The following is a 288,358-nucleotide window of genomic DNA, read 5'->3' on the forward strand; positions in this document are numbered from 1 at the left end:
CTGACCCGCCTCTGGCTCCTCCCGGAACGGGGGCTACACATGCTGGCACGAGACTTGTGCTCGGGTTCGTCTCTGCAACACCGGCAAACCTGAGAGATCGAGCTCTGGCTCGCGGCATGCCCCGCGCACGTCACCTCACTAGATCCTCGGTGCCTTCATCTTCTTGCGGAAAGAACAGTGGCAGACCGATGAGCGCGGTTATGTGTTATGCTCTCCTCCTCGGACTAACTCGCAGGGACCTCCAGAGCATGACTACCAATGACCCCATTGGCCACTCTTTTTTCATGCAATTCGCTTGCACGTTAAAGGGGGCTCTTGAGCATTGCACCTCAGGGGCTCCTACCGGCTCTCGCGCCCTCGCCCCCTAGACTTGACCACGACATCGTGACCTAGCGTACCAGCGGCGGTCGAGCCCTGCTCGAGGGCCGGGACCCAAGGACGTAGAGCATCTAGATGAGCGAGAAAAAGGGGGCCGACATGAGCCCTACCTAGAAGCGCCACCGCTAAGGCATGATCAGATGCTGCGCAAGGGAATCACCGCGAGCCCGCCAAGATAAGTTACCCCGTACATGTCAGCGTGAAATCCATGACCCGCTATTTTGACTCTCCCGACCTCGCTTGGGCAATGTCATTTTTTCGGTCTTCAGGAAGCTGCTTGCATGCTAAAGGGGACCTCAACCTTGGCTTTCTTGCTGGTACTAGGAGTGCTAGAACCTTCCACAGTCATCACTATCTTATCATCTCTTGGCTTCTTGTTGTGCTTCTTGCCCTTTCTTTGACTGGTTTATTCATCCTCTTCCTCTGAATCAACATTGATGCAATCCTCCTCTCCGGGCAACTTCCTTCCTTCCTCCATCCGAGCGCACTTATCCACTAGTGTGTACAGCTCCTTCACAGTCTTGGGCAATCGGACATTCATCTTAGAATGAATGCGACAGTTGCGCACATTGGATTGGAAGGCTGCTATAACAGCTACATGATGGATATTCGAAATATTCCTATGGACTTCACTGAATCTTTGTAAATACTTACGGAGAGTTTCTCATTCCTTCTGCTGGAGAAGCTGTAGGTTGCAGGGCCTGCCGGGCTCCTGGTGGCCACCGATGAAGGCACCAATGAACTCGTGGCACAGGTCTGCCCAGGATGAGATGGAGTTCTCCGGCAGGTACATGATCCAAGATCTCACGTTCGACTTGAGAGCCAACGGGAAGTAGATGGCAAACACCTTCTCGTCTCTTCCCCCGGTAGCCTGAACAGCGATGGTGTAGATGCTTAGGAACTCTAGCGGGTTCAGTCTCTTGTCGTACTTCTCGGGTATCTCCGACTTGAACGTGTGGACGGACGGCCAACAGACTCGCCATAATTCGTGTGTAAAGGTAGGGCAGCCGACCTCGACAGATAGGCACCCGCCAACACCGAACGTAGGTTCGTCGTCATTGAGGCCGCCACACTCGTCGGTCTGGCGGGGGTCGCCGAGAGGCCGTCGCACGACGACGCGCGCGTCTCCCCGCCGCCTATCCTCCAAGGTTCACTGTCGGCCCAGACGTGCTCGAGGGTCGGAAGAGGCCATCGAGACGTCGTCGAGATCTTGATCTTGCTGCGCCCGCGCTTGCTGCCGTGGTGGGGACTGCACGGTAGGGACAGCTGAAAGGATCGATAGGGTTGACTAGAGGGGGGGGTGAATAGGCAACTAACAATTTTTAGCTTTTCTTTACCAAATTAAACTTTGCATCAAAGTAGGTTGTCTAGATGTGCAACTAGGTGAGCAACCTATATGGTGCAACAACAACAAACATATAAGCAAGCAAGAGAAGTAACACTAAAAGGCTTGCACAAGTAAAGGTAAGAGATAACCAAGAGTGGACCCAGTGAAGACGAGGATGTGTTACCGAAGTTCCTTCCTTTTGAGGGGAAGTACGTCTCCATTAGAGCGGTGTGGAGGCACAATGCTCCCCAAGAAGCCACTAGGGCCACCGTATTCTCCTCACGCCCTCACACAATGCGAGATGCCATGATTCCACTATTGGTGCCCTTGGAGGCGGCGACCGGACCTTTACAAACAAGGTTGGGGCAATCTCCACAACTTAATCGGAGGCTCCCAACAACACCATGAAGCTTCACCACAATGGACTATGGCTCCATGGTGACCTCAACCGTCTAGGGTGCTCAAACACCCAAGAGTAACAAGATCCGCTAGGGATTGGTGGTGGAATCAAATTTCTCTTGGTGGAAGTGTAGATCTGGGCCTTCTTAACCACTCCCGAGCAAATCAACAAGTATGATTGGCTAGGGAGAGAGATCGGGCGAAAATGGATCTTGGAGCATTAATGGAGCTTATGGGGGAAGAGGTAGGTCAACGAGGAAGAAGGGGACCCCCTTATATACTAAAGGGCCCCATCCAACCGTTACCCCCAAAACAGCCTCGCAGAGGGCGGTACTACCGCAGGGGGCAGTGGTACTACCGCTAGACCCAGCGGTACTACCGCTCCCCCTTGCGGTACTACCGCCCAGCCAGGGAGGGCTTGAAGATAGAGAAGGGACTGTGCCCAGCGCGGTACTGCCGCGGTGGTAGGGCGGTACTACCACTCTCGAGCGGTACTACCGCACCTACTACCGCTGCAAGTGCCGCTCAACCTGACACGAGATGCGCCCCCTTGAGTCGAGGTGGTAGTCGCCCGGTACCGCAACGGTACTACCGCTGAGGACCCTCAAGTGGTACTACCGCTGGGCACCGCGGTACTACCACTGGGGCGAAAGGCTGCCCATCCAGCAGGGAAACAAACCTCCAATGACGCGGGAAGGCCCAGAGGGTGTGAAACGGAAGTGTACGTGATGATTCCACCCTAGCCTTACCAAAGCGGACCCCTCTTGATAGGACGGTGACTCCTACGAAACTAGTCAACCAAACAAGAAATGAAAGAGCTACACCATCTTGAAAAACACTCTGAGAGGAAAGAAATCATCTCGTGCCAAGGATGAATATCTGAAATGCTCAAAGCACATGGTTAGTCCGCAAACATGTTGTCATCAATCACCAAAACTACATCGAGAGAGATATGCCTTAACAATCTCCCCCTTTTTGGTGGATTGATGACAACCAGGGATTTGCACAGGGATAAGACATGAAAGTAGAGATACTTAGAACTACAAAATATAGACGGGCTCCCCCTGAATGTGTGCACCTAGTTAGTAGTGCCTTTGGAATGCAAGACACACACATTAGGATCAACACTCCCCCTATATTTTATAGTCCAACAATTCTAAGCATATGATACATGAGAGCAGGGTATAAAACATGATAAGCATGCAACTCATAAGATACCACAGTACTAGATAGACATAGACAATAAAGGTAAAGATAAGGTAGCATATGTCTCACACCATATGTCTAGAACTTAGGTCTCACTGGCACCAAACCAAACCAAGCAAACCGACAAGAAAACACAAGACACCACAGACCACAAAGACACACTCGCAACACAACAACAACACAAATCCCTAAACTCTCTCCCCCTTTGGCAGCGAGACACCAAAAGGGTAAAGAGCGTTGCTACGGCTCCAGGTGATAGCAAGCTGAGGATCTCGAACATCACATCTCAGCGAGATCGTCTGCACCGCCGTTGTCGGTCGGAAACTGCTCGGCGTCTGAATCGGTCCATGGGCAATGCTGCTGAACCCACTCCTCCTCGTCACTGATCCTCTCCTCAGATCCGCTATTAACAGAGGCACCCAACTGGCGCATGAGCTCCTTGTGACGTCTACGGGCCTTCTTCTCAGAGACATGAGACATGTACTGGCCATGAGACTCCATGCAGAAAAGTTTCTTCATCTTGCGCTTAATCCTCTTAGCCCATGATGGCTCCACACCGGAGGGCTCATAGTCCTCATCCTTGTCGGCCTCAGCCTCATCCTCGGACTCCATGTCAGCCTCAGAAGGTGGAGCATCAGATCGAGGGGCCTGGGTGCCCCAGTTGTCCTTCTTCCTCAGACGCTTGATATCATGATAAATCAACTCTCCAGTTTCCAACGCAGCCCTGGGATAGTGATGTGCCCATGCCTTCTCAATGAGAAGCATGATGAAAGGACCATAAATCGGGCACTTGCGCTCAGAAATGGCAGGCAGAAGTTCAGACCACATAACATGAGAAATGTCTAGGGACTCTCCAGTGGTTTCTTCCTTCTCGTTCTAGCAGAAGAGAAGCATGTCCATAAGATAGGAGTGGACCATATCCAGATTCCCAATGCACGGGAAAAGAGTCTCGCGGAAGACACAGTGAAGGATGTCCAGATTGGTAGACAGCTCATAGGTTACCTTCTTTGTCTTGGGGTTAACCTTTTGAGAATAGTAGGGCCAGGGTGCTTGCTTGTGAGTGGAGGTGACATTGCGGTGAGGACGGAAGCCGACTTGATTCTCAAGCCCGTGATCTTCCACCCCAAGTAACTCCATGAAGGCCTTCCACGTGAAAGAGAGCAACTTGCCATTTGTCATCCAAGTCAAAGTCCTTTTTGCATCAGTTCCAAGATGGAGAGTGGCATAGAATTGGCATATGATGTCGGCATCAAAATCCTTGTTGAACTGCATGATTCTGAGAATGTTCAACTGAGTGCACATTTGATGGGCTTCACCAAAATACTCAGGGTCCTTTTCCATAGGATCGGTGTCGATGGAACGGACATCAACAAAGTGATTCTTCTTAGCCTTGATCACATCAAAAAAGATGGCTAACCGAAAGCAGTTCTAGAACGGGCGGTTGACCAAAGTGGGAGCTTGGTCTTCCTCATAGGGGTTGCGGCGATGCTTTGCCCAAAATTCCTTGGCAGTCATCTCAGTCACAGTCTTTCCCTTTGGCTTGTTTGCAGTTCTCTTCGTGTGCTGAGGTGGCGGTGGAGCACTTGAGGTTGCTCCTGCTGGAGGCGGTTGAGCACTAGATGAACCACCGGCTGACTCAGAAGTGCGATAGTGCTTTGACGTGGCATGACCGCGGTTGACACGGCGGGCCTGCTGCTCAGGATGATCACCAACTGGAACTAAACACACGAGCAGAAGAAACAACACGAAAGTAAAGAGCATAATCCACCAAACAAAACAACAAGGATCAAAACTTGGTAGGAAAAGATGGAACTTGGCATCCAGCGGTAGTACCGCGACCCAACAGTGGTAATACCGCTCGAGGAGGGCGGTAGTACCGCTCGAGGAGGGCGGTAGTTCCCTCACCAGGTGGGGAATGGCGGTTCCCTACTGCCGTGGACAGCTCTGGCACTACCGGAGATGCCAAATTCAAAAACAAACCTACCAAACTTCAATCCACAGGGCCTAGAAGCCATCACCATCCTACTCAAGCCTCGCCTTAGCCAAAAGACAAGAAGAACAATGCCTATTGCCCCTAAAAACTAGATGCAAGATCTAGACAAAGAGAGAACGGGAATGGGGGCAATACCGGCATCCATGGCTAGAGGACGTGGTGGGGATCGACTCCACTGGAGAAAATGGAGAGTGACGGCACAGAAACGGCGGCCCGCTGGGCCCCTCCTGCGGCAAGAGGTTGCTGGAGCAATGAGGAAGATGAGCGAGTGGGGGCGAATGGGTATGGGGGAGAAACAACTCCCACTGCCCCGACATAACCCCCCATCGCCCGCCCCGCAACAATAGTACCACTGGGGTGGGCGGTAGTACCGCTTGACGCTTGTCAGCGGTAGTACCGCGCATGCAGCGGTAGTACCGCTCCGCCGCAAAAAGGACCGACCAAAAGAGGCTTAGCTCAAGAGAAGAAACCGAGACAGAACGAGAACACACACACAAAACCGACAAAAAGAACGAAGACACACACCTCTCCAAGAGAGGGCGGTGGCCGAAGCCACCTATGTTTGAGTTTAGAGGTATGGCACCTCGAAGATTTTAACCTTGGGCCCATGACCATCACTCATATTTGAAGCACAAGTACCATAAAAAATGGCTAATGTGAAAGAGTTTGGTTAGTTTATGCATTATGGGGGAGGGAAAGTTCATTGAGAGAACAACACTCCCCCTATGTCCATGCCTACACCTAAACTAGACAACAGGTTGAGTGTGGTGGGGTGTGCAAGGGTTCAAGTCACATTGCTCGAATCAATGATATTTAGCTCATGCCTTAACTCACAAAATCTTGCTTCATCCAAAGGCTTCGTGAAAATATCTTCAAGGTTATCATGAGTGTTGACATAGTTGAGCTCGATCTCCCCTCGCCTAATGTGATCCCGGATGAAGTGATACCTAATCTCAATATGCTTTGTCTTGAAGTGTTGCACCGGGTTGAGAGAAATCTTGATGGCACTTCCATTGTCACACCAAAGAGGCACTTTGTCACAAGTGACACCGTAATCTTTTAAAGTTTGTCTCATCCATAAAAGTTGTGCACAACAACTACCGGCAGCCACATACTCCGCTTCCGTGGACGAGAGAGACACACAACTTTACTTCTTGGAAGACCAACTCACCAAAGAGCAACCAAGAAATTGGCACCCTCCGGAAGTGGACTTCCTATCCACTTTTCCTCCCGCCCAATCCGAGTCCGAATAAGCTACAAGCTTGAAGTTTGCTCCTCTTGGGTACCATAAGCCAAAGTTTGGGGTATGAGCCAAATATCGAAAGATTCGCTTGACCGCCACAAAGTGACTTTCCTTAGGTGCGGCTTGAAACCATGCACAAATTCCCACACTCAACATGATATCCAGTCTAGATGCACAAAGGTAAAGCAAGGAGCCAATCATGGAGCGATATACCTTTTGATCCACCACTTTACCATTGGGATCAATGTCAAGTTGGCACTTGGTGGGCATGGGAGTGGAAGCCGGCTTGACATCACTTAGCTTGAATCTCTTTAGCATGTCTTGCGTGTATTTGGTTTGGTTGATGAAGGTTCCTTCTCTCATTTGCTTCACTTCAAACCCGAGAAAGAACTTCAACTCTCCCATGGAAGACATCTCAAACTTTGAGGTCATGAGAGCGGCAAATTCCTCATTGAAAGCTTTGTTAGGGGAACCAAAGATAATATCATCAACATATAATTGGCACACAAACAACTCCCCTTTGACCTTCTTAGTAAAAAGAGTGGGATCGATTAGCCCAACTTCAAAACCACGGTCTTGTAACAACTCGGTAAGGTGGTCATACCACACACGTGGGGCTTGTTTAAGGCCATAGAGTGCCTTATCGAGTTGATACACATGATCGGGAAAGTAGGGATCCTCGAACCCGGGGGGTTGCTTGACATATACCAATTCATTAATCGGACCGTTAAGGAAAGCACTCTTCACATCCATTTGTTGTAACTTAAAGTTATGATGAGAAGCATATGCAATCAACATGCGAATGGATTCAAGACGAGCAACGGGGGAAAAGGTTTCACCGTAGTTGATACCCTCGACTTGGGAGTAGCCTTGTGCTACCAAACAAGCCTTGTTGCGAATGATAATCCCATGAGCATCTTGCTTGTTCTTGAATATCCACTTGGTTCTAATGACATTGTGGTTCTCCGTTGGCCTTGGCACCAATCTCCACACTTTGTTGCGCTCAAAGTTGTTGAGTTCTTCATGCATGGCATTGTGCCAATCCGAATCTTCGAGCGCTTCATAGACCTTTTGGGGTTCAACACAAGAGAGAAACGCGTGATGTTCACAATAGTTTGCTAATTGTCTACGAGTGCTTACCCCCTTTCTTAAGCTTCCAAGCACATTTGTCATGAGATGATCCTTGGTGGAGAGCTTGGAAGCAACCTTGGCGGCACGACGCTCCAATTCCTCCTCGGGGGTGAGACGAGGAGTGATCACTTGATCATCTTGAGCGTCGTCTTGAGCTTGTTCTTGATCTCGTGGAAGCTCTTGATCTTGAACTTGCTCGTAGGAGGGAACTTGACCTTGGGCATCACTTGATGTTACAACACCATCTTGAGATTGACCTTGCCCTTGGTCTTGTTCTTGAGATTGAGGGCCCTCACTTTGTTCTTCGGAAGCGTGTGGGTCTTGGGTTGGTGAAGGTTCCACTTGAGTAGAACATTGTCCTTCTCCTTCGGCCACAAGGGGTTCCTCAATGGGTAGGATATGACCAACACCCATTCTTCTTATGGATTGGGGAGGAATTTCATCACCTACATCACAAGTACCACTTTGCTCCACTTGGGAGCCATTATTCTCATCAAACTCCATGTTACATGTTTCCTCAATAAGTCTCGTGGACTTATTGAGAACACGGTAAGCATGAGAGTTTGTAGCATAACCAACAAATATGCCCTCATAAGCTCTAGCCTCAAATTTAGACAAACAAACACCTTTCTTGAGAATGAAACACTTACACCCAAACACCCGGAAGTACTTGAGGTTGGGCTTGTTACCGGTGAGTATCTCATATGGAGTCTTGTTCAAGCCTTTGCGGAGGTAGAGCCGATTAGATGCATGACACACGGTGTTGATGGCTTCGGCCCAAAAGTTGTAGGGAGACTTGAATTCCTCCATCATGGTCCTTGCCGCATCCATCAACATCTGGTTCTTCCTCTCCGCTACACCATTTTGTTGAGGGGTATAAGGTGCGGAAAATTGATGCTTGATTCCCTCATCACTAAAAAACTCATCCAAGGTGTAGTTCTTGAACTCGGAGCCGTTGCCACTTCTCATAGTCAAGATCTTTGCATTGTGTTGTCGTTGAGCTTCATTTGCAAAGTCGATGACGGTTTGTTGGGTTTCGCTCTTCCTCTTGAAGAAATATACCCAAGTGTATCTTGAATAGTCATCCACAGTCACCAAGCAATACTTTCTACCCCCAAGAGTATCAAAGGATGGAGGTCCAAAGAGATCCAAATGAAGGAGCTCCAAAGGCCTCTTCGAGTAGATGATAGTCATGGGAGGGTGAGCCTTATCATGTAGCTTTCCTTCGATGTAAGCACTGCAAGCACAATCTTTGGCAAAAATAACATTTGTTAGTCCACGGACATGGTCCCCCTCGAGAAGACTTTGCAAAGATCTCATATTTATGTGGGCTAGACGGCGATGCCAAAGCCATCCCACGTCAACTTTAGCCATTAGGCATGTTGCGGTCTTAGTGGGTCGCTTCAAAAAGTTAATCACATAGAGACCATTCTCGACATGCCCAACAAAGGCTACTTTAAGAGTATTGCTCCACAAGAGCGCCACGGTTTCAATATCAAATAAAGTGGCAAAGCCCATGAGTGCTAGTTGACGAACGGAAAGTAAATTGTATCCAAGGGACTCAACAAGCATGACCTTCTCGATCGTAAGATCATGAGAAATGACAACTTTGCCGAGTCCCAATACCTTAGAGGACGAGGCGTCACCCCACTCGACATTGGTAGGCATGAATGGAATCTTTTGCACGTCCACCACCAAGTCCTTGCTTCCATTCATATGATTAGTAGCTCCACTATCGAGCAACCATGATCCCCCACCGGAAGCAAACACCTACAATAGATCAATGCTTGGTTTTAGGTACCCATTTTGTAATGGGTCCTTTGATGTTAGTAACAATGGTCTTAGGAACCCAAATAGAACATTCAATGTACTCATAAGGATAACCAACAAATTTGGCATAAACATGCCCATCTCTAGCACGGCACAATACATAAGAAGGGTTAAACTCACCGGCTTTGTTGGGAATGGAAGCGTTGCCCTTCTTGGCATCACTACCCCTCACGGAGTTCTTCTCCTTATCCTTAGTAGCACACTCTCCCTCCTTCACAAAATTTTTCTTGAGAGGAGGAGGTCGTTTGGCCTTGTCATTCTTCTTCTTGTTCTTGGATTTGGGCATGTACCCAATCCCTTCCTTGGCCACAACTCCCTTTTGGTTGGTCAAAAGGTCGTTGAGATTCTTCTCGCCTTGTATGCAAGACACAAGACCTTTCTCAAGTTGCTCCTTTAGCTTAGCGTTCTCCTCAACAAGATGCACATGCTCACAACATGGGTTAGTAGCATTTGCATTATCAATTAACATCATATGAGGAAAAGTGGCTTTCTCCTTGGTTAGCTTTACTTGAAGTTGATCATGAGACTCTTTGAGGCTAGCATGAGCACCCTTCAAGACCTTGTGAGCCTTGTCAAGTAGGTCAAACTCCTCTTTGAGTCTAGCAAGATCAACCCCAAGCTTGGCCTTCTCGGAGTTTAGCACACGAGAGACAACAAGAGCATGATCAAAATCTTTCTTTAACTTAGAGTGATCAACGTTGTGTGACTCCTCAAGAGCCAAACGAAGACCACGCTCTTCCTCAAGAGCATTGAAAAGATCTGAAATCTCATCGGCATAGTCACGACTATGCCCCTCCATCTTGGAGATAGTATCTTTGTGAGCCTCGATCATGTCATTGGCTTCACCAAGTTGTTCCAAGAGAGCAACAAAATGCTTCTTGGATTTACCCTTGTGTTTACCCATAAAGGACTCAAACTCATTTTCCTCCACATTGGATCCCTCATATTCATCAATGCAATCTGTCAAGGAAGGATTATTAATGATGGTAGTTTTGATGTTGGGGGTTACCTTGTTGGTGGCTTTAGCTATGAGGCACTTGGCGGTGATGTTCTCATTGGGTGAGTCGAAGAGAGACACTCATGGAGCTTTTGCAATGGCAACGGAGGCCATGGCAACCGACTCACCATCTTCATCATCATCATCATCCTCATGGTACTCTTCTTGAACCACCAACGCCTTGTGAGGGGTCTTCTTGGTGAAATTGCTCTTGTTAGGGAAAGACTTGGCTTTGTCCTTTCGGATGAGATTTCCACCATTGTCTTCCCTCTTCTCATACGGACATTCCGCAACGAAATGGCTCACATTGCCACAATTGTAGCAAGTCCTCACATGTTGCTTGATCTTCGTACCACTTGAGTTGTTCTTGTTGAAGTTTGGCCTTGAGTTCTTCTTGCTCCAAAATTGCCTTGAAGCAAGTGCCATGTGTTCATGATAGAAATACTTTGTATCTTTGGGGTTGCTTTCCTCTTCTTCCTCTTCTTCTTCTTCTTCTTCTTCTTCTTCTTCTTCTTCTTCTTCTTCTTCTTCTTCTTCTTCTTCTTCTTCTTCTTCTTCTTCTTCTTCTTCTTCTTCTTCAACACAAACCTTGGCCTTCAATGCAAGGTTGGGCTTCTTTGCCCTTTGAGAGCGAAGCACCGCATTGTCGGTGGTCTTGTCCAAAATGTTCATAGCCACAAACTCATCCAACACTTCACTTGAGGTCAAGGTGTGGAAGTCGGGCCTTTGACGAATGACGGAAGACATGGCCTTGTGGTAGGGCATCATTGCCTTGAGGAATTTGCGCTTGATCCAATTGTCATCCGTGTCCTTGCTCCCATGATCTCGGAGTGAGACCGCGAGTTTGGTTACTCTCCGATAAAGCTCACGAGGTTCTTCATCTTCTTTCATAGCAAACTCATCGGCTTCATCTTGCACTACTTCATAGTTGGAGCGTTGAATGCTTGCGCTTCCCTGGTAGAGAGACAACACAAAGCCATGCATCTTTGGCCAAGGCGAATGGCCGAAGATGAGGTAGATCTTCGGGTGGAATTGCATCTTGGATGATGAAGAGATCATTCTCATTGAATTGATTATCCACGGCTTCTCAAGGAGTGAAGTTGCTTGGGTCATGCGGATAGAAACCTTCTTCAATGATTCTCCAAAGATTAGTATTCACATGATTTAAATGATGCTTAAAGTGATAAAACGAAGAATCAAAGTCCTCATTTTTCACAATCTTAGGGGGAGGACCGACATGATTCAAATGAGTGGAAGGAATCGGTCTGCCATAAACAAGTGGTGGTTCCACATGGGCAAAGATGCCGCTGCCATTTTTACCACTAGAAGAAGGAGCCTTTTCACTACTAGCTTCCCCCTTGTCGGAGTTAGCATCCGTCACCTTGTCAGTGGGATCACCCACTTTCAACGGTGCGGTAGGTAGTTTAATCCCTTCAATGAATTTAGTAAACATGCTTTCAACCTCGGTCGTCATTGAGGTTTTCAATGTCTCCAAGGCTACATTGAATTCCTCACGGGAGACCGAGGTTCCCCCATCACCCCTAGACGAGATCGGATTCACACTGGAGTGCTCCTGCACACTGTTATAGTGTCAACCATACTCTTCGGATGGCAAAGTCCTTAGTAAAGAGACGAGGCTCTGATACCAATTAAAAGGATCGATAGGGTTGACTAGAGGGGGGGTGAATAGGCAACTAACAATTTTTAGCTTTTCTTTACCAAATTAAACTTTGCATCAAAGTAGGTTGTCTAGATGTGCAACTAGGTGAGCAACCTATATCATGCAACAACGACGAACATATAAGCAAGCAAGAGAAGTAACACTAAAAGGCTTGCACAAGTAAAGGTAAGAGATAACCAAGAGTGGACTCGGTGAAGACGAGGATGTGTTACCGAAGTTCCTTCCTTTTGAGGCGAAGTACGTCTCCATTAGAGCAGTGTGAAGGCACAATGCTCCCCAAGAAGCCACTAGGGCCACCGTATTCTCCTCACGCCCTCACACAATGTGAGATGCCGTGATTCCACTATTGGTGCCCTTGGAGGCAGTGATCGGACCTTTACAAACAAGGTTGGGGCAATCTCCACAACTTAATCGGAGGCTCCCAACAACACCACGAAGCTTCACCATAATGGACTATGGCTCCGTGGTGACCTCAACCGTCTAGGGTGCTCAAACACCCAAGAGTAACAAGATCCGCTAGGGATTGGTGGTGGAATCAAATTTCTCTTGGTGGAAGTGTAGATCGGGGCCTTCTCAACCACTCCCGAGCAAATCAACAAGTATGATTGGCTAGGGAGAGAGATCGGGCGAAAATGGAGCTTGGAGCATTAATGGAGCTTATGGGGGAAGAGGTAGGTCAACGAGGAAGAAGGGGACCCCCTTATATACTAAAGGGCCCCATCCAACCGTTACCCCCAAAACAGCCCCGCAGAGGGCGGTACTACCGCAGGGGCAGCGATACTACCGCTAGACCCGGCGGTACTACCGCTCCCCCTTGTGGTACTACCGACCAGCCAAGGAGGGCTTGAAGATAGAGAAGGGACCGTGCCCAGCGCGGTACTACCGTGGTGGTAGGGCGGTACAACCGCTCTCGAGCGGTACTACCGCACCTACTACTGCTGCAAGTGCCGCTCAACCCGACACGAAATGGCCCCCCCTCGAGTCGAGGCGGTAGTGGCTCGGTACCGCAGTGGTACTGCCGCTGAGGAGCCTCAAGCGGTACTACCGCTGGGCGCGGTACTACCGCTGGGGCCAAAGACTGCCCATCCAGCAGGGAAACAAAGCTCCAACGATGCGGGAAGACCTAGAGGATGTGAAACGGAAGTGTACATGATGATTCCACCCTAGCCTTACCAAAGCGGACCCCCTCTTGATAGTACGGTGACTCCTACGAAACTAGTCCACCAAACAAGAAACGAAAGAGCTACACCATCTTGAAAAACACTCCGATGGGAAAGAAATCGTCTCGTGCCAAGGATGAATCTCTGAAATGCTCAAAGCACACGGTTAGTCCGCAAACATGTCGTCATCAATCACCAAAACTACATCGAGAGAGATATGTCTTAACAACAGCCCCCTCCATTCGGCCAGCAGTACGAGTAGTCGTCGTCACTTGGGGAGGCCGTGGCGGGCCAGCGCACCGCGAGCCCCCAGCCTTAGCGAAACCGAGCAGACTCTGGATGGTGGCACACCATTCATCCATTTGCTCGGCTGCTGGAGGGAATCTTAGTAGCAGCTGGGCCCGCGCCATAGCCTCTGTGGCTTTTCTTGGCATGGTAGTTGACAACCTCGATCGCACCGTTGCCTGGCTCCTGATGGTGCCCGTGGCTATGAGGGCAGTGGCGCGCCCACGCTATGGTGGGGCGGCCACCTGGGCAGCGAGGTCGCGCGGTGATGGTGCTTGAGGGTCCACGGCTCCGTTGGTGGGAGGAGGGGATGCAAGCGGAGTCAACCTCCCGTCCATACCTTGCAGAGCTTGACCGTCGACACACTGCTGAAGCTGTTCTCCTCCGACACCTTCAGCCCCCGTGCCTACCGCAGGGGGAGTGGCGGTGGCGCCACCTATTCCTGCCATGCTCCCAGCAACTCTCACATCCTCACTTGCCTCCGCATCCCCCGCGGCGTCTGAGGCCGCGGGCGGCGGAGCCTTCGAGGTAGATGGCTGGGCTGAAGGGCCGGACTTCTTCTTCTTGGGCGCCATGGTTGATGGCATCGTCGAAGACGAAGATGGTGATGAAGATGAAGTTCTGCGCACGCTTTCAGGTTCGCACAAGCGAGCCCGATACCTAGCACGGCAAAGATGTCGCGGGATATCCGCGGCCACCTATGGGATCGGGCGGCCCCTTGCTGGTTCGGCGGGGGACGTCGCATTGCACAAAGAGCAGACCAGCGCGCGACAGCACGCCAGAGAGCACACAAGCAATTTACCTAGGTTCGGGCAGCCATGAGGCGTAAGACCCTACTCCTGCTTTGGTGGATTGATGGTGGAAACGAACGTGGTGGTGTGTGGTACACTTGGCCGAGAAGGCCTACCTCAAGGCTACTGTGACCACAAGCGTATGGTGGCTTGGGTTTGTCAAGTTTCCAACCCTCTAACCCCCTCCTATGAATGCCATGGGCCTCCTTTTATAGATTAAGGGGTCACCATAGTGGCAAAATAGTCATTACCCACTTATATGATAGCAAACAGTGCTATCACACCTAACTCTGTGGTCTGGCAGGGTGCATTAAATGCACCGCTCAGTGTCACATCACTAGCTGCCCGGCAAGGCCTGCCGGGCTTATCTTGCCAGCTTCGCACCTGTTCTCTTGACACGTCGCTAGACGGGTGTCACCTGTGGGTTTCTTCTATAGGAGTTGGCTGCCATGTGGCAAATGCTACCACTTAATCACCTTGTGGCTTGACACCACACTAATAGATGACGTGGGTCGTTCTTGCGTGGTTGGCGGGGTGGTTCAGGCCCCGCAAGCCCCGGCAGGTGCTATCGGGGAGTCTTGGCTACTTGCTTCCGGTGGTGGCCTGGCCCCTTGCCAGGCTCGCCTGCCAGGCGAGCGAGGCCCTTCTCTTGACGATATCCTGTTCCTTTGGCTCAATCTCGATCTCTCTGAGCTGCATGTTGGTTCTTGAAGCCTCTTGGTTCTTCAACCTCTGACTTAAGCTGGTGCTTTAATCTTGATCTTGTGCCTATGCACAGTTGGGCAACATACCTGGGGTCTGTTGCACCGACACTATCCCACCATGGCCGTTGCCCACAAAGGACTTGCCTCACTTGGGTAGATCTTCATGAAGTAGGCGATCTCCTTGCCCTTACAAACTCCTTGGTTCAACTCTACAATCCTGACGGAGGCTCCCAAGTGACACCTAACCAATCTAGGAGACACCACTCTCCAAGAGGTAATAGATGGTGTGTTGATGATGAACTCCTTGCTCTTGTGCTTCAAATGATAGTCTCCCCAACACTCAATTCTCTCTCACAGATTTGGATTTGGTGGAAAGATGATTTGAGTGGAAAGCAACTTGGGGAAGGCTAGAGATCAAGATTCTTGTGGTTGGATTGGAATATCTTGGTCTCAACACATGAGTAGGTGGTTCTCTCTCAAAAAATGAATGGTGGAAGTGTAGGCATGTTCTGATGGCTTTCTCCACGAATGGAGGTTGGGTGGAGGGGTATATATAGCCTCCACACAAAATCTAGCCGTTACACACAATTCACCAAACTCGGTGGGACCAAATACTCAAACTCGGTTAGACCGATTCAGTTCGAAATGTGAATGTCAGGATTTTCGGTGGGACCGATGTGCTAGGGTTAGGGTAAAACCTCAACTCTGTTTGACCGATTACACAAACTCGATGGGACCGATTTTGGTAGTAAGAAAAACAGAGAGTTGGTCAAGCAAACTCGGTGGGACCGATTGCATATCTCGGTTAGACCGAAATAGTTGCAACAGGCAACAGAGAGTTTGCAAGCCCATCTCGGTGAGACCGAGATCCCATCGGTGAGAACAAACTGATTAGGGTTTCTGGCAGTGGCTATGTCAAGTGAACTTGGTGGCGCCGGATAGATCAAATCGGTGGGGCCGAGTTTGACTTTAGGTTTGGGACATATGTGGATATGAGAAAGTGGTTGAGGGCTTTGGAGCATATCACTAAGTACTTTGAGCAAGCAAGCAATTAAGCAACGCCTCATCCTCTTTTAATATTATTGGCTTTTCCTATGGACTCAATGTGATCTTGGATCACTAAAATAGAAATGAAGAGTCTTGAGCTTTTGCCAATCTTTGTCCTTAGATTCTTGAAGGGGTTCCACATCCTCTTTTCCAAGCCACTCCACTGTTGAACTCATCTGAAATATACTAGATAAAGGTATTAGTCTAACAAGAGATATGTTGACATTAATTACCAAAATCACCCAGGGAGCACTTGTGCTTTCACCAACCCCTATGCATAAGTTCACAAGGTCACAGAACCTGCAAGTTGATCACCAAAACATACATAGAGTAGATCACGTGAATATCCCATTATCACCACAGATAAGCACATGCAAGACATACATCAAGTGTTCTCAAATCCTTAAAGACTCAATCCGATAAGATAACTACAAAGGGAAAACTCAATCCATTACAAGAGAGTAGAGGGATAGAAACATCATAACATCCAACTATAATAGCAAAGCTCACAGTACATCAAGATCGTGCCAAATCAAGAACACGAGAGAGAGAGAGAGAGATCAAACACATATCTACTGGTACATACCCTCGGCAAACACGAGAGAGAGAGAGAGATCAAACACATCGTCGAGTCATTGAGTCGCCGGTCTCCTCCGAGCCACCCTCCGCCGCTATGGCCCGCGGTCCCGCAGCAAGCCGCCTTCGCCGTGACCCTGTTCTAAGCCGCCTTGCTGTCTTACCTCGCCGTAAGCTACCGCACCTCCTACTCTGTGTATGATGGTTGCGGTCGCCTCAACCTGGCCAAGCAGCATGTTAAAATCTTCAGTTATTTTAGAGATGATACTGCAAAGTTTTTTGGTTTTGGAGTAGCGGTTAATGGTCCTGTGGATCAGGAGAATCGTGTATCTACAACGAGTGTTCTATGCTCGATTCAGTATGGCCCAGAGAGTCGCTGCCAGGACTAAGTAGGTTTTTATCTCAGGAACCGGAAGCAGTGGAGCGACAGGAATCAACATATCCACCGAGGCATACTCAAATGGTCATTGCTACCCATATAGCTGAAAAACAAAAGTGCATGTACCACGGGTGCATGTACCACGAGCGGCCACCAGGCCGATGAAAACTGTTGTCGCTACTGTCACTGCTGCATCCCACACAAGGCCAAAAGTTATAATTTTTTACCGCTTGTGTAAAGTGACTTGGGCACGGAGTCCTAGGCTTTGGATGAACAAGCCTAATTATGTGGAAACCATGTACTATCACACAAGGCCAAGTACTGGTAGTACTTTTCTCGGTTCAAAGGTTGAAATCGCAGTACAAGACATCCTAGACAGATTCTAGTGGACATTTCACATCTGTTGTCCAAATACATCAGGTGATATGTTTCCTTTGTATTTTATCAGCATGTTAATTCGTCTGAGAACAATTACTTGGGCATGTAATATTGTTTCACATGACAATTATTCATTACAAATGAGACGTTATACTGCGGGTATGGAGCATGCACTGGCAATGTTCTGCAGTGACATTTTCGTCCGTGCCACACTACCCGATGAACGGACGTGCGCAAGTCGCCGCCCCTGTGGCCCGGTCTACATCCACTCGCCCGTCCATACGGCTTACTACGCTGGCGATTACTCGCCCGTCTGCACCGGCTTACAATGCCATGACCGGTTCATCTGTCCGTGCTTACGGATGACTCTCCCATCTGCATCGGCTTACAACGCTACGGCCGACTCATCTGTCCATGCCAGTGGCCGATTCGCTCATGATTGGTTTCAACCTCACTTTGGTGATCATCAACTCTGCGGCGGATAATTTCTGGTCTAACATATCAGGTGGAATCCATCCAATATTAATTTCTTCAAAAGAGCAATTACTCTGGCTTGCAAATTCTTTAATGTAGGACAATTGTCTACTACAAAGGGACTGTCATGTCATGGAGTTTGTTGAATGACTCATGCCGGGAATATACAATGAGTATTGCGAAGATCACCAACTCGCCACCTTGTCTCCAACTTCAACATATTCCAGCTTTCTGTTGTTCAACTATATGCCGGTTTATATCCCAGTCAAGTATGGAGAATCTTAAGCCAACTCCTCGAGTCGTCTTAAGAATCGGGGGCTACATGGGCATGACTCAGCAAATTTTGCCAGATTCAAGAACCCTGGGTCATTGGAGGGAAAATAACCCGGTCTCTGGGGCTACTGCTGACGACGACATGTACCTAGGGTAGGGTCATAGGCCTGACCTAGACACCCTCCCCAAGGACATTGACCTAAAGTCAGAAACATTCGAGGGATGCGATCATTCACTCGAGCATAAACATTCCACTCGGAAGATTCAAGTTCACTCGACCAAGGGGTACTCACTCGACCGTAACAAGAATCACTCGACAGATAGAAGATCTAAAGTCACTTTGTATGGCAATGGTGAGGTGTTACCCTATAGACTTAATAGTCATTCATGCATCTTTATTGTTGGCGTCATCAGTAATGCCCATCTTTATGTACCTTAAACCCTGTGTAATTGAGGGCTGGAGGGGTCCAGCGCACTCTATATAAGCCACCCCCTCCTCTGGCACAAGGGTTCGTACCCCCTGTAACTTCACGCATATTCCAATCGACCGAGCCTCCGGGCACCGAGACATTGGGTTGTTACTTCCTCCGCCAAGGGCCTGAACTCGTACATCCTGTGTGCACAATCTCACCGTAGCTAGGATATTGCCTCTACATTCTTGCCCCCTACTTTACTGTCAGACTTAGAACCACGATAGTTGGCGCCCACCGTGGGGCAGGTGTCTTAGCGACTTTCCGGTGAGGTTGCAATTTTCTCGGACTCTTTTCATCATGGTTTATGGTGGAGGTTTGGCTGAGGGCCGTGAGATCCGTCTCGACGCGCTCATCTTCGTCGCCGACGACTCCGCTTGGCTTCAGGAAGCTCCTCTCGACGTCGAGGCGCTCCCCGTCCATGGAGCGACACACTTTCGTGCGTGCGTTCGCGGCGTCCCGCCGCGGCAACCGTCGACCCAGTATCGGTCGGCTCCCGCGGTACCTTCGCTCCCCCCTGCTCGCCATTGCAAGCGATCCGGTCGGTTGCGGCTTCAGCGGTGGGTGAAGCACGCGGTGGCTCGTCAGTCGGCCACCCCTCAAGTCGTGACAATTGAGCCTGATGAATCTCTCTACGGCCTGTTTGACTGGCTCCGTCGAGACCTTGTCTGAGTGTGACAGCAGTGACCCCGCGGCAGATGTCCTGATGGTTGACACGCCCCGCAGCCTGCTTGGCATGCGTCGCAATGGCGACAATGAGGGCGGCAGCGAGCCGTCGCGTATTCATGAAGAGTATCATCCCGAAACTCTCTCTTCTCACAGAGGGAGGAACTTCACCACCACAATATGGAGGCCCTACACACGCCCGTTGTTGGAGAGACCTCTGAGGCTCGGGACTTGGAGGCAGTGTGTTTAGCCACTTTGGCCGAGTGCACTCGACTGGAGAATCTTCAGCGTTCACTCGAGGAGCATGCTCAACGGCAGATTCCCGAGTCCAGTCGACGACAGCGGCAATTATTTCCACAGGAACCACAGGTATACCATACTCCGATTCAGAATCTTACTGCTGCAGCCCGTATAGCAGAATCCATTCAGTCGTCCCAGTCGGAAGCTGGTAGAGGTTTAATGCAGATCAGAGCACTGCTCCGAGAAGCAGGAGAGCAGAACACGACAGTTTCTCAATCGCGCAACAGGATCCATAGCAGATCTGTGGTGGTTGATACCGTCTAGTCAGCTCACAGCCCAAGATCGCCTCCGCGGAGTGAGGGACATGGGCATCGTCAAGGGCAGTATTTGGGTCGGAATCATGAGCAACAAGATCGTCGGTTCGACCGCGATGACCGCCGTCGAGTGCCTACACCCCCTCTGAGGGGCGAATCATACGTGCCCCGGCACTATGATGATAGGCGCCCGTACAGCAAAGAGCGGAGAAGGCCGGTCGACCCAAGAGAGCCAGGGTTTGACGCAAGGTCAATTTTGGTGCAAGGTCTAGTGGACAGGAATCGAGCACAAAGGGAAGGGCAAGACAGAGATCACCTGACTGTAAACAGGGTTCACGTTTCTGGTTCCGAGTGTTTTAGCAGAGCCATTAGAGCTGCAGAGATCCCTCCCAACTTCAGGTTGGCGACTGGGGTTAGTAAGTTCATTGGAGAATCAAAGCCCGACACCTGGCTTGAAGATTACCAAGTGGCTGTGCAGATCGGCAGAGGAAATGATGAAGTTGCCATGAAGCATCTTCCCCTGATGCTTGAAGGGTCAGCTAGAGCTTGGTTGAATCAGTTGGCTCCAGGCAGTATTTTCAGCTGGGAAGAGTTGGCCTGAGTGTTTGTTAGAACGTTTGAGGGCACGTGCAAACGGCCAGCAGGATTGACTGAATTGCAGTGCTGCGTGCAAAAGCCGAACGAAACTTTGAGCGATTACATCCAGAGATGGACCACTTTACACCACACTTTAGAGAATGTGTCTCATCATCAAGCAGTGTGCGCCTTCAAGGAGGGCGTTCGGTACCGGGATCTCAACCTAAAATTCGGTCGAACAGGAGACATGTCTTTGACTCGAATGATGGAGATAGCCACTCAGTACGCTAATGGCGAAGAAGAAGAAGACCGACTCTGCAGTGGCAAGAGTAAACCGGTCGGCCAGGACACTGGAGGGGGAAATTCCAATCGGAAGCAAAAGTGCAAAGCAGAGCCTGCAGCACCTGGAGAGGATGCAGTCGCAGCCCAAGGAAAGGCTAAAGGAAAACCTAAATGGCCCTGGACCCCTAAGAAGGTGAAAGATGCATCCGGCAACGATGTGTTGGATTTACCATGTCACATTCACATCAAGAAGGATGAAGAGGGAAATCTCATCTATCCTAAGCATACCACTCGACAGTGCCGAGTCCTTATACAGCAGTTCAGAGAAAAGCAACCCAGTGAGAAGGAAAAAGAGTCTGATAAACATGAGGACAAGGAAGAGGATGATGATGGTTTTCCCAATATCAATTCCACTTTGGTGATTTTTGCTGATGTTGAAAGCAAAAGTCGACTAAAAGTCATCAACAGGGAAGTGAACATGGTTGCTCCGGCAACACCGATGTATCTGAAGTGGTCAAAGACTCCCATTACATTCGACCAGTCAGATCACCCGCCGCACGTTGCCACCCCTGGGAGGCAAGCATTGGTGGTCGGCCCGGTCATTGGAGGCACCCGACTGACCAAAGTTTTGATGGATGGTGGCAGCGGATTGAACATCTTGTATGTCAAGACCCTCCGTGGGATGGGCATTCTGATGTCCAAGCTCAGTGAGAGTAACATGTGGTTTCACGGAGTTATACCAGGGAAGAAGGCAGATTCACTCGGCCAGATCACCCCTGACGTGGCTTTTGGCGATTCAAAGAATTACCGGAAGGAAAAGTTGACATTTGAAGTCGTGGATTTTCACAGTGCCTATCATGCTATCCTGGGCAGAACTGCGTATGCACGTTTCATGGCTCGACCATGTTATGTGTATCTCAATCTCAAGATGCCTGGCCCTAGAGGCGTGATTACAGTCACTAGTAATCGGCAGCGAGCAGAAGAGTGCTTCCAGAAGGGCTCAAAGATTGCCGATGAGCAAATGGCAGCAATTGAAATGGAAGAATACAAGAAGACAGCAGATCTGAGTGATTTGTTGAGAGCTAAGAAGCCCGCTTCAGAGTCTGCATTTAAGTCGACTGGTGAAACAAAGTCAGTTCATATTCACCCGACTGATCCCAATGCTGCTCCCACTCATATATCAACAACACTCGACAGCAAATAGGAAGAAGCGCTCATCCAGTTCCTCTATGAGAACTGGGACATCTTTGCATGGAAACCTTCTGACATGCCAGGTGTACCCAGAGAGCTGGCTAAGCATTGTTTGTGAGTCGACCCAAAAGTTAAACCTGTGAAAGAGTATCTCCGACGGTCCGCCGTGGAGAAGCGAAGGCGATTGGCGAAGAAGTGGATCGGCTTCTGGCAGCCGAGTTCATCCGAGAGATTTACCACTCCGAGTGGCTCGCCAATGTCTTCATGGTTCCCAAGAAGGATGATTCACTCCGTATGTGTGCTGACTTCAAGCATATCAATCGGGCCTGCTCGAAGGATCATTTTCCTCTACCCCGCATCGATCAAATAGTCGACTCAACTGCGGGGTGTGAGCGATTGTCCTTTCTGGATGCATATTCCGGGTATCATCAGATCCGACTGTATGGGCCTGATGAAATAAATACAACCTTTATCACCCCATTCGGGTGCTTTTGCTATGTTACCATGCCCTTTGGTCTCAAGAATGCTGGCGCCACATTCATGAGCATGATACAAAATTGCCTGCTCACTCAAATCAATCGGAATGTGGAGGCATACATGGATGACATCGTGGTTAAGTCACGTAAAGGTTCCGACCTACTGACTCACCTCGCTAAAACCTTTGCCAATTTGAGAAGATATGATATCAAGCTTAACCCGTCAAAGTGTACATTTGGAGTTCCAGGTGGCAAGTTACTCAGTTTCCTTGTTTCTGAACGAGGAATCGACGCGAACCCAGAGAAAGTCGGCGCAATACTCTGAATGAAGCGCTCCGTGCGCATACACGACATTCAGAAGCTTACTGGTTGTTTGGCTGCCTTGAGTCGGTTCATCTCTCGCCTCGGTGAAAAGGCATTACCTCTTTACCGATTGATGAAGAAATATGATAAGTTCGAGTGGACTCCTGAAGCTGACACAACGTTTGCAGAGCTCAAAATCCTGCTTTCCACCCAGCCGGTGCTCGCTGCTCCAGTTAGCAAGGAGGCTTTGCTTCTTATATTGCAGCCACTGGACAAGTTGTCAGTACAATACTCATGGTCGAGCGGGAAGAAGAAGGTAAAACCCATAAAGTTCAGCGCCAAGTGTACTATATTTCTGAAGTCTTAACTCCACCCAAGCAGAGGTATCCGCATTACCAAAAGTTGGTCTATGGAATTTACTTGACTGCGAAGAAGGTGGCACATTATTTCTCAGATCACTCCATCACAGTCGTCAGCGACGCTCCATTGTCAGAAATTCCAAACAACAGAGATGCAACTGGTCGAGTGGCAAAGTGGGCGATTGAACTCCTTCTGTTGGATATCAAGTTTGAGGCAAAGAAAGCAATCAAATCCCAAGCAATAGCAGATTTCCTTGTCGAGTGGATTGAACAGCAATAACTGACTCAAGTCCAGTCGGAACATTGGACTATGTTCTTTGATGGATCCAAAATGTTGAGTGGTTCTGGTGCTAGAGTTGTTCTGGTATCCCCGCGAGGAGACAAACTTAGTTATGTCCTTCAGATTCACTTTGATTCCTCCAACAATGAGGCTGAGTACGAAGCTCTTTTGTATGGGTTGTGAATGGCCATTTCACTCGGCGTTCGTCGCCTAATGGTATTCGGTGACTCGGATTTGGTGGTTAATCAAGTAATGAAAGAGTGGGATGTCAGAAGCCCGGCTGTGACTGGCTATTGCAATGCAGTTAGAAAGTTAGAAAAGAAGTTTGAAGGTCTAGAGCTCCACCATATTCCCCGACTGAAGAACCAGGCAGCAGATGACCTGGCTAAGCTAGGTTCTAAGCGAGAGCCCATTCCTAGCAATGTGTTCTTAGAGCATCTTCACACACCATCAGTCCAGGAAGATCCCTTCACGGAAGAGCCCCCGCAACCTAAGAGTTCCACTGATCCGACTGAAGTTGAAGTCCCAGCTATGGTCAACCTAGTCATGGAAGTTTTGGTCGTCATTCATGATTGGACTGTACCGTACATCGCATATATTCTCAGGAAAGAGCTGCCAGAAGACGAAGATGAAGCGCGACAGATCGTCCGTCGATCCAAAGCCTTCACCATGATAACCGGTCGACTGTACAGAGAAAGTGTGACTGGAGTTGCTCAACGATGCATTACCCCAGAAGAAGGTCGAATGATCCTCAATGATATCCACTCGGGGACCTGTGGTCACCATGCGTCCTCACGGACAATCATGGACAAAGCATACCGAGCAGGTTTTTACTGGCTGCGAGCAAATGAAATGGCAAAGGAAATAGTCGACAAATGTGAAGATTGCCAGTTGTACTCCAACATGTCTCACAAACCCACCTCAACCCTGAATACCATTCCACTTGTCTGGCCATTTGCTGTTTGGGGGTTGGATATGGTTGGACCCTTGAGGACTGGCAGAAGTGGTTTCACTCACCTACTTGTGGCAGTCGACAAGTTCACTAAATGGATTGAAGCCAAGCCCATCAAAAGCCTCGATTCAAGCACTGCCACCAGCTTCATCAGGGGGCTAACATTCAGGTTTGGAGTCCCGCACATCATCATCACAGACAATGGATCAAACTTTGATTCAGATGAATTCAAAGCTTTCTGTGCTTCCCAAGGCACTTAGGTCGATTATGCTTCAGTCGCTCACCCGCAGTCGAACGGACAAGCAGAAAGAGCAAATGGTTTGATCCTCCAAGGGTTGAAGCCCAGGCTAATGCGAGATCTCAAGCATGAGGCTTGCGCCTGGGTAGATGAGTTACCATCAGTACTGTGGGGCCTGAGGACAATGCCGAATAGGTCGACTGGTCGGACTCCCTTCCTGGTTTATGGAGCCGAGGCCATGCTACCGACTGATTTGCTTCATAATGCCCGTGAGTGGAACTCTTCTTAGAAGCCAAAGCAGAATAAGCCCGTCAAGATGCGGTTGACCTTCTGGAAGAGGAAAGAGAGATGGTCCTGATCCGGTCGACCATCTATCAACAAGATATGCGGTGTTTTGACGCCAGGAACGTCAGGGGTCGAGCATTTGCGGAAGGAGACCTAGTTCTCCGAGTGGACCAGCAATGTCCACACAAGCTCGCCCCTGCCTGGGAAGGCCCCTTCATCATAACCAAAGTGCTCCACAACGGTGCATATCACCTGTACAATGTGGAACACAAGAAAGACGAGCCACGCGCCTGGAATGCGGAGCTTCTACGCCACTTTAACACTTAATCATTCGGACTGTCGAGATGTAATAAGAAGTACCTTTCAGTTTGTTTATTAAAGACAAGGTTTTGCAGTCTCCTAAATGATTGTTATTTCTTATGCATGTGTCCAAAGTCCCCCAGTGGCTGGCTTAGCCGCCCGATTCGCCTAAGTTCCAAGAATTAAAATCCCACTGAGTGGAGAGCATGTCTCCCATTCGGGGGTTTAGCTGCGAACCTGATTCGCCTAAGTTTAAAAAATCCTACCGAGTGGAGAGCATGTCTCCCATTCGGGGGTTTAGCTGCAGTCCAGTACTCGCCTAAGTTTAAAAAATCCTACCAAGTGGTGAGCAACCCTCCCACTCGGGGGCTTCGCTGCAGTCCAGTACTCGCCTAAGTTTAAAAAATCCTACCGAGTGGTGAGCAACCCTCCCACTCGGGGGCTTAGCTGCAGTCCAGTACTCGCCTAAGTTCAAAAAATCCTACCGAGTGGTGAGCAGCCCTCCCACTCGAGGGCTTAGCTGCAGTCCAGTAGTCGCCTAAGTTTAAAAAATCCTACCAAGTGGTGAGCAACCCTCCCACTTGGGGGCTCAGCTGTAGTCCAGTACTCGCCTAAGTTTAAAAAATCCTACCAAGTAGTGAGCAACCCTCCCAATCGGGGGCTTAGCTACAGTCCAGTACTTGCCTATGTTTTAAAACACACTCCATCCTTGTCCGCAAGGACGGCGAGGCGCATGTCAACTATGATCTGTCCTCGGAGCTTCGACACAAATACAACATTCGCTCCATCCTTATTCGCAAGGACGAGGAGGTGCAGGTCGACCACGACCTCATCCTCGGAGCTACGACAGAAATACAACGTCCGATCCATCCCAATCCGCAAGGACGACGAGGTGTAGGCCATGGGCAACACTAAGTACCTTTGTCCATGGTACACTCTACTGAGCTGCGTCACAAAGTCAGTAGCAACTCAAACTGAAGAAACAAGTTCTACTCAAAGAGTCAAAAGATCCAAAAGCAACCAAGTTCAGATAAATCCTACGAGGTTCCAGATTGCAGTTTAAGGTACTCAGGCATCAGGCCTGAAGAAGTTTAAATGGTTACAAAAACCACTCGGCATACCGAGGCAAATTTAATTTGATCATAAAAAGTTTGTTCACTCCGCAGGAGGACTGGCAGGCTCGACGAATTCTTCCAGGTCGATCCCATCTGCAATTCGAGTGGCGGCAGCAATAAAGGTTTCCATGAAGGACTGGAAGTCGTGTTTTCTGGTATTGGAAACCTTGACCGCTGCTAGATTTTCCTCCTTGGCTTCCTTGCAGTGGACTCGAACTAGCGACAGAGCTATGTCAGCACCGCAGGGAGCAGATGATTTCTTCCACTCATGCACTCAGCCAAGGATCTCATTGAGTCGAGTCATCAAGGACTCGAGGTCATTTTGGGGCGTCTCCCGTGGCCAAAGCGTTGAGTCAATCCATTACACCGCAAACTTCAGGCGAGGAAGGTAGGCAATAACACTGGCAACACGGGATTCCAGTCGGAGCACGTTCATGGCAGCTTCATCACCAACAGGGGAAAGGACGGGGTCCAGGCCTGTCTCGATCCGTCCGGTTTCTTCTTCAAAGTTTGGCAGAATTCTACAAACGCAAAGAAATAATGAGTCAATGGTTGCATGGTGAATCGACGATAGCTAAACGGCCAGACAAGGAAAATTACCTTCGAGCATAAGAAATAGCTTCTTGGTGAGTGCCCCCAGATAAGCTTCTAGGTCATTTCTCTTACGAGAAATGCCTTCAATCTTCTCATTCAAAGCCACTTTGTCTTTCTTCAGACGGGTCACTTCTAGGTTGGATTCATTAAGAGATGCCTTCGACTTGGTGTTTTCTTCCTCCAGCGCCCTGACTAAGGACAGCTTCTTGTCAGCAAGCACGGTCTTCTCCTGAGCCTCCTTTTGCGTAGCAGCAAGATCGAGGTCATTTTCCGCCAGAGCCTGCTTCATTTTCTCTAAAAGATAGGCAGTCGGGTCAGACAGAAGAACGAGGAAATGGCTTGTGAGTCGGCCAAGTTAAAATAATCGAATGGTTCTTACCTTCCATACCGGTTGTCTCTTCTTTGGCCTTTTGCAAGTTCTTCTTAGCCAGCTCCAAGTCAAGATTGAGCTGTCTCGGTTTCTCCTCGAATTTGGAAAAATTGGAGATAAGCTCGCAGGATTTCTGAATTCAACAAATGTTACGTCAGTGGACAGAACCAAAAGTTATTCACTCCCGAGTGAAAAGAATTCTCAGACTACTGCTAAATCAAACATTCAACAGTAGTCTCGGGGACTACACCTAGTGGGTGCACTTAGCGTGCCCCCACTGGTTCAAGTTACACTCGACATGATCCGTTCAGACCGAGTGAGAAAGTTTTGATTCTTAGACCATAGCTGACTGCCCGTAGTCAACTATGGTCTCAGGGGCTACACCCAGTGGGTGCACTCAGCATGCCCCCACTGGTTCAAAGACTCAATCGACACAATCTAGTCAACTCAAGAAGCAAAACTATTCAGCAGTCCTATTCAGCAATAAATTAAACATCCAGTGGGTGTACAAATGCAAAATGCATAGTAACGAAAAGATGCACAAGGAAAATTTTCTGGTAGCATATCCTAACAGAACAAGCGACAAGCTAAGGGATCAGTCGGTAATCAACCAATCTGGACATTGCTCCGGAGAGCTGAGCTGGCGTCATAAGCAGCTTGATTGCCCCCTGAACCACCTTCATCTGCTCCATCATGACGCCTGCCTGGCGTATAGCTTCCTTGGTAGCACCCACTTGGTCCTCCTGGACGTGATGCGTAGTGAAGAGTGAAGACGATGTATCGGCTGGAATCTGTGCAGTCAACGCCGAAGGCTGAGCACCCGACAATGGTACGGCAAAAGTCACAGAAGCTCGGTTGGCATCACCGGTCTCCTGGTTCACCGGCTCTGTCACTAGTGTCAACTGGGGCACCTTGCCAGTTGATGCCTTCTTACTCCTCCCTCTCACGGGCCATAGCGGCACATCCTCATCGTCGTCTCGAAGATCAATGACATTGGGAGGAGCTGCAAAAAGAATTAACCGTCAGAATTTAGTCGACCAACAAAATGGCTGAGAAAGCAAAGACAAGTTTGCAAAAGTCATACCCGGGTTAGAAGTGACCGCGTCTTCCACATCCTCGTCATCATCCCTATAAGCAGAAGTCCCAGAAGTAGCAGCTCTGCAAGTTTCAAGATTCACTCGGACAAATGACAAAGAGAGTCGATAACACAAGTCCTTGATCATAAAGTGGGGACAAGACACTTACGCAGAAGCAACGGGGAATAAGGATAACCCCAGGGGGTCCCGAAGAGTTTTACCCGAGTGGAATCTTCAATCCCCGAGTACATCCACATGGAGTGATCACGAGCCTGGAGGGGTTGGATTCGTCGACTGAGGAATACCTCGAGCAGATCCATACCAGTCACACCCTCATGGATCCGTTGAACTACTCACTCCATCAACATGGTCACCTCCTCCTTCTCTGCTGAAGTCACTCTCAAGGAAGTAGATTTCTGGACTTGCTCTAAGGAAAAGGGAGGGAGACCAGTCGAATGACCAGGGGTCGACTTGTCTTTGCAATAAAACCAAGTCGACTGCCACCCTCTAACGATTCAGGGAGAGTCATCGTGGGAAAAGCGCTCTTCCCCCTCATCTAGATACCTAAGCCCCCCACGTCTGGATCACCTGGGTTTTCTCGTCACTCGGGCTAGCTTTTGTCACAGCCTGCGAGCGGCATGTGAAGATGTGCTTAAACAGACCCCAGTGCGGTCGGCAGCCCAGGAAATTCTCACACAAGGAGACATAGGCAGCAAGGTACGTGATACTGTTGGGAGAGAAATGGTGGAGTTGGGCGCCGAAGAAGTTCAAGAACGCACAGAAAAAGGGATGTGGGGGCAAAGAAAAACTGTGGTCGATGTGAGTGGCGAGTAAGACACACTCACCCTCCTGAGGCTGCGGCTCAGTTTCATGCCCCGGGAGCCTCTAGGAACCATGCTCAATCAACCCACTCTCGGCTAGGTCTTGCAAGTCATCTAGCACGATTGTGGACTGGATCCAGTCGCCTTGAAACCAGCCGCGTGGCAAGCCGGATCTCGACGATGACCTGCTCCTGCCGGTCTTCTTGCCCTTCCCCTTCGCCACTCCCTTCTTTGCGCGCTCCAACGCCGCCGTCTTGTCCTTCGCCATCGCAGCAAGAGGTGCACGGGAGGGAGGCGGTGTCGAGAGCGGAAGTGGTAGCAGTGGAGAAGCAGAGGAGGAAGGAGAAATTGGGGTGCACTGTGGAAAATTCCCCGACTCAATGCCTTATACGGAGTCATTTCTGAGTAACTGACGACTGGGCCCGGGCAATCATGTCAAATCCCGCAACTGTCACTCGCTTGGTACGTGGTGAAAAAGGTGGCGCGGTGATTGAGGCGCTCCTTCCTAATCCATCCCGATTACTGCGGCCTCCTCCGTCCTGCGCGCTTCCCAAAATTTCGAATCCCGCAAGATCCGGGAACAGCAGAGCAACCTGTCAGAGTAAAGATTTCTTCCATATCAACACTCGAAGCTTATCACCAAAAGTTCACTTGACTACTTTAGAATGGATCAAGACGACTGAAAATGAGGTCAAAGTTGTCGCATAACTCATCAGTCTAAGGAAAATGCTTCCGCAACATGTAACGGAGCCGGGACCAACTTCCACTCCTTTTCCCACTCGAACCTTGAACCATTCGGGGGCTAATGATGATGACATGTACCTAGGGTAGGGTCATAGGCCTGACCTAGACACCCTCCCCAAGGACATTGACCTAAAGTCAGAAACATTCGAGGGATGCCATCATTCACTCGAGCATAAACATTCCACTCAGAAGATTCAAGTTCACTCGACCAAGGGGTACTCACTCGACCGTAACAAGAATCACTCGACATATAGAAGATCTAAAGTCAAACTGTATGGCAACAGTTAGGCGTTACCCTATGGACTTAATAGTCCTTCATGTATCTTTATTGTTGGCATTATTAGTAACGCCCATCTTTATGTACCTTAAACCCTGTGTAATTGAGGGCTAGAGGGGTCCGACGCACTCTATATAAGCCACCCCCTCCTCTGGCACAAGGGTTCGCACCCCCTGTAACTTCACGCATATTCCAATCGACCAAGCCTCCGGGCACCGAGACGTAGGGCTGTTACTTCCTCCGCGAAGGGCCTGAACTCGTACATCCTGCATGCACAATCTCACCGTAGCTAGGATCTTGCCTCTACATTCTTACCCCCTACTTTACTATCAGACTTAGAACCACGACAACTGCCACATTGGTGCAAATTCAAAGACCGCCAGAAAGTTTCCGACTTAAAAAATGCCGAGCAATCAGAAAGTTCTGGCTCAAAAGAAAATTTTCGGCTTAAAAAGAAGATTCTGGTTCAACATTCGGTTCAGAGGAATTCATCTCTCACAAGTTCGATTCCTCAAAAAAATTAAAGGTTGCCAAAGAGAACTTGCTGCCATGACACACGATTCAAACATGGGTATCCTGCCTTATTGGATGATTATATTAAAGGTCACTTGGGGGCTTCCTGCTCATTTAGCATAGCTGTGACTACCTTCGTGATCCGGCTTGCACACCTTGTTACAAATTACATGGGGGCTTCCTGCTCATTGAGTATAGTTGTGACTACCCTCTTGATCCGGCTTATACGCCTTATTGCAAACGACTTGGGGGCTTTCTTCCCAAGTTAGAAGGTTACCAAAGAGAACTTGCTACAATGTGAAGTTCAAAATTAGGTAACCTGCGTTGATGGCTTATTATAGGTCACTTGGGGGCTTCTTGTTCAATGACCATAGCTATATTTACCCTTTTGATCGGCTTGGACGCCAGGTGTATTTACCAAAATTCTGGGTTATCCTGCCTTGTATGCCTGCCACTCCTCCCAGGTAATCCTGGAATGACCCGTCGTACTCTTGACAGTCAATCTTATAAAGACCCTGATCTAGTCAAAGTTAAAATGACGGTTAGTCTTTTGAGGCCTGGCTTATAGGTTTGAATGAATGATTAACTCAGTGGCTGTGCAGCCCATGAAAAACACTTGATATTGAGGCTTGGCAGCCTATGAAAGCCTTGCTTTGTCTCATTTGTTATTTTCACTCAAACATTGTTTGGATTCATATCCTTGTTCCATATTAACATATGGTTTAAAACAATTCAGGCCATGTAGCCTTAATCTTTATGACTCATATTTGAGCATATTTGGGGTTTTGATAACCCATCCTAGATTTGGACGTTAAGTCGCCAGTATACTTTGATTTCACAATTGGAATTATGCTCTTATGAGTACTTGGGTTGTCACCCTCACTGGATGTGGTGCTATAAGCCGGCAATTTGAGCCAATTCTCCAGGTCTGTTTTTAAATTATTGGATGAATATGCGAGGTTTGATAACCCGCCCTGGTTTTGGATGTTAAGTCGCGAGTATATTTTGGTTGCACCATTGGAATCCTGCGCTTATAAATCATTGGATTATTTCGCTCATTGGATATGGCGATGTAAGCCGGCAGTATGAGCCAATTCTACAGGTACGTTTTCCTGGTTATATAAATATGCGTGGTTTGATAAACCCGCCCTGGCTTTTGACTTTAAGTCGCCAGCGTGTTTAGGCTTGAATGGCCTTGCTTAGTCTTTTCAGTAATTACATCAGACTATATTATGTTTGGGTTTTTACCCGCCTTGGTTTGTGACGTGAAGTCCCCAGGGCCTATGTTGTTTAAACATTGTGCAGGATATGCATAGCTATGGCTTATATAAATGATTAAATTTAAGCCCATCATCAAAGATTAAAATTGGTGTTTCAAAAGGGTTATCAGTTCTTGTTTTTTACAAAGTTATAAGCCGCCGGGTTGCATTCTGGAGTACAATGGATGCACATTAAGTTGCCATCGGCCAAGTGTCGCCGGGTATTTAACTCCAGATTTACTTTTCAACAGACAAGATCTTATGATTGAGGTTTTTCATACCAGATTATATTATTCAAATCTTTAATAGCCAACTTGGTTGGATTTTTATGGTTATCAATAACCAATATTATGATTGAGGATTTCAAAGCCGCTTCAGAGCAATGTCTATTATTTATTTATCCAAGAATACTGGCTCACAACAGAGAGCATGGTTCAATATTGAATATGCAATGGCTTTCAGCAACATCATTCGGACAATGGATATGGTTTTACTTTACAATGGAAGGAATAGTCCCGAGTCGCTGCAGGCATACAACCCGACAATTGGGGGCTACATTATTCAAATAAATATTACATTGAGTATGCAATTCCCATGTCATTGCGAGCATGCACCATGGCACTTGGGGGCTAATGCAAAGTCATTTTAACTCGCTTCATTGAAGACCCGACCCATCACATAGTGATGAGCCGACCCTTGGGGGCTACTAATTGCTCCTGTCAAAGGTAACCCAAAATCTTGGGGGCTACATCATATGATGTTATTTTCAATGAATTACATGTAAAATCCCAGCTCAGTATTATCTTACTGAGCTGGCCCTTGGGGGCTACTATTGCTGCTCAAGTCTACATAATCAGATTTTAAAAGTCCCTGCTCATTATTGCATAATGACTTGACCCTTGGGGGCTACACTGGTTGAAGTTTTTATGAGCATAAGGCAATTACAAGTTCCAGGTTGCTGCAAGCAAGACAACTTGGTACTTGGGGGCTACATATGTGGAATATTTAGTTTATGACTAGTGACTGAGATGAACAACCCAAATTTCTTCAAGGTTGCGATATTTATGTTGAAGGAAGCCTTAAAAGCTATCACTATGTTCCCCTCTTAAGACTTGGGGCTACATGTAATTATAAACCGACAAGTTCTACATATTCAAGCCGGCTGAAAATCAGATGAGTATTTCATGACCAATGTTTTTGTTAATCATTGGGAGCTGAATCAAAATGAATTATTCTTCACAATATTTTTCTGTGACAAACCAATGTCAGCAAATTGATTATGAAGCTGGTCTATTGACCCGGACTTTCCAGAAGAAGGAAATGACAAGGACTTAAGGATGATCAGGTGCTGGGTCAGAAAAAACTTTCAACTCGAAGCACAACCTATCAAATATGTTCTTGTGTTTATTTTGCAGGATGAGTTTAACATGGATAAATCCAAATTAAACTTAGGGATAATTTCGAGGATATACTCCGCGGTGTAACCCGGCCGGATGTATGACCCAGCCGGACTTGGCGACTCACTGTGACCCGCCCTGACCTGGTGACTGACTAACCCGCCCAGAGTTGGCGACTCATTGGTGACCCAGTAGGCGGGTCAGAGGAGCAACAAGAACCGATGGCCCAAAAGGCGGTTCATGGAAGGCCGACTCATATTATGGTGGGCTAGCTTGAGAAGGAAGGCAAAAGGAATATTCCCTTACAAAGGAAGCAAGACTAGAATTCCACTTGTAATAGAATAATCCTAATCCTACTAGGACTCCTCATGTAACCCACCCTCCAACTTATATAAGGAGGGGCAGGGCACCCCAAGAGGGACAAGTTTCACAAGTTAGATAGACAAGTCAATAGCTCTCGAAGGAGAGGTAGCCAAAGAGCACCCTTGTAATCGTGAGCATCACCATGATCAATATCAATGAAGCAGGATGTAGGCTTTTACCTCTACCGTGAGGGGCCGAACCTGGGTAAAAAACCTCGCGTCTCTCGTCCCACTCAACCCCTCTGAAGCTACCACATAGATGCGTTGGCCTCACGATTAAGTCCTCACACTAAGGACATCTGCCGTGACAAATCCACGACAACAACCATCGACTGCATGTGGCCAAAACATGTATGTATGAAAGGGTTGTGTAATGTTTTAAATAACGAATTCACGACTGTGATGTGGCACCTGCCTAATAAAATGGCCAACCCACATGGTGGCTCACAACTCGTAGTGTACTGCGAGCTACCCGCCACCCCCAGACGCACACACCCACCCACCCACACACACACACACACACCGCGAATCCACCGCAACTACGATGTGTGTTAAATTATCCCGCGGTGAACATTTGTACCTAAGGAGTGATGTTTTAATTTCGAAAAAATAGAGATCATTAAGACGTTTTAGTACATTAATAGATTGATTTTCTACGGGTATAGTGTGCAAAAATCAAATTTGAGCTACATGCACACGTGATAGTGCACCTAAATGGATTGCAAAAACACATGTGTCTCACTTGGTGCATGTTTACTCCTGGTGCAAGAAATTTCAAACATTGAGAATCTTGATTTCTAAATTCTAGTATATCCAAAACTTATATGAAGTTCATGAAACTTATCATGTTGTCATATGGACACCAATACAAAGTGGCATTGTACTTTTTTTGGGGTCAAATTTGAGACCAGTTTTGATGTAATATTTATCTAATTATAAATGGGAGATTATTAATAATTGGGAACCAATATCCCAAACGGATTATTTATTCGAACCATGAGCGTTAGACCAACAATGGATACGTGCCATGCTTCGGTTAAGCAATAAAGCGGCAACATTAATCATCCAAATAGAAAAACAATATATGTGACACCACGCGACCCGTGTGTCATGCGAGCAAGAGTGAGTTGACGGGATGTGTCGGGGATATACCCCGCGGTGTAAACCGGCCGGAAGTTAACCCGGCCGGACTTGGCGGTTTATCCGAAGACCCCGCTGACACTTGGCGAGTTACTGGTGACCCGCCCTGACCTGGCGGCCTACAAGCAACCCACCTGGTCATTATGACTCACTGGTGATCCGGCGTGTGGGACAGACGGATGACAAGGCCCAAGGCCCAGAAGGCCGGTTCACGTTTAACGGTGGGCCGGTTTAAGAGGAAAGGCATGAGGAACGTTTATCTTACAAGGAGTTAAGACCTGGACTTGTATCCGGTTTGTATTAGAGATAGACTAGTCCTAATCCGAAGAGGACTCCACATGTAAACCGCCCCTTCAACATATATAAGGAGGGGCAGGGCTCCTCAAAGGGGAGAAGATTCACAAGTTCCACAAGTTGGACAAGTTAGGTTTAGACAATAGCTCTCGAGATAGAGCACTCTTGTAACCGTGATCATCATCATCAATATCAATGAAGCAGGATGTAGGCTTTTACCTCCACCGTGAGGGGCCGAACCTGGGTAAAACATCGCGTCTCTCGTCCCGCTCAACCCCTTTCAAGCTACCACATAGATGCGTTGGCCTCACGACTAAGTCCTCACCCTAGGACATCTACCGTGACAATTCCACGACAGTTGGCGCCCACTGTGGGGCTGACGCACGGTGGTGATGAGTTCTTGGAGGGATCTCTCAGGGATCGAGAAGTTCGCAAATTTGCCGAGGAAGAAAAATCGGTTTTGAAAGAACCTACATCGACTTTGATCAAAATCAGAAATTATGGATTAATGGAGTGTCTCCGGTCGATTGGCAAGATTAACAGAGAAGATCCTGAAGGTTTCGTTCGGTTCAAGTTGGATCACCGAAATCCAATAGGTGCAATCGTCAAACATGCATAAGGACAAACTATCGTAGGTGGCTTCTGCTGTTGGTTAGTGCGACGAATCGCTGCTGCCGTAAACCGCCGGCGCCTGGTCGCGTCTTCATGAGAGGGCCCACCACCATTGACAGCCGTCAGGCGGGTGCAATCATTACGTTTCAGTTTAAACCACCATGCCTCGAAGCAGGTCTGCCCTTTTTGCCGGGTCGACGGATACAGCGCTTTGCATGCCTCCGTAGCTAACCTCGTCTTCCCCTCGAAACCACTTTGGAGCCACGCCTATCCCAAATCGCTCAGGCAATCTGTTTCCGCCATGTACTGTAAACCGCTGCCGCCGTCGTCCGCCTGGTCCTGTGATTGCTTCATTGGTCTGGAAGAGCCGACAAGGCATCCTCTAGAGCTGTCGGTCCGTCTGGCACCACCACCGCGCGACCCGCATCCACACCAAGCTGCAGCCTCCTCGGCGGCCTGGCCGACCGGCCCCCAGCGGCGGCGGCGGCAAGTGCTACAACCGTGACCCAGATTCGCCACGGTAAATCGCCCCAGCCTCCTCCGTCCTGTGACCATGGGATTCATCGGCGCGGTAGTCCGCTTCAGCTTCGAGTCAGCGACTCCCGCGGGTCACCTCTTACCCCGTCCACCACCACCTACCTGAGGGATACCGCCGGTTCGTTCCCCTGCATTGAAGCCGCAGCGGACAAGCATCAGCTCTGACGGGCCATCTCCCTGCCGGATCATCTCTGTCTGAATCGCCACCGGGCCGCCATGGATTCTCCCTGCCGCCTGGACCTGCCCTACTGCTTTAAGCCGCCCCGCCGCTCGCCATGAGCCGCCAAGATGGGCCTTGTTGGGCTGGCCGTGAGCCGTCGTGCCTCAATGGAGAACCGTCGTCCGACTCTGAGCTGTCGGGAGTCACATCCGGGAGCCAGCCGCGCCTTGCCATCGCCTCGGCTGCAGGGAGCCACATTATCGAGCCGCCCGAATCTATCGCCGGGTTAAGGGCTGCATATCGAGTCACCGGTCTTCGCCGGCCCTGAGCCGCTTTTGCCGAGTCACCGGCAAGGTGCCCCCAGCTTCTTCCTCAATTCTGTTGTGGCCTCTGTGTCAGGCCACCTCGCCCCCCGCGTGACCCGTCCACACCGGTTCTGCCTCCACCTCTGCAAGCTGCTGCACTAATGCGCGGAGAGCTAGTTGTGAAAGGGGATTTTTTTTCTGTTGACAGTGGATGAGCCGTACCATAACCAGGTGCTATCCATCTAAAGTCTATTTTATTTAGCACATGTTGTTTTCTATCAAAAGAACAAATTACTTTGATTTGTATTTTTATACACAGGACCATTATTCATTACAAATATGGTTTATACCATGGATATGGAACACGGGCTGATAATGTTCCGCCCGGCGATAGTCCGTGACGTATTACCCATTGAATGGACGTGCACAAGTCGCCTCCCTTGCGTCCCAGTCTACATCGACTTGCCGGGATCGCGTTTGATCGATGTTCAATGGACGTGCACAAGTCACCGCCCTTGCGGCCCGGTCTACATCGACTTGCCGGGATCGCGTTTGATCGATGTTCAATGGATGTGCACAAAGCCGCCGCTTCTGCGGACCTGGTCTACATCAACACACCGGGCCGCACCTGTCTACATGAGCTATTTATCGAGTATGAGCAAGTCACTGCTTGGGTAGCCCGGATTTTCTTTCAATACATTGGAGGCAAATTATCATTCAGCCGCCGTCTGCACTGGATGGCTCAATGGGCAGGCGCACAAGTTGTCGCCACTACAATTTTGGTTAAACTTCAAATCGCCAGTTGGAAGGAACCATTGGCCGAGTTGCTGACACGGCTCATATGGGATCATTTACAACCTGCCGCAGTCACCTCAATCTTCTATGAATTCACATCGTGCTATCAATGCCAATGATATACAAGATATGCCGGTTTATATCACGGTCAAATATGGAGAGTCTCAAGCCAACTCCTTGAGTCACCTTTGAGACTCGGGGGCTACGATGACATGACTCAGCAAATCTTGCCAGTTTCAGCCGGTTTGAGAACCCCAGGATGATGGAGGGAAAGATAACCCAGTCCTAGAGGCTACTGTTATATTGATGAAAGTTTAAAGGCCGTCAGAAAATTGCCGGTTTAGAAAGTATATGACGGTTACAAAATTCCGGCTCAATGAAGAAAGATCCGGGTCATCAGAAAGGATTCCGGTTTAAAATCCGGCTCAAGGGAAGTCAGTCTGACTGCAGCTCTCAAATATCCGGTTTACAGTTCGGTTCAAGGGAAATCTGTTCTCCCGCAAAGCTCTGGAGCGCTCAAATCCGGTTTAACGATGTCCGGTTCAAAAAGGAATTAACTTCTTGCAAACTTGAGTTTAAAGGCCATCAGAAAATTTTCCGGCTATAAATGAAGATTCCGGTTTAAAATCCGGTTCAAGGGAAAGATGTCTCCCACAAAGCTTTGAAGCTCTCAATATCCGGTTCAAGATCCCGGTTCAAGAAGAATTTATCTCTTGCAAAAGTTAAAAATTGCGGAAGAGGACCTGCTGCCATGATGCGCGGTTCAAACATGGGTATCCCGCCTTACTGGCCTGACATATTATTGATCACATGGTGGCATCTGCTTCATAAAGCGGGGTCTCTGTTCTTTTACATCATGTGTGGTTACACGGAGTTGTTCTAAAGCGGCCTCCGGTTTACCCCTTGAGTTAGCTTTTTAAAAGCATCATGTTATATCACTTGGGGGTTTGGTCGTGTCTGAACCAATACCATACCTCTTGATAGGCGAGAGCCACCAGATCACTTGGGGACTTGGTCACGTCTGAACCAGTCATGCCTCTTGATCGGCCTAAGGCCCCAGAATCACTTGGGGGCTTGGTCGAACCCGAACCATTGTCATGCCACTTGATCGGCATAAATGCCACAGTTTCATTTGGGGACCTGGCTGACTAGAACCATAGTTACACCTAACGGGAGCTTGGTCGTGTTCGGCCATGGTAACGCCATCTGATCAGCTCAAATAAACCTTTTTTGCAAACGGTTTTGTCATTGCCTTTGCTCCACACTTTTCTTTGAAAGACTTTGCTTTCTTTTTATTGCGTTTTTTAAACCGACAAAGTTTTCAACCAGTCAATTGACGGAACACAGTTCACGTCAATCCGGAGACTATTTGCCCGGTTTGATCCTTGTTGTTAACATCCTCTTATGGAGTAAACCAGTGTTTATCACAGCCCGGCACGGTTTTATCATAAACCGGCACAGTATGGAAGGAGTTATCAGTACTCAAGATTGGGGTTATCACCTTTACTACAAAAAGTTGGTAAAACCAACAATGTAATTCAATGTCACAGGTATGATCTATTTCATATTTGATTATTCTTAAGGGCAGCCTTGGTTATAAACCCGGGTTATATGTTGGGTATTATGACCCGTCCGGCGGTAAACCGCCAGGACACTTTAAACTTGTTGTATGCAGAAACAGGTTTGTTAAACCAGCCTAGCTTTGGACTATAAATATATATATATATATATTTGGATTGCACCATTGGAATCATGCGCTTATAAATCATTGGGTTATATTATTCAAATAGCCAAACTTGGCTGAATTTTCATTATGATAATTGAATGAATAAGGTTTTCATACCGGATTATATTATCTTGAATAGCCAACATGGTTGGATATTATTATGGTTATTAATAACCGGTATTATTGAGGTTTTCAACATCGCTTTAGCGCAATGGCTATTATTTTATCAAAGGATATGATTTATTCTACAATAGGAAGGAATAGTCCCGAGTCACTGCAGGCTTACGACCCGGCACTTGGGGGCTACATTATTCAAATTGAGATTACATGCAAAGTCATTTTTACTAGTCTTATTAAAGAACCGACTCATCATATTATAATGAGCCGGCCCTTGGGGGCTACCAATTGCTCCTGTTAACAATTCAAGGTACACAAGTTTTCGTCCATAATATTGAAGGATCCATTGCTCAGTTGGTAAAGCACAAAGCTCTTAACCTTGTGGACGTGGGTTCAAGCCCTACGATGGAAGCTACATTATAATATGTTATTTTCATTAAAGTATATATATCAAGTCCCGGTTCAGTATTATCTTACTAAGCCGTCCCTTGGGGGCTACACGTTGCTGTTCAAAGTTTACAAGATTATATTTACAAAGTCCCTGCTCATTATTGCATAATGACCCGGCCCTTGGGGGCTACACTAGTTGAAGTTTTTATGAGCATCAAGCAATTACAAGTCCCAGGTTGCTGCAAACATGACAACCCGGCACTTGGGGGCTACATATATGGAGTATTCAGTTTTGAGATGAACAAACCGGATTTCTTCAAGGTTGAAACACTTATTGGAGCAAGTCTTAAGTTATCACTATGTTCTCCTCTTAAGACTTGGGGGCTACAGGTATTATGAATATAAAGGAGGAACATCTTCATTTTATCAGTTTTGAGCAAATCAGGAAGATTAATTACATGACCCGGTGTCAACAAACAATTATGACCTGGTGCCATCAATGTTTATAAACCGGCCATTTTGGTAATATTAAACCGGCAAGTTTTACATCTTCAAACCGGCTGAATATCAGATAAGTATTTTCAGACCCATATTTCTTAAATCGGCGCTTTGGGAGCTGAGTCAAAGGAGTTATTCTTCACAATATTTCTCGGTGACAAACCAATGTCGGCAAATTGATTATGAAGCTGGTCTGTTGACCCGGATTTCCCAAAAGGAGGAAATAACAAGGACTTAAGGATGATCAGGTACCGGTTTACAAAAATTCTTAACCCGGAGCATAACCTGTCAAATTTGTTCTTGTGTTTATTTTGTAGTATAAATTTACCATGAATAAAATCCAAGCTAAACTTGGGGGCTAATGTCGGGGATATACCCCACGGTGTAAACCGGCCGGAAGTTAACCCGGCCGGACTTGGCGGTTTATCTGAAGACCCCGCTGACACTTGGCGAGTTACTGGTGACCCGCCCTGACCTGGCGGTCTACAAGCAACCCACCTGGTCATTATGACTCACTGGTGATCCGGCGTGTGGGACAGACGGATGACAAGGCCCAAGGCCCAGAAGGCCGGTTCACATTTAACGGTGGGCCGGTTTAAGAGGAAAGGCATGAGGAACGTTTATCTTACAAGGAGTTAAGACCTGGACTTGTATCCGGTTTGTATTAGAGATAGACTAGTCCTAATCCTAAGAGGACTCCACATGTAAACCGCCCCTTCAACATATATAAGGAGGGGCAGGGCTCCTCAAAGGGGAGAAGATTCACAAGTTCCACAAGTTGGACAAGTTAGGTTTAGATAATAGCTCTCGAGATAGAGCACTCTTGTAACCGTGATCATCATCATCAATATCAATGAAGCAGGATGTAGGCTTTTACCTCCACCGTGAGGGGCCGAACCTGGGTAAAACATTGCGTCTCTCGTCCCGCTCAACCCCTCTCAAGCTACCACATAGATGCGTTGGCCTCACGACTAAGTCCTCACCCTAGGACATCTGCCATGACAATTCCACGACAGGATGCATGCGAGCAGTCCGTCGCACAGGCAGATCGGGAGGCGTGCGTGCAGGTGTGTTAATTGACGGAGGCGTGCTCGCTGCGCAGTGTCATTGAGAGGCGTGCGAGTAGCTATGTGAAACGACGGTAGGCATGCCAGCAGTCCAGTGCGTAGGCTCACTGGGAGGCGAGCCAGCGGTTTGACCGCCGCTCGCCTCTCTCCCACTAATCCATATTAATGGTGCGCCCCAATGGCCGCAACCCCATCCTTGCCACACACACATGATCCTCTCTCTCCGCTTGCATCCTCGATGCCACTCTCACTCCTCAAAGCCGTCAATATTTGAGGATGCCGCCGAAGCACTCCATCGGAGAGAGTGGCGACGCCGGGGATGCTGAAGCACCGGAGTACGACGTGGAGATGGAGACAGAGGTTGCCATCATCGCCGGTGAGTTATCGCTGCACCCTGACATCGTCGAGCTTCCACAGCCGGAGGCGGAGTTCCACACCGACTCTGGTGACGACTCGAGCGACGGCCCCGGTGACGACTCCGAAGACCACTCCGGTGACGAATCCGACGATGACGGACACCTGGTTAGTCATCTATACCCATTTATGTGTCAAATAGATCCTAGGGTTTCTCTAATTACTCACGCCTCCCCCTTTTTGGAATAGAAATCCTATGGTTATGTTCTCCCAATCCACAAAACCTGAGTAAGTTTCGTTAGATCCGTGTAGTGTATTGATTGTTTGAATGGTACAAGTGATAAGTGATTAGTTGTTTCATCTGTGCAAATGATTTCTGCTAGTAATCCAACTAGGGTTAGTGTTCATGCGAATAATTCCTAGCCAGGACTTGACAATTGATTTTGAATGACCTACATATGTTTGTGCCATTATTTTCTTCATGATTGGTCTGTACATAGACGACTGTGCTTAAAAATCGAACCATAATCTCTGGATCTATACAAATAAATAGCCATAAATTCCTAATCCTACTTCACGGCATGTAAACATTGACTTGATACCAAATTTGTTTTACTGTTTGTATAGGTGTTGTCTGACGATGTGGACACGGAGGATGAAGATGCCTAGAGGAGGTACAAGAGGCAAATCCCGAGGGAGCTTTATGCGAGAATGCATAACATGCATATTAGGACTTGGAAGGGCGGCTATCGATGCCCATTTTGCAACCACAAGCTTCATGACGCATATCTAAGTGTTCTAGCGCATGCAAAAGGATGGGCCGTTGGCTCCTTCAAGCAGAAGTATTCTCGCAGGGTGGTGCATGGTGCGTACGCCGAGTACCTGGAGAAGCTTCAGGATCGTGCTGACCCGTGAGATGAGATGTGGGATCGAACTATGTACGCTTGAGTATGCTTAATGACGGTTGAACTATGTACTTATGGTTGAACTATGCTTGTGTACGCTTATTATCTATTTCTGAGTATGTTTAATCTATGTTTACTTATGTCTAAATGTGGGATATGGATGCAATCAGTTTGGTTGATGGAATCTACATCCGTCCTAGTTTATTGGTCCCCTTTGTAATTTGTGTTAAATTTTGACCAAAGATTTAACTGACAAAATGTTAGTGTAGGTCAGCAAAAATTATATCGTTGGATGCATATTTGAACATAGTGTTCAATGATATAATTTTTTCTGACATGAATAAAAATTTCTTAGTTAAATATTTGGTACAAATTACAAAGGGGACCAATAAACCAGGATGGAGGTAGTACGTCAATCACACACGGTTCCCAAAATTGGAACCGTGTGCAATGACTTTCATTTTTCCTATTACGTCAATCACTCACGGTTGGCTCTAGCAAACCGTTGCCTCCGAAATTCTTTGTGGGACAGAAAACCCTCACCACTCAATTCAAAAAAGGAAAAAGAGAACCCTCACCATCCCCACCTCACAAAACCCTCATCCCGCCCGCCACCCCCTCCGGTCCCCATTCACACCTGCACAAGCTCCTCCGTGTCTATGCATGGCACCGCCTGTCACGGCGGTAACCACTTAGCTCGACGCCTGCCGCCGCCGCGAGGCTGCCGGCAAAGCCCATTGCATTCGCCACTTCTGCTTGCCGCCGCCTATCGCCATCAACTTTCTCGACGCTGCTCATGGTCAACCCAGCTCCACTCGGTTGGGGAATCTACCGTACCAAGGGTTCTTTCTCATGGACAACATGGTAACTAATTTAATGAGATATTATCTCATCTCTTATCCTAGTTCATCTGCCTCCTTTAATCAACCAGCCGAAATCGCCATGAATTCATTTTTATTCGAGCTGATTTGAGGGTTTTCTTCTGTTCCATTCCAACGGCAAGGACCGATCCAAGCTTGACGACTGGTTCTGATCTCCCGCCCTAGATCAGCTCGAGGAGCTCACTTTTGATGATGGGCATATGCGCTCGCTGCCAACGCCCGCGCTCTACCTCGCGCCCATGCTACGTGTTGCCAAGTTCAGGAACTGCCATCCCCCCTTAATGACGCGCCTGCTCTTATTCTACCATGACTGAAGCACCTCGAGCTCGTCGCCGTCTGCCTCCCAAACGATGACATGGAGCACCTGCTCCATGGTTGTACTGCACTTGAGTACCTTCGTCTTCAGGCGATCAATGGGTGGAGTAGCTTCCACATCACCTCCATGACTTTCCGGACTATTTATGTGTGTTCCTGGTGCGGTAGGAAGACATCACAAGATGTGTACCACGGTATGGTCACTTAGGACACACCTGCACTTGAGAGATTACTTGTAGTTGATCAAGAAGGTCCAACAAGAATCAATGTCATTTCTGCGCCGAAATTGACAGTGGTGGGCTACTCGTCAGACAAATACTCCGAACTTGTTATTGGATCCACACCCGTTCAGGCACAACAGCCGCCTTCTACATCTCCTTCGACAAATTAACATTATTTATAATTTTGAAGATGTTTTGTAACACCCACGATGCGGCTATATCTCCCACATGTCGGAGCACGACTTAGAGGCATAACCGCAGAGTAGGCATGTCGTAAGAGGGGTAATCTTTACACATCCCATGTACTGAATAAGATAGAGATAAAGAGTTGGCTTACAATCGCCACTTCACACAATACATAAATATAGCATTACATCATCCAGAATACAATCAAGGTCCAACTACGGAACCAAAATAAAGACAACTCCAAATGCATAAGATCCACGATTGCCCCAACTGGGCTCAACTACTGATCGTCTGGAAAGGAAACATAGTAACGTCCTGAATCCTCGTCGAACTCCCACTTGAGTTCGGTCGCATCCCCTGGAATGGCATCATCAGCACCTGCATCTGGTTTTGGAAGTAATCTGTGAGTCATGGGGACTCAGCAATCTCACACCCTTGAGATCAAGACTATTTAAGCTTATGGGTAGGAAAAGGTAGTGAGGTGGAGCTGCAGCAAGCACTAGTATTTATGGTGGCTAACTTACGCATATGAGAGCGAGAAGAGAAGGCAAAGCATGGTCGAGAAGCTACCAAGATCAAGAAGTGATCCGAGAACTACTTACGTTCAAGCATAACACGAGACCGTGTTCTCTTCCCGGACTCCGCCGAAAAGAGACCATCACGGCTACACACGCGGTTGATTCATTTTAATTAAGTTAAGTGCCAGGTTTTCTACAATCGGATATTAACAAATTCCATCTGCCCATAACCGCAGGCACAACTTTCGAAAGTTCAAAACCCTGCAGGGGTGTCCCAACTTAGCCCATCACAAGCTCTCACGGTCAACGAAGGATATTCCTTCTCCCGGGACGACCCGATCAGACTCGGAATCCCGATTACAAGACATTTCGACAATGGTAAAACAAGACCAGCAAGACCACCCGCTGTGCCGACAAATCCCGATAGGAGCTACACATATCTCGTTCTCAGGGAAAACCGGATAAGCTAAGCGTACGGGAGCCAACGTAACTCAAGTTGCCAAGGGACGGCCCCGCACGGTGCTCTAGGTTGGACCAACACTTAGAGAAGCACTGGCCCGGGGGGGTTTAAAATAAAGATGACCCCTGAGTCCGCGAAACCCAAGGGAAAAAAGGCTTAGGTGGCAAATGGTAAAACCAAGGTTGGGCCTTGCTGGAGGAGTTTTATTCAAGGTGAACTGTCAAGGGGTTCCCATTATAACCCAACCGCGTAAGGAACACAAAATCAAGGAACATAACACCGGTATAACGGAAACTAGGGCGGCAAGAGTGGAACAAAACACCAGGCATAATGCCGAGCCTTCCACTCTTTACCAAGTATATAGGTGCATTAAAGTAAACAAGATATAATAGTGATATCCCAACAATAATCATGTTCCAACAAGGAACAAACTCCAAACTTCACCTGCAACTAGCAACGCTATAAGAGGGGTTGAGCAAAGCGGTAACATAGCCAAACAACGGTTTGCTAGGAAAAGGTGGGTTAGAGGTTTGACATGGCAATATGGGAGGCATGATAAAGCATGTGGTAGGTATCGCGGCATAGCAAATAGAGTGAGCAACTAGCAAGCAAAGATAGAAGTGATTTCGAGGGTATGGTCATCTTGCCTGCAAAGTTCTCCGAGTTGACGTAAGCTTGATCCTCGAAAGCTTACTCAACGGGTTCCTTGATCACGTACTTGTCTCCCGGCTCTACCCAAGGCAAGAACACAAGCAAAGGAAACCACAATCAACCATGGTGCAATGCGCAAGCAACATGATGCAAAACATGGCATGATATGCGGGATGTGATATGTAATGCATATGCGTGCTCCGGAAGGAAAAGATTAAACCAGGCCTCAACTTGGTAAACCAAGAGTGCCGCTCGAAAGATGAGTTGATTTAGGTCGAAATCGATATAAAGATCACCAGAAACGGATGCACGGTTTGCACATGGCAAGCAAAACAATAATGGCATAATTCTGCGATTAACAGCATGATGCCATCTAGAATGCAACAAGAAACTAAGCTACTACACTCTAACATAACAACAAAGCACATGGTAGTGATCTACTCAAGATGCTTGACAAAAGATGAACACTGAGCTACGGCTAAATCACACAATAGCAGGTTCAAACAAGCATGGAAAAAGTGCAAAAGATAACAGCATCACAGACTTAGTGAAAATACTAACATGTCAGGATTTAACATCAGGAAGCAATGTTTAGAGCAAGATAACAACATGCTACAGGATCAGAACTCATAAACACAAGGCATGGCATGAATCTACTCAAAGCATTTAACAAAAGTCCCTTAGTGACCATAAGCCAAAAGGGCACAGAAAACATGATGGCACCCATGTAAACATAGCAAGTTTCGTTAACAGATTCAGACTTAGCAGAAAACTGGACATGGCAAAAACAGAGTTATGTAGGCATGTTTGCGAGCTCGATGTACTCAACACAAGGCATTTCATGACAAACTAAGAATACACCCGGCAATAAGACATGATCAAGAAGCTAAACATGGCAAGAACAATCTCATTGCATGCATGGATCAACTACAATAACCTTGGCAGAATTGATTAACACGTAAACAATCTGCCAGGAACATTTTATAGCAAAAGTAGAGCAAGACTGTGTCATGCTAGGGTACTCCACAAATGCAAACATGGACATGGATGGATAGAGCATAACCATATGCTCAAATCATCCTTACTAAACATACTCAAAAGAAGCATGGATCACTCTGTAGCAACATGAATACATGGCATTAAAATAACAGCAGGGAAATGACTTAGTGAAAATCTAAGTCCCTAAAATCAGCAACATCACGAGAGCTACTTTGCATGCTTGTGCTAGTCACCACATTGATTACAAAAATACATGGCATACACCCCTGTAAAGATGGCATGGCATAGCCCAAAACACATGTAGAGATCATGCTCATATGCAGCACACATTAAACATGGCAAAAATGACAAATGCTCATAATCTGATAAGAATCAGGAATTAACATTTTATATCACTCTTAAAACAGCATTTTAGGCTACAAGATGGACTCAAACAAGCATGATGCAATGGAACAAAATGAAGATCACATCCTAACGAACATTTTGATATGCCACACGCACGAAAGGGAGCTACGATGGCAGAGTTATGATGCGATGAACATGGCTAAAAAAATAACAGAAAAGGACTTGGAGCAAAACGGGTCAACCCTAGGGTTTCGGATCCGATCCAGATCTGTCGCACGGTCCTCGAGGATCGTCGGAGCTATGCCAGAGTTGCCACCGGAGAGGAAGAAGAGGCTGCCAGCGTCGAGGAAGTAGAGGAGCAGGGAGGCGGGGAGGTCCCTCGCAAGGTGCGGGCGGCGCCGCGGCGAGGTCCGGCGTGGAGGAGCGCCCGCGACGGTGGGCGAGGTCGGCGGCGGCGAAGCCGAGCTGCAGGTGGCGGAGCTCTCCGGCGGGAACTCGCGGGGAGCGGGGCGGCGCGCGGTCGGGCGGCGGGGAGCCGCGGGCATTGGGTCGGCGGCGGTGACGTGGCGGCACGGGAGTGGCTGAGGCGGCGTGGCAGACGCGTCCGGTCTGATCCGGACGCGTCCGGCGGCGCGGGGAAGAAGAGACTAGGGTTTCGCCCAAAAATTTCGGAGGGGTGCATATATTTATAGGTAGAGGGAGCTAGGAGAGTCCAAATGTGGTGCTATTTTTGGCCACGTGATGGTGATCGAACGGCCGAGAGGATGGAGGGGGTTTAGCTGGGTTTTGGGCCACTTTGGAGGGGTGTTGGGCTGCAACACATACGAGGCCTTTACGATTCCTCGGTTAACCGTTGGAGTATCAAACGGACTCCAAATGGTATGAAACCTTATAGGCGGTCTACCGGTGGTGTACCAAGGCCGCTTGGCAAGTCTCGGTCCAATCCGAGAACGTTTAACACTCGCACACGAAAAGAGGCAAAAGGGGGGCGCCGGAGGACGTAGGAGTGCCGGAATGCAAAACGGACAACGGGGAAAATGCTCGGATGCATGAGACGAACACGTATGCAAATGCGATGCACATGATGACATGATATGAGATGCATGACATGAACAAAATGCAAAACAAAGACAAAACCCAACCACGAGGGAAATATCATAACTTAGAGCCGAAAATGGCTAGAGTTGGAATAAAAATATGGTAAATTACATCCGGGGCATTACATGTTTGTTCGTCTGTCATCCAGAAAATGATTCCTACAAGCTTGACCCCGAAACTGCGCACAGTGAAGGTCATGGCACTAGATTCTATCGGCCCCAACCTGGAGCAAGTTTTCAGTTTCCTGAGATGCTTTCCGTTCCTGGAGAAGCTATTGAAAGTGCGTTGTATCGACTAGAGGGGGGTGAATAGGAGATTTTTATGAAAGTCTTCAAAACGTGGGAGTTATGAAGACAAACGATAGAAATAAACCTAATACCCTGCAGCGGAAGGTAGACTACACTAGGCAAGCCATAGTCAAGTATTCAATAGAGTGAAAGCACAATGACTAATAGCAGCAATGTAGTAAGGATCAGGTAGGAAGATATTGTGAAGCCAGACAGAACACGCAGTCACTCAGTGAAGACAAAAGATAGCGCAAACATACAATGACTTCACAAGGAGTAACAGTAAGTAAAGGGAAGGGAAGATGAAACCAGTGACTCGCTGAAGACAATGATTTGTTGGACCAGTTCCAGTTGCTGTGACAACTGTACGTCTGGTTAGGGCGGCTAGGTATTTAAACCTTAGGACACACAGTCCCGGACACCCAGTCCTGAACACGCAGCTCAGGACACCCAGTCCTCACCGTATTCCCCTTGAGCTAAGGTCACACAGACCTCGCCCAATCACTCTGGTAAGTCTTCAAGGTAGACTCCCAAACCTTCATAGACTTCGTTCACCGACAATCCACAATGTCTCTTGGATGCTCAGAACGTGACGCCTAACCGGCTGGAGGATGCACAGTCCTCAAGTGTAATAAGTCTTCAGATCACACAGACAAGAAGACTTAAGTGATGCCTAAATCTCTTTGGCTCTGGGTGGTTAGGGCTTTATCCTCGCAAGGAATTCTCTCTCAAAGGCTTCGAGGTGGGTTGCTCTCAAACGACAAAAGCCATACTCCCAATCTGAGCAGCCAACCGTTTATGGTTGTAGGGGGTGGGCTATTTATAGCCACTTGGCAACCCGACCTGATTTGTCCGAAATGACCCTGGGTCACTAAGGAACTGACATGTGTTCCAACGGTCATATTTCAAACTCACACGACAACTTTACTTGGGCTGCAAGCAAAGCTGACTTGTCCGACTCTGGACAAGATTCGCTCTCATAGTCTTCACTCGAAGACATAGGTTTTGGTTAGGCATCACTTCAGTCATTCTGACTGGTTCTCTTGGACCCCACTTAACAGTACGGTGGTTCCTATGACTCAACACAAAAGAAAGAGAACTACGAAAGATCTAAGTCTTCGAGCTCCATAGGCTTCATGTGGTGTCCTCTCTTGTCATAGTCTTCAATGTGAATATCTTCATATACCACCTTTGACTTCAATGTCTTCATACATTTTTAGGGGTCATCTCTGGTAGGAAAACCGAATCAATGAGGGACTTCTACCTGTGTTATCCTGCAATTCTCACACACACATTAGTCCCTCAACTAGGTTTGTCGTCAATACTCCAAAACCAACTAGGGGTGGCACTAGATGCACTTACAATCTCCCCCTTTTTGGTGATTGATGACAAACTACTTGAAGTTTTCAACGGGGAATATAATCTGTGGAATTGTAAAGGATAAGGAATTGTCTTCATAAGTTGCAAGGGCTCCCCCTGAAGATGTGCATATAAGTAATTTGCTTTTGGAATGCAAATGCACATGGCAGGTTGTATCCAGTTCAACTTATGATGACAATCCACTATGCATGTGAAAGTATATGAAGATAATGACATGCATAATGGAAAATGGACGTCTGCAGAATGATCTAAGTGCGGAATTTATCGTCGCACATGCGGAATTTATCATCGCAAAACAAGGTGGCAGATAAGTAGGAGACGACCATCGAGTTTAAGTGTTACAACTCAAAGAACCAAATGTAGCAAAACGAGAGTTGTAAGCACGAAGCAAAATATAAAGCACCCGCCCATATGGACCCGCTTGAAGACTATCAACCTCATATGCTTCTCCCCCTTTTGTCAGTAAGGACCAAAAAGGTTTGAAGACATAGAGCATCTACTCGTTCCCATGAGGAGTAGGTGAAGTAGCAGGGTCGTTGGTGGTGTTTGGCGGTGCTGAAGAGCTTGGAGCAGAGTCGAAGCGTGCTGAAGGAGGTGGCGGTGAAGTACCATCGTCTTCATCCTCGATGACTCTGGCAGTCACAGTTGCAACAGAGGAAGAGAACTCAGAGTCTTCAAGGGATGGAGTTCGTCGCAGCACAGCCCTTCGAGGAGGTGTGGAGTCAAACTTGAAATGCTCAGTGAAGCCATCCTCTTGAAGATCATCTTCAGAACACATCATTGTTAGCCCTTTCCATGTGCGGCGAGAGGTTTCATGGGCAACAAAAGCATTCTTGGTGGCAAGATTGCGAATGCGATTAACATCCACCAAGAGGCTTTGCATCTGACGCTTCAGCCAGTCATGATGCCTATCCTGTTTTTGATGAAGAGCCACAAGAAGCTCTCGGTTGTTGAGAACACGAGTGCGCTTCTTGGGTCATGGAGCAGTTGTACTATCAGTGGCTTCAGTGGAAGCAGGATGTGGTGCACGTGTAGTGCCAGCCAAGGGATACACATGAGTGACTGCTTCAACTCCTTCAATGTTCTGAGAGAAACTCTGATGCTCTGCATTCTGAAGACTTAGAGGTTCTTTGGCAGGCTCAGGATAGATGGCTTCAATAGACATATCCACATCAGGCAGAAAAATCCGATGATTGCGAGCAGATGGCTGATATAAGATGGCGGAGTGAAGTTTGATCAGCCGCATTACCCATGGGGCATAGAACTTCAAGCCAAACAGATCAGAGCCTGATGCAGCAAGTTGGCGAATGAATAAGTCCTGTGCATTGAAGCATTTTCCATGAAGAATATAGAAGACCAAAGTCTTCATTGCACCCTCAAGCGTGGCATTTGGAGAGTGCCCTTTGATGGGCCAGAGAGTTCGCCTGATGATGTGATAGATGGTTCTTGGCAGATACTCAAGGTCTTCAATGAAGAACTCCGTGGGATAAGCAGCATCTTGGGGCAATGGCTTCATCATGCTGAGCATCTGACTCATATCAGGTTCAGGCTTCTGAGAGATGCTCTCAATAGCTTCACTATGAAGCTGACAGCCATGCTCGTAGAGATCACCAGGAGTGGGCAAACCAGTGAGCTCAATGATGTCAAATGCATTGGCTTCGTGATGAACGTTTCCTGTCATCCACTCCAGGACCCAAGTCTTCGGATCTCTGCTGTACCCGCGGATGTGAAGTGTGGCATAGAATTGGAGCAGCAACTCTTCATTCCAATGCTCTTGGTCAGTAACGAACGGCAGCAGTCCAACTTCCTTGAAGCAATCCAAAGCTTCTTCCAGACAGGGCAGACCAGCTATAGCTCCAATGTCAAGGCGCTTGTGTGGGAATATGCGACCTTGGTTGTAAAGAATGCATGAGTAATAGCTTCGTTGCGGATAGCTCCAGAACCGATCAGATGATATCCTTTCCCTTGAGTAGGGGTTCCTAGAGCTATCGAAGAATGTGTTGTCTGCTCTGAAGCCATTGATATTGAAGGAGCCAGGTGCTGATGCAGGACCTGGGAACCTTGGCAATCTTGGGATTGGCTTCTGTACCTGAGGCCTGTGCTCAACATGATAGTCGAACTGGGGACCGGCAGCAGACTCAGGAACAGAAGTGGCGGGATCAGTGGCTTCGTTGTCTTCTGATGCTTTTGTTGGGGAGGGCTCCACATTAGCTTCATTGGTGGTTGTGGCAGCCGCAAGATTTTCAAGCATGTTCTCCTTGAGAACTGCTTCTTGGTAGGACAGGGGAGTGGCAACTTGGGGGACTTCTTCTTCCGCGGCTGATGCAGCTGGAATGTATTCAGCAGAGACTTGAGGCCTTGGACCTTTGCGAAGCCTGCGCAACGTAGGCGACGCCTGTGGAGTTGGAGTCGGCTGGGCCTCAAGGTCTTCTTCCTCTTGTGGGCGATCTGCCCATGAAGCATTCTGTGCAATTGGCGTCAGTGGATGACCAATGCTGATGAGTTCGCTGTTCTCGAGCTGAGGAAGGACTGCACCATCTTCTACATGGTCATGTTGACCAATGTCTTCAGCAGCGATGGGATCAGCTGCTGGAAAGTCTTCAGCTTCATGAGCCTCTGTGGAAGTAGGCTCAGGGATTGTCAGTTGACGTTCAGCGTCAGGATAAACCATAGAAATAGGTTCTACTATCAAAGGCTCTGTGGGAGCAGCCCGATCTTTCTTGGTCTTCCTCTTCTTCTTGGAGGGGGCAGTAGGAGAGGCTTCAGGATGTTTCCTCTTCCTGGCTTCAGCCTCAGCAGTCCTCGTCTTCTTGAGCTCTGAAGCGGTTGACCGGCTTTTTGGCTTCGAGCCAGTCATTCTTGTTGGGAAGACAATAGGAACTGCTTCCTGCCTTGGTGCGTCGGGATCAGCCGTAGCAGGCTTCTTCTTCTTCTTTGCAGCCATCCTGGGGTCGATGCCAGGATGCCCAAGGGCCTTGCGCTTCTCAGCCTCATTGTAGGCTTGCGCACATCTGTCAGCCAGAGCCTTCATGTGCTCACGCGAACCCTGAGCTTCTGCACGTTTCTTCAGAAAGGCTTCCTTGAGCTCATGCATCGTGATCTTGAAGTTCTTCACTTCTTGCACACTGAGCTTGGCCATATGCTTCTTGAACTGAGCCTTTTCATAGTCAATCTTTTGCTTCAGTTCAACAATGCGTTGGGCGACAGCTAGCTCTGAAGCAATGGTGCCTTGGAAGGCGACACTGAGGCCAATGGGTAGTTGCAGATCTTCAAAGTTGATGTTTGGCGTGTCAAACCACTCGTCAATGAAGTTGTGGATGATGGTTACATCAAAGAGAGACAGATCATTGAAGATTTATGCTTCTTCTTTGCTCTTGATGAGTTGCTCAAGAGCGTCATCTACAAGATCTTCATCGCTTGACAGATCAATGGCATCATTGCGCAGAATGGCAGCAGCTGTTAGCTCTTGGCCGGTGTGTGGCAGAGGCATCTTGGCCTTCTGGGGCTTGGAGATGCATGATAAATCTTCGGACTGCACACTGTCTTCAGGAGGTGCAATTGCCAGTGGCTTCGCCCATGAGATTTTTGGTGAAGGGGCAGGCTTTGAAGCTTTAGGCTTCTTCAGCTTCTTTGTCTTCGGCGCTGCAGGCGCTTCATCTGATTCAGCGTCAGCTGCAGGCTCATTCACTGCAGTCCCTTGAACCAAGACATGGGTGATGAGGCCTTCAAGGTTGTAGAAAGGACCGATGACATTGGGTTCTGCATCTCGTGTGCCATCAGCCCTTGGAGCTGAGGGACCAGGGTTGAAGTCTAGTCCCAATGTCTTCTTGTTTTGCTTCGTTGAGTTCTGGGCAAACTGGAAGTTGCGCTTGAACAGATTGTCGTCACGACACCATAGTAGTGACGATGGGTGTGCATCAGCAGGCTGTGGCCCACGGACCATGCAGGGATAGAAGCCTTGTGCAATGGCTTCATCTCTGGACCTGGGTAGAAGATTCTTGTATAGGATATCTCCCCACGGTCTCTTGATGGCATTTTTCACAGCATATTCCTGGGTTACAAATCGGTATTTGAACCATTGTTCTGCCCAATATCTTCGAATCCATTGGATTCAGGTCTTGCGCTGATTGTAATCCTCTTCAGGATCTGTCTTGTACAGTTCTGAGAGGTCATCTGGCAGATCTCTGGATGTTTCTCCACGACGCTTTCTGCCACCCTTCCTTGCTGATTTCTCTGAAGCCATAAACTTTAAACTGAAAGGCTTCAACACGTTCAAAGGCTTCAAAGGTTTTCGCTTGCTGGACAAACAGGAACTGGCTTCGGGAGAATTTATGTGATGCTGTAAGAATTCTGCAAATGAATGCAGACTATGAGAACCAAAGGATTCTCCCACGGACATGTACCTATGACAGCATTTAGGTGCGAGGGAAGGGGAAGAGGTCATATGCATTCTCAGAAGATTTTGAAGATAAATTAGTTTAGAAGACATTGACCTCATCGTGCGAAGACATTCACTCATAAATAAGAAGTTGGTTCCAGATTTGTACGAATCCACAGATTAGTACAAGTGAGGAATCTAACTACTTTGTGAAGCACAAGTGAATATACTAGGCATGTCATGAGATGCAGTATGAGAGAGATCTAACTTGTGTGAATAGAAACTGCTTGTGGTAGAAAGTGACAAAGCCATAGGATCAACGGTGCTGTAAAAAGGAAGTTTTATTTACCACACTAAGAACTGCTAGACGGAGTGGAAGATGAGGCCGAGCAGTTCGATCTTCCGTGCCCTAACTTGGCGACGGAGGACACCTACGGCGATGGCGGAGAGGACGATGTCCGCGGTCGGCGTGAAGACGGCGTCGGAGAGGTTGCGGCAGCGAAGCGCTTCGTCGCTGGCGTCGTCGAGGGCTAGCGGTGGCGCTAGGGTTCGTGGGAGAGTGGGAGAAGAGATAATGACCGCTATGAAGTGTGTATTTATAGGTACAGGGGCGGCACTGCGTTATTACACAGGTGCCCCTGGCGATTCGCATCTGAGGAACACGTGGCCATTATGCAGAATTTTGGGGTTTGTTCCATGTCCCACGCACGCCTGGATTGTCGGGTGGTCGTTCCTACTTCTCCGGGTTTCATGTGGAGGAATGAGCATTGAAAACGGACTTAATGGTTGTCTCTGTATCTTCTGCTATCAAGGATGCAGAGAAGACATTCGACAGTTTCAATAGAATGCATATGATTTGGAGAGATAGAATTTGAGATAGAAAGCATAGAGAGGTCAGGGTCCGATCACATTCACTTAGTTCAAAAGATTCAACAAGAAGACATAGCTTTAAGTGAATGTTGTAGAGGACAGAACACTAGCATATATATATCTATATAATCAACATAGTGAAGATAATCATGAAGATATGTTGAGATTGAAGCCAAACCAAATGTGAAGACATAGCAAATATAACGCTATGAGTGAAACACTTCAAATAGAACATTTGGTGGTGGCGTTACCCACCGTATAGGAAGTATTAGACCCAGACACGGCGCACAATTATCGTGGCGCTCCGAAGCCAAATTCCACATTAATGTATTCACACTTAGAATGTATGTCTTCATTGATTGAAGATATACTTTACTTCATGTGTTGCACATCTAAGTCATCAACATGCATAAGGGTTAGGATGTGTGCCTGATCACAGGACATTTGAGGATTCCAGGATATTTAGCTCACACCGCAACTTGCAAAATCTCTTCTCATCCAAGGGCTTGGTGAAGATATCTGCCAATTGCTCTTCAGTGTTGACGTGTATGATATCAATATCTTCCTTCACAACATGACCTTTGAGAAAGTGATTTTGAATTTCAATGTGCTTTGTCTTCGAGTGCTGAACTGGGTTGTTGGCAATCTTGATGGCACTTTCGTTGTTGCAGTAAAGTGGCACTTGCTTCAGATGAATGCCATAGTCCTTGAGTGTTTGCTTCATCCACAGAAGCTGAGCGCAGCAAGATCCAGCAGCAATGTATTCGGATTCAGCAGTGGAGAGAGATACACAGTTCTGCTTCTTTGAAGACCAACATACAAGTGGTCGTCCCAGAAAGTGACATGTGCCTGATGTAGACTTGCGATCAACTTTGTCACCAGCATAATCAGCATCCGAGAATCCAACCAGATCAAATTCTGAGCCCTTTGGATACCATAATCCTAGAGTTGGGGTGTGAGCCAAATATCGAAGAATTCACTTCACAGCTAAGTGATGCGACTCCTTTGGTGCCGCTTGAAATCGAGCACACATGCAAACACTAAGCATAATATCTGGCCTAGATGCACATAGATAAAGTAAAGAACCAATCATGGAGCGGTATACCTTTTGATCGAACTCTTTACCATTGTCGTCGGGACCCAGATGATGTTTGGCTGGCATTGGTGTCGTGAAGCCTTTGCAGTCTTGCATACCAAACTTCTTCAGGCAATCTTTGAGATACTTTTCTTGAGATATGAAGATGCCGTTGCGTTGTTGTCGGATTTGAAGACCGAGGAAGAACTTCAGCTCTCCCATCATGGACATCTGATATTGCTCTTGCATCATATATCCAAACTCTTCACTGTACTTCAGGCCCGAGGGGCTTGTTTGAGGCCATACAGTGCCTTGTTGAGCTTGTATACCATGTCAGGATGTTTTGGATCTTCAAAGCCAGGCGGTTGCGCAACATACACTTCTTCTTCAATCTTGCCATTGAGAAAAGCACTCTTCACATCCATTTGATATAGAAGTATGTTATGATGATTTTCATAGGCCAGCAGTATGCGTATGGCTTCAAGTCTAGCCACAGGAGCAAATGTTTCATCGAAGTCAATGCCTTCCACTTGAGTATATCCTTGAGCAACGAGACGAGCTTTGTTTCTGACAACTTGACCATGTTCATCTTGCTTGTTGCGGTATATCCATTTGGTGCCTATTATATTGTGCTTCCGTGGATCAGGACGCTTAACCAGTTCCCATACATTATTCAGCTCAAACTGTTGAAGCTCTTCTTGCATGGCTTGAATTCATTCAGGTTCCATGAAGGCTTCTTCAACTTTCTTGGGTTCTGTTATTGAGACGAATGCGAAGTGCCCACAAAAATTTGCTAGCTGAGTTGCCCTTGAACGAGTGAGTGGACCGGGTGCATTGATGCTATCAATTATTCTTTCAATCTGCACTTCATTGGCAACGCGAGGATGTACAGGGCGAAGATTTTGCTCTTGCTGATCATTGTCGTTGTTAGAAGGTATGTCTTCAGGCTGAGCATTGTCTTCATGTTGGTCAGGTGCTGAGATGATAAGTTCTTCTTTAGGATGAGCTTCAGAAGGTATAATTTCTCCAGTTCCCATTAGCTTGACTGATTCACTGGATGGAACTTCATCTAGCACATTTGGTAGTTGCTCTCTTTGTGAACCGTTGGTCTCATCGAACCGCACATCCACTGTTTCAACCACTTTGTAATGAAAGAGATTGAAGAATCTGTAGGAGTGCGAATCCTTTCCATATCCAAGCATAAAACCCTCATGTGCTTTTGGTGCAAACTTTGAGGTGTGATGTGGGTCCTTGATCCAGCACCTTGCGCCAAATACTCTGAAGTAACTGACATTTGGCTTCTTGCCAGTAAGGAGCTCATAAGATGTCTTGTTCAGAAGCTTGTGAAGATAAACACGATTGATTGTATGGCATGCAGTATCAATGGCTTCAGGCTAGAGTTTTCTTGGGGTCTTGTATTCATCTAGCATCGTTCTGGCCATCTCAATGAGTGTTCTGTTCTTGCGTTCGACGACGCCATTCTGCTGTGGCGTGTACGGGGCTGAGAATTCATGTGTGATGCCCAAGGTATCAAGATATGTATCAAGGCCAGTGTTCTTGAATTCAGTGCCATTGTCACTTCTGATGTGCTTAATCTTGGCGCCATAATTGTTCATAGCTCGATTGGCAAAGCGTCTGAAGACATCCTGCACTTCAGTCTTGTAAATGATTATGTGCACCCAAGTATATCTAGAATAATCATCAACAATAACAAAGCCATAGAGGCAAGCAGTAGTAGTAAGAGTTGAGTAATGAGTGGGACCGAAAAGATCCATGTGAAGTAGTTCGAAGGGTCGAGTAGTGGTCATGATTGTCTTCGAGGGATGTTTGGCCCTCGTCATCTTCCCTGCTTCACAGGCACCGCATAAGTGATCTTTCTTGAACTTGACGCCCTCGATGCCTATGACATGCTTCTTCTTTGCAAGGGTGTGGAGGTTCCTCATGCCAGCATGCCCTAGCCTCCGATGCCAAAGCCAACATTCTGAAGCTTTTGCTAGAAGACATACGGCAAGCTATGGTCCTGCTGAGAAATCTACCACGTACAAATCATCTTTTCGATACCCTTCAAATACTAGAGACTTGTCAGATTCCATTAGTACAAGGCAACAATATTTTCCAAATATTACGATCATGTTCAAATCGCAAAGCATTGAGACAGACATTAAGTTGAAGCCAAGGGATTCAACAAGCATGACTTTATCCATGTGTTGATCCCTTGAGATTGCAACTCTACCTAGACCCAATACCTTACTTTTACCAGTGTCAGCAAATGTGATGTGGCTCTTGTCGGATGGACGTAAGGTTGAGTCCATAAGAAGGCTTCTTTTGCCAGTCATGTGATTTGTACACCCACTATCAATAATCCATTCTGAAGACGCTGGTGTCGTACCCTACAGTGCAGTTAGGGGGATAGGCTTGACCAAGAGCATTGTGAAGCAAAAACATTTGACGAACCAATGGGTTATGAAAGCTTAGATCCAGATTAGGACTAATAGGGAGAGTAGCAAGCGATTCAGGAACGAAGTACATAGTGAGACCATTCGGGCATTTGATCTTGCGCCCTACAAGATGTTTAAGGTCCCCAGCAATAGCGTCAGATGATTTTGGTTTTCTGCTGGAGACCTTTCCCTGCAAAAGAGAGTTAAGCTTTCTTAGCCACCCACATCTTCAAGGGTGGCTTAGAAGCAATAAGTCTAAATGCAGCATCTGAAAATTTTGGCTTTGGAGCCCTAGCAAACAGTCTGGCAGGCGGACAATAGAACTCATAAGAATAAGCAGAATAGTTCTTGGTCTTATGAACATGGCGGTTTGACGAACCGCTCTCATATTCATATGCCTGAGTATGGTTTCCCTGCAAAACATTTGCGTTAGTGCGACTCAGGTGAGTCCTCTGTCTGTATGAAGCCTTTGGACCGTATGAAGCCTTTGGTCTGAGTTTTGTCTTCTTCACGTGAGGTGTCATGATGACATTCACAGGAAGATTCTCCAGACACCTTTTCGGAACCCAGATCTTCTTCATAGGCGGTCCATTCCTGCAGTTAGTACCAATGTACCTGGCAAACACTTCACCATTTTGATTCTTAGACAGTATATAGTTTGCATCAAAGGATTCATCAATGATAATGGGGTTAGCACAAGTGAAGCCAGATAGATTGAATGGATCTGCTGAAGGTTCCTTTGCAGCAACCCACATGGTTTTGGGGTACTGCTCAGGTTTCTAGTAAGAGCCATCAGCATTCATTTTCCTTACGAACCCAACACCCTCTTTCCTCGGGTTTCGGTTCAGAATCTGCTTTTTGAGGACATCACATAGTGTCTGATGCCCTTTAAGACTTTTGTACATCCCTGTTTCAAGCAATGTCTTCAACCTAGCATTCTCATCAGCAATAGCGGTGGTATCCTTAGCAGAGGGGTTAGTTACCACATCAACAGTTGAAGATATTGCAACAGCAGTAGCAGTAGAACATTCAGCAACAGACGTAGCATTATCACGCTCAATGCATTTAAGACATGGTGGTTCAAATCCTTCCTGAGCGGAACTGATCTGTTTGGCGTGAAGTGACTCGCTTTCCTTTTGAAGATCTTCATGAGCCGCTCTCAATTTCTCAAGATCTTGCTTCCTTTGAAGATAATCATAGGAAAGCTTTTCATGAGTTGTTGAGAGAGTTTCATGACGACTTTCAAGTTCCTGATACTTAACGTGAAGATTTTTTATGTCTTCAATTAAGGATTCAGATCGAGTCATTTCAGCACCTAACAGATCATCGCTTCTGTCTAAAAGTTTTTGAATATGTTCCATAGCTTTCTGTTGTCCAGTTGCAATTTTAGCAAGTGTTTTGTAGCTGGGTTTTGAACCACAATTAGAGTCATCGGCACTAGATGTTTGATAGTGAGTAGTGCATGTGTTTACCTTGGCACCGCGTGCCATGAAGCAGTAGGTAGAAGCGGAGTAGTCCTTGTCATTTGCATCGGTGTCGGTGATGAAGTCATTGTCTTCAGTGTGGCAACGTATGTTGTAGCCAGACTTGCGACGCCTGAATCGGACTCCTCCTCAGACTCCACCTCCGCCTCCTCAGAAGCAGACTCCTCCCCTGAATCCATTTCCTTGCCAACAAACGCACGTGCCTTGCCAGATGAGTTCTTCTTGTGTGATGAAGACTTTGAGGAAGACTTGGATGAAGACTTTGAGTATTTCTTCTTCTTCTTGTCGTCAGAGTCATATTCCTTGCTCTTCTTCTTCTTTTTGTTCTTATTGTCCCACTGTGGACACTCAGAGATGAAGTGGCCAAGTTTCTTGCACTTGTGACATGTTTTCTTCTTGTAGTCATGAGCAGAAGCTTCATCATTCCTTGAGCTTGATCGGGAAGACTTTCTGAAGCCTTTCTTCTTGGTGAATTTTTGGAACTTCTTGACAAGCATAGCAAGTTCCCTTCCAATGTCTTCAGGATCATCAGAACTGCTGTCAGATTCTTCTTCAGATGAGGAGACAGCTTTTGCCTTCAAGGCACGAGTTCGCCCATAGTTTGGACCGTAGATATCTCTTTTCTCAGAAAGCTGAAACTCATGTGTGTTGAGCCTCTCAAGTATGTCAGACGGATCGAGTATCTTGAAATCAGGATGTTCTTGAATCATCAGGGCTAGGGTGTCAAACGAACTATCAAGTGATCTCAGTAGTGTCTTGACGACTTCATGTTTGGTGATCTCAGTAGCGCTGAGGGCTTGAAGCTCATTTGTGATGTCAGTGAGTCGGTCAAATGTGAGCTGGACATTCTCATTGTCATTTTGCTTGAAGAGGTTGAAGAGGTTGCGAAGGACACTGATTCTCTGATCTCTCTGGGTTGAGACGCCTTCATTGACCTTGGAGAGCCAGTCCCAGACCAGCTTAGATGTTTTCAAAGCACTCACACGGCCATACTGTCCTTTGGTCAGATGACCACAAATGATATTCTTGGCAGTAGAGTTCAGTTGAACGAATTTCTTGACATCAGCAGCAGTGACACCTTCTCCAGCCTTGGGAACGCCGTTCTCGACGACATACCATAGTTCGACGTCAATGGCTTCAAGATGCATGCGCATCTTATTCTTCCAGTAGGGATATTCAGTTCCATCGAAGACGGGGCACGCAGCGGAGACTTTAATTATCCCTGCAGTCGACATAGCTAAAACTCCAGGTGGTTAAACCGAATCACACAGAACAAGGGAGCACCGTGCTTTGATACCAATTGAAAGTGTGTTGTATCGACTAGAGGGGGGGGGGTGAATAGGCGATTTTTATGAAAGTCTTCAAAACGTGGGAGTTATGAAGACAAACGATAGAAATAAACCTAATACCCTGCAGCGGAAGGTAGACTACACTAGGCAAGCCATAGTCAAGTATTCAATAGAGTGAAAGCACAATGACTAATAGCAGCAATGTAGTAAGGATCAGGTAGGAAGATATTGTGAAGCTAGACAGAACACGCAGTCACTCAGTGAAGACAAAAGATAGCGCAAACATACAATGACTTCACAAGGAGTAACAGTAAGTAAAGGGAAGGGAAGATGAAACCAGTGATTCGCTGAAGACAATGATTTGTTGGACCAGTTCCAGTTGCTGTGACAACTGTACGTCTGGTTAGGGCGGCTAGATATTTAAGCCTTAGGACACACAGTCCCGGACACCCAGTCCTGAACACGCAGCTCAGGACACCTAGTCCTCACCGTATTCCCCTTGAGCTAAGGTCACACAGACCTCACCCAATCACTCTGGTAAGTCTTCAAGGTAGACTCCCAAACCTTCACAGACTTTGTTCACCGGCAATCCACAATGTCTCTTGGATGCTCAGAACGCGACGCCTAACCGGCTGGAGGATGCACAGTCCTCAAGTGTAATAAGTCCTCAGATCACACAGACAAGAAGACTTAAGTGATGCCTAAATCTCTTTGGCTCTGGGTGGTTAGGGCTTTATCCTCGCAAGGAATTCTCTCTCAAAGGCTTCGAGGTGGGTTGCTCTCAAACGACAAAAGACATACTCCCAATCTGAGCAGCCAACCGTTTATGGTTGTAGGGGGTGGGCTATTTATAGCCACTTGGCAACCCGACCTGATTTGTCCGAAATGACCCTGGGTCACTAAGGAACTGACACGTGTTCCAACGGTCAGATTTCAAACTCACACGACAACTTTACTTGGGCTGCAAGCAAAGCTGACTTGTCCGACTCTGGACAAGATTCGCTCTCATAGTCTTCACTCGAAGACATAGGTTTTGGTTAGGCATCACTTCAGTCATTCTGACTAGTTCTCTTGGACCCCACTTAACAGTATGGTGGTTCCTATGAATCAACACAAAAGAAAGAGAACTACGAAAGATCTAAGTCTTCGACCTCCATAGGCTTCATGTGGTGTCCTCTCTTGTCATAGTCTTCAATGTGAATATCTTCATATACCACCTTTGACTTCAATGTCTTCATACATTTTTAGGGGTCATCTCTGGTAGGAAAACCGAATCAATGAGGGACTTCTACCTGTGTTATCCTGCAATTCTCACACACACATTAGTCCCTCAACTAGGTTTGTCGTCAATACTCCAAAACCAACTAGGGGTGGCACTAGATGCACTTACAGCTATATATCGAGGTGATGTTCCTTTCCTGTTAAATGTTAACCATAAGGGAGTTCAATTTGTGACACCTTTTGCCAAGTTTACAATGACAATGTACTACAATTTCTGAAGGATTCTTTTGGAGGATTTCAGTACATACATGCCCCCCCATATTGGTTGCTTGATCCATATGGTTACAATCCATAAGCATTTCTCCTTTGGATTCATCTATACTAGTTTTCTTAGGGAACTTTTGTTAGGACCCCGATCCTAAGTCACACCGATCTAGCATGTAACACCTCATATCACTTTGCGGCCTCACGCACGGTATTCCCAAGGGTGCCACCTTACCTGGCCCGGGACCGTTTGCACCTTTTGGCTCATATATATGATAGTGTCGCTAGCATCCATATGGTAGAGAACCCGGGCCGACATGACTAGTGGTAAACCCAAGGTGGCACTAACTTACAGGGACAGGCATACATGACCCAACAACGAACGTGTCGGTCATCAACGTATGAACCCAAGTTGTAGCAAGCTACAAGGACTTAAAGGAACAACGCGTGACATTTCCCCGAAGGGACAGACACATGATCGAAGAAGGACACATGCCGGCCAGTCTAAGTGTTCCGGAGCAGTAGCAACTGGGCTAACAGGACTCCGGGAAACCGGGCTATAGCAGACTACCATGGCTCAGTGGAAGCACTAGCCTACATTTCCCCATAAGAGAGGCTACCAAGGATATACAACTAGGTTGTCGGATCCCACATATACCAAGCATTTCAAATCATACACAGAATATGCTCGATATGTGCAAATACAACATGGCATCACAACAAAACTCTACAACTCAAAGTATTTATTCATTAGGCTTCGAGGAGCCAAGTATTACAAACATGGGTCTCATGACCCCACATACAGAGCATACAAGCAACAAGCACATGCGGAAGCTTAACTTGTCTGAGTACAGACAACTACAAATGAAAAAGGCTGAGAAGCCTGACTATCTACAAGATCCTGCCGAGGGCACAGGATCATAGCTGAGGTAACAAGCTAAACGTCGAAGTCCACGCGGAACTACTAGTGAGACTGAAGTCTCTCTGCAAAAACATGAATTAAGCAAACATGAGTACAAATGTACCCAGCAAGACTTACATCAGAACTAACTACATATGCATCAGTATCAACAAAGGGATGGTGGAGTTTAACTACAGCAAGCCAGCTTTGACTCAGTGGCTATCCTGTACTACAAGTGAGGATAACTCTTTTGAGGTGACACACACGAGTCCACAAATTCACCATATCAATACACCACTATGGATCCGCTCCCGTCTCCCTACGAGAACGCCATCCATAGCACTCATGCTTATCTTGCGCATTTTAGAGTATCCACTTTCACTTGTCTATGAACTGTATAGGCAACCCATAAGTCCTTTACCACGGACACGGCTATTCGAATAGATCATTTATAACCCTGCATGGGTGTACTTCTTCACACACGCTCTCGCCACTTACCACCATGTACACATCGTGTCTCTCGGCAACCTTCAAGCAGAAGCCTGGCGAGGGAGTCGGCCATGACCTGACTAACCACACAAGTCTCTAGTCCAGGTTTATCGCCTATTCGGGTTCCATCCGCGAGGAGATCCGACCGGGGTTTCGCTCACAGCCCCAAACGATGTGTGAAGGGTTCCCGGGACACCAAACGGGTGCCCGGTACACCATGCCACGGTGTATCTACCGCATCATAGCCCACCCCTAGGGTCAGTGCTACACACGGCCTCCAACACATATCCTACAAACACCAGAAACTAGTTGCAACTCCTGGACAGAGATCAAGGTGGTTAATAAGTCGAGAGGGTCCATTGGTTTCGGGCCCAACGAATGTTAGTAGCTGTTCATGGATCACAAACACAGAACTCAGTTCCTAAGGATGGTTTCAATGAGACAACCCACCATGTACTCCTACATGGCCTCTCACCGGTACCTTTACCAAATCGTGTTCACATACTTAGCTCTCAACAGTAGGACATGTTCACAACTTTCCAATTCATCCCCGATGAATCAGACCTGACACAACTCTAAGCACTAGCAGGCATGACAAACAAGCATGAATGAGTAGGCACATCAGGGCTCAAACAACTCCTACTCATACTGGTAGGTTTCATCTATTTACTGTGGCAATGATAGGTCATGCAGAGGAAAGGGGTTCAACTACCGCATCATGTAATAGTTGAATCGATGTTGTCCTAATGCAGTAAAAGAGAGTAGAAGCAAGAGAGTGGGATTGTATCGGAATGAACAAGGGGAGGGGGTTTGCTTGCCTGGCACTTCTGAAGATAGTATAGTTCTTCATCGGTGTCATCAAACTCATCGTCGGAACATGTCTATCGAGAGGGAACTATCACCGGCAACAGAGAAGGAACACAATCAATGCAATGCATAATATGATGCATGATTATGACATGGTAAAATGAGTGTGTTGGGCTAATGCATCTATAACCAGATGGGTTTGAGCTATTTTGAACCAAAGATTCAAAGTTCAAACTCAATTGTGATCCTAATAGTGCTTTATCATGTTTTTCACTAAACAACAAGTTAACTTGTTTAAACATGCATGAAACCAGTACAGATAGATAGATTGGATTTTTCTGATCATTTTACATATATAAATTATTTCATTTGGAGTTATAGATTAATTTCTATGAATTTTTGAAGTTTAAGTCATTTTTGGAATTTCCTGAATTTGTTTTAATCCAGAAATTCCTATACTGCATCAGCATGACGTCGGGGCGACGTCAGCAAGTCAACATGGCCGGTCTAGGTCAAACCTGACTAGTGGGTCCCATTGGTCAATGACTCAGTTAATTAACTAAGTTAATTAGTGCTAAGCTAGCCCTAACTAAAATGTCAGCAGGGCTGGGCCCACATGTGTGTGGCTCATCTAATCAACTAAGTTAAATAACACTAATAAACCTAACACTAATTAGACAAGGGCCTGGGCCCAGACGTCATTCAGCCAGGGGAGGTCAAACCCCTACTTAGCGGGGTCAAACTCGCCGGACTTGGCCCACGGCTCGACGCCGGCGACGACAGACACGGCGGAGGGCGTTGGGTTTTGCCGTCCGGCGACCAAAGGAGCAGCGGAGAAGCTCTACGTGTAGCTGGCACTCTTCCGCATCCAATGGGACCGGAGTCAGTGCCTAGGGTGGCCGGAAACGGCAGCGGCAAGGAGCTAGGTGGCGGGCCGGGGTTCGGCCTCGGTGGTTTAGTCATGATGGTGCACGGGGAAGCTTGCGAAGGGGCTCTATGGACTCCTGGTGATGTGAGGATCTCGGCTTTAAGCTCGGACGTGACCTGCGCAAGCTCTAGCGACGGCGGTGGCAAACGCGACGGCAGGGAGCTTTGGCCATGGTGGCTCGATGGCTAGAGGGCGTGCGCGAGCAGGGTAGAAGGGGGAGATGAAGCAGAAGCTAACAGAGGGTTCGATGGCGTGAGAGCGAGGTCAGGGATGCGTTGTCGATGATGAATCGACCACGGCGATCGCCCGACAGAAGCGGCGATGAAGGCGGCAGGGACAACGCTGCGGTGCGCCCGGTGTCACGTGGGTTGGTGGAGACGAAGAGGAAAGCGCAGCGGTTCTTTTGGAAGCATCGAGGAGGCGAGGGGTGGACGATGGCCGCGGTGGTGCTCCTCGGCGCTCTCGGGTGCTCGTGGTCGATCGCGGGAGAGAGAGAGCAGAGGAGGAGGAGGGGGTCGAGAGCGAGAGGGGGGGGGGTGTCGTGGCACTCGTCTAGAGCCTCCAGGACGTCGAGGGGAAGCCAGATAGGCAGCTGCCGGCGGGGAGAGCCATGGCTAGCTTCTCCTTTGCCTACTAGCAAGAGGTAGAAGACGAGGCTGCCCCTGGTGGGCTGGGCCTCCAGGTGAGCTGTGCACCGTTCTTCAAATTTCCTTTTATCCTTCTCAACTTCCCCTTCTTCCTTTGGGGCCTTCTGGTAAAATTGAGTGGCAATTTTACTTTACCCATAAATGTTCCAAATCTGCCCATAAATCACATATATTGTGTAGGGTCACCTCCTATAATTTCAACCCATTTGGAGTTCATTGGAATGGGTTTTGAAATTCTAACTTCCGAGTTAAATCCAACGCGTGTGGATTTTACTTTCTCTAAAAATCCTCAGGCCATTTTTGTCAAATTCCTCGTATTTTTGTGAGCCCGGAAAAATTATCTGCGTGCCCAACTCCTTCCCCTAACCTCCCTTTCTTTTCTTTCTTATCTATGTGTTGTTTTTATTTTATTTTCTTTAAAGTAAGGGAGAGAAGAGAGCCCAGCAGCCAGTCCAGCCCAGCTGGGCCTCCCTAGGCCCAACTCCTGCGCCGGCCTATCCCTCTCCTAGGCCCAGCCGCACCTTGGCTAACCCTTGCCCGACTGCTCCCTTGCCTGATCCACCTCCTCTCCCCTTGTTCGTCTCCTCCCTCCTTGCGCCGTCGGGAAGAGAGGCGGAGAGGAGCGTACGCCCCGCGCCCGATTCCTTCTCTCCTTCGACCCCCTCGTCCCGGCGCCCACACCTCCTTCCCGCCGGCCGCCTACGCCGCTGACCTGCCCACACCCCTGCTGGCCCTCCTCCGCCTTCATCACAGTTCCGCCGCCTTCCCCACTCCAAAGGGGCCACCAGCCACTAGAGCCTCCAAACCGGCGAGCCCCTTCCTCATCGGGCCTCCTTTGCTTCTCCTCGTGTGCGAGCTGTACCGCGCCGAGCCACTCGGCCCCCTCCTCCGACCCCATCCTCGCGAGCACAACCACCGGGGCGCCACTTCGCCAGTCCCCATTGCTCCGCCACTCCAGGAGCCAGCAGGCACACCACCGCCGTCCAGGATCTCCATGGCGCTGCCTTGCTGCTTCCTCCAGCGCCCAAGTCTACCTGCTTCCCGCCGCCCTCACGCCCCTGCATCTTCCATGGCGTTGTTGCCATCCATGGCAGCTCTGTCGCCATCGCCTTGCTACCCGCGCCCTTTCTCTGTTGCACCTTCGTGGATGGGCCTCGGCCAGGAGCAGCTTGCTCGACCTCCTGTGTGTGCTGCTCTATCTCACAGGCGGGCACTTTCTTTGCCACGAGTGCTCCTGGCCGAGACCTTAGAGTCATCTATCCGGAGACCAAGTATGAAGACTACCGTGGATGTGTGCCGGTGCCACTTGGAATCATTGAGCCCGCCAAGACCCATACCTGGATCGTCAAGTACCGTCTCCGGGATTCGCCAAGTACCACGCCATCGGTGTCCCTCCAAGTTTGATGTTGGAACGTGCACGACTACGCGGATTCGCCAAGTACCACGACGCCCACGAAGAGTTCGGATTCGACAAGTCTGATGTCAAGCTTGTACAACTACGCGACCGAGACCGAGACCGGCGAGACCGACCTTGTAACGCTATGCCAAGTACCTCTACTGGTGACTCGAACATCTATGAACCGTGTACAACTACAACCGCTGTGATTTTGACAACACAACATGTACCACTACCGTCGCCAATATTACGAGTACCTCTACCGTTGTCATGTACCACTACTTCCCCTACGACCGTCGCGATAACGTCCACTTCCTTCTACACTGCATTGAACTCGGTCCGCCTCAAAACACACGCTTCGAAGGTATAACCCCGTGACGACCGTCCGAGAACGAATGCTTTTGTTGTATGAGATGCACGCTATGTTTGTGCCGTGCCCTTTTGTTTCATGCACGTCCCTCATTTGCCATGCCGCAAACTCGTGGGACACTCGGAATCCGGGATCACCCTACCATCCTTGCATGACACGCATCCGCACACTTGCTTCTTTTGCACCGGCATCTCAATCGAGTTACCGGAACCGGAATGTTGTCGTGGCACCATTTCTGTTGTCGTTGTCGTGGCATCCCTTTCATTCCGTCATGGCGACCAAATGTTCTATATCCTTCTCTTGTCAACATTTTCATAAAACTTGCATATGTCATCCGCATCATGATAACAACATTTAAAATGTTTAAAATTGTTGTTTGCATTAATTTGCTATGCATATGGGGATTTTCCGGAATTGTTGTTTGTTGTTCCGGCCTCATTTAAACTTGTCTAGATAGGTAGTTTTCATATGCTTCACCCCTTGCCATGTTTAATAACATTTAATATTGTTGGGTACATAACCGAGAGAGAACTAAATAAGTCATGTGGTGTTTCGTCAATATGCAAAGCTCCACTTAATTCGTAGTTTTGTTTATGCACTTTTGTCATATCATGCCTCCCATATTGCCATGCCTCATTAAATCGGACATGCATCATACTTGTTTGTGCATCATGCCATGTTTATGCTTGTGTGTTTACCATGTTCGTTTCTTTCTGGTTTGCTTCTCTCGTTAGCTTCGGTTTGTTCCGGAGTTGTGAGGATTCGTTCGATCTCGTCCGTTTCTCTTCTTCATGGACTCGTTCTTCTTCCTAGCGGGATTGCAGGCAAGATGACCATACCCTCGAAATCACTTCTATCTTTGCTTGCTAGTTTTTCGCTCTAACGCTATGTCGCGCTACCTACCACTTGTTTATCAAGCCTCCCAAATTGCCATGATAGCCTCTAACCTTTTTCAACCATCCTAGCAAACTGTTATTTGGCTATGTTACCGCTTTTGCTCAGCCCCTCCTATAGCGTTGCTAGTTGGAGGTGAAGTTGAAATTTGTTCCATGTTGGAACATGGATATGTTGGGATATCACAATATCTCTTATTTAATTAATGCACCTATATACTTGGTAAAGGGTGGAAGGCTCGGCCTTATGCCTGGTGTTTTGTTCCACTCTTGCCGCCCTAGTTCCGTCATACCAGTGTTATGTTCCTTGATTTTGTGTTCCTAACGCGGTTGGGTGTTATGGGAACCCCTTGACAGTTCACATTGAATAAAACTCCTGCAGGAAGGCCCAACCATGGTTTTAACATTTGACACCTAAGCCTTTTCCTTTGGGTTCTGCAGACTCAAGGGTCATCTTTATTTTAACCCACGGGCTAGCGCCCCTTCGAGTGTTGGTCCAACCTGGTCGATGTCCGGCGCCCCTTGGGCAACCAGGGTCTATGCCAACCCAACGTCTGGACCATCCGGTGTGCCTTGAGAACGAGATACGTGCGACTCCTATCGGGATTTGTCGGCACATCGGGAGGCTTTGCTGGTCTTGTTTTACCATTGTCGAAATGTCTTGTAACCGGGATTCCGAGACTGATCGGGTCTTTCTGGGAGAAGGAATATCCTTCGTTGACCGTGAGAGCTTATGATGGGCTAAGTTGGGACACCCCTGCAGGGTATATACTTTCGAGAACCGTGCCCGCGGTTATGTGGCAGATGGGAATTTGTTAATATCTGGTTGTAGAGAACTTGACACTTGACTTAATTAAAATGCATCAACCGCGTGTGTAGCCGTGATGGTCTCTTTTCGGCGGAGTCCGGTAAGTGAACACTGTCTTGTGTTATGTTTGAACATAGGTAGTTTTCAGGATCACTTCTTGATCACTTCTAGCTTCTCGACCGTTTGCTTTGCTTCTCTTCTCGCTCTTATTTGCGTATGTTAGCCACCATATATGCTTAGTGCTTGTTGCAGCTCCACCTCATTACCTTACCCTACCCATATGCATAAATAGTCTTGATCTCGCGGGTGGGAGATTGCTGAGTCGTCGTGACTCATAGATACTTCCAAACAGTTGTAGGTGCCGATGATACCAGTGCAGGTGACGCAACCGAGCTCAAGTGGGAGCTCGATGAAGATCTTGATCGTTGTTTTGTGTCTTTTCCGGATGATCAGTAGTGGAGCCCAGTTGGGACGATCGGGGATCTAGCATTTGGGGTTGTCTTCTTTAATTTTGGTTCCATAGTCGGACCTTGATTGTACTCTGGATGATGTATGCTTAACTTGTTATTTGTGTGAAGTGGCGATTGTAAGCCAACTCTTTATCCCTTTCTTATTTAGTACATGGGATTGTGTGAAGATTACCCCACTTGCGACTAAACCACCATGCAGTTATGCCTCTGAGTCGTGCCTCGACACGTGGGAGATATAGCCGCATCGTGGGCGTTACAAGTTGGTATCAGAGCCATCCCCGACTTATGAGCCCCCTGCTTGATCGAATCGTTGACGTTGTTGACTCTAGAATAAAATGTTTTGAGTCTTAGGATTATATATATCGTAGACTAGGATTCTTTTTCCTCCTCTGGCCCTTCGTCTCTCTAGTGAGACCTCCTGACGTATAAGTTTTAACTTTTCTCTCCTCAAATTTCATGATTTTTTTAGGATCACGCGGGTATCTTGGAATCATTCTGATATTCTTGTGATGAGAACATTGTTCTTCGTGCCTCCTAACATTTAGGGGTTGTGGCAGTGTCCCGGGGAGTTGAGCTCCGAGGTGTTGTCGTCACAATTTTATCGTTCCAGTTCTGGAATACCTGAGTTCGCCGACATCGAAAATCTCTTTTATGCATTTGTTGGTGAGATAACCTTGACTCCACCCAGTACTGGGGTGGGAGTTCGGGAGTATTGCCATAACTCGTATAACGGATGCTTTTTGAATGTTGAGGTACACGGTTTCTGTCATGGTTTTGTCACGACAGATGTCCTAGAGAAAGGACTTAGTCGTGGAGCCATCGCGACGGGTTAGCTTGAAGGGGTTAAAGCGGATACAGGGACGCAAGAGAGTTTATACTAGTTCGGCCCCTTCGATGAAGGTAAAAGCCTACGTCTAGTTGTGATGGAATTGATGGGGTTTCGATGACCAAGGAGCAAACAAGCTTCGCCTATGTCTCGAGTTGTTGTTTGTTGTCCTTGAACCGCCGCCGGATCGTCCCGTTATATACACGGGTGACGCCCGTCGGTTCACAGAGTCCCAATACCGGCTCATAGATGTGTCCGGTTTGGTCTCTACTTATTCCTAACTTACAATACAAGTTAAATACCAACGCCGGTTTACGGCTATAGGCCTTGAACCGACTGTGGGCCTTGAGCCCTCATCTGCCTTCTTGGGCTTTAACATACTTAACTACTGACGAAGTTAACTCGGCCCAGATAGGCCGGTTTACGCCCAGTAGTGATATCCCCAACATTAGGCCCCAGATTGATTTGAACATGTTCATGTCAATCCTTTAGCAAAAATCTTCATCTTCAATATCTTCTTGTAGTTTGTTGAACCGCCGTGATGTCATCTTCTCTGGTCGTTGTAAACCGGCGTGACGTCACCTGTTATAAAGGACCTTAATAGGTTTGCGACAATTAAGGCGACATCTTCGTTTCCAAACCCACGGTCCCTTGATTTTTGCGCCTGACTCCTGTCCCTTGCCTTATAAATAGGACCGAAGGGTCATTTCTTTTTCCCCTCCGTGCCCTTGTGCTTCGTCTTCCTTGCGTCGCCCAGCTTCAGAGCTCCGCCGCCACCGTCAACCTCTGCATCAACCTTGGCCGCTGCATCAACCTGGGCGCACCAGAGCACCGCGGCAACCTTCCGCGTCTTTCTCATCTCCAGTAAGTCTTCTGTTCTTTTCAACACAGATCTGCTCTAGGGTTTCATGTTCTTCTAGTGTTCATCGCCTGTTTCGTGTTCATACGATAACTCCTGGATGCATTTGTGAATCCTTACTCTGTGTAGCGGTAGTTTTTAGCATCCGCCTTCAGTTTCATGCCTCAAGACCATAGATCTATATGTATCTCTGCCCATTGATTCAGTACTGTTCTTTTTTGAACCTTGAATATTTTCCTTATTTTCTGAACTTTCTTCAGATCCGTCGCTGTAGAGAAGTCTTATGAAATCTGTTTCTGTAAACTGACTCATCTGCTTCAATGTTTAGACCAGGTGGTTTAACTTTGTAGAAAAAATTGCCAAACTGGTATATACCATTAGTCCCCTTGTTGAACCGCCAGATGTTGTTGCTTCATAAAACTCCGGTTTAGATAGATCTGTCTCCAGTTTAACATTGCACCTACCAATGTACCTTAATCAATGCATTTTTGAACCGGGATCACCTACCTTGTAGATTTCATCATGGCCAAGCAAGTATATGAGTGCAACTGGGTTCCTTCTCGCGTCACAGAGGCTCAACTGGACGATTTAGTCCTGATCGGCGCCTTAGGCAGCAAAGATACCATCCATTGGAGGGCTCCTGGCAAAGAATGCCCTCCCACACCTCAAGAAGGAGAGGTCGTCGTTTTCGTAGATCACCTAGCCCGGGGCTTTAAGCCGCCCGGTTCTAAATTTTACCCAGACGTTTTAGCCGTTTTTCAACTCCACCCACAAGACACTGGTCCCAACTCTGTTACAAACATGTGTCACTTCCAAGTGCTCTGTGAGGCGTTCTTTCAAGAGGAGCCCACAGTGGAGTTGTTCAGAGACTGTTTCCATCTAAACCACCGTACTGAGTTTTCTGATGGTTCCAATATGGAATTGGGCGGTGTGGTGATTCAGAAAAGGAAAGAGGTCACATACCCTCATGCCAAGCTGCATAGCCACCCCAAAGAGTGGAATCAAACATGGTTCTATTGCAAAGACACCTCCCCTGCTGGTGAAAATCCTTTGCCTGGCTTTCGTCCGGAGCGGCTTAGCAATACACACCCCTTTCCGCGAAGGTTGACTGCCAAGGAGAGAAGCAAATACGCTCCTCAACTGTCCAAGCTTAGAGCCTTTATGGCCAACGGTTTAACAGGGGTAGATCTCGCTCGCTGTTGGATATCATGGAGCATACTACCCCTTAGTCAGCGCTTTGGTTTGATGTGCGAGTATACTGGCAGTGTTGATGACCCACTGCGACATGCTAACATCCAGCTCACCGACGAAGAAATCACAGAGGCTGTGAACAAGATGCTGAATGAACCGGAACACATCTGTGCTAAAACCGGCCTGCTTCCATTCTATGCCACCAACAAACCGCCAGCTGTAAGAGTTTGATTTTTCTTTTTGCTGAACCTGTTATTGATATATCTGGTCATTGTTTAATATCAGTGTCTGTGTAACCAGGGCAATGATCCGTTTTGGAGCAAGAAACTGCCGCAGGAGAAACCAGAAAAACCAGACAAACCGGAAAGATCAACCCGGCAAAAGACTAAAGCTGTGAAGAAGACTGCCCACAGGAAAAGAACCATTGCATCCTCTAATCCGTCCCCTGACGATGATGTGGATAATCCGGACCTTGAGGTAGGGCTTGACTCACTTGGCTTATTTTTCATGCATCTTATTGTAACGCCCCAAGACCGGAGCTTCAGATGCCTTCGAGGGTTTCCGGGTTTCGTCGTGTGATTTGTTTGGTCCGTTGCTTTTTGTCTTTGCATCATGTGCATTGCATCATGTCATCATGCAACCCGTTTTAAAACTCACTAAATAAATTGCATGGATCTTTGTTCCTTTTAAATCGAGGGAATTCACATGGTGATTCTCTTTATAACTTATCCTCCCGATATTAGGGAGCTATATTAAATATTCCATTTTCGGAATCACCCATGAACACACTTGCAAATAATCACATGTCTTTTCTTATTCGTGTTTGCTCCCCAAACTTCGCCCATAAATTCTTTTATCTTTTTTCGGAGCTCCACTAAAAATCCGAATATTTTTGGACTCTTCATTACCTTGAACTTATTCAAACCATTTGAATCAAATTCAAATGGATTTGAATTTAGATCTCTCAATCATGGCCTTTTCTATTTTCCCGGAACAAGCACATTTTTGTGAGTCCGGGAAAATTATTTGCGTGTCCAACTTCTTCCTCTAACCCCTCTTTCTTTTCTTTCTTAATCTTTGTTTTTTTCTTTTCTTTTAGTAAGGAGAGAGGAGCCCAGCCAGGCCTTTTCCCTCTCCACGGGGCCGGCCTCTAATGACATCCACCAGCCCATCTACTTCCAGTCGGCCCACTACCTCCTGAACCCTAGTGCCAGGGGAGACCTCCCGTGCTCGATCCCTTGCGCCCGTCCTCCTCATTCCCTCGCGCCGCCAGAGGCCCGCACCCCAATCCCCATCTCCTCGATCCCCCCTCGCTCTCTCCCTCACATTCTCTCTCGCACACGCAAGAGCCCCGTGCTCGATCCCGATCCCACATCCCCCGCTCACGTCGCTGCAGCGCCCGACCTCCCTTCCCCTACTCGTAATCACCTCCAGCCGCCTCCCATGGCGCCCTCACCCGCGCCGCGAGATCTCCCCGTCGCCAGCACCGCTACCCTGCCACGCCTGAGTCTCCTTGTGCACCTCCCTGCTTCGTCCGTCCGCCGCGCCGCCAAGCACCTCCACCGCGCCCCGCCCTCGACCTCGGATTCTGCGCCCCATGGCCATGAGCAGCTCCAGCAGTAGTTCAGGCGTCCCCGTCGCCGAGCCCCTCACTGCCCTTATGCACCTCGTCTCCGGCCCTTTCCGTCGGAGTCCCGCCTCCCGGTGCCCACAGCTGCGTCGCGCCCGTCGACTAGCGACGCTCCGGCCGCTTTCGCCGGAGTACCACCAGGGAGCCGGGCCCCTATGTGGTAGCGCCACGACTCCCTCCTATGCTCGCGAGCCTTTCTTCGCGTCTCCACCTCCCTGGCCTCGCTACCTCCGCAAGGCACCAGTAGCTCGTCCACTTCGCCGTTCAAAGCCGCTGCGCCTTCAGCCTGTCACATGGTGAAGGAAACGAGCAGCAGCAAGCCCCATCGAGCTCCTTCAAAAGTTGTCCGAGTCCTGGACAAAAACCGTCCAAGTCGTCGCCTCCTTGCACCATGCAGTGTCACCATGGACGCATGCACCACTGGATCGGAACCGCGAGCACCAAGTACCACTACAAACCCGAGGAATTCGGATGCATCAAGTCCCCGAGAAGACCCGTTTTTCGTCAAGTTCGACTACCCGTATCATCAAGAACCACCACGGTCGGAGACCTCGGACCCGTCAAGTACCCCTTCGAGCTATCAATACCGCAAGCACCAAGTAACACGACGACCCCCGAAGGCTTCGAATTCGACAAGACCGACGATGCGGAAACGCCAAGTACCCCCACGCGTGAAGACGCCTAAGACCATCTTGGGATTCATCGAGTACCACTACCGTCGACCCTCGAAGACCCCGTGGACGTCAAGTTCCGTCTCGTGACCCCGAACCTCTACGAAAACGTTGTACGACTACTTCCGTGGCCGAAGACCCGTGTACAACTACCGTCGCCATGTATGACTACCTCCATGACGAACGTCCCGAGAACGTCTACTTCCTCTACTTTGCATCGAACGAGAACTGCCCCACTTGCACGCTTCGAAGGTATAACCTCGAGACGACCTCCGTGAATGAATGCTTGCGATGTTTGAGATGCTCGGGTTTGCACCGTGTCCAAATTGTCACCCGCTTCCTTGTCGCCAACTTGTGGGACACCCGGAATCCGGGAGCGCCCCACCATCATTTGCACGCATCCGCACACTTCTCCTTTGCATCGATATCTCAATCGAGTTACCGGAACCGATATGTTGTCGTGGCATCATTTTCGGATTCGTCGCCGTGGAACCCTTTCTTTCCACCATGGTGATAAAGGCTTCATAATGCTCTTGTAAACTTTTAGTGAACATTGCATAAACTTGAACATGTCATCCGCATCATGTTAACAACATCAAGAATATTTGAAATTGTTGTTTGTATTAATTAGCTATATGCATATGAGGAATTACCGGATTTGTTGTTTGCTATATCCGGCCCCATTTAAATTGTTTAGATAGATAATCCCTTTATGGTTCACCTCTTGACATGCTTAACAACATTTAATATTGTTGGGTACATAACCGAGAGAGAACTAAATAAGTCATGTGCTGTTTCGTCAATATGCAACTCGTTGCATATTGTGCTACACTTAATTTGTAGGGTTGCTTGTGCACTTTGCCTTGCCATGCATACTTAAACCGGACATGCATCATACTTGATTGTGCATCCTGCCATGTTCATGTTGTGGTTGTTTACTATGTTGTTTGTTTCTTTCCGGTGTTGCTTCTTCGGGTTGGTTCCGATAACGTCGCGTTTGTGAGGAACCGTTCGACTACGTCCGTTTGTCTTCTTCATGGACTCGTTCTTCTTCCTTGCGGGATTTCAGGCAAGATGACCATACCCTCGAAATCACTTCTATCTTTGCTCGCTAGATGCTCGCCCTTTTGCTATGCCTATGCTACGATGCCTACCACTTGCTTATCACGCCTCCTATATTGTTGAACCAAGCCTCTAACCCATCTTGACCTAGCAAACCGTTGTTTGGCTATGTTACCACTTTGCTCAGCCCCTCTTATAGCGTTGTTAGTTGTAGGTGAAGATTGAAGTTTGTTCCTTGTTGGAACATGGAGATGTTGTTCCTTGTTGGAACATGTTTACTTGTTGGGATATCACAATATCTCTTATTTAATTAATGCATCTATATACTTGGTAAAGGGTGGAAGGCTCGGCCTTATGCCTGGTGTTTTGTTCCACTCTTGCCGCCCTAGTTTCCGTCATATCGGTGTTATGTTCCCGGATTTTGGGTTCCTTACATGGTTGGGCTATAATGGGAACCCCTTGACAGTTCACCTTGAATAAAACTCCTCCAGCAATGCCCAACCTTGGTTTTACCATTTGCACTAACAACCTACCACCTTCCCTTGGGTTCTGCAGACTCAAGGGTCATCTTTATTAAGCCCCCTGGGCCAGTGCTCCTCTGAGTGTTGGTCCGACCGAGCAGACTACGGGGCCACCTCGGGGCAACTTGAGGTTTGGTTTTACACGTAGGATGTCTCATCTGAGTGTGCCCTGAGAACGAGATATGTGCAGCTCCTATCGGGATTTGTCGGCACATTCGGGCGGTGTTGCTGGATTTGTTTTAACTTGTCGAAGTGTCTTGTAGAACCGGGATACCGAGTCTGATCGGAATGTCTCAGGAGAAGGTATATCCTTCGTTGACCGTGAGAGCTTGTCATGGGCTAAGTTGGGACACCCCTGTAGGGTTTTGAACTTTTGAAAGCTGTGCCCGCGGTTATGGGCAGATGGGAATTTGTTAATGTCCGGTTGTAGAAAACCTGAAGTTGACCTTAATTAAAATACATCAACCGCGTGTGTAACCGTGATGGTCTCTTCTCGGTGGAGTCCGGGAAGTGAACACGGTGTTGGAGTTATGCTTGACATAGGTTGTTCTAGGATCACTTCTTGATCATACTTTTATCGACCGTGCTTTGCCTTCTCTTCTCGCTCTCATTTGTGTATGTTAGCCACCATATATGCTAGTCGCTTGCTGCAGCTCCACCTCATACCTTTTTCCTTACCCATAAGCTTAAATAGTCTTGATCGCGAGGGTGCGAGATTGCTGAGTCCCCGTGACTCACAGATACTTCCAAACCAGTTTGCAGGTGCCGATGAGTCCTTGCAGATGACACAACCAAGCTCAGGAGGAGCTCGATGAAGATCTTGTCTTTTGTGTTGTTTTGTTCTAGTTGATCAGTAGTGGAGCCCAGTTGGGGTCGATCGGGGGACCTTCTCGCATTTGGGGTTCTTCTTTTATTTTGGTTCCATAGTCGGACCTTGATTGTATTTGGATGATGTAATGATTTATTCATGTAATTGTGTGAAGTGGCGATTGTAAGCCAACTATGTATCTTTCCCCCTATTGTATTACATGGGTTGTTTGCGAAGATTACCTCACTTGCGACATTGCTTTCAATGCGGTTATGCTCTAAGTCGTGCTTTGACACGCGGGAGATATAGCCGCATCGAGGGCGTTTCAAGTTGGTAATCAGAGCCTTCCCCGACCTTAGGAGCCCCATTGCTTGATCGAATTAGCGGACGAGTTGAGTCAAGAAAAATGTTTTGAGTCATTTAGGAGTTATATATCGGAGAGTTTAGGAATTCTTCTTACTCCTCAGTCCCTTCATCGCTCTGGTAAGGCATCCTGACATAGAGTTTTGACTCTTCTCTTCTGAAATTTCACTAAATTTTTTTTAGGATCACGCGGGTATCTTGGAATCATTCCGATGGTTTTGTGACGAGAACATTGTTCTTGGTGCCTCCTGACATTTAGGGGTTGTGGCAGTGTCCCGGGGAGTTGAGCTCTGAGGTGTTGTCGTCACAATTTTATCGTTGCAGTTCTGGAATACCTGAGTTTAGTTCGCCGACATCGAAAATCTCTTTTATGCAGTTGTTGGTGAGATAACCTCGACGCCACCCAGTACTGGGGCGGGAGTTCGGGAGTATCGCCATAACTTGTATAACGGATGCTTTTTTGAAGGTTGAGGTAGATGGTTTCCGAAGTTTTTTCTCGGTTATGTGTTGAAGGATGGATACAGCTAGATGTAGGATTTGCTAGATTTGGGTGAGATATTATGCTTCCCCTGTATCCCCAACACCTAATTGCATAACCGGAAAGGTTCGGGAGTTTCATAGGTGGGAATTCAAGTAGCTCTTAGGACATCTTTCCGTCAGATGTATGATATGAAATTGGGGTTCGATGTCTAGTGGTCCGCCTATTCACGGTTGGTTTTACAGTGGTCTCGTTGTGTCTTAAAGAGTCCTTGGCTATGCCGACTCAGGGACGCTTCGTATGTCATGTGCACTGCCTTGTACATTATGGTGCTGTACGATCGAGCCCGTGTAGGCCCCACCACGAAAACTTCGGACGAAATCTCTATCATATGTTTGTTCCGGCTTATACCGCTAGCCAATCCTTTGTTTTCGTTTTGAGTTGTGGTATTCGAGTTGCTTCAATGTCTAGTGTTGATTCCATGCCTTTTCCTAAATGCGTTCTCATACTCCGATGTGAATACTAATCCTTCTTGATAATTGAGATTGTCATGTCAATCCTTTTCAACCGGCGAGTTTTTTTCTCTTCAACTGGATCCGATCACTTCAACTTTTGCAAGATCAATTATCAGTTCTTCTCAACGGTGTTTGCTTCATCCGTTCCAAGTTGCCTTTGTTTATCCCCCCCCCCCCCCCCCTTTTTTTTTTTGTGACTCAGATTTCTTTTTCAAGTATCCTTTTATTGATGTGAAGTCTCTCCATTATTTTTCTCCGTCAATGTTCTTATCCGGTGATTCTCATGAAGATTCTAACGGAGCTTCAAGTTCGTCTTCTCCGGTGGTTTCAAGTCAAGCTTTGTTGATCATATCTTTTCCTTGTTTCAATGCTTACTTATGCCAGTGCACTTCTTAATCTTCCCCGCTTGCCATTCAATTGTTCCGGAGTGTTCAAGATATCTCGAAGATTCGTGTTTCCACTCTGCTTTCGTAATCCTTTCAAGCTCTTTCGAGGTTGTTATCTCATTCTAGCCATTTAATCGTACCGGTGAATTCTCTCTTTTAAATCGTTCTACGGTGTTTCTTTTGAGTGGGCCCTAACCCACAGGTCTTTTCCAGGATCTTACTTGGCTCTTCTTATTTTCCCGGAGCTATCCTCAAATTTCTTTTCGAAGTTTGACGTAAGAATGATTTATCATCAGTCAAATGTCTTTCTCCAAGATCTTCCAAATTCTTTTCATCATTGGTTCAACTTTTATATTCTTCTTTATTCCGGAGTGCCTCAACAATTCTTGTTGGTGTTTCTTGTCGTAATTCTCAGATTTTGATGACCGAAGATGAGTTTTTCCTCCATATCTTATCCGCTCTCTCAGAGATTCATCGTTCTAGCTTAAATGCCATACTCTCATAATTGTTTTTCGATTGTGAGAATTCTTTTCACCTATCCGGAGCAATTCAAGATTCTTTTCAGTTTGATTCTCCGGAGGCCATCAATTCAGGTTTATTCATTCTCAGCTTTCAGCTATGGTTCTCCAAATCTTACCGGTGCTTCGTTCAAGTATCTCTAATCAGTTCGTGATCCCTTCGTTCTCATGTATCTAAATACTCTCAAGCATCTTCGTTCATTTTATAATTCTTCCCGGTGCTTCTTTATTTTTCTTCTTCGTTCATTTTTAATTCTTACGGTGGTTCTTTCAAGAGTTCCTCTTCCTTCGTTTATCATATTAATTCATTCGTTGTTCCAATCCTACCGGTGGTTCATTGAAGACGTTCTCAAGTTTTGATATATCTCTTTTAATCCTTTCTATGAGAATAAGTAGTATGCCAAATCCATTGATTGTCATCAATTTAATTGGTGAAGGATAAGCATAATGTAATTCTTATTCTTGTTTCATCCAAGTGATTAATTCCTTATTCCGAAGGTTCATCAAATTCCTGATTTCAATTGTGTCATCTTCTCTTTTTCCCGGAGTTCCAAGCTCTCGCAATTACATCACCATGGAGATTCATTTAAATCATTGCAAGGCTTCAACCTTATTCTTTTCATCCTCCATTTCGATTGATCATTTCTTTTATTTCCGGAGTTCTCATGAAGGCTCTACAAGATGGTTCATCAAGGATTTAACTCTTTCTCGAAGTGTTCATCGAGATTCTTTTCAGAGGAGCTCAAGTATTCTTTATCTTGCATTGTAAAGTGCAATTCTTTCAACCGTATCATTTCAGATGGTATTATGTCATTCTTGATAATTTGAGTTCACATTTCAGGATTCACATGTTGTTAAGATTGAGGTATTTTAAATCCATCAATCTCGTCATTGGAGTTATCTTGTGTCTTGTTTCACCTAAAACCTTCCCTAAGGATTGTTTCAATTTATGGTGCTTTTAAATGACCCAAGTTCTTCTTTTATACTTCTGGTGAACAAGTTTCTCGTCTTCTTGTTCATATCAATCCAATTCTTTTTCCGTGAGTGGCAGAATTTCACCTCATAGTTTTGAGTTGTTCTCCATAAGCCCACTACAAGCTTACTCTTTTTGTTGTTGGTTTTTTCCAACAACTCCATTTGACCCTTCTCCTAAGGATGCATTTTCAATCTCTTTTTTGGCAGAAGCTGGCATTTTCTTCTCCATTCCTTTCTTTCAATTATCTATCTTCAATTATTTTGTTCCAGAGGCATTGTGTTGTTACCTTTTTCAGTCATCATCTCGAGTTGTGAAGATCATGATCTTTTCATGCTTATCCTTGTAACCGGAGTGTTGTGCCCTCTGCTGAAGTCCTTTTCATCCTATCAAGTTTTTGCCTCCCTTCTCAACCGGAGTGCTACCCGAATCGGTTCTTTCTTATTCCTCTTTCTTAACAGAGTGCTTTCAACTTTCTTCATCTCCGTTGCTTTCTTTCTTTCAATTTCCTCAACCTCGCAAGGTTCCTTGGTTTCACTCATTGGTCAAAGAAGCAACTTAGTTTTACCTCTTCTCTTTCTCTTCCGTTCTTCCCTCCGGTGCCATCCTAGATCTCGGGACGAGATCCTCTCGTAGTGGTGGAGTGTTGTAACGCCCCAAGACCGGAGCTTCAGATGCCTTTGAGGGTTTCCGGGTTTCGTCGTGTGATTTGTTTGGTCCGTTGCTTTTCATCTTTGCATCATGTCATCATGCAACCCGTTTTAAAACTCACTAAATAAATTGCATGGATCTTCGTTCCTTTTAAATCGAGGGAATTAACATGGTGATTCTCTTTATAACTTATCCTCCCGATATTAGGGAGCTATATTAAATATTCCATTTTCGGAATCACCCATGAACACACTTGCAAATAATCACATGTCTTTTCTTCTTCGAGTTTGCTCCCCAAACTTCGCCCATAAATTCTTTTATCTTTTTCCGGAGCTCCACTAAAAATCCGAATATTTTTGGACTCTTCATTACCTTGAACTTATTCAAACCATTTGAATCAAATTCAAATGGATTTGAATTTAGATCTCTCAATCATGGCATTTTCTATTTTCCCGGAACAAGCACATTTTTGTGAGTCCGGGAAAATTATTTGCGTGTCCAACTTCTTCCCCTAACCCCTCTTTCTTTTCTTTCTTAATCTCTGTTTTTTTCTTTTCTTTTAGTAAGGAGAGAGGAGCCCAGCCAGGCCATTTCCCTCTCCGGCGGGCCGGCCTCTAATGACATCCACCGGCCCATCTACTTCCAGCCGACCCACTACCTCCTGAACCCTAGCGCCAGGGGAGACCTCCCGTGCTTGATCCCTTGCACCCGTCCTCCTCATTCCCTCGCGCCGCCAGAGGCCCACACCCAATCCCCATCTCCTCGATCCCCCTCGCTCTCTCCCTCACATTCTCTCTCGCACACGCAAGAGCCCCGTGCTCGATCCCGATCCCACATCCCCCGCTCACGTCGCTGCAGCGCCCAACCTCCCTTCCCCTACTCGTAAGCACCTCCAGCCGCCTCCCATGGCGCCCTCGCCCGCGCCGCGAGATCTCCCCGTCACCGGCACCGCTGCCCTGCCACGCCTGAGTCTCCTTGTGCGCCTCCCTGCTTCGTCCGTCCGCCGCGCCACCAAGCACCTCCACTGCGCCCCGCCCTCGACCTCGGATTCTGTGCCCCATGGCCACGAGCGCCACTAGCAGCAGTTCAGGCATAACCGTCGCTGAGCCCCTCGCCGCCCTTCTGCACCTCGTCTCCGGCCCTGCCCGTCGGAGCCCCGCCTCCCGGCGCCCACAGCTACGTCGCGCCCGTCGACTAGCGACGCTCCGGCCACTTTCGCCGGAGTACCACCAGGGAGCCGGGCCCCTATGCGCCAGCGCCGCGTCTCCCTCCTATGCTCGCGAGCCTTGCTTTGCTTCTCCACCTCCCTGGCCTCGCTGCCTCCGTAAGGCACCAGTAGCTTGTCCACTTCACCGTTCAAAGCCGCTGCGCCTTCGGCCTGTCACATGGTGAAGGAAACGAGTAGCAGCAAGCCCCATCGAGCTCCTTCAAAAGTTGTCCGAGTCCTGGACAAAAACTGCCCAAGTCATCGCCTCCTTGCACCATGCAGTGTCACCGTGGACGCATGCACCACTGGATCGGAACCGCGAGCACCAAGTACCACTACAAACCCGAGGAATTTGGATGCATCAAGTCCTCGAGAAGACCCATTTTTCGTCAAGTTCGACTACCCGTATCATCAAGAACCACCACGGTCGGAGACCTCAGACCCGTCAAGTACCCCTTCGAGCTATCAATACCGCAAGCGCCAAGTAACACGACGACCCCCGAAGGCTTAGAATTCGACAAGACCGACAACGCGGAAACGCCAAGTACCCCCACGCGCGAAGACGCCTAAGACCATCTTGGGATTCATCGAGTACCACTACCGTCGACCCTCGAAGACCCCGTGGACATCAAGTTCCGTCTCGTAACCCCGAACCTCTACAAAAACGTTGTACGACTACTTCCATGGCCGAAGACCTGTGTACAACTACCGTCGCCGTGTATGACTACCTCCACGATGAACATCCCGAGAACGTCTACTTCCTCTACTTTGCATCGAACGAGAACTGCCCCACTTGCACGCTTCGAAGGTATAACCTCGAGACGACGTCCGTGAATGAATGCTTGCGATGTTTGAGATGCTCGGGTTTGCACCGTGTCCAAATTGTCACCCGTTTCCTTATCGCCAACTCGTGGGACACCCGGAATCCGGGAGTGCCCCACCATCTTTTGCACGCATCCGCACACTTCTCCTTTGCATCGGTATCTCAATCGAGTTACCGGAACTGATATTTTGTCGTGGCATCATTTTCGGATTCGTTGCCGTGGAACCCTTTCTTTCCACCACGGTGATAAAGGCTTCATAATGCTCTTGTAAACTTTTAATAAACATTGCATAAACTTGAACATGTCATCCGCATCATGTTAACAACATCAAGAATATTTAAAATTGTAGTTTGTATTAATTTGCTATATGCATATGGGGAATTACCGGATTTGTTGTTTGCTATATCCGGCCCCATTTAAATTGTTTAGATAGATAATGCCTTTATGGTTCACCTCTTGACATGCTTAACAACATTTAATATTGTTGGGTACATAACCGAGAGAGAACTAAATAAGTCATGTGGTGTTTCGTCAATATGCAACTCGTTGCATATTGTGCTCCACTTAATTTGTAGGGTTGCTTGTGCACTTTGCCATGCCATGCATATTTAAACCGGACATGCATCATACTTGATTGTGCATCCTGCCATGTTCATGTCGTGGTTGTTTACTATGTTGTTTGCTTCTTTCCGGTGTTTCTTCTTCGGGTTGGTTCCGATAACGTCGTGTTTGTGAGGAACAGTTCGACTACGTCCGTTTGTCTTCTTCATGGACTCGTTCTTCTTCCTTGCGGGATTTCAGGCAAGATGACCATACCCTCGAAATCACTTCTATCTTTGCTCGCTAGATGCTCGCTCTTTTGCTATGCCTATGCTACGATGCCTACCACTTGCTTATCACGCCTCCTATATTGTTGAACCAAGCCTCTAACCCATCTTGACCTAGCAAACCGTTGTTTGGCTATGTTACCGCTTTGCTCAGCCCCTCTTATAGCGTTGTTAGTTGTAGGTGAAGATTGAAGTTTGTTCCTTGTTGGAACATGGAGATGTTGTTCCTTGTTGGAACATGTTTACTTGTTGGGATATCAGAATATCTCTTATTTAATTAATGCATCTATATACTTGGTAAAGGGTGGAAGGCTCGGCCTTATGCCTGGTGTTTTGTTCCACTCTTGCCGCCCTAGTTTCCGTCATATCGGTGTTATGTTCCCGGATTTTGCGTTCCTTACGCGGTTGGGCTATAATGGGAACCCCTTGACAGTTCGCCTTGAATAAAACTCCTCCAGAAATGCCCAACCTTGGTTTTACCATTTGCACTAACAACCTACCACCTTCCCTTGGGTTCTGCAGACTCAAGGGTCATCTTTATTAACCCCCCCGGGCCAGTGCTCCTCTGAGTGTTGGTCCGACCGAGCAGACTGCGGGGCCACCTCGGGGCAACTTGAGGTTTGGTTTTACTCGTAGGATGTCTCATCTGAGTGTGCCCTGAGAACGAGATATGTGCAGCTCCTATCGGGATTTGTCGGCACATTCGGGCGGTGTTGCTGGATTTGTTTTAACTTGTCGAAGTGTCTTGTAGAACCGGGATACCGAGTCTGATCGGAATGTCTCGGGAGAAGGTATATCCTTCGTTGACCGTGAGAGCTTGTCATGGGTTAAGTTGGGACACCCTTGTAGGGTTTTGAACTTTCGAAAGCCGTGCCCGTGGTTATGGGCAGATGGGAATTTGTTAATGTCCGGTTGTAGAAAGCCTAAAGTTGACCTTAATTAAAATACATCAACCGCGTGTGTAACCGTGATGGTCTCTTCTCGGCGGAGTCCGGGAAGTGAACATGGTGTTGGAGTTATGCTTGACGTAGGTTGTTCTAGGATCACTTCTTGATCGTACTTTTATCGACCGTGCTTTGCCTTCTCTTCTCGCTCTCATTTGCGTATGTTAGCCACCATATATGCTAGTCGCTTGCTGCAGCTCCACCTCATACCTTTTTCCTTACCCATAAGCTTAAATAGTCTTGATCGCGAGGGTGCGAGATTGCTGAGTCCCCGTGACTCACAGATACTTCCAAACCAGTTTGCAGGTGCCGATGAGTCCTTGCAGATGACGCAACCAAGCTCAGGAGGAGCTCGATGAAGATCTTGTCTTTTGTGTTGTTTTGTTCTAGTTGATCAGTAGTGGAGCCCAGTTGGGGTCGATCGAGGGACCTTGTCGCATTTGGGGTTCTTCTTTTATTTTGGTTCCGTAGTCAGACCTTGATTGTATTTGGATGATGTAATGCTTTATTCATGTAATTGTGTGAAGTGGCGATTGTAAGCCAACTATGTATCTTTTGCCCTATTGTATTACATGGGTTGTTTGCGAAGATTACCTCACTTGCGACATTGCTTTCAATGCGGTTATGCCTCTAAGTCGTGCTTCAACACGCGGGAGATATAGCCGCATCGAGGGCGTTTCACTTATTGATGGTGATATTTGTCAGGATGATGCCGAAGCCAGCCATGCTGATGCTGCAGAGGTAATTATTCTCTCTTCCGATTCAGAACCTTTGCCTTCACTAAAAATATGTCAGGCAAACCGGAAAGTTAAATTTTCTCATCCTCTTGCTTACTTGGATCCCAAATTTCTTATGAAGACCCAACAGCACGAAGCTCGCCGCACAACCCGGCACAGCGGCCAGGTAGTTACCTCCACCGGTTTACCGAACAGTCCGGTTCAGAAACGCCGTTCAGAGGTCTCTAATTTGCTCGTCAGTGCTTGTCCTAAAGCGGGCTGTTTTCGTCAACCTCTTAATCCATCTGACTCCGATTATCAGGTTACTTCCCACTCATCCTCTAGCAAGTCATCGGCTACTCAGCTGCCAACGCTCAAAACGGTGCTTGGGTAAGCCATACTTATCTTAATATGTCCGGTACGTCACCTTGGAACATATGCTGTATTTGACTTTGTTATTCCTTTCAGGGCCAAGCCTAGGCCGAGCAAAAAAGCTCACCTGGATAAAGCGGCCGAGGAGGATGCCGTCCCTGAACCGGGCAAAACACCAGATCTTGAAGCAGCTATTCCTGAAGACATGCCCAATGATCCACCGCAGCGAGATGACGATCTTATTGCTGAAGAGAGGCCTATTGATACCTCAAGTCCTGTCAACCAGCCCACAAGCCCCATCCGGATTGAGAAATCCACCAATCCAACAAAGCTTACTGATAAGCCAACGGCCCCAGTTCAAACTGGTGATTCCAAGGATGATGAGGTTGTCATTACTTTCATTGGTCGCACAGAGCCAGGCAATCCTGTCGCTTTGTCTAAACATACTGCCAAGGAAGAATTTGCTGCCTTTGGCAAAGGCAAGTGGAATGTTGATCTGGCGACTTACGCTGCTCTGAACGCCCAAGACATCCATTCCGGCTATCTGAACCGGTTGTATACCAGTCATGACTATGAAGCCAGTCTGGTTAACATGATGAAAGATAAATATGAGGTAACTTCCATATGCTCTTTCCTGCTTGTATGCTTCAATTCTTGCTGACTCTCCTAGCCCCCAAGGGCCGGTTTGTAATCTTGTTTCTAACTGGGACTTACTAATATAAATCTTAATGCCTCGAAATTCACTGATGTAGCCCCCAAGGGCCGGTTCAACTTAGTGTAGTTAAACCGGGACTTAAGTAATTAATATCTCCGCATCAGAACTTTTTTGAACAAATAGCCATTAGCCCCCAAGTGCCAAGTTGAATACTTGTATTGAGCTTGGGACTTTGTAATCAATTGAAAGATGACGATCAAATAGGCATTAGCCCCCAAGCACCAAGTGCATAACTTGTTATGTGGTTGGTGCTTCAATTCTTGCACTGCTTGCTGAATCATATAACTGTCTGTATGCAGGCTGAGCTGAAGACAAAAGAGACCCAAATCGCCGATCTCCAAGAAAATCTGAAGTCCCAACAGACTGAAACCTCAAAAGCAAAAGAGGAGTTGATCAGCGCCTTAAGCATCATGGAACAGCTTAAGAAGGATTTCAAGAAGGAGCGGTCGGATTGGGCTACTGAAAAATCAACTTTAACCAAACGAGCAGAAGACGCCGAGGCTGCACTAAAACCGGTGGTGGATGAACTGACCAGCATAAAGCGGCACGTGCATGCCATGACCGCTGCTATCTTTGGTAAGCCGGTTTGATTTTTGAATTGATTCTGCCGTCTTACAGAGCTACCGGTTTGTTAACCCTTGGTGATATTTCAGGGACACGCATTGGTCACTTGGGGTCAGATGTGCGGAAGAAATTGAAAGCCGCCTACACGTTGATCGAACAACCGTACACTGGTGCACAACGGATCATTTGTACTGCATCCCACAACAAGCCGGCACCCACTTTGATTCAGGACACTCTGATGAAACTGTCGGTGCTTCCTGCCCGGGTTGAAGAGCTGAAGAAATCTGCTGCTCGAACCGGTGCGATCAATGCCTTAATCCGGGAAAAAGCTTGGGTGCCGGATTTTGACCCTATTGAAGCGGCTCAGGGCTATCCCAGCTTGAAGGAAGACGGGTCAGAGTTTAGTGAAGCGGATCTGCGAGCAATAAACTGGGAGGTGCGTCCGCTAGCTTGTCAATTGGCTGAAGAAGCACACTTGTCTCATTATCAAGCCCAATATGACAATCAAAAGAAGCGAGTAGCTGCACCAATTCATGAAGCGGAAAATCTTAACCCTCCAATCCGTAAGCATACTTACGCTCCTGATATTGACCCGTCGTTGCTGATCCATGATGAAGCTGTCTTTCAAGCATTAATGGGAATCGACTGGACAACTGTTGATTTCCAGCCGCTGGGTAGAGAAACTGAAGCTGAAGCGGCGCGGGATGACCCACAACCATCAGGCCGGGCTGGTGACCAAGCTTGAACCGGAAGCCAGTTTAAAATTGCTTCTCCCTTGCGAAAAACAATGATCTTATTGTGGGCACCGTGTTGCCTTGTAATAGGCTAGCTGATACTTTTGATGCTGACATGCCTTCATGCATAATTAGTGCAACTTGCTCTTCCTTTGGGTGATGAACTTTCCAAAGTACTTTCTGTAATAAAAACCTTAAAGTGCCACCGCAGTTGTACCGTCAGGCGGAATATGATGTCTGCATACATGAAATCAAAACATCCAAATTTTTTAAGTATATGACCAAATTTTGAGATACATAATACCTGCCATCGTTGGACGTGAAGTTGGCTTGGCCAATCTTGAAGCGGAGTTTTATAAACCCACACTATTGGAGGAGATAGCAGCTCCTGTATATATATGATGCCGGTTTACCATGTAAACCGTGCCGGGTTATAATAACACCGTGTTACTCCGTAATAGGATGTTAACAAAAAATCAAACCGAGCAAATAGTCTCCGGATTAAAATGGACCGTGTTCCCTCAATTGACAGTTTGAATCGGCTTAAAACTTTGTCGGTTTGAAAAACGCAATAAAAAGAAAGAAATATCTTTCAAAGAAAAATGTGAAGCAAAGGCAATGACAAAACCGTTTGCAAAAAGAGGCTTATTTGAGCTGATCAGATGGCGTTACCATGGTCGGACACGACCAAGCTCCCGATAGGTGTAGCTATGGTTCAAGTCAGCCAGGTCCCCAAATGAAACCGTGGCAATTATGCCGATCAAGTGGCATGGCAATGGTTCGGGTTCGACCAAGCCCCCAAGTGATTCTGTGGCCTTAGGCCGATCAAGAGGCATGACTGGTTCAGACGTGACCAAGTCCCCAAGTGATCTCGTGGCTCTCGCCTATCAAGAGGTATTGCATTGGTTCGGACACGACCAAGCCCCCAAGTGATATAACATGATGCTTTTGAAAAGCTAACTCAAGGGGTAAACCAGAGGCCGCTTTAGAACAACTCTGTGTAACCACACATGATGTAAAAGAACAGATACCCCACTTTAGCTGAGGTTCCGGTTATTATATTTAATCATAATATATACATCATCGTAATATGTACATAAGTGGAGCCAATGGCTCAGGTATAGTAAGGCCGAATATGAGCTATGTTCCACGGCCTGTTGGTCTCTTCCTCTGATGTACGTGAGTCTTTATGCTCTCGAATATCGATCAGATAGTATGACCCGTTGTGCAGATTCTTGCTGACCACAAAAGGTCCCTCCCAAGGTGGGGATAGCTTATGCATATCAGTCTGGTCTTGGATGAGCCGAGGCACCAAATCTCCCTCTTGAAAGGTTCTGGTTTTAACTCGGCGACTGTGATAACGACGAAGATCCTGTTGGTAAATCGCTGAGCGAGTAGCTGCTATGTCACGCTCTTCATCCAACCGGTCCAAAGCATCTTGCCGTGCTGTCTTGTTGTCCGCTTCAACATAAGCCGTCACACGAGGTGAATCATGACGGATATCACTGGGGAGAACCGCCTCCACTCCATAGACCATGAAGAATGGTGTGTATCCTGTTGATCTGTTGGGTGTGGTATTGATGCTCCATAACACATATGGTAATTCTTCTACCCAACAACCCGGTGTTCTCTGCAAAGGAACCATAAGCCGGGGCTTGATGCCTCTCAAAATCTCTTGATTAGCCCTTTCTGCTTGACCATTGGACTGTGGGTGTGCCACTGATGAAACGTCAAGCCGGATGTGCTCCCGTTCACAGAACTCCTTCATGGCACCCTTGGACAAATTGGTACCATTATCTGTGATGATACTGTGTGGAAAGCCAAACCGGAAAATCACTTTTTTGATAAACTGAACCGCCATGGACGCATCACACTTGCTAACCGGTTCTGCCTCCACCCACTTTGTGAACTTGTCAACCGCCACCAGGAGGTGGGTCTTCTTATCTTTGGACCTTTTGAAAGGCCCAACCATATCCAGCCCCCTAGTCATAAACGGCCAAGTAATTGGAATCATTCTCAATTCTTGAGCCAGCACATGAGCACGTCTTGAAAACTTTTGGCAACCGTCACATCGTCTGACCAGATCCTCCGCATCAGCATGAGCAGTTAACCAATAGAAGCCATGGCGAAACACTTTAGCTACCAAAGATTTTGAACCGGTGTGGTGACCGCAATCTCCTTCATGGATCTCACGCAAAATTTCACAGCCTTCTTCAGGAGACACACAGCGTTGAAACGCCCCTGATATACTGCAATGATGCATCTCGCCATTGACAATAGTCATGGACTTAGACCGCCAGACTATCTGTCGGGCCAGAATCTCATCCTCTGGTAACTCGCCCCGGTTCATGTACGCCAGGTAAGGAAGCGTCCAATCCGGAATGACATGAAGAGCTGTCACCAATTGAGCCTCCGGATCAGGAATAGCCAAATCCGCTTCACCAGGGAGCTTGACCGACGGGTTGTGCAGCACATCCAGAAAAACATTGGGCGGGACCGGTTTGCGCTGAGAGCCCAGCCGGCTTAAAGCGTCCTCCGCTTCATTCCTCCGTCGGTCCACGTGGTCCACCTGATAGCCTTTAAAATGACCTGCAACAATATCCACCTCACGACGATATGCTACCATGAGTGGGTCCTTGGAGTCCCAAGTGCCAGACACTTGTTGAGCCACGAGGTCCGAGTCACCGAAGCACTTAACTCGACTTAGGTTCATCTCCTTAGGTTCATCTCCTTAGCCATGGAGCAAGGCTTCATACTCAACTGCATTGTTAGTACAAGGAAACATTAAGCGGAGAACGTAACAAAACTTATCACCTCGTGGGGAAGTTAATAGGACTCCAGCCCCCGAGCCTTCCAATTGCCTGGATCCGTCAAAATGGATGGTCCAATATGTGTGATCCGGCTTTTCCTCAGGTGCTTGCATTTCCGTCCAATCACTGATGAAATCAACCAGTGCTTGAGACTTCACCGCCGTCCAAGGCACATACTTCAATTCGTGCGGCCCAAGCTCGATAACCCACTTGGCAATCCGGCCAGTCGCTTCCCGGTTCTGGATGATATCCCCCAAAGGAGCAGAACTGACCACCATAATTGGGTGCCCTTGGAAGTATTGCTTAAGCTTCCGGCTTGCCATAAAAACTCCATACACCAGCTTCTGCCAATGCGGATACCTTTGCTTGGACTCAATGAGTACCTCGCTGATATAATAGACCGGACGTTGAACCGGATGCTCCTTACCTGCCTCCTTTCGCTCCACCACAATAGCCACGCTGACCGCACGAGCATTAGCAGCAACATATAGCAGTAGCGGCTCCTTGTCAATGGGAGCGGCAAGCACAGGCGGATTGGCCAATTGCCGCTTTAAGTCCTCAAATGCTTCATCAGCAGTAGAACTCCAAATGAACTGATCCGTCTTCTTCAACATCTGATACAAAGGGATTGCCTTCTCACCAAGGCGGCTGATAAACTGGCTTAACGCGGCAATCCGGCCTGCCAGGCGTTGAACCTCATTGATACACTTCGGTTTAGCCAGGGAGGTGATGGTTGTGATCTTCTCCGGATTACCCTCAATTCCCCTGTTGAACACCAGAAAACCCAATAACTTGCCCACCGGTACACCAAAGACACACTTGTCCGGATTAAGCATCATCTTGTACGTCCTTAGGTTATCAAAGGTTCCTTCAAATCGTCAACCAGAGTCTCCTTCTCCCTGGACTTAACCACGATATTATCCACGTAAGCATGTACATTACGGCCAATCTGCTTGTGAAGACAATTTTGTACACACCGTTGATAAGTTGCCTGGGCACTTTTGAGCCCAAAGGGCATAGACACATATCTGAAGGCTCCAAAGGGAGTTATGAATGCCGTCTTCTCCTGGTCCTTAACTGCCATTTTGATCTGATGATAGCCAGAATATGCATCCAAAAAACTTAAACGCTCACAACCCGCCGTAGCATCAATTATTTGATCAATACGGGGGAGGACAAAAGGATCTGCTGGACAAGCCTTATTAAGATCTGTGTAATCCAAACACATGCGCCAGGTGCCGTTTTTCTTAAGGACTAGCACCGGATTGGAAAGCCACTCAGGGTGAAAAACTTCAACAATAAAACCAGCTGCTAAGAGCCTGGCTACCTCTTCTCCAATCACCTTGCGTCTTTGTTCGTTAAACCGGCGGAGGAACTGTTTCACCGGTTTGTATTTAGGATCCACATTAAGGGTGTGCTCAGCGAGTTGCCTCGGTACACCTGGCATGTCAGAGGGCTTCCATGCAAAAATGTCCTGATTCTCACGGATGAACTCGATGAGCGCGCCTTCCTATTTCGGATCCAAGTTGGCACTGATGCTGAACTGCTTGGATGAATCGCCAGGTACGAAGTCAACAAGCTTAGTTTCTGCTGCCGATTTGAACTTCAGGGCCGGATCATGCTCCGTAGTTGGCTTTTTTGATGGAGTCATGTCCGCCGGATCAACACTGTCCTTATAATACTTCAGCTCCTCGGTGGCACAAACCGACTCTGCGTAAGCCGCATCTCCTTCCTCGCACTCCAAAGCGATTTTATGGCTTCCGTGAACCGTTATTGTCCCCTTGTAACCCGGCATCTTGAGCTGCAAATACACATAACAGGGCCGTGCCATAAACTTGGCGTAGGCCGGTCGCCCAAACAGGGCGTGATATGGACTTTGGATTTTCACCACTTAATACGTCAATGTCTCTGACCTGGAATCATGATCATCTCCAAAGGCCACTTCCAGAGCTATCTTACCAACAGGATATGCTGACTTGCCAGGTACTACACCGTGGAACACCGTATTAGACGGTTTGAGATGTTTATCTGTTAGTCCCATACGACGGAAGGTCTCATAGTATAAGATATTAATGTTGCTCCCTCCATCCATGAGCACTTTGGTGAATTTGTAACCTCCCACCTGAGGTGCCACCACCAGAGCCAACTGACCCGGATTATCAACCTGGGGAGGGTGATCCTCTCTGCTCCATATGATTGGCTGTTCAGACCAGCGTAGATAACGGGGCACGACCGGTTCAACAGAGTTGACTGCCCGCCTCTGAACCTTCCGGTCTCGCTTGTCCAAGCTAGTGGTGAAGACATGGTACTGCCCACTATTCAACTGCTTTGGGTTGCTCTGGTAACCTGACTGTTGCTGCTGCTGGTTATAACCACCCTGGTTGTTCTGATTATTTTGATTATTATGTCCGCCCGGATTACCATTAAATCCTGAACCGGAATTTCCTCCACCATAACCCGGCCCGGATCCTGAGCCACCGCCGGAGCCGTGATCATACCGGAAAGCATTTGAATTCTTGAACTCCTACATAATAAAGCAATCTTTACAAAGGTGGTTTGCTGGCACCTCCTTCGTCCCATGTCTTGGACAGGGCTGGCTCAGTAGATAATTTAGGCGATCCGGGTTAGGGTTGGGTGCCCCACTGCGATTTTTCGGTTTACCCTTGCGTCGCTGGCCATTGTCCCGCGTGTTGGTATTAGCCACAAAGTCCATGTTACCATCCGCTTTACGCTTGCCTCCACCACCATTGCCTGCCCAGTGATGCTGCTGACCTTTGGAGTTGCTGTTCCTCTTTCCCTTCCCTGCCTTGTCATCATCACATTCGGGATCCTTGGTACTATCAGAATCAGCATACTTTACCAAAGCAGCCATGAGGGTCCCCATGTCAGTGCAATGGCGCTTCATCCATCCCAACTTCAGCTTTAGGGGCCCAAACCGGCAGTTGCCTTCTAGGGTTAAGACTGCGGTGTCAGCGTTGATGCGGTCTGATGAATGCAAAACTTGTGAGACCCGGCGCACCCAATGAGTCGTTGATTCTCCTTCCTCCTGGACACAGGCAGCTAAGTCTACTATCGACATGGGCTACTTACATGTATCCTTGAAATTATTGATAAACCGGGCTCGTAATTGGGCCCACGAACGGATAGAATTGGGCGGTAAGCTTTTTAACCAAGTGCGGGCCGTTCCTTCAAGAATCATGGTGAAGTATTTCGCACATGCCGCATCATCCGCATCTAGCATCTCCATGGCCATCTCATAGCTCTCCACCCATGTCTCTGGGGTTGATCCGCCGTGTAATTTGGTACCTTGTGCGGGCCCTTGAAATCCTTGGGTAGGCGCACATTGCGTAAAGCGGGGACAAGGCAAGGCACCCCCAAAGAGCTAGAAGTAACACCGGGTTCGACTGAAATAGTTGGACGAACCGGCGTAAGCTGCCGAGCCTGATATTGTGCGGCTAACTCGGCCTCCCTGCGTGCTCGGGCCCGGTCCACCACTTCCTGAGCGTTATCAGCACCACCCGCCGGGTTGTTGCCGGGGGTGCGACACGTCGTTCATTACTTGACACTGCCGGTTCCTCCATACGCCTGCTATAGCTCCGGCTTGGGCGAGGAGTCGAGTGCATCCGGTCGTGGCTGTACGAGTATGCTTCCTGTTGGTCCAAAGCTGTCCTAAGAAGCTCCTTGACCCGTCGCGTCTCTATCGCCTGCGGTGAGTCACCTTCAATTGGAATGGCCTCCAGCCGTGCAGCAGCGGCGACGAGATTGTCCATTGGGTTGGAGTAGTGACCCGGAGGTGTTGAAACAGCCTGAGGTATAACGGTGTTTTGACGAGGCGGATCCATCCGACGAGGCTGAACCGGCGCACCGGTCCCAGGAGCTTCCGCCCAGTTTCCCTCCAGCGGATTACTGGTTCCTGCTCCCGGGGTGTTGAAAAGGTCTCTGGCCTCGAAAACCGGAGGCAAACGGGATCGGTACTTCCTCCTCATGACTTCATGCGACGCGTTCTGGTCCAACATGAGCCTGTAGGCTTGTGCGTCTAGAGCGGCCCGCTCTATGGCCATCCTGGTATCCTCAGCTGCCAGGTCCGCCTTGGTCTGGGTGATCTATTCCCTTACCTTTGCAATCTCCGTGTTGTGGACGTCCTGATCCGCCGGATTAGCTTCCGCCATAAGCACAACCAATGCTTCAAATAGCTCTGATAGAACTTGAGCCGGCGGGCGCACAGGGCCTCCTGCCCCGACAGCCGTCGCCGCTGCTGAACCGGAGGTTGTTGCCGCAGCGGTCGAAGAATGAAGCGCTGCTTGTGTGCCGATCATGAATACTCCAACTCGGTTGGGCAGATCAGAGGGGTCCGGAATACTGTCGCCACCGGAACAGCCCCCAATCCGGCCATCTTGTAGCTGATATAGAGATTCGGTTTCTCCGGTTGATGACTCATCGCTGGAGTAAATGACGGTCTCGCCGCCAGATCCCGATCCATCCTCATGACCTCCTCCATGGATGACTCCCACGAAGGCACGCTTCATGGCCGGTTTAACCCGGGCAGATCATGCACGCTGAGCCGTTTCGACGAGGTCGGTGCAGATATCCGGCTCAAGGCCCGGTTCTCTGATCTTGCCGATGAAAACGTGTATGCCACCAAAGGGGACCCGGTACCCGTACTCAACTGAGCCGGCCTCGGGGCCCCAGCCTGCATCGTCGATGTAAAGCTTGCCGCGACGACTCTTAGTCATCCGGCCTACGGCGTAGCCCTTGAGTCCTTCAAAGCGTCCCTCCAAGAACTTGAAACCATCGTGCGATAGCCCCACGGTGGGCGCCAACTGTCGTGGTTTTGTCACGGTAGATGTCCTAGAGAAAGGACTTAGTCGTGGAGCCATCGTGACGGGTTAGCTTGAAGGGGTTAAAGCGGACACAGGGACGCAAGAGAGTTTATACTAGTTCAGCCCCTTCGATGAAGGTAAAAGCCTACGTCTAGTTGTGATGGAATTGATGGGGTTTCGATGACCAGGGAGCAAACAAGCTTCGCCTATGAATCGAGTTGTTGTCTGTTGTCCTTGAACCGCCGCCGGATCGTCCCCTTATATACACGGGTGACGCCCGTCGGTTCACAGAGTCCCAATACCGGCTCATAGATGTGTCCGGTTTGGTCTCTACTTATTCCTAACTTACAATACAAGTTAAATACCAACGTCGGTTTACGGCTACAGGCCTTGAACCGACTGTGGGCCTTGAGCCCTCATCTGCCTTCTTGGGCTTTAACATACTTAACTACTGACGAAGTTAACCTGGCCCAGATAGGCCGGTTTACGCCCAGTAGTGATATCCCCAACAGTTTCCGAAGGTTTCTTGGTTATGTGTTGAAGGATGGATACAGCTGGATGTAGGGATTGTTAGTTTGGATGAGATATTATGCTTCCCCTATATCCCCAACACCTGATTGCACAACCAGAAAGTTTCAGGAGTTTATAAGTGGGAATTCAAGTATCTCTTAGGATATCTTTCCAACAGACACATGATACGATATGGGATCTATCATATGTTTGTTTCCGTCTTATTCCTCAAGCCAAATCCTTTGTTTTGTTTTCAGTTGTGGTATTCGAGTTGCTTCAATTTCAAGTGTTGATTCCATACCTTTCCTAAGCGGTATTATCATATTTCTATGTAGTACTAATCCTTCATGATAATTGAGATTGTCATGTCAATCCTTTTCCAACCGGCGTGTTTCTCTTCAAGTGGATCTGATCATTTCAACATTCGCGAGATCAAATTCTCAGTTCTTTACAACGGTGTTTGTTTCATCTGTCCCAAGTTGCCTTTGTTTTTCCCGCCCTCCCACCCTTTTCTTCAAGAACTCAGACTTCTTAATCAAGTATCCTTTTTATTGATGTGAAGTCTCTTTATTCTTTTCTTTCAATGTTCTTATCTGGTGATTCTCGGAAAGATACTAACGGAGCTTCAAGTTCATCATTCTTCATTCTTTATCTTCTCCGATGGATTCAATTCAAGCTTTGTCGATCATATCCTTTTCTCGTTTCAAATGGTTTCTCATGCCGGTGCACATCTTAATCACCCACCTCTTGCTATTCATGTTATCTAGAGTGCTGAAGATATCTCGGAAGATTCGTGTTTCCATGCTAGATCTTTTCAACCTATTTCGAGGTTGTTATCTCATTCAAGCCATTTAATTCAACCGTCACATTCTCTCTTTTAAATCGTTCAACAATGTATCTTTTGAGTGGGCCCTAACCCACATGTCTTTTCCCAGGATCTTACCTGACTCTTCTAATTTTTCCGGAGTTATTCTCAAATTCATTTCAAAGTGTGACGTAAGAATGAATTGCCATCAGTCATATGCCTTTCTCCAAGATGTGTGCCGGTGCCACTTGGAATCATTGAGCCTGCTAAGACCCATACCTGGATCGTCAAGTACCGTCTCCGGGATTCGCCAAGTGCTACGCCGTCGGTGTCCCTCGAAGTTTGATGTTGGAACGTGCACGACTACGCGGATTCGCCAAGTACCACGACACCCCTGAAGAGTTCGGACTCGACAAGTCCGATGTTGCGCTTGTACAACTATACGATCGAGACCGAGACCGGTGAGACCAACCTTGTAACGCTATGCCAAGTGCCTCTACCGGTGACTCGAACATCTATGAACCATGTACAACTACAGCCGCTATGATTTTGACAAGACAACGTGTACCACTGCCGTCACCAATATTGCGAGTACCTCTACCGTCGTCATGTACCACTACTTCCCCTACGACCGCCGCGAGAACATCCACTTCCTTATACACCGCATTGAACTCGGTCCGCCTCAAAACACATGCTTAGAAGGTATAACCCCGAGACGACCATCCGAGAATGAATGCTTTTGTTGTATGAGATGCACCCTATGTTTTCGCCGTGCCCTTTTGTTTCGTGCACGTACGTCGTTTGCCATGCCGCCAAATCGTGGGACACTCGGAATTCGGGATCACCCCACCATCCTTGCATGACACGCATCCGCACACTTGCTTCTTTTGCATCGACATCTTAATCGAGTTACTAGAACCGGAATGTTGTCGTGGCACCATTTCCGTTGTCGTTGCCGTGGCACCCGTTTCATTCCGTCATGGCGACCAAATGCTCTATATCCTGCTCTTGTCAACATTTTCATAAAACTTTCATATGTCATCCGCATCATGATAACAACATTTAAAATGTTTATAATTGTTGTTTGCATTAATTTGCTATGCATATGGGGATTTTCCGGAGTTGTTGTTTGTTGTTCCAGCCTCATTTAAACTTGTCTAGATAGGTAGTTTTCAGATGCTTCACCCCTTGCCATGTTTAATAACATTTAATATTGTTGGGTACATAACCGAGAGAGAACTAAATAAGTCATGTGGTGTTTCATCAATATGCAACTCGTTGCATATTGAGCTCCAATTAATTTGTAGTTTTGTTTGTGCACTTTGTCATATCATGCCTCCCATATTACCATGCCTCATTAAATCGGACATGCATCATACTTGTTTGTGCATCATGCCATGTTTATGCTTGTGTATTTACCATGTTGTTTGTTTCTTTCCGGTTTACTTCTCTCATTAGCTTCGGTTTTGTTCCGGAGTTGTGAGGATTCATTTGATCCCGTCAGTTTCTCTTCTTCATGGACTCGTTCTTCTTCCTTGCGAGATTGCAGGCAAGATGACCATACCCTAGAAATCACTTCGATCTTTGCTTGCTAGTTGTTCTCTCTAACGCTATGTCACGCTACCTGCCACTTGTTTATCAAGCCTCCCAAATTGCCATGATAGCCTCTAACCTTTTTTCAACTATCCTAGCAAATCGTTGTTTGGCTATGTTACCGCTTTTGCTCAGCCCCTCTTATAGCGTTGCAAGTTGCAGGTGAAGTTGAAGTTTGTTCCATGTTGGAACATGGATATGTTGGGATATCACAATATCTCTTATTTAATTAATGCATCTATATACTTGGTAAAGGGTGGAAGGCTCGGCCTTATGCCTGGTGTTTTGTTCCACTCTTTCCGCCTTAGTTTCCGTCATACCGGTGTTATGTTCCTTGATTTTGCGTTCCTAACGCGGTTGGGTGTTATGGGAACCCCTTGACAGTTCACTTAGAATAAAACTCCTGCAGGAAGGCCCAACCTTGGTTTTAACATTTGACACCTAAGCCTTTTCCTTTGGGTTCTGCAGACTCAAGGGTCATCTTTATTTTAAACCCCCGGGCCAGTGCTCCTCCGAGTGTTTTTCCAACCTAGTCGATGTCCAGCGCCCCTTGGGCAACCAGGGTCTATGCCAACCCGACGTCTGGCCCATCCGGTGTGCCCTAAGAACGAGATACGTGCGACTCCTATCGGTATTTGTCGGCACATCGGGTGGCTTTGCTGGTCTTGTTTTACCATTGTTGAAATGTCTTGTAACCAGGATTCCGAGACTGATCGGGTCTTTCCGGGAGAAGGAATATACTTCGTTGACCATGAGAGCTTGTGATGGGCTAAGTTGGGACACCCCTGCAGGGTATAAACTTTCGAGAGCCGTGCCCATGGTTATGTGGCAGATGGGAATTTGTTAATATCCGGTTGTAGAGAACTTTACACTTGAATTAATTAAAATGCATCAACCGCGTGTGTAGCCGTGATGGTCTCTTTTCAGCGGAGTCCGGTAAGTCAACACGGTCTTGTGTTATGTTTGAACGTAGGTAGTTTTCTGGATCACTTCTTGATCACTTCTAGCTTCTCGATCGTTTGCGTTGCTTCTCTTCTCGCTCTTATTTGCGTATGTTAGTCACCATATATGCTTAGTGCTTGCTGCAGCTCCACCTCATTACCTTACCCGACCCATAAGCTTAAATAGTCTTGATCTCGCGGGTGGGAGATTGCTGAGTCCTCGTGTCTCATAGATACTTCCAAACAGTTGTAGGTGCCGATGATACCAGTGCAGGTGACGCAACTGAGCTCAAGTGGGAGCTCGATGAAGATCGTGATCATTGTTTTGTGTCTTTTCCGGATGATCAGTAGTGGAGCCCAGTTGGCACGATCGGGGATCTAGCATTTGGGGTTGTCTTCTTTTATTTTGGTTCCGTAGTCGGACCTTGATTGTACTCTGGATGATGTATGCTTAACTTGTTATTTGTGTGAAGTGGCGATTGTAAGCCAACTCTTTATCCCTTTCTTATTCAGTACATGAGATTGCGTGAAGATTACCCCACTTGTGACTAAACCACCATGCGGTTATGCCTCTAAGTCGTGCCTCAACACGTGGGAGATACAGCCGCATCATGAGCGTTACATCCGGATAGCTTCCTTCCCTCCTCCATCCGAGCACACTTATCCACCAATGTGTAAAGCTCCTTCATAGTCTTGGGCAACCGCACATTCATCTTGGAACGGATCCTGCGGTTGCGCACATTGGATTGGAAGGCGGCTATCACAACTACTGGATGGATATTCAGGATGTTCCCATGGAAATACTTCCGGATGGTCTCTCCTTCTTTCTGTTGGAGAAGCTACAAGTCTTTGGGCCACCCTGGCATTTATAATTTAATTGACATTTATAATGCCTTCTAGCCGGATTGTAGATCATTTGTCGTGGCCGACCTTTTCGCTTCAGCCTCGGGACCTGACGGTCCGGAGTGTGTCCAAATTCCCATGCGGTTATATAGGAACCGGGGAATGCATGGAGACTAGGCGTAGGGGTCATTAGGGCTTGAACAGACAAGTGCCCTTCTAGTTATGTTATATTACATGGTTAGTAAGAAACATCTTCCAGGGAGAATAGTTCCGTTAGGGGTTCCTTTCCCTGGGAGGCATGCCCTAAGGTGCATGTCCATGCTGCGAAAAGAAACGCAGGAAAAACATCTGGGGGCGTATAGATAAAAATAAAAAAAGATCATCTTTAGTTCACCGACCGAATATTCCCTTAAGAACGCTAGCTTTCGGCTTCACCCAGTCTGAGGTACACGTCCGGCTGACCCGGCAGTAACAATCGCAGAGGTGCTCCCTTTACCACCTAGCTGAACAATCGGGAACGTAGGGGTAAGCACAGGAGCCAGGCAACCCAGCTTGGCCAAAACTTAAGTCATATCGATGCATATAATGGTGAATAAAAGGTACATGCGGAAGTGTGACACATGTGTTGGGCATGAAGCCCGTATGAATAAGCTTTTGTTTAAAGAAGCCCCCAGGTTTAATGAGTGTGGATAGCGCGTCACTTTATGAGCCTTTAGAGGCTATAAGAGAGAGAGAAGAAGAGAAATGTAAGACAAAATATATAAAAAATGGACAGAGGAAGGAGACGAACACAGAGTCCGGCGCTAGGCATAGAATCTTCGGAGACGGACTGCGTTCCATGGGTTTGGCTCGAGTCGGTTATCCGATGCATCCCGCAGGCGGTACGCTCCACCAGTCAGGACTTGGTTAATTATGAAGGGACCTTCCCACTTGGGCTTGAGTTTGTCCTTTTTCTTGTCTGGTAGTCGTAGAACTAATTTGCCAACGTTGTAATTTTTGGCACGTACTTCTCTGCTTTGGTATCTTCGAGCCTGCTGTTGATAGAATGCGGAACGGGCTTTTGCCACGTCACGCTCCTCCTCCAATGTGTCCAAGCTGTCCTACCGATCGAGCTCGGCTTCTCTTTCTTGGTACATGCGCACTCATGGTGAGTCATGAATTATGTCGCAAGGCAAAACTGCCTCTGCGCCGTACACCATGAAGAATGGTGTGTATCCGGTGGTGCAATTCGGCGTGGTCTGCAGCCCCCAGAGTACGGAGTCGAGCTCCTCTACCCAGTGCGTGTTAGATTCCTTGAGGGACCGCACTAATCTGGGTTTGATGCTGCTCATGATAAGACCATTTGCACGTCCGACCTGGCCGTTAGTTTGTGGGTGATAGACAGAAGCATAATCGAGCTTGATGCCCATGTTTTTGCACCAGAGTTTTACCTCGTCGGCCGTGAAGTTCATGCCGTTATCAGTGATGATGCTGTGGGGGACGCCGTAACGGTGTACAACCCTGGATATAAAGTCTATCACTGGTCCGGATTCGGCCGTCTTAACAGGCTTGGCTTCTATCCATTTGGTGAACTTATCCACCATGACCACTAAGTATTTTTGCTTGTGGGTTCCGCCTTTAAGGGGTCCAACCATGTCAAGCGCCCAGACCGCGAAGGGCCAAGTAATGGGGATAGTTTGGAGGGCGGTGGGTGGCGTATGGCTTTGGTTTGCAAAGAGCTGGCAACAGGTGCATCGTTGGACTAAGTCCTGAGCGTCTGCCCGGGCTGTCGGCCAATAAAAGCCTGTACGGAAGGCCTTGCTTACAAGGGACCGGGCTGCAGCGTGATGACCGCCGAGTCCGGCATGAATTTCAGCCAGGAGGTTCCGCCCCTCCTCTTCAGAGATGCACCTTTGAAGGACTCCGGTAGTGATTTTCTTATAAAGCTCTCCCTCGTGGACTCTGTTGGCTTTGGATCGCCGCACTATGCAGCGTGCCTCATTTTGGTCCTCGGGGAGTTCCTGCCTAGTAAGGTAGGCGAGGAATGGTTCTGTCCACGGGGCGATGACGGCCATTATTACGTGGGCTGAAGGTGTTATTTCATTGGCAGAGCCTCCGATTGTGTCAGAATGTTTGGTGTCGGGCAGTGCGGTTGGGTCCAGGCTGTTATTGTTCGGCTCCCCTTCCCATACTACGGATGGCTTGAACAGCCTTTCCAAGAAGATGTTGGGGGGAGACTACATCGCGTTTTGCGCCGATGCGTGCCAGGACATCTGCCGCCTGATTATTTTCCCGGGCTATATGGTGAAATTCAAGCCCCTCGAACCGAGCTGACATTTTTAGGACGGCATTGCGGTAAGCTGCCATTTTTGGATCCTTGCCATCGAAATCTCCATTTATTTGGGATATTGCGAGGTTCGAGTCCCCGCGCAGCTCTAGGCGTTGGATGCCCATGGATACTGCCATCCGGAGACCATGTAAAAGGGCCTCATATTCGGCTGCATTGTTGGAGTCCGTGTACATAATCTGTAGTATGTATGGAACTGTGTCTCCTGTGGGGGACGTCAAAATGACGCCAGCCCCCAGTCCGGCCAACATCTTGGAGCCGTCGAAATGCATGATCCAATTTGAATATGTGCCGTACTCTTTAGGGAGTTTGGCCTCCGTCCATTCTGCACGAAGTCGGCCAAGACTTGCGACTTGATGGCTCGTCGTGGCTTTAAGTTATGTCGAACAGGAGGAGCTCAATGGCCCATTTTGCAATCTGGCCTGTTGCGTCACGGTTGTTTATAATATCGTTAAGTGGTACTTCCGAGGCTACTGTTATTGAACACTCTTGAAAGTAGTGTCGTAGCTTCCGGGATGCCATGAATACCGCGTACGCAATCTTTTGGTAATGCGGGTACCGTGATTTGCAGGGAGTGAGGACAGTGGACACATAATAGACCGGCTTTTGAAGGGGGAATTTGTGTCCGTACGCTTCTCGTTCGAGGACGAGCACTGCGCTTACAACCTGATGTGTTGCTGCAATGTATAATAGCATTGGTTCGCCAATGTTTGGCGTGGCCAGGACTGGGTTTGTTGCCAGTATGGCTTTTATTTCGTCGAGTCCGGCCGTGGCTGCATCCGTCCATTTGAAGTTTTCGGTGCGCCGAAGGAGGTGGTAAAGGGGTAGGGCCTTTTCTCCCAAGCGGGAGATAAAGCGGCTTAGAGCCACCACGCATCTGGTTAACTTTTGTATTTGTTTGAGGTCCTTTGGGATATCCAGTTGTGACAGAGCTCGGATCTTGGCTGGATTTGCTTCAATTCCTCTACCGGATACAATGAAGCCCAAGAGCTTTCCGGCTAGAACGCTGAAAACGCATTTTTCCGGGTTGAGCTTGATGTCGAATGTTCGGAGGTTATCGAATGTGAGCCTCAAGTCGTCTACTAGAGATTCAACATGTCTTGTTTTGACGACCACATCATCTACATATGCCTCCACTATTTTGCCGATCTGGCTTGCCAGACATGTCTGAATCATGCGCTGATATGTTGCGCCGGCGTTTTTGAGCCCGAAGGGCATCGTGTTGAAGCAGAATGGCCCGTATGGTGTGATAAATGCCGTTGCGGCTTGGTCTGGTTCTGCCATCTTGATTTGATGGTAGCCAGAATATGCGTCGAGGAAACACAATGAATCGTGTCCTGCAGTAGCGTCGATAATTTGATCGATGCGGGGGAGGGGGAAGGGATCCTTTGGGCAAGCCTTGTTAAGGTCTTTAAAATCAACACACAGGCGCCAGGATTTGTCCTTCTTTGGTACCATCACCAGGTTTGCTAGCCAGTCCGGATGTTTTATATCTCTGATGAATCCGGCCTCCAATAGCTTTGCTAGCTCCTCTCCCATGGCCTGTCTCTTAGGTTCGGAAAAACGCCGAAGAGCCTGTTTGACAGGTTTGAATCCTGTTTGGATATTTAAACTATGCTCGGCCAGCCTACGTGGGATTCCTGGCATGTCTGAAGGGTGCCAGGCGAAAATGTCCCAGTTCTCTCGTAGGAACTCTCGCAATGCGGCGTCGACATCAGGGTTTAACTGTGCCCCGATGGAAGCTGTTTTATTGGGGTCCGTTGGATGGACATGGAATTTGACTATTTCGTCCGCCGGTTTAAAGGAGGTGGACTTGGATCTTTTGTCGAGTACCACATCGTCCCTATTCATCATAGAGCGCAGCGCAGTCAGCTCCTCAGCCGCTAGGGCTTCGGATAGTGCCTCGAGGGCCAGTGCGGCTGTCTTGTTTTCCGCGCGGAGTGCTATGTCCGGATCACTAGCGAGAGTGATGATCCCGTTAGGACTGGGCATCTTGAGCTTCATGTACCCGTAATGGGGTATTGCTTGGAAGATTGTAAACGCTTCCCGCACTAGCAGAGCGTGATAACCGCTGCTGAACGGAGCCACCTGGAACGTGACCTCTTCGGACCTGTAATTATCCGGCGTGCCAAACACCACATCTAGTGTAATTTTTCCTGTACAGCGCGCTTCCCGACTGGGGATTATTCCTCTAAAGGTTGTGCTGGTTCGCTCAATATGGTTCTAGTCTATTTCCATTTTTTGAAGGGTCTCCTCATAAATGAGGTTCAATCCGCTGCCGCCGTCCATGAGTACCTTGGTAAGACGAAAGCCGTCTACTATTGGACTGAGGACCAATGCGGCTGGTGCTCGGGCTGTTCGGAATTTAGGTTCATCACTAGCGTTAAAAGTACTAGCCGTGTCACTCCATGGGTTTATTATTGCTACTTGGTAGACTTCGGCAAGGCTGCGGAGTGTCCTTTTTCGCATATTATTTGATGCGAAAGTCTCGAAGACTGTTAATACCGTATTGGTGTCTCTAGGGTGGCTTTCTGTGGCCTCCGGAATTAGGAGATTTTCACCAATTTTGGCCACCTGCCGGAGTATCCAACATGCTCTGAGGCTGTGAGTTGGTGTGGCGTCCTCTGTACTGTGAATTTTACAGGGTCCATTAAGCCATCCTTCCAGTATGGTTCCATGCCCTGTAGAGGGTTTTTGCTTTTTAGTGCTTGGCTCGGGTGACTGGTGATGATGCACCCTTTTATTTCAGACTGGGTTTGTATTCAGGGCCGGATTGTCCCAAAATTTTATTTCGGTTTTCCAGGCGCTTTCCATCGCACAGTACTTTCGTACAATGGACGCCAAGTCAGCGAAGCGTGTAATATCACGGCGACTTATGGCGTTGAGTATTCCCTTGTCCGTGCAATTATTGCAGAAGATTGAGATTGCGTCTTCCTCGCGGCAGTCCCTTAGCCTGTTCTTAACCAGGAGGAATCTGGCCCAGTAATGATGTACTGTTTCATCGGGTTCTTGCCTGATTTTGGGTAGATCGCTTATGTTGGGGTGGGTGGGTGGAATTAAATCCGAAGCCTCACCCCATCTAAGGCTCAGAGGCCGAGGAATTTCCGAACTCGAAAATTTGGATTCCTGGATGTTGTCTAATGAATCCAGCCCGTCGCCTGACTCTAAGTTCAGGTCTTGAGTGATCTCCTCCCCTCCGCGGGTATCCGGCTTGGAGGTATCGGGAATCCGGACGTAGCGAGTCCTTAAGATAGATGAAGGGTCGCCGCACTGTCCCTCTACCACGGCAACGTGATGGGTGACTTGGGGAGAGTTAATCTCTCTCAGATCGGTTTTAGGCCCAATCTGGTCGTAATCCCTAGCGACTCCCAGGGCGGCAAAGTGATCCAAGAGCTCGTTTATGGAGGAAGGCTCCATTGGATCTAACTGCTCGGTGAGTTCTGAGCTGACATGAATATTGTTTTTGATGGCTCGAGAGGTCATCGTCGGCGCAGAAGCCGAACAGGCGGTCATAAGAAAACCACCTAGTCGGAGGGTTTGGCCGACAGCCAAAGCTCCCTTAGCAACGGTGCCGTCTTTAAAGACGGGGCGAGGCATCCTTCCTGATGGCGATGACACATAGGAACTCTCAATGAAAGCACCAATGTCGGTGTCAAAACCGGCGGATCTCGGGTAGGGGGTCCCGAACTGTGCGTCTAGGCCGGATGGTAACAGGAGGTAAGGGACACGAAGTTTTACCCAGGTTCGGGCCCTCTCGATGGAGGTAAAACCCTACGTCCTGCTCGATTAATATTGATGATATGGGTAGTACAAGAGTAGATCTACCACGGGATCGGAGAGGCTAAACCCTAGAAGCTAGCCTATGGTATGATTGTTGTTGTCTATGTTGTCCTACGGACTAAAACCCTCCAGTTTATATAGACACCGGATAGGGTTAGGGTTACATAGAGTCGGTTACAATGGTAGGAGATCTGCATATCCGTATCGCCAAGCTTGCCTTCCATGCCAAGGAAAGTCCCTTCCGGACACGGGACGGAGTCTTCAATCTTGTATCTTCATAGTCCAACAGTCCGGCCAAAGGATATAGTCCGGCTGTCCGGACACCCCCTAATCCAGGACTCCCTCACCCGCCCTCACCGAGCTCGCCTGCCCGGCAAGGGAGGCTTTTCTCCTAGTGGTATCTTGCTTCTCTGGCTTGATCTTGGTTCTCTTGATCTGCATGTTGGTCCTTCAAAAATCTTGGTCTCTTGTGCTTTGGCATGGCCTGGTGCCGTAATCTCGTTCCCGTGCCTATGCACAGTCCGGGCAATAGACCCAGGGTTTGTTGCACAAACATTCTTTGATCGTAGTGTCGCATTAGCAGCATCCTGCAGTAGTGCGTACTCTCAATATAACCCTCTCTCCCTATCGTAACCATTTATGATTGTTTTAAATAAGCTTTATAACAACCACTCTTCCTCTCACAAGCATACATACGCACAATCCCCATCGACCCTTTCTATATACATAGACCCGCCTATGTGTCTCCCACACGCACATTATATTTAGGCATGTCTCTCATGCATTGTCTCCACCTCTCTTCCTAATTGACGAGTATGATTCTAGCAGAGCATTCAGTAGGATGCCCCTTAAAGTTAGGTTAGATGAATAGTAATATCAGAGATAAGGGGTTACCTTAGTCCGAGGACCTAGGGTTACAAATCCTAGCCGGCTTTATCAGTGGACACAAAGTCCTTCACAACTCTGCTATTTTTGTCTTGTATGACTAGTCCTCCATGGGTCTCCCTAAATGCGTCACGGGCCGACCAATGTGGCGCAGGACGGAACCGAACCAAGGGCCTCACCTCGGCCCACCAGACCTCACGCGGTGACACACCCTCTGGCCCCAGGTCTCGTTATCTTTCGCACCCACACATACCAACACAGACACCACACAAAATATTTTCTCCTCATGCCTCTATCCCCTCCCCATTTGCATATACAAACTCAAGGGCTTCTCTCGCCGTGACATCCTATTCGTCTCTCTCTCTCTCCCTCTCTCTCTAGACCTCTCTTGTTTCTCGTGCTATCTCTCCCACGCCCCCCGCCATCCCCTCTATCCATGCCTCTCTCGAATATGTAATACATACACATACCTCTCTAGGCCCTACCAAATACATCAACTACACATTCACACATGTTACATCATGTACCCCATTGATCTAAGAAGCCCTCTCTTCATGTTTATTTCGCATACAACATTCCTTTTGAATAAAACCACACAAAGTGTGGCCAAAAAATTATTTTAGAATATTTACATATATACAACATTACAAAGTTATATGGAGGAGTATGAATGTTAATTTGCATCGCATGGTGCCTCGAATAATATTTATTCCGCACTGTGAATTTTTATATTTTTATACTATATATAAAGTTAGTCATAATAAAGAGAAATGAAGATCATCTCTCTCTCCATCGCATACGCCCCCTCTGCGCCCCTTTCACGTACGCACACAAACTATCTCCAGGTCCTCTAAAAGTACGCCCCCAACACATTCACGCATGTTTCATCTTTCTCTCATGATATATGTAGTGATGATCATTGTATTTGAAGCGAAAGCACGATACGTATATTGGACTTCAGAATCCACTCATTATGGTCACCATTTATGTTTTGTGGTTATTATACAGTCATGGGCTCACCGTACAACTCTGTATTTGCTCAAGACACGACTAGTTGACCAGTTAAATGCTTCACGTGGCACCTCTAGTGTTGCATCACATTTTCTCACTACCATTGGGCCCACCTATCGGCGTGTATAAGAATGAAAACAAACGATAAAAAATATTGGACGGTGGTTTGAAGTCATGACCGCAGGCACAGCAGACAAGGTGGCCTTGTATTGGTATGCTGAGCCATCTGTTTTAACACACATGAGCTGGTGTGGTGATTATACACACACACACATGCATGCACACGAACTGCATGCACGCAACACTCACACGAACACACACAACCATGCATGCATGGAACACTCACACGTACACACACAGCCACGCACGCACGCAACACTCACTAGCACACACGCATGCATGCATGCACACAGCACACGACTAACACACACTCTCACGCTCAAGTGCTCAACCTCCACGTGCATGCGCACACATCAGGCCGTGACAGACACATACACAACCAGGTGGTTCCCGCGCGCGGGTTGGAGTCTTGTCGCGCCTGCGTAATTTTGTGTTTATCTGACCTTATTCCTATGCGAACTGACAAGTGGAACCCACAAAGAACATGATCAATTTTACTAGTCAACATAGTGCCATGCAGACTATTTGGCCGGTCAACAGAGTGCAATCCGATGCTGAACGGTGAGCAAGTGACCGTATAATCACCGCAAAACGTATATAGTGACCGTAATGAGCGTATTCTGAAGTCCGGTGACTGTATTATGCTTTTCGCTTGAAATACACTTATCGCCCGCGTATTCATCTCTTCTCTCACTCTCTCCGTGGAGCCAAGTAGGCCAACGTGTTAGTGCCTAAATTGGCACACACCCCCATTATTGTTGTACTGGTTTCGTAAGAGCGAACAAGCATTCACGTCTACTGTACAAACTGTAGATATGAGTTACAAATGCTATGAAGAAGAATGCAAATATTTGAATCCACTTTATGCCCAATTTCTCTCTGTAGGCCCTCCAAAAGTACATCTCTACATTTTCTCGCATGTTACATCTAACAACTATGCAATACAACACTACTACTACACTCTAACATAATAAAGCGTATGTGTTTTTAGTTTTACTAGATCTCATATTGTTACTTAATTATTCAGTTTGCATACATTAAAATTGCCTTTGAAATGTATGTCTAGTATCATCTATTGCTTGGGAAAAATCCCGCCCTAGCTTATTTAATTGGGTTTGTATCGATGGATCGTGTGAAACAGCAAAACTATAGTAGTACTATAGTACAAGTAACAGTTCACTGGGCCGCCGTGTCGTGTACTCCTCCGTCGTAAGAGTGGAGCTCCCGCTTTCATAAATGTTCTAGTCCCTTTTGCCGACATGTGGGACATCAAGCAACCGGGTCCACGTGCCATACCGAAATAATAGTGCAGAGCAGCAGGCGTGAAGCACCCCAGTCATGGCGCCGGCGTAGTAATGAGCAATGAGGCGTCAAATCACAAAGCTGCACATTTCCCGCAGTTAAGTTGGAGGGACGAAGTAATAATGCTAAAAAATAAGTTGGAGGGACGAAGCAACCATCATTTCACTCATTGCTGAATCCTCTTCTCCCTCGTCTTCTTCAAGTTAACCACGCGTTGCTTCTGCTGTTGTTCTACCTCATGTGGGACACAGATCGTCTTGGTAAAGCACTGACACGTGGGACCGCATGTTAGCAAACCGCCAGGCCAACACCCTCTGAAAATAAGAAACCTCCCACGCCATCCGCGGGGCAAAATCACCTCCTTTTTACTAACCTTGATACTATAATTTTTTAGATCAATATAATCGAGATTTTTATTGATAGCACACAGGAGCAAAACAAAAGTGGTACGGTTAAGGGCATCCACAATGTGTAGCCAAATGTGAAAATAGCTTTTGGAATCAATGGGAACCATTGTGGACGGTGCTGCCAAAGCCAAAAAGATGGAACTGAAGCTCCCTAATTGATTGATTGAAGGAATAGAAAAATGCAACCTCTCTCCTCTTTCTCCCGTGCTTGGATGCATGTACAATATAGAGCACAAAGTCTACTCCCTTGCCCCTTCTATCACAAATCACAAAGCAGTGAGGCGTCAAATCACAAAGCACGGATGAAGCAACCACCAGTTCACTCTTCGCTGACTCCGCTTCTCCATTGTCTTCTTTGACAAAACCACCTTACCGCACTGAGCTGGACGGACGACGCTATTGTGTAGTACTAGTACATTTACACATCCTTTGATTCAATGGACTTCCTGGATGAAAATAAGGCAGTTGTCTCGGCTTGCAGGCGACACTTGTGAACGACTTACCATGGTCTCCCTCAATGGTGTTCTCCATCGAACGTACTTCGCCAAACCACAATGTTCGAGATATCATTGACGTCATCGCAATGGGGAAGGAAGTCAAATAGTTACTACTTCCATTTTTTGTACATAAGGCCGGTATCAAAATTAGAATTTGCAGAAGGCCACTAACATTAATCGAGGCAAAATTGATGGGGTTTGCCTCGTACTAGCAACCAAGGACATTAATATACCCTCTCTTGCAAGTGGAAGTGAGAAGGTTGGTTTGCATAGCGCTGCATTAATCAAGCGATGAGGAGTGAGATGGTTACCTCTTTGGGCGTTGGATAAAAAATACGCATTAATTGAGACGTCAAACAAGGATTTGTGTCGATCAATCCCGTGAAGGAAAACCCCGCCTTTCTTTTTTAACATAAGTTGTACTGCTACGTACATACTTGTATCCTGTTTGGGTCTAGGCCTTGCATTGCCATACTTCGCCACACATTTCTGCCAAGCTTGCCTAAAGTTTTCAAAATGAAAAGGAGGTACACTTGCGCATGGCTGTTGCGGTCGCACCGCACCCTCACACAGTCGCTTCTGCATGCCACAAACCCAACCAAGGGAACACACCCTCACTGACACGTGCTACCACACGTGATCAAACCAAACTCAGCCATCCTACCGCTCACACATAATTTTCGTTCATATAGTATGTTTATCCAACCGCATGTTTGGGAAGATCTGTACGGCCCGTCCGGTGGTCTATTGGGGAAGAAGAAGAGGTGAGGAAGAAGAAGGGTTAGGAGACGTAGAATATTCATCCAACCGCCTGAAATGGTCGACTGACCCAAATGATGAAAGTCAGGCGACTTGCATAAATATATGTTTTTACACATCAAAAGATCACTAAAAACAACACCATAAAGAAAAACTATCACTGCTCGTGAAACAAGATGGCCTCGTCGTCTTTGGTTGCCGGTGCAAACTAGCCATAGCTGCCGATGTGTGTCTCCGCACTGTGGTTGTACTCGGCCTCCAGCTACTCATTCACGCGGAGTGTGCGGGTGCTCTGCATGGACGCGAGCACCGCCCGGTTCAAGTCCAGGACGTCCGGTTCTGCATGTAGGAGGGCCTCGATGGTAGCGGCATCCACGTGCTCCGCGTCGAGTTGAGCCTCTGCCGCCTGGTTCAAGTCCAGGACGTCCGGTTCCGCCTGCAGGAGGGCCTTGATGGTAGCGGCATCTACGCGCTCCGCGTTGAGTTGAGCCTCCACCGCCCAGTTCAAGTCTAGGACGTCCGCTTCTGCCTACAGGAGGGCCTCAACGGCAGCGGCATCCGCGCGCTCCGCGTCAAGTTGAGCCTCGGCCGCCCGGTTCACATCCACGACATCCGGTTCCGCCTGCAGGAGGGCCTTGATGGTAGCGGCATCCTCGTGCTCCATATCGAGTTGAGCCTCCGCCTCCCGGTCCTCCTTTAGGATCGCTAGGTTGAACCGCTGGTCCTCCTGCACCATGGGGGACCTGGACGCTCGCACGAAGTCGATGTCCATTGTCTCATATGCATCGGGGGCCTTCTGCGGCGCAACCTCCGCCATGAACATTGGATCGGCTTCCTCCTCCTCGAAGCTTGGCTCCAGAGAACTCGGGGATTGGCCCTCCGCAAAGCGAGATTGGGAATGGAGGTCTGTACCGCCGCCATGATTTCTACGCGGCGCTCTGGCGTCAACATCTTGTAGTACGTGATCTTGCGGCGCACCATGGCTTTCCAGCGAACTAGGGGACGCTTGATGCGGGCTAGGGGATCGAAAGGTGGGGGAATGGGCTGGAGAGGAGGTGTGATTTTGGGGCAGTGGTGACCGACCGGCAAGTAGCTGGCGTAGGCCGAGCAGCGAAGGTTCTGGTGTGAATAGTTGTTCTAGTGACAACAGGTCTATTGGTTCTGACTGTACATCGCTCTTGTCATGTACGTGTTGCACCCCAGCACGCTGTACCCTCCACGTCACGCACCGAATGGAACACGCTTCGTCTTGCATTTTCGCTCACTTGTGGGACCGCAGTTGAGAGCAAACCGATGTCCTTCCCCCTCCCCCGCCCGCGTCATTTATACTACTAGAAGAGAGAGAAGTTGGCCGAGTGTTACTAGTACTTCCTCCGGTTTATGCGGAGTAAATAAAACAGAGGGAGTATACTACTAGTAGTATGAGCATTGCATACTCTATTTAAGATGTTGTCAGTACTCCACTAGTACTGTTGGACAGGGAGCTTAAAAGAATTTACTATTGGACTGGCTATACGTGGCGAAATCCTAGTAGGAAGAGCATGCGCGAGAACAAGCACATTCACGTGTTTTAGTGACTAGCGTGAAGGTCCTTCCTGGAACTTGAACTTGAATCATCCATCGCTCCTCTTCTGGTAAAGTGGCATTGTAAGTCCCAGTGAAGCTTGGTATTCCTATGTTCAGGTACCTAGTGACTTCCTTCAAGTGTCGTCCAAAAGGTGTGTCTTCATCCGGTTGTGCAAACTTGTTCCTTGCATCCGCCATCCTAAAGAGTGGAAAATGGAGAGGAGTCAGAAATGAGAAGAGAATAGTTATCTATGGCTTTAGCTTAATGGTCGTGTCCTACACTCGGCATGTGCTCTGATACCATCTTGTAGCGACCCGACCTCAAACGGTCAAGTCTCTGTGCTTCAATGTCATCCCTGGATCGGTAATGCTGACACACACAGTACTCGAGGATTTATAATAGAGTAGCAATCACACACTTATTACATCAAATGTCTCCAAAGAGAACTTATTACAATAAATATGGCTTAAGGCCATCTAATACGATAACAGCGGAAGGCTAGGAAGATAAAGTGGGTCCATCAACTCCAACGGCATAGCTGAACTGCATGGCAACAACCTAATGAACCTTACTCCTCGTCTGAAAAGTCTGCAACATAATACGTTGCAGCCCGAAAATGGGTCAGCACATGGAATATGCTGGCAAAGTAACACAGTAAAGCAAGAACAGAATAATGCTATCACTACATGCATATTTGGTTGGTGGAAACCTATATGGTTATAGTTTTTGCGAGAAGCCAAATTTTCCATAGAACAAAGGAATAGATTTTAATTTAACTATCATGGTAGTTGAAACATCATTGAGAAGGTTCCTCCAACTCAATCCCAATTAAAGTAATTATCAACCCAACAATATTAAGTTAAAAAGTGATGAGATACTTAAGATACTCCAAGTACTAGATACTCAAGATGTCCATAACCGGGGACACGCCTAACCATGATTAGTTTGTACACTCTACAGAGGTTTGCGCACTTTTCCCCACAAGACTCGATCGCCTCCGTTGGATTTCTCGCACTACATGGTGTTTGAGAAACGGATGACCGAGACACAGTCTTTCAGGAACATTAACTCTCTACTCCGGGCAGACCATACCAAACCTACAACCCACTACCTGCTGATCCACCTCTTCAAGAGCTTCACGTAACTTACTCAACTATGCTAGAGCCCATAATAGCTTGTGGCTGCACACGGAAGTTTCTAGCATGAATCATATGAGTTCCCTTTGAGCCTGGGTGGCGGTCCATAGGAAAATCACACGGAACCCCGGGATTTCCAAAAATACAGGCAACACTGGGTTCTCCAGGTGCCTCAATCCACCCAGATGTGCATTCAAGTTGCCACCTTAAGTTAAACCATTAATTAACAATCTCACATCTGTCATGGATTTCACTCACCCAAACCACGTCTACAAGCATAGCATAGCAATATAAGCAATTCGTATAAGTAACTCCCAATGTTTGAATATAGCAGGGCAATAGGTTCTACCTCATCAACTACTTCCCAACCCACATGTTAATGGCATCCTAATCATGCAATGTTTGAGGATTGGAACTAATGCATAAAAACTTGGTGATAAAGGGGTATGATCAAAGTGTTACTTGCCTTCCTAATGATCCGCGAAACCTAGGGACTCCAAATAACACGCTTCGCACTCCGGGAATTCTATCACAAACAAAAAATAGCATACATAAGCAATCGAGCAAAGAAGCACAGGTAAATCTCAAATAAGAAGATCTACTAGAAAGTTCAACTAAAGAACTCTGGTTGCAAAAAGAATCCAATCAAACGGAGCAACGAAACTCAAACGGAGAAAGAAACAAGATCCGTTTACTAATCTGGACTAAGGTCAAATTTTTACAGTAGCAAAATCTTGTTTAAGTTGATTAAACAGAAAGAGGGTCTCGAGATGAATATCTAGGCGCTTGAATCGCCTGATTCCGATAAACGAGCGAAAAGATAAACTGAAACGGAAATCGGATCAGAAATCGCAATCAGAAATAATCGCGGAAAAATCGGATAAAAGAAAGCTGACGAACAGGCTAATGAACGAGCGTTCGTTGTCTGTAACTAACGAGCGAAAACCGTTCGTTAAAATGAACGTACGGACGAACGTCCACTAAAGAGAAGAACCGGGAAAAACCGGCGAACCGATCTAAAAAAACGAACTAGGTTTTTCAAAAAAACCAAAACGGTTTCTTTTTAAAAAAACCGGCGGCGAACGGCTACCTCGTCGGGTCCGGTGAGACGCGGGAGCGGCGGCGGGGCGAGGTGGTGGCAAGGTGAGGCGGCGTAGTGAGGCGGCGCGGCGCGGGAGCGGCGGCGGCAGCGCGGCTGCGATGGCGGGGCTGCGGACGGTGGGCTGGGTGGTGGTGGCAGGGGGGCTTGGGTATTTAAAGAGGGGAGGGGGAGGTGGCTTGGGGAGGGGGCAAGACGGCGGGGATGCGGAGTCCGGCTCAGACTCCGTCCGAGTCGGCGGCGGCGGCGGCGGTGTCCTGGCGCGGGACGAGGCAGCGAGGAAGATGGGCCGGCCCGGCTGGGTTTCGGCCCAGTCGACGCCCGAAGACTTTTTTTTAAACAATCCGCCGAACAGAAAAAATCCTAGAAAAATAAAATAAAAATCTAAAAATTCCAAAACAAATTTTCATCGTCTAAATAAAATATTTAGAATGAGATGAACATTTTCTTGACCCTAAAATGCAATTTTTGAAATTGTGCAATTTTTCTAATGCAAACAAAATTGCAATAAAATCCAAATAAAAACAAATATTTGATTTTAATATTTTTCCTCCAATATTTCAATTATTTTGGAGAAGTCATATTATCTCCTCTCATATACTTTAATATGAAATATTTTCGGAGAGAAAAATAATTAAAACCAAAAGTCCTTGTTTCAATATTTGATAAAAATCAAATTTGAAAACCGGGGAAATCACCAACTCTCTCCGAGGGTCCTTGAGTTGCTTAGGATTTCAAGGATCACGAGACGAAATGCAATAAAATATGATATGCAAGAATGATCTATGTATAACATTCCAAATTGAAAATTTGGGATGTTACACACTGCTCTAAAAATGAATAATGATGATCATCACACTTCTATTTACTTATAACTCAAAAGAAATAAAAAATTACAACTCGAAACCTATGACAAAATATCACTCTATATGAATGCCTTCGGCATGTACCAGGATGTTCAATGATCTAGCGTAACATGTATGAAAAATGATGAATAGTGGCTGAGCCACAACTACTATGTCAGCTATATGATCATGCAAAGCAATATGACAATGAATGCTCAGGTCATCAAACATAAGCGGTGGAAGTTACATGGCAATATATCTTGGAATGGCCATGGAAAAGCCATAATAGGTAGGTATGGTGGTTGTTTTGAGGAAGATATAATAAAGCTTATGTGTGATAGAGCGTATCATATCATGGGGTTTGGATGCACCTGCGAAGTTTGCACCACGTCTCGATGTGAGAAAGGGCAATGCACGGTACCATAGAGGCTAACAAATTGCGGAAAGGTAAGAGTGCGTATAATCCATGGACTCACATTAGTCATAGAGAACTCATATAGTTATTGCAAAAGTTTATTAGCCCTCGAAGCAAAGCACTACTACGCATGCCTCTAGGGGGATAGATTGGTAGGAAAAGACCATCGCTCATCCCGAACCGCCACTCATAAGGTAGACAATCAATAATAAATCATGCTCCAACATCATAGCATAACGAGAGACTATACGTGCATGCTTTGGGAATCACAAACCTTAACACCAATATTCTTACTAACCCCAACCATTTACTAGCACCTCCCACATATTCATCTCTATATCGCAAAACTATTTGAAGGAATCAAACATACCATATTCAGTGATCCATAAGTTTTATGTAGGATTTTATGACTAACCATGCAATTGAAAAATTCCTATTGACTCTCTAAATAGATATAAGTGAAGCATGAGAGTTTATTTTATTTCTACAAAAGGTCATGCTCTAACAAATATAAGTGAAGCAAAAGAGCATTCTACAAACAACGGTTTTCTATGTGAAGAGAAACAAGCAATCCAAACTTCAAATGATACAAGTGAAGCACATGAAGCATTCTATAAAGCCACAATCAAAAGATATAAGGGAAGTGCAATGAGCATTATATAAATCAACCATGGACTATCTCATACCAGCATGGTGCATAAAAGAAAAGTGAAAACTAAATGCAAAAGACGGTCCAAGATTTGCACATATCGCATGAACGAAACGAATCTAGAAACATACCGGTACTTGTTGAAGAAAGATGGGATGCCTTCCGGGGCATCCCCAAGCTTAGACGCTTGAGTCTCCTTGAATATTTACTTGGGCGCATTGGGAATCCCCAAGCTTGAGCTCTTGCCTCTCCTCCTTCTCCTCACATCGATACCTCCTCGATCTTCGAACACTTCATCCACACAAAACTTAACCGAACTTTAGGTGGCGAGGTTAGTGAATATGGCAATGAAATACCATCATGTACTGCTGTAACATTATTGTATAATTATAAACAAACATTAGCCATTGTATTCTATCACAATTCTATGGCCTCAAGTCAAGGAGGCTTCAACAAGAATTCAAACATATGCAAATAATGAAGCTATAACAGCAATATGTGAAAATAGGACAGTCTGTAAAGATTAGAACATCCACCATACTTCTGTAACTCAAAAAATTCTGAAAATTAGGAAAAAAATAAAATTTTTGTATATGAAGACTGTGAAAAAAGTTTCAGAACCGTTTAACTTTCCAGTAAAAATGTAAAATCGAGAACTACATCCAAAGTTTCTATTTTGCACCGCACAAACCAACAAGCAATTTAATCATTCTAAAGGAAAATCTTGGCACATTATTTTTATAATACAATGGAGTTGTACAAGGGGATAATTATTTTTGTTGAAAAGTTTCTGTAATTAAGATTCACAAAGTTTCCGTGAGCATGAACAAATTTCAAGGATGTCCCCCACTTTCACAATGCTCGTCTCTCTCACTTTCGCTTTTCTTTTTGTGAAGTTTTAAGTTCCCCTCTATATTTTTTTGTTTTTTAAACTTTATAAAAGCACTCAACGGAAATAAATGGCTCTCTAAAACTTCCAGGTTGTCTCCCTGGCATCTCTTTCTTTAAATCCATTAAGCTAGGCATAAAGTGCTCAAGTAATGGATCCACCCGGAACCCTTGGTATATCGAAGAAAATTTTAATTAGCAATGATTTGGCATTTAGAAGTGAGCACAAAGCAACATATATCAAGTAATGAAGAAGTCTAACTCTCTTCCTATGCATCGTCATGTCATACAAGAACAATTCATGCACATCAAGTAAAGGCCAATACACATCATAAGCAGTTTCTTGCAATTTTATCGTGTTGGAAACATAGAGAGGCGGAGATGTAGTTACTCTCTCATAATAATTGCAAGTAGGAGCAGCAAGCACATGCATATTATATTCATCAAAATCATCATGTGCAATGGTAAAAGGCAACCCATCAATATGATCCTTAACAAGAGCAAACTTCTCCGATATAGTGTAGTTGGGAGAATTCAAAAAGATAATATGACTATCATGTGTGGGTGCAATAACAACAATGTCATTCTTAACATAAAGAACTATAAAAAGTTCATCTCCATAAGCATAATTCATATTCACATCTTGGCCACAAGCATAGCAAGCATCAAATTCATCAAAAAGGGATATTTCAAAAAAAAATCAATGGGATCATAGCAATTATCATGGCATTCATCCTTCGGTAAGCATGAAGGGGAATTAAATAATGTATGAGTTGAAGAGTTACTCTCATTAGAAGGTGGGCACGGGTAGCTAATCCATTCTTCCTCCTTTTGTTCTTTGCTCTCCTCATCATCTTTTTCATCCAATGAGCTCACAGTTTCACCAATTTCTTCTTCCATAAACTCCTACAAAATATTAGTCTCTTCTCGAACAGCGGAGACTCTCTCAATAAATTCATCAATATCGGAATTGAATTTATAATTATCATAGCAATATTTAAGGATAGCAAATTTTTCAGGTCTATAAACTGAATCATCAAAATCTTCAAACTTTTCAAACAAAGATTCAATTTCATAAGCACCCTTAAAAGCAAGAAACTCTTCTATTCGTTCCACATCATAGTAATCATAAATACCATTAGCATAAGAAGCCATTGTTTTATTATCATTAAATTTGCATGCAAAGGGAAGATGTGGAGCATTCATCCTAGAGCAACAAGTAAAATCATATCTCAAGCATAAATCCCGAGCATACCAATGCAACATATAAATTTGATCCCATAGAAGTTTCCCTTTTTGTGTCAACCGATAATCCCTAAAGTATTCACATTGCTCCAACGTTACTCCCATTATCATGTTGAATGGGGTTTTCTTAGGATTATCAAAGTAGTGCAAAATATTTTTCACATAACGAGCATCAAGGGTTTTAGGAGGTTCCCCATCTCCGTGAGTGGCAAGTACCACTAATTTTTTTGGTGTTTTGTGTTCCATATCCATAACTAAAGATACAGAACAACTTAGAATAGGAAATAAAAACTACTTAGTGATAAAGTAAACAAGCACACACGAGAATATTCACCCCATGCTATTGCTCCCCGGCAATGGCGCCAGAAAAAGGTCTTGATAACCCGCAAGTATAGGGGATTGCTGGTAGCCTTCTTCGATAAATAAGAGTGTCGAACCCAATGAGGAGCTAAAGGCAGAACAAATATTCCCTCAAGTTCTATCGACCACCGATACAACTCTACGCACACTTGGCATTTGCTTTACCGGAAACAAGTATGAAAATAGTTTGTAGGAGTGATGCTAGAACTACTTTGCAAGAACAAAACTAGAAATACTTTGCAAGCTAATAAAAATTAGGTGTTTAGTAAAAGGGTTTGTGTCAACAAGAAAGTTATTTGTCCCTAGGCAATCGATAACAAGTATCGGTAATCATTGTTGCAACTTTATATGAGGAGAGGCATGAGCTAACATACTTTCTCTACTTGGATCATATGCACTTATGATTGGAACTCTAGCAAGCATCCACAACTACTAAAGATCATTAAGGTCGTGAAACCCAACCATAACACTAAGTATCAAGTCCTCTTTATTCCCATACGTCATACCCCACCTACTCGGGTTTAAGTTTCTGTCACTCTCACAACCCACCATAAGTGAACCATGAACATATTGCAACACCCTACATCGGGGGCCCCTCACATTTGCGCGAGAATGGAGGGCACCGTAGGACAACACCGTAAATAAAATTCACAATCATACCAACCAAGATCAAGATTAACCCACAGGACAAAACAGATCTACTCAAACATCATAGGATAACCATAGATCATTGGGAAATAATATATGGAGTTGAGCACCATGCTACCTCTTGAGCTTGCGTTGGTTTTCCCTTAAAGAGGAAAGGGTGATGCAGCACAGTAGCATAAGTATTTCCCTCAGTTTTGAGAACCAAGGTATCAATCCAGTAGGAGGTAACACACAAGTCCCCTAGTACCTGCACAAACAAACAAGAACCTCGCAACCAACGCGATAAAGGGGTTGTCAATCCCTTCCCGATCACTTACAAAACTGAGATCTGATAGAGATAATAAGATAAATATTTTTGGTATTTTTGTTGTATAGATTGGAAAATAAAGACTGCAAAATAGAAATAGTAAATTGATAGGAAAATAATATGATGGAAGATAGACCCGGGGGCCATAGGTTTCACTAGTGGCTTTTCTCAAGATAGCAAATACTACGGTGGGTGAACGAATTACTGTCGAGGAATTGATAGATAAGTGCAAAGTTATGAGAATATCTAGGCATGATCATGTATATAGGAATCACGTCCATGACAAGTAGACCGAATGTAGAGGGATAAACTCAAGAAATATGACATAAACCCCATCTTTTTATCCTCGATGGCAACAATACAATACGTGCCTTGCTGCCCCTGCTATCACTGGGAAAGGACACCAAAAGATTGAACCCAAGGTTAAGCACTTCTCCCATTACAAGAAAGATCAATCTAGTAGGCCAAACCAAATTGATAATTCAGAGAGACTTGCAAAGATATTTAAATCATGCATAAAAGATTTTAGAGAAGAATCAAATATTGTTCATAGATAATCTTTATCATAAACCCACAATTCATCGGATCTCGACAAACACACCGCGAAAAGAATTACATCGATTAGATCTCCAAGACAATCGAGGAGAACTTTGTATTGAGATCCAAAGAGAGAGAAGAAGCCATCTAGCTAATAACTATGGACCCAAAGGTCTGTGGTAAACTACTCACACATCATCGGAGAGGCTATGGTGTTGATGTAAAAGCCCTCCGTGATCGATTCCCCCTCCGGCGGAGCGTCGAGAAAGGCCACAAGATGCGATCTCACGGGTACAGAAGGTTGCTGCGGTGGAAATAGGGTTTCGTGGTGCTCCTGGATGTTTTCGGGGTATATGGGTATATATAGGAGGAAGAAGTATGTCGGTGTAGTTGCGAGGGGCCCACGAGGGTGGGGGCGCGCCTGCCCCCTGGGTGCGCCCCCTACCTCGTGGCCTCCTTGCTTATTTCTTGATGGCCACTCCAAGTCTTCTGGATCACGTTTGCTCCAAAAATAATTCTCCCGAAGGTTTCATTCCATTTGGATTCCGTTTGATATTCCTTTTCTGTGAAACACTGAAATAGGCAAAAAAAATAGCAATTTGCACTGGGCGTTTGGTTAGTAGGTTAGTCCCAAAATAATATAAAAAGGTAAATTAAGGCCCATTAAACATCCAAAACAGATAATATAATAGCATGGAACAATAAAAAATTATAGATGCGTTGGAGACGTGTCCAGCATCCCCAAGCTTAATTCCTGCTCGTCCTCGAGTAGATAAATGATAAAAACATATATTTTTTAATGTGGAATGCTACCTAGCATAATTCTCAATGTAATTTTCTTTATTGTGGCATGAAAATTCACATTCGAAAGATTCAAGACAAAAGTTTAATATTGACATAAAAATAATAATACTCCAAGCATACTAGCAAAGCAATCATGTCTTCTCAAAATAACATGGCCAAAGAAAGTTATCCCTACAAAATCATATGTTCTGGCTATGCTCCATCTTCACCACACAAAATATTTAAATCATGCACAACCCTGATGACAAGCCAAGCAATTGTTTCATACTTTTGATGTTCTCAAACTAATTCAATCTTCACGCAATACATGAGTGTGAGCCATGGATATAGCAATATAGGTGGAATAGAATGGTGGTTGTGGAGAAGACAAAAAGGAGAAGATAGTCTCACATCAACTAGGCGTATCAACGGGCTATGGAGATGCCCATTAATAGATATAAATGTGAGTGAGTAGGGATTGCCATGCAATGGATGCACTAGAGCTATAAGTGTATGAAAGCTCAAAAACAAACTAAGTGGGTGTGCATCCAACTTGCTTGCACATGAAGACCAAGGGAATTTTGAGGAAGCCCATCATTGGAATATACAAGCAAAGTTCTATAATGTAAAATTCCCACTATTATATGAAAGTGACAACATAGGAGACTCTCTATCATGAAGATGATGGTGCTACTTTGAAGCACAAGTGTGGTAAAAGGATAGTAGCATTGTCCCTTCTCTCTTTCTCTCTCATTTTTTGGGCCTTCTCTTTTTATGGCCTTTATTTTCTTTTCGTCCGGAGTCTCATCCCGATTTGTGGGGGAATCATAGTATCCATCATCCTTTCCTCACTTGGGACAATGCTCTAATAATGATGATCATCACACTTTTATTTACTTACAACTCCAGAATTACAACTCGATACTTGACAAAATATGACTCTATGTGAATGCCTCCGGTGGTGTACCGGGATGTGCAATGACTCATGAGTGACATGTATGAAAGAATTATAAACGGTGGCTCTGCCACAAATACGATGTAAACTACATGATCGTGCAAAGTAATATGACAATGATGAAGCGTGTCATAATAAATAGAACGGTGGTAAGTTGCATGGCAATATATCTTGGAATCGCTTTGGAAATGCCATAATAGGTAGATATGGTGGATGTTTTGAGTAAGGTATATGGTGGGTTTATGGTACCGGCGAAAGTTGCGCGGTACTAGAGAGGCTAGCAATGGTGGAAGGGTGAGAGTGCGTATAATCCATGGACTCAACATTAGTCATAAAGAACTCACATACTTATTGAAAAAATCTATTAGTTATCGAAACAAAGTACTACGCGCATGCTCCTAGTGGGATAGATTGGTAGGAAAAGACCATCGCTCGTCCCCGACCGCCACTCATAAGGAAGACAATCAATAAATGAATCATGCTCCGACTTCATCACATAACGGTTCACCATACGTGCATGCTACGGAAATCACAAACTTTAGAACAATTATTTCTGAAATTCACAACTACTCAACTAGCATGACTCTAATATCACGATCTTCATATCTCAAAACAATCGTCAGGTATCAAACTTCTCATAGTATTCAATGCACTTTTTATGATAGTTTTTATTATACCCATCTTGGATGCCTATCATATTAGGACTAATTTTATAGCCAAAGAAAATTACCATGCTGTTCTAAAAGACTCTCAAAATGATAGAAGTGAAGCATGAGAGATCAGAAATTTCTATAAAATAGAACCACCACCGTGCTCTTAAAAGATATAAGTGAAGCACTAGAGCAAAATTATCTAGCTCAAAAGATATAAGTGAAGCACATAGATTATTCTAATAAATTCCGATTCATGTGTGTTTCTACAAAAGGTGTGTACAGAAATCATGATTGTGGTAGACTAAAAACCAAAGACTCAAATCATACAAGACGCTCCAAGCAAACCACATATCATGTGGTGAATAAAAATATAGCCTCAAGTAAAGTTACCGATGGGCGAAGACGAAAGAGGGGATGCCTTCCAGGGCATCCCCAAGTTTAGGATTTTGGTTGTCCTTTAATTTTACCTTGGGGTGCCTTGGGAATCCCCAAACTTAGGCTCTTTCCACTCCTTGTTCCAAAATTCATCAAATCTTTACCCAAAACTTGAAAACTTCACAACACAAAACTCAACAGAAAATCTCATGAGCTCCGTTAGTATAAGGAAACAAATCATCACTTCAAGGTACTGTAATGAACTCATTATTTATTTATATTGGTGTTAAACCTACTGTATTCCTACTTCTCTATGGTTCATACCTCCCGTTACTAGCCATGGATTCATCAAAATAAGCAAACAACACACGAAAAACAGAATCTGTCAAAAAACAGAACAGTCTGTAGTAATATGTATGTTTCAAATACTTTTGTAACCCCAAAAATTCTGAAATAAATTGGTGAAAGTGCGGAATTTTCCTATTAATCATATAAAAAAAGAATCAACCTAATCACACTCTCTATTAAAACATGGCAACTAATCTTGTGAGCACTAAAGTTTCTGTTTTTTACAGCAAGATCGCAAATACTTCCCACAAGTCTTCCAAAGGTTCTACTTGGCACAAACACTAATTGAAAACATAAAACCATATCTAAACACATGCTAGATGAATTATTTATTACTAAACAGGAACAAAAAAAGAAACTAAAATAAAATTGGGTTGCCTCCCAACAAGCGCTATCGTTTAACGCCCCTAGCTAGGCATAAAAAAAGAATAGATCTAGGTATTGTCATCTTTGCTATGCAATCCATAAGTAGCTCTCATAATAAATTCATAAGGTCATTTAATTTTCTTCCTAATAAAGTGTTCCATGCCTTTCCTTAACGGAAATTGAAATATAATATTTCCTTCTTTCAAATCAACAATTGCACCAATCGTTCTAAGGAAAGGTCTACCAAGAATAATATGACATGTAGGATTGCAATCTATATCAAGAACAATGAAATCTACGGGCACATAATTCCTATTTGCAACAATAAGAACATCATTAATCCTTCACATAGGTTTCTTAATAGTGGAATCCGCAAGATGCAAATTTAAAGAACAATCATCAAATTCATGGAAACCTAACACATCACACAAAGTTTTTGGAATCGTGGAAACACTAGCACCAAAATCACATAAATCATAACATTCATGATCTATAATTTTAATTTTAATAGTAGGTTCCCACTCATCATAAATTTTTCTAGGGATAGAAACTTCTAATTCAAGCTTTTCTTCATAAGATTGCATTAAAGCATCAACGATATGTTTGGTAAAAGCTTTATTTTGATCATATGCATGAGGAGAATTTAGCACGGATTGCAACAAGCAAATACAATCTATCAAAGAGCAATTATCATAATTAAATCCCTTGAAATCCAAAATAGTGGGTTCATTGCTATGTAAAGTTTTAACCTCTTCAATCCCACTTTTATTAATTTTTGCATCAAGATCTAAAAACTTTGAATCATTGGGACGCCTTTTAACTAAAGTTGACTCATCTCTAGTCCCATCATTATCAAGATTCATATTGCAAAACAAAGATTTAATAGAAGAAACATCTAAAAACTCTTTCGGTTTGGAGGCCATCTTAGGGCCAGTTCTTTTAGCCTCATGATTCTCCAGAATCGTGATTCTGGGAAACTACCCGGAGAATCGATTGCCCACAGAATCGTCTGCCCTTCTATGATTCTAGCCTATGATTGTTGTATGAGTTGTGTGCTGAAATCATATGCCCTCGGGATGAGATAGAGAGGAGCTCACCAACACCGACAAAGTGGGCTCGGTCGACGCCGGCGCCACCTACTGTAGGGTGGTTGGGTCTGGGCGGGGAAGCCGGTTCGCCTCCTGCTGCCGGCGCTGAGGGGTCGGGGGTGGCTGTGGACTGGACAGGGATGCGCTGTAGAGGACCGGCGGCGGCGGAATTGACGATTCCGGGGCGGGGAATCCGGCTGGCGGCGCTAACCCTAGGTCGAACGGGGATGGGGATGAGCGACGGGGACGAGTGACTTGGGGGAATCGACGAGTACTTTGGGCTGGGCCTCTATTGGTCGGCTGGCCCGAGTGGCATATTGGGGGTAATTTCTAGATCCAATAGGGGTATTTGGTAAAACTGAATCGGTTTGCTTCGAGGGAATGGCCAGAATCGTCAAGTTTGCTCGATTCTGAAATACACTACCGATTGTGGGTGATTCTAGACGATTCCTGGAGAAGCGATGAGTTCTTTTGCGACTATGATTTTCCAGGCAGTGACTCTTCAGAATCGAGTCGAAAGAACTGGCCATTATTAACTAAGGTGGCCTGCTTATCTGAAATTTGGGATATTGATTTTTCAAGATGAGAAAACTGAGATTTCAAACCATAAAATTCCTTAGACATATCATCGAGCTCTTTATTCATGTACTCCGTAAAACATTTTTTTCTCTTTAAGCTCATTTCTGAAGAAATTATTATACTCAAATTGCAAGGACATAAAACTTCTAACGTTGTTTTCAATTTCTTCCAACCTTCTATGGTGAAGATCAATACTTTTTGGTAGAGACATCCTAACAACCAATCCGACACACATGCACACAAGAAGCAAGCAAAAAGAGGCGAACGGAAAAGAGGCAAACGGAAAAGAGGGCGAATAAAATGGCAAGGGTGAAGTGGGGGAGAGGAAAACGAGAGGCAAATGGCAAATAATATAATGCGAGGGATAAGATTTTGTGATTGGTACTTTGTATCGGTGCCAGAAATCCGCACGTTGGTGGAAGACCAAAGCTTGACTTGACTTGGTGTAAACCTCCCCAACAACGGTGCCAAAAATCCATCTTGCTACCTCTTGAGCTTGCGTTGGTTTTCCCTTGAAGAGGAAAGGGAGATGCAGCACAGTAGCGTAAGTATTTCCCTTAGTTTTGAGAATGAAGGTATCAATCCAGTAGGAGGTAACACACAAGTCCCCTAGTACCTTCAGAAACAAACAAGAACCTCGCAACCAACGCGATAAAGGGGTTGTCAATCCCTTCACAGTCACTTACGAAAGTGAGAACAGATAGAGATATTAAGATAAATATTTTTGGTATTTTTATTGTATAAATTGGAAAATAAATATTGCAAAATAGAAATAGTAAATTGATAGGAAAATAATATGATGGAAGATAGAACCTGGGCCATAGGTTTCACTAGTGGCTTCTCTCAAGATAGCAAATACTACGATGGGTGAACGAATTACTGTCGAGCAATTGATAGAAAAGCGCATAGTTATGAGAATATCTAGGCATGATCATGTATATAGGCATCACGTCCGCGACAAGTAGACCGAAACGATTCTGCATCTACTACTATTACTCCACACATCGACCGCTATCCAGCATGCATCTAGAGTATAAGTTCATAATAACTGAGTAACGCATTAGGCAAGATGACATGATGTAGAGGGATAAACTCAAGCAATATGACATAAACCCCATGTTTTTATCCTCGATGGCAACAATCCAATACATGCCTTGCTGCCCCTGCTGTCACTGGGAAAGGACACCGCAAGATTGAACCCAAAGCTAAGCACTTCTCCCATTGCAAGAAAGATCAATCTAGTAGGCCAAACCAAACTGATAATTCGAAGAGACTTGCAAAGATATTTAAATCATGCATAAAAGATTTCAGAGAAGAATCAAATATTGTTCATAGATAAGCTTGATCATAAACCCACAATTCATTGGACCTCGACAAACACACCGCAAAAAGAATTACATCGAATAGATCTCCAAGAGAATCGAGGAGAACTTTGTATTGAGATCCAAAGAGAGAGAAGAAGCCATCTAGCTAATAACTATGGACCCGAAGGTCTATGTTAAACTACTCACACATCATTGAAGAGGCTATGGTGTTGATGTAGAAGCCCTCCGTGATCGATTCCCCTTTAGCCGAGCGCCGAAAAAGGCCCCAAGATGGGATCTCATGGGTACAGAAGGTTGCAGCGGTGGAAATAGGGTTCCGTGGTGCTCCTGGATGTTTTCGGGGTATATGGATATATATAGGAGGAAGAAGTACGTCGGTGGAGCTGCGAGGGGTCCATGAGGGTGGGGCGCGCCTGCCTCCCTGGGCGCGCCCCCCTGCCTCGTGGCCCGCTCTCTTCTTTCTTAACGAACTCTCCAAGTCTCTTGGATCACGTTTGCTCCAAAATTAACTCTCCTGAAGGTTTAATTCCGTTTGTATTCCGTTTGATATTCCTTTTCTGCGAAACACTGAAATAGGCAAAAAAACAGCAATTTGCACTGGGCCTTTGGTTAGTAGGTTAGTCCCAAAAATAATAGAAAAAGGTAAATTAAAGCCCATTAAACATCCAAAACAGATAATATAATAGCATGGAACAGATAATATATACGTTGGAGACGTATCACACCATGTTTAAGTAGAGATTACAAGAGGGAGAAGAGGTGTTACACCGCTGCATAGAGGGGGAGAAAGTTGTTGTTGACGGTAGCAAGATTGTTGATGTAGATCGCCGTCACGATCCTAGCCCCGGTGGCACTCCGGCGCCATAGGGAGAGAGGGGGAGAGAGCCTCCCTCCTTCTTCTTCTTCCTTGGCCTCCCCCTAGATGGAAGGAGAGTTCCTCCTCTGGTCCATGGCCTCCATGGCCGCGGTAGGGTGGGTGCCCCTCCGAGATTGGATCTCCCTCTCTATTCTCTTCTGTTTCGCATTCCCCAGATCTGGCCGAAAAATGGTTCTTATATTCCCGGAGATCCATAACTCCGATTGCGCTAAGATTTTAACACAATTTTTTTCCGGATATAAGCTTCCTTGCATCCAAAGTACAGCCGCAACCGACGTATGAGGTGAGCACGACCCACCACGCCACGCCTGGCTCCGGGACCGCGCGCTGGTGGGTTGTGCCCACCTCGGGCGTCCGTTTGCGGTGATTCCAACTCCCAAAATCACATATATTCCAAAATAATTATCCGTGAAATTTTACTGCATTTGGACTTCGTTTGATATGGATACTCTGCGATACAAAAAACATACAGAAAATAGGAACTGGCACTGGGCACTGGATCAATAGGTTAGTCCAATAAATCATATAAAAAGTTGCCAAAAGTATGTAAAAGTTGTATAATATTGGCATGAAACAATCAAAAATAATAGATACGATGGAGACGTATCAATGTGAACGTAGTTTAATTTTGAATTGTGCACCTAAAATGGCTAGAAAACCACTTTAATGAATAAAATGTCCAAATGAACCCTGAATAATTCCAATTCTTTTACGACACACATATAGTTGCATGTTCACTGCAGATAAAAGGTCTAGCAATTCAAACACCGTCCATTGCTGTTGTGACCCCATTATGTAATTCAAATCAAGATGAAAAATCAAGTAGATCCCACATAGTTTATTATCACCAACCTTGTGAGATGTACTACAAAATATCTTGGAGCACTGTCGGTGTATAGTACGCGTATGGCTTACACGAGAAGGTGCGTCGGCTACAGTCCACAACTGACGTGTCAAGCACACTAGCTCGCTACCCAAATACACCCGCCTCTGCATCCCTCTCAATCTTGAAAATATTACTGCCTTGTAATCTCGAAAATATCTACCGCCTGGAAGGTTTTAATGTTTGACAGCACACGATTAGTATGTGCGGACCGTGTGCAATGTCTATCACTCCCGCTCTGCTTCAGTCCCTTGATTCAAATTTTCAGTAGCCCTGGCATTTTACTCCCGCCTATGCATCCCTCGCAATCTCAAAAATATTTGCTCACCCTTGATCCAAATTTTTAGTAGCCCCACCTTGTTACTCCCGCCTAGTAAAATTTTCAGTTGCCGCAGTATTTCCTCAAACACCACCTTGCCCCCCCTCCCGCCCCCCTCCACACACACCACACACTCCCCAAAACCTCCGCTCACACAGACACACACAACCCTCGAAACCATTGGTAGGTCGCCGCCATCGCCGGCGCCTCCATCCTCAACCTCTGCCTGTGTGCCGGGAGCTCGAGCAGCCAATGCCCAAGAAGAGGTTTATCGCGACCTTTTCGCCTGACACCGGCGAGGTGGCCGCCGAGGTGTCCCTGTCATCCTCAGCGGACTCGATCCCCCGTCGCTGGTCCCCCGATCCACCCGCCACCGCGCCCCTAGTCGGTTCGAGGACTTCCCCATCCTCCCTCGGACCTGGTAGCCGACGAGGTCCTACCTCAGGCTCCAACAGCGGCGGTGGGGGACGTGGTCGCCGAGATTACAGATCGGGAGACCCACACCCGTCGGTGGCTTGGTACCTTCCACATGGCCGAGCTCGCGGCCATGGAGTACGACCGCTGGCAGGTCCGCTACCACGGCGCGGTGGCTAAGCTCAATTTCCCCTTCGGCACACGTCCGGTCGATCTTGTTCCGCTGGAGCCAGGGGTGGTGAGCTCGGCTATGGTGTGGGAGGACCACGAGGTGTGGGCGCGCCTTGAAGCCGAGGCCGCCGACGAGGCCTACATGCAAGAGCTCTGCTGGTAGTACTCGGAGCTCGTGGAGGCGGAGCGGGTGATCTTTGCCGGTGCGAAGGGCGGCGAGGTTATCGCACTGTCCTCCGATGATGAGGTCAAAGGCGGCGAGGACGGCGGTGTGGAGGGCGGCGAGGTTATCACGCTCTCCTCCGATGACGAGGTCGAAGGCGACGGCGGCGCGCAGGTCGTCGAGGTGGGCCCCGAGGACGAGGATATCGACGTTGATGAGTGGAGGAGTGCCTTCCCCAATGACCCCGACGACTTTACCGGCCGAGACCAAGCTCGCAGCACACCGGACATGACGAGCAAGGATTGGATCGACCTCTACTTCGACCGAAAGTAGTTTAGCTTAGTTTAAATTTATATTTTATGTTCGGTTATGCAAAACTATCTATGTTTATGTTTGAATGCATGCTACTTTCGGTTGAACCTGCTTTGAACTTGATCAAATTGAAGTTTACAACCTTAAGTTTAGGGGGTCGACTAGAAAAGGCCAAAAATTGCTGGAGTACATATCCACTAAGGGTTTTAGTCCTTTAACTTTTAAGGATCGGCTAGAGATGGCCCTATGACTTGTTTATTTCAGTTATTCACAATGTGATGCTCTATATGTGCAACTATTTGACGTGCAGTTCAATTTCGTCAATAACAGTTTCAACAATACCACTATGAATTACGATATTTGGTTGTTGTTAAGGATATTGCAGTTAACATGCCTTTTCATTTTTTAACAATAACTAGTGTACTGTAGACCTGCACAATACCAGTTTGAATTACTATTTGCTTGTTTTTGAATGTTATGCCTGGTGCAGTTAACACACCTTTCCACTTCTTGTTTTGCTTAACTAGCGTGCTTAAGCCTACACACTAAGGCTATCATTTGTAGATTATCTTGTCTACCATGGATATATTTGGTTGATGTTTAGCCTGTTGTGCTTAACATGCCTTTATAGGTACTCATGCAGGACAATATTGAGAACAGTATTGTTTTCCATCGCGGTTAGATTCATCGCATTGCTTATATGTACTCACTGTTCAGGATGTCGGTAGCTGGTACCATATAGCCTGGGGCTGATAAGGGATTAATCGTTGAATCAGACATTTCACTGAATACATCTGTAACCCATTTATCAGTAGGTTAACTAGGGCCATATTTAATATATCTGAGGCTACATAGCAACATGCATTGTACTGAATGACTAAATATGCAATACCAGGCTACATAGCAACAAGGAAGAGTGTTACCTTAATGTTCTGATGATGTCTAGATATACATGTAATAAAATCTTATATAATGGGATGGAGGGAGTGTTGTACTACAATATTTTTCAATTGTTGTTTAGCTTATAATATTAACTTGGTGCTTTTAGGTACATATATCATTGCCAAAGATCCACACTTCGACCCTTTCTGCGTATGGGGCAATGAGATATTCATGAACAAGCATCAAGTGAGGAAACTGATACATATTGTTATTAAAATGGGTCAAAAGATGTCAATCAAACTATTTGTTTACACTTTATGCAAGACAACAGTGAACTGTAGGATGGTAAGTAAGAACCCTATAGCCTTCTTTTTACTACCCGTAATGAGTTGTGTTAGATGACAATGTCTGAATCTTTTTCTGCAGTGGATCCTGAAGCAGTTTACTCAAGACTACCTCTCAAACTACATGATTGGCGGCCGGCCATCACAAGGGGTTACTAGAGTCCTGCACGCCTTTTGCATCCAGGAGAGCACAATAGGGCCATTCCACTTCACCTTGTTCAGCTACCGGAATGTCTATCTGTAATAGTACAAGTATAGAACCCTGGTTCATCATTCTTTATTTGGTGCTTATGTAATTCTTAAACATATGTACCTGTGAATCAAATAATGCATTGGTTGTTTGAACTTAATGGGCATGAATAAAGCTATAGCATACTTTCAATTTTAAATTAGGTACAATTTTACATAGCAACAATTAAATTAGGGCGAAATTATGATGTGCAGGTCATTACGGCACACACGGTTGGTAAAACACAAACATTTGCGATATACACCATAATCCGAGACAGTTCACAGAAAGGAAACGTGTGCAAGCATGCACACAGTTGCCGTTTGCAAAGCGTGTGTGATGTTAGACACTATCACATACGGTGCGGAAAAACTAAATGTGTGTGATTGTCTAACTATCATACACGGTTTATAATCATGAATTGTTTGTGATGTGCCAGGCATCGTAAAACTCCCGTGCCTGGAATCTGCCTGGTTTTAGGTAAAACCACAAAACTCCGTCTGCGATGGCAATGCGAGCACAAACGAGTAGCAAGGATGAAGCGTTTGGGATATTCGAGATATCGGAAATGGTTATATAGGGACAACTGTATGCATCAAGGCTCCCTATCCCCGATGGTTTCTGGGTCGTGTGGGAAGGACCCCCTATCGCTGTCACTCACTAGGCGACGGTTCCAAATGTCGTCACGGTAAGGGGTTAAAAACCGTTTGTATAGCACCGATGCATACTAGTGACATGCAATCAAAATATGTGACATGATATGGCCATCATCATCTTGTGCCTTCGATATCCATCTCCAAAGCACTGTCATGATCTCCATCGACACCATCTTGACACCTTGATCTCCATCGTAGCTGAAAGTGCGTTATATCGACTAGAGGGGGGGTGAATAGGCGATTTTTATGAAAGTCTTCAGAACATGGGAGTTTTGAAGACAAACGATGAAATTAAACCTATTACCATGCAGCGGAAGGTAGGCTACACTAGGCAAACCATAGTCAAGTATTCAATGAAGTGAAAGCACAAAGACTAATAGCAGCTAGGTAGTAAGGATCAGGTTTGAAGATATTGTGAAGCCAAACAGAACACGCAGTCACTCAGTGAAGACAAATGATAGAGCAAAAATACAATGACTTCACAAGGAGTAACAGTAAGTAAAGTGAAGTGAAGATGAAACCAGTGACTCGTTGAAGACAATGATTTGTTGGACCAGTTCCAGTTGCTGTGACAACTGTACGTCTGGTTGGAGCGGCTAGGTATTTAAACCTTAGGACACACAGTCCTGGACACCCAGTCCTGAACATGCAGCTCAGGACACCCAGTCCTCACCGTATTCTCCTTGAGCTAAGGTCACATAGACCTCGCCCAATCACTCTGGTAAGTCTTCAAGGTAGACTCCCAAACCTTCACAGACTTCGTTCACCGGCAATCCACAATGTCTCTTGGATGCTCAGAACGCGACGCCTAACCAGCTGGAGGATGCACAGTCCTCAAGTGTAATAAGTCTTCAGGTCACACAGACAAGAAGACTTAAGTGATGCCCAATTCTCTCTGGCTCTGGTAGTTAGGGCTTTATCCTCGCAGGGAATTCTCTCTCAAAGGCTTTGAGGTGGGTTGCTCTCAAACGACAAAAGCCATACTTTCAATCTGAGCAGCTAATCGTTTATGGTTGTAGGGGGTGGGCTATTTATAGCCACTTGGCAACCCGACCTGATTTGTCCGAAATGACCCTGGGTCACTAAGGAACTGACACGTGTTCCAACTGTCAGATTTCAAACTCACACGGCAACTTTACTTGGGCTACAAGCAAAGCTGACTTGTCCGACTCTGGACAAGATTCGCTCTCATAGTCTTCACTCGAAGACATAGGTTTTTGGTTTAGGCATCACTTCAGTCATTCTGACTGGTTCTCTTAGACCCCACTTAACAGTACGGTGGTTCCTATGACTCAACACAAAGAAAAAAAGAACTACGAAAGATCTAAGTCTTCGAGCTCCATAGGCTTCATATCGTGTCTTTTCTTGCCATAGTCTTCAATGTGAATATCTTCATATACCACCTTTGACTTCAATGTCTTCATACATTTTTAGGGGTCATCTCTGGTAGTAAAACCGAATCATGAGGGACTTCTACCTGTGTTATCCTGCAATTCTCACACACACATTAGTCCCTCAACTAGGTTTGTCGTCAATACTCCAAAACCAACTAGGGGTGGCACTAGACGCACTTACAATCTCCCCCTTTTTGGTGATTGATGACAAACTAGTTGAAGTTTTCAACGGGGAATATAATCTGTGAAACTGTAAAGGATAAGGAATTGTCTTCATAAGTTGCAAGGGCTCCCCCTGAAGATGTGCATATAAGTTAATTTGCTTTTGGAATGCAAATGCACATGGCATGTGGTACTTGTGGAGATCCACTTCAAGTTATGATGACAATCCACTATGCATGTGAAAGTATATGAAGATAATGCCATGCATAATGGAAAATGGACATCTGCAGAATGAGCTAAGTGCGGAATTTATCGTCGCACATGCGGAATTTATCTTCGCAAAACAAGGTGGCGAATAAGTAGCAGACGACCATCTAGTTTAAGTGTTACAACTCATAAGAACCAAATGTAGCAAAAAAAAAGAGAGTTGTAAGCACGAAGCAAAATATAAGGCACCCGCCCATATGGACCTGCTTGAAGACTATCAATCTCATATGCTTCTCCCCCTTTTGTCAGTAATGACCAAAAAGGTTTGAAGACATAGAGCCTCTACTCGTTCCCATGAGGAGTAGGTGAAGTAGCAGGGTTGTTGGTGTGGTTTGGCAGTGCAGAAGAGCTTGGAGGTACTGAAGGAGATGGCGGTGAAGTAGCATCGTCTTCTTCTTCAATAATTCTGGCAGTGACTATGGCAGTAGAGGAAGAGAACTCAGAGTCTTCAAGGGATGGAGTTCCTAGCAGCACAGCCCTTCGAGGAGGTGTGGAGTCAAACTTGAATCTCTCAGTGAAGCCATCCTCTTGAAGATCAGCTTCAGAAAGCATCATCATTAGCCCTTTCCATGTGCGGCGACAGGTTTCATGGGCAACAAACGCATTCTTGGTGGCAAGATTTCGAGTGCGATTAACATCCACCAAGAGGCTTTTCATCTGACGCTTCAGCCAGTCATGATGCCTATCTTGTTTCTGATGTAGGGCCACAAGAAGATCTCAGTCATTGAGAACACGAGTGCGCTTCTTGGGTCTTGAAGCAGTGACACTGTCAGTGGCTTTAGTGGAAGCAGGGTGTGGTGCACGTGTAGTGCCAGCCAAAGGATACACCCGAGAAACTGCTTCAACGCCTTCAACGTTCTGTGTAAAACTCTGATGTTCTGCATTCTGAAGACTTAGAGGTTGCTTGGCAGGCTCAGAATATATGGCTTCAGTAGACAAGTCCACATCAGGCAAGAAGATCCGATGGTTGCGGGCTGAGGGCTGATACGAGATGGCGGAGTGTAGCTTGATCAGCCGCATGACCCAAGGGGCGTAGAACTTCAAACCAAACAGATCAATGCCTGATGCAGCAAGTTGGCGTATGAAGAAGTCCTATGCATTGAAGCATTTTCCATGAAGTATATAGAAGACCAAAGTCTTCATTGCACCCTGAAGCTTGGCATTTGGAGAGTGCCCTTTGATAGGCCAGAGAGTTCGCCTGATGATGTGATAGATGGTTCTGGGCAGGTACTCAAGGTCTTCAACGAAGAACTCTGTGGGATACGCAGCATCTTGGGGCAATGGCTTCATCATGCTGAGCATTTGACTCATATTAGGTTCTGGCCACTGAAAGATGCTCTCAATAGCTTCAGCATGCAGCTGACAGCCTTGCTCGAAGAGATCGCCAGGAGTGGGCAAGCCAGTGAGCTCAATGATGTCAAATGCATTGGCTTCATGATGAACATTGCCGGTCATCCACTCCAGGACCCAAGTCTTTGGATCTCTGCTGTATCCTTTGATGTGAAGTGTGGCATAGAATTGTAGCAGCAGCTCTTCATTCCAATGCTCTTCAGCAGTAACAAATTGCAGCAGACCCACTTGCTTGAAGCAATCCAACGCTTCTTCTAGACAGGGCAGACCAGCTATAGCTTCAACGTCAAGGCGCTTGTGTGGGAAGATGCGACCTTGGTTGTAAAGAATGCAAGAGTAATAGCTTCGCTGAGGATAGCTCCAGAACCGATCAGATGATATCCTTTCCCTTGAGTAGGGGTTCTTGGAGCTATTGAAGAACGTGTTGTCTGCCCTGAAGCCATTGATGTTGAAGGAGCCAGGTGCTGATGCAGGACCTGGAAACCTTGGCAGTCTTGGGATTGGCTTCTGGACCTGAGGCTTGTGCTCAACATGATAGTTGAATTGGGGACCGGCAGCATGTTGGAAATATGCCCTAGAGGCAATAATAAATTAGTTATTATTATATTTCCTTGTTCATGATAATCGTTTGTTATCCATGCTAGAATTGTATTGATAGGAAACTCAGATACATGTGTGGATACATAGACAACACCATGTCCCTAGTAAGCCTCTAGTTGACTAGCTCATTGATTAATAGATGGTTACGGTTTCCTGACCATGGACATTGGATGTCATTGATAACGGGATCACATCATTAGAAGAATGATGTGATGGACAAGACCCAATCCTAAGCCTAGCACAAGATCATGTAGTTCGTATGCTAAAGCTTTTCTAATGTCAAGTATCATTTCCTTAGACCATGAGATTGTGCAACTCCCGGATACCGTAGGAGTGCTTTGGGTGTGACAAACATCACAACATAACTGGGTGGCTATAAAGGTACACTACAGGTATCTCCGAAAGTGTCTGTTGGGTTGGCACGAATCGAGACTGGATTTGTCACTTCGTGTAAACGGAGAGGTATCTCTGGGCCCACTCGGTAGAACATCATCATAATGTGCACAATGTGATCAAGGAGTTAATCACGGGATGATGTGTTATGAAACGAGTAAAGAGACTTGCCGGTAACGAGATTGAACAAGGTATCGAGATACCGACGATCGAATCTCGGGCAAGTATCGTACCGCTAGACAAAGGGAATTGTATATGGGATTGATTAAGTCCTTGACATCATGGTTCATCCGATGAGATCATCATGGAACATGTGGGAGCCAACATGGGTATCCAGATCCCGCTGTTGGTTATTGACCGGAGAGTCATCTCGGTCATGTCTGCATGTCTCCCGAACCCGTAGGGTCTACACACTTAAGGTTCGGTGACGCTAGGGTTATAGAGATATTAGTATGCGGTAACCCGAAAGTTGTTCGGAGTCCCGGATGAGATCCCGGACGTCACGAGGAGTTCCGGAATGGTCCGGAGGTAAAGATTTATATATGGGAAGTCTTGTTTTGGTCGCCGGAAAAGTTTCGCGCATTATCGGTATTGTACCGGGAGTGCCGAAAGGGGTCCGGGGGTCCACCTGCCCCGGGGGGCCACATGGGCTGTAGGGGTGTGCGCCTTGGCCTATGTGGGCCAAGGGCACCATCCCCAAGAGGCCCATGCACCAAGAGATAAGGGAAAGAAAGAGTCCTAAAGGGGGAAGGCACCTCCTAGGTGCCTTGGGGAGGATGCACTCCTCCCTGGCCACACCCTTCCTTGGAGGAAGGGCCAAGGCTGCGCCCCCCTCTCCCTTGGCCCTATATATAGTGGGGGGGAGGGAGGGCAGCAACACCTAAGCCCTGGCGCCTCCCTCTCCCTCCCATGACACATCTCCCTCCTCCCGCAGCGCTTGGCAAAGCCCTGTTGGAATCCCGCTACTTCCACCACCACGCCGTCGTGCTGCTGGATCTCCATCAACCTCTCCTTCCCCCTTGCTGGATCAAGAAGGAGGGGACGTTGCTGCTCCGTACGTGTGTTGAATGCGGAGGTGCCGTCCGTTCGGCGCTAGGATCATCGGTGACTTGGATCACGACGAGTACGACTCCATCAACCCCGTTCTCTTGAACGCTTCCGCGCGCGATCTACAAGGGTATGTAGATCCACTCCTCCCTCGTTGCTAGATGACTCCATAGATTGATCTTGGTGATGCGTAGAAAATTTTGAATTTCTGCTACGTTCCCCAACAGTGGCATCATGAGCTAGGTCTATGCGTAGTTTCTATGCACGAGTAGAACACAAAGTAGTTGTGGGCGTTGATTTTGTTCAATATGCTTACCATTACTAGTCCAATCTTGATTCGGTGGCATTGTGGGATTAAGCGGCCCGGACCGACCTTACACGTACTCTTACGTGAGACTGGTTCCACCGACTGACATGCACTAGTTGCATAAGGTGGCTAGCGGGTGTCTGTCTCTCCCACTTTAGTCAGATCGGATTCGACGAAAAGGGTCCTTATGAAGGGTAAATAGCAATTGGCATATCACGTTGTGGTTTTTGCGTAGGTAAGAAACGTTCTTGCTAGAAACCCATAGCAGCCACGTAAAACATGCAAACAACAATTAGAGGACGTCTAACTTGTTTTTGCAGGGTATGCTATGTGATGTGATATGGCCAAAAGGATGTGATGAATGATATATGTGATGTATGAGATTGATCATGTTCTTGTAATAAGAATCACGACTTGCATGTCGATGAGTATGACAACCGGCAGGAGCCATAGGAGTTGTCTTAATTTATTTATGACCTGCGTGTCAACATAAACGTCATGTAATTACTTTACTTTTTTGCTAACCGTTAGCTGTAGTAGTAGAAGTAATAGTTGATGCGACAACTTCATGAAGACACGATGATAGAGATCATGATGATGGAGATCATGGTTTCATGCTGATGACGATGATGATCATGGAGCCCCGAAGATGGAGATCAAGAGGAGCAAAGTGATGATGGCCATATCATGTCACTATTTGATTGCATGTGATGTTTATCATGTTTATGCATCTTGTTTACTTAGAACGACGGTAGTAAATAAGATGATCCCTCATAATAATTTCAAGAAAGTGTTCCCCCTAACTGTGCACCGTTGCGACAGTTCGTTGTTTCAAAGCACCACGTGATGATCGGGTGTTAGATTCTAACGTTCACATACAACGGGTGTAAGACAGATTTACACACGTGAAACACTTAGGTTGACTTGACGAGCCTAGCATGTACAGACATGGCCTTGGAACACAAGAGACCGAAAGGTCGAGCATGAGTCGTATGGTAGATACGATCAACATGAAGATGTTCACCGATGATGACTAGTCCGTCTCACGTGATGATCGGACACGGCCTAGTTGACTCGGATCATGTAATCACTTAGATGACTAGAGGGATGTCTATCTGAGTGGGAGTTCATAAGATGAACTTAATTATCCAGAACATAGTTAAAAGGTCTTCTCAAATTATGTCGTAGCTCGCGCTTCAGTTCTACTATTTAGATATGTTCCTAGAGAAAATTTAGTTGAAAGTTGATAGTAGTAATTATGCGGACTAGGTCCGTAAACTAAGGTTTGTCCTCATTGCTTCATAGAAGGCTTATGTCCTTAATGCACCGCTCAGTGTGCTGAACCTCGAACATTGTCTATGGATGTTGCGAACATCTGACATACACATTTTGATAACTACGTGATAGTTTAGTTAAACGGCTTAGAGTTGAGGCACCGAAGACGTTTTGAAACGTCGCGAAACATATGAGATGTTTCGAGGGCTGAAATTGGGATTTCAGGCTCGTGCCCACGTCAAGAGGTATAAGACCTCCGATGATTTTCTTAGCCTGCAAACTAAGGGAGAAAAGCTCAATTGTTGAACTTGTGCTCAGATTGTCTGAATACAACAATCGCTTGAATCGAGTGGGAGTTGATCTTCCAGAAGAAATAGTGATGGTTCTCCGAAGTCATTACCACCAAGCTACTTGAGCTTCGTGATGAACTATAATATATCAGGGACATATATGATGATCCTTGAGATATTCGCGATGTTTGACACCACAAAAGTAGAGATCAAGAAGGAGCATCAATTGTTGATGGTTGGTGAAACCACTAGTTTCAAGAAGGGCAAGGGAAAAAAGGGATGCTTCATCAAACGGCAAATCAGCTGCTGCTCTAGTGAAGAAACCCAAGGTTGAACCCAAACCCGAGACTAAGTGCTTCTGTAATAAAGGGAACAGCCACTGGAGCAGAATTACCCTAGATACTTGGTAGATAAGAAGGCTGGCAAGGTCGATAGAAGTATATTGGATGTATTATGTTAATGTGTACTTTACTAGTACTCCTAGTAGCACCAGGGTATTAGATACCGGTTCAGTTGCTAAGTGTTAGTAACTCGAAATAAAAGCTACGGAATAAACGGAGACTAGCTAAAGGTGAGATGACGATATGTGTTGGAAGTATTTCCAAGGTTGATCAAATATCATACGCTCCCTCTACCATCGAGATTGGTGTTTGCGTTGAGCATAGACATGATTGGATTATGTCTATCGCAATACGGTTATTCATTTAAAGAGAATAATGGTTACTCTATTTATTTGAATAATACCTTCAATGGTCTTACACCTGAAATGAATGGTTTATTGAATCTCGATCGTAGTGATACACATGTTCATGCCAAAAGATAGTAATGATAGTACCACCTACTTGTGGCACTTCCACATAAGTCATATCGGTATAAAACGCATGAAGAAGCTCCATGTTGATGGATCTTTGGGCTCACTTGTTTTGAAAGGTTTGAGACATGCGAACCATGTCTATTGGTGTATATGCATGAAGAAACTCCATGCAAATGGACCGTTTGGACTCACTTGATTTTGAATCACTTGAGACATGCAAATCATACCACATGGGCAAGATGACTGAAAGCCTCATTTTCAGTAAAATGGAACTAGAAAGCAACTTGTTGGAAGTAATACATTTTGATGTGTGCAATCCAATGAGTGCTGAGGCATGTAGTGGATATCGTTATGTTCTTACTTCACAGATGATTTGAGTAGATGTTGAGTATATTTACTTGATGAATCACGAGTCTGAATTATTGAAAGGTTCAAGTAATTTCAGGGTGAAGTTGAAAGATCGTCGTGACAAGAGGATAAAATATCTATGATATGATCATAGAGATGAATATCTGAATTACGAGTTTGGCACAGAATTAAGACATTGTGGAAATTGTTTCACAACTAATACAGCCTGGAACACCGTAGTGTGATGGTGTGTCCGAACATCATAACTGCATCCTATTGGATATGATGCATACCATGATGTCTCTTATCGAATTACCATGATAGTTTATGGGTTAGGCATTAGAGACAACCACATTCACTTTAAATAGGGCACCATGTAATTCCGATGAGATGACACCATATGAACTATGGTTTAGAGAAACCTAAGCTGTCATTTCTTAAAAGTTTGGGGCTGCGACGCTTATGTGAAAAAGTTTCAGGCTGATAAGCTCGAACCCAAAGCGGATAAATGCATCTTCATAGGACACCCAAAACAGTTGGGTATACCTCCTGTCTCAGATTCGAAAGCAATAAGGGATTGTTTCTAGAATCGGGTCCTTTCTCGAGGAAAAGTTTCTCTCGAAAGAATTGAGTGGGAGGATGGTGGAGACTTGATGAGGTTATTGAACCGTCTCTTCAACTAGTGTGTGGCAGAGCACAGGGAGTTGTTCCTGTGGCACCTACACCAATTGAAGTGGAAGCTTATGATAGTGATCATGAAACTTCAGATCAAGTCATTACCAAACCTCATGGGATGACAAGGATGCATACTACTTCAGAGTGGTACGTAATCCTGTCTTGGAAGTCATGTTGCTAGACAACAATGAACCTACGAGCTATGGAGAAGCGATGGTGGGCCCGGATTCCAATAAATGGCTCGAGGCCATAAAATCCGAGAGAGGATCCATGTATGAAAACAAAGTGTAGACTTTGGCAGAACGGCTCGATGGTCGTAATGCTATTGAGTACAGATGGATTTTAAAAGGAAGACGGACAATGATGGTAGGTATCACCATTAAGAAAGCTCGACTTGTCGTTAAGATGTTTTCCGACAAGTTCAAGGAGTTGACTGCGATGAGACTTTCTCACTCATAGCAATGCTAAGAGTCTGTTGGAATTATATTAGCAATTACTGCATTATTTGTGAAATCTTGCAGATAGGATGCCAAAAACCATTGTTTCCTCGACGATTTTTGAGGAAAGGTTGTATGTGATACAACCGGAAGGTTTTGTTAATCCTGAAAGATGCTAATAAGTATGCAAAGCTCCAGCAATCCTTCTAAGGACTGGAGTAAGCATCTCGGAGTTGGAATGTATGCTTTGATAAGATGATCAAAGTTTTGGGTGTATACAAAGTTTATGAGAAACTTGTATTTCCAAAGAAGTGAGTGGGAGCACTATAGAATTTCCGATGAGTATATGTTGTTAACATATTGTTGATCAGAAGCGATGTAGAATTTCTGGAAAGAATGCAGAGTTATTTGAAAAGTGTTTTTCAATGGAAAACCTGGATTAAGCTACTTGAACATTGAGCATCAAGATCTATAAGGATAGATCAAAACGCTTAATGGTACTTTCAAATGAGCACATACCTTGACATGATCTTGAAGGTGTTCAAGATGGATCAGTCAAAGAAGGAGTTCTTGCCTGAGTTGTAAGGTATGAAGTTAAGACTTAAAGCTCAACCACGGCAGAATAGAGAGAAAGGACGAAGGTCGTCCCCTATGCTTTAGACGTAGGCTCTACAGTATGCTATGCTGTGTACCGCACCTGAAGTGTGCCTTGCCGTGAGTCAGTCAAGGGGTACAAGAGTGATCCAAGAATGGATCACAGGACAGCGATCAAAGTTATCCTTAGTAACTAGTGGACTAAGGAATTTTCTCGATTATGGAGGTGGTAAAAGAGTTCATCGTAAAGGGTTACGCCGATGCAAACTTTGGCACTAATCCAGATTATTCTGAGTAGTAAACTGGATTCGTATAGTAGAATAGTTATTTGGAATAGCTCCAAATGTAGCGTAGTAGTTGCATCTACAAGATGACATAAGAAATTTGCGAAGTACATACGGATCTGAAAGATTCAGACCCGTTGACTATAACATCTCTCACAAGCATAACATGATCAAACCCAGAACTCATCGAGTGTTAATCACATGGTAATGTGAACTAGATTATTGACTCTAGTAAACTCTTTGGGTGTTAGTCACATGGGGATGTGACCTTGAGTGTTAGTCACATAGCGATGTGAACTGGATTATTGACTCTAGTGCAAGTGGGAGACTGTTGGAAATATGCCCTAGAGGCAATAATAAATTAGTTATTATTATATTTCCTTGTTCATGATAATCGTTTGTTATCCATGCTAGAATTGTATTGATAGGAAACTCAGATACATGTGTGGATACATAGACAACACCATGTCCCTAGTAAGCCTCTAGTTGACTAGCTCGTTCATCAATAGATGGTTACGGTTTCCTGACCATGGACATTAGATGTCATTGATAACGGGATCACATCATTAGAAGAATGATGTGATGGACAAGGCCCAATCCTAAGCCTAGCACAAGATCATGTAGTTCGTATGCTAAAGCTTTTCTAATGTCAAGTATCATTTCCTTAGACCATGAGATTGTGCAACTCCCGGATACCGTAGGAGTGCTTTGGGTGTGCCAAACGTCACAACGTAACTGGGTGGCTATAAAGGTACACTACAGGTATCTCCGAAAGTGTCTGTTGGGTCGGCACGAATCGAGACTGGATTTGTCACTTCGTGTAAACGGAGAGGTATCTCTTGGCCCACTCGGTAGGACATCATCATAATGTGCACAATGTGATCAAGGAGTTGATCACGGGATGATGTGTTACGAAACGAGTAAAGAGACTTGCCGCTAACGAGATTGAACAAGGTATCGGGATACCGACGATCAAATCTCGGGAAAGTATCGTACCACTAGACAAAGGGAATTGTATACGGGATTGATTAAGTCCTTGACATCGTGGTTCATCCGATGAGATCATCGTGGAACATGTGGGAGCCAACATGGGTATCCAGATCCCGCTGTTGGTTATTGACCGGAGAGTCATCTCGGTCATGTCTGCATGTCTCCCGAACCCATAGGGTCTACACACTTAAGGTTCGGTGACGCTAGGGTTATAGAGATATTAGTATGCGGTAACCCGAAAGTTGTTCGGAGTCCCGGATGAGATCCCGGACGTCACGAGGAGTTCCGGAATGGTCCGGAGGTAAAGATTTATATATGGGAAGTCTTGTTTTGGTCGCCGGAAAAGTTTCGCGCATTATCGGTATTGTACCGGGAGTGCCGAAAGGGGTCCGGGGGTCCACCTGCCCCGGGGGGCCACATGGGCTGTAGGGGTGTGCGCCTTGGCCTATATGGGCCAAGGGAACCAGCCCCAAGAGGCCCATGCGCCAAGAGATTAGGGAAAGAAAGAGTCCTAAAGGGGGAAGGCACCTCCTAGGTGCCTTGGGGAGGATGGACTCCTCCCTGGCCGCACCCTTCCTTGGAGGAAGGGCCAAGGCTGCGCCCCCTCTCCCTTGGCCCTATATATAGTGGGGCGGGGGGACGGAGGGCAGCAACACCTAAGCCCTGGCGCCTCCCTCTCCCTCCCATGACACATCTCCCTCCTCCCGCAGCGCTTGGCGAAGCCCTGTTGGAATCCCGGTACTTCCACCACCACGCCGTCGTGCTACTGGATCTCCATCAACCTCTCCTTCCCCCTTGCTGGATCAAGAAGGAGGAGACGTCGCTGCTCCGTACGTGTGTTGAACGCGGAGGTGCCGTCCGTTCGGCGCTAGGATCATCGGTGACTTGGATCACGACGAGTACGACTCCATCAACCCCGTTCTCTTGAACGCTTCCGCGCGCGATCTACAAGGGTATGTAGATCCACTCCTCCCTCGTTGCTAGATGACTCCATAGATTGATCTTGGTGATGCGTAGAAAATTTTGAATTTCTTCTACGTTCCCCAACATAGCAGACTCAGGAACAGAAGTGGCGGGATCAGTGGCTTCGCTGTCTTCTGAAGCTTTTGCTGGGGAGGGCTCCATATTAGCTTCGTTGTTGGTTGTGGCAGCCTCAAGATTTTCATCCTCCACTTGACTAGCTGGAGGGTCGGTCACAGGCACGTTCTCCTGGAGAACTGCTTCTTGGTGGAGCAGGGGAGTGGGATCTTGTGGTACTTCTTCTTCTGCGACTGATGCAGCCGGAATGTCTTCAGCAGAGACTTGAGGCCTTGGACCTTTGCGAAGCCTGCGGAATGCAGACGACGCCTGTGGAGTTGGAGTGGGCTGGGCCTCATAGTCTTCTTCCTCTTGTGGGCGATCCGCCCATGAAGCATCTTGTGCAATTGGACGCAGTGGACGACCAATGCTGATGAGTTCGCTGTTTTCTAACTGAGGAAGGACTGCATCATCTTCTACATTGTCATGATGACCAATGTCTTCAGCAGCGATGGGATCAGCTGCTGGAATGTCTTCAGCTTCAGGAGCCTCTGTGGAAGCAGGCTCATGAACTGTCAGTTGACGTTCTGCGTCAGGATGAACCATAGAAATGGGTTCAACTGTCAAGGGCTCTGTGGGAGCAGCCCGAGCTTTCTTGGTTTTTCATTTTTTCTTGGTGGGGGCAGTAGGAGAGTCTTCAGAGTGTTTCCTCTTCCTGGCTTCAGCCTCAGCAGTTCTTGTCTTCTTGAGCTCTGAAGATGTTGACCGTCTCTTTGGCTTCGAGCCAGTCATTCTTGTTGGGAAGACAATCGGAACTGCTTCTTGCCTTGGTGCATTAGATTCAGCCGTAGCAGGCTTCTTCTTCTTCTTTGCGGCCATCCTGGGGTCGATGCCAGGACACCCAAGTGCTTTGCGCTTCTCAGCCTCATTATAGGCTTGCACACATCTGTCAGCCAGAGTCTTCATGCGCTCACGCGAACCCTGAGCTTCTGCACGCTTCTTCACAAAGGCTTCCTTGAGCTCGTGCATCATTGTCTTGAAGTTCTTCACTTCTTGCATGTTGAGCTTGGCCATATGCTTCTTGAACTGAGCCTTTTCATAGTCAATCTTCTGCTTCAGTTCAACAATGCGCTGGGCAATAGCAAGTTCTGAAGCAATGGCGCCTTGGAAGGCGACACTAAGGCCAATAGGTAGCTGCAGATCTTCAAAGCTGATGTTTGGCGTGTCAAACCACTCGTCAATGAAGTTGTGGATGATGGTGATATCAAAGAGAGGCAGATCATTGAAGATTTTTGCTTCTTCTTTGCTCTTGATGAGTTGCTCAAGAGCATCATCTGCAAGATCTTCATCACTTGACAGATCAATGTCGTCATTGCGCAGGATGGCAGCAGCTGTTAGCTCTTTGCCAGTGTGAGACAGAGGCATCTTGTCCTTCTGGGGCTTGGAGACGCGTGATAAATCTTCAGACTGCACACTATCTTCAGGAGGTGCAGTTGCCAATGGCTTCGCCCTTCAGATTTTTGGTGAAGGGGCTGGCTTTGAAGCTTTTGGCTTCTTCAACTGCTTTGGCTTCGGCACTGCAGGCGCGTCATCAGACTCAGTGTCAGCTGCAGGCTCATTCACTGCAGTCCCTTGAACCAAGATGTAGGTGATGAGGCCTTCAAGGTTGGCGAAAGGACCGATGACATTGGGTTCTGCATGTCGTGTGCCATCTGCCCTTGGAGATGAGGGACCAGGGTTGAAGTCTAACCCAAAAGTCTTCTTGTTCTGCTTCGCAGAGTTTTGAGCAAACTAGAAGTTGCGCTTGAACAGATTGTCGTCACGACACCATAGCAGTGACGACGAGTGTGCATCAGCAGGCTGTGCTCCACGGACCATGCATGGATAGAAGCCTTGAGCAATGGCTTCATCTCTGGACCTGGGTAGAAGATTCTTGAATAGGATGTCTCCCCACGCTCTCTTGATGGCATTTTTCTCAGCATACTCCTGGGTCACAAATCTGTATTTGAACCATTGTTCTGCCCAATATCTTCGAATCCATTGGATTCGGGTCTTGCGCTGACTGTAATCCTCTTCAGGATCTGTCTTGTACATTTCTGAGAGTTCATCTGGCAGATCTCTGGAGGTCTCACCACGACGCTTTCTGCCACCCTTCCTTGCTGCCTTTTCTGAAGCCATAAACTTTAACTTGAAAGGCTTCAAGACGTTCAAAGGCTTCAAAGGTTTTCGTTTGCTGGACCAACAGGAACTGGCTTCGGGAGAATTTATGTGATGCTGTAAGAATTCTGCAAATGAATGCAGACTATGAGAACCAAAGGATTCTCCCACGGACATGTACCTGTGACAGCATTAAGGTGCGAGGGAAGGGGAAGAGGTCATATGCATTCTCAGAAGATTTTGAAGATAAATCAGTTTAGAAGACATTGACCTCATCGTGCGAAGACATTCACTCATAGATAAGAAGTTTGTTCCAGATTTGTATGAATCCACAAATCAGTACAAGTGAGGAATCTAACTACTTTGTGAAGCACAAGTGAATATACTAGGCATGTTATGAGATGCAGTATGAGAGAGATCTAGCTTGTGTGAACAGAAACTGCTTGTGGTAGAAAGTGACAGATCAATAGGATCAACGGTGCTATAAAAAGGGAGTTTTATTTACCACACTGAGAACTGCTAGACGGAGTGGGAGATGAGGCCGAGAAGTTCACTCTTCCGTGCCCTAAGTTGGCGACGGAGGACACCTACGGCGACGGTGGAGAGGACGATGTCCGCGGTCGGCGTGAAGACGGCGTCGGAGAGGTTGCGGCAGTGAAGCGCTTCGTCGCCGGCGTCGTCGAGAGCTAGCGGTGGCGCTAGGGTTCGTGCGAGGGTGGAAGAAGAGATAATGACCGCTGTGAGTGTGTATTTATAGGCACACGGGCGGCACTGTGCTATTACACAGGTGCCCCTGGCGATTCGCATCTGAGGAACACGTGGCCAGTATGCGGAATTTTGGGGTTTGTTCCACGTCCCACGCACGCCTGGATTGTTGGGTGGTCGTTCCTACTTCTCCGGATTTCATGTGGAGGAATGAGCATTGAAAACGGACTTAATGGTTGTCTCTGTATCTTCTGCTGACAAGGACGCAGAGAAGACATTCAACAGTTTCAATAGAATGCAAATGACTTGGAGAGATAGAGTTTGAGATAGAAAGCATAGAGAAGTTGGGGTCCGATCACATTCACTTAGTTCAAAAGATTCAACACGAAGACATAGCTATAAGTGAATGCTGTAGAGGACAGAACACTAGCACATATATATATATAATCAACATAGTGAAGATAATCATGAAAATATGTTGAGTTCGAAGCCAAACCAAATGTGAAGACATTGCAAGGTAATGCCATGAGTGAAACACTTCAAAATAGAACGTTTGGTGGTGGCGTTACCCACCGTATAGGAAGTATTAGACCCAGACACGGCGCACAATTATCGTGGCGCTCCGAAGTCAAATTCCACATTAATGTATTCACAATTAGAATGTATGTCTTCATTGATTGAAGATACTTCACTTCGTGTGTTGCACATCTAAGTCATCAATATGCATATGGGTTAGGATGTGTGCCTGATCACAGGACATTTGAGGATTCCAGGATATTTAGCTCACACCGTAACTTGCAGAACCTCTTCTCATCCAAGGGCTTGGTGAAGATATCTGCCAATTGCTCTTCAGTGTTGACGTGTATGATATCAATGTCTTCCTTCACAACATGATCTCTGAGAAAGTGATGACGAATTTCAATGTGCTTTGTCTTCGAGTGCTGAACTGGGTTGTTGGCAATCTTGATGGCGCTTTCGTTGTCGCAGTAAAGTGGCACTTGCTTCAGATGAATGCCATAGTCCTTGAGTGTTTGCTTCATCCACAGAAGCTGAGCGCAGCAAGATCCAGCAGCAATGTATTCAGATTCAGCAGTGGAGAGAGATACATAGTTCTGCTTCTTTGAAGACCAACATACAAGTGATCGTCCCAGAAAGTGACATGTGCCTGATGTAGACTTGAGATCAACTTTGTCACCAGCATAATCAGCATCCGAGAATCCAACCAGATCAAACTCTGAGCCCTTTGGATACCATAATCCTAGAGTTGGGGTGTGAGCCAAATATCGAAGAATTCGCTTCACAGCTAAGTGATGCGACTCCTTTGGTGCCGCTTGAAATCGAGCACACATGCAAACACTAAGCATAATATCTGGCCTAGATGCACATAGATAAAGTAAAGAACCAATCATGGAGCGGTATACCTTTTGATCGAACTCTTTACCATTGTCGTCAGGACCCAGATGATGTTTGGCTGGCATTGGTGTTGTGAAGCCTTTGCAGTCTTGCATACCGAACTTCTTCAGGCAATCTTTGAGATACTTCTCTTGAGATATGAAGATGCCATTGCGTTGTTGTCGTATTTGAAGACCAAGGAAGAACTTCAGCTCCCCCATCATGGACATCTGATATTGCTCTTGCATCATATATCCAAACTCTTCACTGTACTTCTGATTGGTGCAGCCGAAGATAATGTCATCCACATATATTTGGCACACAAACAGTTCACCATCATATGTCTTCGTGAAAAGAGTGGGATCTGGGGAACTAGGTATGAAGCCTTTGCTCTTCAGGAAGTATTTGAGTGTGTCATACCAGGCCCTAGGGGCTTGTTTGAGGCCATACAGTGCCTTGTTGAGCTTGTATACCATGTCAGGATGTTTTGGATTTTCAAAGCCAGGCGGTTGTGCAACATACACTTCTTCAATCTTGCCATTGAGAAAGGCACTCTTCACATCCATTTGATATAGAAGTATGTTATGATGATTTGCATAGGCCAGCAGTATGCGTATGGCTTCAAGTCTAGCCACAGGAGCAAATGTTTCATCGAAGTCAATGCCTTCCACTTGAGTATATCCTTGAGCAACGAGACGAGCTTTGTTTCTGACAACTTGACCATGCTCATCTTGCTTGTTGCGGTATATCCATTTGGTGCCTATTATATTGTGCTTCCGTGGATCAGGACGCTTAACCAGTTCCCATACATTATTCATCTCAAACTGTTGAAGCTCTTCTTGCATAGCTTGAATCCATCCAGGTTCCATGAAGGCTTCTTCAACTTTCTTGGGTTCTGATATTGAGACGAATGCGAAGTGCCCACAGAAATTTGCTAGCTGAGTTGCCCTTGAACGAGTGAGTGGACCAGGTGCATTGATGCTATCAATTATTCTTTCAATTTGCACTTCATTGGCAACGCGAGGATGTACAGGGCGAAGACTTTGCTCTTCCTGCTCATTGTCGTTGTTGGAAGGAATGTCTTCAGGCTGAGCATTGTCTTCATGTTGATCAGGTGCTGAAATGATAAGTTCTTCTTCAGGATGAGCTTCAGAAGGTATAATTTCTCCAGTTCCCATTAGCTTGATTGATTCACTGGATGGAACTTTATCTAGCACACTTGGCAGCTGCTCTCTTTTTGAGCCGTTGGTCTCATCGAACCGCACATCCACTGTTTCAACCACTTTGTAATGAAAGAGATTGAAGACTCTATAGGAGTGCGAATCCTTTCCATATCCAAGCATAAAACCCTCATGTGCTTTTGGTGCAAATTTTGAGGTGTGATGTGGGTCCTTGATCCAGCACCTTGCGCCAAATACTCTGAAGTAACTGACATTTGTCTTTTTGCCAGTAAGGAGCTCATAAGATGTCTTGTTCAGTAGCTTGTGAATATAAACAAGATTGATTGTATGGCATGCAGTATCAATGGCTTCGGGCCAGAATTTTCTTGGGGTCTTGTACTCATCTAGCATCGTTCTGGCCATCTCAATTAGTGTTCTGTTCTTGCGTTCGACGACGCCATTCTGCTATGGCGTGTACGGGGCTGAGAATTCATGTGTGATGCCCAAGGTATCAAGATATGTATCAAGGCCAGTGTTCTTGAATTCAGTGCCATTGTCACTTCTGATGTGCTTTATCTTGGCGCCAAAATTGTTTATAGCTCGATTGGCGAAGCGTCTGAAGACATCCTGCACTTCAGTCTTGTAAAGGATTATGTGCACCCAAGTATATCTAGAATAATCATCAACAATAATGAAGCCATAGAGGCAAGCAGTAGTAGTTAGAGTTGAGTAATGAGTGGGACCGAAAAGATCCATGTGAAGCAGTTCGAAGGGTTGAGTAGTAGCCATGATTGTCTTCGAGGGATGTTTGGCCCTCGTCATCTTCCCTGCTTCACAGGCACCGCATAAGTGGTATTTCTTGAACTTGACGCCCTCGATGCCTATGACATGCTTCTTCTTCGCAAGGGTGTGGAGGTTCCTCATGCCAGCATGTCCAAGCCTCCGATGCCAGAGCCAGCATTCTGAAGCCTTTGCTAGAAGACATACTGCAAGCTGTGGCCCTGCTGAGAAATCTACCACGTACAAATCATCTTTTCGATACCCTTCAAACACTAGAGACTTGTCAGATTCCATTAGTACAAGGCAACGATATTTTCCAAACATTACGATCATGTTCAAATCGCAAAGCATTGAGATAGACATTAAGTTGAAGCCAAGGGATTCAACAAGCATGACTTTATCCATGTGTTGATCCCTTGAGATTGCAACTCTACCTAGACCCAATACCTTACTTTTACCAGTGTCAGCAAATGTGATGTGGCTCTTGTCGGATGGACGTAAGGTTGAGTCCATAAGAAGACTTCTTTTGCCAGTCATGTGATTTGTACACCCACTGTCAATAATCCATTCTGAAGACGCTGGTGTCGTACCCTACAGTGCAGTTAGGGGGATAGGCTTCACCAAGAGCATTGTGAAGCAAAAACATTTGACGAACCAGTGGGTTATGGAAGCTTAGATCCAGGTTAGGACTAATAGGGAGAGTAGCAAGCGATTCAGGTACGAAGTACATAGTAAGACCATTTAGGCATTTGATCTTGCGCCCTACAAGATGTTCAAGGTCCCCAGCAATAGCGTCAGACGATTTTGGTTTTCTGCTGGAGACCTTTCCCTGCAAAAGAGAGTTAAGCCTTCTTAACCACCCACATCTTCAAGGGTGGTTTAGAAGCAATAAGTCTAAGTGCAGCATCTGAGAATTTTGGCTTTGAAGCCTTAGCAAACAGTCTTGCAGGCGGACAATAGTACTCATAAGAATAAGCAGAATAGTTCTTGGTCTTATGAACATGGCGGTTTGATGAACCGCTCTCATATTCATATGCCTGAGTATGATTTTCCTGCAAAACATTTGCGTTAGTGCGACTCAGGTGAGTCCTCTGTCTGTATGAAGCCTTTGGACCGTATGAAGCCTTTGGTCTGAGGTTTGTCTTCTTCACGTGAGGTGTCATGATGACATCCACAGGAAGACTCTCCAAACACCTTTTCGGAACCCAGATCTTCTTCATAGGTTGTCCATTCCTGCAGTTAGTACCAATGTACCTGGCAAACACTTCACCATTCTGATTCTTAAACAGTATATAGTTTGCATCAAAGGATTCATCAATGATAATGGGGTTGGCACAAGTGAAGCCAGATAGATTGGATGGATCTGCTGAAGGTTCCTTTGCAGCAACCCACATGGTTTTGGGGTACTGCTCAGGTTTCCAATAAGAGCCATCTTCATTCATTTTCCTTACGAACCCTACACCCTCTTTCCTAGGGTTTCGGTTCAGAATCTGCTTTCTCAGGACATCACATAGCGTCTGATGCCCTTTAAGACTTTTTTACATCCCTGTTTCAAGCAATGTCTTCAACCTAGCATTCTCATCAGCAATAGCGGTGGTATCCTCAGCAGAGGGGTTAGTTACCGCATCAACAGTTGAAGATATTGCAACAGCAGTAGCAGTAGAACATTCAGCAACAGAAGTAGCATTATCACGCTCAATGCATTTAAGACATGGTGGTTCAAATCCTTCCTGAGCGGGACTGATCTGTTTGGCGCGAAGTGACTCGTTTTCCGTTTGAAGATCTTCATGAACCGCTCTCAATTTCTCAAGATCTTGCTTCCTTTGAAGATAATCATAGGAAAGCTTTTCATGAGTTGTTGAGAGAGTTTCATGACGACTTTCAAGTTCCTGATACTTAACGTGAAGATTTTTTATGTCTTCAATTAAGGATTCAGATCGAGTCATTTCAGCACCTAACAGATCATCGCTTCTGTCTAATAGTTTTTGAATATGTTCCATAGCTTTCTGTTGTTCAGTTGCAATTTTAGCAAGTGTTTTGTTGCTAGGTTTTGAACCACAATCAGAGTCATCGTCGCTAGATGTTTGATAGTGAGTAGTGCGTGTGTTTACCTTGGCACCGCGTGCCATGAAGTAGTAGGTAGAAGCGGAGTAGTCCTTGTCATTTGCATCGGTGTCGGTGATGAAGTCATTGTCTTCAGTGTTGAAGATGGACTTGGCAACGTATGCTGTAGCCAGACTTGCGACGCCTGAGTCGGATTCCTCCTCAGACTCCACCTCCGCCTCCTCAGTAGCAGACTCCTCCTCTGAATCCATTTCCTTGCCAACAAACGCACGTGCCTTGCCAGATGAGCTCTTCTTGTGTGATGAAGACTTTGAGGAAGACTTGGAAGAAGACTTTGAGTATTTCTTCTTCTTCTTCTTCTTGTCGTCAGAGTCATATTCCTTGCTCTTCTTCTTCTTTTTGTTCTCATTGTCCCACTGTGGACACTCAGAGATGAAGTGGCCAAGTTTCTTGCACTTGTGACATGTTTTCTTCTTGTAGTCATGAGCAGGAGCTTCATCATTCCTTGAACTTGATCGGGAAGACTTTCTGAAGCCTTTCTTCTTGGTGAATTTTTGGAACTTCTTGACAAGCATAGCAAGTTCCCTTCCAATGTCTTCAGGGTCATCAGAACTGCTGTCAGATTCTTCTTCAGATGAGGAGATAGCTTTTGCCTTCAAGGCACGAGTTCGCCCATAGTTTGGACCATAGATCTCTCTTTTCTCCGAAAGCTGAAACTCATGTGTGTTGAGCCTCTCAAGTATGTCAGACGGATCGAGTGTCTTGAAATCAGGACGTTCTTGAATCATCAGGGCCAGGATGTCAAACGAACTATCAAGTGATCTCAGCAGCGTCTTGACGACTTCGTGTTTGGTAATCTCAGTGGCGCCGAGGGCTTGAAGCTCATTTGTGATGTCAGTGAGTCGGTAAATGTGTGCTGGACATTCTCATTGTCATTTCGCTTGAAGCGGTTGAAGAGGTTGCGAAGGACACTGATTCTCTGATCTCTCTAGGTTGAGATGCCTTCATTGACCTTGGAGAGCCAGTCCCAGACCAGCTTGGATGTCTTCAAAGCACTCACACGGCCATACCGTCCTTTGGACAGATGACCACAGATGATATTCTTGGCAGTAGAGTCCAGTTGAACGAATTTCTTGACATCAGCAGCAGTGACACCTTCTCCAGCCTTGGGAACGCCGTTCTCAACGACATACCATAGGTCGACGTCAATGGCTTCAAGATGCAGACGCATCTTATTCTTCCAGTAGGGATATTCAGTTCCATCAAAGACGGGGCACGCAGCGGAGACTTTAATTATCCCTGCAGTCGACATAGCTAAAACTCCAGGTGGTTAAACCGAATCACACAGAACAAGGGAGCACCTTGCTCTGATACCAATTGAAAGTGCGTTATATCGACTAGAGGGGGGGTGAATAGGCGATTTTTATGGAAGTCTTCAGAACATGGGAGTTTTGAAGACAAATGATGAAATTAAACCTATTACCATGCAGCGGAAGGTAGTAGGCTACACTAGGCAAACCATAGTCAAGTATTCAATGAAGTGAAAGCACAAAGACTAATAGCAGCTAGGTAGTAAGGATCAGGTAGGAAGATATTGTGAAGCCAAACAGAACACGCAGTCACTCAGTGAAGACAAATGATAGAGCAAACATACAATGACTTCACAAGGAGTAACAGTAAGTAAAGTGAAGTGAAGATGAAACCAGTGACTCGTTGAAGACAATGATTTGTTGGACCAGTTCCAGTTGCTGTGACAACTGTACGTCTGGTTGGAGCGGCTAGGTATTTAAACCTTAGGACACACAGTCCCGGACACCCAGTCCTGAACACACAGCTCAGGACACCCAGTCCTCACCGTATTCTCCTTGAGCTAAGGTCACATAGACCTCGCCCAATCACTCTGGTAAGTCTTCAAGGTAGACTCCCAAACCTTCACAGACTTCGTTCACGGCAATCCACAATGTCTCTTGGATGCTCAGAACGCGACGCCTAACCTGGCTGGAGGATGCACAGTCCTCAAGTGTAATAAGTCTTCAGATCACACAGACAAGAAGACTTAAGTGATGCCCAATTCTCTCTGGCTCTGGGTGGTTAGGGCTTTATCCTCGCAAGGAATTCTCTCAAAGGCTTCGAGGTGGGTTGCTCTCAAACGACAAAAGCCGTACTTCAATCTGAGCAGCCAACCGTTTATGGTTGTAGGGGGTGGGCTATTTATAGCCACTTGGCAACCCGACCTGATTTGTCCGAAATGACCCTGGGTCACTAAGGAACTGACACGTGTCCAACGGTCAGATTTCAAACTCACACGGCAACTTTACTTGGGCTACAAGCAAAGCTGACTTGTCCGACTCTGGACAAGATTCGCTCTCATAGTCTTCACTCGAAGACATAGGTTTTTGGTTTAGGCATCACTTCAGTCATTCTGACTGGTTCTCCTGGACCCCACTTAACAGTACGGTGGTTCCTATGACTCAACACAAAAGAAAAAGAACTACGAAAGATCTAAGTCTTCGAGCTCCATAGGCTTCATATCGTGTCTTCTCTTGTCATAGTCTTCAATGTGAATATCTTCATATACCACCTTTGACTTCAATGTCTTCATACATTTTTAGGGGTCATCTCTGGTAGTAAAACCGAATCAATGAGGGACTTCTACCTGTGTTATCCTGCAATTCTCACAAACACATTAGTCCCTCAACTAGGTTTGTCGTCAATACTCCAAAACCAACTAGGGGTGGCACTAGATGCACTTACAGCAGTAGCGTCGTTGTCGCCTGGCCAACTATTGCTTCTACGACTATCGCTACCGCATAGTTTTAAAGTAAACATACAATAAAGCGAAAACCATAAAGCTCCTGCCAGTTGCTGATAACTTTTACAAAACATGATCATCTCATACAACAATTTATATCTCATCACGTCTTGACCATATCACATCACAACATGCCCTACAAAAACAAGTTAGACGTCCTCTACTTTGTTGTTGCAAGTTTTACGTGGCTGCTACGGGCTTCTAGCAAGAACCATCCTTACCTATGCATCAAAACTACAACGATTTTTCGTCAAGTGTGATGTTTTAACCTTCAACATGGACCGGCCGTAGTCAAACTCGATTCAACAAAAGTTGGAGAAACAGACACCCTAGCCACCTGTGTGCAAAGAACATCGGTAGAACCAGTCTCATGAACGTGGTCATGTAATGTTGGTCCGGGCCGCTTCATCCAACAATACCGCCAAATCAAAGTAAGACGTTGGAGGTAAGAAGTATGACTATTATCGCCCATAACTCTTTTGTGTTCTACTCGTGTATATCATCTATGCATAGACCTGGCTCGGATGCCCCTGTTGGGGAATGTTGTAACTCAAAAAAATTCCAACGATCACGCAAGATCTAACTAGGAGATGAATAGCAACAAGAGGGGAGAATGTGTCCACGTACCCTCGTAGACCGAAAGCGGAAGTGTTTAGTAAAGTGGTTGATGTACTCGAACGTCTTCATAGTCCAACAGATCCAAGCACCGAATGTACGACACCTCCATGTTTAGTACATGTTCAGCACGATGACATCCCTCGAGCTCTTGATCCAGTTGAGGCCGAGGGTGAGTTCCGTCAGCACGGCGGCCTGGTGACGGTGTTGATGATGTGATCCGTGCAGGGCTTCGCCTAAGCACTACGGCAATATGAACGAGGTGGTAAACTGTGGAGGGGGGCACGGCACACGGCTAAGACAATTGATCTTGTGTGTTCTAGGGTGCCCCCTGCCCCTGTATATAAAGGAGGAGAGGGGGAGGCTGGCCAGCCCCTGTAGGGCGCGCCAAGAGAGAGTCCTAATAGGACTCCAAGTCCTAGTAGGATTCCACTTGGTGGAAGGGGGAAGAAGGAAGGGAGAGGGAGAGGGAAAGGGAAAGGGGGGCGCCGCTCCCTTCCCCTAGTCCAATTCAGACTGCAAGGGGGGCAGCCCCTTGTTGCCCTTCTCTCTCCACTAAGGCCCATGAAGGCCCATTAGTTCCCCCGAGGGGTTCCGATAACCCTCTAGCACTTCGATAGTTATCCGGTAACTCTCGGAACTCATCCGGTGTCCAAATAACATCGTACAATATATCATTCTTTATGTCTCGACCATTTCGAGACTCCTCGTCATGTCCGTGAACTCACCCGGGACTCCGAACAAACTTCGGTAATCAAAAACACATAAACTCATAATACTAATCGTCATCGAATGTTAAGTGTGCGGACCCTACGGGTTCGAGAACTATGTATACATGACCGAGACACATCTCCGGTCAATAACCAATAGTGGAACCTGGAAGATCATATTGGCTCCTACATATTCTACGAAGATCTTTATCGGTCAAACCGCATAACAACATACGTTGTTCCCTTTGTCATCTGTATGTTAGTTGCCCGAGATTCGATCGTCGGTATCATCATACCTAGTTCAATCTCATTACCGGCAAGGCTCTTTACTCGTTCCGTAATGTATCATCCCATAACTAACTCATTAGTCACATTGCTTGCAAGGCTCATAGTGATGTGCATTACCAAGAGGGCCCAGAGATACCTCTCTGATACTCGGAGTGACAAATCCAATCTTGATCTATGCCAACCCAACAAACAGCTTCAGAGACACCTGTAGAGAATCTTTATAATCACCCAGTTACGTTGTGACGTTTGATAGCACACAAGGTGTTCCTCCGGTATTCGGGAGTTGCATAATCTCATAGTCAGAGGAATATGTATAAGTCATGAAGAAAGCAATAGCAATAAAACTTAACGATCATTATGTAAGCTAACGGATGGGTCTTGTCCATCACATCATTCTCCTAATGATGCAACCCCATTCATCAAATGACAACACGTGTCTATGGTTAGGAAACTTAACCATCTTTTGATGAAGGAGCTAGTTAAGTAGAGGCATACTAGGGACACTTTGCTTTGTCTATGTATTCACACATGTATCAAGTTTCCGGTTAATACAATTCTAGCATGAATAATAAACATTTATCATGATATAAGGAAATATAAATAACAACTTTATTATTGCCTCTAGGGCATATTTCCTTCAGCTACAATGACAATGCTTACAAGATTGACATCCCATGCGACAAGTACAACGTAAGCGACATCTTCAACGTCAAAGACTTGGCCAAGTACCATGGTGATGAAGATCACAATCCATGGACGGATCTCTCCCAAGTGGGGGATATGATGCGGAGCATCCTTCCGTCATCCCCATGGACTCTACAACAACACATCAAGAACCACATGGACCCATGACGAGAGCTAGAGCACGTGCAATGGAAATGGAGGTGAACTCTTTCCTAGTTAACATGCATATGGATACAAGTGGAACTTGGTTGCTACCTCAACAAAATACAATATGCATCATTAGGTACGAAGAGAACCCCTTCCAAGCAGCTGAGGTACATCACCAAGTCCAAGAAGAAGGGACCCAAGCCACCAAGGATCCAAAATGAGCCGAACAGCTGCTGCACAGGAAGTCCCAGGCGCCCCCGTGCGCATGAGCCCCCGAAACCCCGTGCCCACGGGCTACACAGGGAGCTACGGCTGTAGCACCCCGTGCGGACGAGCCCAACTTACCCCGTGCGCACGGGCCTCCCAGGATGGTCGGCTAAGATTGCCTCTTCGCCCTTTGATACGTCTCCAACGTATCTATAATTTTTTATTGTTCCATGCTATTATTATCTATTTTGGATGTTTTATATGCATTAACATGCTATTTTATATGATTTTTGGGACTAACCAATTAACCTAGAGCCTAGTGCTAGTTTCTGTTTTTCCATGTTTTAGAGTTCGTAGAAAAGGAATAACAAATGGAGTCCAAACGGAATAAAACTTTCGCGATGATTTTTCTTGGACCAGAAGACACCCAGGAGACCTGGAATGCAAGTCAGAAGAGCCATGAGGTGGCCACAAGGGTGGAGGGCTCGCCCCCAACCTTGTGGGCTCCCCAGTAGCCTCCTGACCTAGATCTTCCTCCTATATATACTCTCGTACCCCAAAAACTTCCAGGGGAGCCACGAAACCACTTTTCCACCACTGCAACCTTCTGTACCCGTGAGATCCCATCTTGAGGCCTTTTCCGGCATCCCGCCGGAGGGGGATTCGATCACGGAGGGCTTCTACATCAACTCCATTGCCTCTTCGATGAAGCGTGAGTAGTTTACCTTAGACCTATAGATCCATATCTAATAGCTACATGGCTTCTTCTCTCTCTCTCTTTGATTCTCAATACCATGTTCTCCTCGATGTTCTGGGAGATCTATTCGATGTAATAATCTTTTGCGGTGTGTTTGCCGAGAACCGATGAATTGTGGATTTATGATCAGCTTATCTATGAATATTATTTGAATCTACTCTGAATTATTTTATGCATGATCTGATATCTTTGCAAGTATCTTCAAACTATCGGTTTGGTTTGGCCAACTAGATTGGTTTTTCTTGCAATGGGAGAAGTGCTTAGCTTTGGGTTCAATCTTGTAGTGCTCGATCCTAGTGACACACAGGGAACCGACACGTATAGTATTGTTGCCATTAAGGATAAAAAGATGGGGTTTTCATCATATTGCTTGAGTTAATTCCTCTACATCATGTCATCTTGCTTAAGGTGTTACTCCATTCTTTATGAACTTAATACTCTAGATGCATGCTGGATAGCGTTCGATCTGTGGAGTAATAGTAGTAGATGCAGAATCGTTTCGGTCTACTTGACACGGACGTGATGCCTATATTCATGATCATTGCCTCAGATATCATCATAACTTTGTGCTTTTCTATCCATTGCTCGGCAATAATTTGTTCACCCACTGTAATATCTTCTATCTTGAGAGAAGCCTCTAGTGAAACCTATGGCCCCCGGGTCTATTTTCCATCATATAAGTTTCTGATCTAAAATTCTAGTTTCCTATTTACTTTCTTTTGCAATCTTTTACTTTCCATTCCATAAACCAAAAATACCCAAAAATATTACTTCACCGTTTATCCATCTCTATTAGATCTCACTTTGCGAATAACCGTGAAGGGATTGACAACCCCTTTGTCGCGTTCATTTCAAGTTGGTGTTTGTTTGTGCGGGTATTCGATGGCTTGTTGCGTTGTCTCCTATTGGATTGATACCTTGGTTATCAAAACTGAGGGAAATACTCACGCTACTTTTCCGCATCACTCTTTCCTCTTCAAGGGAAAAACCAATGCAAGCTCAAGAGGTAGAAATAAGGATTTTTGGCGCCGTTGCCGGGGAGATCTACACCAAGCCAAGACATACAAAGTACCCATAATAAACTCTCATCCCTCACATTACATTATTTGCCATTCGCCTCTCGCTTTCCTCTCCCCCACTTCTAAAATGATTTTCGAAAAGATTCGCCTTTTCTTCGCCCCTCTTCCGTTCATCTTCTTCGTTTGCTTTTTGTGTGCTTGTGTGTTGGATTGCTTGCTTTGTCATGATGGCTCAAGATAATACTAAATTGTGTGACCTTTCCAATACCAACAACAATGATTTTATTAGCACTCCGATTGCTCCCCGATGCTAATGTGGAATCTTGTGAAATTAATACCGCTTTGCTGAATCTTTTTATGAAAGATCAATTTTCTGACCTTCCCAATGAAGATGCCGCATCCCATCTTAATAATTTCGTTGATTTGTGCGATATGAAAAAGAAAAAAGATGTGGATAATGATATTGTTAAGTTGAAGCTATTTCCGTTCTCGCTTAGGGATCGCGCTAAAACTTGGTTTTCATCTTTGCCTAAAAATAGTATTGATTCATGGAATAAGTGTAAAGATGCTTTTATTTCCAAGTACTTTCCTACCGCTAAGATCATCTCCCTTAGGAATGATATTATGAATTTTAAGCAACTTGATCATGAACATGTTGCACATTCTTGGGAGAGGATGAAATTGATGATTAGAAATTGCCCTACTCATGGTCTGAATTTGTGGATGATTATACAAAACTTTTAAGATGGATTGAATTTTGCTTCTAGAAATCTTTTAGATTCGGCCACGGGAGGGACTTTTATGGAAATTACTTTAGGAGAAGCTACTAAACTACTAGATAATATTATGGTTAATTATTCTCAATGGCATAGCGAAAGATCTTCCACTAGTAAAAAAAAGTGCATGCGATTAAAGAAATAAATGTTTTGAGTGGAAAGATGGATGAGCTTATGAAATTGTTCTCTAATAAGAGTGCTCCTATTGATCCTAATGATATGCCTTTGTCTACTCTTATTGAAAACAATAATGAATCTATGGATGTGAATTTTGTTGGTAGGAACAATTTTGGTAATAACGCGTATAGAGGTAATTTTAATCCTAGGACGTTTCCTAATAATTCCTCTAATAATTATGGTAATTCCTACAACAATTCTTATGGAAATTATGATAAGATGCCCTCTAAATTTGAGAATAGTGTTAAAGAATTTATTAGTTCACAAAAGAATTTCAATGCTTTGATTGAAGAAAAACTGCTTAAGATTGATGATTTGGCTAGGAACATGGATAGAATTTCTCTTGATGTTGATTCTTTGAAACTTAGATCTATTCCACCTAAGAATTATATCAATGAGTCTATCAAAGCCATGAAAATTTCCATTGATGAGTGTAAAGAAAGAACCGCTAAGATGCGTGCTAAGAAAGATTGGTTTATAAAAGCACGTTCTTCTAGTTTCCGTGAAAATAATGATGAAGATCTTAAAGTGATCGATGTGAGTCCTATTGAATCTTTGTTTTCCAATGTTAATCTTGATAAATATGGGACTAGAGATGAGTCAACTTTAGTTAGAAGGCGTCCCAATGATTCGGAGGTTTTAGATCTTGATGCAAAAATTGATAAAAGTGGGATTGGAGAGGTTAAAACTTTAGGTAGCAATGAACCCACTCTTTTGGATCTCAAGGAATTTAATTATGATAGTTCCTCTTTAATAGATTGTATTTCCTTGTTGCAATCCATGTTGAATTCTCCTCAAGCTTATAATCAAAAGAAAGCTTTTACTAAACATATCGTTGATGTTATGATGCAATCTTTTGAAGAAAAGCTTGAATTGGAAGTTTCTATCCCTAGAAAACTTTATGATGAGTGGGAACCAACTATTAAAATTAATATTAAATAACATGAGTTCTATGCTTTATGTGATTTGGGTGCTAGTGTTTCCACGATTCCAAAGACTTTGTGTGATTTGTTAGGTTTCCGTGATTTTGATGATTGCTCTCTAAACTTGCACCTTGCGGATTCCACTATTAAGAAACCTATGGGAAGAATTAATGATGTTCTTATTGTTTCTAGTAGTAATTATGTGCCCATATATTTCAATTTTCTTGATATAGATTGCAATCCTACATGTCCTATTATTCTTGGTAGACCTTTCCATAGAACGATTGGTGCAATTATTGATATGAAAGAAGGAAACATTAGATTTCAATTTCTGTTAAGGAAAGGCATGGAAAATTAAATTTCCTTATGAATCTATTATGAGAGCCACTTATGGATTGCATGCCAAAGATGATAACACTTAGATCTTTTCGTGTTTTATTCCTAGCTAGGCGTGTTAAACAATAGCGCTTGTTGGGAGGCAACCCAATTATATTTTTGTTCTTGGTTTTTAGGTCCTGTCATGCAATAAATTTTTCATCTAGCCTCTGGTTAGGTGTGGTCTTGTATTTTAGTTAGTGTTTGTGCCAAGTAAGACCTTTGGGATAGCTTATAGGGATAGTTGATTTGATCCTACTGAAAAACAGACACTTTTGTGCCCAGGAGATTAGTTTTCATTTTTCACAGAAGCATGATAAAATACTGATTCTTTTTGAAGAGGATTAATAAAAAATTGTCTAGGACTTCCTAATTTTTCAGGTTCTTTAGAGTTACAGAAGTATTCGAAATATCCAGATTTCTACAGACTGTTCTGTTTTTGACAGATTCTGTTTTTCGTGTGTTGTTTGCTTATTTTCATGAATATATGGCTAGTACCAGGGGGTATGAACCATGGAAAAGCTGGAATATAGTAGATATTACACCAAAATAAATAAAGAATGAGTTCACAACAGTACCAAAAGTGGTGATTTATTTTCTTATACTAATGGAGCTAACGAGATTATCTATTGGAGTTTTGTGTTGTGAAGTTTCCAAGTTTTGGGTAAGGATTTGATGGATTATGGAATAAGGATTGGCAAGAGCCTAAGCTTGGGGATTCCCAAGGAACCCCAAGGTAATATTCAAGGATGTCAAAAAGCCTAAGCTTGGGGATGCCCCGGGAAGGCATCCCCTCTTTCGTCTTCGTCCATCGGTAATTTTACTTGAGGCTATATTTTTATTCACCACATGGTATGTGTTTTGATTGGAGCATCTTGTATGATTTGAGTCTTTGCTTTTTAGTTTGCCACAGTCATCCTTGCCATACATACCTTTCGTGAGAGACACACATGAATCTTGATTTGTTAGAATACTCTATGTGCTTCACTTATATCTTTTGAGGTAGGCAATTTTGCTCTAGTGCTTCACTTATATCTTTTTAGTGCACGGCGGTGGTTTTATTTTATAGAAATTGATGAACTCTCATACTTCACTTATATTATTTTGAGAGTATTTAGAACAACATGGTAATTTGCTTTGGTTATAAAATTAGTCCTAATATGATAGGCATCCAATAGGGATATAATAAAAACTTTCATATAAAGTGCATTGGATACTATGAGAAGTTTGTTTCCTTATGATTGTTTTGAGATATGATGATGCTGATGTTAGAGTCATGCTAGTAAGTAGTTGTGAATTTGAGAAATACTTGTGTTAAGGTTTGTGAGTCCCGTAGCATGCACGTATGGTGAACCATTATGTAACGAAGTTGGAGCATGAGATGTTTTTTGATTTTCTTCCTTGTCTGTGACGGTCGGGGACGAGCGATGGTATTTTCCTACCAATCTATCCCCCTAGGGGCATTCATGTAGTACTTTGTTTCGATGAATAATAGATTTGCAATAAGTATGTGAGTTCTTTATGACTAATGTTGAGTCCATGCATTATACGCACTCTCACCTTTCCGCCATTGCTGGCCTCTCTAGTATTGTGCAACTTTTGCTGGTACCATAAAACCACCACATATCCTTCCACAAATTAGCCACCATACCTACCTATTATGGCATTTCCATAGCCATTCCGAGATATATTGTCATGCAACTTTCCACCATTCCGTTTATTATGACATACATCATCATTGTCATATTGCTTTGCATGATCATGTAGTTGACATTGTATTTGTGGCAAAGCCACCGTTCATCATTTTTTATACATGTCGCTCTTGATTCATTGCACATCTCGGTACACCGCCGGAGGCATTCACATAGAGTCATATTTTTGTCCTAGTATCGAGTTGTAATTCTTGAGTTGTAAGTAAATAGAAGTGTGATGATTTTCATTATTAGAGCATTGTCCCATGTAAGGAAATAAAAAGAAGTGAAAACCCAAAAAAAAAAATAGAAGGCCCAAAAAAGAGAAAGAAAAAAAGAAAAAAAATGAGATAAAAAGAGAGAAGGGCAATGTTACTATCCTTTTTGCCACACTTGTGCTTCAAAGTAGCCCCATGATCTTCGAGAGTCTCCTATGTTATCACTTTCATATACTAGTGGGATTTTTCATTATAGAACTTGGCTTGTATATTCCAATGATGGCCTTCCTCAAACGCCCTAGGTCTTCATGAGCAAGCAAGTTGGATGCACACCCACTTAGTTTTGTTTTTGAGCTTTCATAAACTTATAGCTCTAGTGCATCCGTTGCATGGCAATCCCTACTCACTCAATTGATGTCTATTAATGGACATCTCCATAGCCCGTTGATATGCCTAGTTGACGTGAGACTATCTCCTTCTTTTTTGTCTTCTCCACAACCACCGTCTATTCCACCTGTAGTGCTATGTCCATGGCTCACGCTCATGTATTGCGTGAAAGTTGAAAAGGTTTGAGAACGTAAAAAGTATGAAACAATTGGTTGGCTTGTCATCGGGGTTGTGCATGATTCGAATGATTTGTGTGATGAAGATGGAGCATAGCCAGACTATATGATTTTGTAGGGATAAGCATTATTTGGCCATGTTATTTAAGACATAATTATTTTGTTAGTATGCTTGAAGTATTATTTTTATGTCAATATTAAACTTTTCTTTTGAGTCTTACGGATCTGAACATTCATGCCACAATAAAGAGAATTACATGGATAAATATGTTAGGTAGCATTCTACAACAAAAATTCTGTTTTTATCATTTACCTACTCGGGGATGAGAAGGAATTAAGCTTGGGGATACTTCATACGTCTCCAACGTATCTATAATTTTTTTATTGTTCCGTGATATTATATTATCTATTTTGGAAGTTTTATATGCATTAATATGCTATTTTATATGATTTTGACTAACCTATTAACCTAGAGCCAGTGCTAGTTTCTGTTTGTTTCCTTGTTTTAGAGTTTCACAGAAAAGGAATACCAAATGGAGTCCAAACGGAATAAAACTTTCTCCATGATTTTTCTTGGACCAGAAGACACCTAGGAGACTTGGAGCGCAAGTCAGAAGAGCCACGAGGTAGCCACAAGGGTGGAGGGCGCGCCCCCAACCTTGTGGGCCCCTCGGTGGCCTCCTGACCTAGATCTTCCTCCTATATATACTCCTATACCCTGAAAACTTACAGGGGTTCCATGAAACCACTTTTCCACCGTTGCAACCTTCTGTACCCGTGAGATCCCATCTTGGGGCCTTTTCCGGCATCCTGCCGGACGGGGATTCGATCATGGAAGGCTTCTACATCAACACCATTGCCTCTCCGATGTAGCATGAGTAGTTTACCTTAGACCTACGGGTCCATAGCTAGTAGCTAGATGGCTTCTTCTCTCTCTTTGATTCTCAATACCATATTCTCCTCGATGTTCTTGGAGATCTATTCAATTTAATACTCTTTTGCGGTGTGTTTGCCAAGATCCGATGAATTGTGGATTGATGATCATCTTATCTATGAATATTATTTGAATATCCTTTCAATTATTTTATGAATGTTTTGATATCTTTGCAAGTCTTTTCGAACTATCTGTTTGGTTTGGCAACTAAATTGGTTTTTCTTGCAATGGGAGAAGTGCTTAGCTTTGGGTTCAATATTGCGATGCTCGATCCTAGTGACAGAAGGGGAACCAACATGTATTGTATTGTTGCCATTGATGATAAAAAGATGGGGTTTTCATCATATTGCTTGAGTTAATTCCTCTACATCATGTCATCTTGCTTAAGGTATTACTCCGTTCTTTATGAACTTAATACTCTAGATGCATGTTGGATAGCGGTCGATGTGTGGAGTAATAGTAGTTGATGCAGAATCGTTTCGGTCTACTTAACACGGACATGATGCCTATATTCATGATCATTGCCTGAGATATCGTCATAACTTTGCGCTTTTCTGTCAATTGCTCGGCAGTAATTTGTTCACCCACCGTAATATCTTCTATCTTGAAAGAAGCCTCTAGTGAAACCTATGGCCCTTAGGTCTATTTTCCATCATATAAGTTTCCGATCTACAATTCTAGTTTCCTATTTACTTTCTTTTGCAATCTTTTACTTTCCGTTCCATAAACGAAAATAGCAAAAAATATTACTTTACCATTTATCCATCTCTATCAGATCTCACTTTGTGAATAACCGTGAAGGGATTGACAACCCGTTTGTCGTGCTGGTTTCAAGTTGGTGTTTGTTTGTGCAGGTATTCGGTGGCTTGTTGCGTTGTCTCCTAATGGATTGATACCTTGGTTATCAAAACTGAGGGAAATACTTACACTACTTTTCTGCATCACCCTTTCCTCTTCGAGGGAAAAACTAATGCAAGCTGAAGAGGTAGCAAGAAGTATTTTTTGCACCATTGCCGGGGAGATCTATGCCAAGCCAAGACATACCAATTACCCATCATAAACTCTCATCCCTCACATTACATTAATCTCCATTTGCCTCTCGTTTTCCTCTCCCCCACTTCTAAAACGATTTTCGAAAAGATTCGCCATTACTATGCCCCTCTTCCGTTCGTCTTCTTCGTTTGCTTTTTGTGTGCTCGTGTGTTGCATTGCTTGCTTTGTCATGATGTCTCAAGATAATACCAAATTGTGTGACTTTTCCAATACCAACATCAATGATTTTATTAGCACTCCGATTGCTCCTGATGCTAATGCGGAATCTTGTGAAATTAATACCGCTTTGCAGAATCTTGTTATGAAATTTCAATTTTCCGACTTTCCCAATGAAGATGTCGCATCCCATCTTAATAATTTCATTGATTTGTGCGATATGAAAAAGAAAAAAGATGTGGATAATGATATTGTTAAGTTGACGCTATTTCTATTCTCGCTTAGGGATCACGCTAAAACTTGGTTTTCATCTTTGCCTAAAAATAGTATTGATTCATGGAATAAGTATAAAGATGCTTTTATTTCCAAGTACTTTCCTACCACTAAGATCATCTCCCTTTGGAACGATATTATGAATTTTAAGCAACTTGATCATGAACATGTTGCACAACTTGTCCTTCCTTTTTGAAACCTTGCTTCTCTGAGATGTTCTTCGTGCATAATGATCATATCTACTCCTTCTTTCTCTTGGTGGTGATTCTTCTCTCCTACTTCTCCTTTTGGGTGAATCTTCTGTTCGTTTGTAGGGAGTCGTACACTCATTGGAGTAGTGTCCGGGTGTTCCACGATTGTAGCAATTACGTTCACCACTCGAAGATCTTTTGTCATTGTAGGACCTTGACTTGGAACTTCTTTCCTTGCTTCTACTCTTGTAGAACTTGTTGAAGTTCTTCACCATTAGCCTCAATTCCTCATTGAAGGTTTGTTTCTCACTTGATGATGTAGGAGCATCACATGAGGCCTTGTAAGCACCACTTGACTTGTTGTGAAGCTCTTCCTTATCCTTGATTGACATCTCATGAGCAACAATTCTTCCAATGACTTCTGTTGGCTTGAGATCTTTGTAGTTGGGCATCATTTGGATCAATGTGCACATGGTATCATATTTTCCATCCAAGGCTCTTAGGATCTTCTTGATGATGAATCTATCGGTCATCTCCTCACTTCCTAAGACGACAATCTCATTTGTGATGAGAGCAAGCCTAGAGTACACTTCAGCGACACCTTCACCATCCTTCATTTTGAACTTGTCAAGTTGACTTTGAAGCACATCCAATTTGGATTCCTTGACGGAGTCGGTACCCTCGTGCATATCAATCAAAGTATCCCAAATTTCCTTTGCATTCTCAAGACGGCTGATTTTGTTGAATTCTTCAGAGAACAATCCGTTGAACAGGATATCGCAAGCTTGAGCATTGTATTGCAGCATCTTCAACTATTCCGTGCTAGCTTCACGGTTCGGTTCTCTCCCATCAAAGAATTTACCTTGCAAGCCAATACACACAATAGCCCAAACGGCGGGGTTATGTCCAAGAATATGCATTTTCATCTTATGCTTCCAACTAGCAAAATTAGTACCATCAAAATAAGGACCTCTACAGTGGTAATTTCCCTTGCTAGACACCATACTCTCCTAGGTTCTGAGACCAAGGCTATGATCACCAAAAGCTATGGAAATCAAGGCAAATGGAGAACAAAGCTTTGATACCACTTGTAGGATTGAAAGTATGTCTGGGGGTGATTAGACTACTAGACCAAATAAAAATCTAGCCTTTTCCCAATTTTAAGTTTTGGTAGGTTTTAGCAATTTAGAACAAGTCAAGCAATCAACCTACACATGCAAGTCTAAGAGTATAGCAGCGGAATGTAAAACATTGCATATGAAGGTAAAGGGATGAGTTTGGAGGGAGCAAACACAATGTAGACACGAAGATTTTTGGCATGGTTCCGATAGGTGGTGCTATCGTACATCCACGTTGATGGAGACTTCAACCCACGAAGGGTAACAGTTGCGCGAGTCCACGGAGGGCTCCACCCACGAAGGGTCCATGAAGAAGCAACCTTGTCTATCCCTGTAACACCCACAATGCGGCTATATCTCCCATGTATCAGGACACGACTTAGAGGCATAGCCGCAAGGTAGGTTTGTCGCAAGAGGGGTAATCTTCACACAATCCCATGTACTAAGTAAGAAAGGGATAAAGAGTTGTCTTACAATCGCCACTTCACACAAATAACAAGTTAAACATGCATCATCCAGAGTACAATCAAGGTCCGACTACGGAACCAAAATAAAAGAAGACAACCCCAAATGCTAGATCCCCGATCGTCCCAACTGGGCTCCACTACTGATCAACTGGAGAAGACATAAAACATCAATCAAGATCTTCATCAAGCTCCCACTTGAGCTTGGTTGCATCACCTGCACTGGTATCAACGGCACCTGCAACTGTTTGGAAGTATCTGTGAGTCATGAGGGCTCAGCAATCTCACACCCGCGAGATCAAGACTATTTAAGCTTATGGGTAGGAAAGGGTAGTGAGGTGGAGCTACAACAAGCACTAAGCATATATGGTGGCTAACATACGCAAATGAGAGCGGGAAGAGAATCAACGCAACGGTCGAGAAGCTAGAAGTGATCAAGAAGTGATCCTGAAGCTACTTACGTTCAAGCATAACACAATACCGTGTTCACTTCCCGGACTCCGCCGAAAAGAGACCATCATGGTTACACACGCGGTTGATGCATTTTAATTAAGTTAAATGTCAAGTTCTCTACAACCGGATATTAACAAATTCCCATCTTCCACATAACCGCGGGCACGGCTCTCGAAAGTTTATACCCTGCAGGGGTGTCCCAACTTAGCCCATCACAAGCTCTCGCGGTCAACGAAGGATATTCCTTCTCCCGGGAAGACCCGATCAGTCTCGGAATCCCGATTACAAGACATTTCGACAATGGTAAAACAAGGCCAGCAAAGCCGCCCGATGTGCCGACAATCCCGATAGGAGCTACACATATCTCGTTCTCAGGGCAACACCAGATGAGCAATCCATACAACTAAAACCATCCCTCAAGTTTCCCCGAGGTGGCGCTGCAAGGGGCTCTAGTTCGGACCAACACTTAGAGAAGCATTGGCCCGGGGGGGTTAAAATAAAGATGACCCTCGGGAGCGTGACTCCCAAAGGAAAAGTAGGTGGTGGTGAGGCAAATGGTAAAACCAAGGTTGGGCCTTACTGGAGGAGTTTTATTTAAAGCAAACTGTCAGGGGGTTCCCATAACACCCAACCGTGTAAGGAACACAAAATTAAGGAACATAACACCGATATGACGGAAACTAGGGCAGCAAGAGTGGAACAAAACACCAGGCATAAGGCCGAGCCTTCCACCCTTTACCAACTATATAGCTGCATTAATGTAACATCCCAAATTTTCAATTTGAAATGTTATACATAGATCATTCTTGCATATCATATTTTATTGCATTTCGTCTCGCGGTCCTCGAAATCGTAAGCAACTCAAGGACCCTCGGAGAGAGTTGGGGATTTCCCCGGTTTTCAAATTTGATTTTTATCAAATTTGAAGCAAGGATTTTTGGTTTTAATTATTTTTCTCTCCGAAAACATTTCATATTAAAATATATGAGAGGAGATAATATGACTTCTCCAAAATAATTTGTTTTTATTTGGATTTTATTTGCAATTTTGTTTGCACTAGAAAAATTGCACGTTTTCAAAATTGCATTTTAGGGCCAAGAAAATGTTCATCTCGTTCTAAATATTTTTTAGACGGTGAATTTTTTTGGCATTTTTAGATTTTTATTTTATTTTCTAGGATTTTTTCTGTTCGGCAGAATTGTTTAAAAAAATATCTTCGGGCGCCGACTAGGCTGAAACCCCAACCAGGCCGGCCCATCCTTCCCGCGCGCCATCTCCCTCCTAGAGACCGGCCGCCGCCGCCGAATCGGACAGAGTCCGAGCCGGACTCCGCCTCCCGCCGCCTTGCCCCCTCCCCAAGTCACCTCCCCCTCTCTTAAATACCCAAGCCCCCCCCCCCCCCCCCCCCCCCCCCCCCCCCCCCCCCCCCCCCCCCCCCCCCCCCCCCCCCCCCCCCCCCCCCCCCGCCACCACCGCCCGCAGCCCCGCCCGCAGCCGCGCCGCCACCTCTGCCACGCCTCACCGTCGCCGCTGCTAGCCGCCGCCGCCTTGCCTCATTGCCGCTCTCGCGTCTCGCCTGACCGACGAGGTACCCGTTCACCGCCGAGTTTTTTAAGAAAACCGAGTCGGTTTTTTAAGAAAACCCTAGTTCATTTTTTTAGTTCGGTTCGCCGGTTTTTTCCGGTTCTTCTCTTTAGCGGACGTTCGTCCGTACGTTCATTTTAACGAACGGTTTTCGCTCGTTAGTTATAGACAACGAACGCTCGTTCGTTAGCCTGTTCGTCAGCTTTGTTTTATCGGATTTTTCCGTGATTATTTCCGATCGTGATTTATGATCCGATTTTCGTTCTAGTTTATCTTTTCGCTCGTTTGTCGGAATCAGGCAATTCAAGCGCCTAGATCTTTGTCTCGAGACCCTCTTTCTGTTTAATCAACTTGAACAAGCTTTTGCTACTGTAAAATTTGACCTAGGTCTAGATTAGTAAATGGATCTTGTTTCTTTCGCCATTTGAGTTTCGTTGCTCCGTTTGATTTGATTCTTTTTGCTAACCGGAGTTCTTGAGTTGAACTTTTGGGTAGATCTTCTTATTTGAGATTTACTCGTGCTTATTTGTTTGATTGATTATGTATGCTATTGTTTGTTTGCGATAGAATTCCCGGAGTGCGAAGCATGTTATTTGGAGTCCCTAGGTTTCGCGTATCGTCAGCAAGGAAAGTAACACTTTGATCATATCCCTTTATCACCCAATTTTTATGTATTAGTTTCAATCCTCAAACATTGCATGGTTAGGATGTGATTAACATGTGGTTTGGTAAGTAGTTGATGAGGTAGAACCTATTGCCCTGTTATATTCAAACCTTGGGAGTTACTTATACGAATTGCTTATATTGCTATGCTCGTAGACGTGGTTTGGGTGAGTGAAATCCATGACAGACGTGAGGTTGTTAAATAATAGTTTAACTTAAGGTGGCAACTTGAATACACATCTAGGTGGATTGAGGCACCTGGAGAACCCAGTTTTGCCTGTATTTTTGGAAATCCCGGGGTTCCGTGTGATTTTCCTATGGACGGCCACCCAGGCTCAAAGGGAACTGAGATGATTCATGCTAGAAACTTCTGTGTGCAGCCACAAGCTATTATGGGCTCTAGCATAGTTGAGTAAGTTACGTGAAGCTCTTGAAGAGGTGGATCAGTAGGTAGTGGGATGTAGGTTTGCTATGGTCTGCCCAGAGGAGAGATTTAATGTTCCTGAAAGGCTGTGGCTCGGTCATCCGTTTCTCAAACACCATGTAGTGCAAGAAATGCAACGGAGGCGATCGAGTCTTGTGGGGAAAAGTGCACAAACCTCTGCAGAGTGTACAAACTAATCATGGTTAGCAGTGTCCCCGGTTATGGACATCTTGAGTATCTAGTACTTGGAGTATCTTAAGTATCTCATCACTTTTAAATTAATATTGTTGGGTTGATAATTAGTTTAATTGTGATTGAGTTGGAGGAACCTTCTCAATGATGTTTCAACTACCATGATAGTTAAATAAAAATTTATTCCTTTGTTGTAGGGAAAAACTGGCTTTTCGCAAAAACTATATCCATAGAGCTTTCCACCGACCAAATATGCATGTAGTGATAGCATTATTCTGTTCTTGCTCTACTGTGTTACTTTGCCAGCATATTCCATGTACTGACCCATTTTCGGGCTGCAACGTATTATGTTGCAGACTTTTCAGACGAGGAGTAAGGTTCGTTAGGTCGTTGTCGTGCAGCTCAGCTACGTCGTTGGAGTTGATGGACTCACTTTATCTTCCAAGCCTTCCGTTGTTATCGTATTAGATGGCCTTAAGTCATATTTATTGTAATAAGTTCTCTTTGGAGACATTCGATGTAATAAGGGAACCCAGTGTTGTCTGTTTTTTGGGAAATTCCAGGGTACCCGTGTGATCTTCCTATGGACCGCCACCCAGGCTCAAAGGGAACTGAGATGATTCATGCTAGAAACTTCCATGTGCAGCCACAAGCTATTATGGGCTCTAGCATAGTTGAGTAAGTTACGTGAAGCTCTTGAAGAGGTAGATCAGCAGGTAGTGGGTTTTGTAGGTTTGGTATGGTCTACCCGGAGTAGAGAGTTAACGTTTCTGAAAGACTGTGTCTCGGTCATCCGTTTCTCAAATGCCATGTAGTGCGAGAAATCCAACGGAGGCGATCGAGTCTTGTGGGGAAAAGTGCGCAAACCTTTGCAGAGTGTACAATCTAATCATGGTTAGCCATGTCTCCGGTTATGGACAATTCTTGAGTATCTAGTACTTGGGTTATCACATGTATCTCACCATGCTTAATTAATACTGTTGGGATGTTAATCACTTTAATTGGGATTGAGTTGGGGTTACCTTCTCAATGATGTTTCAACCACCATGATAGTAAAATTAAAATCTATTCCGTTGTTGTAGGGAAAAATTGGCTTTTCGCAAAACTACAACCATACAGCTTTCCACCAGCCATATATGCATGTAGTGATAGCATTATTCTGTTTCTGCTCTACTGTGTTATATTGCCAGCATATTCCATGTGCTGACCCGTTTTCGGGCTGCAACGTATTATGTTGCAGACTTTTCAGATGAGGAGTAAGGTTCGTTAGGTCATTGTCGTGCAGCTCAGCTATGCCGTTGGAGTTGATGGACTCACCTTATCTTCCAAGCCTTCCGCTGTTATCGCATTAGATGGCCTTAAGCCATATTATTGTAATAAGTTCTCTTTGGAGACATTCGATGTAATAGTGTGTGATTGCTACTCTGTTATAAATCCTTCGAGTACTGTGTGTGTCAGCATTACCGATCCAGGGATGACACTAAAGCACAGAGACTTGACCATCTGAGGTCGGGTTGCTACAAGATGGTATCAGAGCACACGCTGAGTGTAGGACACGACCACTAAGATAAACCCTAGGTTACACTTCTCTTCTCATTTCTGACTCCTCTCCATTTTCTACTCTTTAGGATGACAGAGATGAAGAACAAGTTTGCACAACTGGATGAAGACACACCTTTTGGACGCCACTTGAAGGAAGTCACTAGGTACTTGAACATTGGAATACCAAGCTTCACTGGGATGTACAACGCCACTTTACCTGAAGAGGAGCGCTGGATGATTCAAGTACAAGTTCCAGGAAGGACGTTCTCGCCAACTTCTAAACCCATAGAATTTTCCTTCGACGCACCAACCTGGAGTTTAGGAAAGAGTATGGCAGCTCACATCACCATGGGACGCATTGGAGAAGTTTACAATAGGGAGCTTAAGGACACTATTTACCAAATATGTGGGCGCCGAGACAAGCAATGGGAAGTAATCAGCACTAAGAAGGATATATCCATTGCAACTTTCATCCAGGAGTTAAACCAGCACATTCGACGTCAGGAGAACCAGATGTGTGCGGACATGATGGACTTGAAAAAGGCGAAGACTAGGATCATCGAGCTGGATGAAGAACTCAAGTTTACCCGCGATGGATATGAGGAGGAAATCAAGACCCTACTGGAGAAGAATGACGACTTAGTCAAGAAGATAGGAGTATTCATGGGAGGACCAGCACCAATAGAAGAAGAAGAACCCAAGGAAATACGCCACGAGGACTACATCATCAATGACGACACCGACTCCGCCCCTAGTGATGATGACTTTGAAGACGAAGCTGGAGCAGACATCATGGAATCTTCCACCGATCAAAATTTCTAGATGACCACCAACTATTAGTAGTATTTCCCCCATGTATATAGTAGTAGTGAGCACTTTTGCGATAGTTCTAGACCGTTTGTATCCCCTTGCTTGATTGAGTGAGTGAAATGATTGTGTTTGTCTCATGTGCATATGGGTAGTGTTTTCTCATTAGACCTCTTCTATTCTAAATTGATCCCATATAAACCCCTCAGATGCCTCCGAGACATGACACCGGTTTTGCCTTCCCGCCGGAGCTCACCCAGTTGATCCAGCAGCAGAATGCCTTGATGCAATTGCTAGTTTAGAACCAGGGCAACAACAACAACAACAACCCACCGCCAATGGACAACCTAGCCCATTTTCTAAGGTTACAGCCGCCGGTGTTTTCCAGTAGCACCGAGCCTATAGTTTCTGATGATTGGCTACGCCGAATTGGAAGGGAGTTGAACACCGCAGGTTGCACAGATGCTGAGAAGGTGCGGTTTGCCGCACATCAATTGGATGGACCAGCAGCCTCATGGTGGGACAATTACACGGCCACTTTTCCTATAGCCAATGTCACTTGGGACCAGTTTCAGCAAGCTTTCGCACAGCCCATGCTCCACTGGAGCTATGCAAATGAAGAAGCGGGAGTTCCGCAACTTACGCCAGGGGAACCGTACTGTGGCTCAGTACGTGGATGAGTTTAGCAAGTTATCTCGCTACGCCCCTGATGATGTGGCCACAGATGCCGCGAAGCAGGAGAAGTTTATGGAAGGGCTGAATGATGAGATGAGCAAGCAGTTGATGGTAGCAACCTTCAACAACTACCAGGAGTTGGTAGATAAGGCTCTTATGATTGAAGGGAAACAACAGCAGATTGAGAGCAGCAAGAGAAAGTATGGACAAGGGAAGTATAACTCAGGAGCTCAGCAGAAGCCTCGCCTAACCCCGAACACGGGAGGACTTGTTCACAACCATGGAGGTCACAACCACACTGGAGGAGGATCACATAACCACACTGGTGCTAAGAATGGGAATGTGAACGGAGCTAACAACAATCAGAACCGCTCCAACCCGTCCACTCCCGTCAAAAGAGACTTAAGTCAGGTTACCTGTTTTAAGTGCGGGAAGACAGGGCACTATGCCAATGATTGCCCCGAAGGAAGGAATGGAAACAGAAATGGAAGCACTGGGAAGAAGCCCAATCCATTCAATAAAGGACAAGTGAACCACGTTAACGTGGAGGAGGTTGAAGAGCAGCCGGACGCGGTAATAGGTAAGTTTTTGGTTAAGTCATTTACCGCTCTTGTTCTTTTCGATACTGGTGCATCGCATTCATACATATCAAGGGGATTCGTGGATAAGTTTAAACTACCAACCAAAACCCTTAGGACCCCTCTTTTAGTGAGTTCACGCGGAGCAGAGTATATGACTAGCCGATGGTGTGACCAGATACCCTTAACCATTGGTACACATGTTTTTCCGTCCGACCTAATTATCTTGGAGTCACAAGGATTGGATGTGATATTGGGTATGGACTGGATGTCAAAGTTTGGAGGAAGCATTGACTGTGCTAGTAAGTCGATTTATCTCACCGCCCCGGAAGGAAAAAGGATTAATTATGTATCTAGGCATGTGCCTAGGAGGAGTCAAGTGAATGCCCTTACGGGAGTTGTTCAGGAGGAAATGCCTGTAGTGAAGGATTACCCGGATGTTTCCCAGAGGAATTACCAGGCATGCCACCGACAGAGATATTGAGTTTTTGATAGTGCTGTTACTAGGAACAGGACCAATATCCAAGAGACCCTATCGGATGCCCGCAAATGATCTGGAAGAAATTAAGAAACAGATCAAGGAGTTATTGGAGAAAGGATATATCTAAAGAAGTTCATCACCTTGGGGAGCCCCAGTACTTTTGGTTGAGAAGAAGGATAAATCCCTGAGGATGGTTGTTGATTATCGAGCATTGAATGAAGTGACGATTAAGAACAAGTACCCACTGCCGATGATCAATGATCTGTTTGATCAGTTGCAAGGAGCTAAAGTGTTTTCGAAGATCGATTTGCGATCGGGGTATCATCAGTTGAAGATACGAGAGAAGGACATACCAAAGACGACGCTCACAACGCGATATGGATTATACGAGTACACGGTCATGTCATTTGGACTGACTAACGCCCCTGCCTATTTCATGAGCATGATGAACAAGGTGTTCATGGAGTATTTGGACAAGTTTGTTGTGGTGTTTATTGATGATATCATGGTATACTCGAAGAACGAGGAGGAGCACAAAGAGCATTTGCGTTTAGTTCTCGAGAAGCTCAGGGAACACCAGTTGTATGCTAAGTTTAGCAAATGCGAGTTTTGGCTGAAGGAAGTCGGATTCCTTGGACATGTTATATCAGGAGAAGGTATAGCAGTAGACCCTAGCAAGGTTCAGTCAGTCACTGAATGGTTGGCACCCACCTCAGTTAGCGAGATCCGCAGTTTTCTTGGACTCGCGGGATACTACCGGAGATTCATTGAGAAATTTTCCAAGATTGCAAAACCAATGACTGAACTGTTGAAGAAGGATACCAAGTTTAAATGGACAGAAGATTGTGAAGCAAGTTTCCAGGAGTTGAAGAAACATTTGACTACAGCCCCAGTGCTAGTACTGCCAGATATACATAAGGAGTTCCAAGTGTATTGCGACGCCTCTCGCTTAGGACTTGGATGTGTGCTTATGCAGGACGGAAGAGTTGTTTCGTATGCCTCACGACAACTAAAACCTCATGAGTTGAATTATGCCACGCATGATTTGGAGCTAGCAGCCATAGTGCATGCGTTGAAGACTTGGAGACATTACCTTATTGGAAACCGTTGTGATGTGTACACGGATCACAAGAGTTTGAAGTACATCTTCACCCAGAAGGAGCTGAACCTTAGGCAGAGGAGATGGTTGGAGCTTATAAAGGATTATGACATGAAGCTACACTATCATCTAGGTAAGGCCAATGTCGTAGCAAACACATTGAGTCGGAAGAGTTATGCTAATACCCTTGAAAGTATAGGACTGTCGAAGGAATTAGCAAAGGACATCATGGAACTTCGGTTAGAGATTGTACCTAGAAGGTTCATTGCTACAATGGAGGTTCAGTCGACATTGCTGGACAAGATTCGGGAAGCTCGGAAAGATGATAAAGAGATTGCCGAGATAAAGGAGAAGATGGGCAAAGGAAAGGCCAAAGGTTTTTGTGAGGATGAGCACGATACCCTATGGTTTGAGGACCGAGTTTATGTGCCCAACAACCAGGAGATCAGGAAGTTAATACTTCAAGAGGCCCATGACTCACCATACTCGATACACCCCGGAAACACCAAGATGTATTTGGATTTGAAGGAACGTTTCTGGTGGACTGGTATGAAGAAGGATATTGCCGAGTATGTAGCCATATGTGATGTATGTCAGAGAGTTAAGGCAGAACATCAGAAGCCAGCAGGACTGTTACAGCCTATGCCGATACCCGAATGGAAGTGGGATAAACTTGGCATGGACTTTATCACCGGATTACCCAGGACTAAAGCAGGATATGATTCCATATGGGTAGTAGTTGATCGTTTGACCAAAGTAGCTCACTTCATCCCAGTGAAAACCACCTATACAAGTGCAAAGTTGGCCAAGATCTATATGTCCAAAATCGTATGTCTACATGGAGTTCCGAGGACCATCGTATCGGATCGAGGAACACAGTTTACTTCAAAGTTTTGGCATCAGTTACACCAGACTTTGGTAACGAGATTGGAGTTCAGTACAATGTTTCACCCGCAGACAGATGGACAGACTGAGAGAGTCAATCAAATTTTGGAGGACATGTTGAGAGCCTGTGCACTGGATTATGGATCCAGTTGGGATGACAATTTGCCGTATGCAGAGTTCTCATACAATAATAGCTACCAAGCCAGCTTGAAGATGGCACTGTTTGAAGCCCTATATGGACGCAGGTGCAGAACACCGCTGATGTGGGATGAGGTAGGAGACCGATAGTTGTTTGGACCAGACTTAATTAAAGAATCTGAGGAGAAGGTAAAACTGATCCGACACTGACTGAAGATTGCTCAGTGTAGGCAGAAGAGTTACGCAGACTCAAAACGCAAGGAGGTAACCTACGAAATTGGAGATAGAGCATATCTGCGAGTATCGCCCTTGCGAGGAGTGAAACGTTTTAGAGTTAAAGGAAAGTTAGCCCCGAGATTTGTAGGACTGTATCGCATTTTGGAACAGATGGGAGAAGTCACCTACAAGTTGGAGTTACCTGAGGGATTGTCAGGAGTCCACGATGTGTTCCACATTTCATAGCTGAAGAAGTGTCATGCCGAGATGGCAGAAATACCATTAAGAGATACAGTACCCTTGGAGGCGATTTAGTTGAATAGTGATTTGACTTACGAGGAGAAGCCAGTTAAGATTCTTGAGTTTGCCAGCAGAGTCACCCGTAGTAGGGTTATCAAGTTTTGTAAAGTTCAGTGGAGCCACCATACCGAGGATGAAGCTACCTGGGAACGAGAGGATGATCTCCGCAAGGACCACCCATACCTATTTTCTAGCCAACCCGGATCTCGAGGGCGAGATTCATCTTAAGGGGGGTAGGTTTGTAACATCCCAAATTTTCAATTTGGAATGTTATACATAGATCATCCATGCATATCATGTTTTATTGCTTTTTTGTTCCGTAATCCTCAAAATCCTAAGCAGCTCAAGGACCCTCGGAGAGAGTTGGGGATTTCCCAGTCTTCATATTTGATTCTTTTATCAAATAATGAAAAGAGGATTTGATTTTAATTATTTCTCTCTGAAAAATATTTCACATTAAAAATTAAAGAGAGGAGATAATATGACTTCTCCAAAATAAATGAAATATTGGAGGAAACATATTAAAATCATTAAATTGATTTTTATTTGATTTTATTCGGATTTTATTTGCATTAGAAAAATTGCATGTTTTTCAAAATTACATTTTAGGGCCAAGAAAATGTTCATCTTGTTCCAAATATTTTATTTAGACGGTGAAAAATTTTGTTGGCATTTTTAGGTTTTTATTTATTTATTTCTAGGATTTTATTTCGGTCGGCGAAGTTTAAAAAAAACGGGTTCCGCGCCGACTGGGCCTAAGGCCCAACCGCGCCAGGCTGCCGTCGCCGCCTCCTACGCGCGCGCTGCCGCCGCCGCCGCAACTCGGACCGGAGTCCGAGTTGGACTCCACCTCCGCCGCGCCTTGCCCACTCCTCCAAGTCGCCGCCCCCACCCCTTTATATACGTCACCACCCCCGCCCCAACACCACCACCACCGCCGCCGCCTAGCCCCTGCCGCCGCCGCCTAGCACCGCCGCCGCCAAGCCCCGCCGCCCTCGCGAGCTGCTGCCCCGCCTTGCCGGAGCGCTCTCGCCGGAGGTAGCCGCCGCGCCCCGCCGCCGGTTTTTTTTATAAAAACCATTCATTTTTTTCAGAAACCCTGGATCCATTTTTTTCGTATTCGCCGGTTTTTCTCGGTTCTTCCAGTTAGCGGACGTTCGTCCGTACGTTCGTTTTAACGAACGGTTTTCGCCTGTTAGTTACAGCTAACAAACGCTCGTTCGTTAGTCTGTTCGTGAGTTTTCTTTTATTGGATTTATTCCGTGATTTTTCTGATCATGATTTCTGATCTGATCTTAGTTTCTGTTTATATTTTCACTCATTTAACGGAATAAGGCGATTCAAGCGCCTAGAGTTTCGTCTCGAAACCCTCTTTCCGTTTAACCAACTCAAACAAGTTTTTGATACTATAAAATTTGACCTAGTTTCAGATTAGTAAACGAAGCTTCTTTCTTTCGCCATTTGAGTTTCGTTGCTTCGGTTATTTTGATTCTTTTTGCGAACCGGAGTTCTTAATTTGAAGTTTCTGGTCAACCTCTCTTATTTGAGTTTTGCTTGTGCATCGTTGCTTGTTACTTATGTATGTTATTGTTTGCTTGCGATAGAATTCCCAGAGTGCGAAGCGTGTTACTATGAGTCTCTAGGATTCGCGGATAGTCAGCAAGGCAAGTAACACTTTGATCATATCCCATTATTGCCCAGTTTTTATGCATTAGTTCCAATCCTCAAACATTTCGTGATTAGGATGTCATTAACTTGTGGGTTGGGAAGTAGTTGCTGAGGTAGAACCTATTGCCCTATTACATTCAAACCCTTCGGAGTTACTTCTATGTATTGCTTATTGCTATGCTACGCTCATAGACATGGTTTGGGTTTGAGTGAAATTCATGTCAGATGTGAGATTGTTAATTAATGGTTCAACTTAAGGTGGCAACTTAATCAAACAACTAGGTGGATTGAGGAACCTGGGGAACCCAGTGTTGTCTGTTTTTTTGGAAATCCCGGGGTACCCGTCTGATCTTCCTATGGACCGCCACCCAGGCTCAAAGGGAACTGAGATGATTCATGCTAGAAACTTCCGTGTGCAGCCACAAGCTATTATGGGCTCTAGCATAGTTGAGTAAGTTACGTGAAGCTCTTGAAGAGGTAGATCAGCAGGTAGTGGGTTTTGTAGGTTTGGTATGGTCTGCACGGAGTAGAGAGTTAATGTTTCTGAAAGACTGTGTCTCGGTTATCCGTTTCTCAAACACCATGTAGTGCGAGAAATCCAACGGAGGCGATCGAGTCTTGTGGGGAAAAGTGTGCAAACCTCTATAGAGTGTACAATCTAAGCATGGTTAGCCATGTCCCCGGTTATGGACAATTCTTGAGTATCTAGTACTTGGGTTATCACATGTATCTCACCATGCTTAATTAATACTGGTGGGATGTTAATCACTTTAATTGGGATTGAGTTGGGGTTACCTTCTCAATGATGTTTCAACCACCATGATAGTAAAATTAAAATCTATTCGGTTGTTGTAGGGAAAAATTGGCTTTTCGCAAAACTACAACCATACAGCTTTCCACCAGCCATATATGCATGTAGTGATAGCATTATTCTATTTCTGCTCTACTGTGTTATATTGCCAGCATATTCCATGTGCTGACCCGTTTTCGGGCTGCAACGTATTATGTTGCAGACTTTTTAGACGAGGAGTAAGGTTCGTTAGGTCGTTGCCGTGCAGCTCAGCTATGCCGTTGGAGTTGATGGACTCACCTTATCTTCCAAGCCTTCCGCTGTTATCGCATTAGATGGCCTTAAGCCATATTATTGTAATAAGTTCTCTTTGGAGACATTCGATGTAATAGTGTGTGATTGCTACTCTGTTATAAATCCTTCGAGTACTGTGTGTGTCAGCATTACCGATCCAGGGATGACATTGAAGCACAGAGACTTGAACATCTGAGGTCGGGTCGCTACATCACCTCGAGGAGGAAGCATTGAAACCTACATCACCAGTGTACGATGCGGTTGACCGGCCACGTCGTGGTCGAGCTAGAGAGGCATTTCAGCCTGAACTTCAGCCTGCACCCCGCCGCCACTCAAACAAAAATACCAAGGCCCGGGGCAACACAAGGGACCTGCGATACGTATTGGACAGCAGGGCAAAACATGCAAGGTCGATATATAGGTCACGGGGGCGCGCGCCAACGTGGGACGATGAACGTCACGTCGGATACACGAAAAGTAAATCCGGCCGGGCCGAATATAGCAGACAAGACTCATATGAACTGCGTCATGATATAGCCTGGCACAGAGGCACCGCACACCCCTATGCTTAACTGATGAAGTTATGGATCACGAATTCCCGGAGGGTTTTAAACCCGTAAATATCGAATCGTATGATGGTACAATAGATCCCGCTGTATGGATTGAGGATTTTCTCCTCCACATCCACATGGACCGCAGTGATGATCTGCATGCCATCAAGTACCTCCCACTAAAACTCAAAGGACCAGCTCGTCATTGGCTGAATAGCTTGCCAGCAGACTCCGTCGGCAGTTGGGAGGATCTGGAAGACGCATTCCTTGACAACTTCTAGGGCACTTATGTGCGACACCACCGGACGCTAATAACTTGAGCCATATAACTCAGTAGCCAGGGGAATCGGCCAAGAAATTCTGGACACGGTTCCTAACTAAGAAAAACCAAATTGTCGACTGTCCGGATGCAGAGGCCTTAGCGGCATTCAAGCATAACATCCGTGACGAGTGGCTTGCCCGGCACCTCGGCCAGGAGAAGCCGAAGTCTATGGCAGCCCTCACGACACTCATGACCCGCTTTTGGCGGGCGAGGATAGCTGGCTGGCTCGCAACAACAACACATCAAGGAATCCGGCACTTCGGATACCAAAGATGCCAACGGCAGACCACGTTGTAACAGACAAAAGCGCGCAACAACGGCGATAACACCGATGATACGATAGGCAATGCCGGATTCAGAGGCTCTAGATCTGGTCAGCGGAAAAAGCAGCCATTCAAAAGAAGTACTCCGGGCCCGTCCAGTTTGGATCGCATACTTGATCGCTCGTGTCAAATCCACGGCACCCCCGATAAGCCAGCCAATCACACCAACAGAGAATGCTGGGTGTTCAAGCAGGCCGGCAAGTTAAATGCCGAAAACAAGGAAAAGGGGTTGCATAGTGATGAAGAGGAGGAGCCCCGGCCGCCGAACACAGGAGGACAGAAGAGGTCCCCCCCACAAGTGAAGATGGTGAACATGATATACGCAACCCACATTCCCAAGAGGGAACGGAAGCGTGCACTAAGGGACGTCTATGCGATGGAGCCCGTCGCCCCAAAGTTCAACCCATGGTCCGCTTGTCCGATCACCTTCGATTGCAGGGACCACCCCACTAGTATTCGTCATGGCGGATACGTCGCACTAGTCCTAGACCCCATCATCGACGGATTGCACCTCACTTGAGTCCTTATGGACGGCGGCAGCAGCCTGAACCTGCTCTATCAGGACATAGTGCGCAAGATGGGCATCGATCATTCAGCGATCAAGCCCACTAAAGCCACTTTTAGAGGCATCATACCAGATATGGAGGTTAGCTGTACAGGCTCCATTGCCCTCGAGGTAATCTTTGGATCACCAGAAAATTACCGTATCGAAGAGTTAATCTTCGAAATTGCCCCTTTGCGAAGTGACTATCAAGCACTGCTCGAGCGAACCGCGTTCGCTCGATTCAACGCGATGCCACATTATGCCTACCATAAGCTCAAAAATGCCCGGTCCATGCGGCGTCATCATGGTTCAGGGCAAGGCCGAACCTTCCTTCAGCACCAACAAATACATCACTGCCTTAGCAGCAGAAACAACGAGCAGCACCTTGCAGCCAAACCTCGAATCGATGCCCAGGCTCCCGGACACCGTCAAGGGGCTCCGAACTACTTCGTGGAAGGATACCCCGGCTCATCCAGAGCTCAACTAAACACTTCGGCGAAGGCCATGATAGGCCGAACTCAGCGGTTCAACCGCCCTCCGGCACGCAAAAGTTTCTTATATTTCCTTCGCAGGTTCACCTTTCCACCGACCTGGACGGACTCCACGGAGGCAGCTTGAACGCGTCAGGGGATCCTTAGACATTCCCCGCAGTGAATGTCTATCTACAATACAGATCTGCACTCAACCTCTTCCCCCTGGTCACAGCAGGTTCTGCTATCACAACTCCTTTTTTATCACATTACTTGTACCCATACGCATAGACATATTATTCAAATATAACATGTGGATTTATATGACGTTTACCTACTGATTATTTCTTATCGAAATCATTTCGTCAAGTGGCATCCGTACACAGGAATATGCCTTAAATATGCCAGGGGCTTCATTTTTCCCGTAACACGGCAATAAAAGTCCGAACACCTTCATGGAAGTTCGGCACCCCGATCCTATAGCACTATATGCATCAGCTCCGAATCATGTCTTGGGTCAATAGTTGGGTTTGACTGGCTCCCATGTTTTGGTACCTTAGGTTCCGCTATATCGGCTAAGGTAGCACTGGGAGAACTATTGCGATTGTGTCCCAGTTCTTCCGGATGAGCACCTCAGTAGAGAAAGCCGAAAACTAACTGTCATTATACGGCGAGTGCTGGTCAGCTGTTCGAGCGGTCACAAAATCTTTAAGGATTTCTCCCGCATAATGCCATAACCAATACAGCGTGTGATGGGCCGGCTTTTTCTCCGATCGGGTGCTTATAGAGCCCCTAGTACGGTCTTCCGAACACAAGGGGCTGCGCCGACCATACTAAAGCTCCTATGGCTAAGTGAGAGTGATAAAGCCCTATAGTCCGATTGCCTGGTTCGTTGTGCTGAGCACCTCCTTCGGAGCACCCAAAACTAGGATAAAGAGTGCTCAGGTTTATCCCGAACACCCCCATACTTCTTACGTGGGGGCAGAAGCCGACGACTGGCCAACTCTTAGTTTTAACATAAAAACGGCCGTACATGAGGGTAAACTTTTATATAACAGGCAACATATAAACGACCTTGTTCAAACATTACAAAGGACAACATGATCGGCATTCATGGAAATATAATGTCCTTGGTGCATAGCTCCGCTGCAAGGTAAGATCCTTTCAGGACACTCTTATAATATAATTCGGGCTTGGGGTGCTCCTTCGCCTCTAGCGATCCCTCGGTCACTAGCTTTTCGGCATCCATCTTCCCCCAGTGAACCTTTGCGAGGGCGAAGGCCATTCGCGCTCCTTCTATACAAACCGAGCGCTTGATGACGGCAAGTCGAGGGCAAGCGCTTACAAGCCGCCTCACGAGCCCAAAGTTACTTCTTGGAATCGGCTCGGCAGGCCATAGCTGGATAACCATATCTTTCATGGCTAGTTCCGCCGCCTTATGCAGTTCGATCAGCTGTTTTAGTTGATCGGCAAAAGGCATCGGATAATTCGGCACCAAATACTGCGACCAAAAGAGCTTACCGGCGGTGTTCCTTCCTTCATCTCGATAGAATTGAGCGGCATCTGATATGCTGTGAGGTAGCTCGGCAAATACACTTGAGAAGTCCAGATTCACAATCAGAAACATAGTTTTCCCTTCAAATACTTGCTTTACATGGGAAAAGCCTTACCCGCCGCGATCTTCCTCGCCTCTTGGATCCCCTGCAGGGCGCTTTGGGTTTCCCCCCGGGCATCGCTCGTGGCTTGACGCGCCTTGGTGAGTTCGGACTCTTTCTCCGTTAATCTCTGCTCGAAGGTCTCGCATTTACATACAGCCTCTTGCAGCTCCTGCTCAACTTTAATAACTCTGGCCTCGTGTTTCTCATGAAGAGTCTGCTCCGTGGCTGCCTTTTCCTCGGCCTTGGCAACGGCCCTTTTGAGGGCCTCGACTTCGGTCATAACCCCTAGCACAAATTATGCGGCTTATTTCATACTGAACATTTATTTCACAATAAATGCGTGCAATGCTTGTGCATACCTTGTTTATCCCTCAACTGCATTTTCAATTGGCCAATTTCTTCTATGGCCCGCTCCAGACTTTGATTCAGTCCGGAGATCTCCGCAGTACAAGAGCCAGCCGCCGCTACAGGTATCTGCTTGAAACAGAAGAGAAATCAATATCATTCAATGAGTCTTCCTGTGATCATCAATGTGATCCCCTGTCCGGTTCTTTCTTCCACCGAACAGTGTATCAGGGGCTAATATCTATACTATGACACTCTTCGGCAACTTATAAGACATACCTCAAAGCCTCTTATAAGGCTGATATAGGGTTCGTTCAGTCCACTCTCAGTTGACTGAATCTTCTCAATCACCGCACCCATAAGGGCACGGTGTTCGTCAACGATGGAGGCGTCTCGTAACGCCGACAACAAAGCATCCTACACCTCTGGATGGACAGAGGTCGCCAGTGGAACATGCACGCCCCCTCCAGCCGAAGGAGGCTACCTTCTTGATTCTGGAGCCGTATATGCCTCTCGAATCGCATCCGGTGGGGAGCCGAACTCAGGATCGCCCCCGCCGTTAGACCCCATGGGAATCTTTTCCCCCACGTGTCCGGCCCCTGTGGTTTGACCTCCAGGCGCCGCCTTCACGGTTTCTTCCTTTCCCCCTTGGCCGGGGTCCTTCTAGGACGAAGCCTCGGTGTTATGCACCTGTTTGGAGGAAGGGGCCTTTGGGGGCGTCCCGCTCTCCATAGCATTTGATCTCAGCAGGTCCTCTGATGAGGATTGTTTGGTACGGGACCTCACCGGACTACAAAAAATATCACTAAAGGTTAAAATACTAAGCCACGATGAGTCCGGACGCTTAAACATACTTGGATTTTATATACTTACGAGTTCACCAGGGGTTGGGCCCTAGGATCCCATGCAGGGCTGCTGTCGGCGGCGGCAGTGGACTCCTCCGGAAGAGAAGCCCTTCCCCTTTTGGGAAGTTCGGCCTCCAAGGGTGCGGAGGCCGTCCTCTTCCTTCTTCCCCCCGCAGGGGATTCATCTTCCTCCTCCTTTTCATCCTCTTTGGAGGCGGAATGGGCATCAGAGCCTTCGGGTATTGTGTCCGAAGTGCCGCGACGACGAAGGCTGCCCCGGGTCTTTTTGGCCTCCTTCTTGACCATCTTCTTCAGCACCTTGTAAGGCGCCGGGACCAGCATCTTCGTCAGAAGTGGGATGGCCGGGTCTTCGGGCAGCGGGGCCGGACAATGGATCCACTCCGCCTTCTTCGTCCAGCTCTGGGAGAGTTGAATAAACACGCGTTAATTGCTTCCTTTGGGTCATGCGGATAGAAAGTTTTGATAAACTCACCGAACTTGCAGGGTGGGACAGTTGGTACCCGCGGTCTTCGGCGGAGTCCGGCCATGATTTGCTGGACTTGAAAAGCACCTTCCAAATGTCCTTTTGCGAGGAGCCGAAGAACCCTCGCAAGGTTTGGTGCCTGGCCGGAATGAATTCCCATAGATTGCAAGTCTGGTGTTGACAAGGCAATATCTGGCAGACTAATATCACTTGGACTACGTTGACAAGTTCAATGTTCTTATCTCCCATATCTTCAACGTGCGTCTGGAGCACCGATAGTTCGTCGGACGAGGACTAGTCCAGGCCTTTCTTGACCCAGGATGTAAGCCGCAGAGGGGCGTCGGATCGAAACTCGGGCGATGCGGCCCATTCCTTGCCGCATGGCTCAGTGATGTAAAACCACTGTTGTTTCCACTCCTTGACAGAATCATTAAAGGTCCCCGTTGGCCATATGACGTTGGGCATCTTGCTCACCATAGCGCCCCCGCACTCGGCGTGCTCACCGCCCACCACCTTGGGCTTCACATTAAAAACCTTCAGCCACAAACCAAAGTGCGGCAAAATGCGGAGGAAAGCCTCGCACACGACAATGAATGTCGATATGTTGAGGAAGGAATTAGGGGACAGATTGTGAAGATCGATCCCATAATAGTACATGATGCCACGAATGAACGGGTGGAGGGGAAACCCTAGCCCACGGACAAAGTGAGGGAGGAATACAATCCTCTAGTGGGGTCCTGGAGTGGGGATGATCTGTCCCGCCGTAGGGAGACGGTGGCTGATTTTCTTGGCCAGATATCCGGCCTCCCAAAGCTTTTTGATATCCTTCTCTCGGACGGTAGAGGCCATCCATTTGCCTCCTGCTCCGGATCCGGACATCTTTGAAGGCCTTTTGTCGGCAGAGAAGGTGAACGCTTGGGCGCTGGAGCCTGAGCAGAAGGGAATGAATCGGGAAGAAGGCGTGGGTGAAAAGAGTGAATCCTTGTCCCTTTATAAGGGCAGAAGAGGTGGTGCACCTCCCCACTTACCTGATAAAATCGCTTATTCCCCGAACGCCGTAAATGATTGCACGGTTGGGTTACCCATACCCGTATTGATGAGAATCCCGTTATAAGGGGGACACGATCTCTTCTTCGACAAGACGTGTCAAGAAAAACACCTCGCAATATGTGCAGTGCTGGTCGAGAAAAACGGTTCGAATAATCGTCGGGCCATGGCATGATGTCATGTTGCAAAACGTGTCAGCAGATTAGATTTGTGGAAATATTATTCTCTCTGTGGTGGTATGTGGAACTTGTTTTGCAGAACCAGACACTATCCTTGTGTTCAAAATCTTCCATGGAGTATTCGGAGGAGGAACCCTCCTTGCAATGCCGAAGACAAATCTGCGCGCCAGACTCATCGTCATTAAAGCCTGGTTCAGGGGCTACTGAGGGAGTCCTGGATTAGGGGGTCTTCAGAAAGCCGGACTATATCCTTTGGCCGGACTGTTGGACTATGAAGATACAAGATTGAAGACTTCGTCCGGTGTCCGGATGGGACTTTCCTTGGCATGGAAGGCAAGCTTGGCAATACGGATATGTAGATCTCCTCCCTTGTAACCGACTCTGTGTAAACCTAGCCCCCTCCGGTGTCTATATAAACTGGAGGGTTTAGTCCGTAGGACAACGACAATCATACCATAGGCTAGCTTCTAGGGTTTAGCCTCTACAATCTCGTGGTAGATCAACTTTTGTAATACGCATATCATCAAGTCAATCAAGCAGGACGTAGGGTATTACTTCCATCAAGAGGGCCCGAACCTGGGTAAACATTGTGTCCCCTGCCTCCTGTTACCTGATACGTCTCCGTCGTATCTACTTTTCCAAACACTTTTGCCCTTGTTTTGGACTCTAACTTGTATGATTTGAATGGAACTAACCCGGACTGACGCTGTTTTCAGCAGAATTACCATGATGTTGTTTTATGTGTAGAAAACAAATATTCTCGAAATGACCTGAAACTCCACGGGAGGTCTTAGAAAAAATAATAAAAAATCCTCGCCAAATATGAAGACCAGGGGGCCCACACCCTTTCCACGAGGGTGGGGGGCGCCCCCCCTAGGGCGCGCCCCCTACCTCGTGGGCCCCCTGTTGACCCTCCGACGCCAACTCCAACTCTATATATTTGCTTTCGGAGAGAAAAAAATCAAAGAGAAGAAATCATCACGTTTTACGATACGGAGCCGCCGCCAAGCCCCAAAACCTCTTGGGAGGGCTGATCTGGAGTCCGTTCGGGGCTCCGGAGAGGGGGATTCATCGACGTCATCATCATCAACCATCCTCCATCACCAATTTCATGATGCTCACCGCCGTGCATGAGTAATTTCATCGTAGGCTTGCTGGACAATGATGGGTTGGATGAGATTTATCATGTAATCGAGTTAGTTTTGTTAGGGTTTGATCCCTAGTATCCATTATGTTCTGAGATTGATGTTGCTATGACTTTGCTATGCTTAATGCTTGTCACTAGGGCCCAAGTGCCATGATTTCAGATCTGAACCTATTATTGTTTCATGAATATATGTGAGTTCTTGATCCTATCTTGCAAGTCTATAGTCACCTACTATGTGTTATGATCCGGCAACCCCGAAGTGACAATAATCGGGACCACTCCCGGTGATGACCATAGTTTGAGGATTTCATGTATTCACTATGTGCTAATGCTTTGTTCAAGTTCTCTATTAAAAGGAGGCCTTAATATCCCTTAGTTTCCAATAGGAACCCACTGCCACGGGAGGGTAGGACAAAACATGTCATGCAAGTTCTTTTCAATAAGCACGTATGACTATATACGGAATACATGCCTACATTACATTGATGAATTGGAGCTAGTTCTATGTCACCCTATGTTATGACTGTTACATGATGAACCGCATCCGGCATAATTATCCATCACTGATCCGGTGCCTACGAGTTTTGCATATACTGGTTCTCGCTTATTTACTTTCCCGCTGCTAATGTTACAATCACTACAAAATACCAAAAACATTACTTTTGCTGTCTTTACTTTTGTTGCCGCTACCACCACTATCATATTACTTTGCTACTAAACACTTTGCTGCAGATACTAAGTTTCCAGGTGTGGTTGAATTGACAACTCAACTGCTAATACTTGAGAATATTCTTTGGTTCCCCTTGTGTCGAATCAATAAATTTGGGTTGAATACTCTACCCTCGAAAGCTGTTGCGATCCCCTATACTTGTGGGTTATCAAGACTAATTTCTGGCGCCATTGCCGGGGAGCATAGCTCTATTCTTTGAGTCACTTGGGATTTATATTTGCTGAACACTATGAAGAACTTGAGAGATCCAAAAACCAAGATCTATCCCTCAACTACGAGGGGAGGTATGGAACTGCCATCTAGCTCTGCACTTGATTCACCTTCTGTTATGAGTAAGTTTGCGACACCTACATCTGCTTCTATTATTCGTTCTGATATGTCGCATGTTATTGATGATGCCACTTCTGCTATGCATGATACTTATGATGAAACTGCTTCTATGCCTGATACTACTGTCCCCCTTAGTGAATTTCTTGATGAACAAATTGCTAGGGCTAGAGAAAAAGAAATTATTGAATCTGAATATGATGATGATAGTGATGATGAAAATATGCCTGTTATTCCTGAGGGTTATCTTTTTGATATGGAATCTTCTACTGCTATTTCTGCTTGCAAAGATAGATATGAGCTTAAGAGGTTATTAATTAAATGGAACAAAGAATCACTTAGAGATGGAATGAGACCTGACCCTGCTTTTGCTACTTCACCTATATGTGTTCCTGATAAAGATTATGAATTCTCTGTTGGTCCTCATATAATTACTTTGGTTGAATCTGATCCGTTTTATGGCTATGAATCTGAAATTGTCGTGGCACATCTTACTAAGTTAAATGATATAGCTGCCCTGTTCACTAATAATGAGAGATCATGTTACCTCTATTTACTCAAAATATTTTCGTTCTCATTAAAGGGTGATGCTAAGATATGGTTTAATTCTCTTGATCCTGGTTGTGTGCGTAGTCCCTAGGATATGATTTATTACTTCTCTGCTAAATACTTCCCTGCTCATAAGAAACAAGCTGATTTGAGGGAAATATATAACTTTGTGCAAATTAAAGAAGAGAGTCTCCCACAAGCTTGGGGGAGGCTTCTCAAGTTACTTAATGCTTTGCCTGATCATCCTCTTAAGAAACCTGAAATACTTGATATCTTTTATAATGGACTAACCGATGCTTCCAGAGATTACCTGGATAGTTGTGCTGGTTCTCTTTTCAGGGAAAGAACACCAGATGAAGCTGAAATTCTATTGAATAATATGTTGACAAATGAAAGTAATTGGGCACCTCCTGAGCCAGATCCTGAGCCAACTCCTGCTCCAATTACTGAGCCTATTCCTAAACCAACTCCGAAGAAGAGAGGTGTTCTATTTCTCAGTCCCGAAGATATGCAAGAGGCAAAGAAATCTATGAAAATAAAGGTATTAAAGCTGAAGACGTTAAGAATTTACCTCCTATTGAAGAAATACATGGTCTTAATTCACCGCCTGTTGAAGAAACATATGATCTCAATTATTTATTTACTGAAGAACCTACTGATCCAGATATCCCGACACAGGTAGTAAAGGTAAATTCTCTCTATAGATATGATAAAGCTGAAGTCCCTCCTACTAAAATTGCTAGTCAGTGCTTGGATGAGTTTGATAACTTTATGTTTAAACAAGACGACTTCAATGCTTATTTTGGTAGACAATTAAAAGAAAATGCTTATATGATTAGACGCTTGGGTGATTATATGGCTGATATTAAAGGTGAACTTAAACTTGTTAGCAAACATGCTTCTATGGTTACCACTCAAGTAGAACACGTACTTAAGGCTCAAAAAGAAGTGCTTGATGAAATGAATAGTAAGAAAAATGATTATGCTGTTAGAGTGGCTACTAGAACTGGTAGAATGACTCAGGAACCTTTGTATCCTGAAGGCCACCCTAAGAGAATCGAGCAAGATTCTCAAAGAAATAATATTGATGTTCCTAGTTCTTCTAAAAAGAAGAAGAAGAAAAATGATAGAACTATGCAAACTTCTAGTGAACCTATTGCTGAACCACCTGATAATCCAAATGATATATCTATGTCTGATGCTGAAACACAATCTGGTAATGAACATGAACCTAGTAAAAATATTAATGATAATGTTCATGATGATGCTCAACCTAGTAATGACAATGATATAGAAATTGAACCTGCTGTTGATCTTGATAACCCACAGTCAAAGAATCAACGTTATGATAAAAGAGACTTTGTTGCTAGGAAACATGGTAAAGAAAGGGAACCTTGGGTTCAGAAACCCATGCCTTTTCCTCCAAAACCATCCAAGAAAAAGGATGATGAGGATTTTGAGCGCTTTGCTGAAATGATTAGGCCTATCTTTTTGCGTATGAGATTAACCGATGTGCTCAAAACGAATCCTTATGCTAAATATATGGAAGATATCATTACTAATAAAAGAAAGATACCGGAAGCTGAGATTTCCACCATGCTTGCTAATTATACTTTTAAGGGTGGAATACCAAAGAAACTTGGAGACCCCGGAGTACCTACTATACCTTGCTCCATCAAAAGAAATTATAGTAAAACTGCTTTATGTGATCTTGGAGCCGGTGTTAGTGTTATGCCTCTCTCTTTATATCGTAGACTTGACTTGAATAAGCCGACATCTACTGAAATATCTTTGCAAATGGCTGATAAATCAACTGCTATACCTGTCGGTATTTGTGAGGATGTGCCTGTTGTGGTTGCAAATGTTACTATTTTAACGGACTTTGTTATACTTGATATTCCCGAGGATGATAGTATGTCTGTTATTCTTGGAAGACCTTTTCTTAATACTACAGGGGCTGTTATTGATTGTAACAAAGGCAATGTCACTTTTCATGTTAATGGTAATGAGCATACGGTACACTTTCCGAGGAAACAACCTCAAGTTCATAGTATCAACTCTATTGGAAAAATTCCATCGATTATATTTGGAGGTTTTGAATTTCCTCTTCCTACAGTCAAGAAGAAATATGATATTCTTATTATTGGGGATGTGCATATCCTCGTTGAGGTAACTTAGTGTTATTCGAAATTTCTCCGGTTTCATGATTATCGGAATGAGTTTGTTAACAAGACTTGATCAACCTTGTTAGTGGATTCTTTTTGATGAGCATGAGATGGATGAAACTAGAAGCACAAACTTCTGTAACCTCTCTATATTTTCTGTTATTAAATAAAGTAAAAATAGTATTTTTATGTCTGTTTCCTGACTTATCCGTGCAATATAAAAGTATCCCGAAAATAAAAGTCCTCAGAATTCCATGCCAATTTAATATGATTTTTTCGGGAATATTTGAGGATTTACTGTGCAAAAATTATCGCGGGAGGAGCTGCCACCTGGTCACAAGGGTGGTGGGCGCGCCCCCCCTATAGGGCGCGCCACCCTGCCTCGTGGGCCCACGGTGGTCATCGTCCACTTATCCCAGCACCCATCTTCTTCCTCTATCTCACACAAACCCTAAAACCAACTCAAGCACGAGTTCCAGCCACTTTTGCTGTGATTTTCGATCTCCTTGCTCAAAGCACCTCTCGCAAAACTGCTTGGGGAGACTGTTCCTTGGTATGTGACTCCTCCATTGGTCCAATTAGTTTTTCTTCTAGTGATTTATTCTTTGCAAATTTTTGCTGCATAGGTGACCATGTTCTTGAGCTTGCATGTCAAAATTATATGGTTCCAAGTAGTTCTAATGCTTGATATAGGCTCTAGGCACTTGTAGGAGTAGTTGCCATCAATTTTATTGAGTTTGGTTTACTTTTATTTTGAAGTTACTAAAAATTTCAGATTGTTTCAAAAAAATGATGAGGAGATTATTGAGGGGCTCATCAAGCCAAAGCTCAAAGGAAAAGGCACCTAAGCCTAAGTATAATTTGCCACGCGCCGCGGAGATTCGGGCGGGTGAATGGCCTTCTGAAGATTTCTTGAGAGCAGCCGGTATCTATGAAGATTTTCATGAATTGGCTCACAATGCATGCCTCGCCGCTTTCCTCCACGACCGATGCGATCAATATCTCTTACTCACAAATACCTTTGTGCAAAACTTTTATTTTCATCCTAGGAACTCACCACCTATGGTGAAATTTCATTTATATGATGAGCCTAAGGAGATGTCACTTTTTGATTTCTGTCGAATTTGTTTAGTCCCTTCTGAGGGCAAGACAGAAGAACCACATCATGATGATGTGGTTGGGTTTATTGATAATATCGCTTTAGGAGAAACCAGGAAGGTTTCCGATGCACGAATCACTAGCATACATTTCGTGTTTTGCGTTACTTTGCATTATTTGCTAGTCGTTGTTTAATTGCACGCGAAAACTCTGGAAACCTTAGTATCCCTGATTTAATTATTATGCTCCAAGGTTTATATAGTGATAACACTTTTAGTTTGGGCGGTATTATTGCTAGACGGTTAAATATGAACCGTACTAAGGGTCCCATCTTTGGAGGCATTTCTGCTACACGCCTAGCTGCACATTTTAACATACCTATTAGGCATGCTGAGAAGGAAGAAAAAGTGCTACCACGTGTTTATCTAGATCATAAAAGTATGGTGGCGCATGATTTTATTGTTAAAAATAGGGCAGGGGAGCTTAGATATCAATTGTTCTTTAATAAACATCATCCTGAGACTATTACCTTGCCTGCTCCTTCTTTGTTTGATTTGACTGCAGGCACGTACCTTGTTCCATTGGCAGCTATTCACGCCTACTGGAACCCTGCACCAGCTGAGGAGCCAGAGCCGGAACCACAATTTGATCCTTCACGACAGTCTAACTATCAGTGGGATCCGGAGATGATTGCCAGCCAGTGGCAATCGGAGCCTTCTTCTTCTTCATCACAGTATGACCCCAACAACTATTATTATGGATATCCGCCAGGTCAGCCATGGCCATAGACCAACTTAGGCCAAAAGACTAAGCTTGGGGGAGTACGTATTTCTCACCGACATCACATTTATGTTCACACACACTCATTGCTAGATGTCGGTGCTCATACTTTTTCATTGTAATATCCATGCTAGTTTATTTTCTTTTCCCTGCTTTCTTCTTGTGTGTTTAGTAAACCTTAAGAAAAACCAAAAAAATTAGTAGTAGTTTATTTTGCTGCTGTAGTTGTAATAACTAAAAAGAAAACCCAAAAATATTTCCCGTTCTTCTTCTGCTTGTTGGGAGCTTTCCCGTGTAAATAGTTTTATTTCTTTCCTTTTCTTTGGGGGTCAGTAGGAGAAGACCATAATTAAATTGTTGAAGTGGCTCTTATATGCATCATTGTTGATTTAACCAAGAGCCCATATTGCCTTGTCTTCTCCTGTTTATTGAATGCTCGCAGATTCTAGCTTAGTCCAATGCACGTACACTCTTATTATTATTCACACCATTCGGTCGTGCAAGTGAAAGGCAATTATGATGATATATGATGGACTGACTGAGATGAGAAAAGCTGGTATGAACTCGACCTCTTTTGTTTTTGTAAATATGATGAGCCCGTCGTTCTTGATTCAGCTTATTATGAATAAACATGTTTGCAATGACAATTAGAGATCATAGTTGCTTGTGCCATGCTTGATTAGCTATGAGTTATAATGATTTACCTTGTATGCCAACATGCTATTGAGATGATTATGATGTGGTATGATGGGGTGGTATCCTCCTTTGAATGATTTAAGTGACTTGACTTGGCACTTGTTCACGCATGTAGTTGAAACAATCAACATAGCCTTCACGATATTTATGTTCATTGTGGATTATATCCTGCTCATGCTTGCATCCAATGTTTATTAATTTTAATGCATGTACATGGCTATTGTCGCTCTCTAGTTGGTCGCTTCCCAGTCTTTTGCTAGCCTTCACATGTAATAAGCGGGAATACTGCTTTTGCATCCAATCCCTTAAACCCCAAAGTTATTCCAGATGAGTCCACTATACCTTCCTATATGCGGTATCTACCTGCCGTTCCAAGTAAATTTGTATGTGCCAAACTCTAAACCTACAAATAAACATTCTGTTTTGTATGCTCGAATAGCTCATGTATCAACAAAGGATGTCCTTATCTTCCGTGTTAGGCGGGTTATTCTCAAGAGGAGTGGACTCCGCTCCTCACTCACGAGAAAATGGCTGGTCACCGGGATGCCCAGTCCCATGCTTTATGCAAACTAAATCAAAATTAATTGCAAACAAAACTCCCCCTGGGACCTGATGTATGTTGGAGGCACTCGTTGTTTCGAGCAAGGCATGGATTGATGCTTGTTGGTGGAGGGGAAGTATAAACTTTACCATTCTGTTTGGGAACCGCCTATTATGTGTTTAGCATGGAAGATATCGCCATCTCTTAGTTGTTACGTTGACAATGAAAGTATACCGCTCAAAATACAATTTATATCTATTTCAAAACCGAGCTCTGGCACCTCTACAAATCCCTGCTTCCCTCTGCGAAGGGCCTATCCATTTACTTTTATGTTGAGTCATCACCCTCTTATTAAAAAGCACTAGGTAGAGAGGATAGCCGTCATTTGCATTCATCATTGTGAATTTATATTGGGTATGACTATGATTGGATCTCTTTTACCATGAATTACAATGTCTAGTCAGTCCTTGATCTTTAAAGGTGCTCTGCATTTATGTTTTGCGGTCTCAGAAAGGGCTAGCGAGATACCATCTTGTTATATCATATTATGATTGTTTTGAGAAAGTGTTGTCATCCGAGATTTATTATTATGACTTGCTAGTTGATTATGCTATTGATACGAGTAATTGTGAGACCTGAGAATTATTGCAAATGTGGTTAGTTATGATTTATGTTGAAAACTTGAATGCTGGCTTGACATAGTTACAACAACAAGAGCAAACAGAGTTTGTAAAAGTTTTTCTTTCTTTCTTTAAGTTTTTCAACTGAATTTCTTGAGGACAAGAAAGGGTTTAAGCTTGGGGGAGTTGATACGTCTCCGTCGTATTTACTTTTCCAAACACTTTTGCCCTTGTTTTGGACTCTAACTTGTATGATTTGAATGGAACTAACCCGGACTGACGTTGTTTTCAGCAGAATTACCATGATGTTGTTTTATGTGCAGAAAACAAATATTCTCGGAATGACCTGAAACTCGACGGGAGGTCTTAGAAAAAATAATAAAAAATCCTCGCCAAATATGAAGAAAAGGGGGCCCACACCCTTTCCACGAGGGTGGGGGGGGGCCCCCCCCCCCCCCAGGGCGCGCCCCCCTACCTAGTGGGACCCCTGTTGACCCTCCGACGCCAACTCCAACTCTATATATTTACTTTCGGAGAGAAAAAATCAGAGAGAAGAAATCATCACGTTTTATGATACGGAGCCGCCGCCAAGACCTAAAACCTCTCGGGAGGGCTGATCTGGAGTCCGTTCAGGGCTCCGGAGAGGGGGATTCGTCGTCGTCGTCATCATCAACCATCCTCCATCACAATTTCATGATGCTCACCGTCGTGCGTGAGTAATTGCATCATAGGATTGCTGGACGGTGATGGGTTGGATGAGATTTATCATGTAATCGAGTTAGTTTTGTTAGGGTTTGATCCCTAGTATCCATTATATTCTGAGATTGATGTTGCTATGACTTTGCTATGCTTAATGCTTGTCACTAGGGCCCGAGTGCCATGATTTCAGATCTGAACCTATTATGTTTTCATGAATATATGTGAGTTCTTGATCCTATCTTGCAAGTCTATAGTTACCTACTATGTGTTATGATCCGGCAACCCCGAAGTGACAATAATCGGGACCACTCCCGGTGATGACCATAGTTTGAGGAGTTCATGTATTCACTATGTGCTAATTGAAGGAAATATGCCCTAGAGGCAATAATAAAGTTATTATTTATTTCCTTATATCATGATAAATGTTTATTATTCATGCTAGAATTGTATTAACCGGAAACATAATACATGTGTGAATACATAAACAAATAGAGTGTCACTAGTATGCCTCTACTTGACTAGCTCGTTGATCAAAGATGGTTATGTTTCCTAACCATAGACATGAGTTGTCATTTGATTAACGGGATCACATCATTAGGAGAATGGTGTGATTAACTTGACCCATTCCGTTAGCATAGCACTTGATCGTTTAGTTTGTTGCTATTGCTTTCTTCATGACTTATACATGTTCCTATGACTATGAGATTATGCAACTCCCGTTTACCAGAGGAACACTTTGTGTGCTACCAAACGTCACAACGTAACTGGGTGATTATAAAGGTGCTCTACAGGTGTCTCCGAAGGTACTTGTTGGGTTGGCGTATTTCGAGATTAGGATTTGTCACTCCGATTGTCGGAGAGGTATCTCTGGTCCCTCTCGGTAATTCACATCACTTAATCCTTGCAAGCATTGCAACTAATGAGTTAGTTGCAGGATGGTGTATTACGGAACGAGTAAAGAGACTTGCTGGTAACGAGATTGAACTAGGTATTGAGATACCGACGATCGAATCTCGGGCAAGTAACATACCGATGACAAAGGGAACAACGTATGTTGTTATGCGGTCTGACCGATAAAGATCTTCGTAGAATATGTTGGAGCCAATATGAGCATCCAGGTTCCGCTATTGGTTATTGACCGGAGACGTGTCTCGGTCATGTCTACATTGTTCTCGAACCCGTAGGGTCCGCACGCTTAAGGTTTCGTTGACAGTTATATTATGAGTTTATGAGTTTTGATGTACCGAAGGAGTTCGGAGTCCCGGATGAGATCGGGGACATGACGAGGAGTCTCGAAATGATCGAGACGTAAAGATCGATATATTGGACGACTATATTCGGACATCGGAAAGGTTCCGAGTGATTCGGGTATTTTTCGGAGTACCGGAGAGTTACGGGAATTCGCCGGGGAGTATATGGGCCTTATTGGGCCATACGGGAATAGAGGAGAGAGGCCAAAAGGAAGGAGGCGCGCGCCCCCCTCTGGTCCGAATTGGACAAGGGGTGCAGCCCACTTTTCCTTGTTACTCTCCCCCTCTTTCCTTCTCTCCTACTCCAACAAGGGAAGGAGGAGTCCTACTCCCGGTGGGAGTAGGACTCCCCCCTTGGCGCACCCTCCTCCTAGGCCAGCCGCCTCCCTCCCTTGCTCCTTTATATACGGGGGCAGGGGCACCCCATAGACACAACGATTAATCATTGATCTCTTAGCCGTGTGCGGTGCCCCCCTCCACCATAATCCTCGATAATATTGTAGCGGTGCTTAGGCGAAGCCCTGCGACGGTAGAACATCAAGATCATCACCACGCCGTCATGCTGACGGAACTCTTCCCCGACATTCTGCTGGATCAGAGTCTGGGGATCGTCATCAAGCTGAACGTGTGCTAGAACTCGGCGGTGTCGTAGTTTCGGTGCTTGATCGGTCGGGCCGTGAAGACGTATGACTACATCAACCACGTTGTGCTAATGCTTCTGCTTTCGGTCTACGAGGGTACATAGACAACACTCTCCCCTCTTGTTGCTATGCATCACCATGATCTTGCGTGTGCGTAGGAAAATTTCGAAATTACTACGTTCCCGAACAGTGGTATCAGAGCCAGGTTTTATGCGTTGATGTAATATGCACGAGTAGAACACAAGTGAGTTGTGGGCGATATAAGTCATACTGCTTACCAGCATGTCATACTTTGGTTCGGCGGTATTGTTGGATGAAGCGGCCCGGACCGACATTACGTGTACGCTTACGCGAGACTGGTTCTACCGACGTGCTTTGCACACAGGTGGCTGGCGGGTGTCAGTTTCTCCAACTTTAGTTGAACTGAGTGTGGCTACGCCCGGCCCTTGTGAAGGTTAAAACAGCACCAACTTGACAAACTATCATTGTGGTTTTGATGCATAGGTAAGAACGGTTCTTGCTCAGCCCGTAGCAGCCACGTAAAACTTGCAACAACAAAGTAGAGGACGTCTAACTTGTTTTTGCAGGGCATGTTGTGATCTGATATGGTCAAGACGTGATGAGATATAAGTTGTTTTATGAGATGATCATGTTTTGTTGAAGTTATCTGCAACTAGCAAAAGCCTTATGGTTATCTCTCTATTGCATAAGATGCAAGCGCCAAATAATTGCTTTACTTTATCGCTATGCGATAGCAATAGTTGCAAGAGCAATTGTTGGCGAGACAACCATGTGACGACACATTGATATAGATCAAGATGATGGAGATCATGGTGTCGTGCCGGTGATGATGGAAATCATGACGATGCTTTGGAGATGGAGATCAAAGGCACAAGATGATGATGGCCATATCATGTCACATATTCTGATTGCATGTGATGTTTATCTTTTATACATCTTACTTTGCTTAGTTATGGCGGTAGCATTATAAGATGATCTCTCACTAAATTTCAAGATAAAAGTGTTCTCCCTGAGTATGCACCATTGCCAAAGTTCGTCGTGCCCAGACACCACGTGATGATCGGGTGTGATAAGCTCTACGTCCATCTACAATGGGTGCAAGCCAGTTTTGCACACGCAGAAATACTCGGGTTAAACTTGACGAGCCTATCATATGCAGATATGGCCTCGGAACACTGGAGACCGAAAGGTCGAGCGTGAATCATATAGTAGATATGATCAACATAATGATGTTCACCATTGAAAACTACTCCATTTCACGTGATGATCGGTTATGGTTTAGTTGATTTGGATCACGTGATCACTTAGAAGATTAGAGGGATGTCTTTCTAAGTGGGAGTTCTTAAGTAATATGATTAATTGAACTTAAATTTATCATGAACTTAGTCCTGGTAGTATTAGCATATCTATGTTGTAGATCAATAGCTCGCGTTTAGCTCCCCTGTTTTTTTAATGTTCCTAGAGAAAACTAAGTTGAAAGATGTTAGTAGCAATGATGCGGATTGGATCCGTGATCTGAGGATTATCCTCATTGCTGCACAAAAGAATTATGTCCTTAATGCACCACTAGGTGACAGACCTATGGCAGGAGCAGATGCAGACGTTATGAACGTTTGGCTAGCTCAATATGATGACTGCTTGATAGTTTAGTGCACCATGCTTAACGGCGTAGAATCGGGGCTTCAAAGACGTTTTGAATGCCATGGAGCATATAAGATGTTCCGAGAGTTGAAATTGGTATTTCATACTCATGCCCATGTCGAGAGGTATGAGACCTCTGACAGTACTTTGCCCACAAGATGGAGGAGAATAGCTCAACCAGTGAGCATGTGCTCAGATTGTATGAGTACTACAATTGCTTGAATCAAGTGGGAGTTAATCTTCTAGATAAGAGAGTAATTGACAAAGTTCTCTAGTCACTATCACCGAGTTACTAGAACTTAGTGATGAACTATAATATGCAAGGGATGACAAAAGTAATTCCCAAGCTCTTCGTGATGCTGAAATCGACGAAGGTAGAAATCAAGAAAAGCATCAAGTGTTGATGGTTGACAAAGACCACTAGTTTCAAAAAGGGCAAAGGGAAGAAAGGGAACTTCAAGAAGAATGGCAAGCAAGTTGCTACTCAAGTGAAGAAGCCCAAGTCTGGACCTAAGCCTGAGACTAAGTGCTTCTACTGCAAAGGGACTGGTCACTGGAAGCGGAACTGCCTCAAGTATTTGGCGGATAAGAAGGATGGCAAAGTGAACAATGCTATATTTGATATACATGTTATTGATGTGTACTTTATTAGTGCTTATAGCAACCCCTCGGTATTTGATACTGGTTCAGTTGCTAAGAATAGTAACTCAAAACGGGAGTTGCAGAATGAACAGAGACTAGTTAAGGGTGAAGTGACGATGTGTATTGGAAATGGTTCCAAGATTGATATGATCATCATCGCACACTCCCTATACTTTTGGGATTAGTGTTAAACCTAAAATAAAATGTTATTTAGTGTTTGCGTTGAGCATGAATATGATTGGATCATGTTTATTGCAATACGGTTATTGATGTAAGCTAGAGAATAATTGTTGTTCTGTTTACATGAATAAAACCTTCAATGGTCATATACCCAATGAAAATGGTTTGTTGGATCTCGATCGTGGTGATACACATTTTCATAATATTGAAGACAAAAAATGCAAAGTTAATAATGATAGTGCAACTTATTTGTGGCACTGCCATTTAGGTCATATTGGTGTAAAGCGCATGAAGAAAATACATGCTGATGGGCTTTTGGAATCACTTGATTATGAATCAGTTGATGCTTGCGAACCATGCCTCATGGGCAAGATGACTAAGACTCCGTTCTCCGGAACAATGGAGCGAGCAACAGATTTGTTGGAAATCATACATACTGATGTATGTGGTCCGATGAATATTGAGGCTCGCGGCAGGTATCATTATTTTCTGATCTTCACAGATGATTTGAGCAGATATGAGTATCTACTTGATGAAACACAAGTCTGAAATATTTGAAAAGTTCAAAGAATTTCAGAGTGAAGTGGAGAATCATCATAACAAAAATAAAAGTTTCTACGATATGATCACAGAAGTAAAATATTTGAGTTACGAGTTTGGCCTTCAGTTAAAACAATGTGAAATAGTTTCACTACTCACGCCACCTGGAACACCATAGCGTAATGGTGTGTCCAAACATTGTAACCGTGCTTTATTAGATATGGTGCGATCTATGATGTCTCTTTCCGATTACCACTATCGTTTTGGGGTTATGCATTATAGACAGCTACATTCACATTAAATAGGGCACCATCTAAATCCGTTTGAGACGACACCGTATCAACTGTGGTTTGGCGAGAAACCTAAGCTCTCGTTTCTTAAAGTTTGGGACTGCGATGCTTATGTGAAAAAGTTTCAACATGATAAGCTCGAAACCAAAATTGGAGAAGTAAATCTTCATAGGATACCCAAAAGAAAATGTTGGGTACACCTTCTATCATAGATCCGAAGGCAAGATATTCATTGCTGAGAATGGAACCTTTCTAGAGAAGGAGTTTCTCTCGAAAGGAGTGAGTGGGAGGAAAGTGGAACTTGATAAGGTAATTGTACCTTCTCCCTTATTGGAAAGTATTTCATCACAGAAATCTGTTCTTGTGAGTACTACACCAATTAGTGAGGAAGCTAATGATGATGATCATGTAACTTCAGATCAAGTTACTGCCGAACCTCGTAGGTAAACCAGAGTGAGATCCACACCAGAGTGGTATGGTAATCCTGTTCTGGAGGTCATGTTACTTGACCATGACGAGCCTACAAACTATGAGGAAGCAATGATGAGCCCAAATTCCACGAAATGGCTTGAGGCCATGAAATCTAAGATGAGATCCATGTATAAGAACAAAGTATGGACTTTGATTGACTTGCCTAAAGATCAGCGAGCCATTGAGATTAAATGGATCTTCAAGAGGAAGACGGATGTTGATAGTAGTGTTACTGTCTGCAAAGCTAGAATTGTCGCAAAAGGTTTTCGACAAGTTCAAGGTGTTGACCACGATGAGAATTTTTCACTCGTATCTATACTTAAGTCTGTCCGAATCATGTTACAATTGCCACATTTTATGAAATCTGGTGAATGGATAAACAAAAATGCATTCCTTAATGGATTTATTAAAGAAGAGTTGTATATGATGCAACCAGAAGGTTTTGTCAATCCTAAAGGTGCTAACAAAATATGCAAGCTCCAGCGATCCATCTATGGACTGGTGCAAGCATCTCGGAGTTGGAATATACGCTTTGATAAGTTGATCAAAGCATATAGTTTTATACAGACTTGCGGTGAAGCCTGTATTTACAAGAAAGTGAGAGGGAGCACTGCATCATTTCTGATAAGTATATGTGAATGACATATTGTTGATCGGAGATAATGTAGAATTATTCTGCAAAGCATAAAGGAGTGTTTGAAAGGAGTTTTTCAAAGAAATACCTCGGTGAAGCTGCTTACATATTGAGCATCAAGATCTATATATAGAGATAGATCAAGATGCTTGATAAGTTTTTCAATGGGTAGATACCTTGACAAGATTTTGAAGTGGTTCAAAATGGAACAGTCAAAGAAAGAGTTCTTGCCTGTGTTACAAGGTGTGAAACTGAGTAAGACTCAAAGCCCGACCACGGCAGAAGATAGAAAGAGAATGAAAGTCATTCCCTATGCCTTGGCCATAGGTTCTATAAAATATGTCATGTTGTGTACCAGATCTATTGTATACCCTACACTGTTTTTGGCAAGGGAGTACAATAGTGATCTAGGAGTAGATCACTAGACATTGGTCAAAATTATCCTTAGTGGAATAAGGATATGTTTATCGATTATGGAAGTGACAAAAGGTTCATCGTAAAGGGTTACGTCGATGCAAATTTTGACACTGATCCAGATGACCCTAAATCTCAATCTGGATACATATTGAAAGTGGGAGCAATTAGCTAGAGTAGCTCTGTGCAGAGCATTGTTGACATAGAAATTTGCAAAAACACTTACGGATCTGAATATGGCAGACCCGTTGACTAAACTTCTCTGACAAGCAAAACACGATCACACCTCAGTACTCTTTGGGTGTTAATCACATAGCGATGTGAACTAGATTATTGACTCTAGTAAACCCTTTGGGTGTTGGTCACATGTCGATGTGAACTATGGGTGTTAATCACATGGTGATGTGAACTATTGGTATTAAATCACATGGCGATGTGAACTAGATTATTGACTCTAGTGCAAGTGGGAGACTGAAGGAAATATGCCCTAGAGGCAATAATAAAGTTATTATTTATTTCCGTATATCATGATAAATGTTTATTATTCATGCTAAAATTGTATTAATCGGAAACATAATACATGTGGAATACATAAACAAACAGAGTGTCACTAGTATGCCTCTACTTGACTAGCTCGTTGATCAAAGATGGTTATGTTTCCTAACCATAGACATGAGTTGTCATTTGATTAACGGGATCACATCATTAGGAGAATGATGTGATTGACTTGACCCATTCCGTTAGCATAGCACTTGATCATTTAGTTTGTTGCCATTGCTTTGTTCATGACTTATACATATTCCTATGACTATGAGATTATGCAACTCCCGTTTACCGGAGGAACACTTTGTGTGCTACCAAACTTCACAACGTAACTGGGTGATTATAAAGGTGCTCTACAGGTGTCTCCGAAGGTACTTGTTGGGTTGGCGTATTTCGAGATTAGGATTTGTCACTCCGATTATCGGAGAGGTATCTCTGGGCCCTCTCGGTAATGCACATCACTTAAGCCTTGCAAGCATTGCAACTAATGAGTTAGTTGCAGGATGATGTATTACGGAAAGAGTAAAGAGACTTGCTAGTAACGAGATTGAACTAGGTATTGAGATACCGACGATCGAATCTCGGGCAAGTAACATACCGATGACAAAGGGAACAACGTATGTTGTTATGTGGTCTGACTGATAAAGATCTTCGTAGAATATGTGGGAGCCAATATGAGCATCCAGGTTCCGCTATTGGTTATTGACCGGAGACGTGTCTCGGTCATGTCTACAGTGTTCTCGAACCCGTAGGGTCCGCATGCTTAAGGTTTCGATGACAGTTATATTATGAGTTTATGAGTTTTAATGTACCGAAGGAGTTCGGAGTCCCGGATGAGATCGGGGACATGACGAGGAGTCTCGAAATGGTCGAGACGTAAAGATCGATATATTGGACGACTATATTCGGACATCGGAAAGGTTCTGAGTGATTCGGGTATTTTTCGGAGTACCGGAGAGTTACGGGAATTCGCCGGGGAGTATATGGGCCTTATTGGGCCATACGGGAATAGAGGAGAGAGGCCAAAAGGAAGGAGGCGCGTGCCCCCCCTGGTCCGAATTGGACAAGGGGTGCAGCCCACTTTTCCTTGTTACTCTCCCCCTCTTTCCTTCTCTCCTACTCGAACAAGGGAAGGAGGAGTCCTACTCCCGGTGGGAGTAGGACTCCCTCCTTGGCACGCCCTCCTCCTAGGCCGGCCGCCTCCCTCCCTTGCTCCTTTATATACGGGGGCAGGGGGGCACCCCATAGACACAACAATTGATCATTGATCTCTTAGCCGTGTGCGGTGCCCCCCTCCACCATAATCCTCGATAATATTGTAGCGGTGCTTAGGCGAAGCCCTGCGACGGTAGAACATCAAGATCGTCACCACGCCGTCGTGCTGACGGAACTCCTCCCCGACATTCTGCTGGATCGGAGTCCGGGGATCGTCATCGAGCTGAACGTGTGCTAGAACTCGGAGGTGCCGTAGTTTCGGTGCTTGATCGGTCGGGCTGTGAAGACGTACGACTACATCAACCGCGTTGTGCTAATGCTTCCGCTTTCGCTCTACGAGGGTACGTAGACAACACTCTCCCCTCTCGTTGCTATGCATCACCATGATCTTGCGTGTGCGTAGGAAAATTTTGAAATTACTACGTTCCCCAACACTAATGCTTTGTTCCGGTTCTCTATTAAAAGGAGGCCTTAATATCCCTTAGTTTCCAATAGGACCCCGCTGCCATGGGAGGGTAGGACAAAAGATGTCATGCAAGTTCTTTTCCATAAGCACGTATGACTATATACGGAATAAATGCCTACATTACATTGATGAATTGGAGCTAGTTCTGTGTCACCCTATGTTATGACTGTTACATGATGAACCGCATCCGGCATAATTATCCATCACTGATCCGGTGCCTACGAGTTTTCCATATACTGGTTTACGTTTATTTACTTTCCCGCTGCTACTGTTACAATCACTACAAAATACCAAAAACATTACTTTTGCTATCTTTACTTTTGTTGCCGCTACCACCACTATCATATTAGTTTGCTACTAAACACTTTGCTGCAGATACTAAGTTTCCAGGTGTGGTTGAATTGACAACTCAGCTGCGAATACTTGAGAATATTCTTTGGCTCCCCTTGTGTCGAATCAATAAATTTGGGTTGAATACTCTACCCTCGAAAGCTGTTGCGATCCCCTACACTTGTGGGTTATCATTACCATCCGCCTTAGATGCACAGTTCGGGACCCCCTACCCGAGATCCGCCGGTTTTCACACCGACATTGGTGCTTTCATTGAGAGTTCCACTGGGCCGTCACCGTAAGGCTCGATGGCCCCTTCGACCATCGGTAATGATGCGGTCCAGGGTGAGGTTTTCCTCCTTGGACAGAAATTCATATTCGGCGGCTTCGCACTGCGGGCCAATTCGCTTGGCCATCTGGAGTAGATCGAGAGCTCCGCCCCTGGCCATCAGGTTAGGTTCGGAAACTTAAACTACACTGCCGACATCCGTGGAGACTTGATCTTCAACGGATTCGAGCCCATGTCAGGTGCGCCGCGCAATCACGACGAACATGACGTAACTCTACCGTCGGACAGTGTTCGGGAGATCGCATCTGCAACTACTCCAGCCTTCAATCCGGAGCAAATCGTGCCATCCGAGGACGAAAGGATAGACCCCGGCATGGAGGCCGCCCTCTCAGTGGCGATGGAGCCGGATACTGACTTCACCCCTTACGATAGCCGTGTTCCCAAACTGCTGGATTCGTCTTCGGCCACGGACTCCGAGCCGCCTGCATCCATGCCTATCGAATCTGATTGGGCGCCGATCATGGAGTTCACCTCCACGGATATCTTTCAGCACTCGCCTTTCGGCGATGTGCTAAATTCATTAAGGTCTCTCTCCTTGTCAGGAGAACCTTGGCCGAACTATGTCCGGCTAGAATGGGATGCGGACGACGAAGAAATTCGCTGCCCACCCACCACCCACTTAGTAGCCACTGTCGACGATTTAACCGACATGCTCGACTTCAACTCCAAAGACATCGACGGTATGGATGACGATGCAGGAGACGAACAGGAACCACCGCCCACAGGGCGCTGGACCGCCACCTCATCATATGGCATATACATGGTGGACACCCCCAAACAAGGCAATGGCGACGAGAGAGCGGAGGAGGACCCCTCCAAGAAGCAACCCAAGCGCCAACGTCAGCGGTGCCGCTCTAAGTCCCGACATAGCAAAAGTAGTGATACCGGCACAAGAGACAACAACACTCCGGATAGTGCCGAAGACAACAACAATCCCCTCCAACACGATGTAGAGAGGGAGGGTGTACAAGCTAGCCCTCCAGAGCAGGCAGCAGATGGAGAATCAGAGAAGGACAATTACATGCCTCTCTCCGAAGACGAGGTGAGCCTCGACAACGAAGAATTTATCGTGCTTGAGGATCCCGTCGAGCAGGAGCGCTTCAAGCGCCGGCTTATGGCCACAGCTCATAGCTTGAAGAAAAAGAAACAACAGCTTCAAGCTGATCAAGACTTGCTAGCAGACAGATGGACTGAAATCCTTGCGGCCGAGGAATAAGAACTCGAGTGCCCCTCCAAGAGTTACCCAAAGCGCAGGTTGCTACCTCACCTCGAGGAGGAAGCATTGAAACCTACATCACTAGTGTACGATGCGGCTGACCGGCCACCTCGTGGCCGAGCCAGAGAGGCGTTTTAGCCTGAACTTCAGCCTGCACCCCGCCGCCACTCAAACAAAAATACCAAGGCCTGGGGCAACACACGGGACCTGCGAGACGTAATGGACAGCAGGGCAAAACATGCAAGGTCGATATATGGGTCACGGGGGCGCGTGCCAACACGGGACGATGAACGTCACGCCAGATACACTAAAAGTAAATCTGGCCGGGCCGAATATAGCAGACAAGACTCATATGAACTGCGTCGTGATATAGCCCGGCACAGAGGCGCCGCACACCCCCTATGCTTCACTGATGAAGTTATGGATCACGAATTCCCGGAGGGTTTTAAACCCGTAAATATAGAATCGTATGATGGTACAATAGATCCCGCTGTATGGATTGAGGATTTTCTCCTCCACATCCACATGGCCCGCGGTGATGATCTACATGCCATAAAGTACCTCCCACTAAAACTCAAAGGACCAGCTCGGCATTGGCTGAATAGCTTGCCAGCAGACTCCGGCAGTTGGGAGGATCTGGAAGACGCATTCCTTGATAACTTCTATGGCACTTATATGCGACCACCGAACGCTGATAACTTGAGCCATATAACTCAGCAGCCAGGGGAATCGACCAGGCAATTCTGGACACGGTTCCTAACTAAGAAAAACCAAATTGTCGACTGTCCGGATGCAGAGGCCTTAGCGGCATTCAAGCATAACATCCGTGACGAGTGGCTCGCCCGGAACCTCGGCCAGGAGAAGCCGAAGTCTATGGCAACCATCACGACACTCATGGCCCGCTTTTGCGCGGGCGAGGATAGCTGACTGGCTCTTAGCAACAACACATCAAGGAATTCGGGCACTTCGGATACCAAAGATGCCAATGGCAGACCATGCCGTAACAGACAAAAGCGCCGCAACAACGGTGATAACACTGATGATACGACAGTCAATGCCGGATTCAGAGGCTCTAGATCCGATCAGCGGAAAAAGCCATTCAAAAGAAGTACTCTGGGCCCGTCCTGTTTGGATTGCGTACTTGATCGCTCATGTCAAATCCACGGCACCCCCGATAAGCCAGCCAATCACACCAACAGAGAATGCTGGGTGTTCAAGCAGGCCGGCAAGTTAAATGCCGAAAACAAGGAAAAGGGGCTGCATTGTGATGACGAGGAGGAGCCCCGGCGGCCGAACACGGGAGGACAGAAGGGGTTCCCCCCACAAGTGAAGACGGTGAACATGATATACGCAACCCACATTCCCAAGAGGGAACGGAAGCGTGCACTAAGGGACGTCTATGCGATGGAGCCCGTCGCCCCAAAGTTCAACCCATGGTCCACTTGTCTGATCACCTTCGATCACAGGGACCACCCCACTAGTATCCGTCATGGCGGATCCTCCGCACTAGTCCTATACCCCATCATCGATGGATTTCACCTCACTCGAGTCCTTATGGACAGCGGCAGCAGCCTGAACCTGATCTATCAGGACACAGTGTGCATGATGGGCATCGATCATTCAGCGATCAAGCCCACTAAAGCCACTTTTAGAGGCATCATACCAGATATGGAGGTTAGCTATACAGGCTCCATTTCCCTCGAGGTAATCTTCGGATCACCAGAAAATTACCGTATCGAAGAGTTAATCTTCGAAATTGCCCCTTTCCGTAGTGACTATCAAGCACTTCTCGGGCAAACCGTGTTCGCTCGATTCAACATGATGCCACATTATGCCTACCGTAAGATCAAAATGCCCGGTCCACGCGGTGTCATCACGGTTCAGGGCAAGGCCGAACCTTCCTTCGGCACCAACAAATACATCACTGCCTTAGCAGTAGAAACAACGAGCAGCACCTTGCAGCCGAACCTTGAGTCGACACCCAGGCTCCCGGACACCGTCAAGGGGCTCCGAACTACTTCGCGGAAGGATACCCCGGCTCGTCCAGAGCTCAACTAAACACTCCGGCAAAGGCCATGACAGGCCGAACTCAGCGGTTCAACCGCCCTCCGGCACGCAAAAGTTTCTTATATTTCCTTCGCAGGTTCACCTTTGCACCGACCAGGACGGACTCCAAGGAGGCAGCTTGAACGCATCAGGGGTTCCTTAGACATTCCCCGTAGTGAACTTCCGGCTATAATACAGATCCACACTCAACCTCTTCCCCCTGGTCATAGCAGGTTTTGCTATCACAACTCCTTTTTTTATCACATTACTTGTACCCATACGCATAGACGTATTATTCAAATACAACATGTGGATTTATATGACGTTTACCTGCTGATTATTTCTTATCGAAATCATTTCGTCAAGTGGCATCCGTACACAGCGATATGCCTTAAATATGCCAGGGGCTTCATTTTTCCCGTAACACGGCAATAAAAGTCCGAACACCTTCATGGAAGTTCGGCACCCCGAACCTATAGCATTATATGCATCAGCTCTGAATCATGTCTTGGGTCAATAGTTGGGTTTGCCCGGCTCCCATGTTTTGGTACCTTACGTTCCGCTATATCGGCTAAGGTAGCACTGGGAGAACTATTGCGATTGTGTCCCAGTTCTTCCGGATGAGCACCTCAGTAGAGAAAGCCAAAAACTAACTGTCATTATACGGCGAGTGCTGGTCAGCTGTTCGAGCGGTCACAAAATCTTTAAGGATTTCTCCCGCATAATGCCATAACCAATACAGCGTGTGATGGACTGGCTTTTTCTCCGATCGGGTGCTTATAGAGCCCCTAGTACGGTCTTCCGAACACAAGGGGTTGTGCCGACCATACTAAAGCTCCTATGGCTAAGTGAGAGTGATAAAGCCCTATAGTCCGATTGCCTGGTTCGTTGTGCTGAGCACCTCCTTCGGAGCACCCAAAACTAGGATAAAGAGTGCTCAGGTTTATCCCGAACACCCCCGTACTAGGATAAAGAGGTAGCTCGGCAAATACACTTGAGAAGTACGGATTCACAATCAGAAACATAGTTTTCCCTTCAAATACTTGCTTTACATGGGAAAAGCCTTACCCGCCGCGATCTTCCTCGCCTCTTGGATCCCCTGCAGGGCGCTTTGGGTTTCCCCCCGAGCATCGCTCGTGGCTTGACGCGCCTTGGTGAGTTCGGACTCTTTCTCCATTAATCTCTGCTCGAAGGTCTCACATTTACATACGGCCTCTTGCAGCTCCTGCTCAACTTTAATAACTCTGGCCTCGTGTTTCTCATGAAGAGTCTGCTCCGTGGCTGCCTTTTCCTCGGCCTCGGCAACGGCCCTTTTGAGGGCCTCGACTTCGGTCATAACCCCTAGCAAAAATTATGCGGCTTATTTCATACTGAACATTTATTCACAATAAATGCGTGCAACGCTTGTGCATACCTTGTTTATCCCTCAACTGCATTTTCAATTGGCCAATTTCTTCTATGGCCCGCTCCAGACTTTGATTCAGTCCGGAGATCTCCGCAATACGAGAGGCAGCAACCACTGCAGGTATCTGCTTGAAACAGAAGAGAAATCAATATCATTCAATGAGTCTTCCTGTGATCATCAATGCGATCCCCTGTCCGGTTCTTTCTTCCACCGAACAGTGTATCAGGGGCTACTATCTATACTATGACACTCTTCGGCAACTTATAAAACATACCTCAAAGCCTCTTATAAGGCTGATACAGGCTTCGTTCAGTCCACTCTCAGTTGACTGAATCTTCTCAATCACCGCACCCATAAGGCAAGCTTGGCAATATAGATATGTAGATCTCCCCCCTTGTAACCGACTCTGTGTAACCCTAGCCCCCTCCGGTGTCTATATAAACTGGAGGGTTTAGTCCATAGGACAACGGCAATCATACCATAGGCTAGCTTCTAGGGTTTAGCCTCTACAATCTCGTGGTAGATCAACTCTTGTAATACTCGTATCATCAACATCAATCAAGCCGGACGTAGGGTATTACCTCCATCAAGAGGGCCCGAACCTGGGTAAACAACATGTCCCCTGCCTCCTGTTACCATCCACCTTAGACGCACAGTTTGGGACCCCCTACCCGAGATCCGCCGGTTTTGACACCGACAGGGCACCTCGAGACACACAAGTTGATCATTGATCCCTTAGCCGTGTGCGGTGCCCCCTCCACCATAATCCACCTCGATCATATCGTAGCGGTGCTTAGGTGAAGCCCTGCATCGGTAGCAACATCATCACCGTCAACATGCCGTCGTGCTGAAGGAACTCTCCTGTGAAGCTCTGCTGGATCGGAGTTCATGGGACGTCATCGAGCTGAACGTGTGCTGAACTCGGAGGTGCCGTGCGTTCGGTACATGGATCGATCGGATCGTGAAGACATTCGACTACATCAACTGTGTTCTCATAACGCTTCCGCTTACGGTCTACGAGGGTATGTGGACGATACTCTTGCGTGTGCGTAGGAATTTTTTTGAAATTACTACGTTCCCCAACAGTGGCATCAGAGCCAGGTTTATGCGTAGGTGTTATATGCATGAGTAGAACACAAGTGAGTTCTGGGCGATACAAGTCATACTGCTCACCAGCATGTCATACTTTGGCTCGGCGGTATTGTTGGATGAAGCGGCCTGGACCGACATTACGCGTACGCTTACGCGAGACTGGTTCTACCGATGTGCTTTGCACATAGGTGGTTGGCGGGTGTTAGTTTCTCCAAGTTTAGTTGAACCGAGTGTGGCTACGCCCGGTCCTTGAGAAGGTTAAAACAGCACTAACTTGCCAAACTATCGTTGTGGTTTTGATGCGTAAGTAAGAACGGTTCTTGCTCAGCCCTAGCAGCCACGTAAAACTTGCAACAACAAAGTAGAGGACGTCTAACTTGTTTTTGCAGGGCATGTTGTGATGTGATATGGTCAAGAGATGATGCTATATTTTGTTGTATGAGATGATCAGGTTTTGCAACCGAGTTATCGCCAACTGGTAGGAGCCATATGGTTGTCGCTTTATGTTACCTCTTGAGCACTGCGTTGGTTTTCCCTTGAAGAGGAAAGGGTGATGCAGCAAAGTAGTGTAAGTATTTCCCTTAGTTTTGAGAACCAAGGTATCAATCCAGTAGGAGGCTACGCGTGAGTCCCTCGCACCTGCACGAAACAAATAAATCCTAGCAACCAATGCGATAAGGGGTTGTCAATCCCTACACGGCCACTTACGAGAGTGGGATCTGATAGATATGATAAGATAATATTTTTGGTATTTTTATGATAAAGATGCAAAGTAAAGTAAAAGCAAAGTAAGAATAACTAAGTGTTGGAAGATTAATATGATGAAGATAGACCCGGGGGCCATAGGTTTCACTAGTGGCTTCTCTCAAGAGCATAAGTATTTTACGGTGGGTGAATGAATTACTATTGAGAAATTGACATAATTGAGCATATTTATGAGAATATATAGGTATGATCATGTATATAGGCATCACGTCCGAGACAAGTAGACCGACTCCTGCCTGCATCTACTACTATTACTCCACTCATCGACCGCTATCCAACATGCATCTAGAGTATTAAGTTCATGAAAACAGACTAACGCCTTAAGCAAGATGACATGATGTAGAGGGATAAATTAATGAAATATGATAAAAACCCCATCTTGTTATCCTTGATGGCAACAATACAATACGTGCCTTGCTGCCCCTACTGTCACTGGGAAAGTACACCGCAAGATTGAACCCAAAGTTAAGCACTTCTCCTATTGCAAGAAAGATCAATCTAGTAGGCCAAACCAAATTGATAATTCGAAGAGACTTGCAAAGATAACCAATCATACATAAAAGAATTCCGAGAAGATTCAAATATTGTTCATAGATAGACTTGATCATAAACCCACAATTCATCGGTCTCAACAAACACACCGCAAAAAGAAGATTACATCAAATAGATCTCCACAAGAGAGGGGGAGAACATTGTATTGAGATCCAAAAAGAGAGAAGAAGCCATCTAGCTAATAACTATGGACCCGTAGGTCTGAGGTAAACTACTCACACTTCATCGAAGGGGCTATGGTGATGATGTAGAAGCCCTTCGTGATGGATACCCCCTCCGGCGGAGCTCCGGAACAGGCCCCAAGATGGGATCTCGTGGATACAGAAAGTTACGGCAGTGGAATGTTACGGCAGTGGAATTAGGGTTTTGGCTCAGTATCAGATCGTTTGGGGGTATGTAGGTATATATAGGAGGAAGGAGTACGTCGGTGGAGCAACAGGGGGCCCACAAGGGTGGAGCGCGCGCCTGGGGGGGTGGGGTAGGCGCGCCCCCTACCTCGTGACCTCCTCCTTTGTTTCTTGATGTAGGGTCCAAATCTCCTAGATCATGTTCGGTGAGAAAATCACGTTCCTGAAGGTTTCATTCCGTTTGATATTCCTTTTCTTCGAAACCCTAAAATAGGCAAAAAAACAGCAATTCTGGGCTGGGCCTCCGTTTAATAGGTTAGTCCCAAAAATAATATAAAAGTGGATAATAAAGCCCAATAATGTCCAAAACAGTAGATAATATAGCATGGAGCAATCAAAAATTATAGATAAGTTGGAGACCTATCAAGCATCCCCAAGCTTAATTCCTGCTCGTCCTCGAGTAGGTAAATGATAAAAATGGAAATTTTTGATGCGGAGTGCTACTTGGCGTAATTTTAATGTAATTCTTCTTAATTGTGGGATGAATATTCAGATCCGAAAGATTCAAGATAAAAGTTCATATTGACATAAAAATAATAATACTTCAAGCATACTAACTAAGCAATTATGTCCTCTCAAAATAACATGGCCAAAGAAAGTTCATCCTTACAAAATCATATAGTTTAGTCATGCTCCATTTTCGTCACACAAGAATGCTCTCATCATGCACAACCCCGATGACAAGCCAAGAAATTGTTTCATACTTTAGTAATCTCAAACCTATAAACTTTCACGCAATATATGAGCGCGAGCCATGGATATAGCACTATGGGTGGAATAGAATATGATGATGGGGGTTATGTGGAGAAGACAAAAAATGAGAACGTCCCACATCAACGAGGAAAATCAATGGGCTATGGAGATGTCCATCGATTGATGTTAATGCAAGGAGTAGGGATTGCCATGCAACGGATGCACTAGAGTTATAAATGTATGAAAGCTCAACAAAAGAAACTAAGTGGGTGTGCATCCAACTTGCTTGCTCACGAAGACCTAGGGCACTTGAGGAGGCCCATTGTTGGAATATACAAGCCAAGTTCTATAATGAAAATTTCCCACTAGTATATGAAAGTGACAAAACAAAAGACTCTATATCATGAAGATTATCGTGCTACTTTGAAGCACAAGTGTGGCAAAGGATAGTAGCATTGTCCCCCCTTTTTTGGCCTTTCCCTTTTTTTATTTGGCCTTTCTCTTTTTTTTAGGACAATGCTCTATGAATGATGGTCATCACACTTCTATTTATTTACAACTCAAGAATTACAACTTGATACTTAGAACAAGATATGACTCTATATGAATGCCTCCGGCGGTGTACCAGGATATGCAATGAACCAAGAGTGACATGTATGAAAGAATTATGAATGGTGGCTTTGCCACAAATACTATGTCAACTACATGATCATGCTAAGCAATATGACAATGATGAATGTGTCATGATAAACGGAATGGTGGAAAGTTGCATGGCAATATATCTCGGAATGGCTATGGAAATGCCATAATAGGTAGGTATGGTGGCTGTTTTGAGGAAGATATAAGGAGGTTTATGTGTGATAGAGCGTATTATATCACGGGGTTTGGATGCACCAGCGAAGTTTGCACCGACTCTCAAGGTGAGAAAGGGCAATGCACGGTACCGAAGAGGCTAGCAATGATGGAAGGGTGAGAGTGTGTATAATCCATGGACTCAACATTAGTCATAAAGAACTCACATACTAATTGCAAAAATCTACAAGTCATCAAAAACCAAGCACTACGTGCAAGCTCCTAGGGGGATATATTGGTAGGAAAAGCCCATCGCTCGTCCCCGACCGCCACTCATAAGGAAGACAATCAAATAACACCTCATGTGTCAAATTTGTTACAAAACATTTACCATACGTGCATGCTACGGGACTTGCAAACTTCAACACAAGCATTTCTCAAATTCACAACTACTCAACTAGCACGACTTTGATATTATTACCTCCATATCTCAAAACAATCATCAAGCATCAAACTTCTCTTAGTATTCAAAACACTCATAAGAAAAAAAAATCTTGAATACCTAGCATATTAGGATTATTTAAGAAAATTACCATGCTATATAAGACTCTCAAAATAATCTAAGTGAAGCATTAGAGATCAATAGTTTCTATAAAACAAATCCACCATCGTGGTCTAAAAGATATAAGTGAAGTACTAGAGCAAAACTATATAACTCAAATGATATAAGCGAAGCACATAGAGTATTCTAACAAATTCCAAATCATGTATGGCTCTCTCAAAAGGTGTGTACAGCAAGGATGATTGTGGTAAACTAAAAAGCAAAGACTCAAATCATACAAGACGCTCCAAGCAAAACACATATCATGTGGTGAATAAAAATATAGCTCCAAGTAAAGTTACCGATATAAGTAGACGAAAAGAGGGGATGCCTTCCGGGGCATCCCCAAGCTTTGGCTTTTAGGTGTCCTTAGATTATCTTGGGGTTCAATGTGTATCCCCAAGCTTAGGCTCTTGCCACTCCTTGTTCCATAATCCATCAAATCTTTACCCAAAACTCGAAAACTTCACAACACAAAACTTAAAGTAGAAAATCTCGTGAGCTCCGTTAGCGAAAGAAAACAAAAGTCCACTTCAAGGTACTATAATGAACTAATTCTTTATTTATATTGGTGTTAAACCTACTTTATTCCAACTTTTCTATGGTTTATAAACTATTTTACTAGCCATAGATTCATCAAAATAAGCAAACAACACACGAAAAACAGAATCTGTCAAAACAGAATAGTCTGTAGTAATCTGTAGATAACGCAAGATATGGAACACCAAAAATTCTAAAATAAATTTCTGGACGTGAGGAATTATCTATTAATAATATGCAAAAATAATTAACTAAATATCACTTTTCAAATAAAAATGGCAGCAGTTCTCGTGAGCGCTAAAGTTTCTGTTTTTACAGCAAGATATCAAGACTTTCCCCAAGTCTTCCCAACGGTTCTACTTGGCACAAACACTAATTAAACACAAAAACACAACCTAAAAATAGGCTAGATAAATTATTTATTACTAAACAGGAGCAAAAATCAAGGAATAAAAATAAAATTGGGTTGCCTCCCAACAAGCGCTATCGTTTAACGCCCCTAGCTAGGCATAAAAAGCAAGGATAGATCTAGGTATTGCCATCTTTGGTAGGCAATCCATAAGTGGCTCTCATAATAGATTCATAAGGTAATTTAATTTTGTTTCTAGGAAATTGTTCCATGCCTTTCCTTAACGGAAATTGGAATCTAATATTTCCTTCCTTCATATCAATAATTGCACCAATCGTTCTAAGGAAAGGTCTACCAAGAATAATAGGACATGAAGGATTGAAATCTATGTCAAGAACAATAAAATCTATGGGTACATAATTCCTATTTGCAACAATAAGAACATCATTAATTCTTCCCATAGGTTTCTTAATAGTGGAATCCCCAAGGTGCAATTTTAGAGAGCAATCATCAAAATCACGGAAACCTAACAAATCACACAAAGTCTTTGCAATCGTGGAAACACTAGCACCCAAATCACATAAAGCATAGAACTCATGTTCTTTAATCTTAATTTTAATAGTTGGTTCCCACTCATCATAAAGTTTTCTAGGGATAGAAACTTCCAACTCAAGTTTTTCTTCATAAGATTGCATCAAGGCATCAACGATATGTTTAGTGAACGCTTTATTTTGACTATAAGCGTGAGGAGAATTTAGCACGGATTGCAACAAGGAAATACAATCAATCAAAGAGAAATTTTCATAATTAAATTCCTTGAAATCCAAAATCATGGGTTTAGCAACATCTAGGGTTTTAATTTCTTCGATCCCACTTTCATCAATTTTAGCATCAAGATCTAAAAACTCCGAATTCTTGGAACGCCTTCTAGGTAAAGGTGGATCATATTCAGTACCATAATTATTAAGTTTCATATTGAAAAACAAATATTTAATAGGGGACACATCAATAACTTTTATATCTTCATCTTTATTTTCATAGGAACTAGAAGAACACGCTCTTATAAAGGCATCTTTCTTAGCACGCATCCTAGCGGTTCTTTATTTGCACTCATCAATGGTTATTCTCATGGATTTGAGAGACTCATTGATATCATGCTTAGGTGGAATAGATCTAAGTTTCAAAGAATCAACATCAAGAGAAATTCTATCAACGTTCCTAGCCAACTCATCAATCTTAAGCAATTTTTCTTCAATCAAAGCATTCAAATTCTTTTGTGAAGTAATAAATTCTTTAATATTAGATTCAAAATCAGTGGGAATCTTATTATAATTTCCATAAGAATTGTTGTAGGAATTACCATAATTATTAGAGGGATTACTAGGATAAGGCCTAGGATTAAAATTTCCTCTATATGCGTTGTTACCAAAATTGTTCCTACCAACAAAATTCACATCCATAGCTTCATTATTATTCTCAATCAAAGTAGACAAGGGCATATCATTAGGATCAGAAGAAACACTTTTACTAGCAAATAATTTCATAAGTTCATCCATCTTTCCACTCAAAACATTAATTTCTTCTATCGCATGCACCTTTTTATTAGTAGATCTTTTAGTATGCCTGTCGATGTCAAAACCGGCGGATCTCGGGTAGGGGGTCCCAAACTGTGCGTCTAGGCCGGATGGTAACAGGAGGCAAGGAACACGATGTTTTACCCAGGTTCGGGCCCTCTTGATGGAGGTAAAACCCTACGTCCTGCTTGATTAATATTGATGATATGGGTAGTACAAGAGTAGATCTACCACGAGATCAAGGAGGCTAAACCCTAAAAGCTAGCCTATGGTATGATTGTTGTATGATGAAGTTGTCCTACGGACTAAAACCCTCCGGTTTATATAGACACTGGAGAGGGTTAGGGTTACACAAAGTCGGTTACAATGGTAGGAGATCTTGAATATCCGCATCGCCAAGCTTGCCTTCCACGCCAAGGAAAGTCCCATCCGGACATGGGACGAAGTCTTCAATCTTGTATCTTCATAGTCCTAGAGTCCGGCTGAAGGTATAGTCCGGCTACCCGAACACCCCCTAATCCAGGACTCCCTCAGTAGCCCCTGAACCAGGCTTCAATGGCGCGCGTAGATTGTCTTCGGCATTGCAAGGCGGGTTCCTCCTCCAAATTCTTCATAAAAGTTTGTAAACACCAAGGGTAGTGTCCGGCTCTGCAAAATAAGTTTCCACGTATTGCCACAGAGAGAATAATATTAACACAAATCTAATCTGCTGACGTATTCCGCAGCGTGACATCACACTACGGCCAAGCCTTTATTTGAATCGTTTTCACTTTTCCACCTCAGCGTGTTTTGCGAGGCGGTTTCCTTGGCACGTCTTGTCAAAGCAGAGATCGTGTCCCCCATTTACGGGATTCTCAACAATACGGACGTGGGTAACCGAACCGCGCCATTTATCACGGCGCTTGGGAGGCAAGCGAGTTTTATTAGGCTGGTGGGGACGCATAGTTGCATCCGCTCATATAAGGGGATAAGGATCCACCTTTTTACCTACACCTTCTTCCTCCTTTGCCTATCCATCTTCTGCGCACCCGAGCTCCAGTGCCCAAGCCCGCACTTCCTACCTCAACCTTCTCCAACAATGTCCGGAGCGGGAGGCAAGTGGATGGTCTCCTCTGTCATGGAGGGCCATGTCAAAAGGCTAAGGAAGGCCGGATACCTGTCCAAAGACATCGCGTACCGGCTTCCTGAGGAGGGGCAGCTTCTCCCCACCCCAAGGCCCCATGAGAGGGTAGTATTTCTTCCCCACTTCCTCCGCGGACTGGGTTTTCCTCTCCACCCATTTGTCCGCGGGCTCATGTTCTACCATGGCCTAGATTTCCATGATCTGGCCCCGAACTTCACCCTCAATATCTCGGCGTTTATCGTCGTGTGCGAGGCTTTCCTCTACATCCGCCCCCATTTCGGCCTCTGGCTCAAGACCTTCAACGTCAAGCCAAAGGTGGTGCGTGGCAACCAGGCGGAGTGCGGAGGTGCCATGGCGGGCAAAATAGCCAACGTCCTATGGCTCGAGGGCTCCTTTGTGGAGACCTTGAAGGGGTGGCAGTCAGGGTGGTTTTACATCACCGAGCCACGCGATCCGAAGTGGATCGCAGCCCCTGAATTCCGACCCGGACCCCCTACGTGGCTCACGTCCTGGAAGGAGACGGGCTTGTCGTGGGGCGACGAAGAAGAGGTGACCGGACTGCAAAAATGCATCCAGTCCCTGGTGAACAAGCAGCTCAAGCTTGTCAACGTAGTCCAGGTCATGCTCGTCCGCCGGATCCTTCCGTGTCAAGAAGGGGACTTCAATTTGTGAGAGTTCAACCCGGCGCAGCACCGAACTCTGAGCAGGCTCTTCGACACGACGTACGAAGATGTCTGGAAGGGGCTAACCAAAGGCGCTGAGGCTCCCACATCCGCCTCCGAAGACCGCGGATTCAGCTCGCAGCGTCCTGTTGGCGAGGTAAAATATTTTCATCTTTTACAGGATGTTAAGTTTTCTTCATAGTTTGACTCTATGCGGGATCTAAACTCCCTCACCTTTGGCAGGATTGGCAGGCAAAGTCCGGACTGATTAACTTTCCGGCTCCCTTGCCCGAAGACCCAGCCCCTGCTCTCCTAGTGAAGCTACTGGTTCCGGCACCTTATGTGGTGCCGGAGAAGAAGGCCAAGAAGAAGAAGGCCACGGGACTCGAAAGAGTTCCCGGCATATGGTGGTGTCGGACTCGTCGTCCTATGAGTCCAAGACGCGCTCCTCCCGTGAAGACGAGGAGGAGGAAGAAGAGACCTCTCCCCCTCCAGCGGGGGGAGGAAAGAAGAGGAAGGCCGCCCTGGTAGGGGAGGCCGGAGGGTCCAAGAAGAGGAAAACCCCTCCGCCGGACTATGCCCCCGACGCCGACAAGGACGAAGAGGAGTGGTCGGACAGGGCCAAGCGTCCGGCGAAATCGTAAGTGTTCGGATACCAGAGTAACTCATGATATTCCTTTTGTTGCGCAGCTTTCCCTAATGTCGAATATAATCATGCAGCCCGCCCAGGGACGGGCTCGACGAGTCGTCGAGCGGCTCCCTGGATTCATCGGACGTGAATTCAGTTCCGCCCGCTGCCTCCCCCTGTGCTGCGGATGACGCCAAAGTGGCGTCGCGACAAGCTCCGGGGCAAGAGGAGGTGGTCCAGGAGGAGCCATGTGGCGACCTCCCGGACTCCAGGATTGAAGGGGACAAGACCCCCCAGGGCTCCAAGTCCGGCTTTAAGCCGGACACCGTGCCGGAATCGTCAACGGTTCCGGACCGCGACAGGCGAACTCCTGCCAAGAGGAGCAAGCCTATTGAGCCGGCATCCTCCGTCCAACCGGAGGCGCCGGACAATCTGCTGGAGGTGCTTAAGGGCGCCTCCATCGACGAGGAGCACCATACCATCATGAGTACGGTGGTCCAGAAGGTTCGGTCCGCCAAAAGCGGACTTACTGAAGCTTGTGCTAGCCTTCTAACAGGCTTCGAGGTAAGTAGAAATATGTAAAAATATTACCGCATAGACAGTAGCCCCTGATGCTCTGTTTGGCGTTCGGAAGGAAAAGACGAATAGAGGATCTATTAAATATCGCAGGAGTCTAACTAAAAAGGAGTCAATATACGTATGCAGGCTTCGCTGCTGGCCACCGCCGCACTGACTGCGGAGGTGGGTGCCCTGAAGCAGGGCCTCGAGCGGACCAAGCAAGAGCTTGGCCTTGCCAAACTGCAGCTCGAGGAGAAAGAAGGTAAGAGATACCTTATAGAAAAAATGCCTATAAGAAGACGCAATTGCAAAAAATGACAGGAGTATACTGCTTATTGTAGGGGCCACAACTGAGGTGGCGACCCTCAAGCAGGCGCTGTCCGAGGCCGAGAAGAGAGCGGCCACGAAGCGCACCGAGCGGGAGAAATTTGAGGCGCGGGTCGGCGAGGTGCAGCAAGAGCTTCAGGCTCTCATGAAAAAACATGAGAGTTTGGAGCTCGACTCGAATACGCGAGCGTCCGAGCTTGCTGCGGCCCTTAAAACTGCCAAATCTGCCAAGGCCGAAGCCCAGAAGGCCCTCCAGGAATTGGATGCGGTGAAAAAGATAGCGGCGGGTAAGGCATTCTCTATGCAAAGCAGACATATAAAAGTAAACTACTTATTACTTACCCGAATCCGGAGCTCTCCAGGGGCATTCGCAGATCTTCCCCGCAGCGTATCTGATGCCGCCGCATTCTACCGAGCCGAGGAAGGCAGCTCGACGGAGAAGGTGTTCTGGTCTCAGTACGCTGAGGCCGGACACCCTGTGCCCTTGAGCGACCAGCTGAAGCAGCTGGTCGAGCTCCACAAGGCGGCCGAACAGGCCCTGAAGGGCTTCATAGTTCGGCTGTGGCCTGGAGAGGCCCTGCCTGGGAGCTACTTCGGACTGGTGCGGCGGCTGGTGGAGGCTTGTCCAAGGCTCAAGGTCATCAAGCGCTCCGTCTGCATCGAAGGTGCCCGTAGGGCCCTTGCCCGTGCAAAGGTGCACTGGGGTAAGCTGGACGGTGAGAAGCTTGTGAGGGACGGGCCGCCGCCGGGGAAGGAGCATCGCAAGCCCGAGAACTATTACAAGGATGTTCTGGCCGGTGCCCGCCTTATGGCGGATGAATGCACCAAGGATGTAATTTTTGAATGAACTCGCTCGTGTTATCCTGTGCGCTGAAAACTTGTTCATATGCGCTAAGCAATGCTTGAATTTAAAATATTACTTTCTGTGCGGCCGTTTATCAAAAAATTGAGAGATGGCCAGTCGTCGGCTTCTGCCCCCATGCCACTAGTGCTGGGGTGTTCGGGATAAACCTGAGCGCTCTTTTTCCCATGATTGGGTCCGTCAAGGGAGGCGCTCAGCACAACGAACAAGGCAATCGGACTATAATGCTTGAACACTCTCACTTAGCCATAGAACTCTATAATTTTAAATTTCGGCGAAGCCCCTAGTATTCGGAAGACCAAGTTCGGGGCGCTATCCACGCCTTGGCCGGACAAAGCCGGTTCCTCGCTCGAAGCGGCATAAGTCTTTAAGGACTCGAAAAACCTCTCGAACAGCGACCGGTCTCTCGCCTCATCATGACAGTCAGTTTTAGCTTTCTCTACTGAGGTGCTCAGCCCAGCTCAACTGGGGCACAATCGCAGTAGTTCTCCTAGTGCTACCTTAGCCGATATAGCGGAACGTAAGGCACCAAAACATAGGAGCCGGAAAAACCCAACTATTGACCCAAATCATGATTCGGAGCCGATGCATATAGTGCTATAAGTTCGGGGTGCCGCACTTGTGAAAGTGTACGGACTTCTCACGCCATATTGATGGGTACTGAAGCCCCTGGGAGTTCCATAATGCGGCGTGGCTTGTCTTCTTTCCTGGATCTTGCATCGTTTGTGCGGCAGTTGAATTGCCGAACGGGTCATCCGAAGTATGGAGTCCTGAGAGTAAGAGAGAAAAAGAAGAAAAAAAGGAATCCGGCAGCCCCTGGTGCGGTTTAAGTCGTATTTTGGGCGTGCCGTGATAGTGCCCCTTCCCCTGTGCCCATGGTATTTCAAGAGCATAGTTATGTACGCGAAGCACTGGTTTCGCTATATCGCGAGGGCTAGGGTTGGGGCCGCATTACTACGCTAGCTCAGAATGTGCCAGGCGGTCTTGTTGTAGGGTACTCCGGGCACGCTTGACAGTGTCCAGCGTTTTGAAGACCGAACTGGAGAACTGCCTGGAGAGGCTGCTTTGTACTTCTACTATGAGCGTTGCCGTGTGCCCTCCGTTCGGAGGGAGCGTTCGGTGTTCCCATTGACCGTGATTACTCCTCTAGGGCCTGGCATCTTGAGCTTGAGGTATGCATAGTGTGGTACCGCGTTAAATTTTGCGAATGCGGTTCGCCCGAGCAGTGCGTGATAGCCACTACGGAACGGGACTATGTCGAAGATTAACTCCTCGCTTCGGAAGTTATCCGGAGATCCGAAGACCACTTCCAGTGTGACTGAGCCTGTACAGTTGGCTTCTACACCTGGTATGACGCCTTTAAAGGTCGTTTTGGTGGGCTTGATCCTCGAGGGATCTATGCCCATTTTTCGCACTGTATCCTGGTAAAGCAGGTTCAGGCTGCTGCCGCCATCCATGAGGACTCTTGTGAGATGAAATCCGTCAATGATTGGGTCTAGAACCAATGCGGCGAAGCCGCCATGACGGATGCTAGTGGGGTGGTCCCTTCGATCAAAGGTGATCGGGCAAGAGGACCATGGGTTGAACTTTGGGGCGACTGGCTCCATCGCATATACGTCCCGTAACGCACGCTTCCGCTCCCTCTTGGGGATGTGGGTTGCGTATATCATGTTCACCGTCCGCACTTGCGGGGGAAATCCCTTCTGTCCACCGTTGTTCGGCGGCCTGGGCTCCTCCTCGTTGTCGCTATACAGCCCCTTGTCTTTGTTTTCGACTCTTAACTTGCCTGCCTGCTTGAACACCCAACAATCCCTGTTAGTGTGATTGGCTGGCTTTTCGGGGGTGCCATGTATCTGGCACAAGCGGTCGAGTATTCGGTCCAAACTGGACGGGCCCTGAGTATTTCTTTTGAATGGCTTTTTCCGTTGACCGGATTTGTAGCCTCGGAATCCGGCATTAACTACCGTATCCTTGTTGATGTCGCTGTTAACGCGGCGCTTTTGTTTGTTCCCATGCGACCTGTCGCTTTTGTCCTTGGTATTCGAATTACCAGGGTTCTTGGTTAAATTGTTGCTGCGAGCTAGCCAGCTGTCTTCTCCCGCGCAAAAGCGGGTCATGAGTGTCGTGAGGGCTGCCATAGATTTCGGCTTTTCCTGTCCCAGGTGCCGGGCAAGCCACTCGTCACGGATATTATGCTTGAAGGCCGCTAAGGCCTCTGCGTCCGGACAGTCGACTATCTGGTTTTTCTTTGTTAGGAACCGTGTCCAGAATTGCCTGGCCGATTCCTCTGGCTGCTAAATTATGTGGCTTAGGTCATCAGCGTCCGGTGGTCGCACATAAGTGCCCAAGAACCGATTGAGTCTGCTGGCAAGCTGTTAAGCCAATGCCGGGCCGGTCCCTTAAGTCTGAGTGGGAGGTATTTGATGGCGTGTAGATCATCACCGCGGGCCATGTGGATATGAAGGAGATAATCCTCGATCCATACGGCAGGATCTGTTGTGCCATCGTACGATTCGATGTTTATGGGTTTGAAGCCCTCAGGGATTTTATGATCCATTACTTCATCTGTGAAGCATAGTGGGTGTGCGGTGCCTCTGTATTGGGCTATATCACGACGCAGCTCGAAGGAGCTTTGTCTGTTGAGTTCGGCTCGGCCGGATTTATTGCATCCAGAGTGACGATCACCGTCACGTGCCGTGGGGAGCTTGCACGATCCATAGATCGATCTTGTTTGCCTTGCCTTGTCCTCCAGTATGTCGCGCAGGTCGGGCGCATTTTCCCGTGCCTTAGTATGCTTGACGCGGCGTCGGGGCATGGCTTGAGTGGAGGGCCAAGAGGCCTCTCTGTCGCGGCCACGAGGTGGCCGGTCGGCCATGTCATGCGCTAGTGATGTAGGTGCTTCCTCCTCTAGTCGGGGTAGCAGCCTATGCTTTGGGTAACTCTTGGAGGGGCGTTCGAGTTCATACTCTTCGGCCGCAAGGACTTCAGTCCATCTGTCAGCTAGCAAATCCTGATCAGCTCTAAGTTGTTGCTGCTTTTTCTTGAGGCTGCTTGCCGTGGCCATAAGCCTGCGTTTAAAACGCTCTTGTTCGGCGAGATCCTCTGGCATGAGGAACTCGTCATCGTCGAGGCTTGCCTCGTCTTCGGAGGGAGGCGTATAATTATCGTCCTCAACCTCTTGGTCCGCCGCCCTCTCGTGAGGGCTGGCTTCTCTGTCCTCCTGTGCTGAATCTTGCTGGAGGGGGTGTTCTTCGGTGCTATCCGGAGTAGTATTATCTCCTGTGCCGGAATTACCATTTTTGCTTTGGCGGGATTTAGAGCGGCGCCGCTGACACCGGCGCTTGGGCTGTTTCTTAGAGGTATCGTCCCCCGCTGTTCCATCGCCATCTCCATCCTTTGGAGTGTCCACCATATATATGTCATATGACATGGTGGCCTTCCAGCGCCCTACAGGTGCTGGTTCTTGTTCGTCTCCTGCATCGTCGTCCATGCCGTCGATGTCTTCGGAGTCGAAGTCAAGCATGTCGGTTAAGTCGTCGACAGTGGCTACGAAGTGGGTGGTGGGTGGGTTTTGAATTTTTTCATCGTCCGTATCCCAACCTTGCTGACCGTAGTCCGGCCAGGGCTCTCCTGATAAAGAGAGAGACTTTAGAGAATTCAGGATGTCGCCGAAGGGCGAGTGCTGAAAGATGTCTGCGGCGGTGAACTCCATTATCGGTGCCCAATCGGATTCGATCGGCAGGGGCGCGGGGGGCTCGGAGTTCGGAGAGGAATCCGGCTCCTCGGAGTCACGGGCCATGCAGAGTGTGGGGCTGGAGTTCGGCTCGATCGCCTCTAAGATCGCAGCCCCTGAGGCAGCATCCAACCGCTGATCCTCGATTGGCGCAGTAGGCTCCGAATCAATGGTCGAAACCGATGCGTGTGCGGCCTCCAAGGCGCTGTTCGGCGGCAGAGCTATATCATGCCCATCGAGACAGTGTGGCGCGCTTGGCTGTGGCTCGAATCCGTCGAAGATCAAGTCCCCGCGGATGTCAGCCGTGTAGTTTAGGCTTCCAAACCTGACCTGATGGCCAGGGGCGTAGCTTTCGATCTGCTCAAGGTGGCCAAGCGAATTGGCCCGCAGTGCGAAGCCGCCGAAGACGAAGATCTGTCCGGGGAGAAAAGTCTCACACTGGACTGCATCGTTGTTGATGATCGAAGGAGCCATCGGGCCTAAAGGCGATGACACAGAGGAACTCTCAATGAAAGCACCAATGTCAGTGTCAAAACCGGCGGATCTCGGGTAAGGGGTCCCGAACTATGCGTCTAGGCCGGATGGTAACAGGAGGCAAGGAACATGATGTTTTACCCAGGTTCGGGCCCTCTTGATGGAGGTAAAACCTTACGTCCTGCTTGATTAATATTGATGATATGGGTAGTACAAGAGTAGATCTACCATGAGATCAAGGAGGCTAAACCCTAAAAGCTAGCCTATGGTATGATTGTTGTATGATGAAGTTGTCCTACGGACTAAAACCCTCCGGTTTATATAGACACCGGAGAGGGTTAGGGTTACACAAAGTCGGTTACAATGGTAGGAGATCTTGAATATCCGCATCGCCAAGCTTGCCTTCCACGCCAAGGAAAGTCCCATCCGGACACGGGACGAAGTCTTCAATCTTGTATCTTCATAGTCCTGGAGTCCGGCTGAAGGTATAGTCCGGCTACCCGAACATCCCCTAATCCAGGACTCCCTCAATGCCATTGAGAATAATTAACCATAATATTATCTAGGAGTTTAGTAGCTTCTCCTAAAGTGATTTCCATAAAAGTGCCTCCCGCGGCCAAATCTAAAAGATTTCTAGAAGCAAAATTCAATCCGGCATCAAAATTTTGTATAATCATCCACAAATTCAAACCATGAGTAGGGCAATTACGTATCATTATTTTCATCCTTTCCCAAGCTTGTGCAACATGTTCATGATCAAGTTGCTTAAAATTCATAATATCTTTTCTAAGGGAGATGATCTTAGCGGGAGGAAAATACTTAGAGATAAAAGCATCCTTGCACTTATTCCATGAATCAATACTATTTTTAGGCAAAGACGAAAACCAAGCTTTAGCATGATCTCTAAGCGAAAAAGGAAATAGCTTCAATTTAACAATATCGTTGTCCACATCTTTCTTCTTTTGCATATTACACAAATTAATGAAGCTATTTAGATGGGTAGCGGCATCTTCACTAGGAAGGCCAGAAAACGGATCTTTCATGACAAGATTCAGCAAGGCAACATTAATTTCACAAGATTCATCATCGGTAAGAGGAGAAATCAGAGTGCTCATAAAATCATTTTTGTTGGTATTGGTAAAGTCACACAATTTAGTGTTATCTTGAGCCATCGTGACAAGCAAGCAATCCAACACACAAGCAAAGAAAAAGGAAGCGGGCAAAAAGAGGCAAATAGAGAGAGGGAGGATAGAGAGAGAGGGCGAATAAAACGGCAAGGGTGAAGTGGGGAAGAGGAAAACGAGAGGCAATTGGCAAATAATGTAATGCGGGAGATAAGGATTGTGATGGGTACTTGGTATATTGACTTTTGCGTAGACTCCCCGGCAACGGCGCCAGAAATCCTTCTTGCTACCTCTTGAGCACTGCGTTGGTTTTCCCTTGAAGAGGAAAGGGTGATGCAGCAAAGTAGCGTAAGTATTTCCCTCAGTTTTGAGAACCAAGATATCAATCCAGTAGGAGGCTACGCGCGAGTCCCTCGCACCTGCACAAAACAAATAAATCCTCGAAACCAACGCGATAAGGGGTTGTCAATCCATACACGCCCACTTATGAGAGTGAGATCTGATAGATATGATAAGATAATATTTCTGGCATTTTTATGATAAAGAGGTAAAGTAAAATAAAAGCAAAGTAAGAATAACGAAGTGTTGGAAGATTAATATGATGAAGATAGACCCAAGGGCCATAGGTTTCACTAGTGGCTTCTCTCAAGAGCATAGGTATTTTATAGTGGGTGAATGAATTATTGTTGAGCAATTGACAGAATTGAGCATAGTTATGAGAATATCTAGGTATGATCATGCATATAGGCATCACGTCTGAGACAAGTAGATCGACTCCTGCCTACATCTACTACTCTTACTCCACTCATCGACCGCTATCCAGCATGCATCTAGAGTATTAAGTTCATGAAAACAGAGTAACCCCTTAAGCAAGATGACATGATGTAGAGGGATGAATTCATGCAATATGATAAAAAAACCATCTTGTTATCCTCGATGGCAACAATACAATACATGCCTTGTTGCCCCTACTATCACTGGGAAAGGACACCACTTCTCCCATTGCAAGAAAGATCAATCTAGTAGGCCAAACCAAACTGATAATTCGAAGAGACTTGCAAAGATAACCAATCATGCATAAAAGAATTCAGAGAAGATTCAAATATTGTTCATAGATAGACTTGATCATAGACCCACAGTTCATCGGTCTCAACAAACACACAGCAAAAACAAGATTACATCGAATAGATCTCCACAAGAGAGGGGGAGAACATTGTATTGAGATCCAAAAAGAGAGAAGAAGCCATCTAGCTAATAACTATGGACCCTTAGGTCTGAGGTAAACTACTCACACTTCATCGGAGGGGCTATGGTGATGATGTAGAAGCCCTCCGTGATGGATACCCCCTCCGGCGGAGCTCCGGAACAGGCCCGTGGTATCTCGTGGATACAGAAAGTTACGACGCCGGAATTAGGGTTTTGGCTCTGTATCTGATCGTTTGGGGGTACGTAGGTATATATAGGAGGAAGGAGTACGTCGGTGGAGCAACAGGGGGGCCATGAGGGTGGAGGGCGTGCCTGGGGGGGTAGGCGCGCCCCCCTACCTCGTGGCCTCCTCCTTTGTTTCTTGATGTAGGGTCCAAGTCTCCTGGATCATGTTCGGTGAGAAAATCACGTTCCCGAAGGTTTCATTCCGTTTGGACTCCATTTGATATTCCTTTTCTTCGAAACCCTAAAATAGGCAAAAAAACAGCAATTCTGGGTTGGGCCTCCGGTTAATAGGTTAGTCTCAAAAATAATATAAAAGCGGATAATAAAGCCCAATAATGTCCAAAACAGTGGATAATATAGCATGGAGCAATCAAAAATTATAGGTACGTTGGAGACGTATCACTTTTGTGTATGCAATGCAATAGCCCTGTAATTTCTTTACTTCATCACTAAGCAGTAGCGATAGTCGTAGAAGCGATAGTTGGTGAGACGACAACGATCCTACGATGGAGATCACGGTGCCGCGCCGGTGACAATGGTGATCATGACGGTGCTTCAGAGATGGAGATCACAAGCACAAGATGATGATGGCCATATCATATCACTTATATTGATTGCATGTGATGTTTATCTTTTATGCGTCTTATTTTGCTTAGATTGACGGTAGCATTATAAGATGATCTCTCACTAAATTTCAAGGTCCAAGTGTTCTCCCTGAGTATGCACCGTTGCGAAAGTTCGTCGTGCCGAGACACCACGTGATGATCGGGTGTGATAAGCTCTACGTTCACATACAACGGGTGCAAGCCAGTTTTGCACATGCAGAATACTCGGGTTAAACTTGACGAGCCTAGCATATGAAGATATGGCCTCGGAACACTTGAGACCGAAAGGTCGAGCGTGAATCATATAGAAGATATGATCAACATATTGATGTTCACCATTGAAAACCACTCCATCTCACGTGATGATCGGACATGGTTTAGTTGATATGGATCACGTGATCACTTAGATGATTAGAGGGATGTCTATCTCAGTGGGAGTTCTTGAATAATTTGATTAACTGAACCTTAATTTATCATGAACTTAGTACCTGATAGTATTTTGCATGTCTATGTTGTTGTAGATAGATGGCCCGTGCTGTTGTTCCGTTGAATTTTAATGCGTTCCTTGAGAAAGCAAAGTTGAAAGATGATGCTGGCAATTACACGGACTGGGTCTGTAACTTGAGGAGTATCCTCATTGCTGCATAGAAGAATTATGTCCTGGAAGCACCGCTAAGTGCCAAACCTGCTGCAGGAGCAACACCAGATGTTATGAACGTCTGGCAGAGCAAAGCTGATGACTACTCGATAGTTCAGCGTGCCATGCTTTATGGCTTAGAACCGGGACTTCAACGATGCTTTGAACATCATGGAGCATATGAGATGTTCCAGGAGTTGAAGTTAATATTTCAAGCAAATGCCTGGACTGAGAGATATGAAGTCTCCAATAAGTTCTACAGCTGCAAGATGGAGGAGAATAGTTATGTCAGTGAACATATACTCAGAATGTCTAGGTACTATAACCAGTTGACTCAACTGGGAGTTAATCTTCCTGTTGATAGTGTCATTGACAGAGTTCTTCAATCACTGCCACCAAGCTACAAGAGCTTCGTGATGAACTATAACATGCAAGGGATGAATAAAACAATTCCCGAGCTCTTCGCAATGCTAAAGGCTGCGGAGGTAGAAATCAAGAAGGAGCATCAAGTGTTGATGGTTAACAAGACCACCAGTTTCAAGAAAAAGGGTAAAGGGAAGAAGAAAGGGAACTTCAAGAAGAACGGCAAACAAGTTGCTGCTCAAGAGAAGAAACCCAAGTCTGGACTTAAGCCTGAGACTGAGTGCTTCTACTGCAAACAGACTGGTCACTGGAAGCGGAACTGCCCCAAGTATTTGGCGGATAAGAAGGATGGCAAGGTGAACAAATGTATATGTCATATACATGTTATTGATGTGTACCTTACTAATTATCGCGATAGTGCCTGGGTATTTAATACTGGTTCTGTTGCTAATATTTGCAACTCGAAACAGGGACTACGGATTAAGTGAAGATTGGCAAAGGACGAGGTGACGATGCGCGTGGGAAATGGTTCCAAAGTCGATGTGATCGCAGTCGGCACGCTACCTCTACATCTACCTTAGGGATTAGTATTAGACCTGAATAATTGTTATTTGGTGCCAGCGTTAAGCATGAAAATTATATCTGGATCTTGTTTGATGCGAGACGGTTATTCATTTAAATCAGAGAATAATGGTTGTTCTATTTATATGAGTAATATCTTTTATGGTCATGCACCCTTAAAGAGTGGTCTATTCTTTTTGAATCTCGATAGTGGAGATACACATATTCATAGTATTGAAGCTAAAAGATGCAGAGTTGATAATGATAATGCAACTTGTTTGTGGCACTACCGTTTAGGTCATATTGGTATAAAGCGCATGAAGAAACTCCATTCTGATGGACTTTTGGAATCACTTTATTATGAATCACTTGGTACTTACGAACCGTGCCTCATGGGCAAGATGACTAAAACACCGTTCTCCGGAACTATGGAGCGAGCAACAAATTTGTTGGAAATTATACATACTGATGTATGTGGTCCGATGAATATTGAGGCGCGCGGCAGGTATCATTATTTTCCCACCTTCACAGATGATTTGAGCAGATATGGGTATATCTACTTGATGAAACATAAGTCTGAAACATTTGAAAAGTTCAAAGAATTTTAGAGTGAAGTGGAAAATCATCGTAACAAGAAAATAAAGTTTCTACGATCTGATCGTGGAGGAGAATATTTGAGTTATGAGTTTGGTCTTCATTTGAAACAATGTGGAATAGTTTCGCAACTCACGCCACCCGGAACACCACAACGTAATGGTGTGTCCGAACGTCATAATCGTACTTTACTAGATATGGTGCGATCTATGATGTCTCTTACTGATTTACCGCTATCATTTTGGGGTTATGCTTTAGAGACGACTGCATTCACGTTAAATAGGGCACCATCTAAATCCGTTGAGAGGACTCCTTATGAACTGTGGTTTGGCAACAAACCAAAGTTGTCGTTTCTTGAAGTTTGGGGTTGCGATGCTTATGTGAAAAAGCTTCAACCTGATAAGCTCGAACCCAAATCGGAGAAATGTGTCTTCATAGGATACCCAAAAGAGACAGTTGGGTACACCTTCTGTCACAGATCCGAAGGCAAGACTTTTGTTGCTAAGAATGGATCCTTTCTAGAGAAGGAGTTTCTCTCGAAAGAAGTGAGTGGGAGGAAAGTAGAACTTGATGAGGTAACTGTACCTGCTCCCTTATTAGAAAGTAGTTCATCACAGAAACCGGTTTCTGTGACACGTACACCAATTAGTGAGGAAGCTAATGATGATGATCATGAAACATCAGATCAAGTTACTACCGAACCTCGTAGGTCAACCAGAGTAAGATCCGCACCAGAGTGGTACGGTAATCCTGTTCTTGAAGTCATGTTACTAGACCATGACAAACCTACGAACTATGAGGAAGCGATGATGAGCCCAGATTCCGCAAAATGGCCTGAGGCCATGAAATCTGAGATGGGATCCATGTATGAGAACAAAGTGTGGACTTTGGTTGACTTGCCCGATGATCGGCAAGCCCTCGAGAATAAATGGATTTTCGAGAAGAAGACAGACGCTGATGGTAATGTCACTATCTACAAAGCTCGACTTGTTGCAAAAGGTTTTCGACAAGTTCAAGGAGTTGACTACGATGAGACCTTCTCACCCGTAGCGATGCTTAAGTCCGTCCGAATCATGTTAGCTATTGCTGCATTTTATGATTATGAAATTTGGCAAATGGATGTAAAGACTGCATTCCTGAATGGATTTGTGGAAGAAGAGTTGTATATGATGCAACCTGAAGGTTTTATCGATCCAAAGGGTGCTAACAAAGTGTGCAAGCTCCAGCGATCCATTTATGGACTGGTGCAAGCCTCTCGGAGTTGGAATAAACATTTTGATAGTGTGATCAAACCATATGGTTTTATACAGACTTTTGGAGAAGCATGTATTTACAAGAAAGTGAGTGGGAGCTCTGTAGCATTTCTAATATTATATGTGGATGACATATTGTTAATTGGAAATGATATAGAATTTCTGGATAGCATAAAAGGATACTTGAATAAGAGTTTTTCAATGAAAGACCTTGGTGAAGCTGCTTACATATTGGGCATCAAGATCTATAGAGATAGATCAAGACGCTTAATTGGACTTTCACAAAGCACATACCTTGACAAAGTTTTGAAGAAGTTCAAAATGGATCAGGCAAAGAAAGGATTCTTGCCTGTGTTACAAGGTGTGAAGTTGAGTAAGACTCAATGCCCGACCACTGCAGAAGATAGAGAGAAAATAAAAGATGTTCCCTATGCTTCAGCCATAGGCTCTATCATGTATGCAATGCTGTGTACCAGACCTGATGTGTGCCTTGCTATCAATTTAGCAGGGAGGTACCAAAGAAATCCAGGAGTGGATCACTGGACAGCAGTCAAGAACATCCTAAAATACCTGAAAAGGACTAAGGATATGTTTCTCGTTTATGGAGGTGACAAAGAGCTCATCATAAATGGTTTCGTTGATGCAAGCTTTGACATTAATCCGGGCGATTCTAAATCGCAAACCGGATACGTGTTTATATTGAACGGTGGAGCTGTCAGTTGGAGTAGTTCTAAACAAAGCATCGTGGCAGGATCTACGTGTGAAGCGGAGTACACTGCTGCTTCGGAAGCAGCAAATGAAGGAGTCTAGATGAAGGAGTTCATATCCGATCTAGGTGTCATACCTAGTGCATCGGGTCCAATGAAAATCTTTTATGACAATAATGGTGCAATTGCCTTGGCAAAGGAATCCAGATTTCACAAGAGAACCAAGCACATCAAGAGATGCTTCAATTCCATCTGCGATCAAGTCCAGGTGGGAGACATAGAGATTTGCAAGATACATACGGATTTGAATGTTGCAGATCCGTTGACTAAGCCTCTCTCACGAGCAAAACATGATCAGCACCAAGACTCCATGGGTGTTAGAATCATTACTATGTAATCTAGATTATTGACTCTAGTGCAAGTGGGAGACTGAAGGAAATATGCCCTAGAGGCAATAATAAAGTTATTATTTATTTCCTTATATCATGATAAATGTTTATTATTCATGCTAGAATTGTATTAATCGGAAACATGATACATCTGTGAATACATAGACAAACAGATTGTCACTAGTATGCCTCTACTTGACTAGCTCGTTGATCAAAGATGGTTATGTTTCCTAACCATAGACATGAGTTGTCATTTGATAAACGGGATCACATCATTAGCAGAATTATATGATAGACTTGACTCATTTCATCGGCTTAGCACTTGATCGTTTTAGTTTACTGCTATTGCTTTCTTCATGACTTATACATGTTCCTATGACTATGAGATTATGTAACTCCCGATTACCGGAGGAACACTTTGTGTGCTACCAAACATCACAACGTAACTGGGTGATTATAAAGGTGCTCTACAGGTGTCTCCGATGGTACTTTTTGAGTTGACATAGATCAAGATTAGGATTTGTCACTCCGATTGTCAGAGAGGTATCTCTGGGCCCACTCGGTAATACACATCACTATAAGCCTTGCAAGCATTGTAACTAATGAGTTGGTTGCAGGATGATGCATTACAGAACGAGTAAAGAGACTTGCCGGCAACGAGATTGAACTAGGTATTGAGATACCGACGATCGAATGTCGGACAAGCAACATACCGATGACAAAGGGAACAATGTATGTTGTTATGTGGTTTGACCGATAAAGATCTTCATAGAATATGTGGGAGACAATATGAACATCTAGGTTCCGCTATTGGTTATTGACCAGAGACGTGTCTCGGTCATGTCTACATAGTTCTCGAACCCGTAGGGTCCGCACGCTTAAAGTTCGGTGAAGATCGGTATTATGAGTTTTTGTATTTTGATGTACCGAAGGTAGTTCGAAGTCCCGGATATGATCACGGACATGACGAGGAGTCTCAAAATGGTCGAGACATAAAGATCGATATATTGGACGACTATATTCGGACACCGGAAGTGTTCCGGGTGATTTCGAAGAAAACCGGAGTGCCGGAGGGTTACCGGAACCCCCCCAGGAGAAATAATGGGCCTTATGGGCCATAGTGGAGAGAGATAGGGCTGGCCTAGGGCAGGCTGCGCGCCCCTCCCCCTCTGGTTCGAATTGGACTAGGAGAGGGGGGCGGCGCCCCCCTTTCCTTCTCCCTCTCCCCCTTCCTTTCCCCCTCCTAGTAGGAGTAGGAAAGAGGGAGGACTCCTCCTGGCACGCCATAGAGGGCCGGCCGGCCTCCCCCCTTGCTCCTTTATATATGGGGGCAGGGGGCACCTGTAGACACACAAGTTGATCATTGATCCCTTAGCCCCCCTCCACCATAATCCACCTCGATCATATCATAGCGGTGCTTAGGCGAAGCCCTGCGTCGATAGCAACATCATCACCGTCAACACGCTGTCGTGCTGACGGAACTCTCCCGTGAAGCTCTGCTGGATCGGAGTTTGTGGGACCTCATCGAGTTGAACGTGTGCTGAACTCGGAGGTGCCGTGCGTTCGGTACTTGGATCGGTCAGATCGTGAAGACGTTCGACAACATCAACCGCGTTCTCATAACGCTTCCGCTTACGGTCTACGAGGGTATGTGAACGATACTCTTCCCTCTCGTTGCTATGCATCACCATGATCTTGCGTGTGCATAGATTTTTTTTTCAAATTACTACGTTCCCCAACACAAGCAACATAGTAGACAACCATCATATAAACATGGCAAGATGTACAACCAAGTATGATGCATGTCCGGTTTAAGGAGGCATGGCATGGCAAAGTGCACAAGCAAAACTACAAGTTAAGTGGAGCTCAATATGCAACGAGTTGCATATTGACGAAACACCACATCAATTATTTAGTTCTCTCTCATTTATGTACCCAAAAATATTAAATGTTATTAAAATGGCAAGAGGTGAAGCATAAAGAAACTATCTATCTAAGCAATTTAAATGGGGCCGGATATAACAAACAACAAATCCGGAAAAAATCCCCATAAGCATTTCACAATTTAATGCAGACAACAATTTAAAACATTCTTGAAGTTGTTATCATGATGCAATGGCATATGCAAGTTTTATGCATTTTGGAAAATGCTGACAAGATCATGATATGAAGCATTGTCATCGTGGCAAAAACAAAAAGGGTGCCACGACAATGACAACGGAATGGTGCCAGAGCAACATTCCGATTCCGGTAGCTCATGGAGATACCAGAGCAAAAGGAAAAGTGAAGGGAACATGTCATGCAAGGATGGTGAGGTGCTCCCGGATACCGGGTTTGCCATGTTGGTGACAAGGCAAAAGAGGGGCAACATGCACTGACAGTTCGGACTCGAGGCGAACAAGGGTGCATCTCATACAACATGCATTCGTTCGTTCATGGGCATCGTCTCAGGGTTATACCTTCAAAGCGTGCAAACGGGACGGTTCGGATTCGATGCAATGTAGAGGAAGTAGACGTTCACGGGTCGTTGTGGGAAGTAGTCGTTCTCATGGCGACCGTTGTCGTTCACGTTCTTAGTCGCACAAGTTTCCATAGATATTCGGGGTCACAGCGAGGTACTTGACGTCCATGGAGTTTTCAAGGGTCGACGGTAGTGGTACTCGGGTGTTTCGAAGAGGTACTTGAGGTCTTCGAACTTACCGATCTCGTCAACTCGAAGGGGTACTTGGCATTTCTACTACCCGGGTCGTCGGTGACGGTAGTTGTTCTATGCATTGGGCATCAAGGTACTTGTCGTTTTTAGCGATTTCCAAAGATGGCTGTAGTGGTATACGTTACATAGATGTTCAGGTCATCGGTAGAGGTATTTGGTGACATCCACGGATCAGTAGTTGTACATGGTCTTCATGTTGTTGGTTTGACTTGGCGATTCCAAAACGTTTAACGGAGCGGGGACTTGGCGAAAAAACCCGAAGACGTTGCTCGTTCGTTAGTCGTCCGACTTGGCGTCAACGGCAGCCGCACGCGGAGGTGCACCGGGACAGCGGAGACCACTGGCAGGGGACGGCGGCTACCGGGGCTGCTGCGGGGCCTTGGGCAGGAGCTGAAGAAGACGCAGCGACCCGATCTCCGGCGAGAAGGCGAAGCAGGAAGGTAGCGGCGGCGCGCTTGCAACCTAATGGAGGGAGGAAGAGGCGCGGGCGCGAGGTGGCCCTCGGCTGCCATGGACGAAGGCCAGGTCGGGGCAGAGGAACGCGGCGCAGCTCGACGGCGGCAAGGCGGCGCCGGACTTGGGCTCCGGTGGGGCAAGGGAGGTGAGGAGGTTTGCCGGGGAGAGTGGCAGTGGCGTGCAGCAGCAGGAGAGGCACACGAGGTAGTAGGCCGACAAGGGCGGCTGGAGGGTCAAGGAGCCCCTATCCATGGCGGGCAGAGGAGCTCTAGCAGGGCCGAGGCAGCGGCAGGGGAGGTCCCGGCGAAGCGCAGCCTGATCCGGTGGCGGCGACGGGCTCCGGACGCTAGCTGGTGGTGTGGAGGCGATGGTAGTTGGCGGGGAGGCGCGGGGCCGCGTGGGTTTGAAGGGGATCGGGGGAGAGATGGCGCTGAGGGGGAGCGCGAGGGAGAAATCGAGACGAGGGAGAGATGGGGATCGAGGGAGAGATGGCGCTGAGGGGAAGCGTGAGGGAGAGATCGAGAGGAGGGAGAGATGGGGATCGAGGGTGTGGTGGCGGCGGCCACGGGAATGAGAGAGGGAGAGGTCGGGGATCGAGAGGGAAGGCTAGGGTTAAGGGCGCGCGGGCTGGGCCTTAGAGGCCTCAGCGCAAATGGGCCGGCCTGGCAGGACTAGGCCCAAGAGGCCGGTGGGAGTAGGCTCTTTCTCTCTCCCTTATTCCCTTTAGAAGAAAAACAATAGAGAGAGTTCGAAATAATTAAGAGAAAAGTCCATCAACAAGAATTAGATGGTGGGACATATTTTGTAGGGCTTAATGGAATATTTCCAACCCAACAAAAGTGGTTCCAGCAAAATCGGGGAAGTTAAATACAAAATTATTTAACTTGCACCAAAGGAGTTTGAATGGAGTCTAGGATTTCGGAGTGTCCAAAAATATTGAGAATTTAGACAGAGCCTCGATAATTGGGAAAATAATTATGGGCAAGGTTAGAGAGCCAAAACTTGAAGAAGGAAAGGCCAAGGAATTTAATATGCACGTGTGTTGTGGTAAATTCCAAATTAATGGAATATAATATTATAGCTCCCTAATAATATTGGGAGGATATGTTATAAAGAGAAGTCACCCTTCCCTCGATTTAAATGGACCGAAGATCCATGCAATTTATTTAGGTAAGTTGCAAAGATTAGTGACATGATGGCATGATGCAATGCCCATGATGCAATGCAAAATATGCAATGATGAATGCAACAAGCAAAACAAAACACACGACGAAACTCGGAAAACATGGAAGGCATCTGGACCTCCGGTCTTGGGGCGTTACAACACTCCACCACTACAAGAGGATCTCGTCCCGAGATCTAGGATGGCACCGGGGAGAAACGGAAGAGGAAGAGGTAAAACAAAGTTGCTTCTTGGACAAACAAGTGAAACCATGAACCTTGAGAGGCTGAACAAATCGAAAGAAAGAATACAACGAAGATGAAAAAAGTTGAAAACACACCGTTAGAAAAATAGGAACAATGAGCATTACGAGAACCTTGTAGGTTGAAAGACATAAGAAAAGGGTTGCAATGGACAAGAAGTACATGCAAGCACTCCGGTTGAAATGAGATGTACAAGGAACAAGGAAGAACAAATTCAAACAGCACTCCGGTTGAAAAGAGTTGCAAGACTTGATAAGATGAAAAGAACTTGAAGAGATGACACAACACTCAGGTTAATTGGACAAGCATGAAAAGGATACGATCCTCACAATTCAAGATGATGAGTGAAAAGAGAAACATCACAAAGCCTCCGGAAGAAATGAAAGAATGGAATGGAATGAACGGAGGGAAACAAGATCTTGAGAGAGCACGCTTACAACAAATGCTAGAACGGAGTTGTTGGATTATCAATAACGAAAGGATAAGCTTGATGTGGGCTTATGGAAAACTACTCAAAATTATGAGGTGAAATTCTGCCACCAGAAACATTGATTGATCGGGAACAAAGAAGGGATGAAAAACTTCTTCACCGAGATAGAGAGATAACATGGATCATTGATAAGCACCACAATAGCAACATTCCTTAGCGAAGGCTTTAGGTGAAATATAACCCAAGATAACTCCAATGAAGAGAATGGGTTACAAAGGATCTCATGAACAAATTGAAAATGATGGGTTTAAAATATGTCATTCCGGACAACTTGTGAATCATGACACACGAACTGAAATTTTCAAGAATGACATAACACTACCGCAAAAGATAAGGTAGAAAGAATTGCACTTTAGAATGCAAGATGAAGAATGCTTGAACTCCTCAAAACAAGACATGTGTTGAACACCATGTTTATTTTAGAGTATAAATTGGCGGATCTTAGCTTCGAGAGAAAAACTTGAAGAACAATTGAAGAATGAAAAGAATCCTTGACGAACCACCATGTTGAGCCTCCATGAAGGAACTCCGAATAGGAAATGATAACATAAAAGAATTGCAGGTTTGAAGCGAACAAGATAGAAGCCTCCCAATGATTAGATGGAGCTTCACGATGATATAATTGAGAGAGCTTGGAACTCCAGGAAAGTATGAAGCACTTGAACCGAGAATTTACTCATCGTGAACACACTCCGGAAGAATGAATCCATCACTTGGATGAAGCAAGATTAAGAATTATGTTATGCGTATCCTTCACCAATTTAGATTGATGACAAGCAACGGATTTGGCATACTACTTATTCTCGTAGAAAGGATTAAGAGAGATATAGCGCAAACTTGAGAAAAGACTTCAACGAACCGCCGGTAGGATTGGAAAGAACGAATGAATTGATATGATAACCAAGGAAGTGAACTCTTGAACGAACCACCGTAAGAATTGAAAAATAAAGTAGCAAAGGCACAAATCACCGGGAAGAATTGGAGAACGAATGAAGATACTTGAGGGGATTTGGATACACAAGAACGAAGAGATCATGAACTGATTAGAGGATATTTGAACGATTCACCAGTAGGATTTGGAGAACGAGAGCTGAAAATTTCAATGAATAATTCTGAGATGATGGGCTCCGGAGAATCAAACTGAAAAGACTCCTGGATTACTCCAGATGGGTGAAAAGAATTCTCACAATCGAAAACAATTATGAGAGCATGGCATCAAGCTAGAACTTCGCATCTCGGAGAGAACGGATAAGATTTGGAGGAAAAAACTCTTCTTCGGTCTTTAAATGTTGAGAATGACGATGAGAAACACCACCATGAATTGTTGAGATACTCCGGAATGAAAATTAGAAAGGTTGATCCAACGATGAAAAGAATTTGAGAGATCTTGAAGAAATACATATGACAGATAACAATCCATTCTTACGTCAAACTTGGAAAAGAATTTAAGAGTAACTCCGAAAAAAAATAGAAGAGTCAGGTAAGATCCTGGGAAAAGACCTGTGGGTTAAGGCCCACTCAAAAGAAACACCTTCGAATGATTACTTGAAAGGGAAATTGCACCGGTTAAATTAAATAGTTTTTATGAGATAACATCCTTGAAATAGCTTGAAAGGATTACGAATAGAAACTTGAATCTTCTGTGATATCTTCAGTGCTCCAGGTAAACAAGAACAGCAAGAGGTGGATGATTAAGAGGTGCACCGGCATGAGAACATTTGAAATTAGGAAAAGGGGTATGATCAACACCAAAAGCTTGAATTGAATCCACCGGAGAAGAAAGAGAACGAAGAATGATGATCTTGAAGCTCCGTTAGTATCTTCCTGAGAATCACCGGATAAGAACATTGACGGAAAAGAATGGAGAGACTTCCCATCAATAAAAGGACACTTGATTGAGAAATCCGAGTCCTTGCACAAAAAAGGTGGGAGGGCGGAAAAACAAAGGCAACTTGGGGCAGATGGAATGGATATCGTTGAGAAAACTGAGTATTGATCTCGCAAATATTGAAAGGATAGGATTAACTTCGAGAGAACCACATCGATTGAAAAGGATTGGCATAACCATCTAGATGATCGAAAAAGGATTAGCACTCCCATAGAAATATGAGAACACCATATAGGAAAAGGTATGGAATCAACATTTGACTTTGAAGCAACTCGAAAACCACAACTCAAAACCAAACAAAGGATTTGGCTTGCGGAATAATCTAGAAACAAATATATGATAGATCCCATATCGTAACATGTGTATGTTGGAAATATTATTCTAGGAGATACTTTAATTCCCGTTTTTAAACTCCCGAAACTTTCTGGTTATGCAATCAGGTGTTGGGGATACAGGGGAAGCATAATATCTCACCCAAACTAACAATACCTACATCCAGGTGTATCCATCCTTCAACACATAACCAAGAAACCTTCGGAAATCATGTACCTCAACCTTTGAAAAGCATCCGTTATACGAGTTGTGGCAATACTCCTGAACTCCCACCCCAGTACTGGGTGGCGTCGAGGTTATCTCACCAACAACTGCATTAAAGAGATTTTTGATGTCGGCGAAACTCAGGTATTCTAGAACTGCAACAATAAAATTGTCACGACAACACCTCGGAGCTCAACTCCCGGGACACTGCCACAACCCCTAAATGTCAGGAGGCACCAAGAACAATGTTCTCGTCACAAGAATATCAGAACGATTCCAAGATACCTGCGTGATCCTAAAAACAATTAGTGAAATTTGAGGAGAGAAGAGTCAAAACTCTACGCCAGGATGCCTCACCAGAGCGACGAAGGGACCGAGGAGTAAAAAGAATCCTACTCTCCGAAATATATAATCCTATAAGACTCAAAACATTTTGTTCTAGACTCAACAACGTCAGCGATTCGATCAAGCAGGGGGCTCCTAAGTCGGGGATGGCTCTGATACCAACTTGTAACACCCACAATGCGGCTATATCCCCCACGTGTCGGGACACGACTTAGAGGCATAGCCGCATGGTAGGTTTGTCTCAAGAGGGGTAATCTTCACACAATCCCATGTACTGAGTAAGAAAGGGATAAAGAGTTGGCTTACAATCGCCACTTCACACAAATAACAAATTAAACATACATCATCCAGAGTACAATCAAGGTCCGACTACGGAACCAAAATAAAAGAAGACAACCCCAAATGCTAGATCCCCGATCGTCCCAACTGGGCTCCACTACTGATCAACTGGAAAAGACATAAAACATCAATCAAGATCTTCATCAAGATCCCACTTGAGCTTGGTTGCATCACCTGCACTGGTATCAACGGCACCTGCAACTGTTTGGAAGTATCTGTGAGTCATGAGGAGTCAGCAATCTCACACCCGTGAGATCAAGAATATTTAAGCTTATGGGTAGGAAATGGTAGTGAGGTGGAGCTATAGCAAGCACTAAGCATATATGGTGGCTAACATACGCAAAATGAGAGCGAGAAGAGAAGCAACACAACGGTTGAGAAGCTAGAAGCGATCAAGAAGTGATCGTGAAGCTACTTATGTTCAAGCATAACACAAGACCGTGTTCACTTCTCGGACTCCGCCGAAAAGAGACCATCACGGTTACACACGCGGTTGATGCATTTTAATTAAGTTAAATGTCAAGTTCTCTACAACCGAATATTAACAAATTCCCATCTGCCACATAACCGCGGGCACGGCTCTCGAAAGTTTATACCCTGCAGGGGTGTCCCAACTTAGCCCATCACAAGCTCTCGTGATCAATGAAGGATATTCCTTCTCTCGGGAAGACCCGATCAGTCTCGGAATCCCGGTTACAAGACATTTCGACAATGGTAAAACAAGACCAGCAAAGCCGCCCGATGTGCCGACAACCCCGATAGGATCTGCACATATCTCGTTCTCAGGGCAACACCGGATAAGCAATCCGTACAACTAAAACCATTATTCAAGTTTCCCCGAGGTGGCGCTGCAAGGGCTCTAGTTTGGACCAACACTTAGAGTAGCACTGGCCCGGGGGGGTTAAAATAAAGATGACCCTCGAGAGCGCGACTCCCAAAGGAAAAGTAGGTGGTGGTGAGGTAAATGGTAAAACCAAGGTTGGGCCTTACTGGAGGAGTTTTATTCAAAGCGAACTGTCAAGGGGTTCCCATAACACCCAACCACTTAAGGAACACAAAATCAAGTAACATAACACTGGTATGACGGAAACTAGGGCGGCAAGAGTGGAACAAAACACCAGGCATAAGGCCGAGCCTTCCACCCTTTACCAAGTATATAGATGCATTAATTAAATAAGAGATATTGTGATATCCCAAAATATCCATGTTCCAACAAGGAACAAACTTCAACTTCACCTGCAACTAACAACGCTATAATAGGGGCTGAGCAAAAGTGGTAACATAGCCAATCAACGGTTTGCTAGGAGGTGGGCTAGAGGCTTGACAAGGCAATATGGGAGGCATGATAAAACAAGTGGTAGGTAGCGCGACATAGAGAAAGAGCGAACAACTAGCAAGCAAAGATAGAAGTGATTTCGAGGGTATGATCATCTTGCCTGTGATCCCGCAAGGAACAAGAACAAGTCCAAGAAGTAGATGAACGGACGTAGTCGAACGAATCCTCACAACTCCGAAGCTAACGAGAGAAGTAACCCGGTAAGAAGCAAGCAACATAGTAAACAACCATCACATAAACATGGCATGATGCACAACCAAGTATGATGCATGTCCAGTTTAAGGAGGCATGGCATGGCAAAGTGCACAAGAAAAACTACAAGTTAAGTGGAGCTCAATATTGCATATTGATGAAACACCACATCAATTATTTAGTTCTCTCTCATTTATGTACCCAACAATATTAAATGTTATTAAACATGGCAAGAGGTGAAGCATAAAGAAACTATATATCTAAGCAATTTAAATGGGACCGTATATAACAAACAACAAATCCGGAAAAATCCCCATAAGCATTTGGCAATTTAATGCAGACAACAATTTTAAACATTCTTGAAGTTGTTATCATGATGCGGATGGCATATGCAAGTTTTATGCAATTTGGAAATATTGACAAGATCATGATATGAAGCATTGTCATCATGGCGGAAACGAAAGGGGTGCCACGACAATTACAATGGAAATGGTGCCACGGCAACATTCTGGTTCCGGTAGCTCATGGAGATAACGGTGTGAAAGGAAAAGTGAAGGGAGCGTGTCATGCAAGGATGGTGGGGTGCTCCCGGATACCGGGTTACCACATGTCGGTGACAAGGCAAAAGAGGGGCAACGTGCACCGACAGTTCGGACTCGAAGCGAACAAGGGTGCATCTCATACAATATGCATTCATTCGCTCACGAGCATCGTCTCGGGGTTATACCTTCAAAGCGTGCAAACGGGATGGTTCGGATTCGGTGCAATGTAGAGGAAGTAGACGTTCACGGGTCGTTGTGGGAAGTAGTCGTTCTCGTGGCGACGGTAGTCGTTCACGTTCTTAGTCGCACAAGTTTCGGTAGAAGTTCGGGGTCACGGCGAGGACCTTGACGTCCATGGAGTCTTTGAGGGTCGACGATAGTGGTACTCGGTCATTTTGAGGAGGTACTTGGGGTCTTCGAACTTGCCAATCTCGTCAACTCGAAGGGGTACATGGCATTTCCGCTACCCGGGTCATCGGCGACGGTAGTTGTTCTATGCATCGGGCGTCAACGTACTTGTCGTTCTTAGCGATTACCGAAGACGGTGGTAGTGGTACACGTTACGTAGATGTTCAGGTCGTCAGTAAAGGTACTTGGTGACATCCACCGGATCAGTAGTTGTACATGGTCTTCGCATTGTAGGTTTGACTTGGCGATTCCAAAACATTCATCGGAGCGGGGACTTGGCGAAAACCCCCGAAGACGTTGCTCGTTCGTTAGTCGTCTCACTTGGCGTCAATGGCAGCAGCATGCGGAGGTGCATCGGGACAGCGGAGACCACCGGCAGGGGACGGCGGCTACTAGGGCTGTTGCAGGGCCTCGGGCAGGAGGTGAAGAAGACGCAGCGACCCGATCTCCGGTGAGAAGGCGAAGTGAAAGTGCGTTATATCGACTAGAGGGGGGGTGAATAGGCGATTTTTATGAAAGTCTTCAGAACATGGGAGTTTTGAAGACAAACGATAAAATTAAAACTATTACCATGCAGCGGAAGGTAGGCTACACTAGGCAAACCATAGTCAAGTATTCAATGAAGTGAAAGCACAAAGACTAATAGCAGCTAGGTAGTAAGGATCAGGTAGGAAGATATTGTGAAGCCAAACAGAACACGCAGTCACTCAGTGAAGACAAATGATAGAGCAAACATACAAAGACTTCACAAGGAGTAACAGTAAGTAAAGTGAAGTGAAGATGAAACCAGTGACTCATTGAAGACAATGATTTGTTGGACCAGTTCCAGTTGCTGTGACAACTGTACGTCTGGTTGGAGCGGCTAGGTATTTAAACCTTAGGACACACAGTCCTGAACACGCAGCTCAGGACACCCAGTCCTTACCGTATTCTCCTTGAGCTAAGGTCACATAGACCTCGCCCAATCACTCTGGTAAGTCTTCAAGGTAGAATCCCAAACCTCCACAGACTTCGTTCACCGGCAATCCACAATGTCTCTTGGATGCTCAGAACGCGACGCCTAACCGGCTGGAGGATGCACAGTCCTCAAGTGTAATAAGTCTTCAGATCACACAGACAAGAAGACTTAAGTGATGCCCAATTCTATCTGGCTCTGGTGGTTAGGGCTTTATCCTCGCAGGGAATTCTCTCTCAAAGGCTTCGAGGTGGGTTTCTCTCAAACGACAAAAGCCGTACTTTCAATCTGAGCAGCCAACCGTTTATGGTTGTAGGGGGTGGGCTATTTATAGCCACTTGGCAACCCGACCTGATTTGTCCGAAATGACCCTGGGTCACTAAGGAACTGACACTTGTCCCAACGGTCAGATTTCAAACTCACACGACAACTTTACTTGGGCTACAAGCTAAGCTGACTTGTCCGACTTTGGACAAGATTCGTTCTCATAGTCTTCACTCGAAGACATAGGTTTTTGGTTTAGGCATCACTTCAGTCATTCTGACTGGTTCTCTTGGACCTCACTTAACAGTACGGTGGTTCCTATGACTCAACACAAAAGAAAAAGAACTACGAAAGATCTAAGTCTTCGAGCTCCAAAGGCTTCATATCGTTTCTTCTCTTGTCATAGTCTTCAATGTGAATATCTTCATATACCACCTTTGACTTCAATGTCTTCATAAAGTTTTAGGGGTCATCTCTGGTAGTAAAACCGAATCAATGAGGGACTTCTACCTGTGTTATCTTGCAATTCTTACAAACACATTAGTCCCTGAACTAGGTTTGTCGTCAATACTCCAAAACCAACTAGGGGTGGCACTAGATGCACTTACAATCTCCCCCTTTTTGGTGATTGATGACAAACTAGTTGAAGTTTTCAACGGGGAATATAATCTGTGAAATTGTAAAGAATAAGGAATTGTCTTCATAAGTTGCAAGGGCTCCCCTGAAGATGTGCATATGAGTTAATTTGCTTTTGGAATGCAAATGCACATGGAAGGTTGTACTTTTGGAGATCCACTTCAACTTATGATGACAATCCACTATGCATGTGAAAGTATATGAAGATAATGACATGCATAATGGAAAATGGACGTCTGCAGAATGAGCTAAGTGCGGAATTTATCGTCGCACATGCGGAATTTATCTTCGCAAAACAAGGTGGCAAATAAGTAGCAGACGACCATCTAGTTTAAGTGTTACAACTCATAAGACCCAAATGTAGCAAAAACGAGAGTTGTAAGCATGAAGCAAAATATAAATCACCCGCCCATATGGACCCTCTTGAAGACTATCAATCTCATATGCTTCTCCCCCTTTTGTCAGTAATGACCAAAAAGGTTTGAAGACATAGAGCCTCTACTCGTTCCCATGAGGAGTAGGTGAAGTAGCAGGGTTGTTGGTGTTGTTTGGCGGTGCAGAAGAGCTTGGAGGTGCTGAAGGAGGTGGCGATGAAGTAGCATCGTCTTCTTCCTCAATAATTCTGGCAGTCACTGTCGCAGCAGAGGAAGAGAACTCAGAGTCTTCAAGGGATGGAGTTCCTAGCAGCACAGCCCTTCGAGGAGGTGTGGAGTCAAACTTGAATCTCTCAGTGAAGCCATCCTCTTGAAGATCAGCTTCAGAACACATCATCGAGAGCCCTTTCCATGTGCGGCGACAGGTTTCATGGGCAACGAAAGCATTCTTGGTGGCAAGATTTCGAGTGCGATTAACATCCACCAAGAGGCTTTTCATCTGACGCTTCAGCCAGTCATGATGCCTATCCTCTGTTTCTGATGTAGAGCCACAAGAAGCTCTCAGTCGTTGAGAACACGAGTGCACTTCTTGGGTCTTGGAGCAGTGGCACTGTCAGTGGCTTCAGTTGAAGCAGGGTGTGGTGCACGTGTAGTGCCAGCCAAAGGATACACCCGAGAAACTGCTTCAACGCCTTCAAAGTTCTGAGTAAAACTCTGATGTTCTGCATTCTGAAGACTTAGAGGTTGCTTGGCAAGCTCAGAATATATGGCTTCAGTAGACATGTCCACGTCAAGCAAGAAGATCCGATGGTTGCGGGCTGAGGGCTGATACGAGATGGCGGAGTGTAGCTTGATCAGCTGCATGACCCAAGGAGCGTAGAACTTCAAACCAAACAGATCAATGCCTGATGCAGCAAGTTGGCGTATGAAGAAGTCTTGTGCATTGAATCATTTGCCATGAAGTATATAGAAGACCAAAGTCTTCATTGCACCCTGAAGCTTGGCATTTGGAGAGTGCCCTTTGATAGGCCAGAGAGTTCGCCTGATGATGTGATAGATGGTTCTAGGCAGGTACTCAAGGTCTTCAACGAAGAACTCCGTGGGATAAGCAGCATCTTGGGGCAATGGCTTCATCATGCTGAGCATTTGACTCATATCAGGTTCTGGCCGCTGAAAGATGCTCTCAATAGCTTCAGCATGCAGCTGACAGCCTTGCTCGAAGAGATCGCCAGGAGTGGGCAAGCCAGTGAGCTCAATGATGTCAAATGCATTGGCTTCGTGATGAACGTTGCCAGTCATCCACTCCAGGACCCAAGTCTTCGGATCTCTGCTATACCCTTTGATGTGAAGTGTGGCATAGAATTGTAGCAGCAGCTCTTCATTCCAATGCTCTTCATCAGTAACAAACTGCAGCAGACCCACTTGCTTGAAGCAATCCATCGCTTCTTCTAGACAGGGCAGACCAGCTATAGCTTCAACATCAAGGCGCTTGTGTGGGAAGATGCGACCTTGGTTGTAAAGAATGCAAGAGTAATAGCTTCGCTGAGGATAGCTCCAGAACCGATCAGATGATATCCTTTCCCTTGAGTAGGGGTTCCTGGAGCTATTGAAGAATGTGTTGTCTGCCCTGAAGCCATTGATGTTGAAGGAGCCAGGTGCTGATGTAGGACCTGGAAACCTTGGCAGTCTTGGGATTGGCTTCTGGACTTGAGGCCTGTGCTCAACATGATAGTTGAATTGGGGACCGGCAGCAGACTCAGGAACAGAAGTGGCGGGATTAGTGGCTTCGTTGTCTTCTGAAGCTTTTGCTGGGGAGGGCTCCACATTAGCTTCATTGGTGGTTGTGGCAGCCTCAAGATTTTCATCCTCCACTTGACTAGCTGGAGGGTCGGTCATAGGCACGTTCTCCTGGAGAACTGCTTCTTGGTGGAACAAGGGAGTGGGATCTTGTGGTACTTCTTCTTCTGCGGCTGATGCAGCCGGAATGTCTTCAGCAGAGACTTGAGGCCTTGGACCTTTGCGAAGCCTGCGGAACGCAGACGACGCCTGTGGAGTTGGAGTGGGCTGGGCCTCATAGTCTTCTTCCTCTTGTGGGTGATCCGCCCATGAAGCATCCTGTGCAAGTGGCGTCAGTGGACGACCAATGCTGATGAGTTTGCTGTTTTCAAACCGAGGAAGGACTGCATCATCTTCTACATTGTCATGATGACCAATGTCTTCAGCAGCGATGGGATCAGCTGCTGTAATGTCTTCAGCTTCAGGAGCCTCTGTGGAAGCAGGCTCATGAACTGTCAGTTGACGTTCTGCGTCAGGATGAACCATAGAAATGGGTTTAACTATCAAGGGCTCTGTGGGAGCAGCCCGAGCTTTCTTGGTCTTTCTCTTTTTCTTGGTGGGGGTAGTAGGAGAGGCTTCAGAGTGTTTCCTCTTCTTGGCTTCAGCCTCAGCAGTTCTTGTCTTCTTGAGCTCTGAAGCTGTTGACCGGCTCTTTGGCTTCGAGCCAGTCATTCTTGTTGGGAAGACAATCGGAACTGCTTCTTGCCTTGGTGCATCAGATTCAGCCGTAGCAGGCTTCTTCTTCTTCTTTGCGGCCATCCTGGGGTCGATGCTAGGACGCCCAAGTGCTTTGTGCTTCTCAGCCTCATTATAGGCTTGCACACATCTGTCAGCCAGAGTCTTCATGCGCTCACGCGAACCCTGAGCTTCTGCACGCTTCTTCACAAAGGCTTCTTTGAGCTCGTGCATCATTGTCTTGAAGTTCTTCACTTCTTGCACGTTGAGCTTGGCCATATGCTTCTTGAACTGAGCCTTTTCATAGTCAATCTTCTGCTTCAGTTCAACAATGCGCTGGGCAATAGCAAGTTCTGAAGCAATGGCGCCTTGGAAGGCGACACCGAGGCCAATAGGTAGCTGCAGATCTTCAAAGCTGATGTTTGGCGTGTCAAACCACTCGTCAATGAAGTTGTGGATGATGGTGACATCAAAGAGAGGCAGATCATTGAAGATTTCTACTTCTTCTTTGCTCTTGATGAGTTGCTCAAGAGCGCCATCTGCAAGATCTTCATCACTTGACAGATCAATGTCGTCATTGCGCAGGATGGCAGCAGCTGTTAGCTCTTTGCCAGTGTGAGACAGAGGCATCTTGGCCTTCTGGGGCTTGGAGACGCGTGATAAATCTTCAGACTGCACACTGTCTTCAGGAGGTGCAGTTGCCAATGGCTTCACCCTTGAGATTTTTGGTGAAGGGGCTGGCTTTGAAGCTTTTGGCTTCTTCAACTGCTTTGGCTTCGGCACTGCAGGCGCGTCATCAGACTCAGTGTCAGCCGCAGGCTCATTCACTGCAGTCCCTTGAACCAAGATGTAGGTGATGAGGCCTTCAAGGTTGGCGAAAGGACCTATGACATTGGGTTCTGCATGTCATGTGCCATCTGCCCTTGGAGATGAGGGACCAGGGTTGAAGTCTAACCCAAAAGTCTTCTTGTTCTGCTTCGCAGAGTTTTGAGCAAACTGGAAGTTGCGCTTGAACAGATTGTCGTCACGACACCATAGCAGTGACGACGAGTGTGCATCAGCAGGTTGTGGTCCACGGACCATGCATGGATAGAAGCCTTGAGCAATGGCTTCATCTCTGGACCTGGGTAGAAGATTCTTGAATAGGATGTCTCCCCACGGTCTCTTGATGGCGTTTTTCTCAGCATACTCCTGGGTCACAAATCTGTATTTGAACCATTGTTCTGCCCAATATCTTCGAATCCATTGGATTCGGGTCTTGCGCTGACTGTAATCCTCTTCAGGATCTGTCTTGTACATTTCTGAGAGTTCATCTGGCAGATCTCTGGAGGTCTCACCACGACGCTTTCTGCCACCCTTCCTTGCTGCCTTTTCTGAAGCCATAAACTTTAACTTGAAAGGCTTCAAGACGTTCAAAGGCTTCAAAGGTTTTCGTTTGCTGGACCAACAGTAACTGGCTTCGGGAGAATTTATGTGATGCTGTAAGAATTCTGCAAATGAATGCAGACTATGAGAACCAAAGGATTCTCCCACGGACATGTACCTGTGACAGCATTAAGGTGCGAGGGAAGGGGAAGAGGTCATATGCATTCTCAGAAGATTTTGAAGATAAATCAGTTTAGAAGACATTGACCTCATCGTGCGAAGACATTCACTCATAGATAAGAAGTTGGTTCCAGATTTGTACGAATCCACAGATCAGTACAAGTGAGGAATCTAACTACTTTGTGAAGCACAAGTGAATATACTAGGCATGTTATGAGATGCAGTATGAGAGAGATCTAGCTTGTGTGAACAGAAACTGCTTGTGGTAGAAAGTGACAGATCAATAGGATCAACGGTGCTGTAAAAAGGGAGTTTTATTTACCACACTGAGAACTGCTAGACGGAGTGGGAGATGAGGCCGAGCAGTTCACTCTTCCGTGCCCTCACTTGGCGACGGAGGACACCTACGGCGACGGCGGAGAGGACGATGTCCGCGGTCGGCGTGAAGACGGCGTCGGAGAGGTTGCGGCAGCGAAGCGCTTCGTCTCCGGCGTCGTTGAGAGCTAGCGGTTGCGCTAGGGTTCGTGCGAGGGTGGAAGAAGAGATAATGACCGCTGTGAGTGTGTATTTATAGGCACACGGGCGGCACTATGCTATTACATAGGTGCCCCTGGCGATTCGCATCTGAGGAACACGTGGCCAGTATGCGGAATTTTGGGGTTTGTTCCACGTCCCACGCACGCCTGGATTGTCGGGTGGTCGTTCCTACTTCTCCGGATTTCATGTGGAGGAATGAGCATTGAAAATGGACTTAATGGTTGTCTCTGTATCTTCTGCAGACAAGGACGCAGAGAAGACATTCGACAGTTTCAATAGAATGCATATGACTTGGAGAGATAGAGTTTGAGATAGAAAGCATAGAGAAGTTCGGGTCCGATCACATTCACTTAGTTCAAAAGATTCAACACGAAGACATAGCTATAAGTGAATGCTGTAGAGGACAGAACACTAGCATATATATATATATAATCAACATAGTGAAGATAATCATGAAAATATGTTGAGTTCGAAGCCAAACCAAATGTGAAGACATTGCAAGGTAATGCCATGAGTGAAACACTTCAAAATAGAACGTTTGGTGGTGGCGTTACCCACGGTATAGGAAGTATTAGACCCAGACACGGCGCACAATTATCGTGGCGCTCCGAAGTCAAATTCCACATTAATGTATTCACAATTAGAATGTATGTCTTCATTGATTGAAGATACTTCACTTCGTGTGTTGCACATCTAAGTCATCAATATGCATATGGGTTAGGATGTGTGCCTGATCACAGGACATTTGAGGATTCCAGGATATTTAGCTCACACCGTAACTTGCAGAACCTCTTCTCATCCAAGGGCTTGGTGAAGATATCTGCCAATTGCTCTTCAGTGTTGACGTGTATGATATCAATGTCTTCCTTCACAACATGATCTCTGAGAAAGTGATGACGAATTTCAATGTGCTTTGTCTTTGAGTGCTGAACTGGGTTGTTGGCAATCTTGATGGCGCTTTCGTTGTCGCAGTAAAGTGGCACTTGCTTCAGATGAATGCCATAGTCCTTGAGTGTTTGCTTCATCCACAGAAGCTGAGCGCAGCAAGATCCAGCAGCAATGTATTCAGATTCAGCAGTGGAGAGAGATACACAGTTCTGCTTCTTTAAAGACCAACATACAAGTGATCGTCCCAGAAAGTGACATGTGCCTGATGTAGACTTGAGATCAACTTTGTCACCAGCATAATCAGCATCCGAGAATCCAACCAGATCAAACTCTGAGCCCTTTGGATACCATAATCCTAGAGTTGGGGTGTGAGCCAAATATCGAAGAATTCGCTTCACAACTAAGTGATGCGACTCCTTTGGTGCCGCTTGAAATCGAGCATACATGCAAACACTAAGCATAATATCTGGCCTAGATGCACATAGATAAAGTAAAGAACCAATCATGGAGCGGTATACCTTTTGATCGAACTCTTTACCATTGTCGTCAGGACCCAGATGATGTTTGGCTGGCATTGGTGTTGTGAAGCCTTTGTAGTCTTGCATACCGAACTTCTTCAGGCAATCTTTGAGATACTTCTCTTGAGATATGAAGATGCCATTGCGTTGTTGTCGTATTTGAAGACCAAGGAAGAACTTCAGCTCCCCCATCATGGACATCTGATATTGCTCTTGCATCATATATCCAAACTCTTCACTGTACTTCTGATTGGTGCAGCCGAAGATAATGTCATCCACATATATTTGGCACACAAACAGTTCACCATCATATGTCTTCGTGAAAAGAGTGGGATCTAGGGAACCAGGTATGAAGCCTTTGCTCTTCAGGAAGTATTTGAGTGTGTCATACCAGGCCCTAGGGGCTTGTTTGAGGCCATATAGTGCCTTGTTGAGCTTGTATACCATGTCAGGATGTTTTGGATTTTCAAAGCTAGGCGGTTGTGCAACATACACTTCTTCTTCAATCTTGCCATTGAGAAAGACACTCTTCACATCCATTTGATATAGAAGTATGTTATGATGATTTGCATAGGCCAGCAGTATGCGTATGGCTTCAAGTCTAGCCACAGGAGCAAATGTTTCATCGAAGTCAATGCCTTCCACGTGAGTATATCCTTGAGCAACGAGACGAGCTTTGTTTCTGACAACTTGACCATGCTCATCTTGCTTGTTGCGGTATATCCATTTGGTGCCTATTATATTGTGCTTCCGTGGATCAGGACCCTTAACCAGTTCCCATACATTATTCAGCTCAAACTGTTGAAGCTCTTCTTGCATAGCTTGAATCCATTCAGGTTCCATGAAGGCTTCTTCAACTTTCTTGGGTTCTGATATTGAGACGAATGCGAAGTGCCCACAGAAATTTGCTAGCTGAGTTGCCCTTGAATGAGTGAGTGGACCAGGTGCATTGATGCTATCAATTATTCTTTCAATCTGCACTTCATTGGCAACGCGAGGATGTACAGGGCGAAGACTTTGCTCTTGCTGTTCATTGTCGTTGTTGGAAGGAATGTCTTCAGGCTGAGCATTGTCTTCATGTTGATCAGGTGCTGAAATGATAAGTTCTTCTTCAGGATGAGCTTGAGAAGGTATAATTTCTCCAGTTCCCATTAGCTTGATTGATTCACTGGATGGAACTTTATCTAGCACACTTGGCGGCTGCTCTCTTTGTGAGCCATTGGTCTCATCGAACCGCACATCCACTGTTTCAACCACTTTGTAATGAAAGAGATTGAAGGCTCTGTGGGAGTGCGAATCCTTTCCATATCCAAGCATAAAACCCTCATGTGCTTTTTGTGCAAATTTTGAGGTGTGATGTGGGTCCTTGATCCAGCACCTTGCGCCAAATACTCTGAAGTAACTGACATTTGGCTTTTTGCCAGTAAGGAGCTCATAAGATGTCTTGTTCAGTAGCTTGTGAAGATAAACACGATTGATTGTATGGCATGCAGTATCAATGGCTTCGGGCCAGAATTTTCTTGGGGTCTTGTATTCATCTAGCATCGTTCTGGCCATCTCAATTAGTGTTCTGTTCTTGCGTTCGACGATGCCATTCTGCTGTGGCGTGTACGGGGCTGAGAATTCATGTGTGATGCCCAAGGTATCAAGATATGTATCAAGGCCAGTGTTCTTGAATTCAGTGCCATTGTCACTTCTGATGTGCTTTATCTTGGCGCCAAAATTGTTCATAGCTCGATTGGCGAAGCGTCTGAAGACATCCTGCACTTCAGTCTTGTATAGGATTATGTGCACCCAAGTATATCTAGAATAATCATCAACAATAATGAAGCCATAGAGGCAAGCAGTAGTAGTTAGAGTTGAGTAATGAGTGGGACCGAAAAGATCCATGTGAAGCAGTTCGAAGGGTTGAGTAGTAGTCATGATTGTCTTCGAGGGATGTTTGGCCCTCGTCATATTCCCTGCTTCACAGGCACCGCATAAGTGGTCTTTCTTGAACTTGATGCCCTCGATGCCTATGACATGCTTCTTCTTCGCAAGGGTGTGGAGGTTCCTCATGCCAGCATGTCCAAGCCTCCGATGCCAGAGCCAGCATTCTAAAGCCTTTGCTAGAAGACATACTGCAAGCTGTGGCCCTGCTGAGAAATCTACCACGTACAAATCATCTTTTCGATACCCTTCAAACACTAGAGACTTGTCAGATTCCATTAGTACAAGGCAACGATATTTTCCAAACATTACGATCATGTTCAAATCGCAAAGCATTGAGACAGACATTAAGTTGAAGCCAAGGGATTCAACAAGCATGACTTTATCCATGTGTTGATCCCTTGAGATTGCAACTCTACCTAGACCCAATACCTTACTTTTACCAGTGTCAGCAAATGTGATGTGGCTCTTGTCGGATGGACGTAAGGTTGAGTCCATAAGAAGACTTCTTTTGCCAGTCATGTGATTTGTACACCCACTGTAAATAATCCATTCTGAAGATGCTGGTGTCGTACCCTACAGTGCAGTTAGGGGGATAGGCTTCACCAAGAGCATTGTGAAGCAAAAACATTTGACGAACCAGTGGGTTATGAAAGCTTAGATCCAGGTTAGGACTAATAGGGAGAGTAGCAAGCGATTCAGGTACGAAGTACATAGTAAGACCATTTGGGCATTTGATCTTGCGCCCTACAAGATGTTTAAGGTCCCTAGCAATAGCGTCAGACGATTTTGGTTTTCTGCTGGAGACCTTTCCCTGCAAAAGAGAGTTAAGCCTTCTTAACCACCCACATCTTCAAGGGTGGTTTAGAAGCAATAAGTCTAAGTGCAGCATCTGAGAATTTTGGCTTTGAAGCCTTAGCAAACAGTCTTGCAGGCGGACAATAGTACTCATAAGAATAAGCAGAATAGTTCTTGGTCTTATGAACATGGCGGTTTGATGAACCGCTCTCATATTCATATGCCTGAGTATGATTTTCCTGCAAAACATTTGCGTTAGTGCGACTCAGGTGAGTCCTCTGTCTGTATGAAGCCTTTGGACCATATGAAGCCTTTGGTCTGAGGTTTGTCTTCTTCACGTGAGGTGTCATGATGACATTCACAGGAAGACTCTCCAGACACCTTTTCGGAACCCAGATCTTCTTCATAGGCGGTCCATTCCTGCAGTTAGTACCAATGTACCTGACAAACACTTCACCATTCTGATTCTTAAACAGTATATAGTTTGCATCAAAGGATTCATCAATGATAATGGGGTTAGCACAAGTGAAGCCAGATAGATTGGATGGATCTGCTGAAGGTTCCTTTGCAGCAACCCACATGGTTTTGGGGTACTGCTCAGGTTTCCAGTAAGAGCCATCTGCATTCATTTTCCTTACGAACCCTACACCCTCTTTCCTAGGGTTTCGATTCAGAATCTGCTTTTTCAGGACATCACATAGCGTCTGATGCCCTTTAAGACTTTTGTACATCCCTGTTTCAAGCAATGTCTTCAACCTAGCATTCTCATCAGCAATAGCGGTGGTATCCTCAGCAGAGGGATTAGTTACCGCATCAACAGTTGAAGATATTGCAACAGCAGTAGCAGTAGAACATTCAGCAACAGAAGTAGCATTATCACGCTCAATGCATTTAAGACATGGTGGTTCAAATCCTTCCTGAGCGGGACTGATCTGTTTGGCATGAAGTGACTCGTTTTCCGTTTGAAGATCTTCATGAACCGCTCTCAATTTCTCAAGATCTTGCTTCCTTTGAAGATAATCATAGGAAAGCTTTTCATGAGTTGTTGAGAGAGTTTCATGACGACTTTCAAGTTCCTGATACTTAACGTGAAGATTTTTTATGTCTTCAATTAAGGATTCAGATCGAGTCATTTCAGCACCTAACAGATCATCGCTTCTGTCTAACAGTTTTTGAATATGTTCCATAGCTTTCGGTTGTTCAGTTTCAATTTTAGCAAGTGTTTTGTAGCTAGGTTTTGAACCACAATCAGAGTCATCGTCACTAGATGTTTGATAGTGAGTAGTGCGTGTGTTTACCTTGGCACCGCGTGCCATGAAGCAGTAGGTAGAAGCGGAGTAGTCCTTGTCATTTGCATCGGTGTCGGTGATGAAGTCATTGTCTTCAGTGTTGAAGATGGACTTGGCAACGTATGCTGTAGCCAGACTTGCGACGCCTGAGTCGGATTCCTCCTCAGACTCCACCTCCGCCTCCTCAGAAGCAGACTCCTCCTCTGAATCCATTTCCTTGCCAACAAACGCACGTGCCTTGCTAGATGAGCTCTTCTTGTGTGATGAAGACTTTGAGGAAGACTTGGAAGAAGACTTTGAGTATTTCTTCTTCTTCTTGTCGTCAGAGTCATATTCCTTGCTCTTCTTCTTCTTTTTGTTCTCATTGTCCCACTGTGGACACTCAGAGATGAAGTGGCCAAGTTTCTTGCACTTGTGACATGTTTTCTTCTTGTAGTCATGAGCAGGAGCTTCATCATTCCTTGAACTTGATCGGGAAGACTTTCTGAAGCCTTTCTTCTTGGTGAATTTTTGGAACTTCTTGACAAGCATAGCAAGTTCCCTTCCAATGTCTTCAGGGTCATCAGAACTGCTGTCAGATTCTTCTTCAGATGAGGAGACAGCTTTTGCCTTCAAGGCACGAGTTCGCCCATAGTTTGGACCGTAGATCTCTCTTTTCTCCGAAAGCTGAAACTCATGTGTGTTGAGCCTCTCAAGTATGTCAGACGGATCGAGTGTCTTGAAATCAGGACGTTCTTGAATCATCAGGGCCAGGATGTCAAACGAACTATCAAGTGATCTCAGCAGCGTCTTGACGACTTCGTGTTTGGTAATCTCAGTGGCGCTGAGGGCTTGAAGCTCATTTGTGATGTCAGTGAGTCGGTCAAATGTGTACTGGACATTCTCATTGTCATTCCGCTTGAAGCGGTTGAAGAGGTTGCGAAGGACACTGATTCTCTGATCTCTCTGGGTTGAGATGCCTTCATTGACCTTGGAGAGCCAGTCCCAGACCAGCTTGGATGTCTTCAAAGCACTCACACGGCCATACTATCCTTTGGTCAGATGACCACAGATGATATTCTTGGCAGTAGAGTCCAGTTGAACGAATTTCTTGACATCAGCAGCAGTGACACCTTCTCCAGCCTTGGGAACGCCGTTCTTGACGACATACCATAGGTCGACGTCAATGGCTTCAAGATGCATACGCATCTTATTCTTCCAGTAGGGATATTCAGTTCCATCGAAGATGGGGCACGCAGCGGAGACTTTAATTATCCCTGCAGTCGACATAGCTAAAACTCCAGGTGGTTAAACCGAATCACACAGAACAAGGGAGCACCTTGCTCTGATACCAATTGAAAGTGTGTTATATCGACTAGAGGGGGGTGAATAGGCGATTTTTATGAAAGTCTTCAGAACATGGGAGTTTTGAAGACAAACGATAAAATTAAACCTATTACCATGCAGCGGAAGGTAGGCTACACTAGGCAAACCATAGTCAAGTATTCAATGAAGTGAAAGCACAAAGACTAATAGCAGCTAGGTTGTAAGGATCAAGTAGGAAGATATTGTGAAGCCAAACAGAACACGCAGTCACTCAGTGAAGACAAATGATAGAGCAAACATACAAAGACTTCACAAGGAGTAACAGTAAGTAAAGTGAAGTGAAGATGAAACCAGTGACTCGTTGAAGACAATGATTTGTTGGACCAGTTCCAGTTGCTGTGACAACTGTACGTCTGGTTGGAGCGGCTAGGTATTTAAACCTAAGGACACACAGTCCCGGACACCCAGTCCTGAACACGCAGCTCAGGACACCCAGTCCTCACCGTATTCTCCTTGAGCTAAGGTCACATAGACCTCGCCCAATCACTCTGGTAAGTCTTCAAGGTAGACTCCCAAACCTCCACAGACTTCATTCACTGACAATCCACAATGTCTCTTGGATGCTCAGAACGCGATGCCTAACCGGCTGGAGGATGCACAGTCCTCAAGTGTAATAAGTATTTAGATCACACAGACAAGAAGACTTAAGTGATGCGCAATTCTATCTGGCTCTGGTGGTTAGGGCTTTATCCTCGTAGGGAATTCTCTCTCAAAGGCTTCGAGGTGGGTTGCTCTCAAACGACAAAAGCCGTACTTTCAATCTGAGCAGCCAACCGTTTATGGTTGTAGGGGTTGGGCTATTTATAGCCACTTGGCAACCCGACCTGATTTGTCCGAAATGACCCTGGGTCACTAAGGAACTGACACGTGTCCCAACGGTCAGATTTCAAACTCACATGGCAACTTTACTTGGGCTACAAGCTAAGCTGACTTGTCCGACTTTGGACAAGATTCGTTCTCATAGTCTTCACTCGAAGACATAGGTTTTTGGTTTAGGCATCACTTCAGTCATTCTGACTGGTTCTCTTGGACCCCACTTAACAGTACGGTGGTTCCTATGACTCAACACAAAAGAAAAAGAACTACGAAAGATCTAAGTCTTCGAGCTCCAAAGGCTTCATATCGTTTCTTCTCTTGTCATAGTCTTCAATGTGAATATCTTCATATACCACCTTTGACTTCAATGTCTTCATAAAGTTTTAGGGGTCATCTCTGGTAGTAAAACCGAATCAATGAGGGACTTCTACCTGTGTTATCCTGCAATTCTTACAAACACATTAGTCCCTCAACTAGGTTTGTCGTCGATACTCCAAAACCAACTAGGGGTGGCACTAGATGCACTTACACGAAGCAGGAAGGCAGCGGCGGCGCACTTGCGACGTAATGGAGGGAGGAAGAGGCGCGGGCGCGAGGTGGCCCTCGGCTGCCATGGACGGAGGCGAGGTCAAGGCAGAGGAACGCGTCGCAGTTCGTCGGTGGCAAGCCGGCGCCGGACTTGGGCTTCGGTAGGGCAAGGGAGGTGAGGAGGTTCGCCGGGGAGAGTGGCAGTGGCGTGCAACAGCAAGAGAGGCGCACGAGGTAGCAGGCCAGCAGGGGCGGCTGGAGGGTTAAGGAGCTCCTGTCCATGGCTGGCAGAGGAGCTCCAGCAGGGCCCAGACGGCGGCAGGGGATGACCCCGGCGAAGCGCAGCTTGATCCGGCGGCGGCGGCGGGCTCCGGAGGCCAGCTGGTGGTGTGGAGGCGATGGTAGTTGACGGGGAGGCACGGGGCCGCGTGGGCTTGAAGGGAATTGGGGGAGAGATGGTGTTGAGGGGAGCACGAGGGAGGGATCGAGAGGAGGGAGAGTTGGGGATCGAGGGAGAGATGTCGCTAAGGGGAAGCGCGAGGGAGAGATCGAGAGGAGGGAGAGATGGGGATCAAGGGCGTGGGGGCGACAGCCACGGGAATGAGAGAGGGAGAGGTCAGGGAGCGAGAGGGAAAGCTAGGGTTAAGGGCGCGCGGGCTGGGCCTTAGAGGCCTCAGCGCAAATGGGCCGGCCTAACAGGACTAGGCCCAAGAGGCCGGTGGGTGTAGGCTCTTTCTCTCTCCCTTATTCCCTTTAGAAGAAGAAAATAGAGAGAGTTTGAAATAATTAAGAGAAAAGGCCATGAACAAGAATTAGATGGTGGGACATATTTTGTAGGGCTTAATGTAATATTTCCAACCCAACAAAAGTGGTTCCGGCAAAATCAGGGAAGTTAAATCCAAAATTATTTAACTTGCACCAAAGGAGTTTGAATGGAGTCTAGGATTTCGGAGTGTCCAAAAATATTGAGAATTTAGACAGAGCCTCGATAATTGGGAAAATAATTATGGTCAAGGTTAGAGAGTCAAAACTTGAAGAAGGAAATACCAAGGAATTTAATATGCATGTGTGTTGTGGTAAATTCCAAATTAATGGAATATAATATTATGGCTCCCTAATAATATTGGGAGGATATGTTATAAAGAGAAGTCACCCTTCCCTTGATTTAAATGGACTGAAGATCCATGCAATTTATTTAGTTAAGTTGCAAAGATTAATGACATGATGGCATGGTGCAATGCCCATGATGCAATGCAAAATATGCAATGATGAATGCAACAAGCAAAACAAAACACACGACGAAACTCAGAAAACATGGAAGGCATCTGGAGCTCCGGTCTTGGGGCGTTACAATCCCACCATGGCCACCGCCCACGAAGGACTTGCCTCACTAGGGTAGATCTTCACGAAGTAGGCGATCTCCTTGCCTGTACAAACTCCTTGGTTGAACTGCACAATATTGTCAGAGGCTCCCAAGTGACACCTAACCAATCTAGGAGACACCACTCTGCAAAAGGTAATAGATGGTGTGTTGATGATGAACTCCTTGCTCTTGTGCTTCAAATGATAGTCTACCCAACACTCAACTCTCTCTCAAAGATTTGGATTTGGTGGAAAGATGATTTGAGTGGAAAGCAACTTGGGGAAGGCTAGAGATCAAGATTCATATGGTTGAAATGGAATATCTTGGTCTCAACACATGAGTAGGTGGTTCTCTCTCAGAAAATGTATGTTGGAAGTGTAGGCACGTTCTGATGGCTCTCCTTACTAATGAAGGAAGGGTGGAGGGGTATATATAGCCTCCACACAAAATCTAACCATTACACACAAATCACCAAACTCGGTGGGACCGAATCATGAAATTTGGTCAGACCAATTTAGTTCAAAATGTGAACGTTAGGATTTTCGGTGGGACCGACATGTCAACTCGGTAGGACCGATTTGATTAGGGTGAGGGCATAACATAATCTTGGTGAGACCGATCACATAAACTTGGTAGGACCAATTTCTCTAATAGGCAAATAGAGAGTTTGTCAGGCAAACTCGGTGGGACCGATTCGCTCATTTCGGTTGGACCGAAATGTTATGAAAGGGAAACAAAGAGTTTGCATTGCGAACTCGATGGGACCGATCGCTCATCTCGGTTGGACCGAAATGTTACGAAGGGAAATAGAGAGTTTGCAATCCCATCTCAGTGAGAGCGAGATCCCTATCGGTGAGACCGAAGTGACTAGGGTTTCTAGCAGTGGCTATGTCAAGTGAACTCGGTGGCGCCGGATAGATCGAATCGGTAGCGCCGAGTTTGACTTTTGGTTTGGGACATATGTGGATATGAGGAAGTGGTTGAGGGCTTTTGGAGCATATCACTAAGCATTTTGAGAAAGCAAGCCATTAAGCAACACCTCATCCCCTTTTAATAGGATTGGCTTTTCCTATGGACTCAATGTGATCTTGGACCACTAAAATGAAAATGTAGATTCTTGAGCTTGAGCCAATATGTGTCCTTGGCATTTTGAGGGGTCCACATTCCTAATCCATGCCATGCCAATCATTGAACTTTCTGAAATGATCATCTTGAAATAGCATTAGTTCAATGAGCTATATGTTTTTAGTAATTACCAAAACCACCCAGGGATAGTTGCACTTTCAATCTCCCCCTTTTGGTAATTGATGACAACATATATATCAAAGCTTCGACAAATGATAATAAGATTTAAAGTACATCGTCGCTTTGAGAAGTATGTGATAAGCAAGAGCCCCCCCCCTAAATTTGTGCATTATTTGAAATTTACGTTTGAATGCAAATGCACAATCAATTATGATCATGGGTTACTCTTCCATGTCACATACATCTTGGTGAAGCGCTCAACATGATAGGAATTAAAACATGAACTCAGCACCAAGCAAAGTGAATGATCATATATGAGATAGCAAAGATAATATCATCCAAGCAAGCATTAAAGTTGAATATGATCATACAAGTATCTCACACACAGACATAAAGAGTATCAAACGAGCACACACTAAAGTATCAACCAAATAGCAAGAGAGACAAAGAAACAAAACACAACACTCTCTCTCGAAGCCTATGATCTATACATCTACCCCCCTTTGGCAACAAGTTACCAAAAAGTTTGAAAATGCATAGTGCTATGCGTCTCTCTGGGCTTGATCTTCGGGAGGTGGTGTAGAGAGGACTCCAAGGATGAAGGCATTAGTAGATGTTGTTGGAGCTGGTGGAGTGGCAACTGGAGGTGGCACTGAAGCTGTTGCTGCTGGTGCTAAAGTAGTTGCTCTAGTGTCAGGCACTGGCACTGCAGTAGATCTCTGACCTATGGGCACTCTCTGAAAAGCACCTGTAGTAGCCTGCCCTTTCCTTTCCTCTGCTTCCTCCTCGATCTGCTCAACAGCTGACTGCATCTCAGCTACTTTAAGATCAAGATCATAAAGTTTGGTCTCTATGATCCTCTCCAAGCTCACCCGATTCTTGTTCAGGGTGGCCAAGCCCTTCTCAATCCTCAAAGTTGCTTGAATTAGATATGCAAGCTGATCTTGTTTTGACTTCAGTAAAACTTGAGATGCCTCCTCAACACTTGGCATTTTTGCAGCCTTCTCAACCTTTGCCTTTGCTCTCTTCTCTTGTGCTTGCACAGATGTGGGATCATCCTCATTCATCCCAACTGTGTTATCCTCAAATTCTGGTCTCAAGGGTAAGTGTTCCTTGTCCAACAAATAAGTTCTTGTGTCCATCTTGGAGTTGATGAGCACCTGAATGTGTGGGCCATACCCACAAGATCTGTTTCGATCAGCAGCTGTCCTCTTGATTGTCTCAACAATCAGACTCAGGACCTTGAATTTCTGAGGCACATCAAATATCTGCAGCAAGTTGATTGAATGGCCTCTGATTATCTTGTGATCACCAGATTTGGGCAACAATGTATGCCTCAATATTGTGTTGATTGTAGCTAGACCAGACAATAGGTAATGTACAGATCCAAGCTTATGTGTTTCCAAAGCTTTGTCTGGGATCTCTTTGTACATGTTGGCCATAGAATTGTGGTCTTTCTTCTTCTTGGCATAGACATCCAAGTCATCTTCATGCTCTTCAGGGGCATTTATCAACTTGGCCCACTGATCAACAGTTGACTGGTACCTTGTACCCTCAGACATCCATACAATTCTACCATTTGGATAGAAATGAGCGGTGGAGTAGAATTGCATGATGAGTTCATCATTCCATTTTGTCAGCTCTTGGCCCACAAACTTGTCAACACCACATGATCTGAAGCTCTCATGTACACCGGGAAAATAGTCTTCATTCTCATCAATGAATTTCCAATCAACCCATTTCATATCACAGACTATAGGCTTCTTGTCAAGCAAAATAGTCTCATAGAAATCTTGTTGTTCTTTGGTGTGGAACCTATAGTCCACTGCAGTCTTCCTCCTCACAGCATCGTGATCAGACTGTCTCGAAAGTCTCAGACCTGCATCCTTCCTGATTTTCATATCCTCTGCCACTGGATGGGTGTCATTGTGATATGGAATCTTTGGCTTAAGTTTCCTTAGCACTTGAGCTTAAGCATCTTCTTATTCCATCTCAGGCACTGGGGCCTTGTTCTTCTCTTCAGCTGAAATGTTCCTAGTGCTTCTCTTGGGCTTAGAAGTCTTTTGAGCTTGAGCAGCAGCCTTGGGAGCAGTCTTGGGCTTTGAAGTGGTAGCCCTTGACTTAATGGCATCCCCCCATAAGCTTTTGGGACTTGGGTGCTGGTGCATCATCCTCTTCCTCTTCATCTTCTTCAGCTAGATCTCTCATTATAGAGGATCTACCAATGATTCTGGCAATGGTCTTCTTGACCCTCTCTTTCCTTTTCTTACTCTCTCCAGCAGCCTCTTCAGTTGGCTTAGAAGTTTCAGCAGTTGAGATCCCTGGCCTTTAAGGTTGGCACCCTCTTGGAAGGGGCCTTCTTATGCAATCCATGCTTTGTTGTAGTAGCAGTACCATATTCCTTCTTCAGCACTTTATTTTTGGAGCTCACTTCTTCCTCAACAGCCACATAGTCCTCATCCTCAGAATCTGAGGTTTTCTTCTTACTTGATCTGGTGGCTGCCTTGGGCAAATTGCTTGGAGTGCTCCTGCTGCCATCGTCATAGCTACTTGAGAGACTAGTGCCCTCACTCATGTGAACTTGCTCTTCTGATTTGTTCTGGCTATCACTCTGGTAAGACATTCTAGCAAGCAAACTGACAGCAGACCCTGTGAATATAGATGAGGTAGAGTGGATGAGTGTCACAAAGTGCAGAGTTTTTGCAAAACAAATGAGTCAAAAACTTAGTTTTAGTTCTCCATAAAAAGCATTTCGGAGCTACCAATTTGTTCAACTCAATGAGACCGAAGCAACTTTTGGAGTCTAAACTAGTGAACTCGGTCAGACTGAGTCACAGTTCGGTGGCACTGAGATTGCTAGGGTTTCACAGAGAGTTGAACTCGGTCGCACCGATTTGCAACTTTCGGTCAGACCGAAAAGTGCAAGTGCAATGGCCTAAGCCAAATTGGTGAGACCGATTTCTACAACTCGGTCGGACCGAGATGAGTTCGGCGGAAACCTAACCCTAAATTTTCAAATCAAACCTAATCTAAGGAATGTTTTCTATGGATATATTGATTTCATACTGGTAAAGAACATGGCATTGCATTGTGCTAAGAATCGGAGTAAGGAATTAGCACAAAAGATCAAACTCATACCCTAGTTCGATGGTGAGTTCTCTACGACAACAATGGTGGGGTTGAATCCCGTTGACAGTGATGGAAACCAGCGGCGGGTGGTCGCTGGCGATGAGGAGACGATCCACAGACCCGAGACGGCAGATCAGGACACGCGCGGGGTGGAGGGTTTTGAAGAAATTTCCAAAATCTCACCCGTGGGTATATATATCCTGACCCTGTCGGTGTGACCAAGTGGAACAACTTGGTGGCACCGAGATGCAGAATCGCAATCGGTTACTGCAACTCGGTGTGACCTAAAAGTTCAAACCGGTTGCACCAGGATTGAAAACCTAGATCAACTCAGTGAACTCGGTGTGACCGAAGTGGATGGATTGGTCAGACCGAAATGCACAGATAGGTTTTGGAAGTTTAAGTCTATGATGAATCGGGGACTCCAAGTGCTCCTCACACAGAGTGGTTCGAGTCTGACTTGATCAAACTTTATGATGTAGCATGCATGGAGTTTGAGACGAAAAAAGCATAGATAGCTAGAGGAGGTTCTTAGGCATTCTTGTCCATACACTTGTCAAAAGAGCCAAACAATCAAAGCAACAAGTGGATGTCCTTGAATGAGTAAAATATGCAGTCAACATGCTCACACAATAAAATGGCAAATGAAATATGTGAAACGCATGCACAAACACTCTAGCATCTATCAAGCAATTGGCGATGACTAGGTCATCTATATATGAGTATATTGACTTAGGAGTCAAATGAGAACATTTGATCATAGGTCATACTCATCGTTTAAGCACAAGTGGGGTTGCCACTTTTACATAAAGCATTGTTGTGTTCACACCATTAGAGTTGCTTTAGCTCAATTGATTAGACTAAAGCTCCCCCTAGATGTGATATTCCCCCGAAGAGGGATGAACTAATCTTGGGTTTTGTCAATGATGACTTCTGTAGATGTTGAAGATGTGGATTCTCAATGTTGATGTAGATCATTTGGAGCAATCCATTGGAGTGAGTTGCACTTTCAATACCTACACGGGTTAGTCCCACAAGGAACAAACAAGGATATCCATAGACATAGAGTGATATACACACAATATGATGTCCATGAAAGCATTAGGTTACCTTGTCCCTTGTCTAACCAACAAGAGGGTTTGTGACTCCTTGAACTAGTGCAAGGTGTGGAAATTGTTTGCACTTCTCCTTGACAAAATAATATGAGTGAAGTATGTTGGCGGAGTCACCCTCAAGAACTCTCCAGTTCTTCTTCTTCGAGATCCACATCATCTTGATGGGAATCCTTGGAGTTGTAGTCATACTTGATGAAGTAGAACTTGATGTAGTCTTGGGAACCCACTTGACCAAGGCCTTAGGAGCTTCTTCAAATGCATCAATCTCCTCTTGAAGCTTGTCCTTGCCCTTTTGCTTGTGGTCTTGTGGTGGAAGATCATCTTGAGCTTGTGTCCCTCGGTAAGAAGTAGGATCATACTTCTCTTGTTGAGGAACAAACTTCGTCTTGGGGTATTGATCTTCATCCCTCTCAACTCCATTAGCATTGAACTTTCGTTTAAAACCAATACCTTGATTCTTCCGGTGCCTTCCTTGCTTGCGTACAATTTCCTCAAATTTCTTAATCCCGGCAAGGCTCTTGTAAACACCTTTCTCTATAATTCCCTTCAATAAGCTATTTTCTTGCTCAAGTGTAACTTGGCTAAGAGAATCTTTAGTGGAATTAAGAGAACTACTAGAAGCAACAATATTGGATTTAACATTATTATTGTTACTACTAGAAGCGGAATCTTTCTTACTCTTGTTGCTAGATTTTACTTGTGGCATATAAGTAGATAAGAGTAAACGCTTGGTAATGTAAGAAGAACTTTTCTTGCGAAGATCATCATTGATTGCTTTTAAGAACCTATGCTCTTGCTCAAGATTGAGCTTTTCAAAGCGTAGCTTCTCATGAGTCTTTAAAAGCTCTCGATGATTTTCCAAGGTAGTTTCATGAGCTAACTTAAGAGTGTTTAGTTATTTAGTTAGACACTCAATCTCCTTCTTATCATCATCATCATCATCATTATTTTTACCTCGATTAGCATGATTAATAGCAACTTCATCATAGTTTTCATCACTAGAGTTGTCAACAAGTAAATCATCATTACCTAGCAAATCATCTTCATCACTATTGAAATCAACATACTCGGGGTGTGATACCTTTGGGCCTTTAGCCATGAAGCATCTTCCAATTCCTTCATTTGGTGAGTCAAACATGTCATAGGAGTTGGTTGGCACAAGTGCTAGACCAGCAACACCTTCATCTTGAGTATATTCGGAGTCAGAGTGATAACTTCTCTTAGAGTGATTGTCGAAGTGAGAGCCGGATACCCATTCACCAACATGAGCTTGATGTCTTCGTTTTGTGTAGCTCCTTGATGACTTGTACTTCCTTTCCGAATCCTTGCTTCTCTGAGATGTTCTTCGTTCATAACGATCATCTCTACTCCTTGTTTCTCTTGGTGGTGATTCTTATCTCCTACTTCTCCTTTTGGGTGAATCTTCTCTTCATTTTTAGGGAGCCATACAATCATTGGAGTAGTGTCCGGGTCTTCCACAATTGTAGCAATTACGTTCATGACTCGAAGATCTTTTGTCATTGTAGGACCCTGACTTGGAACTTCTTTCCTTGCTTCTACTCTTGTAGAACTTGTTGAAGTTCTTCACCATTAGGCTCAATTCCTCATTGAAGCTTTGTTTCTCACTTGATGATGTAGGAGCATCACATGAGGCCTTCTAAGCACCACTTGACTTGTTGTGAAGCTCTTCCTTATCCTTGAGTGACATCTCATGAGCAACAATTCTTCCAATGACTTCCATTGGCTTGCGATCTTTGTAGTTGGGCATCATTTGGATCAATGTGCACATGGTATCATATTTTCCATCCAAGGCTCTTAGAATCTTCTTGATGATGAATCTATCGGTCATCTCCTCACTTCCTAAGTCGACAATCTCATTTGTGATGAGAGCAAGCCTAGAGTACATTTCAGCGACACCTTCACCATCCTTCATTTCGAACTTGTCAAGTTTACTTTGAAGCACATCCAATTTGGATTCCTTGACGGAGTCGGTACCCTCGTGCATATCAATCAAAGTATCCCAAATTTCCTTTGAATTCTCAAGACGGCTGATTTTGTTGAATTCTTTGGGGCACAATCCGTTGAAGAGGATATCGCAAGCTTGAGCATTGTATTGTAGCATCTTCAACTCTTCTGCGCTAGCTTCATGGTTCGGTTCTCTCCCATCAAATAATTCACCTTGAAAGCCAATACACACAATATCCCAAACGGCGGGGTTATGCCCAAGAATATGCATTTTCATCTTATGCTTCCAACTAGAAAAATTAGTACCATCAAAGTAAGGACCTCTATGGTGGTAATTTCCCTCGCTATACGCCATACTCTCCTAGGTTGTGAGACCAAGGCTATGATCACCAAATGCTATGGAAATCAAGGCAAATGGAGACCAAAACTCTAATACCACTTGTAGGACGAAAGTATGTCTAGAGGGGGGGGTGATTAGACTACTTGACCAAATAAAAATCTAGCAAGCAATTTAGAACAAGTCAAGCAATCAACCTACACATGCAAGTCTAAGAGTATAGCAGCGAATGTAAAACATTCCATATGAAGGTAAAGGGAGGAGTTTGGAGGGAGCAAACGCAATGTATACACGAAGATTTTTGGCATGGTTCCGATAGGTGGTGCTATCGTACATCCACGTTGGTGGAGACTTCAACCCACAAAGGGTAATGGTTGCGCGAGTCCACGGAGGGATCCACCCATGAAGGGTCCATGAAGAAGAAACCTTGTCTATCCCACCATGGCCATCGCTCACGAAGGACTTGCCTCACTAGGGTAGATCTTCATGAAGTAGGTGATCTCCTTGCCCGTACAAACTCCTTGGTTCAACTCCACAATCTTGTTGGAGGCTCCCAAGTGACACCTAACCAATCTAGAAGACACCACTCTCCAAAAGGTAATAGATGGTGTGTTGATGATGAACTCCTTGCTCTTGTGCTTCAAATGATAGTCTCCCCAACACTCACCTCTCTCTCAAAGATTTGGATTTTGTGGAAAGATGATTTGAGTGGAAAGCAACTTAGGGAAGGCTAGAGATCAAGATTCATATGGTTGGAATGGAATATCTTGGTATCAACACCTGAATAGGTGGTTCTCTCTTAGAAAATGTATGTTGGAAGTGTAGGCACGTTCTGATGGCTCTCCTTACTAATGAAGGAAGGGTGGAGGGGTATATATAGCCTCCAGACAAAATCTAAACGTTACACACAAATCACCAAACTCAGTGGGACCGAATCATGAAACTCGTTCAGACCGATTTAGTTCAAAATGTGAACGTTAGGATTTTCGATGGGACCGACATGTCAACTCGGTAGGAACGATTTCATTACGGTTAGGGCATAACGTAATCTCTATGAGACCGATCACATAAACTCTATAGGACCAATTTCTGTAATAGGCAAACAGAGAGTTGGTCAGGCAAATTCGGTGGGACAGATTTGTTCATTTCGGTTGGGCCCAAATGTTACGAAAGGGAATCAGAGAGTTTGCACTGCGAACTCAGTGGGACCGATTGCTCATCTCGGTTGGACCGAAACTTTACGAAGGGAAACATAGAGTTTGCAATCCCATCTCAGTGAGACCGAGATCCCTATCGGTGAGACCGAAGTGACTAGGGTTTCTGGCAGTGGCTATGTCAAGTGAACTCGGTGGCGCCGGATATATCAAATCGGTAGGGCCGAGTTTGACTTTTGGTTTGGGAAATATGTGGATATGAGAAAGTGGTTGAGGGCTTTTGGAGCATATCACTAAGCATTTTGAGAAAGCAAGTCATTAAGAAACACCTCATCCCCTTTTAATAGTATTGGCTTTTCCTATGGACTCAATGTGATCTTGGATCACTAAAATGAAAATGTAGAGTCTTGAGATTGAGCCAATATGTGTCCTTAGCATTTTGAGGGGTCCACATTCCTAATCCATGCCATGTCAATCATTGAACTTTCTGAAATGATCATCTTGAAATAGCATTAGTTCAATGAGCTATATGTTGTTAGTAATTACCAAAACCACCTAGGGATAGTTGCACTTTCAATGTGTTCTTATAGTTTCCGTGAAAATTTTGATGAAGATCTTAAAGTGATTTATGTGACTCCTATTGAATCTTTGCTTTCCAATATTAATCTTGATAAAGATGGGACTAGAGATGAGTCAACTTTAATTAAAAGGCGTCCCAATGATTCGGAGTTTTTAGATCTTGATGCAAAAATTGATAAAAGTGGGACTGGAGAGGTCAAAACTTTAGGTAGCAATGAACCCACTCTTTTGGATCTCAAGGAATTTAATTATGATGGTTGCTCTTTAATAGATTGTATTTCCTTGTTGCAATCCATGTTGAATTCTCCACATGCTTATAATCAAACCAAAGCTTCTACTAAACATATCGTTGATGCTATGATGGAATCTTTTGAAGAAAAGCTTGAATTGGAAGTTTCTATCCCTAGAAAACTTTATGATGAGTGGGAACCTACTACTAAGATTAAGATTATGAATTCTATGCTTTGTGTGATTTGGGTGCTAGTGTTTCCACGATTCCAAAAACTTTATGTGATGTGTTATGTTTCCGTGAATTTGATGATTGTTCCTTAAATTTGCATCTTGCGGATTCCACTATTAAGAAACCTATGGGAAGAATTAATGATGTTCTTATTATTTCTAATAGGAATTGTGTAACCGTAGATTTCATTGTTCTTGATAGAGATTGCAATCCTACATGTCCTATTATTCTTGGTAGACCTTTCCGTTGAACGATTGGTGCAATTATTGATATGAAAGGAGGAAAAGTTAGATTTTAATTTTCGTTAAGGAAAGGCATGGAACACTTCCCTAGAAATAAAATTAAATTTCCTTATGAATCTATTATGAGAGCCACTTATGGATTGCATGCCAAAGATGATAACACTTAGATCTATTGGTGTTTTATTCCTAGCTAGGGGCGTTAAACAATAGCGCTTGTTGGGAGGCAAGCCAATTTTATTTTTGTTCTTGCTTTTTAGGTCCTGTTTTGCAATAAAATTTTCATCTAGACTCTGGTTAGGTGTGGTTTTGTGTTTTAATTAGTGTTTGTGCCAAGTAAGACCTTTGGGATAGCTTACGGTGATAGTTGATTTGATCCTGCTGAAAAATAGAAACTTTTGCGCCCAGGAGATTAGTTTTCATTTTTCACCCAAGAGCGATAAAATATTGATTCTTTTCGCCGAGGATTTATAAACAAATTTTCTAGGACTTCCTAATTTCTAAGGATTTTTGGAGTAATGTAAGTATTCGAAATATCCAGATTTCTACAGACTGTTCTGTTTTTGATAGATTCTATTTTTCGCGTGTTGTTTGCTTATTTTGATGAATCTATGGCTAGTATCGGGGGTTATGCACCATGGAGAAGTTGGAATACAGTAGATATTACAGCAAAATAAATAAAGAATGAGTCCAAAACAGTACCAAAGTGGTGATTTATTTTCTTATACTAACGGAGCTTACGATATTTTCTGTTGGAGTTTTGTGTTGTGAAGTTTCCTAATTTTGGGTAAGGATTTGATGGACTATGGAATAAGGAGTGGCAAGATCCTAAGCTTGGGGATTCCCAAGGCACCCCAAGGTAATATTCAGGGATGTCAAAAATCCTAAGCTTGGGGATGCCCCGGGAAGGCATCCCCTCTTTTGTCTTCGTCTATCGGTAATTTTACTTGAGGCTATATTTTTATTCACCACATGATATGTGTTTTGCTTGGAGCGTCTTGTATGATTTGAGTCTTTGCTTTTTAGTTTTCCACAATCATCCTTGCTGTACATACCTTTTGGGAGAGACACACATGAATCATGATTTATTAGAATACTCTATGTGCTTCACTTATATCTTTTGAGCTAGGCAATTTTGCTATAGTGCTTGACTTATATCTTTTTAGAGCACGGCGGTGGTTTTATTTTATAGAAATTGATGAGCTCTCGTACTTCACTTATATTATTTTTTAGAACAGCATGGTAATTTGCTTTGGTTATAAAATTAGTCCTAATATGATAGGCATCCAACATGTATATAATAAAAACTTTCATATAAAGTGCATTGGATACTATGAGAAGTTTGATTCCTTATGATTGTTTTGAGTTATGAAGATGCTGATATTAGAGTCATGCTAGTAAGTAGTTGTGAATTTGAGAAATACTTGTGTTAAGGTTTGTGAGTCCCGTAGCATGCACGTATGGTGAACCGTTATGTAACGAAGTTGGAGCATGAGATGTTTTTTGATTGTCATCCTTATGAGTGGCGGTCGGGGACGAGCGATGGTATTTTCCTACCAATCTATCCCCCTAGGAGCATTCACGTCGTACTTTATTTCGATGACTAATAGATTTTTGCAATAAGTATGTGAGTTCTTTTTGACTAATGTTGAGTCCATGGATTATACACACTTTCACCTTTACGCCATTGCTAGCCTCTCTAGTACCGTGCAGCTTTCACCGGTACCATAAACCCACCACATATCCTTTCTCAAAGCAGCCACCAGACCTACCTATTATGGCATTTCCATAGCCATTCCTAGGTATATTGCCATGCAACTTTCCACTGTTCCGTTTATTATGACATACATCATCATTGCCATATTTCTTTGCATGATCTTGTAGTTGACATCGTATTTGTGGCAAAGCCACCGTTCATCATTTTTTATACGTATCGCTCTTGATTCATTGCACATCCCAGTACACCGCCGGAGGCATTCACATAGAGTCATATTTTTGTTCTTGTATCGAGTTGTAATTCTTGAGTTGTAAGTAAATAGAAGTGTGATGATTTTCATTATTAGAGCATTATCCCATGTGAGGAAATAAAAAAAGTGAAAGGCCAAATAAAAAAAGAGAAGGCCCAAAAAAAGAGAAAGAATAAACTAAAAAAAAGAGAGAAAAAGAGAGAAGGGACAATGTTACTATCCTTTTTGCCGCACTTGTGCTTCAAAGTAGCACCATGATCTTCATGACAAAGAGTCTCCTATTGTCGGTGTCAAAACCGGCGGATCTCGGGTAGGGGTCCCAAACTGTGCGTCTAGGCCGGATGGTAACAGGAGGAAGGGGACACGATGTTTTACCCAGGTTCGGGCCCTCTTGATGGAGGTAAAACCCTACGTCCTGCTTGATTAATATTGATGATATGGGTAGTACAAGAGTAGATCTACCACGAGATCGGAGAGGCTAAACCCTAGAAGCTAGCCTATGGTATGATTGTATGTTATGGTTGTTGTCCTACGGACTAAAACCCTTCGGTTTATATAGACACCGGAGTGGGTTAGGGTTACACAAGGTCGGTTACAAAGGAGGAGATACCCATATCCGTATTGTCTAGCTTGCCTTCCACGCCAAGTAGAGTCCCATCCGGACACGAGACGAAGTCTTCAATCTTGTATCTTCATAGTCCAACAGTCCGGCCAAAGAATATAATCCGGCTGTCCGGAGACCCCTAATCCAGGACTCCCTCAGTAGCTCCCGAGCCAGGGTGTTTTTACATTTACCCCCTAGCTGTGTGATTGAGCTGCCTATTAAAAAGACGAGGATTCAGATCCAAATCACACCATCCTCCCCTGGCGAGCCTTCATCGGAGCGCATTCGACAGAGGTCCATTCCATCATGGCCGGTCGACGCAGCTCCTCCTCTCGCTCCCCTAGCCCCAAGCTTGGAGATTGGGAGAGATGTTCCGTCCCGCACAGCAAATTAGTGATGCTTCAGACCAAGGGATTTCTTCCCCCAGCGTACATGGTCCCGGTTCGAGCTGGGCTCGCCACCTATAATGGCGGAGAGCAAGCGGAGAGCCTTCCCAATCCCTCCAAGGGAGAGCAGGTATGCCTTGACCCTTATTTGGTAAGAGGGATTGGATTTCCAATTCATCTGTTTCTCCAGGGGCTCCTGGAGTTCTACGGCCTTCAGTTGCACAACCTTACGCCTACCTCCATGCTGCATATCGCGGGATTCGTAGCCCTTTGCGAGTTGTTTTTGGGCTGTGAGGCTCATTTCGCTCTGTGGAAGAAGCTGTTCTCCCTTGTGCCCCGTTCTCAGAAGGGGTCAATATATCAAGTGGGCGGAGCCGAAGTGTGGCGTATTGCCGGGACCGGATACCTGTCCGGAACCCCAAATAAGACGTCCGAAGACTGGCCTTCAGAATGGTTTTATATAGAAGACGTCCCCCTCCCGGATCCTATTCGAATCGGCCTTCCTGAGTTCGACAACGCCCCTTTGAAGAAGCGCCGGAGCTGGCGTCCATGGAGCTCCCTGGAGGAAGATGACAGGGACGTTCTTTACCTGATGAGCCGGATAAGCGTTTTAGCTCAATCCAGATTGACCATGATCGAGATCATGGCCATATGTATTATGCGGAGGGTGCAGCCGTTTCAATATGGAGGCCACCCCATGTGGGATTTCAATGGGGAGGATGACGCCACCCGCCACGGCCGTAAAGGGCCGGGATCGGTTGCTGATCTAATAAAGATCTTATCCACTTTGTACAAGGGAGAAGAGGAGGAATTCCTTCGTATCAACCTGCAGGGCGGATTTTCTATGTACAATCCTCCGAGCTGGGTAAGCGGAGACTTTTTCTCGCCCATCCGTTTCGTATTACCATAGTTAAGTATTCAGTCTAGCGATTTCAACGCAGGAGCTGCACCAGGCTGTAAGGGAGATAAACAACCCCCCCCCCCTCCACAACTCGAGGACCCTGGACGGTCCCTTGACCTGACCAATTGAGTAATGACAACGCTTTGGTGGCCATTACGGCCGATTACCCTGGGCTACTTTCAGCCTCACAGGTGACTGAGACCGAAGTCCCAGTACTTCGAAAAGGGATCCATCCTTGCGTGTTTTTGATTGCCATATAACAGCCGTGTTTTGCAGGGGAGGTCCTCGAGGCGGAAGGCCGAGCCTGCGGCGACTAGCCAACAAGGGGTCGTGAGGCCAGGCAGGCTGAAAAGACTCGCAGTCTGGATTGAGACACCAGCGCAACGGTACGGCGCGCTGTCTTTATTGCAAGACATTGTCCTCAGAGGCATATTAACGCCCATTCCTTCTTTTCAGGAAAAAGAGCGCTCGCCGGACTATATCCGGAGAGGCTACTAATCACGCCTCCACCAGCCAGGCTCCAAGGCCGGATTCGGAGGCGGGAATGAATACGAGGCGTGCGCCGGGCGCTCCTCCGACAAAGGATGCGAATATACTGTCCGCCACCAATTCCGAGGTGGAAAGTGCCATGAACCACAGGTGTCGCCGGACTGTTCTTCGTGACGCTTGTTTCTCCCAAGAGGCATTGGATGCCTTCAACTCGGGAGATGCATACCTCCGCGCCGCTCAAAATGGTCTAGCCAGAGCCACGGAGCAGTAAGTAAAAGACATACGGGTGAGAAAATTTGGTGATTATATATATCAGTAGCCCCTGAGACTTCAAACAGTTAGAATAACTGATTTAAGGATCATTTGTTATGCAGGTTCTTACCGAAAAGAATACTCAACTGTCCCAGGAGCTGGAAGAGTGCAGAGCCCAACTTCAGGCCGCACTGGCCGCGGCGGGGGAGCCCAAAGAGACCCCCTCTGGTAATATATCCTTCGGATGATAAGTGTCATATAGGATGCGGCGTATATGCAGATCTGACGATAAAATTGCAGATGACGCTGGAGTAAATCTGGATAAGCAACAACTCCTACTCCAGCTGAAGGCCGGTGAGAGCGTGCTTACGAGGGTGAGGCAGGAGAAGAATGATCTCCTAGATGCCAACACCAAGCTGGGCGTGGAACTAAAAGATGTTCGTGCCCAACTGTCGGACTCTATTAAGGAGAATCGGCGGCTTCGGCGCGGCATATTTAGTAAGTGCTTGAATGAACTTTGAAAAAGAGTTCGGCGAGGAAGCTGGCTGACAGATTTATGTCTGTAGGTATGCTAACAGGTCGTCCTGCCGAGGGAATGCCCGGTTCAACGGGTGACCTTCTTCCCGAGCTCTCACAGCTGCACGAACGAGTTCGGCAGGTGATGCCAGGCGTCGCCCATGCCTTGTGGCCTTCCAAGGCCATACACGAAGGCCTTGGAGAGCTTGCAGAAAAGCTGAAGGGAGCGCAGTGGCGCTTCCGATTATGGAAGATATCGGCCTGCCGTCAGGGCGCCAGAGAAGCCTAGGCAATGGTGAAGACGCGGTACACGAAGGCTGACCCGAACCACATGGTCGAAGTCGGACCTGTGGGGCCCGATGAGAAGGAGATCCCTGTGAGCTTAGTGTACGGCCAAGTAGAATTGGCCGCAAAGTATTCCCAACAGGACTGTAGACTAGACAGCCTATTGGATGGTATTGAAGAGGAATTCAACCAGTCAAATTGACTATGTAATTTAAAGTGACATATATAATGCCTTCTAGTCGGATTGTAGATCGTTTGTCGTGGCGGACCTTTTCGCTTCGACCTCGGGACCCGACAGTCCGGAGTGTATCCAAATACCCTCTCGGTTATGTAAGAACCGGGGCATGCATGGAGACCAGGCGTAGGGGTCATTAGTGCTTTATCAGAAAAGTGCCCAACTAGTTATGTTATATTACATGGGTAGTAAGAAACATCTTCCAGGGAGAATAGTTCCGTTAAGGGTTCCTTTCCCTGGGTAAGCATGCCCTAAAGTGCATGTCCAGACTGCGATAATAAGCGCAGAAAAAGCATCTGGGGGCAGATATGGATAATAAATAAAAGTCATCTTTTGTTCACCGACCGAATATTCCCTTAAGAACGCTAGCTTTCAGCTTCACCCAGTCTGAGGTACACATCCGGCTGACCTGGCGGTAACAATCGTAGAGGTGCTCCCCTTATGCCCTAGCCGAATTAACGGGAACATAGGGCATAAATACAAGAGCCAGGCAACCCAGCTTGGCCAAAACTTAAGTCATATCGATGCATATAATGGTGAAAAAAGGTACATGCGGAAGTATAACACATGTGTTGGGCGTGAGGCCCAGGTAAATAATTTAAGCTTCTGTCAAAGAAGCCCCCAGGTATGGAGAGTGCGGCTAGCGCATCTGTAATGTACAAGTGAGGCACAAGGTGACCCTTGAAGGCCTAGAGAAGTAATAAGAAAAAGAAAGAAAGGGAAACAAGACAGATGATGCATATGCAGAAAATGGACAAAGGGAGGGGACTAACATAGAGTCCGGTGCTAGGCATAGAATCTTCGAAGCCTGGCTGCGTTCCATGGGTTCGGCTCGAGTCGACTAGTCGATGCATCCCGCAGTCGGTACGCTCCACCGGTCAGAACTTGGTCGATAATGAAGGGACCTTCCCATTTGGACTCGAGCTTGTTCTTTTTCTTATCCGACAGTCATAGAACTAGTTTGCCAACGTTATAAGTTTTGGCACGTACTTCTCTGCTTTGGTATCTGCGAGCCTGTTGCTGGTAAAATGCGGAACGGTCTTTGGCTACGTCGCGCTCTTCCTCCAAGGTGTCCAGACTGTCCTGCCGATCGAGCTCAGCTTCTCTTTCTTCGTACATGCGCACTCGAGGTGAGTCATGAATTATGTCACAGGGTAAGACTGCCTCTGCGTCGTACACCATAAAAACGGTGTATATCCGGTACTACGATTCGGCGTGGTCCACAGCCCCCAGAGTACGGAGTCGAGCTCCTCTACCCAGTGCGTGTCAGACTCCGTTAAGGAACGCACTAATCTAGGTTTAATGCCGCTCATTATGAGACCGTTTGCTCGTTCGACTTGACCATTGGTTTGTGGGTGATAGACTGAAGCATAATCGAGCTTGATGCCCATTTTGCTGCACCAGAGTTTTACCTCGTCGGCCGTGAAGTTCGTGCCATTATCAGTGATGATGTTGTGGGGGACGCTGTAACGGTGTACAACCCCGGATATGAAATCTATCACCGGTCCGGATTCGGCTGTTTTAACCGGTTTAGCCTCTATCCATTTGGTGAATTTATCCACCATGACCAATAAGTATTTTTTCTTGTGGGTTCCCCCTTTAAGGGGTCCAACCATTTCAAGCCCCCAGACCACGAAGGGCCATGTAATGGGGATTGTTTGGAGGGCGGTGGGTGGCATGTGGCTTTGATTTGCAAAGAGCTGGCAACCGGCGCAACGTTGGACCAAGTCATGTGCATCTGCCCGGGTCGTTGGCCAATAGAATCTTGTGTGGAAGGCCTTGCTTACAAGAGCCCGGGCTGCAGCGTGATGACCACCGAGTCCGGCATGAATTTCTCACAAAAGGTTCCGCCCTTCCTCTTCGGAGATGCACCTTTGAAGGACTCCGGTAGTGCTTTTCTTGTACAATTCTCCCTCATGGACCCTGTAGGCCTTGGATCGCCGCACTATGCAGCGTGCCTCATTTTGGTCTTTCCGAAAGTTCCTGTCTAGTTAGGTAGGCCAGGAATGGTTCTGTCCACAGGGCAATAGTGGCCATTATTTCGTGGGCTGAATGTGTTATTTCGGTGGCGGAGCCTCCGATTGTGTCAGAGAGTTCGGTATCGGGTATTTTGGCCGGGTCCGGACTGTTGTTACCGGTGTCCCCTTCCCATGCTACGGATGGCTTGAAGAGCCTTTCCAGAAATATGTTGGGAGGGACCGCGTCGCGTTTTGCGCCGATGCGGGCGAGGATATCCGCCGCCTGATTGTTTTCCCGAGCCATGTGGTGAAATTCGAGCCCCTCGAACCGAGCTGACATTTTTAGGACGGCATTGCGATAAGCTGCCATTTTCGGATCCTTGGCATCAAAGTCTCCATTTATTTGTGATATTGCGAGGTTCGAATCCCCGCGCACCCCTAGGCGTTGAATGCCCATGGATACTGCCATCCGGAGACCATGTAGAAGGGCCTCATATTCGGCTGCGTTGTTGGAGTCCGTATACATTATCTGTAGTATGTATTGAACTGTATCTCTTGTTGGGGACGTCAAAACAACGCCAGCCCCCAGACCAGCCAACATTTTGGAGCCGTCGAAGTGCATGATCCAGTTTGAATATGTGCCGTACTCCCTAGGGAGTTCAGCTTCCGTCCACTCGGCGACGAAGTCAGCCAAAACTTGCGACTTAATAGCTCGCTGTGGCTTGTAAGTTATGTCGAACGGGAGGAGCTCAATGGCCCATTTGGCAATCCGGCCCGTCGCGTCGCGATTGTTTATAATATCGTTGAGTGGTACTTCCGAGGCTACCGTTATCGAACACTCTTGAAAGTAGTGTCGCAGCTTCCGGGATGCCATAGATACCGCGTACGCTATCTTTTGATAATGCGGGTACCGTGATTTGCATGGAGTAAGGACAGTGGACACATAGTAAACCGGCTTTTGAAGGGGGAATTTGTGTCCGTCCACTTCTCGCTCGACGACGAGCACTGCGCTTACTACTTGATGAGTTGCCGCAATGTATAATAGCATTGGTTCGCCAATGTTTGGCGCGGCCAGGACTGGGTTTGTTGCCAATATGGCTTTTATTTCGTTGAGTCCGGCCGTGGCGGCATCCGTCCACTCGAAGTGTTCGGTGCGCCGGAGGAGGCGATAAAGGGGTAATGCCTTTTCTCCCAAGTGGGAGATGAAGCGGCTTAGAGCCGCCATGCATCCGGTCAATTTTTGTATTTGTTTGAGGTCTGTTGGGGTAGCCAACTATGACAACGCTCGGATTTTGGCTGGATTAGCTTCAATACCTCTACTGGAGGCGATGAATCCCAGGAGCTTTCCGGCTGGTACGCCAAAAACGCATTTTTCCGGATTGACCTTGATGTCATATGTTTGGAGGTTATCGAATGTGAGCCTCAAGTCGTCTACTAGAGATTCGACATGCTTGGTTTTGACGACCACGTCATCTACGTATGCCTCCACTGTTTTGCCGATCTGGTTTGCCAGACATGTCTGAATCATGCGCTGATATGTTGCGCTGGCGTTTTTTAGCCCGAAGGGCATTGTGTTGAAGCAGAATGGGCCGTATGGTGTGATGAATGCCGTTGCGGCTTGGTCTGGCTCTGCCATTTTAATTTGATGGTAGCCGGAGTATGCGTCGAGTAAAGACAATGAATCGTGTCCTGCAGTGCCGTCGATGATCTGATCGATGCGGGGGAGGGGGAAGGGGTCCTTTGGGCAGGCCTTGTTAAGGTCCTTAAAATCGACGCACAAGCGCCAGGATTTGTCCTTCTTTGGTACCATCACCAGGTTAGCTAGCCAGTCCAGATGTTTTATGTCTCTGATGAATCCGGCCTCCAATAGCTTGGCTAGTTCCTCTCCCATGGCTTGTCTCTTAGGCTCGGAGAAACGCCGAAGAGCCTGCTTGACTGGCTTGAATCCTATTAGGATATTTAGGCTGTGCTCGGCCAACCTGTGTGGGATTCCTGGCATGTCTGAAGGGTGCCAGGCAAAAATGTCCTAGTTCTCGCATAGGAACTCTCGCAGTGCGGCGTCGACATCAGGGTTTAATTGTGCCCCGATGGAAGCTGTTTTTGTAGGGTCCGTTGGATGGACTTGGAATTTGACTATTTCGTCCGCCGGTTTAAAGGAGGTGGACTTGGATCTTTTATCGAGTATCACGTCGTCCCTATTCACCGTGGAGCGCAGCGCAGTTAGTTCCTCGGCCGCTAGGGCTTCGGATAGTGCCTCGAGGGCCAGTGCGGCTGTCTTATTTTCGGCGCGGAGTGCTATGTCCGTATCACTAGCAAGAGTGGTGATTCCGTTGGGCCCGGGCATTTTGAGCTTCATGTACCCGTAATGGGGTATGGATTGGAAGATTGTAAACGCCTCCCGCCCAAATAGAGCGTGGTATCCGCTGCTGAACGGGGCCACTTGGAATGTAATTTCTTCGGACCTGTAATTATCCGGCGTGCCGAATACCACATCTAGTGTGATTTTCCCAGCACAGCGTGCTTCCCGACTGGGGATGATTCCTCTACAGGTTGTGCTACTGTGCTCAATGCGGCTCCAGTCTATTTCCATCTTTTGAAGAGTTTCCTCATAGATGAGGTTTAATCCGCTGCCGCCATCCATGAGTACCTTGGTGAGTCGAAAGCCGTCCACGATTGGACTGAGGACCAGTGCGGCTGGTGCTCGGGCTGTTCGGAATTTAGGTTCGTCACTGGCATTGAAGGTAATAGCCGTGTCACTCCAAGGATTTATTTCTGCTACGTGGCAGATTTCGGCCATGCTGCGGAGTGTTCGCTTGCGTCTATTATTTGACGCGAAGGTCTCAAAGACCGTTAACACCGTATTGTTGTCCACAGGATGGTGCTCTATGGTATTTGGGAGGAGTAGATCCTCACCACTTTTGGCCACCTGCTGGAGTATCCAACATGCTCTAAGGCTGTGCGTTGGTATTGCATCCGCTGTACTGTGAATTTTGCAGGGTCCGTTGAGCCATCCCTCCAGTACGGTTCCTTGCCCCGTAGAGGGCTTTTGCTTGTTGGTAGTTAACCCGGGTGTATTGTGATAATGCACCCTTTTATTTCGGACTGGGTTTGTATTCAGGGCCGGATTATCCCAAAATTTTATTTTGGTTTTCCAGGCATTTTCCATTGCACAGTACTTTCGTACTATGGACACCAAGTCGGCAAAGCATGTAATTTCGCGGCGACTTAAGGCGTTGAGGATTCCCTTGTCCGTGCAATTATTGCAGAAGAATGAAATCGCGTCTTCCTCGCGACAGTCCTTTATCCTGTTCATGACCAGGAGGAATCTGGCCCAGTAATGGTGTACTGTTTCTTCGGGCTCTTGCCTAATTTGGGATAGATCGCTTATGTTTGGGTGGGTGGGTGGAATTGAACCCGAACCCTCGCCCAATCTGAGACTCCGGGGCCAAGGAGTTTCCGAACTCGGAAGTTTGGATTCTTGAATGTTTTCCAATAAATCTAGCCCGCTGCCTGACTCTAGGTCCAGGTCTTGAGTGACGTCCTCCCCTCTGCGGGTATCCGGCTTGGAGGGATTGGGAATCCGGACATAGCTAGTCCTTAAGATAGATGAAGGGTTGCCGCATTGTTCCTCCACCACTGCAACGTGATGGGTGACCTGGGGAGAGTTGATCACTCTCAGACCGAGTTTAGGCCCAATCTGATCGTAGTCTGTAGCGACTCCCAGGGCGGCGATGCGATCCAAGAGCTCGTTCAGGGAAGAGAGCTCCATTGGATCTAACTGCTCGGCGAGTTCTGAGTTGACGTGAAGATTACTTTCGATGATCCGAGAAGTCATCGTTGGCGCAGCGGCCGAATAGGCTGTCATAAGAAAACCACCTAGCCAGAGAGTTTGGCCGATAGCCAAAGCTCCCTCAGCAACAGTGCTGTCTTTAAAGACGAGATGAGGCATCCTTCTTGGTGGCGACGACACAGCGGAACTCTCAATGAAAGCACCAATGTCGGTGTCAAAACCGGCGGATCTCGGGTAGGGGGTCCCGAACTGTGCGTCTAGGCCGGATGGTAACAGGAGGCAGGGGACATGATGTTTTACCCAAGTTCGGGCCCTCTTGATGGAGGTAAAACCCTACGTCCTGCTTGATTAATATTGATGATATGGATAGTACAAGAGTAGATCTACCACGAGATCGGAGAGGCTAAACCCTAGAAGCTAGCCTATGGTATGATTGTATGTTATGGTTGTTGTCCTACGGACTAAAACCCTTTGGTTTATATAGACACCGGAGTGGGTTAGGGTTACACAAGGTCGGTTACAAAGGAGGGGATACCCATATCCGTATTGTCTAGCTTGCCTTCCACGCCAAGTAGAGTCCCATCCGGACACGAGACGAAGTCTTCAATCTTGTATCTTCATAGTCCAACAGTCCGTCCAAAGAATATAATCCGGCTGTCCGGAGACCCCTAATCTAGGACTCCCTCACCTATGTTGTCACTTTCATATACTAGTGGAATTTTTTCATTATAGAACTTGGTTTGTATATTCCAACGATAGGCTTCCTCAAACTCCCTAGGTCTTCATGAGCAAGCAAGTTGGATGCACACCCACTTAGTTTTCTTTTTGAGCTTTAATAAACTTATATGTCTAGTGCATCCATTGTATGGCAATCCCTACTCACTCGCATTGATGTCTATTAATGGGCATCTCCATAGCCCGTTGATACGCCTAGTTGATGTGACACTATCTCCTTCTTTTTAGTCTTCTCCACAACCACCGTCTATTCCACCTATAGTGATACGTCCATGGCTCACGCTCATCTATTGCGTGAAAGTTGAAAAGGTTTGAGAACGTCAAAACTATGAATAATTTGTGTGATGAAGATGGAGCATAGCCAGACTATATGATTTTGTAGGGATAACCTTTCTTTGGCCATGTTATTTTGAGAAGACATGATTATTTTGTTAGTATGATTGAAGTATTATTGTTTTTATGTCAATATTAAACTTTTGTTTTGAATCTTACGGATCTGAACATTCATGCCACAATAAAGAGAATTACATGGATAAATATGTTAGGTAGCATTCCACATCATAAATTCTGTTTTTATTAGTTACCTACTCGGGGACGAGCAGGAATTAAGCTTGGGGATGCTTGATACATCTCCAACGTATCTATAATTTTTTATTGTTTCATGCTATTATATTATCTATTTTGGATGTTTTATATGCATTAATATGCTATTTTATATGATTTTTGGGATTAACCTATTAACCTAGAGCCTAGTGCCAGTTTTTGTTTTTCCTTGTTTTAGAGTTTCGTAGAAAAGGAATACCAAACGGAATAAAACTTTCGCGATGATTTTTCTTGGACCAGAATACACCCAGGAGACTTGGAGTTCAAGTCAGAAGAGCCACCGGGCGGCCACAAGGATGGAGGGCATACCCCCCAACCTTGTGGGTCCCTTGTTGGCCTCCTGACCTAGATCTTCCTTCTATATATACTCTGATACCCTGAAAACTTCCAGGGGAGCCACGAAACCACTTTTCCACCGCCGCAACCTTCTGTACCCATGAGATCCCATCTTGGGGCCTTTTCCGGCATCCCGCCGAAGGGGGATTCGATCATGGAGGGCTTCTACATCAACACCATTGCCTCTCCGATGAAGCGTGAGTAGTTTACCTTAGACCTACGGGTCCCTGGCTAGTAGCTAGATGGCTTCTTCTCTCTCTTCGATTCTCAATACCATGTTCTCCTCGATGTTCTTAGAGATCTATTCGATGTAATACTCTTTTGCGGTGTGTTTGCCGAGATCTGATGAATTGTGGATTTATGATCAGCTTATCTAAGAATATTATTGGAATCTCCTCTGAATTCTTTTATGCATGATTTGATATCTTTGCAAGTTTCTTCGAACTATCGGTTTGGTTTCGCCAACTAGATTGGTTTTTCTTGCAATGGGAGAAGTGCTTAGCTTTGGGTTCAATCTTGCGGTGCTCGATCCTAGTGATAGAAGGGGAACCGACACGTATTGTATTGTTGCCATCGAGGATAAAAGGATGGGGTTTTCATCATATTGCTTGAGTTAATTCCTCTACATCATGTCATCTTGCTTAAGGCGTTACTCTGTTCTTTATGAACTTAATACTCTAGATGTATGCTGGATAGCGGTCGTTGTGTGGAGTAATAGTAGTAGATGTTGTATTGTTTCGGTCTACTTGACACGGACGTGATGCCTATATTCATGATCATTGCCTTAGATATCGTCATAACTCTGCGCTTTTCTATCAATTGCTCGGCAGTAATTTGTTCACCCACCGTAATATCTTCTATCTTGCGAGAAGCCTCTAGTGAAACCTATGGCCCTCGGGTCTATTTTCCATCATATAAGTTTTCGATCTACAATTCCAGTTTCCTATTTACTTTCTTTTGCAATCTTTTACCTTCC

This window comes from Triticum urartu, chromosome 4 (assembly GCF_003073215.2).
Source record: "Triticum urartu cultivar G1812 chromosome 4, Tu2.1, whole genome shotgun sequence".
NCBI classification, from domain to species: domain Eukaryota; kingdom Viridiplantae; phylum Streptophyta; class Magnoliopsida; order Poales; family Poaceae; genus Triticum; species Triticum urartu.